The sequence below is a fragment of the Lachnellula hyalina genome (genome assembly GCF_007821495.1).
Source record: "Lachnellula hyalina strain CBS 185.66 chromosome Unknown contig00009, whole genome shotgun sequence".
In the NCBI taxonomy this organism is placed as follows: Eukaryota; Fungi; Ascomycota; class Leotiomycetes; order Helotiales; family Lachnaceae; genus Lachnellula; species Lachnellula hyalina.
The window spans coordinates 1-207244 of NW_022157123.1; the positions used below are offsets into that span (position 1 = coordinate 1).

Below are 207244 nucleotides of genomic sequence, written 5' to 3' on the forward strand. Positions count from 1 at the left end.
TGAAGATGAAGATGAAGATGAAGATGAAGATGAAGATGAAGATGAAGATGAAGATGAAGATGAAGATGAAGACGAAGACGAAAGTGGCGACGAGGACACAGAAAAGGACAAAAACAATGGCAATGATGACGAAAAGATGCGCTCAAAAGAGGTAACCGATAAGGGTTTCCCAATCACTCGAGGTCAGCATCTCTTAGCCAACGTTTCGGGTTTGCTTTCTACAAAAATATGTCTTAAAGGGCACACGCCGAGACATTATCTCAATTCTCAATTTGAAGCCTAAATAAATCAATGCTAATTTATCAGATTAGCTGGGTTGGAAATGTTCAAGCACATCGTTATTGAGCAGGAGAAGAGAGACCCGGATTGTCATGCTATGTACATCTGCAACGATCATGCCGGATACGGTATGACGGAGATGTTGGAGAACCTGGTGTGTCTTACTACCTACAACTGTGTTGGGACTTTACTAATACTTGAAACCTGGTATAGCTTATCGATTTCAACAAGATCCTCTTCAAGAAGAATGTTTCGCCTCTCAAGAAATGGTCATACATTGAAGGACTTGTGGTCTGGCTCTATTATGGTGATCTCATGAGCCTAATGAGTAAAAACTCTTCTCTTTCTTCCCACTGCCCTCAGTATCATTTCAAACTAACACCAACTCAGTGAACGACGACAGCGATAACGTAAAAGATATCTTCAACTTCTTCATCACCCTCATGGTCACGTCTCTTGAAATGCTCAACGAACACCCCCTCATTAACCCTACCTCCTCCATCCCGAACGTCAACATCTGCACTTTAATTATGATCAAATTCCTCCAAAAAGATGCCGCCGACTTCGATATCAACAACGTTGAGAAAATTGTCCAGGCTGCTGACGAAGCGGGCGTGGTTTGGGATTTCAGGAAAGAACTTGGTGTCAGTGAGGAGGATATCAAAGCGTTGAGGGGAGAATGTAACTCAAGGACAAAGAAAGTGGATTGGAAAAAAGAGGCGAGTTGGAAGTGAGGGTTGAATGGACGGACAGGGAAAGCTAACGACAGAATAGTGGCCAAGTTTCAAGCGGAATCATGCTGGTGGGAGAAATTATGACATCACAAAGATGTCAAAAGCAGAGAAAAAGGAGTATGCCCTAGATGGTGGTGGTGGTGGTTTTGGCGACTGGTGAGCATTCTCATTCTTCGCGATGAGGCATTGGGATTGCGAGCTAGCAAATTTCGGTGCAGGCCAAAGGAAATAGGCGGTCGTAGAAATGCCGATGCGGCGGCATTCATTGCAAAGTATGGCTCTGAATTTGGGGACCTTTTTGATTGAGTTTGGGTATGATCTTGAGACATATTAGGTGAAATGGATGTTTACTTCAATTTGTGAGACATGTAAGATATTTTGCAGACCAAACATAATACAAATAATTTTTCACTTGATAACTAACTACACCGTCATTTCCCCTGACAGTATACTCCCTCGCTAACCCATACTTGTGCAACTTCCCGATATCCTCATGACTGAACATAATCAGCCCCTTGCAGATCTATTAGAGTTGTCCCAATTATACCTACCAAAAACATGTATCTGCCGTCATCTTGACATCTCTATTTTCCACCGCACCCGCGATAGCATAACCAAACACCCTAGCGTATAGTATTAATCATAGCTATACAGCTCGTTCGTAGCAATATTCTAAGCCTCCCAAAGCTACCAACCAGAAGCAGAATTCTTAGTGAGTTATTTGCCCAAAACGTTGACTTGATCGTTCGCGTAGATTCGAGTTTTTAAGTCCAGAGTGACGATCTGCTGGGGTATATTGCCCCGCGGAAACTTCCGAGCAGGTTCGACGAATGATGCAAGTACACATCCATGAGATTACATCACTTTTTCTGTGGTAATTCGGGCGCAAATAATCTAGAGACAGATTGATGAATACACTAATTCATCCTGCTCATGCGCGAAATAGTAAGTGTCACTCGAACATCCGCATTCCAGCTTAGAGCAGGGAACTTTTCAATTCTCTGGTCTGTCAATTCGATATAAGACATCCGCCACGTTGAAGTAAGCTTCATATTCTACATCGGCAGGAGTGATATCATCATGATAATGCCCCCCTTCATTGTGATCAGAGAAGCAATGTGTATGTTCCATCCGAAGGTCCAGTCCTGGATCATGGGAATGGAAAACTGAAAGACAGACAAGAGGTGCTGACATGTCAAAGTATCGTAGCCATTTCTCTACTTCATCTCTGGACTTCAGAGGAGTGCGACTGAAGTCAGGCATGACATGAAGATTCGCCTTGCCCTTCTTGATCACGAAGACCCCGCCGAGACTGACAACGCGATCACCAAACCTAGCTTTCAATGCCTTTTGTATCGTACTCGTGAAATTGTCATCCCCAGTCCGTATCTTGGCCGTAATCTTGAGCACCCTCCCCGGACTCCCTTCACTTCCAAATAAATTGGCCATCAAACCAAAATCCTCGGAATTCAGTCTTTCACAAAGACATCCTCCCTCCTCATCGATCTTCGCATAATGCGTCCGATTAACAACTGCATCCTCCTCGTAACTCCAATTTGGCATGAGCTCGGAATTGACCCCGACAATGTGGAAGGGCCCCGCAGATGCCCCAATTACAGCCCCACTATGCCCCATCTCCATCAAGCGCACCATATCGATGAACGAGTATTTGCGATCAAGTTTCGGGCTTGGGGCGAGGTTTGCGGGCCCGCCAACGTCTGCGATCCGTGGCTTTCCACATAGGCCAGGAGCTGCGAGGTTGTAGGGTGCTTGGCGGAGGTCAGGGCACGAAACAACGGCTACGGATGAGTCCTGGAAGTTGGAGGAGAGGCCCGTGGATATTGGTGAGATAAGATCTTCGAGGGAGGGAGCATCGAGCTCTAATTTCTGTACTGACCACCCAGCCATCTTGGTCTTATTTTACCCTGGTAGTCAGGGCTCTACCGACGATTCTAGCTCGATTGGTGGGTTATGGGTAGATTAAAGTAATAATCCCCGAAGCTTGAGGTGGAGCTTGAGGTGTGTGTATAATAATGTGAGACCAGATAATACTACAGTCGCACTACTCGCTTACTCATTTCAACCTCACCTTGTCCTGGACAGAAAAAGCAGTAGTGATTTCTCACGTTTCAAACCCAAGGGCACATTGAAAACGTCATAGAGAATGCTATAGTAAAGTTATCTATGTAAAAGCAGAGACCGAACCATGCTTCTTAATGAATTAGGCATCTTCTCATCGCACGCCCTGAATCAGCCTGCGCACTATAATGTGAATCCCATTTTGGCCTCCTGTGTGCCTCGGCTGCAGTTTCCTTACGAACTTTGCCCGGGAATCTGTTTCTGCTTTCCTTCCCGGGGCAGATTTGGGATCCCTCTTGTAAGATATCACGTGACTATATGTAGTGATTTACTGGGGCCTTGAGGCTGTGTACGAGTAGGGCTGACTAGCTGGTGTCAGCCTTACCTCGCAACCCCATACTTTCAATCTGCCCCAGAATGCAGTCTACAGTAGTTAGGCCGCAATCGCTGCACAGCTTGCCCAACCCGTATTCAAGACCTGCGCCATGATGTGAAATGTAGATATATTTGGACTTGACCGCTATGCCCACCCTTTCCCTCCACCTCCATCAAAATTATCGCAGCCGGTCAACGACTCTCCATTATGGAGGCTCTGGTGGCCGTCGGATTTGCAGCCAATATATTGCAATTCGTTGACTATGTTTCACATTTACTGAATATAGGAAGCCAGCTCCGCCGACAGGGTATAAGTGACTTCAACTCCGACCTCGAACGATCAGCAACGTTGTTGAAGCACCAGGTCACTAGGATTTGATTTCAATGCGGGACAACTGCGGGGTCTACCGCTGCTAGCCAGGTAAAGAAAAGTTTCTCTTGGCTCTACAGGCGCATGCTGACCTTTGGTTGAAGACCCTCGAGCAGCTGGCAAAGGAATGCATAGAGATTGCCGATGAGATTGTGAGCTTTGTTTCCAAGTTTAAGGTGAAACAGTATAAAGAGCCAGATGTTCAAATTGTGCCCAAATCAAGGCCGAAACACCCAGATGAAGAGAGGCTGGAAAAATTAAAACGCCCGAAACCAACCGAAAAAGAGGAGCTCAGAACGATTCAGCAACGAGAAAAGAGCAAATGGAGAACGGTGAAGAACCGTCTCGAAGCGGCGAACCAAAAGGCGCTTGAGACATCCAATATTCTAAGAGCAGCCAATACTTTGGCTAAAGCAGTCCAATTAGAATGGAACAAATCGAAGATCACGGACTTGGCGCATAAGCTCGACCGTATGCGAAATATGCTTTACTCTGAAGTCATGTTGAACATCCAAAACTCAGTCAACACAATTCAGGAAAGGTCAAACCATTCCAACCAGCTACTTGGGGAAATTAACGAATCCGCCATAAAGTACCGAGATACGTCAACGCAGTCGTTTCAGGAAAGCCGCCAGGCCGTAGAGTTCGCCTTACAGGCCCAGTCAGATCAGATCCTCCAGTTGAACGACTCTGAACAAAGGAGGCATGACATTATCATACAAACTATCAACGCTTTCACTGAGGTCTTGCAAAGCAAAATTCTATTTCCAGGCCTTCCGTCAGTCCTTACTCGAATTGACCCTTCTCTCAAATCTGCTGCTCTTAATGGCTACGAAACCATTGAAAATGCCATTCTCGCGGCCTTGTATTTCCGCAAAATGGAGGACCGAGAAGCTCAGGTTCAGGACGCTCACAGTAAGACCTTTGAATGGATATTTGAGAAGCCCGAAGATCATGACAAGCCATGGAGCAACTTTAGCGAATGGTTAGAAATTGGCAGAGGGTGCTATTGGGTTGGCGGCAAGGCCGGGTGCGGTAAATCTACTCTAATGAAGTTTTTAAATTCCCACCCCAGGGCTCGTGAAAGCCTCGAGAAATGGAATCAGCCGGCCTCCTTAGTCACTGCGTCTTGCTACTTCTGGATGGCGGGAACACCACTGCAAAAGAACCAGGAGGGCCTACTACGCTCTTTACTGCATACAATACTGTGGCAAAGACGTGATTTGATTTCGCGGGTATTCCCTCGACAATACGATGCTATGATGGCAAAGTACATTCTGCATCCTGATATGATGTGTAGAGCTATTTCTAATTCCTCTTTTTAGGATCTTTGCGGATAATTCGGATCCGGAAATTTTCTTCTTGTGCGACGTTCCCGGATGCTCAAGTTCTTTTGAGAAACCAAGGCAACTCGTAGATCATCAGCAAGAGCAGTAAGTACTAATTTAGATAAGTTCTACCATATTGGCTTCCTAATATTGTACTAGGCATACTCGGAGACCTCGCAGGAGCACTGGAGATGACTGCGGAAGCCTGACCGTCACCGAGCTGAAGCGAGCTCTTCTCACCCTTGCACAGCAAGATTTCAAAAACGATTTAAAAATCTGCCTGTTCATCGATGGATTAGATGAATTTGTAGGAGACCAGCGAGAAGTTATCGAATTGTTCAGGACTGTCACAAAGCATCCGTCTATCAAGGCCATCATATCCTCTCGCCCAGAGTCAACATTTGTCGAGGCATTTATCAATGCTCCCAAATTGTTAGTTGAAGACCTTACTGCCGGTGACATCAAACACTACGTGAATGAGAAACTCCTCAGCCATTCTCAGCTCAAGAGCCACGCGGAGCACGACCCGGAGCTTGCGGAGCGCTTGAATCACAGTATCATATCAAAAGCCTCAGGCGTCTTTCTCTGGGTCGTTCTTGTCGTCCAGGCGCTTCAGAAGTGTCTTACCGACGGAAGCTACCCCGAGGAACTGGAGGGCTTTATAGAAGATTACCCATCAGAACTGCACGACTTTTATGAGGACATGTTTGAAAGAATGAACCCTATGCATCGCCTCGAGGCATTCCGGTTATTGCAAGCCGTGTTTCTTGTTCAGAATGTCGAGTCAGCCATACCCTCTGGTCTGAGACTGTCCCTTTTTGATAGGGACGAGGTGACGGAGTCTATCCAAAGACCGCTCACTAATATTCCGATAGAAGAGCTACGAAGTCGACTGTCTGTATTTCAAAGCCGCCTGAGGAGTCGATGCTGTGGACTGCTCGAAATGCACTACGACAGGACAACTACTTCACGATCAGACTCGCTTCTAGTGGAGGGCCGAGTTGCATTTTTACATCGAACGGTGTCGGACTTCTTGAAGCAACAAGACATTCGAGACAGGTTGGAAAAAGAATGCCTCATGGAATCGACCGAGATCTACGAGAAATTATTAGGATCTATTTTATCGCGCCTTAAAGTGTGGGGTTTCTTCCGCCTCAGGACATCCGTCCAATGGCAGAAGTATGTCGAAGAAATCAAGATATTTCTAGTCTACTGTCAGCGCTGCGAATCGCATCTGGGATCTAGGCAAATTGGATATCTGGATGAATTAAACAGGGTGCTCGAGCGGCTCCGCACGACACGGGCCTCTGAGGGTGCACTTATGTTCGGCAGTGAGCGTCATTGGGCCGAATCTTTGCTCAGCGAGGCCGGCTTGAAAATCAACCATACTTCTGATGGCCATTCAATGTTATCTCTTGCGGCTCGTTATGGACTATACACATATGTACATGCAAGTTTAGCGTCTTCACCCACCTCTTCCGACTCCAATATTTCAGGCATCGGTATACAGAATCTAGTGTTAGGGTTGTGCAACTGGGCTATACAGCATGGTGTGCTGAGAACGCAACACATGAGAATGGTTGAGCACTTTCTCGAGGCAGGATTCGACGTCAACGCTGATAGCATAGGGTCTGCCACTATACTGGGACGTACGCCATGGGGAAAGTTGTTGTATCTTGCGCCATCTAGTCTTCTGAGTTATGATATGGCATTGTTGGCCCCATTCCTTGGTGACACAATGGAGCCAGTCAACGAAAAATCAGCTCTCGACGAGAGGGTTGGAGTCTGGGTTCGACTTCTGCAGCTCTTCATCAAGTTTGGCGCTGACCTTCAAGTCCAACTTGAGTCGATGTGGGGAATAAAACGAGGTGCGCCAAAAGACAATGTGGTGGCGTGCATTCGGAAGGTATTGAAAGACGTCTCAACAAAAAACTCCAGAGCTTGCCCCGCAGCCAGTAACAGAGCGTGCATATCAAGCGGTGGTAGTACCATTGCACGCTCATCTTCACTGAGAACGGACATGCATGCGCTATCGCATTCTTTTCAAGGCCGTCAGACTTAGATTCTAGGGAATTCGAAGCAAACAAACCTCATGAAGTCGCGTCTATATGATCCGGTTTCCGCTTCAAAAACAAATCAGTGCTCCCGGTGCAAGGCTGTTGACGCCCTTATGGAGGCTGGCTTTGAGGCCAACCCAGTATCCCGTGCTATGAGGGAGGCGGGAGTCGGCTATGACGTGCCAGCACTTGCGACCTGGATTATGGATGAGGCGACTCCGAATATAGAGACACCCCGCGTACATAGCAAGCCGAGTCCCACAAAGCGACTACCTGGAAAGGAGGTATTGCCAGCAAAGGAATTAAACACACAAATGCGATCTCCAGAATCGTCCGCTAGACAATGGAGTACCGTGACAAAGAAAAAGAACCTACACGATCATGCCGAGGTCGTTGGGGCGTGCTACATAATAAACCGACGAGAACAAAGAATCGAGGCACTAAAATGAGAAATAATGCCCTGGCAGCTCCTATACAAGGGAATGAGCTCAGATCAAGCGCCGGAGCTTTCGACTTGGACTGCGGCGTCTTTACATGGTTCTTTGAACCCTTTGAGCAGCGCGGTAATGAGAGCTCTCCAGGCCTCTCAGCAGAGCATATAGCGCAGCTACGACTGACTTTAGAGTCTCTTCTAGAGACACAGGACGCACACGGCTCTGTGCTTGATGTAAATACATAGGCTCAGCGAGGGGCTTGCAACGGCTATCATCAACTTCAACTTCAACTCTCTATAGTTGAGAGAACTTTCCTAGTAGGGGGTGAACACTTTCACGTGATAGGAAGGCAGGGGATTCTATTTGCCGTAAGGTAAAGGGTGACGGCATCGGCAAAAAGAATTCTGTGTCGCGCGCCTACGCCCGATAGTCACTAATATGCAACGTGTATATCGATTTTGGTTAACGAAGTAGGAGCATTCGAGCTGACGGATTAGATGATTTATTATTTTGATTTGTCTAACATATATTCTTGACGATTCTAGACACAGGGAAAATCAAGGCGCATATGCCCGCAGGTCTTATACCTTCGTCTGCCCTAGGTATTTATACTTCGCGTTTCAACCCCGCTGAAGCCCACCCCCCACTAAATTTTCAGCCGCACAATATATTATTTCAATCACCCTTCATGAACTACTAAGGCTTATCTTTATTATTTGACTAACTCTTTTATTTTGATATGTTTTCGTCTTGGAAACACAATTCTTAGTGGCCTCGACCTTCAAGAGACCCACGTGTCTTGTTTGGGCAGGCTATCTACCTACTATGCGTCCTTATTGAGTCACTTCCCAAAGACCAGATACCTACTAGATGTCCTATGTGTTAAATTATATTTATATATAGTACTGCCGCTTGCTACTGCGGGCGGTGGGGAATAGTTCTAGTGCTAAAGGAGCTAATTGGATAAGGGACAGATATAAGCATACGGTGCCCTGCCCTATAAGCAGAGCTTTCTCTCTCCTCTATCCCTTTCTCTCCTTGATCAATCTATGCCCTCTTTACTTCCACTGCTTGGTTCTCACATTCTAATACTATGCAAGATTTTCGAGTTTCTATATCTCTATAGCAATCATCCCATCGTCCCTTATCGATTATCTGTCACGTATCCTTCATTGAAACAATTTATTAGCATCTGACGCCTAATCATGCTACAATCTTCAATTATACGACCCCTCGTTAAAGGCTGTACGGCGCCTGTCATCCGCTGCTTCCCCCGTCACCACTTCGCTCCTCCCACCTTCCTTCCTTCACCACGTATAAGATTATCTCCCGCGAAAGCACGATACCCAGACATTCAAGCTCGGGTGGTGCACAAGAAGTTAGGCTCTGAAGAGGACCAAGGAAAGCAGCCGGTAGACTCTTCTACCGACGACCATAACAAGGAAGACGGTGGTTCAAGTTCGCCGTCTGCCCTCTACTTTCTTGCCGTCTTCTATTTTATCCTGGGAGCTCGCCGCCGACGTGAAGGGCGACAAGAAGAGTCACCCGTCGATGCAAATGGGGAGGTCGATCTTGAAGGCTGAAGGAACCGGGGATTGATCTGAATGGATTGAGTGGGGGAATCCTGAAAAAGTCTTGGATGAATCGGGATGGATGGTTTTTGGTGTGGATGGGTCGGAGTTTCCCTACGCTGGTTGCAATGCTCAAAACGTACAGGTAACTTCTTGATTCTCTCCTCTATTTCTCCTGGATTTACTTGCTAATTACCCACAGGAGCATCTGAACTTGATTATGGGCATGTTTACGAGCACGTCGAATTGTCCACCTATTGGTGCATGATCCGTTGTCGTACTCGGGCAACTACAGCACCTGATCAGACTCTCACAGCAACAACCAACTGCCACGAAGAGGCTTTTTTTTATCGCCAAGCTCCTCTATTACCCTCTTATCACATATTTGTCGGTCCACATACGCAAAGGTTCCTGGGGAACTCAATCCAGAGCTGTAAAATATTGAGAAGATAGGATAGTGAGGAGGGAGATCAGTGCTAATAGCACACATTCACAGGGGGAGAGTTGTTTATTGGGGGATCTGGAATACAAAAGAGTAGAGAATTACTTGTAGATATCAGGTATCATCTAGTCTTGATTTTTAGCGAATTGGGTAACCACAAACACCATCTGTGCAAGCACTTTCCACGTTCCGAGTTCTAAGAAATGAATTCGTAGATTATAAAGTAGGAAGAGATGAAGCACACAGGTTTGTTGTTCTTGGATCGAAGCGCCCAGTCACAGGTTCTCGACTTTACTCCAGCATCAAAGTTTCCATTTTTGTGGACTTCATATGTTTATCTCAATAACTCGGGATCCCAGAGATAATATCCGGGTGCTGGTAAGCGTTCACCTTTCATAATTTTGTTTCGATTCATAATGTACTACCAGTCGCAGTCCTTAATGATACTTTCTGGTATTACAATGCAATGACGCTGCTTTTCTGTAATGAGCGAAGAGTCTCATACTAGTTTGGCCCTCGATCCTTCCTCCAACTTCTTCTTATCTTTTCCTTCCTATTTATTTTTTCCTCTGAATTGAAACACATTTTTTCGCAACGATAGCTTCTTTGAGTTTTAAGGCATTAGTTTTGATTCGATTATATATCTATAATACCTTGGTCAATCGTACTCCGAAATGCCATTTAAACCCAGATAATCTGAGACTCTTTTATTATGAAGGAGTTCGAGTCTTTCCGCTAGTTTGTAAGAAAAATTATTTTTTCCGCATCGCATAATCGCAAGTGCATCAAAATATACCTCGACCAACGGCTTCTCATAATCAGGGAGCAGCTCACCATCCTGGCAGTCACTAGCAATTCCGAGCATCGCATAAATAATATCGCGAGGCTCAGTAGCAACGTAGTTTTGACTCAGGCTCACGTTTACCCATCGAGACAACACATTCATCTGGGGGGGCGCTCTTCTTGCCAGGACATGCTCAAATGCAGCGCTTGAGACGATGCCTTTGTCATACTCTCGAACACGTCCAAGACAGCAGAGGGAGTTATCGAGAGCCACAATAGAGGAAGATTTGTCGCCGCAGTGCACTACGAGTTTTCGAGCCAGAAATACTTCCTGCAGTATCCAGGCTCGCTGCCAATAGGAGCGTTGGCACAATGCGAGGATTGCCTGACATTGGATGTTTTGGAAGCTGTCCACCAAGCTGAATAGCTTGGCATCATGTCCCTCCATGAACTCGCCCACACTTTCCAGCTTCTCCATCGCAAGATCGCTGTTATTCGAGGCTAGTCCCAACCAGGAAATAACACTTCGTGCGCCCTTATATATCTTTCCCATCTTCTGAACCTGTTTGTTCCTCTCACAGACGTCGGCCTGATTAATACACAAAGCATCGATCCATAAGTATCGGTTTTCTTCAACAAGCCTTATTTGTAGTAAAGCATCGCGCAGGTTCTTGCGAACGCGAACGTCGCAACCGTCTACAACAATCATAGGATCGCAATCGCTAGCGTCCTTCCATTCGTAGGACAACGCTTCGTAAGGTTGTGTGCCTAGCGTTTTGTGGAGGAGGCTGCATTCGATTGGACTAGTGCCAGAGCCTGGTTGGAGAACGAGCAGGCGGATTTTATCCGACTGCTCTAGAGGTTGGTATTTGAATGTTGACATTTGTTATACTGTGTTGCCACGCTCTCAATCTCCCAAGGAGTAATAATCCGCGATTGCGCAAATGGAGCGTACCAATAAAGAAGGAATTCCCATCAATTTATAAAGGGTGGCAGTGAGAAAATAAGGGATAAAGGAACGAGAATGCTTCCCGCCTATATACCGGCATTCAGGGCTTTCCGAGCTGAGCCTTACTCTTAGCCTAAATACTCTTAGCCTAAAGTGTCAGATAGTGCAGCACGCCCGAATCGGAGCCTCGACCTCATTTGACTTGTGCGTCTAGGGAATGTGAGAAGAGAAGAGCATTTCTTAGAAAGGGAGAGAGCGGATATCAAGATTGAGAAGAGGACGGGTTCGGACCTACCTCTAGGACAGAAAAATAAGTGAGTAGGAATTAAATGACTCGAGAATATAGAACCTGTATCTGCTTCTTTCATGTTGGAAAGTTTAGCAAGCGGACTGTGTTGGTGCTTGGACCCGGGATTTAGGCAGCAGCTTTTCGATTTTCCGATCGATGGACTGTGTAAAAGCAACAAAGCCACATCCATCTTGATCCCACGGAGCTTCAGCAATTTGTTCAGCCTCGCTTCTCTCTCCTCGGGGCTACCCTTGGCAAGATGCGTCAGCAGGTTATCAAGTCTACGCCACTGCCACCATGCAGACAATGCCATAAATATGATGAATAAAGGAAGACACATTATCCAAAACGAGAAGAAGAAAGTGATGAATAGACGTTCTTGATATTCGAGATAGGAGTCGCACTCCCGGGGCGACAATAACGATACAAGGGTGCTGCACAGGTCGTGCGGGGTTGAGAAGTTGCCCAGGGCAGTGGAAGGTAGTTTCACGACATCTGAGCGTCGAAATGCAGCGTTCGTGAGTTTTTGATGGCTACAGGACTTCTGTTCTAGCGCAAATCAACTGCTGGATGAAAACGAAGTGTAGCTTGTGACGAGGTGTAGGTGTAGCTTGAACGTGCCTGTCATGTGCATTTATCCAGGTCTACCTTAGTATCATCTCAGTTCTAGCTTACCTAGGGCTCCTCTATAAAATCCCGTCAATTATCAATCCTCAAGCTCTTTCATTGCCTAGCTAGGTATGCTCATTATGCTAGTTAGAAACTGTAGCTCTAACTATCATTAACTCTAATGTCCTATGCCTTTTAGCATATTATAGGTTAGTGCCACTTCTTCCTATCCACCATGAGGCTTCTTTAAGTAGCAGCGAACCTTACATGGAAAAGCCGTGAAACACTATAGGAGTTAAGAACACAAAATTCCACTAGAATTCAGGACGGGTAATTGCTCCATTCATCTCAGGACCCGTTATTGCTCGAATGAAACCCAGGTTGTGAAAAATAACTCTTACGCATCGCTGACATATCAAACATTTGATCAAACAAGAAGTGATTAATTACCTGAGCTCATCATCCAGATGTCTACCTGGCTTCAAAATAGTAGTCAGAATGCCCGTCCAAGATTCTACAAGGGCCCCCAACACCAAGAAAAAGAAATCTATTCACCCAGACTCCTGCAAGATTGACAATTGCATACGACCAGGAACTCAAGAAACAAAACACGTCGATCTAGGAAGAACTAATCGATGCCTGACCACTTCTCGCAGTCGGCTTGCAAGCCAGCTTATGAAAACCCCAATCCATCTTTTGGTGCTCCTTTCCACAGTAAAAGGCGACTCCGCAGCGAGCACACTTGAAAGTCTTCTGCGTCGTGTTGCACACCCGACATGGCTTAATCTCATCCATATTACCTGGACTATTTTGTCCGACTCTCGCAGGAACAGTCACGCCATTCATTTCCGCCATGAGAACCTGGACATTCTGTCTCGTCTTCGTATCGCAGGCGGGCTTGGCGCATGCGGGCATACACAGGACGTTGATAAAGGGCTCGGAGGACAGGTGCAGCCATGACATGGGCGTGACGATGGCCTGGGTCTCGGGAGCTTTGCAGATGGCACATTCGGACTGTAGGGCGTTGAAAACGGCGTTATAGTGCTGGTTGATGATGGGTTTGATCGTGGTCATGAATATGTTCATGTACTGGGGATGTTGTGCGTGAATCTTGCAGACTAGTATCTGCTAGGATGATTGGATATAAACTGCTTCCTTACCGGAGGTTGTCACTGACACACATGAATTCGACGCGCACATCTTGAGTAGCCATTTTGATTCAAATGCGGGTCGGGATCGAGGGTTGCGAGAATTGGAAGAATCTTCATGTCTGTCTGCGTTGATTTTGACTTTTCCCTCCGTGGTTGTGGTCAATTCAAAAAAAAAGTTATGTAGTAGGGAGCTTTCGTTTATTATAAGTTTAAATGTGGGGTAGGATAGGCTACAAGTGTACAAGTAGCCCCAAATATTACTAGTGCAACGCCTGTTCACGTGATGCATGTCTTCCGTAATGCGTACGCCTTCAAGCTCTTTCACTACAAGTCGAAGCTTCTCGGCTCTTTATTTTCTCAAGGTTAACTCAGGAGCAAAGGAACATGGAGATACTATATGGATTTTCACAATGCGGACCATTGCCTCTGGAACGCACGTTCGACTCTCCCATTCTCTTTCGTTGCTGTTCTGGTAAATACCGCGTCAGTATATGGACTACGCGAAATGGGCCCGTAGCTCGCCCCTTTTATTAAACGAGGTCCCTGGACTCCATTCCCAACAACAGCCTTTGCTGTAAAATAAAACTTCGATCTAAATGTCTAAATACAGCAAAGAAGCCTTCGGATCGTGATTCCAGGCTCGAGCTATTTCCATTCCACGATTTGGTCTCATCACTTCCAAACGAACGACTTCTGTAATCTTCCCCACCCGACTATTTTTGCCCTACCAGAGCGAGCAGTCAGTCAATTTATTAGTCAGCTGGTCCATTATACCATTAAAAATGACGTTTCTTCTAGCTGCTGACTCTCTGTTGATAATCGAGCTTCGTAGCGGATTAGCTTGTGATTTTTATTGTAGCTGAGGAGCTAGTTCTATTTTACATAAAACTAGAATTAGCAACCGGTACCTAGGATAAGGCTCTGGTGGCACCGGCTAAAACAAGGCGGGGATAGCTTCAACATCCGAGGATTTGTATAGCATTTAACTTTCTTCAACCAAGTGAAATAAGTATACCAAAGGCCCCGCCCAGCCAGTTGGCAAGAAGTTTTGAAGCAAGAACACAAGTGGTCAGGAGCGAGTGATTCCAAGAAACATCATTGTGCATCATGTAGAAGGATGCATAGAAGTAAAGATATCCCTCCCAAGTCTATAAAAGCCCATATCATACAAACATCACCCGCAATCTACTACATCCATCCCTAGCCCCAAAACTCCCAGCTATCATCCCAACTAAATGCATCGCTCAAAAATAATGTAGCACGACCCAGAAACGGATGAACCTTAATCTCTTCTACTCAACCTCCGACTCCTGGACGCTGTGGGGGAATGTAAACTCGTCGGCGACCCAGGTATACTTGGCCTCCGTTCCGGTAACCCGAGCTTCAATTCCCCAACCCGCTTCAGTATACCTTGCAATGCCATCCTGATCTCGGCACCCATATCTCGGTTCAGGATATCTACGCACAGTGGGTAGAAGACATCGATGTACTTCTCGAATCCTTCGCGAGGGAAATTTGTATATCCTTCCATTACATCAACAACGACGGGCCTCCATGCAATGATATTCCGTTGCTGGGAATCTTCTTCAAGCAGTGTGAAGCCGCGAATTATATCGGCGCAGAGAGGTACGAGCGCTGCTTCCGTGTCTTTACGGTTACGCTTCCGCTCCTCGCTCTCGTCGTGGTACATGCGAAGTAAGATGCTGACATATGTTGCTGCGCTGCCACTCTCCTGTTTGAGAAGGTTGGGGGGTTGCTTCATGAACCCCTCGCGCCAAAGACGCATACGGAGCTCTTTATTCTCGTTGAATTTCTTGGCGAAGACGAAGCTCTTTTTAAGGAGTGACATGAGGCGCAGAAGTTCTGGACTGGGTATTTGGGCGTAGACAGCATCGTTTGAGAAGAGTTCGTTGACGGTTTCGATCATGAGCAGTTGGAGTACACATCGAGTGATGATCTTGTTGAAGAACTTCCTCCGCGCAGCAGTGACAACTACTGGTTGTTGCTGAAGTTCCGATTGAGGCTTGTAGTCTTCTAAGTCGCCGGCGCCTGCTGTGGGCGTCTTTGTTTCGTCATCATTTATACTCTCCACATCTGAAGTGACGGCGCCGTTGGTCCCGTTGATCTTGAGCGACTCCCCGTCGGACCCTGGCTCTTCCATCGGCGAACCAGCGTTTTCCGCCCCAGTAACGGTGCCCGATGATGTCGCCGCTGAGAACAATTGGTAGGCAGTGGTCCTTTCGAAGAGCTCCACAAATGCACCCACAATCTTAGCCCAATGCTCAGGTGTGAACTTCTTTACGTTTTGTAGAATAAGCTGCTGCAAACAATTGCTTCCAATCCTAGCAATGGTATCATTTTCTTGGCATATACACAAGGCTAAGAGATCCAAAAATCTGTCAAGCATATATTCCAATGATTCGAAATAATGCGTGAAGAGTGAGATCATGTTTCGGAGAGCTTGGATCATCGTGGTTGATAGCCACACTGAGAGCTCTTCATGGTTAAGGACGTTCGACATCTCGGAACTGGATTTGAGAACCATAAATATCGGGTAGAGTAAATTCCTCCACAGAATATCCCAGAAATCAGACGGGAAGTTTTCACCATACTTGATGATTGAGTCAAACAAGTAATTGAGGGCATTAGATCTAACTTCTAGATCTTCACCCGTCATCAACACATCGTGAAATGCGAAGAGAACAGGAAACCAGAACGCTTCCTCTTGTGTTGTTCGGCTTGGTTGCTTCGACGTCGGTTCTAAAGTTTTGAGAGAGCCATCTGAATTGGCGTTGGAACGGTTTGACAATGGACACTCGGGTGTCTTGAGCATTGTCGGAATAATCGACTTCAATGTTTCCATTGCTTGCAAACCCTTCTTTTGAAATCTCATATTCTTCGAGAATTCCGTCAAACACACAATAAGATCAGCGAATGCACCCTGGGAGATGACAACTCCAAATCGTGTCTTATAGACCTGGTTGACATTATCGAAGGCAAGATTGACAATACTCTCGTATGGCTCTCGGGCAGCGACGGTGAATACGCCAAACATTGTGCTCCATCCAGAACGGATGTTCTCACCACGAGCTTGGATCATCTGGATCAGACATCGTAAAGTCATATCTTTCACAGCAACAACGTTGCTATTGGACATGACATGCTCAAATGGCTTGAGGAAGTCTTTCTGGAACTTGAATCCGGGAAGTTCTTCAATCTCCATAAAGCGCATTGATAATTGCCGTAAAGAGTCGAGTGCGAAGAAGACAACCGCGGTATTATTATGGCAGCCAACCCGGTTGAAATGTTCCCCTAGAACGACCCAGATATTGGTCCATTCGAACCTGACACGAGTCATATTATAGTAACTTATCTCGACAAGCTTTTGGAGACTGTACGTTCGCGGAGACTCATTAGATCCCGAGATTTTGATTTCTTCCCAGCTCACTTCCGTCAGAGCTCGTACAAAATGCACAATGGCATCCCCAGAAAGATTTGCAGTGTTGGTAAATATCCGGTCGACAGCCTTGATGACTTCATCCGACCGGCTCTCCATTGCTATTTCCATTGAATAGCTTGTGCCGGTACTGCTTTGCCGAGGGCGCGGTCGTGGTGGAGGTCTAATAGACTGGGTTGACTTTCTGGAAGAACCAGTGTCCGGTCGGCTTGGAGGTTGAATGCGTGCCTTTGATACATCGGGTATCGAACCCTCGTCAACTCCTTCAGATATCAGCTGTAGTCGGTCAAGCTGACTGACACACATCAGAATGTCTCGCCATGATTCCTTCAACAGGTTGCCTTCAGCTTGTGCAACCTCAAGAAGAATCTTCAGAGCCTCTACGTTCTTGGACACCATCTCCGTGGGATTGTTCAGATTTGTAGCGTTCTTCAAAGCAGACACAAATGCTTCTCGTGCTGTCTCCAAATCGAACAGACATGCGATACGAATTGCAAGCTTCATGCCCTCCATACACAATTTTATGGTTTCGATATTATGGGCATTTTGCATCTGTCCCGAGAGACCAGAGAAGAAAGACATCCACGTCACGTCGAACATTGGGCCTACATGCTTGAAAGATGTCGCTGGGATGAATTTGCTGACATCAGACTTCGAAGCATTTTTCCTTTCCTTCTTATACAAACTTTTGAAAAGCTGCTCAGATCTTATCGATATTTCTTCGGCGTGCTTGGTGTACGCCTCTCGCTGCATGTCTCGCCCGACGGTTGCCAGTGCATTTCCGAGGCCTGCTGCAATACCGCTACTGGGCGCTGTAGGCAGGCCATTAAGAGCAGCCAATTCACGCTCACTCTTCAACACGATCTCATCAAGGGCTATCTCATCGAAAATGCTGTTGAGATACTCATCCGGAAGATCAGCATTGTCGTTGATACCTCTGTTATTCTTGATGAAATCTTGCTTCGTCATTCGCTTCACTACTTTGCCACTGTGTTGGTCGACATTCAACATAATAACGGAATAAGACAGAACGTAAGCAGTATCTGCGTTGGCGAATGCATTTGGGTTTCCGGTAACATATCGGTTTGCAAATTTCAGCATGAACCTATCGATCTTTTGGGATTCTCCAGGTAAACGGAAAGCCTGCAAAAAGTGTCGTAGAGCGTCCACAAAACGGCGTTTGGTGAAGTCCATGCCGTCTACAAAAGCATGCATGATGGCGATGTTCTTTTCATTGCCTTCGCCCAGGAACTCTCCGATCTGAGCTTTATCCAGCCTTTCTTCCGTGAGGAGATAATGTGCAATATCCTCGGGGCTATCGCTTGGAATGATATTCTCAGAAATCAAAAGCTTAATCCCGCGTTTTGGCTTGAAGTTGAATTGTTTGATCGCATTGTCAATTGCTGTTTTCCGTTGCTTCTCCCTTTCGAGCTGTTCCGGGTCATCATCAGCCACTGGAGTTGAAGGAGTCATTGGGACCTCTCCGTTGCCGATTCTTGACGAGCTGTCATTCCCGGAGGGATCATAAGACTCGCGAAAATCTTCCGACTGCCGAATATTGGGGTCTTGAGCGCCATCGGTAACATCAGCAATGCCTTGCTGCGACCAATTGACCAGTGATCGTAGAGTTTCTACCAAACAATCTAAGGACTGTCTCTTGATGATGTACTCTTTGGGGATCTCAGACTCGTTATGATCGTGATGGGTGCTCATATGCGCGGTAGATAGCGGGGGAGGAAGCGTCCCTTTAGCCTGCCAATCAAAGCCATTACTATTGCTTTTGGCCATCTTCTCATCGTACTGCTGTTGATGAAGTGGACTTATCATCACAGCAGCGCTTGAAGCTTTGGACAAGTCCTCGATGAGGGTTTGGAAAATGTTATCGAGGTTTCTGTCGCAATCATAGTTGAGATAGGTTTCTACTAAAGCGCGCGGATCGGAACAGAGCCTTTGCAGTATTGCCATGAAATATAACTTCTGACCAACAGTGGAGGTCCGTCTTTCCAGAAGAGCCAAGTATATCTCATTCAAAAAAACCTCAATCTCTTTCTGTAACCATGTTAGTCCCAAATCTTCGAGGGAACAAAAGTACAGATACCCACCTTGAAAGGGGCACGCATAAACTTAAGCATGAGCCAGAAAATCTCGCAACAAACTTCAAAGACCTTATCCACTGAACTGGCCCCATTCCGAGTAATGCTAAGACATAAGTAGAATTTAATGGCTTGAAGAAACTGCGTAGGCTCGTTGCTTTTGCTGTTGGTGATTGTACATAAAGGAGACGTGAAGACGAGGATATTATTATTGAGTAAAGTGTGTATCAGGTGAAGTGAGATCAGTTTGGATCGCATAGCCTGCCCCTTCATATCGTATAGTTGATCAGGGGGAAGGACTTTCGTACTGAGATTGCAGAATGATCTGAAGACCAGATATGCGTCTCTTGTATATACTTCGTCTTCGACATCCTCGGATTCCAACCCATCGTCTTCGGTACTCTCGGGAGGGGATTGTCCTGATGTTGATCGTGGAGAAGCCTGTGCAGGCTTGACATGTGTAACCATCGTTGTCCCCTCGCCCATCTGGGAGTCATCGAAACTCTTCCTGTGTTCGAGATCCTTTAGGGTAAGTTTATGTCCATCTTCCCCTGATGGTGCTTCGGAAGCAGTCTCCGCTATTGACTCCTCGGGCTCATTGCTCGTAGATGCATCGTTTAATGACTCCGCCGCCTCAGCATCGACTGTATATGAGCTCGCATTTGCAGCGTTCTTGTCCAGCTTGGCTAAGTTAAACCTGGCCTCTTTCATGTGTATCCTCGTTTTGACACGTTCAAAGACGGTTCCCACCATCTGCGTCAACGTCCCTTGTGCCACTTGCTGGTTCGCGCTGCTCTTTGAAAGGAGGAAGACATTGTAGACTTGTCGTACAGCTTTGAGAAGGCCAGGGCCATGAACCACAATTTTATCGTTGAGAACAGCTGCTAGTAAAGACTTAACAATCTGCAACTGAATTTCGACTGGGGTAGTCTCCCCTTGAAAACAGTCGCATATCGTATCGATGGCACGCTCAATCAAGGGCGCTCGTGAGGCTTCTTTGTCGGCGTTTGGAGACGATGGGACGGAAAAGTACGAATAGCTTATAAGCTTGCCTATGCAGTCCAAGGCAGTCGTAGTGAGAGGGATGCTTCCGGATTTCGTGGCGTTCTGCAAGGGTGCAAATATGATTTCGGGATCTGGTAATTGGGGTTCGTGCTCTTTGATATCCTTCAAGGCCTTGCGGACAGATTCGCCCAATTGCGGCTTCTTCGATGCTTCCTTCGAAGCTGCTATAGCCTCCAAGGCCGATACCACAAAGACGAGAGAGCTCATGGTGGTTTTTCGAGTTCAGCGGTTTCCATTCGTGACCGACGCTTCTTCCTGCAATCGCAGTTGGGGTGGTTGCGCCGACTCGTTCGTTCGTTGATTGTAAATTGACGGAAATATTAATTATCTCCTTATTGTCAGCTACTCGAGCACTGACTGCTACCACGTAACTCTCTCTCTCTAAGCGCACCAAATCGGATGGATGCACGGACTCAAATGATAAATTGCGCCTAATCGGCCAATGATAGCTGGCGGGCCGATTAGACCCGTTCAGGCTGTAGTAGGTGTAGGGTAAGAGCTTCAAGCGCCGCGGAAAGCGGAAAGCTCCCAACGTTGAAATTTGATTCAACACTTGCATTCTACCGGTCAATTCCTTTTTCTCTCTCCCTCCTTCCACCCCTCCACCAACTTCTTCGGTGTTGCGACCGCGATTCCAAGACTTCCTTTGTCTGGGTCTCCTCCTCACCCTTCTTCCGCCTTTTTTATTTTAATTGCCTTCCTCCCCGGGAATCCGTCGGAATGTTCGCCGCGGTGCTGAGAAGGCGTGCCCTTCAATCGAGGCCCGCTCTCTCCTACTCCTACCAATTCGCAAGATGTTACGCCGCAAAGTCGTTCCCGCCTCATACGGTGGTTACTATGCCTGCCCTGTCTCCGACAATGACAGCAGGCAATGTTGGGGTGTGGCAGAAGAAACCCGGTGATGCGATATCTCCGGGTGATGTCCTGGTTGAGATTGAGACGGATAAAGCGCAAATGGACTTCGAATTTCAAGAAGAGGGAGTTCTTGCGAAGATTCTCAAGGAATCTGGATCCAAAGATGTGGCAGTTGGCAACGTGAGAATCAATTGGGTCTATAAGGTTCAAACCTGCTAATCTTCTTTTACAGCCTATCGCCGTCATGATCGAGGAGGGCGAAGATGCTTCGGCTTTCGAATCTTTCACACTCGAGGATGCTGGAGGAGCAAAGGAGGCACCAGCACCACCCAAGGAGGAAGCCAGCGAGTCTTCCGAGGCACCAGATACTGGTTCTAATACAGCACCACCTTCTAAGACTGAATCGAAGCCCGTGCCCGAGGAAACCGAGTCAAGTGGTGGCAGATTACAATCAGCTTTAGACCGACTTCCAAACGCAAGCGCAACTGCTTTTAGATTGGCTGCCGAGACTGGTGTCAAGATCTCAGGTCTCAAGGGTACTGGAACTGGCGGACAAATTACTGAAGCCGATGTCAAGAAGGCTTCATCAGGTGGAGATTCGGCCCCAGGAGCTGCTCCTTCTGCCTCATATGTCGATACTCCTACAAGCTCGATGCGTAAAACAATCGCCAACCGCCTCACCGAGTCCGTAAACCAGAACCCCCACTACTTCGTTGCAGCAACGCTTTCTGTCTCCAAGCTCCTGAAGCTCCGTCAAGCTCTCAATGCCTCATCAGATGGAAAATACAAGCTTTCAGTGAACGACTTCCTCATCAAGGCTTGCGCTATTGCTTGCAAAAAGGTTCCTACTGTCAACTCTAGCTGGAGAGACGGATTCATCCGCCAATTTAACAATGTAGATGTTTCAGTAAGTCCAAATCTTAACATCTATAATGATTCAGCCTCTAATTATTCTCCCCCAGGTCGCTGTCTCCACCCCCGTTGGTCTCATGACACCTATTGTCAAGAACGTTGAGGGTCTCGGACTCGAATCCATCTCCGCCCAAGTCAAAGACCTCGGAAAGCGCGCCCGAGACGGCAAGCTCAAGCCCGAAGAATACCAAGGCGGAACCTTCACTATCAGCAACATGGGCATGAACGCAGCGATCGACCGATTTACCGCCGTCATCAACCCACCTCAAGCCGGTATCCTCGCCGTTGGCACCACCAAGAAGGTCGCCATCCCAGTCGAGACGGAAGAAGGCACATCTCTAGAATGGGATGACCAAATAGTCGTTACCGGCAGCTTTGATCACAAGGTCGTGGATGGTGCTGTTGGTGGTGAATGGATTCGCGAATTTAAGAAGGTGGTTGAGAACCCGCTGGAGCTGTTGTTGTGAGGGAATGCATAATAAGGGGATGCGTGCATGCAGTGGAAGGTTGTATTGAGATAGGAGATAGAGAGAGATTCCCCATGTAAACTGTACAATTGACCACCGGATGCTCTGCAATCAAAAATCTTGCTTCTGATATTGCAGCTTTTGACACATGATGATCGGCTCGGCGTCTATCTATGCAACATCGGGACCCTGACTTTAGCTCAAGTTGAGGCTGAAAATAAACCCTTATCTTGGACGAGACTAGCACAATCACATAAAACCTATGAAAAACAAACATTTTTTTATTATTGAGAATGAAGTAAACCACTACATACACCCTTTCCTTTCCTTTCTTTTCCTTTTCCTTTTCCCTTTTCACTTTTCACTTTTCACTTTCCGCTCAAATACCATACCATGCCATGCCATGCCATGCCATAGAAAAGCCTCCTTCTCCCTAAGCAATGCAATGCAATATGAACAACTTCTGTATTTCCGCACGGGTATCACCAAAAATCTACAATCCCTACCCCTCTCTTCTCTCTCTCATTCCTCCATCCTATTCACAATCTGATACTCTCTCACCCCCTCGTCCCTCGTGTGTAAACCGTGCATTCATGTATGTATGCACCTAGAACTTCTCCCCCGTAGGCGTCGTCCTGCCTTTCGAATGGGACATACTATATGGGGCCTTGAAAGAATAGAATTAGCAAACGTGTACCGTACTCATGCCGACCATGCAAAATTATCGTGGTCCATAAGGACAAGACCAATCAGGGTAGCAGAATGAAAAACTGGCGATGAAATGTTGGGGGAAATAGATAGATCGTCATACCAAAACCTGCTTCGCATTACAAATCCTCCAGGCCAGATTCTTCACGTTCCCATCAGCCAGCACCACGCCCGGCGCAAACTCAATGCCAAACATCTGATGCACAGCAAACACGACCCTCTTCGCATACTTGCCATCGCGCTCCACCAAGCTCCCAAAACTCCCCTCCACCGAATCCGGCGCGATTTCCGGGTCCCTGTCAAAGCAGTTGCGCACGATGGGCAGCAGGGCATTCTGCACAGCTGTGAGAATAAGGCCGTTGGAATCAACCTCGACATCCTCCTCGTCGAAGCGTCCGATGCGGATCTCAAAGGGCAGGGAGATGGCCATGACGTTGTGCTTGCCGTCGTGGTGGAAGCGGAATTCGAAACTCCCGTGCGTCCACCATAGCTTGTCGCCTTCGAAGACCATCTCCCCCTGCATGTAATCTTTGGACGAGCCATCTACGCGTGAAGCGCCCGAGATCAGTTGCTCGGAGACCAGGATTCCTTTGTCGGCCGGCGTGGATTCGTATTCGTTGGGCGAGCAGGCGACCCAGCGGCCCGCGGACGAGACGCGTGTTACTTCTCGCGAGGCGTTGTCGGCGACCATGTAGAGGCCGACCCAGTCGCGTTTGCTGTGCTGGACGGGGGCAGTCCATTTGACTTTTATGGGCGCGCCGTATTCAAACATCAGGGGTTGGAATTCGTCGGTTCGCTCGCGTGGGAAGCGGGCAGTTTGGCCTTCTTTGCCAGTTGCACGGTCGCTGGCTGTGAGGGCTGAGGAGGGCGTGCCTTCGATTGTGAGGGAGTAGTCTCGTGGGTCGAAGCCGGCGAGGTCAGGGGCTAGGCGGGTGAGAGTTATGCGGGCTGGGTATTGGCTGAAGAGGGCTGAGGTGTCGCGGATGATGGTTGAGACTCCAGATGCGAATTTCGGGCGAGCTGTATCTAGAAACTCCTCGACGAAGTGACTGCTATCTTCCAAGACCTTGTCAACGCTGCCTTGCCACTTTTTCAATGGAGGAGGTAAAGATCTCCGGATGCTCTTGGTGAGTCCAGCTTCGGATCTCAGTGCTCGTCCGTACAGCCTCTGCATGTGCGGCTTCTCCACAAGCTGTATGAATCCCAAGGTAAGAACATGACTGAGAAGAGCAATGAAGAAGATTGCCACGCTTCTTGAAATGAACACAGCACCCCAGATACCGGCCAATCCAATGATGCGTTCTGGGTTATTGAGGTACCGATAGATACCGCCATAGTTCAGTTTTGGAGCTTGGTCGAAGAAGAAATCTCCAAAGAACCATCCGAACTCGCCTAGAGACTCGTAGATACTGACTGCAGTCCACACTTGAAGAGCGACAAGTCCAGCTCCGATCACATGTTTCAGAAGCACGAGGCCGTAGCCCCAGTCCGGTGGCACAGAATACATCTTCCAAGTCGCGGCAATAAAACTCGCATAGCACATAGTCAAGCTCAGGTGATACATGCCCTTCCATTGTCTCCAGGCCTCTTCAGTGCTTTCGCCGTATTTGACGAAATGGCGAGTCCACATCTTATAGTTGCTTTGGCGGTCAAGGATGATTCCTAGACCGAGGGTGTACCATAAACGCCATCCAATCGCATTTAAGACGAAAAGAGTCTGGAAAATTGGTGTTGATGGGGTCGATACAGTGAGGAGGAGTATGTAACCCTGAAGCAGAAAAACAGATAGGTCAGTGATCCGAAAGAGGTCAATATTGCCAAATCCCATCAGGTTATGTGTCGCAAGGGGCTTCTTCGATGTTGCTGAGCGGGCTATGTGTTCAGACATTTCTTGGTAATCGATGCCTTCTCTACGAGCGGCCGAAGCGTTGGCATGCTCAATGTCGCTTGGGCTTGGGTTGTCTTCTCGCTTTCGTGGAGCTGGTGGATTATAGGTTTTCTCAATGTGAGGATTTTCGACGTATACGAGGAAGACGAATTGAGCAGCATGTGCAATAATCGAAATGAACAATACGTTGTAGCTCGCTGCCATCATTGAGATACCATAGTAGCCGGCATACCCAACAGAATACATGGGATGAGGAGCCATTTCAAACACCCCATCGAAAGTTAATTCTTGATCGATCAAGTAGAAAAAGTCTCCCCAATACCATGCATAGTCCTTGACCACCCGGTGTGCATCTAGCTTGACCCATAAGTTAAATCCAACGAGAATACTACCAGTAGCCCATCGAGCTATGGTCATCATAAGACTCTCTCCCACTGGTTGTCCTCCACAAGCAACGGCAAATAGACAATAGGACGTGAAATCGCACATGAGAATCAGGTCGACCACTCTTCGAAAGACAAGCCAAGTGTTGTACTCCAGTGGCGCTTCTTCAAATTTATAGTCCTCTGGGATCTTAGTCTCTAGCTCTCGCTTGAGGAGTTTGTATAGCCATGGCCTTGGGTTCTTCCCGGAAGTTGGATTCTCAAACACCTTGGCTTTTTTCGCCCATCCTATCAAACGTCGGTGATGAGACTGTATGTGAAGGAGCCATCCAATCCCAACATTGTAGCATCCTCTCCAGAACAAGAATATGAGGGCAAATACGGGCTTCTTCAGAGGGCTCGGTAGTAAGTATAGGGCAAGTACGTGTATGCAAAGTACAGCTAAGACTATGACATCCGAAAGGTTCTTGGGTTGTCGCGGGTCGAGCAATTGAGAAACCATATCATGGGTATGAGGAACGATGAAGACTACCAACCATCAGCTTGGGCAGTTTATGGCATCAGGATGGGCCTGGATGGGCCTGGATAGGTGGAACATACCCGTTCCATCAGGGGTTCTGCCAAAGGTCTTTTTCTGCTTCTCTACACCGTTCTCTGTCTGTGGGGTATCTTGACCACTGCTGCATCCAGATCCAGAGGCAGCTTCGTCTCGTAAGGCGCTTACATTTCGTTCTCGAAGGCCGTCCATCTCTGGGGCTGGGCTGTTTTGTGTACTCATGTTGAGCCAAGTAGGCGGAGTTGTGTCCCGCTTTCAATGCTGTTGGGAGCTTCGTTTTTCAAAGGCACCTTACCCAAGCTTTGAGGGGTATGTTAGTCTTGCTTGTAGGTAAGCAGACTAGCAGACTGAGAGTTTCGGCACTGTTAGTTATATAGCTTGAAGAAGAGGGGGTTCTGTCGGGATTGCGCCATATGCCCGGGTTGAGGTGAGGGTTCAGGGTTGAGTCTTTGAATGCAGGTGGTTTGTTTGTGGTGACGGGCAGAATTTGGCGTGGGGTGAAGTGAGGAGACAGGGTGGAACGCAAAACATTGGCGAATAGAATCAAATAGAAGCGTCAATACGAATATACGACTGTCGAGAAGCTGCATCTGCATCTGTATCTAGTAAATTGTACTTTGGAATGGAAGTCGGCATGTGGTTTGAAGCTCGTCACAGGCGACAGATCAGGCTGCGTAAAGCCTCACCTGTCGTGGAAAGCAACAAAGGACGGCATTATCCAGTCAAACGGTGGATGCTAATCTTTGCTACCAATATAAACATCTAATATATCCTCATAGACTGGCCGTATGGTACAATACGCCGACCTGCCCTTGATACTTCTTCCTTCCCTTCTCACTTCTCACACCTGACATGAGAGAAAGTAATTTTACGGTGGAAGCTCGTGATATTCCCCGATCATCGGAACAAGCAAGACTTTCACTCACCGCTGTCCCATTCCGGACACTTGCATGTGACCCCTCTATTTTCTGCCATGCCATGCCATCCGTGCTTTGTAAACACCAAGACTGAACTGGTGAACTGCTTTTCAATCTTCTTCTTCTTCCTTGGAGTGGCTTCTGATCCAACCAAACGGAACCTTCACCTCCCATCAGCAGTATCGTAAAATGGCGCCTTCACTTGAAGTACCAGACAACGTACAAGATGTTTTATCGAATCCCCTCAAAGCCGCCCCAAAACTCGTTGCCCCCGAACCAGAACATTGTCCTGGTCCTGAATCCGAAACGGCCGGACAAGCAGATTCTTGCGCCGGGTGTCCAAATCAAGCAATCTGTGCCTCGGCACCAAAAGGGCCAGATCCAGATATCCCAATCATAACGGCACGACTTTCAGCCATCAAACATAAAGTCTTGATTTTATCGGGCAAGGGTGGCGTTGGGAAAAGCACATTCACGTCTCTATTAGCACACGCGTTTGCTACGAATGATAATAATACTGTGGGAATTATGGATACGGATATTTGTGGGCCGAGTATACCGAAGATGATGGGGGTAGAGACTGAGACGATACATGTCAGTGGCGCAGGATGGAGTCCGGTCTGGGTATTGGAGAATTTGGCAGTCATGAGTGTGCAATTCATGCTGCCGAATAGGGATGATGCTGTTATCTGGAGAGGACCGAAGAAGAATGGGTTGATAAAGCAGTTTTTGAAGGACGTGGAATGGGGTGAGATGGATTTCTTGCTCGTGGATACCCCACCAGGGACGAGTGACGAACATTTGAGTGTCAATTCTTTCTTGAAGGAAAGTGGGGTTGATGGAGCGGTTGTTGTTACAACACCACAAGAAGTCGCGCTCCTTGATGTCCGAAAAGAAATCGACTTTTGTCGGAAAGCTGGCATCAAAGTTTTGGGCATTGTGGAGAATATGTCAGGATTCGTGTGTCCGAATTGCACACATGAAAGCCAAATTTTCCAAGCAACTACTGGTGGTGGAAGGGCTTTGGCCAAGGAGATGAACGTTCCGTTTCTGGGTGCTGTTCCTCTGGACCCACGGATTTGCATGGCTGCGGATTACGGCGAGAGCTTCTTTGATTCGTGGCCGGATAGTCCAGCATGTACCGCATTGAAGTCTGTTGTCAGAAGGGTTGGTGAGGAGATGGGTCTGAAAGCAGAGAACTTGTTGCCAGAGGATTGAAAGGTCATCATCTCTTGTGATGATTCCGGTGGCGCAAATGACAATCTTGAAGGATCTGTCCATGCAACTAAAATCGCCACCTCCGGAGAGATGATGATAAAATTGCCAGTAGACTTCGAGAGAGGAACCCAAGGCTGTAAAGTCTCGAGTCAAGACCCGCTCAAGACTTCCCCTTCTATGAAGGATCCAAGAGGAACGCTGGCATAAAAGCCACAGCAAATGGGTCCAAGGCCCATCAAGACCGACTCAAATCAATATATAGCATAGATGTAAGTTTATTAGTTTCCACACAAGATATCACAGCTTTCAATGGGAGCCCTTCAAGAACTGCTCACTCAATCATGTGATTAAAATGGAACATCTCTGTATCTTGATTTCCAACTCGTACAGACCCTCGCGCGTTATTTGTAGGTATCATGTTTCCCAATACCTTGTTAACCATTGACGCCAACTAGCCCCTTGTGTACATATACCGTTTATACGCCCTTAACCCCACCCAACGCAGAAGCCAAATGAACCATCAAACGCATCCAGCTCTCCTTCCATAGCTTTCAAACATCCCAGCCTAGGAACCTTGTCCGGAGCATAGAATCTCAATAGTGTTTCCATATCTTCGTCACTCATCTCGCATAGATCCTCCAGGCTATAGGCGTCGCTGACCTTGATCATCCTGATCCATATCAGCACGTCCTAGCAGCAATTCAGCAGTGTGGACTTACCAAGACATCCTCTTAGGTCCCTCTTCAGGCTTCGGCGCGATTTTCCTCAACATTTGCCTTAATTTCCCCACCTTCATTATCGCCTCTCCAATATTTTCCGGTAATTTCTCTGCTATCGACCTCCTGACAATATTCGCCAGTCGAGGTCCCTTTCCATTCGTGCTGACCATGATCTGCAAAGGCCCATCTCGATGCACACTCCCAAAGTAGAAATCACACTCTGGTGGCACGTCTGCAATATTCGCCGCTATCTTCCTCTCCTTGCACAGCTTCCATATTTGCGTCGAGGCTTCAATGTCATCCACTGCCGTCAGGACCATATCTACATCATCGAGATCTGAAGGTTCGAATTTCCGGTCCACGTAGTCGACCTGCCCCTTTTCAATTCGGAAGGCAACTTCTTTATTTAAACCTTCGCGGGGAGAAACGACTGTGACCTTTGCATCTGCGTTCAAGACGTTCAATATTCGTCCTGCAGCGACCTATTGGATAAGTCAGTGGCAATTAAGCATCGAGTTATGAGAAATTACTTGCCTCTCCACCTCCTACTACCAATACTCTTTTATTCCTAATCTGCCATGCCAGAATTAATGAGCCTCCTCCTTGGACTTCGGGAAACTCGTCTTGGCCCATTTTTGATCAAGTTGTGAGGCTGTATATATTTTCCTGGAGATCCTTGTACATATATGTCAGGCACTCTAAATTTGTACCCCACGCCACGATAAGGTACTCGTAAGGATTGAATTCCACGCTACAGTAAAAGCGGCGTGGTTCCATGGAGCAACTTCAGCCTACGGGCCGTCCAACTACCCGGTAAGGTAGGGTAGAGGTAGATACCTAGTCTACGGTACGCAAACACCTCGAGCGAGCTGGCAAAGCTCCCAGGCTCACAAAACATTGTCGATATACTGCCGCTATGTCTGGTCGAAAGCTGGGAGGCGGGAGGATTCTTGGAAGTGGGAAGTCGTTGGCACCTCCCGCCCCTCCAGCGCAACACCAGCGAAGACCTTCAGAGGTGATCTCGCCCGCGGGGAGCACCGTCTCTTTCAGCTCGAGGGAATCTACCATTTCGCCGCTGGCTACGTCGCCTTTGCCGGATGTTGGGCAGGACTTGATATCGAGGGCTTCTTTGGAAAATGGGGGCCCGTCTACGGTTACAGCTGCGAGCTCCAAGCTTGTTTGCCCGATTTGCAATGAGGAAATGGTTGGTTCTTCTAGGCTGCATACTGGAAATTGTGGGATTGACTGACAGGTTTATAGATGACTTTACTGCAGCTTAATAGGTATATACCATGATTGGATATGAATGGCCGAGAACTAATTGGTTGCAGACATTTGGATGATAACCACCAGGAATTACCAGAAGTCGAGCAGGACGAAGTCAAGAATTGGTTCAATAAGCAGGTTGTAAAGGCGAAGAAATTTCAACCACTGGCTGTTATAAACCAAAAACTCAAAGGATTGGATGTATTTGAGTCAAACGACCCTCATGCCCCTACTCCATTTCCCAGCAACGTCCCTAGCAATCGAATATCGACTCCAGAACAATACAGACCAGATCCCGATGAAGTCGTTACGAGGGCCCATTGGCAGAGAGCTGGATATAATGACTTGTGTACGGAACCAGCATGTGGGAAGAGGCTGGGGCCAGTAAATGGGAATGTCAACTGTAGGAAGTGCGGGCGGCTATTTTGCGAGGACCATACGATGTACCAGATGAAGCTCTCGAGGTCTGCCCAGCATGAACCTGTGAGAGGGTTCTGGTGCAGAGTTTGTGAGACTTGTTTCAAGTCGAGGGAAGGCTATAATGACCATAACGGGCTTTTGAGGGACCATACCAATGACTTTCTGGCTATGCGGAGGAAGACGGTAGACAAGGCATATCTGGAAGTATCACGGCTAGAGAAACGCCTCACGAAGCTTACCCAATTACTAGCAAACCCACCAGAAGACTTATCAGGAAGCAATGGAGGAATACTGTCTCTGGCAGGCCAGAAGAACCAACGAAAAAACCTAGAACAATCAGTGGTGACATGGGAAGAAGATGCAAAGGTGTTGAAATGCCCTTTTTGTCAGCAAGAATTCGGATCATGGTCATTTCGGCGGCATCATTGTCGACTATGCGGACGAGTCGTCTGCGCCGACCCACGAACAGGCTGCTCATCAGAGATCGGCCTAAACGTAACAGCCAGTAGGTTACCTTTTAACGCATTTACTCGTCATCCATTGACAGAAGACAGTGACTGACGTTATGTCAGAGAAAGCCGGAGACCTAAGTCTCGACATTCGCATGTGTAGAGATTGCAACACGACAGTATTCAGCAAAAAAGACTTCGCTGCCGAAGTCTCCCACAAACCACCAGACCAACGCGCCTACGAAAACCTACTACAATTCGAAAAAGGCATCCGACTCCTCCTGCCCAACTTCCAACGTCTCCTCATGGCTCTCCAAGATCCCGAGAAGCCACCATCACACATCCAACTCACCGAAGCATCAAAGGTCCGCAAACGACTAATTGACAGTTTTGGAAAATACGATCTGGCCGCGAAGCGGATACGAGATTTACCAAGCAAGAGCCCTACCCAGCTAAAGCTCCAAAAAGCAATCTACAGCCAAAGCGCGGCCTTCCTAAACCTCCACATGCTACCCCTAAAATCGCTCCCGCGGATCCTCAAACACGCCTCCCCATCCCCCCACGGCCTCCCCCCCAACGGACGCAGCGCGCTCGCAGCCATAAAATACAACGACATGGACAGCGCGTCGCAGATCAGCTCCAGCAGTGCCGTGTCGGCCATGGAGGCCGAGGAAAAGGAGTTGAAGGAACGCTTGATCGTGCTGGAGGAGCAGAAGTTCTTCGTGGCCGAGATGGTCGCGGATGCGCATAAGAGGCGCAAGTTTGACGAGGCGGCTAGTCTGCAGGGCAACCTGGGGGATTTGGGCAGGGAGATTGATGCTGTTAATGGCATGTTGGGACAGTTGGATTTTGCGGGCGTTTACGCGAGGGAGGGTGGGAATGGTTTTGGTGATGGGGGGGTACTGGGGATGGGGGTGGGGAAGTAGAGGGGGGTCGAGGAGAAGGGTGCCGGGAGTTGTGTTATATACATATATATATATCTAGGTATGCATCCAAGGGTTTCAGAATGGAATGGAATGGCATGGCGGAGAAAGGCATGGTATGGTGCATTGGGTGGTGGCGTTTGGTTTAAATCTTGGTCTTGCTTGGTCTTGGTCTTAGTCTCGGTAGGCTGAACTTGTTAGCGGGTGTTAGGAGTACGTTTTATATAAACATGTTTACCTACCTACAGTATCTACATATCCATTCCATTAAACAAACACTCCATGCATCCATACCTGCAAGTTAATCTTCCGATACTCACTCCATGCTACTTACTCTAATGAGTAGGTAGGTAGATATTGAAACCTCTCTCTAGTTAGCGAGACAGATGGAGGTTTTGAATTTCTAATGCATACCTAGGTAGGTAATCTTACTTACCTATATATCAAACTCAACAATTCGATCCTACCTACCTAATTCAAACCCGATCATGTACATCTACTAAATCTAAATCTAAATCTGACTACACACGCATTTAAAACCAACCCGAAATTCAAGTAAGTTTTCGTTTAATTCATTGACTACGCGCGTGTCCCGTGTGGCCAAAACACGGATAGTGTTTATCCTATTCTATTCATTCATCCATCGATGTATCTATCTATCTCTAGAGAATCAACGAACGGACGGACGACTCGTGGAACATTTCTTCTTTCCAGCTCCTCTGATGCTGTTTGTTGGCTTGCCTCCATACTCCCGCTATGCCTATGCATACATGTAATCTTACAAGCAGTATAGTATGATAAATAATACACAGTAGTTTCACTTACTTCATCCATCCAGTAATATACCATTTATTCATCATCTTCCTCATCTTCCTCGTGTTCAAAATAATGCGACTTCAACGCCGTCTGACTCTTGCGCGCAGCCTTTCTCTTCGGTGTCTTGCGCGGAGCTGCTGGCGTCTTAGCAGACATCGCTTTGCGCACTCCTTTTTTGGGGGCCGGCTTTTGCGGTGTTTCACTTTCCGAGTCTGGTTCGAGTGGGGATAGTGAGGTTTCGTTTTCTTCACCCTCACCATCACCCTCACCCTCGCTGTCCTCGATGAGTCGCTTGCGCTTTCCCATGCTTCGTGAAGCAGTGAAGGGTTTTTGCTTGGTGGGAGTTTTAGCCTTGGGAAGAGCTTTCGAGGTAGATTTAGGTGTTGGGGTTTTCTTAGGTCTGCCGCGCTTTTTGGGAGCTGGAGCTTTGACTTGGGGTTTTATATCTTCTATTTCTTCATCCTCCAGCTCTTCATCCTCAGACTTCTGATTAGCTGCGGGGTTTCCGTTGGACAGCAGCGATTGAGGTGTAGCATATGCCTGGCTGATTGCTGGCGTAGTTGACTCCTCATCATGACCTTCCACTATGAAGCCACCACCAGCATCATCATCGTCGTCGTCATCACCATGTGCCACAGGGAAGAAGCCAGACGAACGATGCGAATCCAGCTCCTCTTCCTCATGGCCTTCAGGAAAGAAACCACCAGCATTGTCTTCATCTCTCTGCTCCATAATTCGACGTTCAGCCTCCGTCTCTTCGTCAGCTTTTTTCTCCCTCTTCTTGTTCGTCCATGGATTTAAAACATCAACTTCGTCTCCACCATCATCATTACCGTACTCCTCTCTCATTCTCTCAACAATCCTCAATCCCATCAAATACTTCCTCCATGTATTAACCACAAGCTTCCTTCTCTTCTCATCCTCTTTCCTCACTCTCTCCACTTCATCTTTCTCAAACTCTGCTATCATAGTATCGTAGTGCTCTTCAGCGACCACAACTCCCGTGATAATAGGCACCGCCATCCGATGTCCAAACTCAAACCCCGTGACAGCTTCTGCATAGTCAATCCCAAGCCGCTTGCAGATCTTCATCGTTCCTCTGTAGGGGATATGAACTGCACCTTCTGGAAGCATGCTATCAACATATAAATCGATATTTCCAAACGAGTTCTTCGGTATAATCCCATTCTGAATCGGAGGCGGAATAATCCAATCAGTTTGAGCGCGACTATACAATCCCTGCAGGACTTTTGCTCCACTCGCTTGCTCTGCCTCTGCAAGTTCCCGTCTGCGGTTCGTCGTGGCAGCTCGATATGGTACTCGTTTCAAAGGCTCTTCGCCCGGGGTAGGGGCTCGGCCTTCTTTATGCCATGTTTCCATGCTCTTACATGCCACAACATCTTTGCGGAGAAAAACTTTCTCTTCGGTAGAGTTGTCGCCTTTTGCTTTGACCGTGAACATCTTGGCGTGGATGGCGGTTGGCACAAGAGCTTCTTCTCGCTTCAAATGTCTCTCGAGGACGAATTCCGAAGACGTCTTGTAGTACTGAAGAGACTCCTTCCCATCTTCCACTACTTTCTTCTCGCGCTTTACCGGCTTCAAGACGGTGGCTTCTTCATGATCGTCGATTTCGGTGCGAGGACATTTCTGGCTGCCTCGAACATAGCCACTCATGACTGTTTTGAACCAATCGTATTGTTCATAATGCTTGATCTTTCCTCGTCGGTCATGAATAGGTACTTTCTCGACTGGCAGCCGATTTCCTTTCGTACGGCCAGGCCACATATGACCTTTCAGATACCGTGTGGTGACATCCTTCGCCGTTCCATCTAGAGAATGTCCAATGACATATGATGTGATATGTTTAGCCTTTTCGGACTTGGTAGGAGGTAAGAACTTCTCGAGGAGCTCTTCTTTCGTTGCTAGAATGTGGGCAACAACTACGTCGATTGCAGTGTAAGTGTTTGTAATAGGTGATAATACCTCCGTCCAGTATGATGGAGTAACAAGATCTTTATCATAGGGTAATGAGGCCTGCGTGCGTTTCTTGGCTGGCGTAACATCGATGACAGATTCATTGTCACTTTCGATAGGTCCTTCTGATTCTGACAAATCTATAGGGGCACCTTTTTGGCCATCGCCTCGTAAATTCCGCTGCGCAGATTTAGGGGTAGTTTTTGAGGCCTTCTTAGGTATCACCGGAGCTTTCCCCTTCTTCTTGATGGTAGACTTAGGTGTAGGCTTCTCTTCTTCGCTGGCGCTATCGTCGCTGGAGCTATCAGATATGTTCACGTCCTTCGGCTTCTTCAACTTTCGAGGATTCTTCTCCAAGGCTTCTTCAGCTTGACTCCATCCAAATCCAACAGGTTGTAGATTCGCCACGAGTCTTGCTTCCAGCCCCAGTCCACGCAATAAACCGGTAAAAAGCTGTGCACCAACATCTCGACTTCCCTCCATAGACTTTGCACATTCTTTGAATTCCTTTAAATCTCGAATTCTTTCGCCGTGCCGTTCCGGGTCGTGGTCTTCTTTTTCGAAACTCTTCGTTTCTTGGTCTAATCTCTCAAGAGACATATAACCTAGCTTTCGTAAGCCAGGAGCCGTGATCCTGAATCGTTGCCTCCAATAATTCATCAAAACCTGAAGAAGCCTGAAGAGAGGATCTCCACGGCTCATATTAACTTCACCGGATGCCAATCTTTCTGCAGGTTGACCCCAATCCCGTTGACTCCTAACATCCGGCTTCTTGCCTTTCGCATTCTTAGCCTTCCCCTTCCCCTTGGCTTTCGGAGTCTCTTCTTTCACCTCCAACCCACTGTTCCTCTTCCACCTCTCAATCTCTTGCACAACCCCCGGAGACAACTGCTTGACCAATATCTGCTGCAACTCCTGATCGCATAACCACGCATTCCGAACCGCATTATGGAACATAAGCATCTGCACATGAATCTGGTGTGTAGCAACCCGAATCTGCCTCTCAATCTTGCTCGGTCCCTTCTTCATTCCCAGGGGATTGGATATAGAAACCCGCTCATCTTTCCTGAGCGTCAACTCTAAATCACCCGAGGGTATGGGTCCATAAGGAGCAGGCGCAGCATTTGTCTCGACATCCTCGAATTCCATGTCCTCATCCTCGTCCTCTGACTCTTCGTCCACCTTCTGCCGCTTTGCGCTGGGCACATCTTCGAATTCATCGTCGTCGGAGAGCGAGGAAAGGGTGCTTTCGTCGTCGGTCGCAGTGAGTTTTTCTAACAGGGCTTTGTTATGCTCGGCTGTACGCTTGCTTCCGGTCCCAGCATCTAGGTCGTCGAAGAGTGTGGGCTTTCGCGGGGTCGTGGATGCGGATTTCGCCTCGCCTGTCGTGGCTGGCTGAGAGGGCCCTGCTTCGGGAGAGGTTGAACGCAGACGTTTGCGCGGCAGGAATGGGGGCATCTTGATGCATAGCCAGGGTGTGATAGGTACTTGGGGGACTGGAAAACACGGTGGATTCGCGGACGTGGTGAGGGTGAGGGTGGGACGCGTTGAGTGGAAAGTTATCAGGAGATGCGCGGGCTATCATGTGCGTCACCAGATGGATTGCGGAGGTACTATACTGTAGCTTCAGGGGTATTTGATCTGATTACCTGCACCGAGCAATATCAGGTAGGTACAAGTACAGTCCATGTACGGAGGAAAGATGCATCAAAATCTCTTGTAAATCTTATCATTGATCATTTCGTTATTTCTTCCTCTATAAGATGCTTCTATGGTTTGTTTGTGCCTCCCTCGCTCTACTTGGGTATCTCTTGAATCGTTCTCTCAGTCCTACCACGATTATTCATGTCCATGTCTCTTGCGCCATGCCTTAATCCCATTATTGATCTCCGCTTTGTTGACTCCATCTCTAACCAAGTGCACTATCAAAGTCAGTCATCCGTACTGTACCTACATAGAGATCCAACTTACTAGTAACTCCCAAAGTCTCCACATTCCGATTCCTAGCCTCATCGTCAAAAAAAAGCATATCCTCGTACGCTAACCCCGAAGCCTTCTGCAGTTTCGTAAAATGCGTAATCTTACTCCCCGGATATATCTCTAGATAATCAAAATACTCAATCGATTTCCTCTTCTTGCCCTCCACATCCGCAATATGCAGTAAGCGTAACATCTCCCGCCCCAAATCCGGAGCGCTTGTCCTCGACGCTGCCCCGACTTTGATGCCCCGTTCGCGTAGAGAGTAGAGGATGGAGGGCACTTCGTAGTAGAAGGCAAAGGTCTCACCGGTTCGGTCTTTGGCCGAGCTGTGGTCGGCAGAAGCTTTGAGGGGAGGTGTTACGTGTGTATCGACCCAGAAGGGCCATAATGTATAGTCCAGATCGAATACTATGAGCTTTGGGAGGGCGCCTTCTTCGAATGACGAGGGGGGTGAGATGCTGCTTGGTTCTGCAGCAGGGGCATCTTTGCTGACTTTCTTGACCATCGTGGCAGGGAGAGGGAGGAGAAGGAAGACGAGGAGGACGAGGAGGGCGAGGAGGATGAGTATTGAGGGCGAGAGGTTTGTCTTTGCCGTCTACTTGTCTTGTATGTACTGTATCTAGCACTTACTCAAGTATCGTCGATCTTCTGGAGGGGCAATGCAAATCAAAGTTCACGACTCACGAGTCAACGTCATACGGACAAGGAAAGGTGAGGCGCCACTAAATTTAAGGTTGCAGGAATTACCAAGTCTGCAGGGATCGATCATCGAGCTTTTGCTTTGTTTTGAAATTTGCTGCAAGGGTATTTTCATACTTTTATGCAGTATTACCCAGTATTACTCACTCACTCAAACGCTTTCGTCCGCACTTATTATCCAGCTTTCCCTTCTTTCTCTCCTCCAACTTTCTTTCTCTTCTCTTCCAACTCCTCTCCCTCAAGAACCTAACCCATCCGACTCACCTCGAACCACAATTCAGCTACCAACACAGTGAAGCCCTTCTTCTTACTCACCACTACTGTAGCTCCAATGTCGAACAACGGCCTCGCCATCTTGGCTATGGCCGCCGCATACGTACAACAAGCCGAATCCATCGAGGAAGTCCCCAGATTCGCCATTCGTAGAGCGAGATCATCGGATATCTCTTTACTGGAAAGCGTCGAACGGTCCGCTGCACAACTCTTCCGAACAGTCAACCTTGGGTTCTTGGCAGACGGTCCAACCCTTGATCCTGCCGTCTTAACTGGAATGGCAAAGTCGAATCACCTGTGGATTGCTGTCAATGATTGGGATCAACCGATTGGATTTCTGGGAGGAGAGAACTTCGAAGGCAACTTTCATCTCGTAGAGGTCTCGGTCGCACGGGATTTCCAAGGCAGAGGCGTGGGGAAAGCATTAGTGAGCAACATGATGGAGCAGGTTCGAAAAGAGGGATACAAAACTATTACGTTGACGACCTATCGCGACGTTCCATGGAACGGCTACTGGTACGCAAAGATGGGATTCGTGGAGGTGTATGCTCAGGCTATGGGAAGAAAATATCTGGACATTATGGTACAAGAAGGAAAACAAGGGCTCGACCAGGCGAGCAGGTGTGTGATGATGAAAACCCTTTGATGGATCGATCAGATCTTCGAAATGCAAGACTTTGCTCTGCGTGTCCATCAATATTCGCACGAAGCTTTTCAGCTAAACCCAAAAAACACGAACGCCTAGCGAACGCCTTGATTCAACATTTGAGAGCGAAAATCAAAAGCACAAAACAGCAGGCTTGGCTCTATTCCTGAAACAAACAAATATAGACCAGTTTCTGGATTGAGAGACTTTCCAGTTGGGCGTAACGCCCACCGGGACTCCCCAGCGAGTGCCACACGCGCTCACCAGCATGGAAGCTGAACTTTTCATCGGGTCAGGGGTGACATGTGGAAGGTGACGGGAATCGACATCGGAATCGGCTTTCGTCAAACCAATTCGGTACATCTTGCCAAACCTCGCATGGAAAAAAGGTCATGAATCTGCAGGATCCCGACGGGATGGTCGAAGTTCCACGAGGTGTATGTTGCACAAGACAATGGTTGCTGCGCTTGCGGCAATATGGGAATGAGACAGAAGATGTAATAGAAACTTGGTGGGAACTTGGAAGCATACAGAACTATGTCAGATTGTACATTGTAGTACGATTTATGTAAGACTATCTATCATACCACGCGGGTCGTTATCAATTCCCAGGTGGAGCTGTCCCGATGGAGTTTCAACCCCGCATGAAGATCTTGGCCGTCGACCTGTTATATTTAAGCTACCCCTGACTGTTCTCCAGATTCCGACAAAACACATCTCTGCTTGCACATACGGAGTAGCTTATCGAGTCGTCATCTCTTGTAATTTCCGCATCTGGTTTAGAAGACCCGTGTGGTGCATGTGGTCTGCGGGTTTGCCGCATGGCTTACTCGTACGGGCCGGGCATTGTCCTCCCAACGCGGGGCGACGCAGTATCTCTGTACCATGTTGACACGCTATTCTTCTCCGGCTGTACTGTAGGTAGGTAGGTAGTAGGGTACCACCTGAAAGAAGCAAGCATGCCATGATTATTATTATTGTTGTTGCTGTAATTTATTAAACTTTGGGCCTTGACCGTGCTGTCACTACTGTACCTACTTGTACCAATACGAGGAATCAATTGCCGACGGCTGCATACAAGTATGCTTGCCCACCATACACCCTCACGGCATAGTATGCCACCCTTATCAGACCCCGCAAGATTACCTTATAGCTCCTCTCAAGTAATTATTTGCATTCAACATACGCACGGCTCTCGTCCTAGATATCCCTAAAAGTATGAAAGTTCAAAGCTCCTCCCAAGTTTCATGAGACATGAGGCAAGGGGCGAGACCACTGCCGATTCACAACCTCCTAGTACACCACTACTCTTGAATTCACACAATAAATCTTCGGCCTCCTCTCTGCTCCTTCCTCAAAACTCTTCTTCAAACCCTTTTTTTTTTTTTGCCTGGATACACCCTCTCAACATGGCATCTCCACCTCCAACAGGCAAGCCAACTGGCAATTACTCGGATTCTGAGCAAGGTACAATGGTATCTGGACTTACCCCGCGAGACGTGGGGGTCGTGAATGAGACTGGCCATGTACAGGAGCTGGAGCGCAACTTTTCTTTGCTCTCTGTCTGCTCTGTTGGTATCGTTACGGGAAACACATGGGCTGCTCTGGGTGGTAGCATCGCCGTCGCAATCTAGTAAGCTTTTCATTAGAATGCTTGAAATATAATACTGACAGTCAGTTAGCAATGGTGGTCCACCTGGAGTCTTGTACGAGTTTATCGCAGTCTCCGTATTCTACTGGCTTGTTGCTGCTTCCCTTGCCGTGGGTTCAACAGAGTATCGCATCAGCCTACTACTTCTAACCAAATCATTAGGAGCTTTCATCGTCGATGCCAAGTAGTGCCGGAGTCTATCACTGGGCTTCTATCACTCCAGGTCCAAAGTATGGACGCATTTGTGGATGGTTTGCTGGATGGTGGAATACGTTTGCTTGGTATGGACACCCGCTTCTTAAGATGATATTAAATGCTAACTTATGACTAGGGTTTGTGCAACTGGTGAGACGAATCGAACTTTCTGCCTTTGTAGAAGAGGAACCTAACCGTGTATAGCTTCGATGGCTAGTATCTCTGCCCAAATCGCAACCGCTATGTACGCACTCTACCACCCAGGCTTTGTCCCGGAGAGATGGCACATCTTCATTGCTCATCTGCTCGTTACCTGGATCTGCTGTTGCATAGTCCTGTTTGCCAACCGGGCCTTGCCAATGGTGAACAACATTGGCTTGTTCTTCATCTTGGCTGGAGTATTCATCACCATTGTCGTTTGTGCTGTCCTCCCTCATACGAGCGGTTCGGGCTATGCCTCTGCTTCCTTCGTTTGGGCCGATTGGTCTAACCAGACCGGATATGATAGCAACGGCTTCGTTTTCTTGGCTGGTATGTTGAATGGTGCTTATGCTGTTGGAACTCCAGACTGTGTCTCTCACCTTGCGGAGGAAATCCCTAATCCCAGACGAAACATCCCGCTTGCTATCGCAGCTCAGATGGTCATCGGATTTTTCACTGCTTTCTTTTACATGATTGCCATATTCTACGCCATCACGAACTTGGATGATGTTTTGGGCGCTTCGTACTTCCCTCTTGCGCAAATTTACATTCAGGCTACTGGAGGCAGTGTTCCAGCTACTATGGGACTCTTGTTCATGATCTTTGTACCAATATTCTGTACCTGTATTGGCACTTTTATCACTGCTGGGCGCTGTTTGTGGACTCTTGCTCGCGATGAAGCTGTTCCTTTTCCTGGTACACTTGGAGTCATATCTCCACGTTTCAAGAACCCGTTCAATGCTACTGTAGTCTGTGGTGTATTCTGTACTATTTTGGGTGCTATTTATGTAAGTTTTGGCCCTTAAGTATCCCTTTAACGGATTTATTATTGCTAAGGACAAGCAATACTAACCCTCAAATCCTTTTAGGTTGGTTCTACCACCGCATTCTCCGCCTTCGTCGGCTCCTTTGTTGTCCTCTCAACACTCTCCTACCTCGCCGCAATCCTACCCTTCATCTTCACCAAGCGTTTCTCCCGCGCCTCCGAAGCCCCAGGCCCCTTCATCAACAGCATGCGACCCGGGCCCTACAAGATGGGCCACAAGGTCGGCTACGCCGTTAACATCGTGTCCTGCCTCTACATCATCGTGTTCGTGGTCATCTACTGTTTCCCGTATTCGTTGCCGGTTACGCGGGTTAATATGAACTACGCTTGTTTGATTACGGGTGGCATGTCGATTTTCGCTACTGTTTGGTGGTTTATTAAAGGTGGAAGATATGTTGGACCTCAGGCCTTGTTGCATGAAGATATGTTGTCGCATGAGGGCTCTACATCGTCTACGTCGGAGAAGTTGGAGTAGTAGTCTGTTGTTCTGCTTTAGGGGGAAATTTTGGATTGGGGAGTTTTCGAGTCCTGACCTTCTCAGCTGTCTTGGATTCGCAAGTAGCTGAATACAAATGATGACAGCATATGCTACATTTTACTAATTAGAAAAACTTCACACGTCCTGTCCCAAGAGGCAGAATCGCCGAGTGAAGTCTCATAAAGTAAGTGGCTTGGATACACATCGTGGTCAGCCAGTCACGTGAAGAAGCAATAGCGAGCAATTCTATTGCCAACAGTCTATACTTCCCTTCCCCCATCCCATCCCATCACCTACCAAATCCGTCCCGTCCGTCAAATCCCTTCCCATCACCTCTCTCTTGTTCAACACACGCCCGCCAAGTGCTCCCTCCCTCACCAAGGTATAACACTCCCATCATACGACACGAACGTCCCCGACGTCGTCGTCTTGCTCGCTACATCAATCTAAATCCCCTTTTGTCAGCCTTAGCCCTGTCCAGCCCAGCCATCTCCTGCCTCCCATCTAACACTCTGGAGAAAGGTGAACCTAGCCTCGACCTCCATTCCATCCGACCTGATGAAGAAAAAGAAGCTCACCTGCTTCAAAACCCCTTTTACACTATCATTTAAACTCATGGGCGGCTCTTTAACCCCAACTGCATCTGCGAATGCTTGACCATTGCCTGTTTTTACCCCTGGGAATTCTTTAGTTAGTTGATTAGTTTGGATCGTTTTCGCGAGTGCTTTATTTCCACTTTCTACTCTGGTCTTATACAGCACCCCCAAAACAAAAACAAAAACAAGAATAAAACAACCCCCCAAAATACTTGTTGCTCGCAAAACAAAAAATCTCGGGACTTGCTGTGGCGAGAAGGGACTTGGAGGACAGGACTTACACCCCGGATGCACAGCCAGCGCCGTAATGCCCCCGCATTCAAAATGCACCTTCCTGCAAAAGTAATTCGCCGCTGCCTTACTCGCCCCATACGCCAGCGTCGGTTCCGTGCCTGCCTGCGTGTCCATCGCGGCTATACTACCCAGACTGCTACTAACGAGGACGAATTTGCTCTCGACGCCCTCTAGCAACGGATACAGAGCTTGGAAGAGGCGTATGGGGCCCAGGGTGTTGATTTGAAAATGCTGGAGCAGGGAGGAGGGGCTTGTGGAGACGAGGGCGTGGAAAGATGTTCCGTGGCCCGCGGAGGCGATGATGGTGTGTAGGTGGGTGATGTGGTGGGTTGATGTTAGGACGCGATAGAGGTTTTGCGGGGTGTGGAGGGGGAGGTGTGCTTGCTTCGTTTCCATTTCCGTTTCCGTTTCGGGGCTGTACGACGAGAGATCCAGATACGTTATGATCAGTCTGCTGTTTTCGCCCACAGGCAGCGCGTGCAGATCATCCTGGGCCGTGGCTTCAGACCGGATTGTGGCAATTACTGTGGTGCGGGGACGGAGGAGGAGCGTTGCGGTTAGGCCGAATCCGATTCCTGGTTCGCTTTGCGTTAGCGAGGGGGATAGGGGTAAGGAAGGCACGCAGTAGGATAGGGGTAAAAGTGGGGGCCAACCTCGATTTCCTCCTGTGATGAGGTAAATTGTGTTAGCTGACATGTTGAGTATCTGGGATGTCTTTGCTGGTGTATGATAGCGATATGAAGGGTGGTGGGTGAAGGATATTTGATGGAAGATCGAGATGGGAAGTTTGGTGAGGAAGGAGGGAGGGTTAAAGAAAGAAGGGTCAGGGATGTTTAAATACTTGACCCCGCTTGTGAGCTAGCGATGTTATTGGAGAATACGGCTGAAGTACAGTTTGGTATTCAGGTAAGCAGTGTCATCTTTGCAGGGTCGGGTCAACATGAGGGGGCTAGGCTGGTGCCTCGCGACGGAATCTCGCGTAAAATTTGGCGGGTAAAAAGGGGGGTATCTGCTCCCGGAATCAAAGGCCAATACTTTGTCAAACGGGTCTTACGCATATCGCAATACATGTGATCACAGTAGTAGTTTAATCAACCAGAATGCTTCGCTTCAATTACAATAGTTTCGTACAAATACTTTGAAGTGTTACTTAGAAGCACCCCCACTTTACCCCTTCGCTCCCCTTCTCAGACGACCTAGCTTTTATGGTTACTAGAAGTGCACAGGAGGTTTATATGGTCATAGCCTAGATAAACAGCTAAAGTCTCCTGCTCCGGAGACGCATCGAGGAAATTCAAGAGCTCAGCAAGAAGATAGAAACATAGTATGTAGCAGTAGAAGGTGTTTCCCCAAACTTGAGTCTTATTATGATCCAGCTATCTCAATTTTGGCATTAGAGGAAAAGTGGAACCAAGATTCTTAACTTAGATATTGTGTGCATGTAGACTTTGCCTTATCGCATCTTTACTTCAGGTAGGTGTATGTCTGAGTGCAACCCCATAATTAAACAAGCGCCGAAATTATTGGCCATCTTTCGTATTTATTGAACCTCTCTCTCCTATTAATCTCTAGACGAACCTTCTCCAATACAACCCATTCCTTCCACAGCTTCCCAACAATTTCCTATTGGAATCAAATTCAAGTTTTCCGGCCACTACATCATAGAACGTGAAACCTCCGACTACTTTCCTAGGCAGCAAATCTGTAGATCCAGGATTGAGGTCTTAAATATGTTCTTGCGACGTCTTTACAGTATTTCCCCCTCTTCCCAATACACGTCCTCGCTTCCAGCTGAGTCTCCCAATCTACCCCTATGAAGAAACTCCCCCTACCCCGCGACCATCTCGGAGGTATATATATATGTTCTCTCTCCTTCCCACGCGAGAAACAATTTTCATTCCGCGGGATACCCGTATGAGCGTCGAAATACCCGCTTCCATCGGCGTGGAAAGAAAAGTAGGACACATCTGCTTGCGTTAGTCAAAGTATTATGCCAAGCCACATTCTTTCTCCCTAGGTCTATCTGCAGCTTCTTCACCTGCAGTTGAGAATATTATTTCCCTAGAATAATACGGCGAGCTGAATCAAACGAAAAAGAAGAATTGAAGAATCTTACCTAAAGTCACTCATAATAGACTTTCGCTAGCATGTGAAACTTCTCGGATTTCTCGGCAACGACTATCCCTTTAGGCATTTTTGAACATCACGTTACATATGAGCTCCTTCCTATAGATTTCGACTGTCCAAAGACTTAGTTACTATCGTCTCTTCAATCAAGCGTAGTAGGTCTGGACCCCCTTTCCTAGTGAAGGGGGAAATTGTGTTCAGTGAAGCGTAATTCTGTCGATGCTGTCGTTTGAAACTACGAAGAAACAGTTGATCGTGGCTGAAGAAGGTAGGGGCAATAGAAACACTGATTTCGGCTGCGCAACGATGCTATGCATAAATTGTAACTCTCGTGTACACTTCACTCGCAGAATCCTATGACCGAGCCTCGCTGCCCATCCTGGACCGAACCACAATTATCAATCTCCAAAAGACACCGCCCCTCTAATTCTGCCCCTGCCACCCCACCCAACTCCGCGGCATGACTCTCCAGATCTTCACTTCCCCACTTCGCAGATCATCCAACTTGAAGCTCTCCAGCTTCACCTTCTTGCTCTCTCGACCCTGCTCCCAAGCCCTAACCTTCTTCTTCGTGCCATCCCACTCAGCTACCACGCCAACGTGGTCCGGCTTACCGACTTCCATGCTATACTTGCCGTGCATTGGTCCATGCTTGCCTTGAAATTTGGTATTACGGAGAGTGATGATGTCGCCGGGGCGTATCTCGTCATTTTGGGTTGTAGAGGCATTAGCGAGATTACCATAGACGAGTGCACCGTATGAACGTGTTCCGACGGGGAGTAAAGCATTGGCAAAGGGCTTAAGAAGTTCTTTGATGAGGGCTTGTGGTGTTCCATCTCCAACAACGGTATCCTTTTTGGATGATACTCCTTCGAAAATACGGCGTCCAAACTGCTCGTGTGCCGCCTCTAGTTGATCTTGTCGCAATCGAGATGGAGGAGGTTCGTGTCGCTGCTCGAGCTTGAAGTCCCCTGGGTTTTGAGCATCATATTGAGCCGTAATGATCGTTTGTGAATAATCCTGGTACAGAACGTAGAGATCTTTAGTCGTTGTGGTCTTGCCACCTCGCTTTGATGAAGTAGACTCTTCTGTCTCGAACAAGATGTCCTTCCTACCTGAGAAAACAGGGGGTGTGCCTTTCGGTTGAGCCCACCAGTACGTGCTCTGTCCGAGGTCTACATCATTGGCAACAAAGCCAGGGTCCATAGACATTCTACTCAACTCTACAGATCTTCGGGCAGAGGTTGATGAGCGCTGGACATCCACAGACTGTCGTGGTCCTCTGTTCGACGGACCAGGGCCTAAGTCACGAGGTGGTGGTGGAGGAGCTGCCCTCTCTTGAGGTGGTGGAGCATGTGCCTGTCTCGGCGGCGACGCTGAGTATATGTCTTCGTCGTTTCGTTCAATTCTAGGAGTGGAAACAGAAGGGACAGAAACACCTTGCTTTGGCGCGGTATACCTGTAAGGATCATATTCGTCGTCATCTTCCGGCTCCCAAGGTGCGGCCAATTTTATCGGCGGAGGGGGTGGAGCAGCTCTAGGCATCTCTGAAGATTGCCTCGAGTGTGTAGGCGGCTGTGAAGGTAAAGGAGGCGCTTGTGAAGGCAACGGAGGTGGCACTGCACGGGGAGCGGAAGTTGGTGGAAGTGGAGGTGGTACGGCTGATGGAGCAGTAACGGGTGATCGAAGGGGCGTGTTGTCCTCTAAGCTCGAGTCCCTTGCATGCGCTTTCAAGGCATCTTTATGAGGTGCCGCAGAGGCAATGTCAGTATCATAGTCTCCCTCGTATTCGGTGACCTCCTCATCGCTCGGCTCTCTTGGCGGAGCTTGAGGAGGGAGAAGAACACGGTGATCTCCAGTCGATGATCGGCTCAATGGTGGAGGTGCACCATGAGGTGGTGGCGGAGGAGCTCGGCTTTGAGGCGAGGATGCTATAGCAGCACCAGGGATTGGTGGAACTTTACTTGCTCGCCTACCTGATCCTTGGGTACTAGGAGAGGACGCGAAAGCCTCATCACCCGCAAAGTAGGATGTTGATGCTCTCTTCATTTGGGGCGACCGCGGTGATGCAGGAATTTCCGCAGGTCTAGGTGGAGCGCGAGGGGCTTCACTCCTAGGACTTATCATTGAGAGATTTTGAACACTAGTAGACAACTCATCATCGGATTCAGACCCGAGACTGGGGGACATTGGCATCGATTGGGGCGGAATGGAAGGTCGCGCTGATCACATTAGACGTGATCTTGTAGAAAATGGATTTGATTGACTTACACTCTTTTGGCACAGGCGGAGGAGCTGGTCTTCCGCCTGGTATGGGGGGAGCGCCATAAGTCTCGGCAGAGGGGACTAAATAAATATTAGCATACTTAGATGTGGGTTTCTTCCAATCATTTCGTACCTGGTGGTGGAGCACCCCTAGCTTGTGAAGGTACTACGTCCTCAACATCTGGGAGCTCATCATATGGTCGAGAAGATATAGGGGCATGCTCGTCTTCATGCTCGTGCTGCTCAAATTCCTCCGGGCTCCGAACTTTGGACAGGCCAGGCATTGGGATCATAGGGACAGGAGGTGCACGTGTAGTAGGCGAATCAACATCCTCGGCTCCGTACTCTCCCGAATGCTTCTCGCTGTTGCTGGTAGACTTCTTCTTCTTCTTAGGGGGCGCTACAGGAGCGGGCATCGGCATACCACCTCCAAAAATGCCGTGCATACCCATACCACCACTCATCTTGGCCATGCGTGCTCTCAATTCTTCCTTACGACGTGCTTCTGGGTCGAGATCTTCTTCTTCTTCTTCTTCTTCCTCCTCCTCCTCCTCGCCCTGTGGCTCCTCGGCAGCACCCTCTTGTTCTCCAACATCGGGTTCTTGAGTAGGTGCGGTGGGTGCTCGAACAGGAATCTGAGGCGCACGGGATCTCGCCTTCTCATCGCCGTCATCTTTTCCGGTGGAAATTTCCTCTGGCTCTTCAGTAGTATAGCCAGCTCCAGACATGTCGGCATCATTTCCGTCGCCGAACGACTTTCGGGGATGGAGACCGGGACTTGTAACAGCCTCCTTTGAAGATTTACGTCTTCTTGGCACACTCGATTCTTCTCGGACCGAATCTATGGAAGCCTTTCCAACTGTCTCCTCGGTATCTTTTCTCTCCAAAGAAGCTCCGTCTCCCTCCTCGACATCTTCGGCAGGATGAGACTCAGTTCGTTTCTTGACAGGACGTTTGGGCTTTTCCTTCTTCTGAGCCGCATCGGCATGGCGAGACGCCTGTTCCATTTGCTGTTTCTGCAAAAGTGCGATTCTCTCCTTCAAGCTCGTCGGCTTTGGTTGCTCTTCAGTGTTAGCTTCATTAGTTGCAGGTGCCAATCCCGCTCGTTCCGCTTGGTCTAGATTTTCGGACTCCTTTGCTGCAATCTCAGGGTCCTCATCACGCCTATATGTTTTCTGTGGCGCGAGCTCACGAGGCGGAGGAACGTAGGAATTCTTGCTCGGGGGTGGAGCAACGAAAGGCTTCTTGATGAAGTTACTGGAACTTCCGGAACCCAAACTGCCAGGTTTGAATGGCGCTGGGGGAGGAGCTGCCTTATTGAAAGCCGCAATACGATCTCGAAATGAGCCCCCGCTTGGCTTGTCGGAAACCGGCGGCTTCGAAGATGGTACAGCTTTAAGCGCTGATGGTGGGGGCACCGGCTCTGCAACTCGAGGGGAGCTTGCTACTTCAGGCTTTGGAACCGGTGGAGGGGGGTCTCTTGCAACAGGCGCTTCTTGTACTGGCTCGGGTTCTTGCTCCTCTACGTGTGTTGGTTCGGATGGTTGTGCTGGCTCGGGGGCTGGCTCGGGAGCAGGCTCTGCCTCTTTTTTGGGTCGGCTTTGACGGGTTGGCCTAGGAGGAGCTGTAGGTTCGTATTTCTCAACGAAGTTCCTGGGGAAGATCCCCTCCTGCTTCACTCCTGAAGCATCCACGTATTCCCCAGAATACCAATCGTCGTCTTCTTCATCCGTGACTGTAATTATGGTTCCATTGGGAAAATGGAGATCATCTTCGTGTGGGGAAGTGTATTCGTAAACCGCCTTGACCTTGAAGGGCTGACTGGGCATCTTGGGTTTGTTGGAGTGCAGAGCCTGGTGTTGCAATCTCGCTCGGCTGGTTGCCTATGCTTGCGTTGACTGACACTGACGGCGCCGTGGCGACACCCCAGGCGGTGAGTTTTGTGATAGTATTCAAAGATTGACCTTCGTACAGCAATAAGCAATGTAGAGTACGTGCCGCGGTATAGGCAAGGGGGGTGGGAGGGTGGGGGGGGAGTTGAGGGTTGAGAGATTCAGCGGGGCGTCCGTCGATTGACTGAGTAGAGGTGCTACTGTAGTCTAGGTACGTCAGCGCATGAAAATACAACGTGAAACGGGAGCTGTGAGTAGTGGGTGGATGCTGGAGCGCCCAAAGGTCCCGTCTGGTCGTCTCGGCCACCGTATAGATAAATATTCATGAACCTGAATCTGAATTTGGCAACGAGAAAGAGCTTGCCATCCCTCCATAATGGTCGTCGGTAGGGTTTTACGTTCTTCTGGATGTGCTAGCTGTAGGTTACTTCTATTGAGAGGCTTTACTTCAGTGGCCGGACCCTCCCTTCGAGTTCCATATATCTCCACACGATTACCATTGCGTCTTGCAGCGAAACAAAGTCTTTTCTACTCGAGTCTGGAGAACCGGCAACAAGATGAACTTGAAAACAACGAACAAGAACCGGTCGCGGAGGAGATTGAGGAAATAGAGGAATTAGAGGAATTAGAAGCTCAGGAAGAGCCAGGAGAGACTACAGAGGTCTCAGCGGTGCCATGGTACCTCCAAGTCCAGTCGCCCCAGAGCGAGGTGAAACCATTATCAGAACGACAGCGTATACCCGAGTTACCAGAATCTCCTCCCCCTATATTACAGCCCTTACTTCAGAAAGTATCAATCGACTTTGGTATGGATGATCTCACCCTCCTCGACCTCCGAAAACTCGATCCTCCGCCAGCACTAGGAGCGAATTTGTTCATGATCATTGGCACTGCCCGCAGTGAGAGACATCTGCACGTCTCTGCGGATCGATTATGCAGATGGTTAAGAAGCACGTACAAATTGCGTCCCAGTGCGGATGGGCTTTTGGGAAGGAATGAGATGAAATTGAAATTGAGACGGAAGGCAAAGAGGGCAAAGCTTATGGGCACTACTGATGGGACCGAAGATGATGGAATACGGACAGGCTGGGTCTGTGTGGATGTGGGCGTAGTTGAGGGCGCAGAGGGTGAAGCAGATGACGTTCCTGAGCCACAGGACTTCGTTGGATTTGGACGAAAAACAGATGGTGTCAGGGTAGTTGTACAAATGCTCACAGAGGAGAAGCGGCAAGAAATTGAGTTGGAGAGGCTTTGGGGAGGCATTCTCAACAGGTCCACCCAGGCACAATTGGAAGGTGATGAGGATTCTGCCGTTGAATCGACAACCAGTCAACAAAGTCTTCTAGAGCCCACAGGATCAGCACCGACCTCCGACAATAGAGCGTCTCTCAGCGGCGCAAGAGGATTTCACACTTTTGCGAGGCCGTTACCGACATCAGTTGCGAAATACAGGCGAGACTTCACGACTACTGCTTTTCGACCATCAGAGCAAGAGGCTCTCCAAGAAGTGGATCCAACAATGCTCCGCGAGTTCATAATTCATTTCATTTCTGAAGGACAGTTTGAAAAAGCATTGGCTGCTATACAGAATAGCTCCAACATCCCAGAGCTCCAGAATGGCCAGTGGAGGCCGTTCATGTTGGAGCAACTTCTTTCAAAAATTCAAAGTGTTCAGAAAGAACAGGCTTTCGAGTACCTTGGTACTGGATCCTCTGACTATTCATCGACGCCTTTCTTGACCTGCTTCTATCAATCATTATCTGGATATCCAACTCCATCAGAAGTACAAGCTAGGGTTTGGCTCCACTGTTTTGCCCGAGCTCTAGGGCATCCAGGGTATTCGAGATCTGGACTTCTCGAACTCTTTGATGAATTCAAAATCTGTGGGGCTAAAATCTCCGAGAAAACGTACATGCATCTTATCCGCGGTGTGCTCCAAGCAACTGCAGCCGATCATCAATACCACGGACCTCCCCAAAAAGCTATCGAAGGGGTCATGGATATGCTCAACACTATGCATAGTCAAGGTTTCACGATTCTCGACGAAGCCATTCTATTAGAGTTACAAACTCTTGTCTCTCCAGGGCTAAATCTCGACGTACCTTCACAGCAAATATATTCCGACCCCATAGAAACCTTTGACCTCCCCAGCTACCCAATGTCCCCCATCCAATATCGCCTTCACAAGCTTATGATGGCAATCGACAGACCCTGTTATAAAAACGAATCACAGGTAAGACTGATGGATATATATTCGCGACAACGAAACTGGCGTGAGTTCTGGGAAGTATGGAGCATGGCCCCTCGACAAAGGAAGGCTCGGACCTCAGTCATGTACGCTTTTATGTTCTCGAGAGTCGCTCAGGCCAAGAACAAGAAAGCTTGTATGAACGTCCTTCGGACTTGGACAGCGGAGATGCAGAATGAAAAGCCACCTGTCCAACTTGGAGGTGTCGTAGCAGAGGCTGTTCGTGCATGTTTGATGGTTGTAGATCCGATGGTTGCAGAGAGAGCTGCTGAGAATCCAGATGCTCCTGGGGTTGTGATTCCGCTGTGGGTGAAGGCTGGAGGGCTTTCTGAGACGGAAGGTTAAAATATGTAGTAATAGTTACGAGCCGGATGTAAATTATGGTCGGAATCTCGACTTTGTACCATTCAAATGTAACATAAACCCATCACCATCTACTTTCAGTAACCCTTTGTCTTGGCGCCTTCTTGGTTGGAAACTAAGGTATTCTAGCCTTTGTGCCACATTAAAGCGCCGGTACCCAACTTCTAGTACCTACATAGGTATATGTTACAACTTACAATCACAACTTCACAAGTCCGCGATGAAGTTGTACAATATAACATTTCACGATGATTGGTTAGTCAGCAGATGATCGGGGAAAGCCTACCGTCAAACCTTCCCCGCAATAAGCTCTCATGCCCTGTTCCTGCATTGCACATGCATGACACGAGGGAGTAGAGGAGTTAGGCCCAATAATGCTGTACATACGTGGAGATTGTATTGGTACGAAGTAGGTCCGACGTGAATCAATCAATTAGGATCTCCAATTGAAAGTGGATGGGTGCTTACCCTACTATAGTCAAAGTAAGCCTGGTATGGCACTGTATTGCACATTCTTAAATCGATGTCTTTTGATTTTCTCTCTGTTCTGATTTGGCTCGGTTCAAATATCGATTGCATGTTATAGGTATCTGCCTCGAGTGAGATGGGCATCTGGGTACTCGCCTTTTTCCCGCTTAAGTCTAACAGCCCTTCTATAAACCAACTACTTAGCCGTAGATGGCTAGAATGCTATAGATATCCCTGGCTCTTTGCCCTAGTATATATCTTTAAAACCATAGAATATAGTGAGTTCAGACCTTTTAGGAGCCCTGTAATTGTGAAATCCAAGTTCTCTAAGTGGCGCGGGAGTATAGATTTTCATGATCGCCAGCTCAGACACCGGCCCACATGTAGCACGGCCTCCTTCGTCCTCTCTTTCGAATTTATTCCTTTTCGGGTATAACATTTTAGAAATGCCACTCATAGATTTGGGAGCATTATATCTTTTTTGCTGTTGAACAAGTCTCAGTTCTGTTGTCATGTTCATTTAGTGTCGAAAATCTAGGAGTCGGACCAGTGTAGAGAATAGTATAGTATACTGAGTAACGTATATTGCTAATATAAGATAACTTTTATACGCGCTAGCATAAGTAAGTAAACCGCAGTATATTCATTCATAATGTAGTATAAATCTTAGTAGGAAGCCTGAGAAGGGGATCCTGGAGGGAAATCCCCCCGCTCCAAAATTTTGAAGTCTAGGCCAAATCTGCAATCCAAAGATTATATGACTTCTAACAGGCTTATATGGACCGCGGCTCTCGGAACAATTTCAATACTCCGCATTCTCTCCGCATTCTCTACGTATACTCGTCTGATTCCAGGTGTATCGGAACCGCATTGCGGGGTAAAGGCACTTCCCAAACAAGTTCCCGACGAGTTACATTGCCGTTTGTACGTACAGGGTTACATAGAAAATATGAAAAGTGAGGGGAACATTCCAGTCCATAAGAGAAAACATCAAAGTTGACTTCTACGTCTTAATCATTCACTTTTTGAAAAACTGCTTTTAATACTAGATTACGACTACGAACTTGTACTCGAATCATGGCCGCTGCTACTTTGCAAGCTGTAGCCCTCGTCGGCGCGGTGCTGGGTGTTGCGTCTCACTGGGGCTATTTCATCCACGGAGAGCATCACATGGACGGAACCCGAATTATACTCTCTTTCTTTGCAGTCACAACCTTCTTATTTGTTTCAGTCATCAGACTTGATGGCAACCATTCCTATATGGCAGCCAGCCAAACCACAGCAGTCGCATCTGTATCCTTTCTCAGCACCTTGACTCTTAGTATCTTGACCTACCGTGCTTTCTTCCACCCACTTCGCAACTTCCCTGGGCCTTTCAGTGCAAAGTTCAATAATTTTTCTCACTTTTTCCGAATCGTTAAAGAATCGAGAAATCATATTGAAGCGGACAGATTGCACAAGAAATATGGAGAATTTGTGCGGTAAGTATCATCTTATTGCAAGCATGTCAATGACTGACAACATGTGGGGTTCAGCATTGGGCCGAATGAACTAACTACCATATCCCCAGATGCAGTGACAATACTCTCAGGAACTGGCTCAAAGTGCTCGAAGTCCCCATGGTATGACTGTGTCAGGTAAGAATATCTATTCATTTAAGTGGCATTCGTTCAACTTTAATATGCGTTGTTTTCTCGATTTCAGTTAATACTCTCGGAATAGCACTTTGATTTTTCCAATTTACTCTGTCAATAACGCGAAAGCTAACAAATGCACTACAAGCTACCCAACTGTTTCACTGCAGTTGACTCGCTCAAGAGTTCTGCATGACAAGCGAAGGAAGATATGGGATCGCGCTTTCACTATGAAGGGTGAGATGGTATTCGAATCTATCGAGAAGACGATATCAAGTACTGACGAGGCACTGCTAGCTCTCCGGGAGTACGAAAGTCGTGTAAAGACCTTCACTAATGAACTCATATCGGTTTTGGGTTCGAAGACGGGGCAATCTCTTAATGCAAGCCTCTGGTTCAATTTCTATTCCTTTGATATCATGGGTGACATGGCTTTTGGCCAGTCTTTTGATATGATGAAGAGTGGCGAAAAGGTAGGAAGACAACTAACTTCTTCGAAACTGCCTAATTAACTATTTCAAGCATTCTGCAATTAAGATCTTGCACGAAGGAATGAAACCAATTGGGGTTCTCACGCCGGTAGCTTGGGTGATGCCAGTTCTTCTAGACATACCAGGCCTCGGCGGCGGAGTCAAAGATTTCATTCAATACAATAAAAATAGAGTTGCTTTCCGGAAAGAGGTATGTTTCTACAGCGCACCTTACCTTGTTTGTCTGACTTCGATATGCAGAACATTCCTGAAACACGAGACCTATTCAGCTGGTTGATCGAAGCCGAGGAACAGAGTAATGACCCAATTCATAAAGATCCGAGGTGGCTCTGGGGTGACAGTGCACTCATCGTTGTAGCCGGAAGTGATACCACTGCTACGACTCTCACTCATATCTTCTATCATCTCGTACGCTCACCAAAAGTGTACTCCACGCTTCGAAAAGAGCTCGAAGCATTCTACCAGCCTGGATCTGAGTCCGAATTCAAGGATCTCCAAGATTCCCCCTATCTTAACGGCGTAATCAACGAGACACTACGGTTGCATCCTCCAGTCCCCAGCGGACTAAAGCGCTACACCCCACCAGAAGGTATTACAATCGGCTCAACATATATCCCGGGAAATATTACGATCTCAACTCCATTCTGGAGTATGGGCAGACGTAAGCCTCGCCCGCAACTCAATTTTGGCTTCATCAATATTGACGCTTAGCAGTTGAATCATGCTACAAAAATGCCGAAGAATTTCTACCCGAGCGATGGGAGGAAAACTCAGAGTTGATTCTTAACAAGTCCGTGTTTGTACCTTTCTCCTCTGGTAAGTTCCCTGCTGTTATCATTCAGTAGTAAGTATAAGACTAAACTTCGTGTCTAGGGCCGTACGGTTGTGTTGGGAAGAACTTGGCGCTCATGGAACTTCGAAGTGTAGTGGCACGTATAGTAACGGAATTTGATACCAAATTTGCCCCGGGTGAAGATGGACGCGCGTTGATGGAAGAATCGAAGGATACATTCACGATGGAGCTGGCACCTATGGAATTGGTTTTCACGAAGAGGAAGGACTGAGAGTCGGTGAGAGTCGCTGTAAGGATACACGAGATCTTACAGTACTACAAACAACAAACATGCCATTATGTTGTCATTCAAGATGTACAGTCAAGTCATCGGTACACGGGGGATATCATTTTGAGATTGTATATGGAATTAGTATAGTATTAAAGCAGAATGTCCTAGTCAGCGCATGGGGAATTTTATGAAGGGGCGGTATGTTGAGACAAGATTGTACTCGGAGTAACTCGCAATACTTCGGATTTTGTTTGAGCCAGGCTTGTAACCGGAGAGTTCCTGACAGAACCTTTAATTAACAACTTTTAATTCTCTCTTCTGCGAGTTCAATAAGCTCTTTTTCTTCTCGCCCGGACTACCCGTTTGGCATCTGGACAACATTTTGAGTTTGACACAGCTCCAATCAGAAAGCGACCCGCCACGTGTTAGAAACCATGTAAGTTACCTAGCCGAGCCAGCAAACAACTTCTGAAAACCCTTCAACTACTTCAACTTCTCTTCAATATTCGATATCGAGAATGTTCTCATTTCTGCAACAGTTTACTGTTCCTAGCTTGTTAGCTATCAACATGTTTGCACAAAGTACGATCGATTACTCTCAGTACACGTTGGATGTCCTCATTCCATTCTGGAACCACCCATCAGCGGGTATGTACCTTTCTAAGAGCTTCCTTGGGGGTTTGACCCTGATCGTGAGTTCAGACCTATGTTTCAATCTATATGTGGAGTTTGCTGCCTGGATTTCCACAACTACATTTTGAAGAGGAGCTGACATCCCGATCTTGAAGTTGCCCCTTTCACTGATGGTCCACGTGTGACATTCCAGGTGGATACACAAACCTACAATCCAGTTATCGACACAGGAACTTGTGGTTTGATCGTTTCGGCTGCTGAATTCCCCAACTGGACCCCAGAGCTCGCCGAAAAACATCCTGTCGGCTTCGAATACTTATCAAGCAGCAAAAAACTCTACGTTGGGAGGTGGATTCCAAGCGATATTGTATTCCTTCAAGCGGAAGTAGCAACCTCTGTTCCCATTCTAGTTGTATCTAAACGGTACGTCTGTTCTGGCTACAACTCCACCAGGGATGGCCCCAATTGCACCTCGCCAACGGAGACTATCGACATGCCTACAAAGATCTCTCTCCTCGGCGTCGGGTTCGGTCGCCAATTCGATGGGCAGCTGCAAGGCAACCCGGACAAAAACCCATTTCTTAACGTTGTCAGCATTCGTGGTACTCCCATCAATGCAACCAGTCATTTTCGTACCGGGTACAAGATCTCCAAGGAAGGAATCACCCTAGGCCTCACAGCAAATAATACTGCCGGCTTCCGATTCATTGACTTGGACGAAGGTGTGACCGAGGACCCACGAGACTGGGCACCAGTTCCAGCGTCTATCCGTGTTGGAACGGTGCCATTTGTGAGTGACAACACGACTGCGCTGATGGATACTGGGATTGACCAAATGTATTTGACCGTACCACCTTGGATGCCGGTTGAAACACACATTGAGCAAAGTCGGAGCACTGGCGCGAATGTCAGTGTCCTTGACGCTGGGCAGGTAGTCGAAGTGCAGTATGGGCAACCTGGTAGAAATCCCGCGGGGTACAGTTTCAAAGTCGGGGATATGGATTCAGTAGAGACAGGGGTGACACCACCACAGGTGATTGTGACTAGGTCTTCAACTAAGAAGCCCTTTGTCAATACCGGAAGGCATTTCTTTAGAGCATTTGAGATCATTTTTGACGCAGCTGGAGGGAGATATGGTTTCAAAGCTACTAGCTAAGTCTGCCTAGACCAAATGCCAACACCGAGTCACAAGCTGAAAGCTACTTTGAGCCTTTTGATAATGTATGGAAGCCATGTTCAGGCTCTTATACTAGTGCGTCATTGATCGAAAAAGGTGTGATATTCATCTCCACAGGAAAGTGGATTCTGCTAGAGGTCTTTTCGAAAATACTTAACGCAAAATATCAGTCTTCAACCCCGACGAGGCAAAGACGCCATTCATCAGCATGATCTGGAGGGAATTCAATATTCAGTCATCAATCTTTATTGCCATGCAGCCATACTGTCTGTGAATGAATGACAAATCGTTGGCCTTAAGCGCCCTCTTTGCGGCGAAGTTGGGATTCACATTTCCTAGGTGAGAAAACCAGACCCTCGTTTACCGTATATATATCTTCATATCTCCGCCAACGCGTCTTCTTTCAAACTTTTACAACCTTGAACCCCAATTATCGTGGAAAAGGATACTTTAGCTGAGATCGTGCAGCAGATTTCCCAGGTGGCAGAACTCATAGAAGAGATTAGCTATTGCAAGGATTCAACTGGCGAAAGAACTGGCGGCTGGATGAAGCGCATGATCATTTCTCCACGTACTGTTGACCTGTGTGGTACATGGCTTTACCATCGGGTTACGATTGCGCTATTATGGATATGTCGTCTGATAGATACATGCGTGGGCCTTCAAGTACTAGTATGCTGCTTAGGACTATTCCTAGGTCTATCATTTCTAGATAGTTACTATGTTTACCTGGAAACTACTATCTAGAGTAGAGAATTAAATTAGTTATCTATATTATGCCTCTTGAATGTTGATTATAGACTGGTTACTATACTGATAATTCTTAACTTATAATAACTAGCTAAACGTCACTTTACGAAACCTGAACGTAATTTAGGACTTATTATTCATAGAATTTAATATAGGTCTGATTAGCTATAATGGTATAGAAATTATTACTAATAGTGTAAATGTAAATATTGCGTTTCTGATAAAACCTAAGGTAGGTAAGGTAGGGAACTATTTCCTCTTTAGGACATTCTACATCTAGCCGAAGATGGGGGGTTATGTTATCCCCGCCCGGTTTTCCGTGACTCACTCACTGTTCTTCCTCAGAACACAATATTTTCGAGCACACACATATATATATATATATACATGCCATTGAATTCACGAGCATACCCCCACTACATAACGTACTGATACTTGCATTCAAATTATCGACGGGAGAGGCTTTCCAGCTTGCCCGTTTCCCGAGCTACCCTTAATAACCGGTTTTAACACTGCATTGCACTGCACGTGAGATACTCATTGAACCATGAATACATCCAGCAACACGGAAACCACCCTGGGAGCTTCAATGCCGTTATATGCCTTATATGCCTTTTTTCAGAGCTCACCTGCGACATGGAGTCTTATCGCCGTCTCCTCATCTATCATTTCATACCTATTCTTCGCCAGTCCTATACTCCAGTCTTCTTCAAGCAAGGCCCAGCGGGCCAAGGTTATGAAGCAAGCATTCAAGGCTATCGAGAACCAAACTATAGCACCTAAGAATGTAGAGACAAGCAAGGTGGGTGACCTGGTGATGTACGAAAGGAAGCTATATTGACTGTTATTTCAAAGCTTAAGGTGGCTCCGTCGAATACAATGCAAATTAGCAAAGTGAGTGTATTCCAAACAACCTGTTTTCATAATCTAATTTTTGATAGCTCTGGATATATCCTATTAAATCCATCAGAGGATGCCCTGTTTCTCAGGCGGTGTTGACCAGGGAAGGATTTTATTTGGATCGAAGATTCATGCTCCTAAAAGACCTCGAGGAAACCCCTCGCAAGCTTCAAAATATGCACGTGCCTGCCTTCCCAAACATGAGTCTCTTCCATACGGAAATCAGAGGCGAGACGCTCATTGTCAGCTATCGAAGTCCTGGAACGGCTGATCCCACCGGCGAGACCCTTGAAGTTCCACTCGAGCCTTCAAACCTGGAATCGCTGGAAAGGTTGCCTATTAATATGCACGGCAGCCATACCACGGCTTATGATTTGGGCACAGAATGCAGCAAGTGGTTCTCGGACAGATTCGGCTTCAAAGTCGTCTTGGCATACTGGGGAGGAAATCCACGCCCCGTCCTCGGAAACCTGCCCGGTCAGCCAGCAAATCAAGGCCGGAAGAAGAAGAACATAGTTGTGGAAACCGTAAGTCGGATACCAGTGCTTAGGTCTCTGGTTGATGACGATGATGATGGAATTATTGCGTTCAACGACTGCGCTCCATATTTGGTCATCAACGAGAAATCAGTTGCCGACGTCTCGACGCGCTTACCAGAGGACATGGAGATGGACCACACGAAGTTCAGAGCCAACATCGTGGTTAAAGGCTCGAGCAAAGCTTTTGAAGAGGATTTCTGGGGCGAGTTGTCTTTTGGGGATGATTCTAAGATTATTCTGACAGGAAATTGTGCGCGATGCAACTCCCTGAACGTGGATTACAATACTGGCGAAGCTGGAAAGGGCAAGGACGGCGAGATCATAAAGCTGCTGCAGAAGGATCGTAGGGTTGATCCGGGTACTAAGTACAGCCCGGTCTTTGGGAGGTATGGCTTTGCTAGCAGGGAATCGGAGGGGAGAGTGCTAAGTGTTGGGGATGAGGTTTTGGTGTCGAGGAAGAATGATGAGAGAACTGTTTTTTGTAAGCCCCCTCCCCCTCTTCCGATTTTGATTGGTTTTCGGCGACTATTACTAAACGTTATTTACAGATTGGCCTGGTATATCTACAGCTTAATATGAGTGTTGGAGAATCCCTAATTCTAGCATCATGCGAGAAACTTCGAGGGCTTGATTTCCGAGCCTCTTTGATACCGGATCTTCAAAACGCCGGTTTTTACTTTATGGGATTTGTTATTTCAAAAAAAAAAATTTTTTTGGCTGTTTAAATGAATGAATGAATGAATGAATGAATGGCTGGATGATCCTGATCTTGACAGCAAATTATTTGGTGCAGTGAATGAAGTATGTACGTGGGCTTCTATGAGGCTTACCCCAGATAGCGAAGCAGTCGACGACACACTCTTAGAAGAGATGGGAATGGTTCACCAGCTTGAGAGATGTGTTGCATCCTCTGGAAATCTGTCTGGGTTGCGCCATAGTGCTTGGAGTTGATGGTTTCTTTTCAATATTGTTGGTATTAATAAGTTTTAAGAGGATAATATGATTAGCAATAGTAAGGAAAATGCAAATCGTATGATGATAGGCGAGTCACTTTCACCTTAAGAAGTCACAAGGCCTTCTAACCATTCGCATCTAGTATTTATATACCGCGAATAATAGGACGTGAGATTTGAAACATCAAGGGTTGTCTTTGGCGGATGCGGTGGCACATCTGCCCGTCCAAGGCCCAGCACGAGGGCGAAGTTCGACACCTTGCTAATCCGTATAGCGGTCCAATAAAGATGTGAGGGCATTTCCACTTGGTTTCTTTTGGCCTTTAATATGTAATTTGGATATAAAGCGAAGTAAGGTGTAGGTAGTAGATTGTAGTGAATTGTAGCGAATACATATGCTATTAAGTTCAAGATTGCTGTTATGTTTTCCATTCATTCATTCAAATCACTCGCTCCAGCATCGAAATAGAATATGGTCTTGCCAAGTCCCATGGCGTCTGCTAGAATACCTCCTCTACTGGAGGACAAGCATAGTCAGTTAACTCTTTGCTCTAGTTCGCTAGATATTCCTCGTAGTATGCATTCTCTTCCTCCTAGGTTCCAAGCAATCCGATTCCAGGCCTTAGTAGTAAGATCACTTCAGTTGCAAGATCTATAGGTGCAGAATGAGAAGTGATATTAACAAACTCTCGGTAAATAATTTCAATTAACGTAACAAAACTCGGAAATGGCGCCTACTCCACTACTAACTATACTCTCAAATATAATACCCAGACCAACTAGCCGAGCATCAGATCACGTATGTATTTCAAACCTTTCAAAAGCTCATGACTATGACCAGGAAAAAAGCATGCAGTAAAATACAAGGTTGTCTAGGGGGGCTTGGAGTTGGAGGCGGGATACGGAAAGCAACCCTCGATATGCTACTTTCTTCACTCAAATCCTGAGCATCTCTCCTCGTACTCACTGCTACCTTTCGCGAACTTCGGTCCTCAACAATTGACAAAGGAGTGGGGGAAATGGCTGTTAAATCCAGATTTGCTATCAAACTTCCATCCCGTTCATTCATTCAATCTTGGCCTTCATGCAGATGGAAATGAGTTTCTACCGTTCTGCGGTGGGCGAACTAATAAAAAGTAGCCAACGTATATAGCTAACAAAGACGTAGACAGGCATATTGTGGGAGATTCGTGATGTGTGACTGCATTGTAAGAAGAGTAGCAGGAACGATGTGGAGTTGAGGTGTGGCTGCAATGAGGAGCCAGCTATATACTCGTGGAGGCCTGATGTCCAAGCTTTCCTTGCGGCTGCAGGGTTGGAAGAGTGAGTTTGAGCTTAGGAAAGGAGATTTGTAAGACGACGAATAGTGTAAACAATGGATTGTTTCAAGGAAAAGCAAGACCGACTTGTTGCAGGAAATAATGGATTTCAGCCATGCCACCGAGGTGGCTCTGTCACAGAGAAGAACATATACCGGGAACATGTATCAAAGCAAGAATGTCGTTCTCGTCACCGGCAGATCATGAGCGATTCGGCCATGCCTGAAAACTGAATAATGAATCTACGGAATCGTCTACTGAAGCATCAAGGAAACATGACTTCCGAGATATTTCGCGTGGGATCTGCAGCATAACACCGGCTTCCGCAAATTGCTTGCTTGAACACGTACGACTTCAACCCGGTCAGGGGGACCTTTCCCTTTTAAATGGCAGCGAATCAAGCCACTTCATTGTAATCACCCCTGCTGACGAATTAGTATGGTAAACTGAATCAGAGTAAGGAGGCAAAGATCTTGGGAGCTGTCTCAGGAGCCGGGATTCCACATATTGCGGAATACGTTTCTCTAGCTCCTGACATAGCTCTCAGGTCCAGAGTTCACACCGAATTATAAGATTTTAAATGGGAATTTGCCTTACAGTCCTTTTTTAGACAAGGGCTAAAAATCCGCTTAAACGCCGGGAAGTAATGCGTCTGTACAAAGGTTAGATTCTGTCTCGCGAAAGACAGAAAGAAAGTTTGTAACCCACCAGTAAATAATTCTTTCCGGCCAATACGTGCGAGAAAGTGTTCCATCCGATTTTCCCATCCGACAGACTTTCCTGTTTCTGAAACTCACTCTCCACGAAATACATCACAATACTGTCTGCTTCTGCATCGACATCATGGTCCACAGGATTCCCCGGCCTATTTGCAACTAGCAAACGAAATACTACGGTAAGCTCACTCACCAATAGTCTCCCGCTCAAATCATTCGACAATGAAGAGGGGAAATGATAGATTTCGGGTACGCCAGCACCGTAAATCATTTCACCACGAGAATCAGGGTTGATTATACCTCGTTCGCTGAACATGCACAACGTTCTGCGGACATCAAGAAGGTCCTCGTCGTCATCTGGAAACAACCGAGGGTCTGGGTCAGATTTGATTGTTCCAGACGCAGTGAGACTTTGGAACAGTAATCTGCAAAATTCCATGTCTTTCATAGGTGTGGCCCTTTTTATCACCCTCTCACCTTTGTCGTGGCAGGCCTTGAAGGAGGCGAGACGACGATGCAATATCTGAATTGCCATGACCATCTGGTCGAAAGTGAGGGTATCGCTTGTAGGCTGTGTGTGATAAGGGTATGACCCAAGCTGGCGGAATAGCCTGTACAACATAGGGGTTGCATCTAATCGCCATGTGGTCGTTATGGGAAGGACGAAAGCTAGAAAGCTAGTGAAACTGTATTCAGTCCAAACTAATTCACAAGTCAGCAAATCTACGCTGGTACAACCAGATTCTGAAATTGTAACGAGGCGTGTCATTACGACTCCTACTGCACGCCGTTGAACGAGGTATATTCTATAACGCCGGGGTGATTTTCGACATCTAACAAAGCTGAAGTCGCGAAGTGCCAATAACGTCTCACGGAAGTTGGGATAAGGAGCTTGCATACGTTTGCTTCCTCGATCTTCAACGGCAAAGTGATTGAAGACTGTTTGCAAGCGCTCCACCTCTTCTTCCAAGAGGAACTCTCTTCTCTGATACAAAGCATACTTTTTGCAGAGTTGATCTCAATTCGTCAGCTTATGAACTGCCAAGTAGTAAGGGAGCGAGCAACCTTTGTCAGTTGGCTGCGTCAGGAATTCCTGTAACACAGTCGTCTTTGTGGCCGCCTTTTTCTGCATATTGACGAGATAAGCCGAGCTCTCGTCCCCGGTTCCTTGACTCGTCATGGTGATGGTGATGGTGGTGGTGGTGAGAGGGTGGCTGTAATAGCAGATTGCTTGTGGATGGAGAAGGTATGCAGGACGAAGATCCGTAGACTTTTCCTGCGATATAGGGGACAGCTTGGAGGTACATTAGAGGAAGGTCATCTGTCGACATGTATTCTCTCATTGGTGGTGAGGAGACATTGTTATTATTCCTGTACGCGACGGTGGTTGATATCAGATGAAAGTTGCGATAAGAGGTTGCTGAGAGAAAGGCAATCTTGGTTTTGAAAGATAATGGCGGCAAGTTGCACTGAAAGGCGACTTCCTTTGCTGATAAAGTGAATGCTGGAGGTGACAGCAGCCCCTGGTTCCTTCCGTTTCTCTTCAGGAAGACTCAACCCTCGTCATGGAAACTCAAAAGTACCATTGTATTTACAAAACAATGTAAATATTCGTCTTGCATTTTGTAGAGAAAACATATGATACATACAAGCTAGCACCTACTCCGCATAGTGATGCAATCCTCGTATCAATACGGGCTATCCGCATGTCTACCTGAACGCCCCCCTCTCTCATCGCTTCGCTGGTATACACAAGTGCACCATTCTCCAGTTTGTTCCCCTTAATTCGTAATATATCTCCTATCTGCTTCCATCGCTGAATTCGTCTGCCTTTGATGAGACTAGTAAACCGATGATCAATCCAAAAAGCCCGAGAACGGAGCTGAAGATTTCGATAACCAGGATCTTGACGAACCTGTAGCATTTTTATTAGTGGTAGTTCTGTGGCAATGAAACAATGTACTAACAAACTCGGATCAGCAGCATCTGCCAAAGCAGCACCACTACCGTTGATTCCAACAGACACACCACAGATCAAATTACACAAGCCCACAGTCAACCCAGCCCAGAATAGAGCGTATCCAGTATAATAGTTTTGTCCAGAGTACAGGGCTTCTCCTGTTACAACCTGGAGTTTCGAGGAGAATACGATCGACATGATGACGCCGTAGATGGCCACGACTTCGCAGAAAATAATCGAGATCAAGTTTTTCGTTCGAATACGAGGGGCCCTTACTCCTCCACCAATGATCGAGGAACCCGTAATAAAGATACCCCTTTGAAAGCCGTTAGAGATGGCAGATGTATGAGGGGTAGCTAGAAGCTTTACCATGCTGCTCCCACGACAGACAATCCTATGCACAAGCCAATGCCCATATCAGCCCAAGCGTACGGCGATACATCCTCGAGGAATTGTCCGACCTATCCATTATCAGTCGCAGGTCTAGTGGGAGTCTACAGGTTCCCAACGTACGTTGAAGGCTTCTCCATCACCGGTAAACAGCATATCTAGGAGCTGTCAGTTCTTTCCGGCCTTCATTCCAGTTTTCTCCGCAACTTACAAGCTCCAACCACTGTCAAAGCGGTGGTAGCACCACCGAATCCATATTTGAGACTCATGTTGCTGGCACAATTGGGCGTGAAGACTAGACCAGAGGTGAACCGTTGTTGTCGAAGCTATTCAGGTTGCAATCCATCTCGAAGTTCCTCGTCAGAATGGGCATTTGGGCTGCCGTACAAATCCGCTAATGCTCTAGCGTCATTGCGGCTCCCGTCCCGCAAGGTATCAATCATTTCAAGCCAACAAAGCGAACTCTCCCTCTACAACGCCGTTCCGCGAAATAAAATAATCATGGCCGCCAACGGACAGTCCTTTTACGAGCTCTATCGCCGTAGCAGGTACTGTGCCTCTGCTTTACTATGTGGCCTTTCTTGCTATCTATCATGAAACTAATATTGTGCCCCTCTAGCATCGGCATGGCGCTCACGGACACCCTCGACGACCTGATCAGCGAGCGTCGCATTGAGCCCCAGTTGGCGATGAAGATTCTGGCGAACTTTGATCGGAGTATCACCGAGGTGTTGGCAGAGAAGGTCAAGGCACGATTATCTTTTAAGGTATTTGACCCTGAGGATGGTTTATGGTGAGGGGCAGCTGCTGATGCCGCTGTAGGGACATCTCGACACCTACCGTTTCTGCGACGAAGTTTGGACGTTTCTGATAAAGGATGTCACCTTTAAGATGGAGAACTCCAGTCAGACAGTCCAGGCGGAGAAGGTCAGAATCGTGAGCTGCAACAGCAAACGACCTGGAGACCCACAATGAGCTCATACATTTACACGCTTTCGTTTGCGATGCTGCGATTTACCGGGTACTTTTCTTTTTAAATGCGTCTCATCTCACGAAACCTCCACGGTTGACCCCACCAGATCGATACCGAGCGGGCGGATACTTTGTCACAGGGGAGCACATGCAGGCGTTCATCGGATATAGGGAGGCGGCGTTTATTCAGGCATGGTCTGGTACGAGACGAAATGTCCTTTAAGACATAGAACAGAGAATGGCAAATATTTGCGCCATACTCTATGCAAGTAGGTGAAATGGGTGGTTGCCCTCTGACATGCATATCAGGCAGTCACTCTTACCCTATCCGGGGACCTCGTGTGAACGGCGTAGGAGCTGCTTAGCGAACCTTCGTATCTTACGAGTACCGCCTCACTCCAAGGGAGTAGGTTATATCAGCGATACTAAGGTATACCTGTCCGATTGGTTATTGGCTCTAGTTGAGCCATTCTATATCATTTTCATATGTTTCAACTAGTCTGGCCTTGCGCCGCTTCCCAGAATTAGAGCATAATAGTCACGCCTCGCTGTAAAGTAAGGTGACGTTGTATTTAGGTGCGTCGTATCCTTCTTTCACGTTTTCGATGGGGAAGCGAGCGGCTGATTCCCACAGAAGGATTATTTACCCACTTAGGTGGCAGGGGGGCCAATGGGTCTCGCGTCTCAGATCTGACTAATATCGCCAGGATTCAAGATGTGCTGCAGTATCATCCCTCGGTGTTCCTTCAGCAAGACACAAATCTCCACATCTTCCTCAGGTTCTTTATCAAAATTGGCGATTCCCTCTCTTTTGAATCGATCATCATGACTTACCTTTCCTTGGACAGCCATGAACAATAAACTGTATTTCATAATTTTTTCCGTTTTGTGGCTTCCAACAGCTTCAGCAGCTTGCCAAGATGGGTCTCCAAATGCCGACACACTTTGCTTGCCTATTACGCATGTCACATCTACTTTATCAGCAGTTCAGACTTTGTCATTAGGACGACGACAAGCTTCATATCTGGATCCTATAAATGCTGCAGCAACACCAGCTGGAATTCCCTCGAACACACAAGAAACCGCCTTAGCTACAATCCCAATAGCAGAAGCAACATCTTTCCCTTCTGCCATAATAATCGACACATCAAGCCTTAGTGTACCGACAGAAACCTCAAAGCCCGCCAGTGTGTCCACGATACCTAAACCAGAAAATTCACCATCTCACGTCCTCGGGATTGTCATTCCAATCATCGCAGCCCTTGTGCTCATCATCTTGACCATCATCATCGTCCTCTTCATGCGTCGCAGGTACAGAAAACCACGCGAGGAGAAGCTTCTGGAGGAGGATTGGCCGGAGTTGACGGACGAGAAAGCTGCACGCTTTTCTGTCTTGTCTATATTAGGAAAGCCACTTCCTAAGGCCCCTAGCTCTAGAGCACCACCCCCAAGGGCACTGTCTCCAGCAGCCCGGACTTTTGAAGCACCTGGTCCCAGATCACCATTTTGGCCACCGTCTCCAGGGACACAAACTTTTGGAGCACCGTCTTATTATGGGGCACGATCTCCTGGGCTATATCCCGGAACTCCTTCATCTATGCCACTGTCTCCAGCGCCGCCGACGTCTAGGGCACTGTCACCTTGGGAACAGTCTAGAAGGCCATCTTCTTCAATTTACGAAGGTTCTCCGGCACTGTCTACGGGAACGTTCGAGACACCGGATAAGAAATTCGCGGCCCAGGAATTGGAGGGGAGTCAGATCAGTTTGGTCAGATATACTGTTATATGTGGGTACGATGGTCCACTGGACAACTGACGAAGAGGGTAGACTGGGTGCTTCACCATGCATGGATGGGAAGCCAGAAGTGGTCTACAATTTTCTGTTCGAAGTTGTCACACGGTTGGTTCATGAGCAGGAAACGGAATTTGTACATGAAGGAGTTCGAATCGAGAACGGAGTTATGGTCAGCATTTTGGGCGTCTGGTTGGAGCAAATAAGTTACAAGTTACGAATTTCTATTCTTACTGTATAATATCTTAATTACTAGATACATATTGAGAAATAGTTGTTTGAAACCAAAGAAGAGGCTGTCCGCAGGTTTCTACAGTATCAAACGTGGTTACTACCTCCTGTCTGTTGCAGATCAGCTAGGTTTCACATCTTGTTCTAGAGTAGCTAATTTGCATATAGCCTCAATGTAGTGTAGGGATGAGGCACATTCAAATTAGCCATCGAGACTTACGGAGCATGTCCCTCTAGCAAATGTAACATTGAAACCAAAATAGACCTCACGAAGTTGCTAAACTTTATCCAAACGGAATCTTCGGCCGGCCATTTCCATTTCCCATCCGATCGATCGATATCTTGGCATCACACTCGGCCCACAAGTTTACGGAAGTAAACCACAACATGAAGTTCACCTCACACGCCCACGCGTCACACCACCAACACGGCATTCATCGCCAGAATCCGCTCCGCGCTGTATACCTCTTCCGGCGCATTCCGCTCCTTCGACCTCCACCGGTCTGCCATACACCCATCTATTTCTAGCCCCTTACGAATCGACATGCCTCCTCGTACGCGCTCCTCCGCCAAGCACAAGCACACTCACATCCCTACCACTCCCGCAAGCACAAGCACAAGCACAAGCACAAGCACAGCCTTGGACACGTTCCCGCGCGAGCCATTGCTTGGCACATCTCTATCGCAACGACAACCACCCTCCAACCCCTCCAACCCCTCCACCACTCTTCGTACCAAGTTAGTGGGAGAGCAAGAGAAAGAGACAAGAGGGGTAGAGAAAGACGAGATGGAGTTTAAAGATCTAAGCCGCAAGTCGCAGTGGATTGCGCTGGCGATTATGAGTGGTGCTTGTGCGGCTTTCAATGGCGTTTTTGCTAAGTTGTATGTGAAGCCTACTTACTCACTCTACTTCCACTTCCTTTGATATTATATCTCATAGTTATGTTGTACGGGAAGAAAGGAAATATGGATTCGGATTTTATTTATATACTCTCCTCAGCTCTACCAGGAACGGGAGATCCCGTACGTAGTGACGGACGCACCGGCTTCATGTCAATGGTCTCACGGCTTAATCGGATCGGCTCTACTTTAGCTGACACTTGCCCATCTCAACAGAACAACGACCGAACTCACCACCTCATTTGCGACATCTATCGCGAACCTCCTGGGGCTGGGTGATGGCGAGAAAGTAGTCGAAGTTGTTGTGCGAGGGGTAATTTTCCCATAACCCCCTACCCCTCCATCCACCTCTCCCCTAAACTACAACCAGGACTATTCATGAGTACCAACTAACACACCCTTCTTTTCCCACTCCACAGCTCTTCTTCCTCCTAAACCTCCTCTTCAACGCCATAATGTGGACGCTCTTCACCAAAGCCCTCGCGCGCGGCACCTCCACAACCCGCGTCTCGATCCTCAACACGTCCGCGAACTTCATGCTAACCGCCATCCTGGGCTTCCTCATATTCAGCGAGTCCCTGCCGCCGCTGTGGTTCCTGGGCGCTGCGTTGCTGGTTGCTGGGAATGTGATTATTGGGCGCAGGGACGAGGGGGAGGATAAGGATGGGGATTTGGAGGCTGGTGAGAGGGAGGAGGAGGAGGGCGCTTTGTTGGTTGCGGGTGGTGAGGCGCTGGAGTTGGAGGAGGAGGAGGAAGGGGCAGAGGGGAGGAAGGATGAGGATATTGTGCACTTGGGGGATTTGGGGAGTGGGGATAGTGATGATGATGATCTTGTGGATTTGAGGAGTAGATGATGAATGTATATGTGTACGAGTTAGACACTTTGTGGCGTTTGGCATAACACCAAGATACCCGTTGGAGAACGGATGTTTAGGAAATTAGACATTGTAAATTAATATACAGACTACAAAGGCCTTGGGTCAGTCGGGTGATATGATTTGTTTTGATTGTTAAAAGCTAAGGGTATCTACCTTGACATACAGCCACCCAACCCAGCAAAATGCTAATAATCTACCCGTTGTCCCATATAATTCTTTCCTGCAATATCTTAAAAACAAATGTGAAACCGTTAAACCCCTTTCTAAACTCTCGCTAATATGCTCAAGCTAGTCATATCCTTCCAAAATTCTCGTATCCGTAAGATAGCAACGTAGCAATACACGCCCCATACCCATGTATAGGAATGCCACATCCTCTTCAAATCCCACCCCAACAATCACCTACGCCGTCGACGCCTTTCGTCCATCATTTCCACCAACAGGTGTCCGTTTGAATGGCGGAATGAACGGCAAAGATTTCATCCTCTTCCTCGCCATACCGGGGGTCGTTCCCATTCCTAAACTAGCCTGCCTCGCAAGTGTCTTCAAGCTTTTGCGTTGACTAGACCCTGCTTCTAGGAGTGTAGGAAGTCTAGGAGTCCTATTGAGAGGAGAGATTTTGGTAGGGGATATTTGGTTAGGCGAGTATGCAAAGGCCTCGTCCATGGAGATTCCACCAGCCATTAAGCCCGGGTTGTCGTTTGGAGGACCAAAGAAAGCCGGTCTTGCTGGCGTGGACTTCGTACGAGAAAATCTTGTGGAGCGAATTGGATCCTGAAGCTGTTGCGAAGCTCGTGCAAAGTAACTGATGCTTTCGGGAACATAGGATAATTGAGATTGGTGCACTTCAGACTCGATTTCATGCTCGTGTTCGCTATCAAATTGGGTTTCGGGAATTTCTGCACTGGACTGAATGTTGGGTAGTCTAATTGGTCTCTTTTCGGACGCATTACGAGCCAAAGAAACCCCGAGGTGACCCACGAGGGGTCGGGTTGCTCCAAGTATAGTCGAACCTTGGCTCTCATTGTTATTGACAATGCTTCCGTGCCGGAGTAGAGTCTGACTGCCGCCTAGTTCAATAGACCCTTGAAATTCGAGGCCATGACCAGCTGCATTGCCGTCTAATTCTGGGCTCTGTCTGGAGTGAGTGAGCCTTAACGACTGACTTTGCCGACGTTGTTGCACCATGCGTTGTGACTGGCTGCGACGTTGGTTTAATACTCTTTGACGAAAGGGCAAGGGAGTTGGACTTTTGTCGATATCCTCGGCAACTTCAATAAGTCTCCCACTGGAGATGGGCTGGGTGGGTTGGTAGGAATCATCGGCATTCTCTGACAATAGCGTGGTGTTTTCGTCTCTTTTAACCTCGCTTGGTCTGGACGTGGTACTACCAACCCCCGCATCTACCTGTCCACCAGTCTTCAGGCCCAAATTGCTGCAGAGCTCCGGTAGATTTATTATGTTTTCAGGCGGCAGCTCGCCTGGACTTGATTGACTTGGCTTCCAAGAACTATCAAAGCTAACTTCCTCGATATGCTGAGGGACAATACTGTTCCGGCCTTCAAGTGAGTTCTGTGTCTCGGCATCAAGAGCATATCTGGCTATCTGCGGTAGGCGTGTTACCTGGGAACGTGAGTTGTCTGCTGGTATAGCGATCCGCTCGGGCTTCCAAGCATCAATGACTATTTGTGGAGCCTTTTGCCCAAGAATGGGTTTGGTAGTCTCCTGGGGCAACAAAAACTCTGGGGTGAATTTCTCAAGTCGCATTCTTCCATTGTTTTTCAGGGGTACTACATTCTCGGCGTTTTTCTCTCGCACCTCAACATAGACAAGCATCGGTTCTTCTTCGATGGCCGCAATATCTATGGTCCTTTTTTTCGGCTCGGTGTCATGCTCTTGAGAACGAGTACCCGGGGTACGTTCCGCCTCTTCATCAGATGTTTCTTCTTCAATATCCGCGTCACAATAGCTCTCACTCGCATCATCGCTATCACCCGTGCGACTTGATGGTCTGGGAGTAGTGACCATATCTAGTTGCTGCAACGCCTCTAGATCTTCTTGCTCGAGCTTCTGCAAATATTGTCTTGACGTCGAGACTGTCTTTGAGCTTTGTGAGAGATTTGCTTTGTCTGGCTCGTTGAGTCTAAAGCTTCCTTTTTGAATGAGACATCGAGAGACTTTTGGGCTTCTTGCTTCTTCGAGAAAGCTGACACGGCCCATTGTTGATTCTTGTCTTTTTAGGCAAGATTTGAGATTGCTTGGCGTTTGAACAATTGCTTCATATTTGACTGCAATAGGGGTCTCTTGTTGGGAATTGGACAACGTTAGTTGCGACTGTCGAATTTGGGGTTCATGAGGATGCCCAGGCGGTATGTCCTGATCTTCTGACTGAACAAGCTTTTCGTGAGCAGGCTCAATACCCTTTTGCTCTGCCTTGGCGATCGCTATTTGTTCATTGGTATCTTTCCCGTCCATGAAGTCACACCCGGAAGATTCGACTGGTGTCTCTTGCCCAAAGTGTTCGCGATGAAGGCCACTTTCGTGGCTATGATGAGTATTTTGTTGCTCTTGGGCTTGTTGAAAAGCGTCTTCGTCATGATAACGCTCACAATTGTGTTTGGCATGATGATGTTCGACACTATCAATCATCATGGGATCTTCTCCATCCGCACCATTCGCATTTTGGGGGAAGGGGACCAATTTATTGGCTCTGCGTCGTGGCTTCTGACGAGCCTGCTCTTCCCGAAAGTCGTCTTCAGAATATGTCTCCGCTACAAGAGTTAATTCGCCGATGTGGAGCGTCAGCTTCTGCGTAGGGCCCTGGCGACGATTTTGCTGGCGCATAGGCATCGTTCGTCCGATGGGTTCAGCTTCGTTGCCGACGAAACCGTCTGAATATGTAGGCTGTTCTGTATTCCGAGAAGCTCCTTGAGCTTGTGGTATACGAAATTCGGAAAGATTGATCGGACCAATGCCTTTGCTACGCAGTTTGATAGATACTTTGGTAGTAGTCTTTCGACGACGACTCTTGGGGGCTTCGGATTCTTCGGAGGAAATCAGGATTGGATCTTCCGGCAACTCTGAGGGTATAACTAAGCAAACTATGAGTTGAGATCTGATAGTTTTGTGTACTAAGATCTCACCAATATCATCTTCTTTGTCTGGGCCATCAAATCTTTCTGGCGCAGTAACAAGTTCGTTGACTGGCAATCTGCGGGGAGTCTCCTTCTGCGTCACCTTTGAGGACTTCGACTTCGGATTTTTACCGGCCGCATTCTTCTGAACAGTTGTAGCTTCTCGTGATGATTTAGATGCTCTTCGACGGCTGATATCCTGTAGAGCAGCCTTTTTAGCTATCACATTGGGAATCTGACGGCTTGCTTGTCGCTGTTTCTTAGGTGTTGGCTCCTCGAAGTCCTCTTCCTCCCAGTTCCCAGCTTGATTGCATTCGGTGTCTTCTCTGGGGCGTTTAGGACTGAGCGATGACGATGCAATTGGGGGGGTAGGAGGGCTTGGAGGGCTGTCAAATAGCAAATCATGATCGTCCTCTCCAATATGCAAGATCTCGATGTCAATTAGATCGAGTTCCTCTTCAACTTCTCTATAGAAAAGTACTAGTCAGCTCTAGGTTTTAGACGAGTGAAGGTCGCCGGAGCAACTTGATCATTGATTGACGGGAAGATGGCTTACTGATTATGTTGGACATCACTATCTTCGTCAGCTACTTGCTTACCTACTGAAATGCGACCTTGAGTAGCCGCAATTGTTCGATTCTGGGAGTATGTCTTCATAGGTGTTTTCGAATCTCGTCGAAGTTGATTAACGCGCAGTGTAAATGCTTGACTCTCTTGGCTGGATGGTGAGACATGGCAACCATCAGTCTCGCCTCCTTGCTCTTCCTGCTCTTGGTTAAGGTCGCTAATGGAGATATGCTGTTTGTTGTGGGTGTGTTTTTGAAGAGGGTTCCTTGGAGCCTGTGGTGTCTCTTGGTAAACTTGGAACTCGTCAAGATCGTAGAGGTCACGCCGTTCCTCGACTTGGCGAGATCCATTCCCATTGACTACCGGTGTGCTATTTGGAGGCTGCTTAGAGCTTCCAGCACACATAGAGTTCTTGGACTGCTCCGCAGGCCTTGCATTTACCACCGTCTGATAATCAACATGAGGAGCGTTGTGCCCAGCACGTCCCTGTTGGCCTGAATGCTCACCATGCTTGAACGGCTCCGAAGCATTGGCATCCCATTTCTGCGGGAAAGGGTTGACCAGAGGCTTAGACAGGGAGCCTTCAGAATCCGAGCTGCTGCTGGCTCGACCAACATTCTTATTCACCTGCAACCTTAATTGCTGTTGCCGAGATTCTCCTCGCCGGCATCTGCTTGGGACTCCAGGAGTAGTCCTTGAAGGAGTTTGCGCATGGTCACTCGCACGAGCAGAAATCTTGGTGGCCAGTATCGCCTTCGTCGTTTCGCTCAGAGGTTTGTGTGGACGTGATGGCGCCATTGTGGCACTTCTAGCTGGAAACTTCACATCGAATGCTCTCTCAAGGCTGAGCATGTAGTGATCACCTCTTTCGCTTATAGCATCGATGCGAGAATGATGGTAAAATGTCAGGGTTTGGACTGCTCGTTTGAAGTATGGAGAAAGAACGAGATGCCAAATTCGCTTAAATCACGATGAAGTGCCCATCCAAAATCGGGAGGCGCGATGAGATCCGATACCCCTTGAGCACCAGCATTGTTTTAGTTGTCTTGCATTCTGAAATTAAAAATCCTACAAAAATGGGGCCTGAAAAGGGCGAATTTTTACAAGTACGCAATTAATCTTGCGACTTGAATGGGGTCAATCCAGACGGGGTATCCAGTGTGGCTTCCAAAGCGAGAGTATGTATGTGCAGCCCATCACTTAACAACGCCCCCAAAACAGCAAAGAGGATTATAAACGAGAAAGAGCTCTTTAAAGGAACTTCACATTAGTGTGGTGAAGGCATATTGTACGGCAGCACTATATGAGTTAGCCTCGTAGATCGACTAGGATTTTCCAAAGATTGTACTTACCCAACCACCAACGTAGCACTAATACCAATCAAAGCTCTCGTCTTGACGCGTTCCTTCTTGAGCTCTGTCTCCACCTTTGCCTTCTTTGCTGCTGGAGCAGGTTCCGAAGCCCCTTCATCATTCTCCTCATCCTCAAGCTCCTCAGCCTTTCGCTTGGATTTCTTTGGTGCGCTACTAGAAGCAACGGCTTGGCCAGTTTCTTCTTGGGCCTTCACTGCGGCATCTACCATTTCCTTTGCTTTAGCAATCATGGCCTCAGTATCTTCAGGTAATGGTAGGTCGGCGAATCCGGCTGGCATCTCAACTTCGACATGCGTATGAGTCGTCTCAACATCGCCCTTGACCTCTACATCCGTATCAACATTGACGCGAACCACTGGCTCTTCCTTAACTTTCAGCTCTTCTTTAACTTCTTCGGTAATCGTCTCAACCTCAATAGTCTTTTCAGCCTCCTCACCGGCAGCCTTCAAAGCCTGTTGGAGGTTTTTGCTAGCAAATTTAGGACTTGGCTCAGCTGAATCTTCCTTCTTCGTCTTCCGTGATCTTGTAGACGCGGTACCATGCTTCTTTGGCGAGGCGATTTTACTGGGAGATGCGGATCGACGTGGTCGGCCACGGCTTGGCGTAGGGGCGGCAAGCGATTCTTGAGGCATGAGGAAGAATGCAGGAGGCGAGGAAACTGGCTTTGCTGCACCGTCTTTGGTAGGATTGACTTCAATAGGTGTGTTGTCCAACAGTGCCTTGACCCATGGTAGAATTCGATATTCTTCGGCGAGCTTGAGCGCACTTTGCGGAGGAATCCAAACATTACCAGCTGTCTCGTCTGTACTTGTTGTTTCGAGACTCTTCACATATTTGCGCTCATCATCTTCCTCGGAAGCCTCGGCATAAGGGAAAGTCGCCTTGAACATTCCTGTGGCGCTTATGTATCCGTCATTGCTACGTCGCATAAGGAAGTAGGACGCGGGCGAAGGCTTGAAGATCCCAGACACAATCCCTTTCGGCAACGGAGCGCGCAGATGCGCATAGTCGAAAGTGCCTAGATTCTTTGGCTTCGTAGAGTTTGACGTTCCGACCTGGCCAGCCTTCACAGCGAGATCGGTCTGGCCCAGACGACGACGCTCCACGAGAGTCTCATCTACAATTGTTAGTATGAAGCCGGTTGCGCTGATAGGCGCGTCGTCTTACATGCTGGTATTTCTTCCGTCATAAGAGGGTTGACGCGTTCGGGAAGGTGTCGAGAATGCGCCATTGTATGAATTATTACAATGTGTTATGTAGTGAAGAGTATGTTCAAGTTCGACGATGCTGTCCGAGATGGAAATATGACGGACGCGTAGGATGTACACCTATGATTCCTTCGCAAGTTAGATACAGGACCTAACAGTGTAGAATATGCGGCGCATCGCATGGAAGCAATGCGCATCTATCCTAACTCACCAGATCACGAATGCGCCTGTTGTGACACGTCGAGATGTGACTTAATAAGCTGTGCCGACGACGATTTTCTCGGAGCGCAGAACGTTGTCAACACGATTGGACGGCGACAAGCGCGCGCGAGGCTCGAAAGTTGATATCGCGAATCGATGGAGACCGGCGATAAGAATATGGGTATGGGTAGACGATGCGAATAATGGATATGTCTCAAGGATTGTCGCGCAAGTAAAGTGAAGGATATCCCTGGCCTGGGCTGGAGAGATTTTAGAGGTTGCGTTGCGCTTTGCGCTGTCTACTTTAATCGATGGTCAGGGTAGTAAGGTTTGTCCTTTCCCAATCCGGACTTGGAGAGAAGAGTATGCGTTGTACGAAGGAGGAAGGAGCTCACGACATGGCTTGGCTTGCTTTGGATGTTTGAATGAAGTTGTTCCGAGACTGCTTAGGTAGAATCAAATTCACACTCTACCTGTCTGATCAATACGCATTTCGCGACATCAGGGGTCCTCCCTTCATCCTCCCTTCAGATTCTGTATCAGGAGTGGTAACCCCTGAATCAGGTGACCAATTACCAGACATAGCCAGCTACTTCTATGTGCTCTTCTTTGTTTGTGTGTTTGTATTTAACATTCCTAGTAGATGCCATGAAACCGTCATATTTTGATTCCTCAACTGCACTCACACTTCCGATTCAGTATCATTGTATCCATCCCTCCTTTCACGTGCTCTCGCGGCGGGACCTTACCTACAGAACGGCGGTGACAGGGGTGCGCAGCAACCCCACCACAATCAACTCTCGAATCGGTCGTGGTTGTTCGAAGGTTCGCAATTCCTGCTACTTTTCCCAAATCTCCAACTTCAACTTCCACCAGCCCAATCACATTCAAGCAGAAGAAATATCAAAATGGCTTCCACAACCAACGACCAAGAGCTCTTGCCAGAGCAGACGGAGGGGTTCAAGGTGGGAGAGAAGAAGACGATGGATGAGTATCATAACATGGGTATGTTTTTTGAATTTGGCATTTATTCAGTTTGATAGCATGTTGTTATCTTTGCCCTTTGGATTTACAGCGTATATTATTTGCTGGTAATTCTAGCTTTCGAGATTCATTTCCTACCTAGGTTGGCAGACCATACCCCTCATTGTGTGGGTCGCTGGGAGGTTGAGAACAACAGAACAGCAGAAGAGCAAAGCATCCCGATCCTCGTCGAGACCTTCTGCAGCTTCCCGATTGCTCACCGGCACGAAACTTCCTTGTCTCTGCCGGACAATAGAAACCTAGCTGAGTAGCTATAGCTATGTTTTCCTACCAGAGCTACCCCTCACCGAGATCTTCCTATCTCCCCACACCAGCTATTCACCCACAAAATACTGACTATTTACCTTTATAGATGCCGAAGATGAAGCCATGCAACGCTACAAGCAATCCCTTGGCCTCGGCGGCGGCGGCAAGGACCTCAGCGACCCCAACGACCCTCGCCACTGTATCATCCTATCCTTAAGCATGGATTCGGAAGGCCGCCCTCCAGTCACCATCGACCTGTCCACCAAAGGCTCCGAAGCCACCCTGAAAGAAAAGCCGTTCAAGATCAAGGAGGGTGCTAAGTTCAGCATGACCGCCAAGTTCAAGGTACAGCATGAGATTCTGAGCGGGCTGCATTATGTGCAGATTGTGAAGAGGAAGGGTATTCGAGTCAGCAAAGATCAGGAGATGATTGTGAGTCTTCACTTAAGAAACATATCATAGCGCAAAGGCCGGAGGCTAATAGAACATTTAGGGTTCCTACGCGCCAAACACAGACAAGACTCCCGTTTACTCCAAGCGTTGTACGTTCAGCCTCCCTTCCCTAACTCTCCCCACCCCCTCCCTAATATACTAACCTGTACTTTCTTCACAGTCGCCGAAGAAGACGCCCCCACCGGCATGCTAGCACGAGGCCACTACACTGCCATATCAACCTTCATAGACGACGATAAGAAGCGCCATCTAGAGTTCGAGTGGGCTTTCGATATTGCGAAGGACTGGTAGATTTGTCGCTGAACGTTAGATACTTGGAATGATGGATGGAAAAGTTATGATATGATTGATGACCAAATGATTGATTTGAGCAAAGCAGAGCAATAAGACTTGGTGGTGATATTGTTTCCATGGCAAGAATGCGTTTATACATGCGGAGGCAGTTCTTTCTGCGAGATGAGAAATGAATTCACGAAATGAAACAGCAATTTTCCTAGTGTGCATATGCTTTTACTTTCTTCTTTGATTTCTGATATGTTGGGTGTATTTTACACCGTCTATTTCAAAGGTCTACAAGGAAGAAGTAATTACTTCCATATGCATGCAGCGTTATCCTGCCCGTCTTTCTACAATCCAGCGCCTGAAATTCTCCCTCAAGAAATCGTGCTTGGCTGTTCTTCGTTCATAGGAAGTAATCAGGAAGCAGGCTCCCATCAGAAGTCTTCTCCTGTCCACCCTGCTGCTGCCCATCCTTATGCACATCATTCTCGGGCGCAGCAGCGAAAACGTTAAAGAACCTCTCCCCCGTATCGCTAACCTCCAACACACTCGCCATATTCCCACACCTATAACAGTAATTCGGCGCGCTCCACACCGTACTCAACCTGTCATCATATAGGACTTGGTAGCCTTCTTGGCACAGTTGATGTGCGCGCAGGATGTGCGACATGTTGTTTACTTCGAGGAATTTCTTAACGACTTGCGCGCCGAAAGTGTAGCCCGCGCCACGGGGGGAGAGAGAGAATTCGTCGCGCTCGGGGTCGGGGTCTGACCAGACTAGGTCGGCCATAGGGCCTTCGTGAGGGATTTCGCGGAAGCGGTCGATGATTTTGATTTGGTCGATCGAGTGGATGGAGGGGGAGAGACCTGGGGGTGTATGTATTAGCTGCTGGGCCCTATTTTGTGACAAAATGCATTTTTCCAAGTGGAAGAGATTTTTCGTGAATGATTTGTCTTTACCTCCATGGACGCAGAAGATCTGGTCATTGATGACCACACTCAGCGTCAGAAAGTCGAACATATCCGTAAAGTAGTGCCAGACATTCGCATTTCCATATTTCCTTGAACATTCGGTATAGAACCCATATGATTGTGTAACTCCCCTCGATTCATGATTTCCTCGTATCAAATGGACTCGGTGCGGGTATCGAAGCTTCAAACAAACAAGAAGGGAAATCGTTTCAACGCTGAACATGCCGCGATCAACATAATCGCCTGGGAAGCTGTTAGAATATCTCCACTTCCTGGGATGAATATATATACCAAGGAAGAGGTAATTGGTATCTGGGCACCATCCTCCAATCTTAAAGATCTCTATCAAGTCGAAGAATTGACCATGTATATCTCCAACTACTGTAACTGGTGCTTGCACATGTACAACATTACTTTCTTGCATCAACAACTCTTTTGTCTTTGCACATATTGCTTCAATGACCGATTCTGCAAGCAGATTCTTCTTGTAGAGGCTTTCTATACATTCGTCCAAATCGACAGAAGCTAGACAGTTAGCTGAAGGACAGGCGCTGTCTGGAAAAGCTTGAGCATACAAGGCAGGCCAGGCATGTTGCCAGTGTAAGGTAGACCGATTATCGATGGTGGTGCTCGCCACGGAGCTCAGGAGTAGGAGGCGAAGGGGGGCAGCTGGCACATGCGGTATCTTTCGTTGATGAGTGCTGGCGCAGCAACATGGTCGTCGTCGCGGGATGAGTGTTGCGTCTAAGTCATATCAAAGAGGCTTAAGGAGTGACGGGTGGTGTGGAAGAAACAAGCTTGCCTCAACATCAGTATGAAATACTTCGAAATACCGATGATTACCAACACTGCTGCAGAGGCGTGCGTGCTGTTCTCTCTTGCGCTTCAAGCTTGCAGTTAAAAGCCCCAGTGATCGCCGAAAGTACTAATTCTTGGTCTAGTCCTAATACAGTATCGGGTGCATAATCCCTGTCGCGTACTTTCAATTCGCTCTTCCCTTTCTCTCCCCTGCCCGTCCGGTCGCTCTGGACTTTTTATCAAACCACCAACTGTCATCTCAAATCTTCTTTCAAATCTTCATTCAAGTTCTGTCTTCTCTGGCCTCCTTCTTTCCTATGCCAATAATTGCGCTGCATTCAATCTCCTTCCCTTGCCTTGCCTTGCATTCCATCCGTTGATCACGGGGCTTCGCTTGCTTTCTGCTGTGGGTGTGAGCTCTACGCGGCCGCCAAAGTTCAAGTTGCTCATGTAACATTTGACGGCCAACTACATACGTTTCACCGCACCTTTGAAGTCCTTGCTTTGTGCCGCAACCTTCGAGGAGTGCACTTGCACTTTGCGCCAATTCGATTCTTCGCCTTCTGCTCTCGCTTTCCCACGGCAATCTTAGCACCGGCTGCATGGCTTTTTAAGAGCAAAAAGTAATACTGCACACTCACCATGTCTGCATCTGGATGGATCTTGCCAGGTCAGATTCCACAACCCCTGAAGGGTAATAACAGTGGGAATCGTCCTCCGGTTTGCTTCAAATGTGGCCAAGAAGGTCATTTTGTGATAGCCTGTCCGAGCTCATCCCAGCAAACACCAGCGTAAGCACATCCTTTCTACTCGAGTTAACATTCTTTCACGTCTAGATATAAGCTTCGCTAGGCGTCGCTGCTATTGTATCGGCCCCAGCCCCAGCAACTTGATTTCATCTCAGGCACCTCCGTGAGGAATGCCACCAAGGACAGCAAAACTTTGCAAACGTCACACATAATCAACAAGCACAAGGATGCTGCAATGTGTCATTCACCCATCAAGAAAGAAGCGCTTATGACTGAATACTCTGTTTTACCTCTTTTTCCTCAGTTTGGTAACAGTCGTAGCTCGTTCCCTCAACCCGCCGCACCGTATCAGCAATACACGGGACCAGCTCCACCTCAACCTAATCCGTATCAGCAAAATCAGCAATTCAATGCTCCAGGTCCTCAGTACCCCTACAACCAGCAACCACCACAACAACCATACCGTGCCCCCCCAGCCGTTTCTCAATATGGCCCAGGCTACCAAGCTCCACAGTACAATCAGCATCCTCAAGCTAACGGCCCCCCACAATCTGCTGGTCCTAATTATCCGAATGGTCCCCAGCAGTATGGTCCTCCACAACCCCCAAAGCCATATCAACAACCGCAAAATACCTACTCCCAGAATGGTAACTTCCCTGGAAATCTAGCCTCGATGACACCTTTCCAAACTCCGAATATTCAAGCTTCTCCCCAGAGTTGGAATAATACACCAACGGTCTCAGCATCACGTGCCTCTTACCAACGGCCACAACGAAATTACTCGGGTTCCAGTTTTAATTCAGCAACGCCTGACTTTCAAGTTCAATCACATCAGGGCTCGACAGAGAGAGCTGGATCTCAAACCTATCAACAGACAGCACCACTCAATATGGGAGCGCCCCAGCATATGACCCCGACGCCTTTCCAAAGCTCGCCAGCCAGGGTACCTAGTCTTTCAAAAGTCTCCAGTACTTCTAGTACACCGTATGCAAAACTTGGAGCACTAGATAATGATGTTATCAAGGAAATCAAGCCTGAACCCCTTGCTGATGATTTAGAAAAGGAAATCACACCAAAGAAGGAGCAGGATGAGCAGAAAGAAGATGGCGAAGTGCCTGAGGAAGATGAAGAAGCCGGTGAGGATGCAGTATTCGTTTGGGAGTACGAAGCCATTTTTTTGGATCCACCAGGACTAGAAACCGTCGCACTTGCGCAGCCATTATCTACCAATTTCAAAACGACGCCTGTTCCACTTCTTGACCACAACTCCAAGAATTCTGTATCCAGATATGCTAGGAAGGAGAATATCAAGGAGTTCATTAAGCCTATCACTCTGTCCCCTCAGTGGTCTTATCTCAAGGAAGACCCTGCTTTTGCCGATACAGATGATGACGAGTTAGTTCCATTGAGTCACCTTTCTGCCTGGATCATCGCACGACATGACTCAACAGTCGTTGTTGAGGAGCCTTTCGAACCTTCTCGGAAGCGTTCCCGCTCCACTGAGCAAGATCCTCAAGAACAAGACACCCAGATGCTGGAGGATGTTGACATTTCTCCCAAGACAGCCTCCGAAACCCCAACTCAAGGCCCGCCAAGTAAGCGTATCAAGAAAGAGCTTTTAGAAAGTGAGAAGTTAGCAGCGCCGACCACCGTTCTTGTTACTTCTCCAGTCAATGTGGGAAGAGCTGGTACTCCATGTCTTACAACTGAAGACGATGCTTGGGCCCCAGACCCCGGTGAAGTTGCCGCGCCACCAATGTCTACTACAGAAGCAATACTTGCATCACTTGGCGTTACCGGCTCACCCAAGCCCCCAAAGCCTTTGAGACAAGATTCTATTCCGCTTTCTCAAGGTGAGGAGACTCAACACACTCCATACAAGAGTGGTCCTTCTCCAAACTCTTCCGCCAACCAATCTACGCCTCAAGCACCCACGCAGAACTTTCAGGGAAGCCAGCCACCCATGAGCGCAAACTACGGCAATCCTCAACCCCCGTCTAATTTTCCTGGCCCCACGTCAAATCAGCCATTTCCTAACAACCAAAATCGTACACCACATGGACCTCAACCTTATCAACCATATACCAATGGCCCGCAACCTCAAGCGCAGTTTGCACCACCTCCTAATAATTATCAAAATGGAGCGCCTGTCAACAATGGATTCAATACTCCCCAGTACCCCAACCAGCAGTATGCACAACCCGTACCACTGCAAAATGGAGGCCAACAATATGGACCACCTGCTCCTCAACAGAATGGCAATCAACAATATAGGCCTCCTGTGAATCCTGCTCTTGGTAACGGCCCCACTGTCAATGACCAGTATGGTGCTGCTCCACAAGGTCCCCCTCAGTACGGCCATGCGCCACTACAGAATGCGCCATCTAGCGGTCCGCAATATAACCAAGGTCCACAGTATAATAATGGAGCGGCTGGTCCTTATGCCCAGCAAAGTAATCCTCAATTTGGTAACGGACTCCCTACACAACAACTGTATGGACCTCAAGGCAATCCCCATTTTGCTACTGGACTACCAAATCAACAGCTATATGGTGGTCCACAACAGCAAGCTCCTATCTCTCAGTTCGGCAGCGGTCCACCCCCCCAGCAACAGCAACAGTACGGTCCACCTCACGCCAATCATCAAACCAACAATGGACTACCCATTCAACAACAATATAATGCTGCGCCACAAGGAAATCCCCAGTTCGGCAATGAAGCCCCGCCTCAACAGCAGTACGGGGTTGGACAACATGGCAATCCTCAATTTGGTAATGGGCCTCCGCCTCAACAGCAGCAATTCGGTGCTCCTCAAAGCAATCCCCAGTTTGGAAATGGCCCCCCACTCAGCAACAACAATACGGTCCCACACCTCAGGGCAATCCTCAGTATCCTAATGCTCTGCAACAACAGCAGTATGGTCCACTTCAGAACAACCCTCAATTTGGTAATGGTGCCCCTGCCCAGCATCAGCAGCAGCAGCAGCAAACACAACCCTACAGCTCTGCTCCTCAAATTAATGGTGTTCCACGTCAAGATTCGGGTTATGCTAGCGCCCATGGATCGTATAGCAATGATCCTAGTGCGAATGGATTCAATAACCAGGAGAATTCCCAGGGCCAGGGCCAGCAACCATATCAGAACGGCATGAATCAACCCTCACAAGATACTGGAGGTCTCCAATCCAAGAATATGTCTAATGAAAAGACTTTGAGCAGAGACGACAACAGTGAAGAGTCTTTGAGTCCAGATTCACTCGAAATCCTTGGAAAGTTGATTCCGGGCACTGACACCCGAAAGATGGCCAATGGGAGGACATACGAGATAAAATTGAAGAGACCCGCGCCAGTGATTGAAGCCGCCTACAGGTATGATCGGAACTCTGCACTTAGCGCTCTGGTATAATCTGCTAATTTTCCCAATAGCCGTCGCTGGTAGTGGGCTTCTATTTAGTCGCATTACATCTCCGATAGATATTTTTAAGTCTCGGTGCCTTCCTTGCATGGCGACTGCACATAGTGTTGCAGTTGAGCCTTTTCGTTCTATCAGTCCTTCAAGTTGTCGGTCCATGATCACATTTATTTACTCTGTACCTGTAAAATTATACGCCGGCGGTCTTGAACTTTCTACAGACAGATTCATGGAGCATTCATCGTTTTCCTGCGGGGCTATTCCGTATTTCAGTCAGGCGCATTCGAGATTGGTTTGGTGTTTAGACAAGTTTTTCTGCATTCCTGCTGCTGCGCGATTGGGTTTGGGGATAAAGAAAACGCTTCTAGATGTGGTCTGCACAAGCACCTGGATGTACTAGCTTCTTTTCCGGATTCGTTGTTTGGCTAAGCCGAGTTCATGATCACTCTTCAGACTAATTCCGCAATTTGTACTAGGAGAGCAAAATTCAGATAGTGATGAGCCAGCTTCCGGCTGATAGTAATGCTGATGGCTTCTCTAATGACTTTTATTGATTGTTTTGTGACCTAAATATTTCCACCTAAACATTTTCAATGCAACCGTGCGAGCGACAAAAAGATCTCAGTCCAGGCTTTACTTCCCAAGACAGCCCTGTGTTCATTTTACAAGACTGTCCCGCTCGTTGTCATCATCGTCGCTTTCCTCTTCTGCCTCTTCGCTGGATTCTTCCTCTTCGCTTTCCTCTGCGTCTTCCTCGCTTGATTCCTCTCCACTTTCTTCTTCGGCCTCACTCTCTGCCAGCCAATCTTCAAGCTTCTTCTCCTTTCCAAGACCAGCAGCTCCGAAACCGTTAGTCTTCGATGGCGACGCTGTCCTCGTATCTCTAACCGCGCTATCTAATCTTTCGCCAGCAGGTACGATTCGCGTCTTGTCATAATCCACGGTTCCGACATCTGCGTCTCTCAAAGACGGGTTAGGCTCGTACCCTGGCTTTACCCAGTTCGGTAATTTCTCAAAGCCTCGCAGCCCATTCACGCCGCCCTCTTCCCCGACCACCAGACTCGCTGAGCCAAGTGTAAAACCTGTGCGGCTTTCTGATGGACTGGGTGTGTGAGGTACGGGTTTGGGCGCGAGTAGCATGAGGCTTGCTAGTTGTGTGGATGAGGGGACAGCGAGGAGCGCTTTGTAGAGGCGGGTGCGGTCACGGAGGTCGTATGATGTGTCGTAGCGGGCTAAGATGAGGATGTAGTTCCAGAGGGTGATGATTGGGTGTTCGGGCTCGGGTTCTGGTGCTTGGTAAGTGGTGTCTAATGGGTTGTCGAGGTCTCTGAAGCCTTCGTTTCCCATGGAAGGCAAGTCATCATATCCTGGCGATTCAGGCGTAGATTTCTGAACTTCGGGTTGAATGTCTGAACGGTTGAGATGGTGGAGGTAGACTTTCGCTGCCAGAAGTATGATCTGTAGTTTGGCTGGTTCTGCTTCATCCGCAAACCCTTTGGCTAAGATACGGAGTACATCTGGAGCGATGTTGTTCTCGCCATCAATACCCGAGAATTCTCCTACGAGCCAAATAATCGATGCTCGCGCTCGAGGATTTGTTGCCGTGTCGAGATTCTTTGCTAATCGAATGACGGTATTTGTATGGGAAGCGGGGTCTTGCTGGATCAGATGCCTTATGACGGTTAATGATTCTGCAGCCAGGTTACCATCCAGACTGGTTATTTGTTTCAAGAGCAGCCGCAAACATCTTGCAGATGTTCTCGAGTCACTCTGAGCACATCGGCCAATAGCTCGCACAGCTTCTCGTACAAGCTCTTTATCAGAGCCTCCTGAGAAATGCTCGAGCTCATTCAGAATGATGCTCCGAAGGTAAGCGTCGCAGTGAGGGAATATCAATGTAAGGAGTTCCAACTTTAGTTCCCAAACTTGTGAAGGGTCCGTAGCTCGAACTAGAAAATGAGATGCGTATTTGACGAATGCTTCTGGCCGCGTGAGACATACTGATACGATGTTGTAAAGTGCGATATGCTGAACATCCTGTGGTCCTCGTAATAATGCTATTAGAGGTCCAATAGAGCTGTTAACGTATTCCTGGGTCCCGAGATTGACGTAACATCGAGCAACAGCAACCACGACTGCAGAATTCCTACTTTGCAGAAGGGGCTTGATGCTCTTGAGAAGAAGCTCCAGGTCAGGATCGAGCACTTCAACAACTTCCCCCGTCTCCTCTTCCTCTTCCTCCTGCTCATCATCATCATCCCTATAAAAGCCCTCTGTCCCATCCCTCCTACTCTTCCTCACCCTCCTCGTCCGTTTCGGAAAGCACTTCCTCGAATAGACCGTCATAAGCCTCAACGTAGCCAACTGACTCCACTCGTCCATATCCACCAGCTTCTTCACCAGCCCCCGATAATGCTTATGCAGCAAATCCAGGCGCTCCGGACATATCTCCAAGAACGCCACGACGGCAGCCCCCGCAACGAAATACTGCTTATCCCCCAGCAGCGTGCCCAAATACTCCAGCAACTGCGGCAGGGTCCCAGGATCCAGCCTATAACATTTCGGAATCGCCAGCGCCGCGGCTTTCCGCACATATGGACTCATGTCACCCAGGCCCTTCTTGATCGCTAAAGATACGATCTGGCTTATGACGGGGACACGGATGCCGGACATGGTCTTCAGGGCTAGGGCGCGCACTTGCGCGTTGCTGTCGGAGAGGGATTTCTGGATCGTGTTTATGGAGAGCAGCGCGAGGTCGGGTTCGGCTTCGGCGTGCGAGAGGAGGTAGATGTAGACGAGTTTTTTGATCTCGATGTTGGGGGAGGCGACGTTTTTAACGACCGAGGAGAAGAAGGGGAGGCAAGGTTGGGAACGGTACATCATCTGTTGGGGTTTGTAGTTAGTAACCTGTCAGTATAAATAGGTCTTTGGGTAGAGGGAGGGGGTTGAATGCCAGGGAGCGGAGATATAGGTCGGGGTTGGAGAGAGTAGATAGACGTACAGAGATGACCCTCCGTAACCCTTCCAGCACCTCTCTGTCATTCCGGCTGTCGAGGAGCTTCTTGATCTGCGCCGTTGACATGGTCTTGAGGGAGCTGCGAGAGCTCCGGGCTGATTGGGCGGCATCGAGGGTGAGTTCTCGTGCTGTGGTGTAGGTTAGCGTTTAGTCTATGGTTGTAAAGCTGTGATGAGGGGCAGCGGGGCTATTACCACTCTCCAGCAAGCTGGATATCCTAGATACTGACTCCATGGGTGTTCATGCAGGTGCAGAGGCGCATCGTGGAGTTGAAGCTTGTATGTATTGTAGTGGGGCTATTATACCTACCGTACAGTACTGTGTAAGCGATTGCGTACAATATTTGCTAGGGGACAAGGCTTGCTCACAACTTCAACAATCTCTAAAAATTATAGCAATATGAAATTGAGGTCGCGTCGCATCTTCTAGTATAGTACAGGATACCACGATATACTCTGTTATGTTGTTTTGACTTTCATTAACCATGCAGCACTAATCCCAGGGCTTATAACCTCTCTACATCATCACACGACCCCTCCATCCAACCCAACTCAACCCAGAGACAATGGCTCGAGCGCCCCTCGCCCTCTCACCAGCTCTGCCTTCCGAGCTCCTCACTTATATCCTCTCCCAGTCCTCTCAGCCAATAACGCTTATAATCTGCCAGCCACGCGCTGCATTCCTCTCCTCCCTGCGTGACTCCGTCACCACCCAAGAAGACCCCCCAGACCATGAAAATGGAAATGGAATTGAAAGCCCCGCGGAGCATCATCCACTGCTCGTCCCAACACTGCGCCAGATCGCGACGGCGAGGCACGTGAAAGTGGTCTTCATACCTACCGTCTCGCATCTACGGGCGTACCTATCTGTATTCCCAAAGGAAGAGCGTGATTATGATTCTGGGCAATTAGGCGAGGCGAAGAAGAAGACGCCGCTTCCATTGTTAGTTGTGTACGGCCTGGTAGAGATGCATCGAGATACGAGTGAGTGGAGCGCGCAGGGGCTGGGGAATAGTGTAGCGGGGTTGGTGGAAGCGGGGTGGAGGGGGGCGTTGGAGATTGTTGTTGTGGAGCGGAAGGGTGATGGTGAGGGTGGTTTGGATCTAGAAGATGGTCTGGAGATGGGGGATGCGCGGAAGGTTTGGGGACAGAGGATGCCGATGCTGAATGGGAGTGTGAGGCGTGTGGGGATGGGAAGTGAGGATGCTGGGTGGAGTGGTAGGACTGTGGAGGTTGGGAGGGTTTTGGGGAGGTGGTTTAGGTTTCGGAAAGGGAGTTGGGAGGGTGAGGTATAGGCTGGGTCAATCGCGTGTAGTGTTGACTCGGAAGAAAATATCATTTGTATTGTAAAGTCATTATCATGCTATATCCAACAGGTAGGTATACCCAAACGCCTTGTGCTACCGTCCAACCCTTCCTGGCCCATAATTCAGACATTAAACACGCGCGCAAGTTCAAATCGATTGCTCCATCTCAGTGATGTATAGCTTAATGTGCGAGTCCATCTTCAGAAACTCGTCGTGTGAGCTATGAATCTCGTTCTCGATGTTCTCCTTCAAGTCGGCCATCTGGTTAAAAAGTTAGCAATACTTCAATAGTTGAGATGGGTGTAAACTTGCCTTCTTCTCTGTCTGTTCTATTCTTACCCTCCTCCGCTCCATCTCCTTCCCTTTTTCACCTCTCTCTTCAGTAAGCCTCCTGTGCACAGCACGTAGCTCTTCCATTCTCTCCTTGGCACTCATAGCCTTCTCCTTGCTTCCTTCCCTCAACTTTTCGGTCCGTTCCAGCCATTTTGATAATTGACGCTGCAATAACCCTTCCGTTCTCTCTACCTCTCGAACGTTGTTTCCCCGCTCCCCTAATGCATCCCGCTGTCTGGCAATCCTTACGTTCTCCTCCTCCTCCTTCGCCAGTTCCGCGGAAATCTCGTCCAAGAGCTTTATACAGGATGCTACGTCCGAAGCCACAACGGAGAAGGTATCTGTGGATGTTTGCAAGCCACGGGCGCGTCGGTCCAAGGTGTCAATCTGGGCTTTCTCGGCGTTCAAATCATTGCTTAGTTGGGTCAATTTTTCTTGGAGTGCAGCTGGCGACTGGAGTACGTAAGGTTTCAGTTTCGCACTTTCCTGCCTCAGTGCAATGGTGGTCGCAGTCTTATCCTCCAAGACCGCGGTCATTTCGCCCTTCTTGACCTTAACGTTCTCGAAACGACGCGTGACCTTCTCCTGACTTTGCCGTAATTGGAGCAGCCGTTGCTTGAGCTCTTCGTTCCGCTTCACTTTCTCCTGAACAACTGCCTCCATAGCCTTCTTATTCCGCTGCATCTCTTCCAGACGTGCCTCCATATCCTGATTCTCCATATACAGAGTCTCTATCCTGACCTTCGTATTCTCCACCTTGTTCAGATGCTCGTCGATAACACCTGTTTGGCTCTCCCGGAATCGCACAAAGTTGATAATATACGAAAATATCTTGATCAAGCGATCTGTTGTTGGCTTGAACAAGTCTTGGAATGAGAAATCCTCAATACCGCATTCGACTAAGAGTTTGCGCAAGCTCATGTAGAAACCCATAAGATTTCGCGTTTCCGCCGGGATGCAGTCCATATACTCTCCGCAGATATCTTCCGCTGCCGCGCGCATAGATGGGTCGACGGTCTCTCGAGTTGCGTTCATAAGTACCTCGACGAATAACTCAAAGATCATCTGTATTTGCATTGGATTTGGTTTCTGCAGATCTGCGACAGTGAATGGGACTCCGATATCACTTATACATCCTGCTATTTCCTTCTCGGGCTGCAGACATCAGTGCGTATTCTTGTGGTAGATACTGGAGGATCTTACCAGGCGCATAAAAGCATCACTCTCATCTTCCTTCTTCTTGCCTCGATTCTGCTGTTGGGTATTCGGTCCCATACTCATTCGGTGATTGTAAGACATTGTGAAATATTCGATGAGCCTCTCGGCGCGTTTTCAAGATGTGTGGGGGAGGTTTGTGAAGTTGGTTGTCGCAAAACACGTCCAGAATACTGAAGTTCCAAAGTAAACAAACCGCCCGCCCTAAGCGACGGAAAGTAAATAGTACGTTATCACGTGTAATACCAACTACTAGTCTTTTGCCCTGGAGTTGATCCAATGTTTCATAACTTTGAGATTGCAGTTTTGCGTGCTATTGGTTCAGTGAAGACTTATTCTAATGCGTATCTATATCTTTTGTAGCAAATTGTACCACGTGACCGCTCTCAATGTATCAGACAGTCGTCTGGTAGTACTAAATAGGCAGACCATTTATATCCACTTAGGTCTAGTTTACTAAATATTAAAACCCTACTAAAATATTAGTTTTTTTATAACTATTTATAAAAAATGATTTAATTTATGGTCTAATGGGGATAGTTTACAGATCCCAGGCCTTTAACTTAAGTACTTTCTAGAGAGAGTTAGCACTAATCCACTTGGGGCGTGCTAAGCCCATTTAGTACCACCAGACGATTAATTGATAGCCTTGCTATGTTACGTCTGTGCTTTCCGGTTTAGAAGTTTCTTAAATTTTCATCTTTGTTCATCTCTCTCTAGCAAGATTATTTTAGTCAAATCCAGGCGTTCCAAATTACTCAAATGGTATTTATATGGTACACTACCCCCTTTCCACGGACGCCGACGCACTCTTCACAACGTTCATTTCGATCTAGCACGAAGGACGTAATGTCTTCACGCCGAACTGAATCAGCTTGAGCAACCTTAGAGATTACTGACTGTTAGTTCCTTCAACTGAAGCACATCTGTGATACTTTGGTCTCTACCCCTTGCAGGGAACAATTTGTTCAACGTTGAACGTTTTGTTATTGTCCCTTGTTTTACTATCGTAGGACTCTACAAGGTCCTGGCTCTTATTTGCTCAGTCTTCCGCATCATTTGACTCTTTTCTTCTAGCTGCCAGTATAGTTCGACTGCTTCTAACGAGACGGTATTTCTTTTCCCATACTGCATCAGCTATATCATAACACGCCATTTGTACTTCGTTCTCCGGGGTTAGGAGGGGAATCCCACCTCTGACCTTAATAAATGTGTCATCGGAATGGAGAAAGGACAGGCCTGTACAACGCCACGCATATCCCCGCAGTCAAAGGCAGGCAACTGCAGGGTCTCTATGCATCACTAACATGCGCATTTCACGGCCAACACTGCAGAAAACCACTTTGGGCAATTTGGCATGCGACCCGAATCTAGAAGCTAGGACCTCCCCAGCAGTTGGTACCTGCCCTCCATAGCGATTCCGGCGGAACAAGAGGTAGACGTACGGGATTAAAGTTTCCTGTCCAGGTACTACTACTCTGTACCTTTGTGCCTTACAGACGCCTTGTACAATAAGTTAGCCAAACAGCATGCCGTCTGATGGATTGTATGAACTGTCACACCAAAGGCAGCCCGTGACCAACCATGGCAACCAATGATTCCATGGCAGAGCAGATCCGGATCTTGCACGATCACCTAGCTGCAGGAAACTTAATCTCAACAACGGCGAGAATTCGAAAGCTAACCAATAATCCAATATAATATCATGGTATTATTCAACTTACCCGGGACCCCGAGTATCACAGCAGTAATACTGTAATCATGATCCCTATTCGGCGGGATTTTAGAGTGAGTTACTAATGATGAGGTCACGCTTCACGGGCTAAGCGTGGGGGGCGGGGCTCTAACACATTGTCCGAGGACGCCCATTGCTGACTGCGGGGCCAACCCGTTTATTCATTGTCCGTACTCGAGTAATTCAGGTACATTTCATGCCATGCTACGCCAACTTTCCATGCACCGCTCACGCGGTTCCTGTTGATTCCATTCCATTATTGGCCTAGACCTCAATACGGTAAGCAGCATTTACGCTCCTTCGTAAATATGGCCCTAAACTCCACTCTGGAAACCTACCTCCCTTGGGCCCTCTGGAATAGACGCTACATATTTAGGGTTCATCTTCCAACATCGTGCCTTGCCTTCCTTCCTTCTATTCACATCTCACTTTATATCTGCCGTCTACCATCACCACCAGACCCTCCCCCTCCCCATCCACTCTCTCTCTCCCTCTCCCTCTCTCTCATCATTTCCAAAATGACCATTCCAAGCGCCTCAAAACACGAGCATGATGTTGCTCTGATCGGCAAAAGCAGCCATGCAGTCAAACCTCCAAAGTATCCACTGGGTACTTCCGAGAGTACCGCAAGCTTCGACATTATTGACATACGCCACGATGCCGTGGAGATGAATCTAAAGGACGAGATTCTAAGCTCTTTAAAGCCTTTGAGTGGCCCAAAGCAATTACCAACCTTACTGCTCTACAACGAACGAGGTTTGCAATTGTTCGAAGAGGTCAGTGGATACATCCAGGAAAGCGGATGTTTCTACTAACCGCCGAATAGATCACCTATTTGGAGGAATACTACCTCACCAACGCGGAAATCGATGTTCTCAAACGCTCGGCTGACAGCATTGCAAATGCCATACCGTCAGGCTCTATGGTTGTTGAGCTGGGTAGTGGGTTGGTGACTGTCAGTGGGCTTACTCAGTGTCTGGAACTAACGTAAAACAGTAATCTTCGAAAGGTCAGTATCTTGTTGAGGGCCTTAGAAGCTGCAGGTAAAAAGATCGACTATTATGCGTTAGACCTTTCCTTGAAAGAGCTGAAGCGGACACTCGAACAAGTACCCATATTCGAACATGTCAAATGCCACGGTCTCCACGGCACATATGACGACGGCCTTGACTGGCTCAAAACACCAGAACAGAGCTCCAGGCCGAAGTGTGTTATGTCTCTCGGATCTAGCATAGGTTCGTAGCAAAGCGTGGGTCGATCTGGGGCAGTAGTAACTTGTTTCCCAGGCAACTTTCATCGTTCCGACGCTGCTGCGTTCTTGCGGAGGTTCTCCGATGCATTACAGCCGTCCGATTCAATACTTGTTGGATTAGATGGAACCGAGGATGCCCAAAAAGTCTAGTATGTTTTCCGATCCGTCACTCTTAAATGGGCTTCACTAACTTTCTAGTCATGCATATAACGGTGAGAAGTGAATGTCGAAGTGAATGGTTTTTAGCTGACATTTTGACACAAAGATCGCGAGGGGATCACCCACAAGTACGTTTTTCTCCCCCCCAAGGCTCATCTCACGGATGCTCAATTACGAGGACTCCATTCACTAATAATCCAAATAGATTCATCCTGAACGGACTTATTCAAGCAAACGAGGTCCTTGGAGAAGAAGTTTTCAGACTTGATGACTGGAAAGTAATTGGAGAATACGTTTACGACGGTGAAGGCGGTCGTCACCAAGCATTTTATTCTCCGAAACGGGACGTAGTCTTCAACGACGTCACATTCAAGGCTGAAGAACGAATCCAAGTCGAACAAAGTTTAAAGTATCCACCCGAAGCTGCGACTCAACTTTGGAGCGACGCAGGGTTACAGGAGGTTCGTCGATGGAAGGCCTCGTCCGAAGACTATAGTAAGTCGTGTCAAGTTTCTGAGTTCATATTTCTCTTTGTCTCTACCAAACACGTCATAGAAGTTGCACAAACTGAGGCTCTTTCACCGCTTATATCACGAAGTTGATCGCGTGGTCATTGTATTCCCCGAGTATGTGGGGGTCCTCGTTCCATCTTCTGGAATAGGTGTGACGCACGGACCATAGTGACGAATATATAGCAAGTCCGAATAAGGTTGATATTGACCAGACCTCCCCTTGCCTTATCTTGCCCGAAGAATTGCTTTTCCAATTTGTCTTCAGTTTTGCATCACTTGTTCGAAAGCTTGTACTGATTAATTCTTCAAATTCTAGGCCTACACTTGCTCAGCAAAGAAAGAATGGCGTTCAACTCGGATGCCAAAGTCTATGCCGCATCAAGCGTACCGACTTTCGAAGATTGGAAAGGTCTTTGGGCCGTATGGGACGTAGTCACTAGAGGCATGATCTCTGACGAGGAACTACTTGAGCAGCCCATCAAACTACGGAATGCTTGCATTTTCTACCTCGGCCACATTCCCACTTTCCTAGAGATTCAGCTCAACAAGGTGAGCTTGGAACCTCCATGTGAGCCCACCTACTATCCTCAGGTCTTCGAGAGAGGCATTGATCCTGATGTTGACAACCCTGAACAATGTCATGCTCACTCGGAGGTCCCTGAAGAATGGCCACCACTGGATGAGATCCTTGAATACCAGGGCAAGGTCCGCAGCAAAGTTGAGAAGCTCTATTCGCTGCAAGAAATCCCACGAGATATTGGACGTGCACTTTGGATCGGGTTCGAGCATGAGATTATGCATCTAGAGACACTTCTTTACATGCTCTTGCAGAGTGACAAAACTCGGCCACCCACCACTTATACCCCTGACTTTGAGAGTGAAGCGAAGTTCGCAGAAGCTGCCAGGGTACCAAATGAGTGGTTTGAAATTCCAGAGCAGAGCATCACTATTGGTCTCACTGATCCAGAGGACAACTCGGGTGGTGATCAACATTTTGGATGGTATGGTCCCCAACCAAAAGTAAATATGAACTAGTTACTAATGTCACCAGGGATAATGAGAAACCACCTCGACAAGTCACGGTACCAGCTTTCCGTGCTCAAGCGCACGCAATTACAAACCAAGATGTATGTTTACAATCTAAAAATTCCCTTCTTTATGCTTACTTCAATACAGTACGGCCGTTACCTCGAACAGACACACAGTTCAAAGATCCCAGCTTCATGGGCGGAGAACATCTCTAATGGTGCCCACTTGAACGGCGACTCAAACGGCAATTCAAATGGTTACTCCAATGGCCATGCCAATATTCATTACAATGCCTCAATTCCTCTGAGCAAGGCATTCTTAGAGGGAAAGGCTGTCCGCACTGTGTATGGTTTGGTACCTTTGAAGTATACTCTTGACTGGCCCGTCTTTGCTTCATACGATGAGCTTGCTGGCTGCGCTATTTGGATGGGAGGTCGAATCCCCACACTTGAGGAGGCGAGAAGTATCTACAGCCACGTGGATGGCCTGAAGCTTAAAGAAGCCGAACAACACTTGGGGAAAACTGTTCCTGCGGTCAATGGGTATGTAGTTCGTGAACACTTGTTTCTCTTCTTTTTTGCTAAGATCACTCCAGTCACCTTGTCAACGATGGAGTAGAAGAAAGCCCGCCATCACGAGCTTTGCAAAATGGTGGGAGCTCGGAAGAGCTCTTCACTAACCTCAGGGGTGCAAACGTAGGCTTCAAACACTGGCATCCAGTTGCTGTTACGGCCAACGGCAACAAACTCGCGGGTCAGGCGGATATGGGTGGACTCTGGGAATGGACCAGCTCCCCTCTTGCCAGGCATGAAGGTTTCGAGCCCAATAAACTCTACCCGGCTTACACTTGTATGTATCATGCATTTATCACCCGGATCACTGCTAACAGTTGGTAGCTGATTTCTTTGACGGGAAACACAACGTCGTCCTTGGTGGCTCCTGGGCAACGCACCCACGCATTGCTGGACGCAAGACCTTGTAAGAAACCCCCAGATATCACACCCTACCTCGGGCTAACCAGCACAGTATCAATTGGTACCAGCGCAACTACCCATATGCTTGGGTTGGGGCACGCCTGGTGCGCGATCTTTAGGCCGTCCAAAATGCAAGTTCTGCAGTAGCAGTATCAAGACTTCTTCAACACCGACACTGCATGCTAACTATGAAATGGAGAATCAAATTGTCTGTAACACTTGCTCAGAACTTTATAATGATTTTCCTTTGGGTAGCATTGGTATTTGCATTTGCATTATGGTAGCTTACGGCATCGGTGGCTTTCTGTCTTTTTAATCGCAGGTCGTTAGCTTCGCAATCGAGATTTAACACGCCGTACCATCAGTAATAGGCAGTTTGACTGCCATGTGAATCTTTATTCGAGATATGTGCGTCCTTGGTTGACAAGATAAAGTGTTTGGTATGTCATGTGGGTAGCCGCGACCTGGCTGTCGTTCGGAGCGGTGAAACGTCCTCTAATAAGCAAACGGAAGTTGTTGGCCACGTCTATTTTCATTTGAAATAGGTAAATTTGAATGTCCCTGGATGAATAGCTATGGCTTGTAATTTGAAGAAGCACATTTGCGTATTGAATTGTTGAATGTCGTGTGGTTGGACTCTTTCCTTCTCGAGTGGTCAACAATAGGGGGCAAGGGGAGCCGAGAGCCGGTACAATGCCACAATAGGAAATACCACAACACGGTATAAATTCTTCCATGACGCGAGAACAGCAACAAAACATCCTCCAATTCTCCAACAGCAAAAAACAAAGGACACCGACACACCTTGCCACTCTTGTTATTGCTTGGAATCTTCGACAATCGATCCTCTGCCACTCGTGCGTACCTACAATAAGACTTTCCATATTCTCGAGGTTTCCTAACCTTTCTACAGTCAATTGAAGCAAGCAACCGACCTCCAAGAGTTCTCGAGCTTTCCACTTCCTGATAGCATCGCCTGTCTCACATACCAAACACTGGGAAACAATCAATTTGCACCTACAAATCCTCTCCACCGTCCACCCTATCGAGAAGAACCAGTGCGATTGTTGTATCAATAACCCTCAATTGCTTAGCAACCATCATCATGAACTGGGCTACCGTTGCACCCGAAACCCGCCTTTACAAGGGCAAAAATCTCTTCCGCTGGGACGATTCCCCAGGTCTTGGTGAGTAACATCCTATGCAACCTCGTCTTTAACAAGCTTGCTGACCTACATTGTGTAGAACACCATTGTGGAATAGTAAGCAATCCCTTTTGTCTGCTCCCTTGTTTGCTGTGTCGACACCGCCGAGGACTGTTCCATCTTTTCAGCTCTTGCTCTTTGCAGGAAATAACAATACTAATACGCCGTAGTGCCAGACTCCGCTCCATAGTAAGCTTCTTCATCGATATACATGTGCTTGGTTATTGATGATTGTATAGATAGTCGAGCAAAGACATCTTGCATTGGAAAACATGTAGAACCCTGCTATCGATTCCACCAGCAACTTCACTTCAATGGTAGAGTCCCGGGGGCCTGTTCCTTTCCGCTTTTGATGCGCTCCTAGCTAACATACTTCCTTTCCAGGCAAGTCTCACGAATGCTTCGGGTCAGTTCTCCGATGCTTCAGATTTTTCTCTTCATCCACTAACAACCTCTAGATGCAATTCTTCTGACGAAATGCACCACAACCGGCACAAAGAAATCCTGCGAATCACCCGCCAGATAACGGCGCTCGACGAGGCTTCTAGCTCATCATTCAAAAAGCTCAAAGCGCGCAAGGAATCTTTTTGGGATTCCTACATAACAACGAACACGAGTACAATCACCGATACAAGCTCGGAAACATTTTCAATAGAGCAGAAGGTCACAAGGAAAGAGAGGAAGAAAGCGAAGAAATCCGGAAATGGTACCTCGAAGGACCGGCGAAGCGTCGAAGCATTTCCGCAAGAAGAGGTGGACTTCATCAGCGAAGCAATTCACTCGACGATCCATGAAAGCAAAGGAGCCTGGGAAGGAACGTACAACTATACCAAGTCAGATTCTCTTCTATTACCTGACAACAACTCGAGTGTCGAAGAAGAGGCTACCGAAGATGAAGACCTCGACGTGTTGACCAAGAAAAGCGACTCGCTTAGTGTTAAAGCACCGTACGACATGACCCCGCGTCAACGCAAGATCATCAAGACATTCCACACTCCAATCAACCATTCGAGCTTTGGTGGCGGTTCTAGAAAGTACACACCCAACAGAGGCATGGGTTCCGACTTATTTGATGGCGTCGATCCTCTGATCTTTTTCCGTCTCAACGTAGAAGTTGTCAACCCTCTCGTCAGCTCCAAGGCTCGCAAAGACTTGGTTACGAAGCTTGTCGCAGCCGTCAAAGAAGATATAAACATCATCTTCCGAGAGGATAAAGAAACCGCTATGAGAGAAGAGGGCTTCTGGAGGTGGGCCGGCAAACCGGCTTACGATTATATCAAGAACACAAGAGAGGATTTTGATTGGGCTACTGGACAGAAGAAGGGTTCATCGAGAAGAGAGGACCTCGCAGACGAAGAAATGTCAATAGCTGAAGAATTCGAAGGTATCAAAATAGTGGTTGAACCTACACCGCTTCTTCCCCAAAGACTCCCACCAGTCGAGGACTTCTATGCCGCGAAAACACCAACGCCGCAAACACCCAAGAAAGCCAAACGCAGGGTCCAACCGACTCCGAACCCCCTCCTTGACGAAGAGGAGAATGAAAATGCAACAGAAGTCAGGTTCGGTAAGACGTTTGCTTCCGTTGTCAAAGTCCTGGCGCCGGAACCAAAACCCGTCATTAGTTTCCCGAAAGAGGACGCTGCCTTGGGATGGGCGACTGTGAGTCGTCACAAGAAGAGCAACAGCAAGTCTTCTGGTAGCACGGCGGGTCACACACGTGCGACCAGCAGAACGATTACAGTCAGATAGGTCGCATTTATGAGATATGCCAACGATATCGCGTGGCGGGATATCATGGATGTTTATGTACGCACATTTTGCGGATATTGTTAGAGTATGAGGGGGGATATTACGATGGAGGCACTATACTGTGTTAATGATTTTGAGTTTTCCTTTCGTCATTTTGCCATTTTTATTGATGTATGCATGATCTGGGATCTGCGGAGGAGAGAAAGAGTCTGCCAGCGATGAGCGAGAGGCTGGCCGGCCTCGGAAAAGTCTTTATTGTTTTCTTCCTTTTGCCTTGTTATTTTTCGAGCTTTACGATTATGAGTGCATGATGGCATTATAGCACGAGATAATGAAATGAATCTGGTCATGAAATACCTCAGTTACCTCCTACTCATGTGAAGTTGTGCTATAGTAAATATTCGTGAACAATTGTAGTCTGCCCACTCTGTAATTTGCCTCTACTCCGCCTGGCCCTTCTTCTTCGAGTTTATGTAGGTATCCTGTCCTAAGGTATACTTAGAGGCAATGAATAAGTGATGGATAGCGGCCAGCTAGTCCCGAGAAAAGTGCGAAATGCAACGGATATCGTTGGTATCTTGAAGTGGAAGTGGAGTAACGTTGTTTGCCGAATACCCCCAAGATGTTCGCCACCAGGAACTTTCAGGCAAGCGAGCGATGTTCGCTACCAAGGTATGATGTTTCTTAGGTACCTAGTTACCTTGGGTACGGAATAAGAGGGACTAACAAGCGAGGGGGTGCGAAATGCAACAAGGGGTCTGGGATCTGGACTAGGAGAATTGGGTTGTTTGTGAGTTTTGTGAGTTTGCTTGATCAAAGGGGTGAGGGGACTACGTACGTATACGTATCTGAACCTTACCTACCTACCTGCCTGCCTTGCTATTGGGAATCGAGATGACTGGATTGCCTACTGGCGCGGATATGAAATCTTGCGTGGTAGGAAGGAGGTGTTGGTTTTCAATCCGTGATCCGTATACGGGTTGGGAGATATGATATGCAGCTGGTGAAGCTCTGAATCCTGCGTGAGTTCATACGTAATACGTACGTGGGTATGATTATGCGGAGTATACTCCGTACGTAGACACGTAAAGAACTGCTGGCTGGGATATAGAGGGGTTCTCTGGGGGAGTATGGCTCTTGACGGTGGGTATGAAAGGGAGACAGGGAATCTGTTCAGGTCAACAGGCAACTGGAAGTTCGAAGTCCAGGTTTCATGAATGGATCTGACAACAAACGCATTGCATTATATGACAGCAAACTAGAAAGCACTGGTAAGAGGACAGAAGAGTTTAGCTGGAAAGACTTTTAGCTAACGTCAGCAGTTCGGACTCGGAACTTCGGAATAAAGATCAAATAGTCATTGAAGTAAAAGTGCGATCAATAAATTGCATAAATCGTGCCGCCAAAGAGCCATTTCTTTCAAATCTGGTATTCGAAGGAGGCGATCTGGAAGATGATAGATATATCCTTTCCAGCCTCGCAATCTGAACCCGAGATGACGTCACGGGAAACAGCCAGGCCGAGCCAGAAATTGCCGAGCCGAGCCGACTGGTCTCGGCTTGGCTTGGTACAATACTGTACAGTAATCCATATTTGATTGCAGATCAAGATATGACATGGTAATGTTAGATCCAATTAGTGATGGGTTTATCTGTGGATCCCATGCAGTCAGGAGACCTAGACCTCGACCATGATAACGAATGTAAGATATTGGTCTAAAGTGATGGTTTCTTGACGAATTGAGGGTATTTTCATCCTTGGCTTTTCTGTTTGAAGGCATGGTTTTCTTCAATTCTTAAATAATGGCCATAAATGTCCTTCCCCCTTGCAGGTGGTATGTCACTAATGATATCACATTGGTTGCAAAGGGCTTAAATCCTGGCCGTAGCAACCAATCAGGTCCAAGGTCGTACGTTTGGTAGCCCTCTCCACCAATCACAGGGCTTGCAATTGTAATGCGAAGATCTCGATTGTTTAGCGATCCACTCAGATCTCGGGTCGGGATGAAAAGAGTGGGGACCTGCATTATACTGGTACCAGGCCCCGCTTGCTAACAGCTCACGTTCCGGCTGCACTTCCCCGTCCAAACCCTACATACTATCCTGTGCGCCCATCAGTCAGCTTATGTCTTGTCTATACCGACATTTGAAAGAAAACGTTGACATCGAGTCGGAGCCGCACCTTATATCACCCATCCGAACCCATCCTCGCCTCATCTCACTCAACAATATTGCATAAGCATAAGCAGCCGTTCAAGGCAGCGACGCCCGCGCCACCATATCTACTTTTGAGCGTCTTGTCGTGCTTGTTGGGGCGAGCATCTCATCTTTGCTCTGCTCCCTGCGTCTCACTATCACTAGGCAACGTCGTTTTGACCCCGCCATCACCAGATTACGATCCAGTCAAGATCTGACAAGAGACAGAGCTGGAGAGAACCTGGAGTTTCGACTAGGGGCCATATTGTCCTGAGACTGAAAATCAGCTGTTACCAGCCCCATCTGATCTGATCTGATCGTCGGAATCGCGTCATATCGCCTACTTCTTTGTCCTCTCTGGCTTTTCGGAAAACCACAGGGAATTACTACAGCACTGCACTCTCCAGGAACGAAACTAGGCACCCTGCTTGGTACTTGGTAGGACGGACTCGATATCACCTGAGACAGTCTCCATATCAACGTCTACCCTTGGTGGTTGACTATGTGAGACCGCATCGTCACCTCACATCTAAGACCTCGAGGGAAGTCTACCAAATACCGTTGTGTGTACAGTATCAGTGTTTAACAAGGGTTCGCTTTTACAACGCTACTTCATCAGCGCCAAGCTACGAGCTTTGTACCTGGTTGAAGATACACTAGCATCATCTGGTCTTGTCTTGTCTTGTCTTATCTGATCTCACCCGCCACTGCATACCAACATTAAATAACTCCGTTACTTATGTCCGTTGCTTTTAAGCATTAAATCGCCTTTCAGTCTGTCCATATTAGGCATCCACAAGGTCACGAAATCTCACAAGATCAGCTCTCCCGCCACTATCACCTCATACCCTACTATATCTTCCAATTCAAGATCGATTTGATTTTACCTAGGAGCAACCTCGTGTATCACGACTGGCTTACGCGGGGCTATATTACATACTCGTGGCTTCTCACTGGACAGTACGCCCTTTCTGCGCATAATCGACACCTAGATTGTGTCTTACATCAGCGTAGTGGAGACAACCTACGAAAGCTTTCTAGACCTTCTGTGAACTCTTTCCACTGGCATTGGGCTTATACCTGCCAACTGTGTTGCGCTTCCCTGGCATCGCTTACTACACTTCGACATCTTTTGCTTCAAGACATTTCCTCGGGATCAGCTCTCCACCGACAATCTTTCCAATGCATGTTCAATAACACCAGGCCAATCCTCACTTTTTCGATCCCTACACAGCAGCAAGGCTAATGTGCGTTGTGGCTGAACAACATCCAGTGACTGGCTTTATGTCGGATCACCCACTCGGCAGTATGAATAATAGGGTGTCACCGCAACGGCGGAGGGAAGAAACTTTTCCTGTCCGGTCTGCGTTACCTTCAAGAGAACCATCCAAGGAGGACATCGAGCTTGCTCAGCACTTAATCGGACATGCGCAAGGAACAACAAAACGGGACGAGAATGAGCATAGTACTTCCAATAGCCCATCACCAAATAACGAAACTAATAGTCCGGGTTCGTCAAGTCCTTCCATGGACCGGCTGCGCCAAGTCACACCTCGGTCAAACTCTTTAGAACGACATGAACGAGAACTTTCTCAATCTTACCCACCTGTCTCGTCACAATCAGACGCTGTTCCCAATGGACAGGTCTGCAGGTAAATACTTCTAGCTTCCCACCGAAAGTCTGCTAACATTTAACAGTAATTGCGGAACTAGCAGGACACCGTTGTGGCGTAGATCTCCGCAAGGAGCTACCATCTGCAATGCATGCGGACTTTACTTAAAAGCTCGCAATGCTTCCCGGCCGACTAATCTAAAGCGACCACCACCAATATTAGCCACTCCCTCGGCCCAACGATCTCCAGAACCAAGAGGGTCACCCGCGAGAGCAGGACCAAGCAATCAAGCCTCGGCAGGATCCACCTACGTAGCAGCAGATCAAACCACTGTAGGATCATGCCCAGGAGGAGGCAAGTGCAATGGTACTGGCGGAGCTCAAGGTTGTAGTGGTTGCCCTGCTTTCAACAATAGGGTATCCAAAAGCGCGCATTTTACAATGTCTCAGGACAGGCACTCGAGCAGTGCAGCCCAACCACAAGACGAGCAGCCCATCGACGCACCTTCACCTGTCGATGTAGCTGCTCTTAATTTACAAGCGCAAAATACAACAGTTGTTGTGGCCTGCCAAAACTGTGGAACGACAATTACTCCGTTATGGCGAAGGGATGAAAGCGGACATACGATATGTAATGCTTGTGGTATGTATACATGTGGCTTTGCTCTTCCGTTGCTAAAATTTTCAGGGCTGTATTATAAGTTGCACGGCGTTCACCGTCCTGTGACAATGAAGAAGTCGGTTATAAAGCGTCGGAAACGTGTTGTACCAGCCGTTCAAGGGACTCAAGCATCTCTTATCGATGCAAATTCTGCGGGTTCCCCTGAGTCTGACAGAAGATCCCCAGATAGCCCAGATCTCCGCGGAAGCACCAACCCTGACGGTTCAATAAATCTAGGCTTCATGCGGGAACATCGAAATCAGCTTCCCCAACCAACCCCCATCCGTAGTAAAAATGGCCAACAGATGCCATCCTCGGACCTCACTGCCTATGCATCAACGTCGAATCAAGGCTACACACATGAAAACCTTGAATCGTTAAATAACGATAACAGATTACCGCCGATGACATCCTACCCATCTCCCACGCAAGTTCGCCCTTCACTATCACCCAATCCCTTCCTCTCTCCCTCCCGAAAACGTTCCTTCTCCACCACCGAAATCGATCCACAACACCAATCCCAACCATCTATCAATCCTTCAGAACCCAATCGTCTCTCCTCCATAAAATCCATCCTCAACCCAGGCAGCGCAGAGTATCCTGATCCGGAATCCCGCATATCCGTTCAGTATCCGCCAGTCAACAGTCCAGCTATGAGTAGTTTTGCGACGAGTCCCGCGAGCAGTGCGCAGAGTGAAAACGATAGGGCCAAGGTTGAGAGGAGGGAGATGTTGCAGAGAGAAGCGGAGAGGATGAGGGAAGCGCTGAAGGCGAAGGAGAGGGAGTTGGCGGAGTTGGGGATTGGGGAGTGACATCTGCCAAGGGATAATATTACGACAAAGCGAATATATACGGAGTGAGAAAGAGTCTATCATGGCGTTGAGTGAGCGCAGCGCAACTCAACCAGGGCGACGGAAAGCGTTGGTTTTGAATTTGAATTTGAAAATGCGTATTAGCGCGGGCATATAATGGGCGTTGATTTGGGTCAGCGGCGCAAATCGGATGGCAACAATCGATCGATCGAATTCCCTTTTCCTTTTCCAGGTGTGTGGGCCGTGCGTGCATACCTACGTTCAGGGGAATGTATGTATGTATAAAATATAACGAGTATGAATAATGCAGTACATATACATTTAAATATCCATCCATGCCCTAGAAGTTAGTCTAGGTCAAGCAAGCAAGCTTTAACTTATATGTGATACAATTTCCTCATCCTCTCTCTTTATCCCATGCCACCTCTTTCGATCTTAATTTTCTTTATCGTTCGTTGATAAGGGGATGGGATGAAGAAAGTTCTTCACATTTATATGTAGTAGATACATGCATGCATACGTGTATATAATACTGTTAAAACTACCTTATAGGACAGGGAAGGGAGGCTGTTAAGTACTATTTGCTTGATTGCTTGCTTGGGAAACTTGTAAGTATGCGTGTAAGAGTGCGATGGAAGGAAGTCCGTTCCCAGCACTAGGGGTTAAGGTATTCCATGCAGACACCGAGATGATAATCCAAAGCTGACAGACAAGAATTGTTTAGATCCTCCAGCTTGCCCAGCTAGCGTCTGCGAATACGAGTTCTGACCTAGCATCTCCTCTTTGTTTCAACATTTCTCTGGCTCAGTCGTCCTTGGGTGACATTTCTCTTTGTGTGTATATAACGAATCCAGTCGGGCTGCGTGCTGTTTTAGATTGCGGTTATTGTTTATGCCTATTCTTAATAGAGGAAGACTGCACCGCTTAAGCTGGAACGGAGGTTGTGGAATGTCGGGAGAAAAAACGTGCGCAGCAGGCTGCTTTGAGCTTGACAAAAGAGCTGGATGAGAAGATGCAGGACTACGACTCGCAAGTGAATGAAAGCAAATTCGTTGATTGGGGGATTTGCTGTCAATTCGTTTTGGCTGTATATGACAGCTAGTCATAATTATGTTACGTATTGTTAGCTAGGGATTTTATGCAGTCTCGAGGATAGATGGAGAGCCTGGAAGGGATAGCAGGATATATGTATGTGCCTTCTCCCTTAGCGGTTCTCAAATTATCACTCCCAGCCTCAGTCTACTATGGGAACGTTGTTCTTTTCGATGGCTGTAGATTAGAGGTGTAAACGCACGGAATATATATATATATAAGTTCACTGTTTTGACTCGATGAAGGTTATTTTATTTCATTTCCTCTCCTCACTCTTGAAAGAGGGGCGGGGAACTGGACTGTATTGAGTACGTGAATCGTTTCCTCTGCGCAAGTTTCTCGGCGTTTGAGAAATAAATGCGACGAGAGTTAGGGGGGGGGGGGAGATTATTTCTGGGAGACGAGGGATATTTATCCTATCTGTTCTATCACGTCTGCGAGTGTTTGGCATCCGTAAAGTTAGTTTGATTGCGGTTATGGAGCGTTTGGCGGGTTGTTTTTAAAGGGAATACATGCAATTGCTGTCACGTTGACTTTTACTGTCAGCCTACTATTTCCTTCATACCCACAAATCTACAATCCCAACATAATAGGTCTCTGTCTCTGTGGATCTCGGGAAGCCAGGCGTTTGCTTTTTTAATCCAATGTCTGATTCTTGTATCTTAATTTGCTGGTGCTTGCGAGTACTGGTGAATCCCTATCTAAAAGACAGGAAGTTCGTTGTAGAACGAGTCTTATAAATCGCTGCCAGCCTTGATTGTGATCGTTGTTGCAGTCTTTAGAACGCTCTTTCTTACAAGCTGGCATGAAAATTGAATCAGCAGCTGGTTGGCTGGGCGAATAAGATTTTCATTTAAATTCCTACTTCTCCTGCTTCAGAAGCTAGAACCTTGCAAGTGTGTATATTTAGCAGCAAGCCGAGATATTAAATCAAGCTCACAATGCTCATGGAATTCTAATGTGTTATTGCCACCTTGGAACTATAGGTAGATTGTTATGATATCGCCTAGTTAAGAACCCGCAAGAAGTCATGTTTCCAAAGGATGGGTTCTCCAAGCTACTCTATAAATACCCCCCTCTTCCATCTATAGTTGAAGCCAACACGTGCCTATATCTTTTTCCTCCTATGATCAAATGTACACTCTGGCTCCAACTTGTAGGATCCCACAGGTGTCTCCAGGTATCTCTGATAGGTTCTATTGATCAACATGTACAATTCCTCTACATACCTGAGATAATTCTATACGTAGAGTCATTTAGTAGAGTAGGTTAAATTCAAGGCAAAGTGCAAAAACTTTAGACTGGGCCTGCGATCGAGCTAGTTCCTTCTGAAATAGGTGGGATTAACTTATGCTATAGAAAACTATGCAAGCTCGTGGCGGGTTTTCCTAGCGTAGGATTGAGATGTGAAGGAAAGTATCTTTATATTCCATCATCTTCCAGGTCACTCGGATAAGATATTTAGGAGTTTTTTGAAAAGTAACATATTTTTCAGATCTAGATCATTCTCCACGTGACCTTTTAATTCCACAAAGGAGAAACAGCTGCCTATTAGATAATAGACTTGTGTGCCAGCACTATACATATAGTTATCATTTAATAATACTACGTACGGAGGTATCAGAAAAACAGCCTGTAAGTCTTTCGATAGCAAGCAAGATGATCTTGTCGCCTAGCAGGACATACAGTACAGTACATAAATGGCACGAACGAAACAGGCGGGACTTCTAGAGACCAATATACAGCGGGCGTTACGGTAGATACTGTAAGAATCCGCATTTTTCTCAACCAGATATACGTACTCATTAATCTAGTTTGGCCGGAAATGCCACAAGACACAAGACACAAGACACGATATACTGCCTCTGCTTGTCTTAATGGCATAATACCTATCATAGCGAAGAGCCAGTATGAGCTATCTATATCCTATAGGACACCCCAGCTCGCTTTGATTTCCTTGTGCTCGTGCTCGTTCGTTCTGGAAGGAAAGATGAGGAAATTGATGGTTGGGAGGGATGAAGTGATTTGTGCCCAAAGAGACACTCGCTCAGTTCTTTTGACTACTAATAATCCCACGTTATCCTTAGGTTTCAAAATATATATCAAAAAAACGCTGCGTATCGTAGAAGCAAGGCCCACTACTAGCTTAAAACTGCCACGAAGGGGCTGGCTTGAATTTCTGATAAGCAGGTCGGCCGGCGATTGAAGAAATCGGGGTGTTTTACACGGAAAGATGAGAGGGTTGGTTTGAGATTGTATGGCGGAGGTTTGTCTATTGTTTATTAGGTGCTTTTTGCTATTTCTGGCTGGGTTAAATCACGTGGGAGCAAGGAGCGAGGAGCAGGAGCAAGATCTCATATAAACGCATGCAATATCACTTGATATCCGACAAATTCCTGATCCTAGAAGCATAATCGGCAGCACTGGTTTGCACGGAAGGATTTTTCAACAGGAGTATTGAATTTCTGGTATTCGAAATCCGGGTGTTTCAGGGCAAAATAATTTGTATATTTTTGGCATCATCATTCGGATTTCTAGAAATCAGGTTGAAACACAAATGCGTGTATTGTACAAGGTGTGCTTGGAAAGGAGAGCCTGACCCGACCAATCTATCGTGGCATACGTCCAGGACACCGTATCCATGCTTTCTTCCCTTCCCTTCCAACCCAGCATATACGTAGGAAAAGCGCGTAGATATTCAGTCAAGGTTCGTGAAATCCAGACTCGCGTTATTCTGAGGGAACTCTGGGGACATAGGGTGAGGTATTCAGTGGAGTAAGGAGTCTCATGGGGTTCGTTGGGAGCTAAGTCGTTTAGATTTGCTCTGCGCCCCATCCACCGTCTGCTTCCCTGTAGTTTTGAGAACTTCGTTAGCCATGGTGATTCTTGGTGTATAGACAAGTGTCTAAGTCGGGAGAGGGTATCGGTGTCTGCGCGCATACCTCATGTTTTGAGGGGGTTCGATCGATGGGACGAACTCGAGAGCGATATAGGCAATACCGACAAGAGCAATGACGCTCCCGAAAATATCGTTCGTGATATGCTCGTCGAAGAGGACTGAACCGACGAAGAGGTAGACTACATGATATTAATTATCCAGTCCACAGTTTGGAACAGGGCGTCCACATACAAATTCCTCGCCCGAGGAAGGAGAAGAGGAAGGAGGCATATCTCGATAGTTGTGGGGGAATTTGAAATTCTGCAGCTGTATTAATATCGAGTCTCCAACACTCCCAGCATCATTTCCAAACTGACCAAGCAAAGCAGTTGATGCTCCGAACAGAATTACGTATATGCCAACCATTAATTTCCCACTTCGATACTGTCAGCGAAAAGTTCCGCAAGTCTCCTTTCTGTCGCAAAGAACCTACAGTTCGAATGGGTGGATGTGCCAAATCCCGCTGAAGATCATCAAAGCTCCCACACCCAAGTTGACGATCCGGCTAGGGCGAACAAGTTGTTAGCAACAGATCATGGCTGGGCAGAGCGCGCAATGGCAGATAGCATCTCGTCGCGCTTGCGCTGGCAGGCTGGACTGAACTTACAAAGCGTCTGAGAAGTCCATGGTGAGTGATTGAGGTGCGCAACGTCGTTTAGAAGTGAGTACGATTCGGGATATATGGATGAGTGGGGAGGGTGAGATGCAGGTCCTCGAGGGAGGATATCAGGAACTGTGAAGAGTTGAGTTGAGTTGAGTTGAGTTGAGTTGAGTTGAGTTGAGTTGTGTCCCTTTGTTGCAAGACAGACGCTACTACGTAACTTTAAAGATCGCCTTGAATTTCATGGCTGCAGGGGCTCAAGAGGCTAGGCTGCGTATGGATAAGCTCAATATCGAGCCTCGACAACATTCATTAATACAGTTGTTCCTCTCTTCCTAGCTTTCCCGACATCAAATTCTATCATTATTCGTCGACTTTCTGCCGTTGTTTGCAAACTACGTGCTCGTCAAGCCTGTTGGAACGCCGAGAATCTCGTTGCCTAACACAAATACGTGGCCCTGTGCCTCGTGACAATGCCTTCTGAAGGCAGTCATTGTTTATCATTGATTTTGTTAGAAACATTACTAAGCTCAAATGAGTATAACTAGAGGTGTGATGCTGAAGTCAATCTCACTTACATGGATATAACACTATTGTAAGGTACCGAGCGATATCAATGTACTACACCGGTAAACCTTTATATGGGCGGACTGCTCTTGAACGACAAGCGGTTGAACGTGACACTTCCTAGAATTTTGCCATTAGGTGCCTCAGCGTATTTTCGATATTGTCTCATGAGGTGTGAAAAGACGAATATCAAAGTGTAATGGGCTAGATTGCCCATGTTTTCTGGGGGGGGGGGGTTCTGTTGCAATGATTTCCTCGTCTCCCCCTATCTTCTGATCGGTCGGAACCTGTTCAAACTTACCTGGTAGTCTATAACTGGTCCGGAAATGTTATGGAACAGTCATTCATACGCAGGCCTACGTATGGCCCATAGAGACTCTATATCGAATGGCTTCAGGTCTGTCTTATACAGGGCCCTTGTGATGAGGGATCAGGAAAGCAATCCTGGTGCCAATCGGCGTTGAGGAATGGGTCTTTGAAAGCTCAGGGTCTCACTTTCTTTGGATTTTCCAGGGCCAGCTCGACCTACTAGTGAGGAACCTAGCTGTCATCATATTATCAGGGAGCTTCAAGATCGCGCGTTGGACCGTGAGGAGCTACTTTTGATATGTGCCATTGCCGAAGTCTAGTTGGGGCGTCGTTCAGGCGACAAATGTTTCTACAATTTGTCACGGGGACAGTGCTCCATGAAAAAGGATATGTTCTGGCGTGGTTTCTGTGTGTACTGCAGTTCGCGGACCATTTATTAATTACCTTGAATGTCATCAAACGTAAAGCGTTCATACCCTCATAATAATCCACAAAATACAGATCATTGGAAACATCACAACTTGGCCTTGACACCCACAACCTCATCAACCAACTCAACCGCCCCCTCCGCAGTCCCATACGAAGCCTGATACCCCGAACCACCATGTCCATAATTATGCACCACCCAAACGCCGCCTACCATTTCCTTCTCGACCCTCACCCCCTCTTCTCTATACGGCCTCAACCCGACTCCATGTCTCACTACACTCAAAGCCTCCACGCCCTTCCCTCCCGTCAGCTCCGGACACAACTCCACAGCCCTCTTCATGATCCTCAACGCCGTACTCGGATCAGGTTGACTCTCCCAATTCCCCTTCTGATACGTGCCACCCAGAATAGTGCCTCCCCCGGCCGCACGCTGCATGATATAACAGACCTCCTCGTCCCCATCATCAGTCCCAGATATCGTCAACATATGCGGCGCTTCATTGCGAACGACGACGATCTGGCCGCGTGCAGGAATGACGGATTTATCCATTACGCCACCGAGCTTGGAGGCTGAGAGACCGGTGCAGTTTACCACTACATCGGCTTTCTTGCCCGAGGAATGGAGGAGCGAGGCGTCGGCGATGTGCGCGAGGATGGATCGCGATACGGTGCAACCGTTGCGCAGGCATTGGGAGGTGAGGTAGGGGAGGTAGAGCGCGGTGTTTATGCAGACGGATGTGAAGGCTGTTGCGGAGTCTGCGGTGGGTGGGAGGGCCGAGGTAGGGATGATGCGGAAGTCGGGGAGGGTGTTTTTGAACCACGGGTCTGGGGAGGTTAGTTCGGAGAGCCATTGGCCCGTTGCGGTGGTGGCATCCTTGAGTCGGTTGAGGACGAGTGTGTCTGGGGATGTTAGTGTTAGTGACGTGGTGGATGGTAGGGAAGTGAGAGATGGTGTGGGCTGCATGGAAGTAACCGGGAGTATGATTCGAGGAAAGAGCGAAGCGGAAATGCAGCAAAGCTCCAAAGTAAAAAAAAAAAGAATATGAGATCTTCTATATCCTTTGATTCTCTGAATAAATGAGAAACAGGTCAATGAAAAGAAGCCAAACTTGGGGCATGGTGGATAAAAGCTGAATTGAAGTGGAAGAAGACCCCGAAGTAGAAACTCTCAGACTAGAGATTTTGAATAGCAATGTACAAGAGAACTACAGGAAACAGTTCTTCTAGTACTGTGTACTTAGTGGCCTGAAACAAAGGAGTATAGCAAGATTTTGTGAAGATGAACAAGTATTTACCCTGAAAATGTATGCCAGCCTCCGGAACATCTTTAGCAAGACGAGCAAGCTCCGGCCAAGTGTTCTTCTCCCACTTGCAGGAGGCTTTATCAGACATCCTAGAGCTGCCAGGTCAGCATCCATTCGACATGAGAGAAGGATCAGAGGTTCCTACGGAAGGAAGTTGGCGCCGGCCCATGGGGATGTGTATTCGATATCATAATCACCTGGCATGTGCTTTGCAACAATTGTTACATTATACCCGGGTTTTTTGGACAGGAGAAGGGCGGTTGTGAGACCGGAAACCCCAGCACTATTATACAATACAGATCAGTGCATGTTACACCAGATGCTGGGACCGAACTTACCCAACTACTACGACATTTGGCATTATTGCTTGAGAATAGAATAATGAATAATGATTAGATGTTTCCTAGCATGAACGGGGGGTAGTTAGTGACGGGAGGACCGCAGCTAATGTTCACTATAACTGACCTTTGGCTCGCTTGAAAAATCAAAATCTTGTCCGCACTTTTTGGGAACTTGTCTCTTCTTATACATATTCATCCCCACTTTTGACTTTTGAATTGCTCGACTTTCGACACACCACCACCACGACAACCAAAGGGCGTATCCAAAGTCCTCGACCTTCCTCAATTCCACAAACTGACAAACCGCACACCGTACGATAAAAATCGGGTAAAAATACTCAAATTCGTACCTGCCTGTAAAGTACGTACTTGACATTTTTATCTCCTACTTCCCACGATTACATTCACTCCCCTTCCTACTCGCGACACTCCACTCACTCTCCTCTCCTCCTCGCAACACACTACACTCTCGAGCTCCAGTCCGCTTGCAGAAGCACAGCCACAGCCACAGCCAAGTGGTTTCAGTGGCTTCGGTGGCTTCGGTGGCCTTTCCTCAAAGGGATTAGACCCAAATGCAGCTCCTCCGATAACAGTTGTTATCAGCATGTGCACGAGGTTCGGGGGTCCACCCAGCACCCCGGTCCTTCGCTTAGCTCTACCCGCAAGATCGCGTCAGAGGTGTCGGTGTCTGTCCTTCACTCAGTCAGGATAGCAATAATACCTAGCAACAATAGGACTGACTCGCTATTCAGTCCAAACCACAACCACAACCACGACCACCGCTTTAGAACTGGCACTTCTGCTCTTCTTCTTCCCAGCTGTGCTCTCTTCGTGCACAGCAACCTAAAAATATACTACAACTCGACGTTGCCTATCATGGCTTTCAGCGACGAGTTCCCAGCTCTTCAGGCTCACGGCCTCATGGCCACCGCGATCAGGGGAGATGGTAAGTTCACGAACCACCCCCCCGAACCACAACCCTTTTTCCAACGCTGCATAATTATTGCAACGTGGACTGACTTCTCTCTAGGTAATTGTCTCTTCAATGCCCTTTCCGACCAAATTTACGGCGACGAATCCCATCACAGGGAGATCCGGGTGAGAGTTGTCAAGGAAATGCGAGATCACCCCGAACAATACATCAACTTCGTTCCAGTCAACAATGGGGGAGGTTATCGCAGAAACCCAAAGCGAAAGAACGTTGCTCCGACCCCAATTTCTGCCATGCCATCAACTGCACAAATCAACGCAAATTTCGTATCTCATCTCGACCGAATGCAGAAAAATGGTACATACGGAGACAATTGCGAAGTTATTGGTTTTGCACGAGCCTACAACACCGACGTGGTCATCTACTCGCACTCTGCCTCCAACTTTATGATTAAGGCTAGCCACGACGATGTAGAGAGACCAAGAGCTTATATTGCTTTACATGTAAGTATAATACCCTTCCTTCAGTTTGCATCTGACTAACTTGTCCAGAATTATGAACACTACTCCTCCGTCCGGAATATCAACGGTCCCTTTACTGGTCTTCCACATATCCCAAATTTTGTCTTTGGAGAAGGAAATTCTACCCAAGCCACAAGAAACACAGTCAAAATTCAGGATTGGATGATCAAAAATGTTATGGCTGCCATGCCAGACTTGGCCAACGAAGAAGTCATCAAGAGCGCCCTCATCGAGAACCACGGAAACGTCAATAATGCAGTTAGCTACTTGATGGAATTCCAGTATAGCAGCTATCCCTCAACACCCGGTAGCTTTTCACCCTCAAATTCCGATGGTTCCATTAGCATCCAACGAGACAGCGATGGTGAAAGCGACGACAGCGATGGTCCCAATAAGCGACAGAATCGTCCTAAGGATAGAGCTGTGAAGGCGTTACCAAAGAGAAGGAACCAACAGGAGGAGACCAAGCTAGAGTTGAATCTCATCCCAACCATCGAGCTTACCCAACCGGATGCCGAAAAGGCAAACTGTGTCTCAACGCAGATTTACCAACCTACACCACTCAGAGTAGCTCATGACCTGACGAAGGACAACGACTCGGTTATTGCATCTGATGGAGATGACGAGTTCAGGCCGGAAGATAGTGCATCTGAAGTTTCTAGTCGATCTCCCTCCGTCAATCCGGCCAATCCATGTCCACGGCCGAAGATTATCCTCAACAATAACCGAAAGAAGACTGGAAAAGTCATTAAAGACGCCAGTCACACATACCAGGCACCACAAAGCTCCTCCCAAAGCTTGCAGGATGCTCTATATACAAAGAATCCACCAGCATCAAACCCAAAGTCTCGCATTACCGCCCGTCAACGCAAGGACAACAAGAAGCATGCTCAGAAGCAGGCCGCCAAAGAACGTAAGCGCAGCAAGAGCGAAGGGTTAGAACTTGAACCATCCATGTCGGAACCCAAGCACGTCTCTCCGCCAATGGAGAAAGTCCTCTGCGTGGGAAACATGATCGTAGCATAACAGCCGAACTCGGCTACAGTTCGGGAATGAGGTCTCTGCTGGCAAGAAACTCAGGGTGGCACCAGCCCTCCGGTACACTTCCCATGGATTGAGCACCCCGGGACAAGCTCTTTGTGACACCCCTAGGGATGGTTCCTCAACGACATCACGCATACTACCTCACCAAACGACACCACTTACAGACTTTATACACCACCAACGACAGAAGGCCCTCAACTCTAGGGAGCTCCTTACGATTCGAATTCCATGCATCAAAACCACGTCATCATACCCAAATCTCTAAATAACGAAATCTTGTATCATAATACCACCACCACCTTTCTTCGACATACGGCATCACATAATCAGCAATGGCATTAGCATCGGCATTAGCATCGGCATCAGCATAGCGAAAGGCGTTCAGAATAAAAACATAGAAAGCAAGGGACTCCGAAGCGCTCGGGTCTCAGGCATAGCATAGGGGAACATTGAATTTAATTGGGGCGTTTAGGGAAACATAGGCTTTGTAAAAACTGCATCTGCATAGGAACGGCGCGTTGGATTGTAACCATACGTCCCTGAGAAAGGGATATTTATTAGGTAGCTGGAAATGCTACAGTACAAGCCTTGAGTTCTGCTTCTCACACAGGATAGTAACTATATTAGAGAGTTACAGAATTACAGAATTCTCAACCTTGTAATCATCAGAAATACTTCCTTCGTAACTATGTATGCCCTTGTCTTATGTCCTCCTGACCTCGACTGTTCTCATGACCCCGGCCCCTAAAAATACATCCATCTCATCTGACTCAGCACCTCCTGACACCACGCATCACATCACATGCACGCTAACCCCAAGAAAGAAAGAAAGAAATCCAAGCCCCTGAAGATCGAAAACCCCCTTTACCTGATCCGAAAAGTCCGAGATTAATATTACTATACGGAGAGGCTCAATTTTTTTTTTTCCCTCATGCGACGTGCTTGCTATGTTACAAATTTCCGAGACCCATATAGTGCGAGGCTTGAGCAAGCAAGAACCTGTCCTGTCTTGGACGTGGTGGGGAATTTCTTTTGGGGCCGGGAAATATCGGGTCGTGTAATGTAGGGCAAGGCAAGGCAGGGCAAGGCAGGGCATGAGATGTCTTGCTTCCTTGCTTCCTGCTTCTTTTTGCTAGTGTTGGGAATAGATTACATTCAGTCAGCGACTGATAAGTCGATTCTTTAGTTGAGCCTTTCTTTTCCTTTCAGTCAGTCGGTTGAGGGGTTACCCTTCACTTAGTTAGCTACACACAGATTGTATCTCAACTAACTGATGGCTGACTGACTGACTGACTGACTGACCGACCGATTAGATACTCTGAATTATTCAGTTTGTTAATTTGGCTAGCCATGCCATGGCTTATAAACTTTTTAACCCAACAACGGCCATGATACCGTAATAGTAAGTCTGTATGTATGAGTAGGTCCTACGAAGTATATTCTATTCCCAGCATATGCATCGCCACCGCCCCATACTTCGAATCCTGACCTCCCTCTTATACCCGTACCTAGGTTTTGTTAATCAATCGATTGGATTGGATGGGTTGATTGAAGATCCGGGAAAGAGAGGGAGTTTCGCTGTGACTTATGTCCTGAACTTGCTATGTACGGCCTATGTTGAAGGAGAGAGGAGAAGAATAAATGAGAGGCTGAGGACGGGGAACGGGGTAGGATGAGACGGGTATTGAGAACTTGACTATAAATGCTAAAATGATATTAGAGATCGGATATCTAAGTATGATGGGATGTCAGCAGACACTTGCCATTCTTTCTCATATCAGAGACCATGGCCACTCGACGCTCAGCTAATATAAAGATAACGCCAGCCATATATCCTCACGGTGATATCTTGGCTTCGATCGCATCTTTAAAGTCACTGCTGGCGAACCCACCGACGCTTATGTGGTTTATAAATCGAAATCTTGCGGCATCCCTAGCCCCGCTCCCGTTAAAGCGATAAATGAAGACGAAAATGAGAAACGGAACGTGGGCTGTAGTTGTAAAAAGTGATCCATATTGTTACAATTCCCATATATTCATCCCCTTGAGATAGGAAAATCAAGGCGCCCGCGCACTATCTATGGTTCTAAAAAGTATTCGTACAATATAGAAAAAGTTCGGTGCAGGAATACAAGTGCAACCGCCGAAGATTTACACACCCCTCTTGATAGTACAAGCTATGAAGTTCCACGCCGCTAATATCGTACTTTTCTCCAGCGAATATCGGGACCTCTTGGAGACCGCAACAAGACAAGCAGCTCAGGCCAGCAGCTTCATGATATCACTCATCCCGGTAGTCTTGGCCTTGCCACCCTTGGCCTTCTCCTGGAACGCCTTGCCAACCAGCTTCCGCTTCTCAGCCTGGATCGCCAGCACCCGCTCCTCGATACTATCTTCCATGACCAATCTCCATACAGTGCAAGGACGGGTCTGGCCCAATCTATGCACACGATCGACAGCCTGGTCTTCGATGGCAGGAGCCCACCAGGAGTCTGCGAGGATGACGGTGTCTGCGGCGACGAGGTTGAGACCGACGCTGCAGGCGGACAAACTGGCAAGCAGGATACGGCAATTGGGATCGTTCTCGAGAGCGGACATACCAGCATCACGTACGTGAGCAGGCATAGTCCCGTCGATGCGGGCGAACTTCATGTTAGCCTCGTTGAGTTGATGCTGGATGATGTTTAGGAAGCTGGTCCATTGGGAGAAAATGACGACTTTCGATTTCGAGTCCCGACGACTGGCGGTCAGGATACTCATCAATGCCTCGGTTTTGCTGCTCTTGGTGTTGACATCGATCTCTGGATCTTCCGCGACTTTCTCTTCAACTGCAGCGTGCACGAGGCAGTCTTTGTCTACCAATTCAGCACGACACATTGGACACTTGTGCTGGAGCTCGATAGTACGCTCAATACATTCTTGACCGAACGCATGCTTGCACGCTGTGATGACTGGATTGTGCAAGTCCTCGAGACAGATAGAACATTCCTCCTGGCTGTCGATACTGAGTTGTAGAACTGCTTGGAGGGCAGCGCGGTTCTCTTTGGTGAGCGCTACGGCTCCGTCACTTTCCAAAAAGGCCATCAAGTCGGTAACTCGCTTTTCGCAGAGCTTCCAATGATTGCATACCTGGCGGAGCCGAAGTAGGATCTCAAGCAAATGGCGATAGACATTCAGTCCTTTCTTGTAGGGCTGTTCGTTGAATATCTTCACCATGCCCTTTGCCTCAGATCTACGAACTGTCAGTGATGCCTCTGCTCTTGGAGAAGAGACTTACTCGATAGCTTCGTATTTCTCTCTCTCGTCATTGCGGAAGGCAATATGATGGACATACTCTGACTTCTCGGGCAACTTCAGGTCGACGAATGCCATGTCCTTCCTTCGTCGTAGGCACATGGTTCTCATAAAAGACTGTAAGATGAGTTCTGCATTCGGATCTTCAGCAGCCAGAGGGCGAGTGAGAATCGAGTTGAAAAGCTCCATGCGTTCTAAACCTCCGGTGATCCCCATGTACTTGATCATGGAGTGAAGATCCTTGATGGTGTTGACAATCGGAGTACCTGTGAGGATCCATTTTGATGTTGCCAAGAGATTAGTAGTTGCAACAGCATATCTAGTAGCAGCATTTCGGATTTGATGGCCTTCATCAAGGACGACTCGACGCCAGTTTATGGAGAACAATCCATCTTTCGTTGGGGTTTTGACTGGAGACGATTTGGATCCCTTGGGCATACACTCAGAACCTACTAACCCGTAACTTGTGACAACAACATCGTATTCTGCAAATTCCTGCTGTGTCAGGCGCTTGCGACTACTGCCTGTAGAGAAGGCGAGGTTAGTATCAGTTGATAAAGGCTTAGGAAATCAAAAATGAGACAGAAGGTACATTTTGGAGTTTTTGAGATACCCTTGGAATAGAAGCCTTAAAATAAGAAGGAAATTTGGGTTGCTTACCATGATACATCAAGACCTTCAATGCATTCTCTTTCTTGACGTGCCTCTCAATCTGCGAAGACCAATTACTCATCACGCCTACAGGCGCTACGATCAAAGTAGTTCCTGGGCCACCCTCAAGGATGGTGCTAATAACTTGAAGAGTTTTTCCAAGTCCCATGTCGTCTGCAAGAATACCACCCCTGGATAAAGTAGGCGCGATGGGAGTCTTGTAGTTGGTAGCAATGTTTTGGAAATTATTTTTATCTACTCTCTTCCAGAGTTGAACGATGTCTTTTGAACCAACCTTTAAGAGTTAGGTAGTCAGCATGGATATCTTGAATAGGTTCACGAGTACAGATGGGGTATTTAACTTACTGCAGGAAGGACGGGGTTCTCCTTCTCTAGCATCCAAGCCAGACCTTGTCTTTGATACGGAAGAAGGATGGACTTCAAGCCGATGGGCTGGTTAGCCCTGGGCATTTTTGCAAGAGCACTTTCACCAGCTCCCCAGGCCTCAACAATCTTCGCAGCTTCTCGAGGGTTGAAACGCTCACTGTTGTCCGCCAAATCTCGAATACTGAGCTCAATAGGAGGTTCGGGCTGGCTCATGGGCTGGCTGCTTGTTTGACTGTTTGATGGTTGTGAGCTGCCAGAATAACCAGTCTGCTTCTTTGGGGGTGGTTGATATTGAACAGGCTTTTTAGGAGCGGCAATGTTTCGTTTTTTGAGAGGCACTTTGTCAGCCTTCATCCGAGCCTCCAACTGTGCTCTTGCAATGGGCTCAGCTGGCCCGAAGACCTTTAAGAGGATTGGGCAATCAAATGTTGCCTTCTCTCCTGCGATGACGCCTTCCATAACAATCGTCCTAGAGTCCTATATCACGTGTTAGTATAAACAATAGACAAGATGGAATAACTGACCATGTATGGTGCAAGTTTGGAGGCAATGTTTCGGGGTAAATGGCCGATTTGAGTGTCATGAACGTTGTTCACTCGGATGGCATTCGAATCATAGGGGTTTGACGGCTCTCTCCTGATCATTACTTGCTCTCCAGGCGTCGCATAACCATTGTAGTACCGGACTCCAACAATCTTGCCATCGATAGCTCCAACACAGGTCCATCCGGATCCTTCATCAGCATCTTGACTAAGGTCAAGAACTTCATCCTCTTCATCAGGATCGGCCCAGGACCCACGTCCATTCAAAGACTGACTTGAACGAGGTTGAGAGCCCGAAGGCTGGTTGATCGATGCACGCGCTTGTTTGCGGTGGGGTGTGGGGTTCTCATCGTCGCTAGTGAGGTCGATGAAGCCTGCGTTGCGTTTTCCCAAGTTCGACATAACGAGCCTGGGTAAATGGATCAGTCTCCTTCTCGCGTGTTATTTTGGGAAAATGTTGCTGCAGGTTGATGGATCGGGGAGGTCAAAGGTTGTGGACGAGTTGTTTATTGAAGGGGTTCGCGCTGTCACGTGGACAGGGTCATATGTAGTATGTTCTTGGATCTTCTTGGAAACGTTAACAATGATACATGAATGCTTACAATCGAGTACAACATATTGGACAAAGCTTAAATCAAGGATATACTTAAAATTGTAGAAAGTGCTAGTTGTAAACTAGCCCCCTGGAGGTCGCGCCGGGCGGATTAGTCATCAGGCTTGTCCCTCTCTTCCTCTCTCCCCTCGCATCTCTCCACCTTCTACCAACAATTCATATAGAAACAAACCCCCTATTATCCTCAAAGCTAGTCTGACCAAGGGTCATATCCAGTATCAGGATGTGGCCATCCCATATCCTCTGCGATATCTGACCAATGCAAAATTTCATCGTCCTCGTCGTAGCTTGTTTCCTGGGCCTTCGCTTTGTCTGCCTCAGCTTTCTTACTTTCCTGCTCTTTCCGCGCAATGTCCCGTTCTTTTTTCAAGCGCATGGCTTCGCTTTTCTTAGCTTCACCCCAACTACGAAACGCTTCCTTGTTTTGCGTACAGAATAACACAACCTCTCGCGTGGCTAGAACATCTTCCAAACAGTCGTGGGTGGCCCCCTTATTCTTCCTGATTTCAACATTGAGAAGTTCAGAGCAAAGTGCTGCCAAACTCCCCCCAAGAAAATGAACGCCAACTTCCTTTCTCGACAAGATCCCAGAATCTACCACACGTGGATGGATCATCCTCAAACCATCCAAATCGTTCTCCAATGCATGGCCAACAAGGATAGTTTTGTCGTCAATATATTTCCACAGCTCTGATCGAGCTCCCTCCCAACCAGACAACGTCTGTCCTTGCGAAATAGCATTATTGAGCGTGGATTTGGATATACCATGTATAGAAGACCGCATTTGGGTTATCTTCTCACTCGGGTTCACATATCGGTTGAGAAGTACTGCGCTAGTAACGTATTCGGTAACATAGAGCATAATCACTTCACCCGCACCGCTAGCAACCCCTGCCATTTCACAGTCGAGTACCACTGCACGAAACTTCGCCACCGCAGAAGGAGCTGGTGTTTTCCGGTAGTCTATGTGTTTAATCGCGCGAAGAGACAGTTGGAAATCGTGTGTTGGTAGGGTCAGACAGCCTCTGTTCTTTGAATTGCAACATTTGTATGGCCTGTTTTGGTTCTGCAGGTGTTTGAACAGTGAGCTTCTACGCATAAAATTCGAATGCAAAAACGTACCCATTTGTTTCGTTTGGCTGAATGGAAGATACATTCTCGACCATTGGCTTTCGATTCTGCACCTATACTAATTTAGCTCCACTAAAATCATTGGGAACAACTTACTTTTACACCGTTTGCATTTCCGTAAATTGACACAATCTAGAGGATCGTACGGTTTGACGATAAAGTTGTTCTCTTCGAGTTCCCTAGGCGAATGGCAATGTGCCGATAATGCATCGAGCACCGCCCTGGATTCAGATCCAGGAGTAACTGACCAGCGCGAATCAACATTTTGAGGAACGCTCTTGGTGGAAGGTATCGTTATCTGAGGAGCGCCGGAACCAGGAGCAATTGCATTTGGCGGCTGTGCGCGTTTGCGTTCAGTCGCTGTAAGAGGATGTGGCTTTGCCGGTTTGACTTCAGAAGGGGAAGGTTTCCTGTGTGCCGAAGATGTTTGTATATGCTGATCTAGATATCGCTGTTCCTTGAACGGCCTTCCACACGGTCCACAGTAGGCTGCCTTTTTTGTTGTATATGGCTTGATCGGAGTTTCCTGCTGGGAAGGTCTCGTAGTAGGTTGCTTGTGTACCGAGCAATCTCGTATATGCTGATCTAGCTCTCTCTGACCCTTGAAGGGCCTTTGACACGGTGCACAGTATGCTGACATTTTGGTGTTAAAGTTCGGAATTGAAATACATTTTTTGTTAGAAAAGACAATTAATGCTGGCGACAAACGGACAACCGATACCTAGGGGGGGGGGGATGGCGTTGGCGTTGGAGCTTGGAGCGGGGTGCATGACGCTTTACCGGGAACGGAAAGGCATGGACTTCTGGGGTTGTACAGAATATTACTAAGCAGTGAGATATCTTACACTTACCTTACTTATCTAGGTACATGGCGAAGAAAGACTCAACAACCGAGATACTTAATATCTAGAGAATCATTATGGGCAGATGAAATAGTTTTTGCGAGGACTCTAACTCCAGATTTTCTTGTTTGGGGGCTAGAGCCGTGTTCACGCAATTACTTTTCGGTTGAATTTCACAAGTAGTGGAGTGGACAAGCAGTCGATGAAAGACGATTCTGAACTCAGCATCCAAGATCCCTTTACACCAAGAAACACTATTTCTTGTCTTCTTTCTCTTCCATTCGCATTCTGTTTTGTCTTTCAACCTTCCTAGTCATAACGCTCGCACAGCCTCTTCGCTCTAGCCTAGGCTAGGTATGCACGCCGAAACCCCTAAAATCTGCAATGCAGCGTCATCAGACGAAGTTCGGTACAGAACAGGGTTACCTGCCACAATAACAGGAACAAGGCCTGGATTTCCGATATAATTGTGGCTGATGCGCTTTAATTCTTCTTTACTTCTTATGTAACTTTAACTGTCCTTTAAGCAAAAAGCCGAACCATATGAATCTCGAAATCAAAACAGATCGAGCATTACGAAAATATTCTTCAGCAAGATGCTAGAACGACTCACGATCTGCTTCATCAACATGTTCTGTACGTCTCACCCCGGCCTCCCTGCCCCCAAACATTCCATCCCTCCCACTATCACTATCACTAACCGCCCCAGTTCCGCCGCTCTCAGTAATGCTGGTCAATCTCCCCCCCTCCCTCTCCTTTTCTTCTTTAACAACCCCCAGATCGCCGGTCCCAACACAGACTGCCTAATCAACACGCTACTCTTCATCGCCGGCGTGATCCCCGGGCACATACACGGCTTCTACATCTCGTGCACGTACTTCCACCGCAAGCGCAAAGTGCGCAAGGGGCGGTGGCCCGGGGGCCGGAAAGCGGGCATCTATAGCCGTGCGGTGTGGAATGGCGGGGCGAGCGATGCGCGGGTGAGGGAGTTGTATGAGAGGGGGAGGAGGAGGGATGAGGAGAGCGGGAGGAGGAGTAGGAAGACAAAGGGGGAGGAGGGTGTGGGTTGGAAATGAGGTCGGGGGGCAGGGCATTGGGTTATGATTTTCTCGCTGGCTTGACTAGGTAGGGAGGGAGGTGAGTAGGTAGCTTGAGTAACGTATTGTTGCTTCCAGCAAGATAGATCAGATACAAGAGATCATCCCAAATAAAACTCTCTCTCTCTCTCTTGAAATAATTTTGGGATGGTTTGGGATTCATCGTATAGTTTGATTTAAGTCCTGGTAATAGTTTGCAGATGTGGTGGGAGCGGTTTTGCTGTGGAAGTGGAAGTGGTGAGGCTTGGACGGGAGGGGTGGTTGCACAGGAGGTTGTTGTATTGAATATAAAGAGGTTCGAGTGTGCTGAGCACTTGCTCGCTTGCTTGTGGGTGAGATTTATGGGGCCTCTACTTGATGCACGGGAGTATGGGTAGATGGGAGGAGCAGTTATGAAAAAGCGAAGCAGAGAGGAATGGTCGAGACTAAACCATACAGATTATAGATGTCTCGAAGAGGTGGAAAAATAAAGCAATTTTCTTTTCCGCAAACGCCTTGCTAATGGATTATATGACACAGAGAATATACAAACCCACTTACTTGGGTCCCTTGCCCTTTGCCTCCGTCTCACCTAATTCCCTGATATAGATCTTCGTGACTCCCTCCCCACTATAGTCCTCCTGATCATTCTCAAACCCAGGACAAACACCCACAGCAAGGTACTTCCCATCATTGGAAAAACACAACGCCGCAACACTCGTCGGATATTTCTGATACTGACGAATCCTCCTCTTCGCATTAGCGTCCCAAAGCGCAACTACACCATCTCCTCCTCCAGAAGCGAACGTCCCATGGACCGGGTGGAAAGCCAGTGCATTGACAGGATAGACGATATCCGTTCCATCACCTGACGGATCCGGTTGCCTATGACATTTAAAAGCGTATTTGCGTGCTTGCGACTCCGGGGAGGGGTCGAACCACTCGACAGCCACACGACCCTCAATACTGCTACTAGCATATCCGTCATCGTTTGGCATGCAAGCCACAGCTCTAGTCATGAATTTCAGCGACGACTCTCGCTGCTGCCAGGGCTGCAGCTCGGTCGTGGCGCCGTTTGCTTGGGATGCCAGCATGAGCGTGCTTTGCAGTTCGTAGATGTAGACTAGACGGGAGGCCATGGCGACGACTAGTTTGGAGGCTGTGATCGAGAGGGAGTGCGGTTTCGCGGGGAGTTTGATGGTTGCTGGTTCTTTTTCTGGGTGCTTGAGGTCGTGGAAATGAAGTGTCGAGTCCCATGATGCTGAGATGAGTAATGCTGTAATATCAGTTAGAGTTGTGCTTCCATGTCCAGGAATGGAAACTTACAATGCTCTTTACTGTATACTACAGACTTGACTGGCGCAGCATGAGCGCTCATGATAGTTTGCTCTCCCGACTCAAGATTTATCCTAATGCCAACAATCAGCTGGATATTGGCGCCTATTTTCCGGAGCTTCTTCCTACCTCTTGACCTGCCAATCCATCCCCGCAGTAAAAGCTTCATTGTCGTCTGCTCCGAAGCAGACATCCAGTACTGGCGCCCGGTGCTCATACTTCTCGATCAGCTTTCCACCCTCTTCACCAGAGCCAGCTAATTCATACAGATAGACGTGTTTATCCCAAGAAGAGACCAAAAATCGTGTGGGGGCGTCCGGCGCAAATTTGAGGGCAGATACCGCATCCGTAGGCGGTTCCGAGATCTCGTACTGAATTGCTGGTGACGAATTAGTTTGACTTCTGTTTAGCATTAGAACGTGTATGTAGAAACTTACTGGGCGCCATGTTAAGATAGATTGTAGTTTCTATAGAAAAGGTCTTGTTGATTTCGAGGCGCGCCGTGCGGATTAAAAAAAAGCGGCACCGACTTTTAATGTTTTAGTCCGAGTGGAGCATTTAAAAAGCGGGCAAAAAGCTGTTATGTTGAGTGCCGCTTTTTGTATCTATCGCGAGACACACCAGAATTCTGCCATCGCGACTCGGCGCCACCGCCTTCAAACTTGAAGAAACAGACTTAAGTACCCCACATCAATAGCTCTTGCCTCGTTCTGAATACCTCCATCACCTTCCCTCTTTTTTTATTTCTCCAAAATCTTACCTATCAATATGCCATTCGCACAACTCGTTCTCGGCAGCCCCGGAGCTGGCAAAAGTACCTATTGCGACGGAAGTGCGTAATTACCCCTCCATCCCCAGCTCCATCTAACAGCCTCTCCAGTGCACCAATTCATGTCAGCCATAGGACGGAAATGCTCCGTAGTAAACCTCGACCCGGCGAACGATCACGCAAACTACCCTTGCGCAATAGACGTACGAGATCTCGTTAAATTAGAGGATATTATGGAGGAAGATGATTTGGGGCCGAATGGAGGGGTACTATATGCTTTGGAGGAACTAGAGCAGAATATGGATTGGCTGGAGAAGGGGCTGAGTGAACTGGGGGAGGACTATGTGCTTTTTGATTGTCCGGGGCAGGTGGAGCTCTATACACACCACTCGTCATTACGGAATATTTTCTTCAAGTTGCAGAAGCTTGGTTACAGAGTACGCATTTCGTCTCAGTTCGAGTATTGGTTGGCATATGCTGACTCTTTGCTAGCTTGTAGTCCTGCATCTTTCCGATTCGTATTGCCTGACGCTCCCCTCACTTTACATCTCCAACTTAATACTATCTCTGCGGGCTATGCTCCAGATGGACCTCCCACACCTTAATGTCCTGACGAAAATCGATAAACTCTCTTCATATGCGCCCCTGCCCTTCAACCTCGATTATTACACTGAGGTCCAAGACCTATCCTACCTCCTGCCAAAACTCGAAGAAGAATCAGCGGTGGGTGCGAAGTTCCAGGGGCTGAACACGGCGATAGTGGAACTGGTTGAGAGTTTTGGTTTAGTAGGGTTTGAGACATTGGCGGTAGAGGATAAAAAGAGCATGATGCATCTTCTCCAAGTCATAGACCGAGCAGGCGGGTATGCATTTGGCGGTGCTGAAGGAGCAAATGATACCGTATGGCAGGTTGCCATGAGAGAGGGTGTGACCACTATGGATGTCAAGGATGTCCAAGAGCGATGGCTGGATGCCAGGGACGAGTATGATGACAAGGAGAGGAGAGAGTGGGCGGAACAGGCCAAGATTCGAGATGAGGCTGAAAAGGCGAAACAGGACCAGATGGACGTGGATGAGGATGATCTGGAGAATATGTCGATGCCTCCAGATAGTGGCGTAAAAGTTGTTAGAAAAAACCAATGACACCCTCATCCATCGCCATCACTCATATATCCCTCTTCCTCGCTGTCACTTCCATCCACCATAAGCACATCTTTCGTAGACTCCGTAGTGCCATCTTTAGTCTTCCCAAATATGTTGTCGAGTGTCGATTCGCCCTTCTCGCCCGCCTCCCTTCGTGCTTTGACAATAATTTCCTTCGCCCTGCGAATAGCTTCCTCCTCCGCCTTCCTGATCGTCCCACTAACTCTCACAACCCTAAACACACAGTTTTTGCCATTCTTGATCGGCACACTGTTCATGAATGACAATGCCGCCCACGCAATGCGATAATGGTCGCGCGAAACTCGTAGTATGAATGTTGAAGTCGCAGGAGAAAGATATTTGACTGGAGACCGATTAGAAGCTTCACTATCCTTGAAAATAGATGCACCTACTTGCAAGACTACTTGCGATGGCACCGGATCCATAATCACCGAATAAATCCGCAACTCCTGCCCGTATGCCCCTCAGCAAGGTTGGCGCATTCAGAGCGTTCGTTGTAGGCTGATTGAAGGAGATGACGTCGGGGATTTCGCTCTTTGATGCGCCTTTCTCCAATTCTGGATAGAGAATATTGACCAGTAGGTACCGATTCTTAATTCGGACCATGATTGTTGGCAATGGTTTTGTCGAGAGCAGACGCGGGTCGCAGGAAAAAATTGGGAAGACGCGATGGAACGGGTCGTGCCAAGAGTGACTGGCCCAAGCTGCTGATGTCAACCACCTACATATAAACACAAAATGTCAAAACCAGCACTTTTGAAGGCGGCAATTCTTGTAGTATCAACGACAGCCTCCAAGGACCCCTCGGCTGACAGCTCAGGTGGGGTTTTAAGTCAGGTCTTCGAAGAAGAAGGGGTTGGGAAATGGGAGGTTAGTGAGGTGAAGATTGTGGGGGATGAGGTACTGGATATTCAAAGAGCTATCACCGCATGGACGGACCGGGAAAATAGTCTGAATGTAATCATCACAACTGGAGGGACGGGTTTTGCAGTACATGATACTACGCCAGAGGTATGCATCCGCTCTGATCTATGACAAAAATACTAAGATCTTGAAGGCAGTTACCCCGCTACTACATAAGCAAGCACCAGGTCTCGTCCATGGCATGCTGACTGCTTCATTAGCTGTTACTCCTTGTGAGTTTCTAAAGAAACAATGGAAGATGTGGTCAGCTGACATGGAATAGTTGCTCTCATGTCAAGACCAGTTGCTGGTGTCAGGAACAAGACCCTCATCATTACACTCCCTGGCTCTCCTAAAGGAGCTAAAGAGAACCTTCAATCAATCCTGAAACTTCTCCCCCATGCATGTCAACAAGCAGCAGGAGCAGACTCAAGGACCCTTCACGCCGGAGGTGTGAAGAAGTTAGAGAAGGAAGCAGGTGTTAGCCCTGGCCATCAACCACATTCTCATGCCCCCGATCATTCGCATGGTCACTCTCATGGGCATGGACACAGCCACGGACACGCAATGCCTGTTCGGCACACAGCCCCCAATGACAACCCACGCTCAAATGACCCAGCGCTCGGTCCAACGAGGCGGAATCGTTCATCTCCATATCCCATGTTAGCAGTAGACGAAGCACTAAACCTCATACAGTTGCATACACCACCTCCACAGGTAACAAGTGCAAAGGTCGATGGAACACTCGTCGGATCTGTTCTATCAGCAGATGTCACAGCGACAGAAGCAGTACCAGCATATCGAGCTAGCATCGTGGATGGCTACGCTGTTATTGCCTCTGAAGATGGAAGCTCCAGTCAAGGCACATTCCCAGTGGCATCAATATCTCACGCCACACCGGGTGATATCCCTGAACTGAAAACTGGCCAAATTGCTCGCATTACAACTGGAGCTCCACTTCCACCTGGTGCTACTTCAGTAGTCATGGTTGAGGATACTGTCCTGAAAACCATGACTGATGATGGCAAAGAAGAGAAAGAAGTTGAAATACTGGCAGAGGGCGTCAAGGATGGTGAAAATGTTCGTGAAGTGGGTAGTGACATCAAAATAGGAGAAGTCATCCTCCGGAAAGGAGAAGAAATCTCGGCCATAGGTGGAGAATTAGGCCTGCTGGCTTCTGTAGGCAAAGCAGAAGTCACGGTCTACAAGAAGCCGATTATCGGAGTTTTATCAACAGGCGATGAAATTGTCGAGCACAGCAGACTGGGAGACTTACGACTGGGAGAAGTCCGGGATTGTAACAGGCCAACAATCCTGTCTGCGGTGCGAGGTTGGGGGTTCGAAGCCATCGATCTTGGAATTGCAAAGGATAAACCAGGAGCGCTGGAAGAGCACTTGCGAGACGCTCTCCGCAAGGTCGATGTGATCATTACCTCAGGAGGCGTGTCAATGGGTGAGCTCGACCTATTGAAACCAACTATTGAGCGATCGCTAGGCGGCACTATACATTTTGGCCGGGTGTCTATGAAACCCGGGAAGCCTACTACCTTCGCTACCGTACCAGTAAAGAACAACGCCGGAGAACGAGTCTCAAAAGTCATCTTCTCACTACCCGGGAATCCAGTCTCCGCAGTAGTAACGCTCCACCTCTTTGTCCTACCATCTCTGCATCACCTCTCTGGTGTCTCTCCTCCAGGCTTGCCGAAAGTACTGGCCACGCTTGATCATGAATTCCGGCTTGACCCCCAGAGAGCAGAATATCATCGCGCTATTGTTGTCATGGGCAAGGATGGGCTCCTGCATGCTAGTAGCACTGGTGGCCAACGAAGCTCTAGGGTAGGGAGTTTGAAGAGTGCGAATGCACTGTTGTGTTTGCCCACAGGGAACGAACCTCTAAAGAAAGGAGACAAGATCGAGGCATTGTTGATGGGCAAGGTGAGAGTCGATGTGGTATAAGCTAAAGGATTGGCATCAAAGAAATCCTATGAGGAGCAATCGAGTTCTAATTTGCTAGCTCATCTCTAACTTGACCAAGTTGAAAACATTTTGCTATAACGGCATTGCTAGAAGTCTCACCACATCTGTCTTCGTCTAATGCGTATGTCTGTTTCGTTTCCTTCTTGCACACTTAAAGGTCTATTCTAGTACTTAATAACTGTCATATATACAACGAACCCTTTCGTTTTCCTAATTTCAATCGCTTCCCCTAGATAGCTGCACGTCCATGAGTCTCAAACGGCAATCCGAAACTGATAACTCCCACTACGATCCACAGCGCAGCACTGACATAGATAGGCACAACCGTGAAGTTCGTGAACGTCCCAATGAGAGAAGCGCACAGCCCACCAAAACGGAGGAGCGTCGCCGCAGTCCCCGAACCAGTTCCACGATGAGGACCAGGGAACGATTCGGGTGTGAACGCATACATGATGGCGTACATGAAGTTCCCCAGCAGCCCCGTCACACAGGAGAAGGCCAAGTCACCCGCAGTGTTACTAGCACCGGTGTAGGCGAAGAGGAATATTCCTGTCACGATGGCGGACCCTCCCATCATCCAGCGACGACCGAGTCTGGTGTTGACTGCGAAGGCTGCTGCGACGGGTCCCACGACACCTACTGAAGACTCGATGCAGTAGTTCCTGTATGTCAAGTAGAGGGATGACTTTTCAGTAAATTTTTGCGCCAGGTACGTGGGCAGGAAGTTGAAGAAGAGGGGGTAGGCGATACCTGTTCTGTTGGTTAGCCAAGATTATCTGTTATCAGCGGAAGTGAGAAAACTTACCAACGGTAAGCCAGATAAACCAGATAATAGTAGTGTGCTGGCCAAGCTTGCGAGTAGCAAAAAGGTCCTTGAAGTTGGCTGACTTGAAGTCTGATAGATTCTCCTTGATAATTTCCTTGTGTGTAAGTCCCTTTCTGCCCTCATCCGAGTTCACAACCACTCCGAGATCTCGGTCAATTTCTTGCAGCATACTGAGGTGAAGGGGTTCAGGCTTTCCGTTCCGACGGGCGACGTAGTTGATGGCTTCGACAGCTTCGGCATCACGGCCCTTGGAGAGCAGGTACCGCGGCGATTCTGGCATCTTGAAGATAAACATTCGAATAAGGGCAAAAACAAGTGCCAAACCACCAAGGGTGATCATCACATATCTCCAGCCCATGTTATCAGATCTCTTGCAAGTCTCAGGCGTGGAATCCGTGGGACAGGTGAAGTTTGCCAAAAAGACCCATCCGATGAGCGCGACAATGACTTGTCCAAAATTCCACCATGCGGACAAGGCAGTGAGCAGATACTGATGAGATCCCGGAACGAATTCCAAGAAGATCATGGAATCGACGGGCACATTTCCACCAGCTGCAAAACCAATGATTGCCCACATGCCGCAGAAGCTAGGGAAATGGCTGAGTCCGGCAACAGCTGCTCCGAAGATACCACCGATCAAGAGAGTCAGGTTGAAAGCTGGCTTGCGGCCGATGAAATCGGCCGAGATACCCCAGAAGGAGGCGCCGACGATGAGACCGCAGTAGTACGAGATGGAGCTGAACCCAACCTTTGATACGTCGGCGAATTCGAGCTTAATGGAAGGTTGGATTGTGCCAATGCCTTGGGACCAGCTGCGTTTGTTGTTAGCTTGAGTGAGCAATGCCTCCCTTTCCAAGGACGCCTTACAAGTTATCCGTGATCCATCCGAAGCCCGTGACTACGAATAGCTCCCACTGATATCTTTCCAACACGAAAGTCAGCATTATGAGTCAAAGCATCCCAAATCCTAGTCTTCATTTTTAAACTAACCTTCCCATCCCAATTTCCTGAAGACATTTCCCTACAAGTTCCGACTTGAGTCGATACGAATCGGTAATCGAATTTCCATAAAACTCTCTATTCTCCTTGTCGTCGAGTTTCAGCGTGATGCCCTCGCCATATGACTGTGTCCTCTCAACCGCAGGACTTATATCATCCCCTGTCTTTTCTTCTTTAGCTGACATGATGCCAAGGCAATTGAAAACAGCCAGCCAGCCAATCAGAAATTGGCCTCGGAGAATAAAATAAGAACAAGACGAGATAAAAAAAAGAATAAACCCCAATGGTATGCGATAGTATCAGAAAGAAAGAAAAAAACGGATGATTTCTACAGCTTATATTATCGTCTGATTTCCCATCACAAGCTCGGTTCTGCTCGGGTCCATTTATTCAACGGACCCCTTGGCCTTAGCCTAGTCCAGAACCTCTTATCGTAGGTATCTCTGTGTATCTTCCCCCAAATTGCTGACTCGATTCGAATCTAGGGCGATACGGAGTACAGTATTAGAGTTACCCCAAAGAAACATTTACCGTATCTGTACCTGTATCTGTATCGTATCTCTGTCCCAAGATTAGACAGCGCGACGCGACTAGGAGACAGCGCTGCAGATCTTGGCGGGCGGGAAGGCCGCTGGAAATGGGGATGGGGATGGGGTTTTTGAATTTGAAGGGTGGGGGATCTCTTTCTAGGTTCTAGATCAAGGTCAAAGCTCAGCTGGAGGGGCCTTGGATTATTGTATACAGTATCAAAAGGTTCTTATCCGCCTTATGTTATTACAGTTTACGAGGATAAGACTTTGAGACTGTGTCTTCAGATCTAGAGTTCGGGAGTTGGACTTGGAGTTATAGTTCGATTGGCTTGTGGGAAATAGTTTAGGCGTTTGGGCGGATAGATAACTAGAAGGGTTTGACTTCTCTTATATGTTGTAATATTGCTTTGCACGGAAACCTGACGGTACCCGTATTTCCAACCGTAGAGACCTGCCGGGTGCGGGTGCGGGTACGTATTCAGGTCAAGTTTAAATATTTAGTGATATACTGGTACACTGACTCGATGCAGTTTATGAATTTTGCTTGAATACATTCCTAAATTTACAGATGTCTCAAACCGCAACGGGCTGCGCGGTAACAGGCATGGCTTTCTGTTCCTTGAAAGTTTTCGCAGCCCCATAACTGGCCGAATAACTTCCTCCGACAGCTTCTTCAACAGTCGTCGGTGGGTATTTAGCAGCCTCGCCCTCCTTCCGACAATTCGGTAAGCAGCTGATCACATAATCTGGGTTCCCGCTGAAGAAAAAGGGCACCGAGTAACGCTCCTGGCCAGACTTGTTGATAACCCTGTGCAAGTTTGAGATGTATCGATCGTTGGACCTAATAAGTCACTTCTTAGCTTCTTTTCCTTCTCCCCTTGCAGTCAATTCATAATAGGTCAATCAAAACTTACCAGCGCATGAACATATTGCCCAAGTTCACGACATAAGCGCCTTTCGTAGGAGCTACGTCTAGCCATTCGTTTGTAGCTTTCTCCCATACCTGGAGCCCGGCAGCTTCATCTTGCATCAGCAATGTCACAGATCCAAAATCCGTATGCGCGCCAATCCCTCTCGACAGCTTCTCATCTGAGTCTTTAGGCTGGGGAGGGTAATGCAGATATCTCAAGGTCGCAACTGCATCGGTGGCAAAGGCTTGAAAGTAATCCTCCTTCAAATCTAGCGTCTGGGCTAAAACGGCAAGGACATCTTTAGCAAGGCCATGCATGGCATTGTAGTATTCCATTGACGTAGTCTCGAAGTTTTCCCGGTTTTGCAACCCTGTTGGCCATTGGTTGGGACCACTGTTGAGCTTCTTTTGGACAAAGTACGGGTGGTCTTTTGAGATTTCCTCGCCGATATAAAAACCTTCTTTCATATCTGGCCGAGTACCAGCTTCTAAGATTTGAGAACCTAGATTCTCGTACCCCCTATTCCACGTGGTTTTGTCTTGTTTTAAGAGTCAGTATTGCTGCTGTTGAACTAGGAGAATTTTACCAACCCTTGTGCACTTTGTTCTTTTCTTCTTGGGGTAAAGAAAACAGCTCTTTGACACATTTCAGTGTTCTCTCTTGCAACTCAGCCGGAACCTTGTGACCGACAATCTGGAAGAATCCATTGTGCAAGCAACAGTCCTTCACTTCCTGAACTAGACGCGCTTTGGCTTTCTCGTCATTTCCATAAAATACTGATGAAAACGTGAATAGATGCTCTGATATGAAGTTTGCTTATTTCTCACCTGAGAAGTCCAAGATAGGGGGAGCGTCGGCAGGCATTTTAGGCGAAATTGGTAGGCGGGCGTGTACGATGCACGGAGTAGACACTTGTAGAGATTCTATCAATGGGCAATGAAATGCAGACGATCCATTAATCAATCAAAGTAGTACGATATACCAACTTGAACGTACAGTACCTTAGTTAGTGATAAGATTTACGACAAGGACAGCGGGCGCCCAGAAAGCGTGACCAACCGGCCAGCCCCACCCCACCCCACCCCACCCCTGGCAAACAACCCCAGACTTCCAAGAGTGGAGGGTGGCTGCTGCTTTCCTTATCGCACCCCACTTCTAGTACGATTCGTGTCCACTCTGTACTGCCATCTTATCTTTGCCACTGACACACGGAACTGATAGGTTGGAACGTCGAGTTCCACGGGGATGAGATGAGACCTCATCCGTTCTCGAAAGCCTCCTTGTGTGTGGATGTGGGGAGGTTCCAGATGCTTCCCACTTTCGTTCTTCCACTCTTCAGCTTGAGTCTAGAAATGGACGGACGTGACTCCTTGAACTACCTACTCACTCTCTCTATATGCTCTAGAACCCGCGTGCCGTATTAACAGACAGCTTGAGAGACTCTGCATTTTCCTTGAATCCTTTTGTTTAAACGTTATTTGCAATACAGTATGACGGTCACTCCAATAGTTCCAAAGGAGAAGATACAGCGAGATGCGGCTTCCAAATTAAAAGTCAGTAATATGGAGAGGAAGGATTCCCTGGCTTCCTTAACCGATAACTAACGGAAGCCAGGTTATTATCGTTGGTGCCGGTCTTGGAGGACTTGGTGCTGCCATAGCTCTTCTGTTGGCAGGACATGATGTAGACGTATTTGAGGCAGCTTCCGAGATTTCTGAGGTGTGTACTTTGATGCGCCTGAAATGCTTTGACAGGGAGGTGCTCATTAGATTATAGGTTGGAGCTGGTATCCAAATACTTCCAAATAGCAGTCGAGTCTTGCAAACCTGGGGAATGCTTGACGAGTTGAGCAAGTACGCGACTAAACCATCACAAGTCAACATGAGACACTGGAAAGGCGAGATCATATCCTCGCTGGATTTTGCTGCTTCAGCAGCTCTCTATCCAGGAACTTTTTACTGGGATTTCCACCGCGCAAATCTGCACAAGTGTCTCCTTCAGAGAGCAGTCGAGCTCGGTGCTAGGACAATAGTCAATGCTAGAGTTTCAGACGTGCAGGTGAGCGCCGATGGGGAAACGGCAACTGTAGTGCTTCGGGATGGACAAAGGCATACTGCAGATCTGGTCGTGGGAGCTGATGGCATTAACAGCCATCTGAGAGAGATCATGATGGGAAAAGTAGATCCACCGACTCTTACTGGGGATCTGGCGTATAGGCTTCTCCTATCGACGAAAGAGATGCTGAAAGATCCCGAGCTAGCTACTTTTGTGACGAATCCCCAGGTGAACTACTGGATGGGTCCAGATGCACATGCTGGTAAGCTGCTCCGTCCCAACCGATTGCATGAACACCAGTTCTGACAAAAGCAGTCAACTATGTTCTGCGTGGCGGCGAGCTCTTCAATATGGTTTTACTCGTACCAGACGACCTCCCCGAAGGGCAAAATGTCACCGAGGGAAGCGTTGAAGAAATGCGAGCTCTCTACAAAGACTGGGACCCAAGAATACCGAAGCTGCTAAGTCTTTGCGAGTCGGTCTCCAAGTGGCGATTGTGCATCCGCACGGGCATGGAGACCTGGTCGCATCCTTCGGGAGCTTTCACCATGCTGGGTGATGCTGTGCACGCCACACTCCCCTACTTGGCTTCCGGAGCGGGTATGTCTTTGGAAGATGCTGCTGTTCTGGGGGAAGTCTTCTCGCGTCATACCGCCGGTCCATTTTCAGCGCAAAAGAAAATCCAACTTCTCGATATCTACGAGAAAATCAGAAAACCTCGGACAGTAATGGTGGTCGAGAGAGGGAACACACAGCAGTATTTATATCACTTGCATGATGGACCAGAACAGGAGAAAAGAGATGAAATTATGAGAGCAGAAGCTCCTGGTGATGCTTTAGCGTGGAAAGACAGCGCGTTTGCTCCTGGGTTGCTAGGATGGGTGTGTGAGGAGGAGGTCGACCGTTACTTGCCACCGCTGGAAGCGGCTACAGAGAATGAAAGGTCACGGCTGTAATGTATTCAAAAAGTATTCGAATGCTTATCTTCGCCGATGTTTGAAGGGATAGCTTATAATGTTTGTATTATTGATGCTATGGGGCCTTTAAACTTCTATAGTGTTTTACGGCCTTCTCCACAAGAATCCCAAGGCTCCTCAGGGTTTAATAGACAAAAGCAGCACTTACCTGGTTGACTTTTAATGTCCCACGCTGCCTAGCACATGATAAATAGTGCCGCTTTGAGATATAAGTAATTGGTTAGTTTCACTGCGTAGTTTTTTTATCTAGCGACTTTATCTTGTACAGGTTAATTTCCCTGCTAGGAGCAGATTCTTTTAGGGTTAAATTCGAGAATTTCTGTTGAGATCGGAGAGGGAAACATGGTCTCGGAACGTTATTACATTTACGTCTCCTTTTATTTGAGAGTTACAAGTAGGCCCTTGCACGTCTTAGAAGTTTGCCATTAGAGAAGCGGCTCACCCGTATAGTTTGTGTCGCACTTCCCCTTCCCCTTCCTCCGCCTCGGGTAACCCTTACGTGAAGAATCTCCAGTTGGCGCTCTTCTCCCCATCAACCAAAGAAGACGTATCCACATCCTCAGCTCTGATCACAACTCCCTGTTCCGCGTTTCTCTTCGCATTTTGCCTCTTCATCCAAATGCCCATCCATAATGTAAAAGAAATAGAGGTCACGTTGCAACAACAGGTGGCAATCAGCGTAGGCCGATACTCAGGCGCATACTCAACCCTAAAAGTCCCCGCACTGAGGATCCCCGCCAGGTTTCCCAACCCTACCAGTAGACCAGTCGTAGCTGAACGGGAATTCTCCTCCAGGTTGTTGTTGTTGTGCCAGGAGTGCACGAGGACGGAAGGGATGTAGGAGCCGGCGGCCATAAGGAAACAGGCAAAGTACGCGACGCCTTTGTTTCCGAGCACGTCGATGCTGGCGAGGATTATCATCCCGATGAGAGAGACACAGAGGGAAAATACAATGTGGTACGTGCGTTCGCGGAAGTAGTCTGAGGATTTGGCTACGGTGAGCAGGAAGACAAATCCTACCGCATTTGGGGCAACGGTCCAAAGGTTGGTCTTGACAGTTGAGTAGCCCAGACGTGCCACAATCTGTATAGATGTAGTAAGTACATGAGGGCTGGTCATGCTAATGTTAAGGGCAGGGGAAGAAAAACATACCTGCGGCAGGAAGTTGGAAGTGGTGGAAAACGCTACTGGATAAGTGAAGCAGATGACACACCACTACAGATACAAAATGTCAGTCATCCTGTTCGTATGAGGAAATCGAACTCCCATACCCCAGCGAATCTCCATCCCCTCCAAGTCGCAAATGCCTGCTTCAGACTGAACTCACTCCCCACACTTCTACTCCCATCCCTCAGACTCCTCGCCCTCGCAGCGACTTTCTCCTTCTCAGTCAGAAACCAAGCATTCTCAGCAGCGCTGGGGAGCCAAAAGAAGGCAACAGTGCCCACGATAACGGTCAATCCACCTTCGATGATGAAAAGCCACATCCAACCTTTAACGGCATGGTCTTTGATCCGGAAAACTCCATATGAGATCAGACCGCTGAAAGCAGCTGCCAGGAGTGCGGAGCCAAAGAATATAGCGAGGCGAAAGCCAAGTTCACCGCGCGTGTAGAACAACGTCAGGTAGAACACCACACCAGCAAAGAATCCGGCCTCGCAGACGCTATTCCAAACAGTTGGTCAGGACACTTTATCTGCATGGGATCAAGCAAGCAGTCACATACCCGAGCAGGAGACGGATTGCTAAGAGGCCACCGAAGTTCTTTGCAGCGCACTGCACAAGTGCAAGACTTCCCCAAGTAACCATTACTATTTCGCATTAACAACCATCCCGCTCGCTGCTGTGTAATCTACTACTCACGAGTAGGTAGCATAAGCCTTCCAGACCAAAGCTTAGTAAGAAGGTTTAGAGGCAAGTCGCAAAGACCGAATGGGACGTAGAACAAGAGAATCAGCAATGAATATTCATTGCCCTTGAAGTGAAGGTCCTTGTCTATTTTATCTGTTTTTGCGTTTCCTAGGTTACTCTGTGTATTATTAGTATCTTTTGTATAGAAGATGTTCAAAATAGGATGAATAGCTGCACGTACCCGATCGACTGAGTTGAAGAAATACATCTAGCGGGCAATTCTGTCAGCTCTGCTAGTGTTTTGGTCATGGAGGACCCCACCACAAACATACTAGGGATAGAAAAGGTAGAAGATAAAAGTCTAGCTTCCGAACTGCAAGAAAGACATCTGAATAAGTTTTTTGTCGTCCTCATATTTCTCTTGATAGGGTAGGGAGTGAACTTACCATATGACCGCTCGGACTGCTTGTCGATAGCAGCATAGTTCCGACCTTCTTCGACCTTCGCAACATCAATATCAACAGGCTCTGTTAGACTTTTGTCTTTGTCAACGCTTCCTGAACTCATTTTGGCAATTAATATAGTAATTGTTGAAGTTGAAGCTGAAGGAGAGAGATGAGGAGTATCGAATTGGCGACCTGGGGATCGACTTGATAAATGGATGCTTTTAACATCCGTGTCGTACGAGGGCCTGGAACATAGTATAAGCTTTCCCCCAATAATCATGCAGGAGACATTATCTCGGACACGGTCGATCACTACGACTGGTATTACTGATACGGCATTACCATGAGTTTGATTGCATGGGTGGGACAAGGGTGGGGAGGTTGGATAATTTGGATTTCGACCTATCTTCTATCTAGTAAAATGGATTTCCGATAAGCATTATCTTTTCGGGTTCGATGTACTTGCTTAATTGAATTAATGGCTTGGCTCCCGCTCAGTCGGCTCATCGATTGTAGCCTTTATTGTTTAAAAAGACCGTGATCCTTGGATTTCGAGAAGTTTAGAAAAGAGCGGCAGAAGCTTGAAAGTCCTTAGCCTCGCGGAAGAAGTTACATACATTATTTACAGCTTGCCAAATCGTGCCAATGCAAGAAATGTTAGCGATTGTAGTCGTCAACTCGAACTCTAGTGGAACTAATTGGGACTGGCATATACAGTTTTAGATTCAATCCTCCTCGGCCACTAAACCCCTCAATATTTTCAAGCCTTCGTGCACAACTGCCCACCTGATGGTACTCAGATGGCGTGCAATCGTTGCAGTCAACCCACTCGTCGAGAATTTCCCCACAGTTTTCCACAGGCCATCGGGAGCTACACTCGTCATTCCGCTGACAAGTGCACTCATCTCTGCCTGGGAGTTCCCTCCAGCACTATCATGCCTCATAACATCCCTCGAACGATAATTTCCGCTATCATGAATATCTTTGTTACTAGCAGCGAAATGGAAAGCCCAGCAAGTAAGAGTGGCGAGATATAAACACCAAGGATAATGAAACACTTCGTTCACGTCCCAACTGTCAAGATTCATAATGCCGTCTCGGAGAAGGTGAGCCGCATGCCATGCCGCCTTTGCCGCTGCCTGCGAGTCATCTTTCCGAACCCAGTCCTTGACAATGCTACGCGAACGATCGTAATCCCCAGAAGTTACGGGCCGGCCGATGATGTGACTCGCGCCTGCGTAGATCTGGAGGTCTATGATCTCGACATTGAGAATTATGTGAGCTGCATGGTAAATAGCAATGCTTGCCGTGCTGAAACGTGTGAAGTCTTTTTTCGCGGCAGTATTGTCCTTTAGAGAGAATGACATACTCATACAATAGGTATCGAAATCCGTTTTCCAGGCGTCGTATGACTCGGCGAGGCGGTTTTGCTTTTCCTGTGCCGAGGTGCCAACAAAACCTTATTTTCTTAGCATTGTCATCGTATCGAAGAGGACGGGAGTAACTCACCAAGGGCTGTTTGGTCCCGTCGTTTCATATCCCATGATAGTGACATCAATCCATGAAGCATAAGAAGGCGAGAAAGGTCGTTCAAATGAGGCGGCAAAGTACCAGAGCTCGGATTCACGTAAAGCTTTAGAACGGACAAAAACCAAGTCTCTGTCTCTCTCGAATAACTTCTATGCCAGTCTTCGGCGCATTCGGCTTCCCAACTTGCCGAGTTACAAGGTAGAGAGCTGCGAAGTTCAAATGCAGACATGCATAATGATTGTGAGAAGAGTACTGCATGTTGTGTATCCCATAGGAAGCAAAGATAAGCAAGCCTATGTTTATGTAAGTTATAGCTTTGCAAAATACTCGAGTGACTCCACCTTTTGCGTTGCTCAACGTCGACGAAGAACCTCCAATTCGACTCTAAGTTCTTAGTTCTATCGTACCTAGGATGGCAGACTACTTGGCAATCACTTCTGCGTATCAAGCTGCACATAGTCAGTATGAAGAAACAGAGCTAGAGTCGAATGAGAGTGTTTCAAAGGTGCACTTACTTGATAAGCAGGCCGTGAAATAAATGTGCCATGTCATGCTGAGTTTGCCCAGCCCTTGACTTTCCAAAACATTCAACTAATAGAATAGTTTGCAAAACCCACAATTCGGGCTGTGCCTGAAAGGCCGCATTTGAGAATATTTGTGACCGCAGAACGTCATGGATACAAACAGCCAAACGGTGTTCAGCTTTGTCGCCATAGGTTGCTCCAAGCAACAAGACGGACACCATCAGAAGAGTTTCCACCCGGGAAGGCTCAAAGGTCGGCTGGTGAAGAAGGGGATATGTAACGTTGAATCTGGAGAAGAATAGATCACAGTACTTTTGCATTGCAGAAAGTGATAAAAGACTATTGCCACGAGAGATTGGAGCCCCTTCTGGCGTCTTGGGATTGGCTTGAATAATGAAGTCCAAAACCCGGTTTCGGGTGACCTCGTCAATAAGAGGCAGCGTTTTGCGAGAGTTGGGACTGAACGTTGGAAAAGGGTCCAAAATCGTTGCCTCTGATCGAGAGGCATTCTCCTGCCCAACTGGTGGTTCATTCTCGGATACTGAAGATTGAGAATCACTTCGCGGAGTGTGTTGATTGGAGAAGTTTCCCAGTGAAGATTCATCAGCTCTAGAGTGTTTGGAAGAGCTAGCTGTTGTGGGAGTCTCTATGGCAGAATTTGACCTCTTGCTTGGTCTCTCAGAAGCTATTTGCATCCGAACGGCCTCAGACTGATCGGCGAAGCCACCGATTTGAGCTGGCGTGCAACATGAGGTGCCTGCCATCATATTTTGCACCATGGGTCCATTTGATTGGGTGCTATTGAAATTGCTGCTTGCGTTACGGGAGTAAAACAAACTCGACGTGGGCTGATATGTTTGATTTTGGATTGGACCTGTCACAGCGTGCATTTGCATGTCCGATTCAAGGCCGCTCCCATTGAATAACCAATTGTAGTTGTTCATGGTAGTAAAAGGCATATTGAAAGAACTTGCTGCATTTTAGTTAGCAAGGATTATCTGGAATAGAAAGATTATAAGTCAAACCTGTGTCTGGATTAAACATGTCATCGAATGGGTTCGGTGCGATATCTGAAAGCGATTGTGGTTGCTGTGCGCCCCAAGAAGAGTTTGTTAGAAAATCACACATCTCTGGATCATCGCCGTTACAGTTTGCCGCTACGTCGAGAGCCCACTGGCCTTCTGATACAGCACCTCTGATAGACGTTCGACGTTGGTCATTGCCACTCGAATACGATCCCATAGATCTAGGCGTCAGCGGGGGCTCTTGATTCTGCGCCATATCTGCGTAACTGTCGCTAGCTGTTTGGTGTTCATTCTCAAAACTCGCCATATCTTGTTGCGAGGCGGCTGGTGAATCGTTAGTATCTGTTTGGCGTTCATTCTCAAAATTGGCAATGTTTTGTTGCGAAGTGGCTGCTGGATTGTTGCTGGGCAGAGTCGGCCTTTTGGTAACTATGTTTCCATCTGCATCACGCCACATTCTCTTCCTTGTCTCCACTACTCCTAATCCATATCCACCAGCCTCCTCGTCCTTTTGTCTATGGCGAGCCAAGTGTCGTTCCAGTAGATCTGGTCGATTGAAGTGAACCGAACATCGAGGGCAGGCCTTTCCGGTGCCGTGATTCAAGCGATGTCTTTGCAAGTGATCTGATCGCGTGAAAGACTTATTGCAATTCTCATAAGTACAAACATATTGCTTCTGGTTCTCCCGATGGCTTTTCCGTACTGCTAAAGAGTTTAAGATATGCGATCCCTCCCGCTGGCCGTGGGCCGTGCTGTCGCCTTGCCTGCTGTCCATTGGGGCTCAATGTCGCCGCCAAGGTGAACTTTTGAAGTCGAATTGCTCAATCAATATCTTACAAGCAGATAATCCTACGTTGGAGTGTCTAAACGCGAAATCAAACAATCCGAAACTTGAGGATAGATGCACAAATTATGCAGGAGTCAGGTTGAAGTGAGAAAGTTGGAATCAAGATAAAGGAAGAGTGGGGTAATTTGTGGGGCCCTCAACCCGGGCGTATATATACTACTACTGTACTGTCGCACTTGAAGGCATTATCCCGGCCATGCAGATAAGGAAGCCAATAGTTTCAAAATATTCTAAGGTATTTCTGAATATTTGCTTTTTGCCAAAACTATGAATACCACCTTCATTGAACACATAACTTCACCTCAACTCACGCGAGAGACAAATGCGCTCCGAGACAGGTTGTGGGGACATGGTGGTCACCAGATCTGTGTTACAAGCAAGTTTAATTTCATGTTTTGTCTATTGATCTAAGAAAGATTTGGATGCTGTCTTGTCAAAAGGATTGATACTCCGTATACCTTCGCCCTCTTTTCCCCCAAAATAAGAAAGGTTGTGTTTCATGCAGTGGCCACATAGACAGGGTAATCGACATATCCCTTCTGGGGAGGGTCAGCACCGTAAAAGCTGTTTCGGTCGTAAGCGTTCAGGGGAAGACCTTCGGCGAGTCTTTTAGGTAAATCTGGGTTTGAAATGAACCACCGACCAAAGACAACGGCATCAGCAGCATCGGTATCAACCTTTGGCGCCGCATTGTCTCGGTTGAAGGCCCCTGCTGCGAGGAACTTGACGCCCCCAGCCTTGAGGATTTGCTGGAATGGGGCAAGGGACTTGACCTTCTGCGCAGACTTGGTTGTGCTCGCGAGCGCGTCGAGCTTCGCTTGTTCATCGAGCACCTCATCGAACCTCGGTTCAACCATGTGTACATACGATAGTCTCTGCTCTTTGGGAAGCGCGGCTATTTGCTCGCAGAGGTATGACCAATGCCCGGTGGGATCGGAGTCTTTGGTATCTTGGAAGTAGTTGAAAGGAGACAACCGAATTCCAACCTTGTCTGCGCCAACAACCTCTGTGACAGCCTTAATGACCTCTAACGGGAAGCGGGACCTGTTCTCAACAGATCCTCCATAAGCATCCGTGCGAACATTGACATTGTCGTGAAGGAACTGGTCGAGGAGGTAACCGTTGGCACTGGTCCAAAGTTAGAATTTTGTGTTCATGCTGGGAATATTTATACATACCCGTGGATTTCAACTCCGTCAAATCCTGCCTCCAGTGCTCTCTTTGCAGCAGCGGCAAACTCCTTTACCACATCACCAATCTCGCTAACGCTCAAGGAATGAGGAGGCGTAGCGGCAAAGGAACTTCCGTCTAACGCATTTCCTCCAATGGGGATGTTGCTAGAGCTTACGGAGTCATGGCCATCAATGAGGGAGGGTACTGTGGCGCGCCCAACATGCCAAAGCTGGCAGTAGATGAATCCCCCCTTGGCGTGGACTGCATCAGTGACTCGTTTCCAGCCCGCAATCTGACCGGCGGTAAAGATTCCTGGGCATCCAGGATAACCACACGCCTGCAATCCACTATCAGCCCGGAACAATCTTTTATAAGCAGGTATTTTAGGGGTTTACCCACCAAACGGCTAATGGGACATGCTTCTGTTAATAGAAGTCCTCCCTTGGAAGCTCTTTGCGAGTAGTATTCCACATTCAGATCACCCGGTGCATAAACACCCTCAGACTCTTTAGGAGACCTCATGCGAGTCAAAGGCGCCATCACCACTCTGTGTGCCAAACCAAGAGCTCCGAGTTGGAGAGGTTTGAAGAGCGCTGTGTCGGCCAGCTCCTTGAAGCCTGATGGCGAGGTTTTGGAAGGCATAGTGGGAAGTGAGGATGGGTGGAAGGACAGGGTGTAAGAGGTATTGTACTTGGAGTGAATTTACAAAGGAAGAGAAATGTAAGTAACGAAGCAAAGTAGAATTGAGGAGGACGCGGAGGTAGGTGGAGGTCAACTTTGCCCCACCACGCCAACGCGCATTGAAGTTTGCATTTTCATTAGGTACGAGTACCTAGGTACGGTAGCTTCCGGCAAGAAAAAGGTTCATCCTTGTGCTGTGCTTAAAATGAGACAATACCGAGTAGTGGGGGGAAGCTGGTTGAGGAGGACGTTCCATCTCGCGCCGAGGGTGGGGGATCGTGCGATAAGCGTAGTGCGCCCCTGAATACTACCCCTCTTGGCCACTCCACTATCGAAGCCGAGTACTATCATCTAATCCGTATTGAGTATAGCGCATTCGACGAGGTACATGAATCGATCTATGTGTGTCAGCTTCTAAACACATACCTACCTACCTACAGTAGGTACCTATTTACCGGTAGGTAGCATCAAGGCACCGACCCGTGCAGTGGCAAGTTCTCAACAAACGACTGAAACGACTGTGCAAGCGCTCCATCTACGTTGATGATCTCTGTCTTTTACTTGGCATCTGATCTGATCTGATCAGATCGACCTCTGTCTGATACAAGTCACGCTGGCCAAAGTCTGATTCTCCGTTCCCCTCAGAACTCTGTAACCATGGCCTTACCTTTCGCCGTTCAACGGCCTGCAGTCCCTCCCGCATTCGAGAAGCTCAAATCCTTGATCGAGTCCGAGTTCACCGAGTCGACACTTCACTTTTATATGAATGGCACCAAAGTTGAACTGCCAAACCCAAACCCAGAATGGACGCTTTTAGACTTCATCCGATCCCAACATGGATTCAAAGGCACAAAGCTAGGTTGTGGCGAGGGGGGTTGTGGAGCATGCACTGTGGTTCTGCAGACTGCTCACCATGGGAACGAGAAACGAATAAATCATATTGCTGTTAATGCGTGCTTATTTCCATTGGTGGGAGGTATGCAAGTTTATACACCGTCTTAAGGGTCTTGAATTGATACAGCTCCAGTTGTTGGAAAACACCTAATCACCATCGAGGGTCTAGGCAACGTAGACAACCCTCACCCGCTGCAAGAAAGAATTGCCAAGCTACACGGGTCACAGTAAGCTTCTTTTCCACATTTACAATACTTTTCCCCCATTTGGTTTTTTAAACGGTTTACTGAGCCACTTTCTAATAAAGGAGCATTGTAGATGTGGCTTTTGCACTCCCGGTATCGTCATGAGCCTATATGCCCTGATCAGGAATTCTTATAACCCAGTTTCCGATGTGTTCAATCTTTCAGCAAGCGATGTTGAACTAGAAGGTCACTTGGATGGAAACCTTTGCCGGTGCACAGGCTACAAGCCAATTCTGCAGGCAGCTAAGACTTTTGTACTGGAAGACCTGAAAGGAAAGCTGCTAGAACCTTCTATTCAAAAGAAAACCGGCGTAGATACTGATGTGGGTGGATTGGATACTCAATACCGATCTGAGGCCATCCCCAAAGATCTCTTACAGAAGTCTGCGGTTTCTTGTGGGCGACCAGGGGGGTGCTGCAAAGATGGCCCGGGTGCGAAATCTATCTGCACAAGCGGAGACTCTTCTCAAGAAACCTCTGCAGACTCTGCAGGCTCTAATTCTGATGATGAGTCTTCTCTGAGCAGCCAGAGTATCGAGGCGGAAACAGAAATCACTGGAGCAGAGTACGGAAAGCCCATAAAATTAAGAGCGAGAAACCCACCCAAAAATGAAGAAGGAGAAGGGACCAAGACAACTACGATGCTTGATACGCCTCCACCTACTCGTGAAGAAGGGACATTGAAGATAAATTTCATTCCGTACGTTCCTTCCACCGAACTAATATTCCCACCAGCGCTGTGGAAATTCGAAAGAAGTCCCATATGCTACGGAAACTCGAAGAAAATATGGCTCAGCCCAACCACGGTGGACCAGGTTCTTGCAATCAAGGATTTGGATCCAACTGTCAAGCTTGTAGGTGGTGCTAGTGAAGTTCAAATTGAAGTTAGGTTCAAGAACTCGCACTTCTCGGTCTCCGTCTACGTTTCAGATATCGCAGAGCTTTCAAAAATGCCAATCCCAGAATCCGAAAAAGAGCTCGCATCTATGGATGAGCTTGTGGTGGGAGCCAACACTTCGCTGACCAACTTGGAATATGCCTGCAAATCACTATCAACGAAGTTAGGAAGGAGAGGACTGGTTCTCGAGGCATGCCGGAAACAACTTCGATACTTCGCCGGCCGACAGATTCGGAATGCTGGATCGCTTGCCGGCAACTTGGCCACAGCATCCCCAATATCAGACATGAACCCTGTGCTGCTTGCTGCAGGCGCTACGATTATGGCACGCAGTATTTCTGGTGGAGAGATCCCTCTACCAATCGAGTCTTTTTTCACTGCATATAGGAAGACAAGTCTCCCTGTGGACGCTATAATAACTAAGATCCGCATCCCCATACCAGCACAAGATGCCCTTGAAGTTGTAAAGGCATACAAGCAAGCTAAAAGGAAAGATGATGATATTGCCATTGTCACAGCAGCATTCCGAGTTCGATTAGATGATGACGGCAAAGTGACTTCCATCACTCTTGCATATGGGGGAATGGCCCCGTGGACGACACAGGCAAAGAAAACGATCCGATTGCTTCAAGGCTTAAAATGGTATGATCCAAGGACACTGGAGAAAGGATTAAAATCGCTGTGCGATGATTTCGACTTGAACTTTGGAGTCCCTGGTGGAATGGCTACATACCGAAAAACACTGGCTCTGTCTTTCTTTTTCCGATTCTGGCATGAGGTTGTGAAAGAGCTTGGATTAGGGAAGGTGGACGAGGATTTGATCAAGGAGATTCACCGAGGCATCTCCTTCGGCGCCAGAGACAATATCAATCCACACGAGCAAAGAGTAGTGGGGAAACAGGTTCCGCATCTATCCGCGTTAAAGCAAAACACGGGAGAAGCAGAATATCTAGACGATATCCCCCACCAAGATCAAGAACTCTACGGAGCTTTCGTAAGTCTGATTTTCTGCCTTACGGAAACTACTTGCTGACACTCTAATACTCAGATTCTCTCCTCAAGAGCTCATGCCAAATTCGAAATTGACTGGACGCCAGCAATCGGGCCAGGCCTTGCCGTAGGCTACGTCGACAAGCATAGCTTACCAAGTGAGAAGAACACGTGGGGCTCGGTTCGGAAAGATGAGCCATTCTTTGCAGATGGTGAAGTATCCTCTCATGGCCAGACAATTGGTATGGTCTATGCAGAAACAGCTCTCCAGGCCCAAGCTGCGGCACGGGCTGTAAGAATCACATACGAAGACTTGCCAGCAATTCTTACAATCGATGAAGCGATCGAAGCGAACAGTTTTTTTCAACACGGGCGTATGTTGAGGAAGGGTGTTGCTGTTGACGGTCCGATCGATGATGCTTTCAAAAAGTGCGATAGGATATTCGAAGGTACGACAAGAATGGGTGGCCAAGAGCATTTCTACCTCGAAACAAACGCTGCCTTGGCAATCCCTCACATTGAAGATGGATCCATGGAGGTTTGGTCGTCTACTCAAAATACGATGGAAACACAAGAATTCGTAAGCCATGTCACAGGAGTCCCAAGCAATCGGATCAATGCGAAAGTGAAGAGAATGGGCGGGGCTTTTGGTGGGAAGGAGTCAAGAGGTGTGCCAATTGCCTCGATAGTCGCCATTGCCGCGAAGAAAACCAAGCGACCCGTTCGATGCATGCTTAACAGGGACGAGGATATGATGACATCAGGACAGAGACATCCTTTCCAAGCTCGATGGAAGGTCGGTGTTATGAACAATGGCAAATTGGTAGCACTTGATGCCGACGTCTACAATAACGCCGGGTTTTCGTATGATATGAGTGGGGCTGTCATGGATCGCTGCTGCACCCATATGGACAACTGCTACGAGATTCCCAACGTTCATATACGCGGCCATGTTTGCAAAACCAACACTCACAGCAACACAGCCTTCAGGGGCTTTGGGGGCCCTCAAGCTATGTTCATCGCCGAATGCTATATGACAGCAGTGGCAGAAGGTCTCGGTATTTCCGTGGACGACCTCAGGATTATGAACCTATACAAGCAGGGGGAGTTAACCCCGTTCCTCCAGAAGATTGACGTCGACTGGCACATTCCAAAACTTTTCAAAGATCTTAAGGAAGACTGTAACTTCGACGAACGCAAAGTCTCAATCGAGGCCTTCAATAAAAAAAGCAAATGGAAGAAGAGAGGTATTGCAATGATTCCTGTGAAGTTTGGACTCAGTTTTGCCACGGCGCTTCATTTGAACCAAGGAGCTGCAAGTGTCAAGATATTCGCGGATGGAAGCATTCTGCTGCATCATGGCGGTACCGAGATGGGCCAGGGTGAGCTTTGATAGTTCAAAAATGCAAAACACGCACTAACACTTTGCAATAGGTCTATACACAAAGATGTGCCAAGTTGCAGCTCAAGAGCTCCATGTCCCTATCGATGCAATTTATACTCAAGAAACAGCCTCATACCACACTGCTAATGCATCTCCGACGGCTGCATCATCCGGAAGCGATTTGAACGGTATGGCCGTCAAAGACGCCTGTGACCAGCTGAATCAGCGTCTCGCGCCATACTGGGCGAAGTTTGGTCCCGAAGCCAGCATGAAAACTATTGCTCACGCAGCGTATTTTGACAGAGTCAATCTCGCTGCTAACGGCTTCTGGAAAATGCCCAAGATTGGCTATGAATGGGGAAATTATGACCAGGAAACCGTAAAGCCGATGTACTACTATTTTACGCAGGGTGTGGGCGCATCTGAAGTAGAGGTAGATCTTCTTACAGGCGACCATACGGTTCTCCGCACCGATATCAAAATGGATGTCGGTCGTTCGATCAACCCAGCTATCGACTACGGCCAGATCGAGGGGGCGTTTATCCAAGGCCAGGGACTGTTCACCATGGAAGAATCGCTGTGGACTCGGAAAGGCGAATTGTTCACTCGTGGACCTGGCACATACAAAATACCGGGGTTTTCTGATATACCCCAGGAGTTCAATGTATCGTTCTTACAAGATGTGGAAGGGGGCTGGAAGCATTTGAGGAGCATTCAAAGCAGCAAAGGAACAGGAGAACCCCCACTGTTTTTGGGGGCCAGTGTTTTATTTGCTTTGAGGGAAGCTTTGAGGAGCGCTAGGAAAGATAATGGTGTTACGGAATACTTGACTCTGGATAGTCCCGCAACGGCAGAGAGACTACGTCTAGCCGTTGGGGATGATATTTTGAAGCTTGGGACTGTGGAACAAAAAGGGGAACAGAACTTTTTAGTTGCAGTGGCATAGTTTGTTTGACCGATATATTTAAATAGTATGAATTGAACGAATTGACCTTGATGAACCAAAATTGTATTATTTTCTGCAAAGTAGGTATGCATTCACACTCCCTCCTTCCCCCTGGTGCCCCTTTAAATTTGATTCTTGATGAAGGTTTAGCGAGACCTCGCTACTCGTACAGTAAGCTAAGCCGACCATCACAAGTAATATCCTTCAGTCAATCCATAGCTCACTCATACTTTCTCTCTATACCTCGGCTAGTTAAGGAAAAGTCCCATGAGTGGGATCTAGTGAATTACTCGTAAAGTTTTAGCTTTATCGGGCGCCAATGACCCTGCTGCTAGACTGCTGCACCTAGGGATGCGGGATGCATGCCTAGCCCGACTGACCCGATCTGCAAAAGTGGAGGAGGGGCAATCTGGTTTCGCCAAGTTCCAGCCAAGTGTCTTCCCCCACCCTAGGTATCTTCTGCCTCCGTGGTGTCCACTTCCAACAGCCCATCAGCTTTCACCACGCCACTATCCACTAATGTATATTCTACAGCGTAATGCAGTGGGCCTTATTACTCGTTAACCCGGTGCGATGCGATCGATGTCACCCTTAAGCACGTCGATTTATCTTCTTATCCCTTTCGGGTCACGGATCACGCAAATCCAGGCCCCAGCTCCTTCGATCACCACCCATAAGAAACTAAAAATTCAGCGTCTTTAAACGGTACTGTGATGAAGCGAACCAGAACCCAGGTATCCCCAACAATGTCTCCAGGTGCAAATAACGAAGGTTTCGGGCTCGACCATTCCAATGGAGCTGGCGTGTTGGATGGCGACGCGGTGGAAAACGTCGTGATTGCAGGCGCGGGTCCTGCTGGTCTTATGCTAGCGTAAGTACTCTCTGGTTGAGAGTTCTGAAATTAAATCAGGTGCGCATGTGACTGAATTCTGGAATGATAGCTCAAACCTGGCACGATACGGCATCAAACCGATTATAGTTGATGACCGGGCTGATAAGACCTCTACTGGGAGGGCCGATGGACTTCAGCCCAAGACTATTGAGACGTTGAAACAATTACGTTTGGCTGATTCGCTTTTACAAAAGGGCGTCAAGATCTACGATATATGTTTTTGGGTAAGCCATACCTAGCTTATAACTTGGTTTTCATATTTATTACAAGCTGAACCTCTCACCATAGAATTCTACCCCAGCAGAGCCTTTGCATCGGACTCGAAGGGAAGTCCATTATCCACCAGAGGTTGATGTCAAGGAGCCGTTTATTTTGCTGGTTCACCAGGGCATGATTGAGGATCTGTTCATAGGAGATTTGAGAGAAAGAGGAATAGAGGTCACGAGGAGCAGCCCTTTTCTTCGATATTCCGATACTCAAGACTTGAAAGCTCCGCTTGAGATTGTCTGCAATGACAACAGTCAAAACTCAGAGAAGGTTTTAAAGGCAAAATACCTGGTTGGTTGTGATGGAGCTAGATCGAATGTCAGAAACAGCATTCCCGGCGCTGAGATGATAGGAGATAGTAGCAGAGCCCCTTGGGGTGTGCTTGATGGTAATTTCCTGTACCACGTTCCCGCGAGTATACATTCTGACATATGATAGGTGTCGTTGAGACCAACTTTCCTGATCTCTGGAGCAAAGTTGTAATTCATTCCGACGAAAAAGGAACAATTCTATGCATTCCAAGAGAGAGAAACATGGTCAGATTGTACATTGAACTCAACCCTGGAATGCATGATGTTCTTTCGTCAGAAGCGTCAAGCCAAGAGTTTGTAATGAAGCGAGCACAAGAAATCATAGCCCCTTTTACATTGACCTGGACAAGTGTCGGTAAGTCTCAAAGCTGCCACTCAGAATATATCGAAAATACTTTACTAATGCCTCACAGAATGGTTCAGTGTATATAAAGTCGGCCAGAGGGTCTCCAATAAATTTACTAACGAGATGGAAAACGTGTTCATCACCGGAGACGTACGTCCACTTATCAACCTCTCTTCTGGAGGAGCGCTGACCCGTATTTTAGGCTGCCCACACCCACTCGCCGAAAGCTGCACAAGGCATGAACGTCAGCATGCACGACGCCTTCAACCTGTCCTGGAAACTCAACCTCGCAGTCCGAGGCTTAGCACTCCCATCGCTCCTGTCCACCTACAGCCCCGAACGACGGAAGATTGCTCAAGATCTCATTAATTTCGACTTTGAGCATGCAAATGCCTTTGCCGACGGTGACCCTAAAGCTTTAGCAGCCAACTTTGCTGCAAACATCGCTTTCATCTCTGGGCTAGGGGCTACCTACTCTCCGAATGTTCTGAATATCGAGTCAGCAAATCCCGGAGGCTGTCTTCGAGCGGGCGCCCTCTTACTCCCCGCGAAAGTCACGCGGTATGTCGATGCCAACCCCGTCGACCTTCAGCTCGATATCCCAATGCTTGGGCAATTCCGAGTATTTTTCTTCACTGCAAACCCGCATTCTTCAGCCGACTTTCTGTCTTCCGTTTCCTCTCATATCTCTTCGGTAAATTCGGTTTTGGGCAGGGCTACAGCTACAGCTGGAACCTCGTATGGTGTTCTTAATACCCCAGCTCCGGAATCAGAGGAGTTTGAACAGCCTCAAAGGTATACTGCGATGAGTAAAATTTTCACCCCAGCTCTAGTAACAACGATGAAGAAGGATGCGCTAGAGATCGCACATCTGCCGGCTATGTTGCAAGCCAGCCGCTGGACGTTTTATCTTGATGGTGACGTTGCTGGGGAGAAGCAGACATGTAGTGAGAAATGGTTGGGAAGCGTGGAGGAAGGGCAGGTGGCAATTGTTAATGTTAGGCCCGATGGCTATGTCGGCTCGATAGGGAGATGGGAAAATAGCCAGGGAGGGTTGGCTTGCCAGTGGCTGGACGCTTACTATGGAGGTTTCTTGAGAGGCTAGAGAGTCGTTATAAGGATAAGAATATCGACTAGTGCAATAAGGATATCATGAATCTATTGTTGTGTCTAAAGTAAATAAGATGCCTGTCATTATGTGTCAATCTCTGTTAGCAGAATGTTGCGCCCCTGAAATCTACCCTGCAGCAGCTGTTTCTAGCGCATCATCGTTAAAACTCCAGCGCTCGTACCACTGAAACTCTAGATCACAGCGCCCAAACAAGCCCGAAGATTAATTAGCGCGCTGGAAGTCAAGCGAACTGCTCCATCCCACCCTTCTCCAATTTCCCACAGCATTGGATCTATATAAATCTACACAAACCCTCCAAGTCCTTGAGTTTAAGTTATCATCTAGTGCAAGATGGCGGAACTGAAAGAGCAAAAGCAATCATCGTCTTGGAAAGATGTTGTGAATCTCAAACGCGCTGCACGGCTCGCCGCTGTAGAGCCATACCTTGAGCTGGAGATCGCGCCTACCGACCCTATCACCGACCTCAGCGACGTGGACGAACTTGCAAAGCTCATAAGTGATCGAAAGGTTTCTGCTGAAGATATTATACTAGCATATATAAAAAGGTTAACGCATTCATTTCACTTTCCATCCATTGCATAATCAATTGCTGACCCTGATTGAATATATATAGAGCTTCCGCTGCCCACAAAGCCGTGAGTGTAGACCTACTATACTATATATGCACCCACGCTATGCAGCATAATTGAACACTAACTCAGCACAGACAAACTGTCTGACCGAGATAGTATTCGAGGCCGCGATTCAAAGAGCTCGCAGTTTAGACAAGTACTACGAACTTAATGGCAAGACGATAGGTCCGCTTCATGGGATCCCCATCACTTTCAAAGATCAGTTTAACGTCAAAGGGGTAGACACAACCATAGGCTATGTCGGAATGGCTGGGAAGCCAGCTACGGATGATGCAGCGGTGCTCAAAGTTCTGCAAGGTTTAGGAGCGATAGTTATTGCGAAAACGAATCTGCCGCAGAGTATAATGGTAAGTGTGCCACAAGACCGAGCTCTTTTTTTCCAATGGTACGGAATATGCTTACGTGTATTAAAGTGGTGCGAGACGGAGAATCCGTTATGGGGCCTCACAACTCATCCACTCAATCCGGCATTTACTCCCGGTGGATCTACAGGAGGAGAAGGTGCACTTTTGGCATTACGTGGTTCTATTGTAGGCTGGGGTACTGATATCGGAGGCTCGATCAGAATACCAAGTTCTATTAACGGGTTATACGGATTGAAACCTAGTGTAAGTATATCTTGTTTGCTCCGCAGTGTCATCTGCCTGCTGATTTGCGTTTAAGAGTGCTCGTATGCCATATCAGGGAGTACCTGTTTCCACGGAAGGCCAAGAGCATATCCCATCAGCCATTGGACCCATGACTAGAAGTCTGTCTTCGATGACCACAATTACCAAAGCTGTTATCAATGGACAGCCATGGTTTCTTGATCCAAAAGTCGTGCCTATACCGTGGCGTGATTCGATGTACGAGGAAATTCAAAGTAGACCGCTTGTCATTGGTATCCTGCTTGATGATGGCGTGGTTAAAGTCCATCCTCCTATCGAGCGAGCTTTGAAAGAGCTTGCTGCGAAACTGGAGGAAGCGGGCCACGAACTTGTCACTTGGGAACCGTCACTGCACAAAGAGTGTATAGATATCATGGTATGACGACTTTTTCTACCCAATGTTTATAGTATACTGAATCCATTATAACAGGACCGATTCTACACAGCTGATGGAGGTGAAGATATTCGCCGCGCTGTTGAAGCTGCTGGAGAGCCATTTTTACCCCACGTTGAAGGCCTGATAAATAGAGGAAAACCGATATCAGTGTACGAATACTGGCAGTTGAACAAGGAGAAGATTACGGCCCAAAAGGCATATCTGGATAAGTGGAATTCGGTCAAAGGCCCTATTTCTGGACAGGTTGTGGATATTCTGTTAACCCCCACGATGCCTCATTCAGCTGTGCCCCATCGAACATGCCGGTAAATCCTCAAATCTATCACATAATAAAAAGGGACCAATACTGACAAAGGACTTTTAGTTGGGTTGGATATACGAAGATCTGGAACGTGCTGGACTATACAGCGCTTGCTTTTCCTGTCAGCACGGTTTCAGCGGAGAAAGATCCCGTTCCTTCGACTCTATATGAGCCGAGGAGTGAGCCAGATGCCTGGAATTGGAATTTGTATGACCCTGTGACTATGGATGGGCATTCTGTAGGCCTTCAGATTGTGGGGAGAAGATTTGAGGAGGAAAGGGTCCTGGGAGCTGCCAAGGTCATCGAGAAGGTGATGGGAAGATGAAACACTTGTATCTCGGCATGATTGAGACGTTGTTTCTGGTGCTTTAGAGAGTCTTTGGTCGTATTTGTTTGCGACTATAGTAGTTCTCTCTGGCTGGTTTGTTGAGAGTTCAAGCGTAGAAGTTACTGTAGCAGTTTAATTTGCAGCATAGACATCAGAAATTAGAATAGATTATTTTACTGCTCCCAACTACCACTTTGTTACTCCTCCATCGACACATAAATCTTGTCCCGTCATATAAGAACTTGCATCACTTGCTAAAAACACACATCCACCTCGAATATCTTCCGGCTCAGCAACCCGTCCATTCATAATCTCGTCCTTCCAGCTCTCCAACAGATGCGGGAAAGGCGCTGTCATCTCAGTCCGTACATACCCAGGGGATATTGAGTTCACACGGATTCCCTAGTCATCTCTATTTAGCTCGCGTGCTTCACTTAGGCTATTCTCAACCACAATTTCAACAGTAACTTACGTATTGGTTCAACTCCGCAGCGATCGCTGGTACCATGGCCCTCACTGCTCCTTTGGTGCCGCAGTATGCACTGCTCATTTGACTCCGAATCGCCATATAACTCGCAATACTAGCCACCAACACAATGCTCCCCTTCTTGGTCCCATTCCCAATCATCTGCTTAGCAGCCAGCTGGGCCGTATGATAGACGCCCGTGACATTAACACCCAACAGCTTCTGGAACTCCTCAAAAGTGGTATCCAAGAACGACACATTCCGGTTGATGCCAGCACACGGGACGCAAATGTCCAGTTTGCCGCCGAAATCGGCCTTGAAGGCTGCGAATCCCTCCTCGAGACTCGTGATGCTGGACACGTCCACGATGTAATGGCCGGTTTTCACTCCGTAGTCTTTCTCGATGGCGAAGAATGCCTCGACTGGTGCGATTACATCAAAGATGGCTACGTCGGCTCCGGCTTCCGCAAGTCCTTGGGCGAAAGCGAGACCGCAGCCTCGAGCACCTCCGGTCACGAGGGCTGTTCGGCCTTTTAGGGAGAACTTTGAGGCTGTTAATTATTGTTTGTTGATTGCTTGGGATAATGACTTACTCTGCTCATGATTTTACTAGCTGGAATCCACGGGTGCTGTTTAAAGGTGGGAAAGGTGAAAGAAAGCTGAGGTTAAAGTGATTAAAGTGTCTGGGAGGGAGTGATCTCGAAGTAAGAGGACAAATGAACATATTCTGAGGCATGACTTCGGTCGAAGAGGAAAGCCCCAACAATTGCTCCACAGCTTATTAACACGGGTATCTGGGTCCATGGTTCGTGGTTACCACCCCACTTCTGGTGTTGAGGGTCCAGTTGTGTCTCCCCACTTATCAAAGGAGGGGTGAAGCGACGGAAAGATAAGGGACTAACCTATCAACATTTTATACCCCGTAACACGTTTCCGCTCTCATTCGCTTTCATACGTACCCTGAAACCAAAATCAAATCCAGAATTCAAGATGGGAAAGAAACGCGTTCTCTGTACCTATGGTGTCGATATCGATGCTGTGGCCGGCTGGCTGGGATCTTACGGCGGCGAGGACTCGACCAGTGACATATCACGAGGTGAGCAGTGGAGATTGAATTTTGTAGTATTATTCTAACATCCTACGCTCATAGGTCTTTGGGCTGGAACCATTGGGACACGGCGTCTATTGAAGCTTTTCGAGAAGTACAACATCAAAGCCAGCTGGTTCATCCCAGGGCATTCTCTGGAGACCTTCCCAGAAGAATGTGCTATGGTGCGCGACGCTGGTCATGAGATTGGACTTCATGGCTATTCGCACGAGAATCCGTCCGATATGACCTTTGAGCAACAAAAAGACGTGCTCGCCAAAACCTTCAAGATGCTCACAGACTTTTGCGGCAAGCCTCCTCGAGGAAGCGTGGCCCCTTGGTGGGAGACTAGCGAAGCTGGAACCGAACTTTTGCTCAGCTATGGCATTGAGTATGATCACTCGATGAGCCACGAGGATTGCCAGGCGTACTTTTTGAGGACGGGTGATTCGTGGACCAAGATCGACTATACGAAAAAGGCCGAGGAATGGATGAAGCCGCTGATAAAGGGCAAGACTACGGGGTTAGTTGAGATTCCTGGAAGCTGGTACATAGACGATTTACCTCCAATGATGTAAGTCCAAGTTTCTTTCTACTCTTCGGAGCGAGCCTGGGAGTCGGGCGGGGAGTGGAGAGGGAGGGGGTAAAGCCTGGTAAGGGGGGGGCGGTCACGTGTCCGACAAATAAAATCTTTAAAATGTTAACATAAAAAGGTTCATCAAGAACTCAGCGAATTCCCATGGTTGGGTGAATCCTAGGGATGTGGAGGATATCTGGAAGGTAGGAGAAGTCTCTCAGTTCCCATATCGAACAAATGCTAAATACCTTGGAAATCCAGGACCATTTCGATTACTTCTATAGGGAGTACGACGAATTTATATTCCCAATGACTATTCATCCCGACGTATCTGGACGCCCGCATGTTTTGTTGATGCACGAGCGGTAAGTCTCTCTTAATCCTTTCCCAAACACAAAGATCTCAAACTGACGGCGTATAGAATCATTGAGCATATTAACAAGCATGAAGGGGTGGAATGGGTGACCATGGAGCAGATGTGTGATGATTTCAAAAGCAAGAATACCGCACCAGAGGGCGCTTTGATGCCGGCATCTGCAGAAGAGGTTTTGAAAAAGCATATATCATAGCCAGCTAAAAAAAAAAATTACAGCTGAAGTGAATTAAATGAGAGAGGGTTTGACAATGCATCTATCATAGCTACGGTCGGGATTTGGTCACGTTACTCTATGTCCGATGACTACGAGTACGAGTAAGCGACGCAGAGGCATAACCTTTTCGCCTCATCATCTACACTTAGACTTATAGACTTAGACAACACGAATGCAACACATAGATTAAGTCTTCGTAGCTACTGGATAGTGAGAGTGGCTAGCATTGCTTAATATGATACTTGTGATACCAACAGCTACCTAGATAATTCAAACCATGAATGTGATGAGACTTTGTAATAAGAATGTGCCTTCCAGATCGGAATGTTCGATTGAGTCTAGCTTAGCCCCTGAGATTCATTTATCTACTCCGTAGGTAGGTTCTTACCTAATGCAGGTAGGTATTGCTAAAGTTTCAAGACTGGTTGGTCGGTCTTCGGAGCCCTCCGACGTGTTCGTCGATAAGAACTTAAATATAGCGTTTGAGCCGCTAATCTGTAGCAATGTTTGGATGATTTTCGGCGTCCTGTACGCTAGAGCTCTCACCCACTCACCCACCCACGAACACGAAACAAACAGTTCACGCTACGGCCGTCTACGGAAAGACAGGAAAACATTGATTGTATTTCACTCCTCTTTGATATAATCTGTAACTCCACAACTCCACGCCTCCACTTTCCATGACAGACAGCGGTGACACAACTCCCGGATTACTTGCATTTCCACTACTGCCCGCCCCCAATGCCGATAGTGGAATAAATAGAAGCTGACTGTGCCCTCCACTCCTGGCTGGCCATCGAGCCTGGATTGCATTGGATTGCTTCACACAACTCGAAATGTCTCCTACAGACAGCTTCTACAATGAGGACATTGACACCATCCGGCAACGAGAGTATCCCATGCTCAAAGGTCTATCACCTTTGCAATTACTTATTCTAATAGTGCTAAAATCAATTACAGAAGCGACATATCTGGATCATTCTGGAACAACTCTATACGCCAAGTCGCTTGTTGAGAGTTTTGCCACGTCTATGATAGATGGACTGTATGGCAACCCTCACTCTGGTTCCGCATCATCCATTCTATCCACCAAAAATATTGACAATGTCCGTCTCCGGGTCTTGCAATTCGTCAAAGCCGACCCAGAAGAGTTCGATGTGGTATTTACTGCAAATGCAACCGCTGCAATCAAAATCGTGACCGAGGGGTTCAGATCCAGGGACAAGGGCTTTTCTTACCTATATCACCGAGACGCGCATACGAGTCTTATAGGTGTTCGAGAAAGTGCTTCACGGGGTCATTGTTTTACGTCAGATGAGGCGGTCGAGCATTGGATCGAATCTGGCGATGAAGCTCGTGAGGAGAGTGGCGAAATGCCAACATTATTTGCCTACCCGGCACAATCAAACATGAACGGACGTCGACTACCACTGACGTGGCCAGGTCAAGTTCGAAAGACTAAAAGCAACACATATACATTACTCGACGTTGCGGCATTCGTTTCGTCAGCTAAACTAGATCTGAGCAACCTCGACGAAGCTCCTGATTTCCTTTCGATGAGCTTCTATAAAATCTTCGGCTTTCCAGATTTGGGTGCACTTATTGTGCGGAAGCCTGCTGGTCACATGTTAAGCCAACGGAAATACTTTGGTGGTGGTACTGTAGACCTGGTCACTTGTCTCAAAGAGCAATGTTATATTCCAAAAAAGGAAACTATCCATCAGCAATTGGAGGATGGAACTCTGCCCATACACAATATTCTCGCTCTAAATAGCGCGTTTGATGTGCATACACGTCTGTACGGATCTATGGATCAAATATCAAAGCACACTTCCACGCTGGCACGGAACCTGTACCAAGGTCTATCCACTTTGAAGCACTTCAACGGCCAACCAGTCTGCATAATATATACAGACTCACCATCATCTTATGGCGGCAAAGAACAGGGTCCTACAGTTGCTTTAAACATCAAAGATAGCAATGGACAATGGGTTGATAACTCGGAAATTGAAAAAATTGCTTCCATCAGAAACATACACTTACGAATTGGAGGTGTTTGCAATTCTGGCGGAATAGCTCATTACCTAGATATCTCACCTTCCGAGATGCGAGAAAACCTTGCTCTTGGTCAGCGCTGCGGTATTAATAGTTTAGGCGTTGGAGGAAAGCCAACAGGCATCATACGTGTCAGTCTCGGCGCAATGAGCAATATGACGGACGTTACGACATTCATAGACTTCGTGAGTCAATTTTTCGTCGAGGAAGAAAGCCAACAAGTCGACGATTTAGACTCCGAGAAAGTAGAGACGCCTTCGCTCTTTGTCGAAAGCCTCACGGTATATCCCATCAAGAGTTGTTCTGGCTGGCCAGTCCCCGCGAATACTCCATGGGAGATCAAGAAAGAAGGATTATCATTTGATAGAGAATGGTGTTTGGTGCACTCCGGAACAGGTAGAATATTAAGCCAGAAGCGGTATCCCAGGATGGCACTCCTAAAACCCGAGATTGACCTAAAGCAAGGCATGTTGCGAGTCAGAGTGAAGGGGGAGAAGAGTGAAGAAGCCCCCGAGCAAGTTTCCGTCCCTTTAGATTTCCGCTCTGCAGATTTCAAGACCCCGCCATCGAATTCCAGCGGCACAGCCGCGAACATAACGCCTTACAACTCGCCACAAATCAGCGACTTCTTCACCTCGGCGCTCGGCGTACCTTGCAACCTAGCACGCTTCCCAGCTTCTGCTGCAGGACCCAGTACGCGCCATTCAAAGCCTCATCTCCAGAAGACTCAAGTCCCGCGCAAGCGACCAATGGAGGAAAGCATAGCTCCAGCTACAGTCCAGACTCCCTTCCCCACGCCTCCACAAAGCCCAACGTCCTCCACATCTCAATCCCTGCTCTTCTCCAACGAAAGTCCCATCCTATGCACCACACGCCCCTCCCTCGATGCCCTCAACTCAGAACTACTCGCACGAGGAAAACCTCCAATCCACTACTCCGTCTTCCGCTCAAACATCGTCATCGCCTCCTCCCTCACACCCACGCCCGCCTACCTAGAAGACTCCTGGACGCACCTCGAAATCGGCGACTCGGCAACGCCAGCGCTCTTCCAAATGCTGGGCAAATGCCAACGCTGCTCAATGGTCTGCGTAAACCAAGAGACGGGCGCGAAGAGCGAGGAGCCGTTCGTGACGCTGGCCAAGACGAGGCGCTTCGACAACAAGGTGTATTTCGGGGAGCACATGTCGCTTATGTGGGGAAGTAGGGATAGGGTTTTTGTTAAGATCGGTGATGTGGTGAAAGCTTCTACGTGTTGACCATACCTGTCTGGGAAAAAAAAACGCGCAAAGAAAAAAACAAAAAAGGAAAGGAAAATAAGCACGCTTGCCCGCGTTGCTGATCCGAAGCCATGCGGCTTGTATAGAGAAAGCTTCTGTCTACTTTTGCACTGTAAGTAGAAGAACACATACAGAGTATGTATTTGCTAGTTGTTGCTTGGATTTGCTTACTTGGATTATATGCAAGCTCATTCATCTGTATCTGTCTGAACAAAGATGATCAAGTACAATACAATACAATACAATACAATAGATTATAATATAATATAATACCCAAATCCAATACCCAAAACCCATTCATCCTGTCACGTATATCCCTTACGAGTATCACCCCGCTCTTAATGTTACACTAGTGCAGTGTATCCACCGCTAGTACATAGTCACTGGATTTGTTGGGATAGAAAAATTGAGAGTGGAAGTGGACGTGGACGTGGACGTGGAAGGGGAGTGAAGGATAGGTAGGTATAAGGGGGGTAGGGAAGCGGGAAGTTGGAAAGGGAGGGGATGGAGGAGTTGGGAGGACTTAGGGAATTAACGCTGCTGAGGATATAATATAATGGCTGTTGTGGATTTATGGTCATAATGAATGACCCTTGAACGCAAGACTGACGGCATGAACAGACAAGATAGAAATACAAGCTGGGTCCAGAAGTAATAGATAGCACTAAAAGGAAAACGCCTAAGAGGAGAAAGAGGGGGGGATTAATAGTCGCTAAACATGTAATTGACTGAAAGCCGTCCATTTGTTTTCAAACTCCGCTCCATGTCTTTTATCATTACTCAGCCTTGCAGCTTAACTGTACGCCGAATAGATGAATGTCTTCAAGTTCTTCCTCTATTACATCTATCCGCCAGCAGCATTTCAGAAGTATCCTTGATGCACCCGCGCTGTATCATGCAACCACCAAATACAAAAGCCTTTTTGCATGTCTATGCCTCTTCGTATCATTATAATCATAACATAACCATATGTTGTTTCCGCCCAAACGCCCAAATTTGATATCATAACACCATGCCCCATCAGCCGTTGAAATTACCAATACACAGTACAGTAAATAGAGAAAACGCCTGAGGTCGAAAGACCGTGCGTGAGGGAATCAGTATCGCTTCTTCGTGTCCGGTTTCTTGCTCAAGGCATTTTGATCGAATCCATAGATCGGCCGGCCTTGTCTTTTGAGCGACCAGATGACCTAGTAAAGCAATCACATATGTTAGCCAAGATTCACATCATATCATTCCTATCGTAAGGAGGTGGGGCTTCATACATCTGTGACTGTGACAGTTTTCCGCTTCGAATGTTCGCAGATCAGGACGCAGTCGTTCAATATCTAGGACTTCTTAGTATAGGAAGGAGAGGGAGGCAGGCTTGAATGCCATACCGAGGAGAGGTATTTCCGGAGAACATCGCGGGTTTCCTGATAGATCATTCCTGAGATACGCTTCACGCCTCCACGTCGCGCCAATCGTCTGGAGGCATATTGTCAATTACTTGTGCGGTTTTCGAAGGATGAAGCAATCACAATGCTTCGAGGAACGCATGCATACCGGATATCGCTCTTGGCTATTTATCAAACGACCACAATTAGCATTCGCTCCACTTGATTTCATATGCAACAGCGGGATGCATACGCCGTAGATCGAAAGAATAGAAAAGAAAAGAACTTACTGACTGCCATGATATTATCCTTCAATATCTTCCTGTGATGTGAAGAACGCAGATCAGATTCACTGCAATGCAAGTGATACGAAGAAAGGTACTATCGCAGGCGATAGATCGGAGACGTACCTGTGACGCTTGAGATTCGATTTCCCGAGACCCAAGCCTCTGGTTCCTTTTCCTCGGCCTTGAGGACCAGATGAGCTGGCAACGCCAGACCCAGCTACTGTCTTCCCTCCCACAGAGCCTTGAGGACGTCCGGCTGGACGAGGACCACGCATGGCGGGACTGCTGAACAAAGGCATTGTAAGATGTCGTAGCAGATCGAATTTGATTGTGATGGAATGTACTGAGGACAAGATTTCCAGAGAATCAGCTGGGTGGTGGTGAGATAGAGACGTTGTTCTGATGGGAGGAGTTGTGGTGGTGCAATCAAGCGATTAGAGACGCGTTGGGCCGAGCTGTATCTTTAGCGCGTTGAGGGGTCAGGTTCACAATATACACCGCCAAAGTCGAGGTTTTTCCTAGTACCTATTCACTTTATAGAAGTCAAGCGATGGCAATCGAGGCAGTAAAATATATCTGGATTCAAGTCTCTTAAACAATGGACTCTATTATTCGCTGCTTCCCTTGCTTCAAAGTCACGCGTTATTTCCCAACGAGTGTGGTGCCTTTCTCAACGCCATGGCATAGTAGGCCAACGATGCAATGCAAATGATAAATCAAATTCGCCACCCGATTATGCGCTGATAAATGTGGCCTCGGAAAAAAGAATGCCTTCCTCAATTACTTCCTCGTCACCTACCTTGACTTTCACCGAGACTGGGTGCTCGTGGGGGGAGTACTATATGTTTATCAGCATTATACCACTTTACGGAAGTTATTCACAAACCTGGTAAATATATGGCCTCGTGCCAGCAGCTGAAGCTACAATGGCTTTCACGAATCCGGGAACTTCTGCCATGACATCGATTCTGTCGAGTCTCTCATCGAGTGGACCGTCGAGTACCGCCTCAACCGATTTTCCGTCTTTCGTCTTGCCAGTCCACTGGACCCTGATTGCCTCTGGCTCTGGCCAGTCGTTCTCTGTATCTGGCTTGACTTTGGTGAATTCTGCGGATATAGACGTGCCCGCTGTAAGGATCTCGGATCCCTTGACCACGCCACCCATGTTGACAACTGTTGACCCGTAAGATGGAGGAGTGGTGAACTGCATGAAGACAGCAGAGTAGGTTGGGCCCTGGAAGTTAATAAACTTCCACTTTCCAGCTGCGTGATGTGGTTTCATGCCCTGATTGGCATGGATGAACATGGCCTGGCCCTCGAGATCAAGCGTTCCATCATCCGTAACTATCGTTCCTGAGGACTTGGCTCTCGGCCAGAACTCGTGTCTCATGAATCCCCATGGTGCTTCAGGGTCTGTGCCATAGTATGTCTTTCCATCTTTGCCAATCTTAAAACCAGGCGCTTCTTGAGTGACCGTAAGATTTACAATGGATTTCTCATTCGATAGGGACTTGATCGTGTATGTTTTCCCATCCTCTACCAGTTCAACAGCGACGTCCCTAGCGTAGAAGTTGTGTCCGTCGTCACTGAAGTCGACATCAGATAGCGGGTCCGAGGACCAGAGATGGGCTTTGTTCTCCTTCTTGGGGTAAAAAATTTTGGTGTTGAATTGACTCGTTCTCTTTATGCCGCTGTGTCCTAATCAGCAATCAAATATGTATCTGCTGGACCCAGGCATTCCATACGCGACATTGCTGTGGATGATCTGCGCCATCGCGATGTGCCCACTTTTCGCAAAGAAGTAAAAGCCCTGCGTCTCCACGCTCGTCGAGGGCAGGTTGTCCCATTTCAGATCGTCCTGTGTGAGCTCGGTGTAGGGAGTGGTTTCGGCCTGCTTGGTTACAGTCTGTATGGCGGAGGGTCCGTAGATAGGTTCTTGAGTGCCAGCCACATTGGCCAACCTATGTGGCAAAATCTTTAGCTGTTATGCACATTATGCAGGCATGAGGGAACAAACGTTTGTTTCGCCCAGTTCATCATCTTGAAGGAGTGTATCAGGGAGGTTTGTAGGAAGGTGTTGTTAGGACTGGGCAGATTGTAAAGCAGATGGTAAATAAAGTCGTATGTCGAATAAAATTGAGAACTGGAATGAATAACTAGCCCCTCTTCCCCCACCGCCTCAACTAACCTCTTGGTACGTCAGGGGTTCCTCTGCACAACAGTGCATCAAGGTATTGTATCAAAGCCACACCTTCTTGCGACGCAAATTTGGGTCAATAATAGGCAGACATTTATAAAGCTCTTGCTGTGCAAATATTTACTGCATTGTTCTGCAAATCGTACATTTGGTTTCGTTTGCTTCAATCGTGCTATTCCTCCCCTCGCTCTCCTGAAAAGACCCTTGAACCATGACCATGGCCATAGCTCCCAGATCCCTTCAAGCCCCCAACATTTATTTATTGAGTCTTCTTCTGCTTATTGCTCGACTTGCCAACCCCCATCCCATATCCATAAACAAGATGTCCACCTAACGAAGCCGCGTAGAACATCACCGGCATAGCCAATAAACCGCTCAGCATCGTATTGACAGCTGTAGGCGCAAAATCCTCCACGTGTCTCCTCGTCCACCAATTGAACGCCATCATCGCAGTCGCAACATCGTTGAGCCCAGCGTGTAGCAGACCAGTTCGGACCTTTGGCGTACCGAATCCATCGCGTAGAATCAATGGGAGCAGATCCGAGAATCCGGTGACAATGGCGGGAACGGTTGTGACGAGAGCGAGAATGGTGGTGTAGAAGGACAGCTGAGGCAAGAGCTCCACAAGGGCCGATGGCACGTCCAGATATTTCAAGGTAGAGAGAATGAAGGAACCTGTGGGAGGGAAACTTGCAGCGGAGTAAAGCAAATCGAGGAAGCCGGTCAAAGCGATGAAGGTGATGGGGAAATGAACGCTCGCGGGGTGGAGTTGAATGCTGTCTGGAAGTCAATACTGGAGGTCGCGCAAACAGACCGAGGGAGTCCTTACCCTGCCATGGTGACTGCTTTCCTACCTTGGAAGAATTGGGTTTCGACGGAATTTGTTGAAGGAAGAAGCTGCGAGGTGGTGTGTGAAAGAAAGACAGGGGACGAGACGCAACGAAATTGGTGTCACAAACGAGAGTGATGCTCGGAAACCTACATGATGTCACCACAAACTCAATTGCAGCTTATATCGATATATCTACACTTTCACGGCAGTATCCAAAACAGAGCCAGAATCCCTTTTGGGAGCATGCTGCAGCTCAGATATGCGATCACCCCTTCGGAGAGCTAGCTGAATAGCCCATATCCGCCTTATCATGCCTATGTATGAACCACAGCGCTGATATAACACTGCCGCTCTATGTAACCTTCAAGCCTGGGAAGGTGTGTGGGTCCGCTCTGCCTTCATCGTTGTTGTCGGAAATTTCGCTATAGGAGTAACATTGCATATCGTCGAAATCCTCCTCCCTTCAACGTCAAGTACATTTCTCTGGTCTTTTTTGTCAAATGGAGAGTAGGACTGTCGACGGTCCGGATTTTAAGACTAGCTATGTGTCAAGCTACAAATAGCTTGGCTACAAGTGTAGCCTGAATGCCCTCGATTTTAGACAGATCGTTGCGCATATTATTTGGCAGGAGAAGTGTTCACGCCTGTGAAACCATTTTTATTCAAATCAAATATCTGGAGTGGCGACGACCATGACTTCGCTTCTCGCTCGTCTCTGACAGGTCTCTGGCGACATTTGCTCTGTTGGGTTCGGGAGACGAGATCTCATGTCAGCATATCAGGTAGGAAGAATCCTTCTCTAGATGTACTTGGTATTCTCTTTGTTTTCGGTAACATTTCCTTAGACCAAGTTCACCTAGACCAATTCAGGCAGGAAAAAGTAAACTCTGTCCCTAGAAATGCATACAGGAATGCGTGACTGCTGCTCCTTTTGGGGTTCATGATTCCTGGCGGCATGAATAATGTTGATTCTGTACCGTCTTCCTGCCGACAAGTGCCTGAAGTCATTTACCTATCTAGTAAGCCTCGGAAAGACTGACCTGCCATCTACAGGAGCTACAATAAGTTACCTGTTGCGCCCAGGTCATACTCCATGATGCCATTCATGAACGACAACTATGCAAACGCTACACATTACACCGATACTTTACACTTACGCATAACACCTACGGACACATTCCTCTGCAAATACTGAATCCTGGATGATGGGATAACCTTTGATACATCAGATGCTGTGGCTGTCTTGGGTTGGGCACTCTTCACCCAATCGCCCACATCGAAAGAGAGCGTATCTTTGGCTTTCATTCGGCATGAGTATTAGGTCAACTATGGCATTAGTACTGTATTTCTGCTGCAAAGACTGCCTCTTACGAGACCGAGGCCTTCCATGTATACCTATGTGCAAACGGGTCGAAGTCAGTGAACACGCCAAGTTTGAGGTCGAAGATTATTTACCTCTACCTTGAAAAATATACGGCTGGTGTACTTTTCAGTCTATACCTCCCTCCCCCTTTTTCTATTATCAGATCTTAGTAGAGATGCAATGCAGGTATAAGACATATATCGGCTCAAGGTTCGCCCCCTATCCTTAAGTGTGATCCCTTCTAGCAAGTTTTCATTCTACTCAAATTCTGGAAGGTTCGAGTTCTTATACATATCACTTCATATTGACCCATAATTTCGGTTTGAATCCTATAGACGAGCAAATAACCTTATTACCGTAGTGCACGATCCTGCAATGACGGGACGGACCCCAACCCCACACTTCGCTTGATGGCGGCTGCAGATCATCCCAGGGGTCCAGCTACTCTACTGTAGCACAAGATGTGCGCATATACGAACCACGCTGCGGTCAGCTGAACTTCGCTTCCTACTACATAAATCTGAGACTTGTCCAAGGTAGGCACGAGGTATATGCTGTGTAATAGAATTACTGTACACTACATATATGGAACATTGATTTTGCGATTCGTATGTTAGTGTGAGCTTGGCGGTGGATATATAATGATGAGCTGGCCCTGACTTTTACACGCGTCGCGTTCTCAATAATTAGTCATTTGCTTTCCTATTGTCATTAAAACCTCCAGATCGGTTAAGAGAGGAAACAATGCACCTCTTCCTGGCAACACTGGCTCTCGCCCTCGACGTCGTCGCCGCTAATATCAACAGCACAGTCGAACTGGGCATCGAGACAGCTTGTAAAGTATGTCCGTGGCAGAAGTGTATAAACACCAAGGTATATCCGTACTTCGATGACGCAACGGAGCAGGACTATGATAACGTGACGTTGGTGTGTTGGACGCGCGGGGAGAACGTTGGAGGGGCTGACGGAAATAAGTGAGTGTGCTCCCAGAAGCTTCGAGTGGGATGAGGATAAGGGTATGTAGACTGATGTGTTTGGTGTATGTAGTATTTGGCTTGGGACGGTAGATAATTGCTATGTGAACCAGTATGATCTGGTCGATTATAATGGGACTTGTAAGTTTGACATTACCGGAGAGAGGACCGCCGGTGTCTTGCTAATATATGTATGGATGGCTAGACCAAAGTGAACTAAAATACTGTGGAAGGGATTCAGAAGAGGAATTCTACACCACGCAAGACGCATCTACGAAATACGATACGGAATGCAACATCAACCCGGCAATCGACTCAGACACACTAGAATACCTAGTCCCGGATAAAGATCTAACGGCAACGTGTTGGACGGATGGAGATTTGATCATTGATGACGAGCAAGTGCCCCTTATTTACCCCTTGATTAATTAACCGAGCATGAGAATATACTACAATAAAACAGCCAACTAACAATACCCAGCATCTGGATCCGAAGCACCTCTCTCTGCTACGCGGCCCAGAAAGGCCTCCATCACAATATCGATAAAACCTCCCTTGACAACTGCGGGCCCCTTCCGAGCCTAGAAGTCAACCGCACAACCCCCTTCTCGAAACCTCGTCGCGCCGAACCTCTCCCAGATCGTGCACAACTATCGAAGTCAAAGCGAAAGCCAAACCCAACGCTACCCCTGCAACCCCGCTACCTAATCAGCGTAACAGTCGGCGAGGACTACGCATCCTGCCACGAACAGCCGCGCATCACCGCACCGGTGATAAAACAGTATCCTTGGATGGAGCAGGTCTTTCTGCAGTGTCTGACGTCGCTGGATCCAGATCCTCTGGATCCGGTTACGGATGATACGTGGTGGGAGTTGACGACTGATTTCTGCTATGTGAGGAGTGTGGATTTCTGGGAGAGCCCAGAGGGTGATTGTAAGTTTTCTTTTTCGTTGGATTGAAGGAAGGATGATGAGCTAATAGATAAAAACAGATTACAAGTTTCCGCTGTGTAGTAAATTTGGGCAAGCTTGATGGATCTTGTGAGTGAGGTATTTGCGGGTTTGATAATGGCTTGATATTGCTATACGTTCTGGGGGTTATTATGGATGTTTGACTTGCTAATCTCCTCAGCTGAGTTGTTGAGAGGTCAATCCAAAAGAAAGAAATGGGGCTGCGTCGCGCTTCTTCTATAATATATATAGAACTTTATTATTACAAGAGCGAGATCGCTTCTAGGAACTACAGATCGTTTATGTGCTTCCAATGCATATATCTCATTAAACCAGGTTGGAGTTGTCATAAAGTTGTATGTCATTATAATTGCATTTCAGGCTTAGAAAAATGCTTCGTGGTATTTGGTTAACTTTATGAAGGATATAACCCAAGGGAGCTTGAGGGAGAAGTTTTAGGTATGAAAAATAAAATATTTAGATGGGTGTGATAAAGTTATTAGCTTGGATCAGATGCATTCAGGGGCTTAGGCAAGTCTCAGGAGGCATCCAGATATTCAGATGACAGTCGTTGTCATAGCCGTGAACAGTAAGGAGTAAATAGCCCTTGATATTTTGGTATTATGTATCCGTAGATGTAGGGACCATTTCCCGTTCCTTGAGAGTGCTTAGTTGTGAGATGATCATTCTGAAACCCAACCCCCGAGCCTGGGAGTCGCTCGTGTCGTTCTTTGCACTTCAGGATCAAGCTGGTCTTCCTCTAGCATTCTCCCATCATCTTCAAAAATTTCCTTGAGATATATGCACAATATAGACAAAGCTCCGCCATCTTCATTGCTGCCATACTTGATTATCCTTCTTGAAAACTGCTCCATGAGAGTATCAAAGCCCTCATGACGGTAGGGATATTTGCTCTTACAACAGTTAAGGTCAAAGATGGCAACAAATAACCTCAATGGTATGTAGAGGTAGCTTCGGCTAGAGTATAAGATCTGAGGGTCGAACTTGGCGAATAGATGCGACATCTGAATCAACCCTTTCCTAACAAACGCCTGGATACAAAAGCTATAAAACGCAGATAGACACCAGTGTTCGTTTCTCAACATACTGTCTTTCTTAAAAAACACCCTCGATAGTTCTTTGTAGTATATCGAAATGTGCATATTCAAAGTTTTTATGCAATCAAAGTCGTTTCGCTGATGACAGTCGGGTAGGAGTGAAATATCGCCTTCCATCCGCATCACTTCTAAGCAACTACGCAAGCAAATGAGTGACTGAGCAATCAGTTGGTTCTAAGAACGAGTTAGAAGGATCCTTGTGCTTCTGGAGTGAGTGTTCCCCGTAGACTTGCTCGCCAAGGAAAGCGATAAACTTCTTGTAGAGGAAGGAACTAGTTGGGGTTGCATTTGCAATGCGAAACCAGATTCTTACATCTTCATACACTGCTTGGTAAATTGCCGCTTCGGAAAGAAGACAGCCGAAGCCTTTATATTCATCGCATTCGGCTAAGATAGCGAGGATCGATCTTGAAGACGAGCATTTGCGAAGCTCCCAAAAAATTGCAAGTATACATTCCTCTAGTGGGTTTAATGCTGCCATGATGGAATGTTTGGGTTTGGGAAATGCATCATAAGCCATCGAAAGCAGTTGACGTATATTACCAATGCAGGCTACTTCGGGCTCTTGCATGTTAGCATCCAAACCACCCGTTTCATCTGTTCCCATCGTATCAGATGCAGATACAAAGGATTTTTCCGAGATTCCGTTCTCATTTCGTGGCATTTGAAGCGGTTGTTCATTCGGACGAGTCTGTTCCTCGAATGATTCAAAGCCTCCACTGCTGTGGACCCATTCGTCGCGTTGAACAGTAGCGAAATGATATGTTGATATAGATGAAGTAGATGTATCCACCTCGGTATTCTCATAATCGGACACTCCTACACGTTCAAACTGCTCGCACAGTTTATCCAAAGGCGTTTCAGATTGGAAATCACCTCTTCTACACTTGAGAATTCCCCATTTAGAAATAGGCCTCTTCGGGCACATACCACAAGGTTCCTTAGTGCTGCACTGCAAGAACTTTAGTCCATGTAGAGGAGGGGACCTTGACCTAAACTTACTGTCTTTTTGAGAAATTTGCATCTCCAACAAGCATTTCCCACTTGCTTTAGTGCTTTCATTCCGGCCTTAGCCGTTTCACTCAAAGGACCCCGGCGGCCAGAACAAGAAGATGCCTGGCTTCCACCAGAATGTACTGAATTTGAATCAAAGACAATCTCTCGATAACCAGATCCTGATGCACTCTGTACGCTCGACTGCTGCGAATTTCTTCTCAAGTAGTTGCCACTGGACCCACCACCTTGGTTGCTCTGCCCACTGCTTATAGACCTCTTTCTTTTTGTAGTCGTTGACTCTTGACGGTGAGTATGCTCCCTATTCAAATAGCGACTAGCCTTGGCCACTGAGGACTTGATTCGCTTCATGGTGGTAATATTTGAGCCTTCACGAAATTGACTTTCTTGACTGGTGCATTCGTGATCAAACGTTGCATCTAGCAGACCAACAGAAGGCGAAACGTCTCCGCCCTGTTGCTCTTGTACAGGGTCTTGAGAAGAGTTAATTTCAGGGGAATGAGAGGCCGTTTGGACTTTTGGGTCATCCAAGACGATTCGCTCATTGCCAATTAAAATACCTCCGGCACGTTCGGGTTGTTCGACACCGCAAGGGATATCGACATCGGAAGTGGGCGGCAAGGTAGTGGGAGGTTCATTGTTATGTCGGTTTCCAATTGAAGGTGTGAAATAATAATCTGGGCCTATTCCATAATGTAACTGCTCGGAGTCAAAGAAGACATCGTTTTCCGGGCCTAACAAACTACTTAAAGCTCCTGGAGGGTTGAAGACTTCTGGTGGGCAGAGATCTTCAGTTGAGTTGAGATTCTGCTTACTAGGGTGGTTGAAAAGGCCCTCTAGGTCGAAAGCTTCTCCTGAATTAAAACCGTTTAGACCGGCTAGGTCACTGTCGAAATATTCTATTGAACCAGGGAATTCAAGACTATCAGGGCGACTAATCCGCACAATTCGCGAGGCTTTCGAATACTCGTAGTCTAATCCTAACTTGAAAGCTAAGGATTGAAGAACCATCTGCTCTGAGCGCGAGCGATGCTCAAAAGTGATATCAGCTTGCGAGAAATCATTCTTGAAAGTGTTGATACGAAAATATAAGTTGAGATTTTCATCGTTGTTTAAATCTTCTTGTATTAGCTGTAGTTTTTCATGTTCAGATGGAGAACTTGCCTACTCCCATTGGAGCAGATGAAGACGCCATCGAATTATCAACAAAGGCGGAAGAAGTGGTTGTGTTTTGTCTACTATTTGGATATCGTCAACCCACCGAGCTTGCTCAACATCATCGGGTTGCTGACAAGATCCTGCGGCTGAACTTATCTGGTGCGATGAACGCACGACAAGTATCTCTTATCCGAACAGATGGCGCTCGACAATTAATAGGGGTGGTTGCGGCTCTATGAAGATAAGTGACGAGGCTGAGGCTCGAGAGTGTGGCGAACAAGCGGTGCGAAACAAGCCAATCTTCTCGATGGCTCTTGATCTGAATTCGTGTCTTCAACCTCTAGATAATCGGAAAATGAAAACAATGACACCGATGGAAACATTGTACGTTGTTAACATGGAAGCAAGGCATAGGCCATAGAATTGCTGGCCGAGCTCCAGTGTTGGGGCGATACCCATTACAGGAGGCGGAGCTGAGATTGTTGTGTCGCAGAGAGAAAGCGGTCGTTCCTCTTTGGGAGGTCAGCTGCAGCCACCCAATCAAGTATGGACAACCTGGGCACTTTACTATTCCCACAGCAGCTTTTCATAGCATCACACTGGCGGACCTGCAAATGTGTTGGAATAGCAGGGTTGTTTTTGTAGAATGTTACTGGACGCCCGCCATGAGCCACAACCATTTTTCAAGACCGCCTATAATTTATGGCCTAAGCTAGCGAACCGCCGTTGCGAAGTTCGCAGAAAAAGATATCATTGTCATATCAAAATGATGATAAATTACCTCGCTCTGCTCTATAGCAAGCATGTTCCAACATTATCAATCCTTTTGGAGCTGGTGGAGCAAATTCTCAATCATATTTCCAAGTCCAAATACATGGAAGACGCCTGAAATTAGAAGCCTCAACAACAGCTCTTACTACTACACAGGAAAGCAAGATGCTGGCTCAGCATGGTTCAACTCGTTATTTCTGTAGTCTTGCAGGTTGCACTAGTACTTTCCGTCGTCAACCTGATCTTGCTCGACATATGAAATCTATACATGGTCCAAAGACTCCTTGCCCACAAAGAAATTGTGAATACGCGACTGGAAGAGCAGACAAAATGAAGGAACACGTTCAGAAAAAGCATAAAACCCAAAGTCAGTATGATACCCGATGGATACTGCGTAATGCTGAGACATCTATTCACAGGCAGACCTACTCAGGGAAGTCCGAGTATTGTCGATGGCAGGAAGAATGGCACGTGCGACTGCATGAGCTCCAACAATGCAGAGTCTAATGGCACCTCAAGCGTTGACGCTTCAAGCTTCAATCTCTTCTCAAATCCGATCAATCTACCCGACTTCAACGTCTTTAACGCTGTTCACCTTTCAGGTCCAATCAACCCGTTCACTATGTACCCCGAAATGTCCATGGTAACGGGGCAATACGGCATTGATGAGTGGAGATATGACCTTTCGTTTAATCGGCCTAGTGATTGGTATACCTACCCAAGCTGGTCAGGTCTCACGAACACCATTCCAGTACAAGGGACATCCAGCACTTGGGGATTTGACACCAATCACACCGCTGACTTGACGCTCTTTGATGAAGGAGACCGTCTGATATAGCTGTTGTCATCGGTCTTCTCTACTCTTGGGATGCTGAGCATCGAAGGCTCACTGATGCAGCTTCGAACCGAAATGTTGAGGGACAGGAAGTCGAGCCGGATAGGCTTTTGGATTGAGTGAGGGGGAGTGGTGCTCTCTCCTTTAAGTTCTGAATATCAAACGCTTTGCACAACTTCTCAGCAGTGAGACTTTTCGTGTTCTGTGAAGTTTAATGCAGGGTCGTAGAAGGCCACGAGAATGTTGGGAAGGATGCTCAATGGGTATCAAAATCCTCTCCAACATTGTCTTCGTAAATGTAACATCCGCTTAGTCCTTACCGGTGTTAAGCGGGAATCACGAACCCAAGGTCTGTTGCAGACACAGGTTGATCTTTTCCCAGGTGATGATGACAACAATTGTGTCGCAGTAATCGTCGGGTGCGCTCTTTGCTCTAAAATGGAGCCAAAGCCGTTCTTGGCCGTGCAATGCGTGTACTGTATTTTTCTAGGCTAACTAGCACCTCCTGGAAGTTTGTTCAGGATGAAGGACGAAGAGTTGTGGTGTCTCTGTTGGATATATTCAGGTGGGGCTCACTGACTCACGGATGCTGATTTGAAAGCACTTCACGAATCATGCATCCATCAACCCCTCAAACAACCCAACCACTGCAAACACGCTCAAGTTGTCAAAGTTTGACTCAAATTGAAAGTTCGCACCGGCTAGTGATCTCTCAAACAAGCAACTGGTCTCTTAAAAGGCATTTCAAGACCACAAGATCCACTGATATATTCCCCCGGACTCGTCACGAGAATACTTCTCGGAAACACCATAACCATTTTGAAAATAGATATTTCAAAATGGGAGGACAAACAATCATTGTAAGCAAATACTATATCCCCAGAAAAAGCCAGAATCTGATTTATTCTAGGCCGTGGGCCAGATGTGCTCAACATCAGACATGAATGACAACCTCACTCAAGCCCAAACCCTCGTTAAAAAGGCCGTAGCAGCAGGTGCAAAAGTACCCCTCATCCCCCCTCTCTTCCCATCCCATCTCATTCCCACCTCTAGGCGCTCTTCCTCCCCGAAGCCTCAGACTATATTTCACACACCGCCTCTGAAGCCCTCACCCTCGTTCGCTCCGTCTCCACCTCACCTTACGTCCTCGGCTTGCAAGCCCTATCCAAGAAACACAGACTAGCAATTAATGCAGGTATCCATGAGCCGGGTGATGGCAAGGAGGGTAAGATTAAGAATACGTCGATTTGGATTGATGAGGAAGGCGTGATTGTGGAGAGGTATCAGAAATTGCATCTCTTTGACATGGATTTGAAACGGGGGCCAAAGGCAAGAGAAAGCGAGTAAGTCTCTCAATCATCAAAACTTACATAGAATCGAACTAATCAAAGCCACACGTACAGTACGTTTGAAGAAGGGATGGAAATTCCCAAACCGTTTCCGACACCCGTCGGACTAGTCGGGCTGTTGATTTGCTTTGATGTGAGTTGTCTCCTCTTTCGTATATATATGCAAGAAACAGCTAACTGAAAATTGATCTGCTGAACACTCCCTAGCTACGCTTCCCCGAAGTAGGCCTCGCGCTCAAAAGGCAAGGAGCGCAACTCATAACCTACTCCTCCGCCTTCACTGTCCCGACCGGGAAAGCGCACTGGGAGATCCTACTGCGCGCGCGAGCGATCGAGACACAAGCGTACGTGATAGCTGCCGCGCAAGCAGGGCAGCATAATGGGACTCGGGTTACGTATGGGCACTCCATGATTATCAGTCCTTGGGGTGCGGTTGTTGCGGAGCTGGGAGGGGAGTTTGAGGGCCCGGAGATCGCGACTGCTGTTGTTGATCTTGCGCTTGTGAAGGGGATTCGGGAGCAGGTTCCGCTGAGGAGGAGGACGGATGTTTATGCGGAGGTCTAGGAAGGGGTACTGTATCATGGGTTTCCTTCAATTTTCCCTATGGTTATAAGTAGGTAGTGAGTGAGATTTGCTTTTTGTCCCGGCCCTCTGATCCCTAGCTTTTGTTCGGGCAGGTTCGAAGCCCCCTTGACTTTTGTAGCTGATGTTAGTAGGAGGCTTTCCGGCAAATATTATGCATTTGTTACCTATTAAGTCTCCCCCTCTGCGTCTTCTTCCATATTTAGCTCCGTCGACATCTATTCCAACTTCTCGTGCTCTTGTCATGCTGCCCCTATGCTGTTAGTTACCGCCCTTCCCATTATACCGCAACCCCCCGTCCTCAAAACACCATAGAAATCTGGCTCAAAGCACTAGATTTCTAGATTGCATTCATTGCCAAACTAATTTGAATCAAGAGAAGCCTCCCACAATTTCGTAAATTATTCTCCCGCTCCCAATCACGTGACGTCTTGATTACTAATCAGCAAGGCTGCTCCACTGGTGCTCCATCACTTGGCTTGCACTAGCTTGCGACAGCCGTACCGCAACCGCGCTCTAAAATTTCCCTCCGCATCCGCGTTTTCGAAATCCGCAAACAGCTCATTCAACCACCAGCCCAAACGAAACGAACCACAACCTCTCCCAACAATGTCGAAAGCACGCGCCACAGCAGACCAGATCGTAAAGCTGATCGTCGGCGCCGGGCAGGCAAGTCCCAGTCCGCCGGTCGGTCCAGCGCTTGGTAGTAAGGGTGTGAAGAGTATGGATTTCTGCAAAGTAAGTATCCCCTCCCTGCCTAAGCCTCCCAATCTGCCTAGCCCAAGCACAAGCCCAAGCCCAATTCCAAGACCAATTGATATGACCTTGACCAACTAACGCTCTCCCCCCAGGAATTCAACGCCCGCACCGCGCACATCATTGCCGGGACACCGACGCCCGTCCGCGTTACCGTCCGTCCAGACCGCAGTTTCCACTTCGAGGTCCGCACGCCTGCGACGTCGTACCTGTTACTGAGTGCCGCGCAGGTGGAGCCGGTTAAGGGGCGGCTGAAGGGCAGGAATGCGAATGAGACTGTGGGGGAGATTAGCTTGAAGCATGTTTATGAGATCGCGAAGATTAAGCAGACGGAGTTGAGGCTGAGTGGGTTGAGTTTGGAGGGCATTTGTAGGAGTGTTATTGGGCAGGCGAAGAGTGTGGGGGTTGTTGTTAAACCGTAGGGTGTGGGGGCGGGAGTGAGATTGGGGAGGAGAGAGGGAACGGCAGCTAGAGCTTGAGATGACGAACGAGGGGCGCAAGGCTGGGGCATAGACGGCACAGATGAGTGCAGGGAGTTAGAGATGCTGCTTTATTAGCCTGGGCTCTGAGAAGGCGGCTGAAGCCATAAGTCAGCTCCAAAGCTGCTAGATGAGATGTCCCCATTGAGTGTGTGGTGGTGGAACTGGTCGAGTCTTCGATGAAGCGCTTGTGGTATTATTATTTCGAATTGTCTATATCAACATGGCGATGGCGTTTGGGATTGGATTGTACAGTATATCAGAGGAATGGAGACAGTCATTGTACAATAGGAGCTTTTAACCCCTATGTACATTTGAATAAAACCACCACAGTTAGCTTCACACAGGATGCTGTTATGAAGTTTGAGACTATCATTAACACTTATTTGGAGATTAATCAATCAAACCGCCAAGAAAAGATATATATAATACGGTGGTTGTAGCAAGACTCCGGGTATCCTTCGGCACGCACATGTAACATTCTTCCAAGCTTCCAGACCGATTCTTTGATCTATGGCCGGGATCGGATCCGCTGGTTGCGCTGGCTAGGCTGGCGAACAGCGCTCGCCTCGGCACACTTGCACCCCTTGGCCCTTGATTGATTGACAGCGAGACACACCTGACGTGACTTGCCGGGTTCCGATTTCCCGAAGCACATGCAGCAGTACAGGACAGTGCAGTAGAGTAGAAGCAGGCAGTTCTAGAAGTCTGGAAGGGAAGAGAGGAACAAGAACAAGTAACTGGCAAACGAGATCTACACGCGCACCTACGTATAGTAAGTAGTATACGTACTCGGATTTATCACTGGTCCGCTGCGGGCGGGATTCCTTGTTGAATTGGGTCCCGAGGAATTGAAAATAGACTGGACTTGGCTGGACTGGACTGGATGCAGATAGTAAATCTGGAGGGGGTGGGGCGTGATACTCGTATGTACCTAGGTACCGGTAGGGTAGGGTAGGGTAGGGTAGGTTTTAGGAGTATCAATTGCACTGTATGACTGTATGAATGTGATGTTACGAAGGAAGTACTATGAGAACGGACGGACGGACGACGAATGATGAACAACTCCGTAAGCCAAACCGTCATGCTGTACGAATACTGTTAAGCTTTCAGGGTACGATAAGTCTTTTGTATCAAATCGGCCTTATTATTACCGTGTTACTGTACTCTACCTGCTCGTGCATGTGTAACCGGTCCGTTTTAGGGCTCTTTGTAAAGAAGATGAGAGAAAAGTCTCTGTAAAATCCCTGCAGATATCTTTTTCATCGCATCTAGAATCGGTTCTTTTATTCGTTAAATTGATATAATAATATGAGGCTTTTATTTCTTTTCATTCTTCATAGTGCTGTTGTATCAAGCAATTGTCGATGACTCTTGAGTTGTTACTGTACTCTCTCGCTTGGATCTACGGCACTCTGCTTCCTCCGTCATCCGTCTCTCCGACCGAATCCGTCATTGATACATCAGAGAATCTTCCACCTAAGAATTGGTTCTTCTTTTGCGGCGCTGCTGACACGGGCGCACTTGAGTCGTTTGCACTGCACTGCACTGCATTGCATCCGATCGAATCACAAAAAATCATCCTTCCATCCATAACAGCCATCTACGACTCATACAGAACCTCCATCCGGTATCTTAGTATTCAACGTTGACTCTACTGTCCTGAGTTGATACGCGGCTTGCTTGATCGGGCAACCCACCATCTCTAGTTACCCGCCCCCAAGAAGCCTTCAACGTTTAGCCCCACCTTCCAACCACGATTTCTTCTCCAGAGCATCTCCAATCCTCCATCTACAAGTGCCATCTCACTCACGAGCATCTTCTCGTCTCTTAGTGTCTTATCCCGGGTCATCTCTGACCCCCACCGCCAAATATGCCTACACAAGAAAACAATGTCCCAGGAGGTCCGATTGGTAAGTATATACGCTTACTATTCCGCCCTTCCTCATCGCCATTACGTCTTTTCCGCATAAGCTTTTTACTGACAAACATTCTGCTCCTAGGGTCCGATCTTAATTCTCAACCCGGCTTGGATACCAAGAAGGTCGAAGGTTCCCCTACTGTCCGGTTCGCGTCCGTAGACCAGGAAATTGAACCCCAAAACGTCGAAACTCTCGACTCCAACCAACGTGCTCAATTTATATCCGGCAACGACCAAGAGCAGTTCAAGGAGCTATCGAAAACACTACAATCCACACATCTGCAAAAACACCGCATGGGCCACTACGATTTTGAACCTGTGTCTCTTCCAGTCTCAAGGGTACGTTTGCTGCTATTTTCATTTCGGGGTTTACAAATATAAGAATGGAAACGAATAAAGGATCTATGTGGCTTGGATTGTGCTGGAACTCGTTATCCAGCAACACTTTCTTGACATATAATACAATCGTACCGGATAGTCCCTGGAGGACTATCTACTAATTATACGCATTGGGAATTGCGGTGGACTGCAATGCAAATATGCTAATGTCACCCCGCCGTGAAGAAATTCACACTTTCTTGCGTTATGCGATAGCTCTATCTTCGTTCTTGGCCTCTGTTTTGCCTTTTCGACCATCGACTAACTCTTTGGCGTTGCAGGTTGTGTCAAACGATGACAGTTCTCGCGAGGCAAGTCGACAAAGCACATATACCTCATCAGTACGCCCCTCACCCCACGAAAGTCGGCCAACTTCGATGCACTCACCACCTATCACCCCGGCGGCAACTAGATCGCGAGATGCTGTAGAAGCAACTGTAAAGGAGGGCGCGCCTCTTCAAAAAGTGAAATCCAACGAAGATCCCACTGTTGTAACCCCGCAACTATCACCTCCCGGAACCTCCGGAACCTCCCCCTCTACATCGAACGTTGATGATTCGAGACCTGGGTCATCTGGTACTGGTAGTCAACCAACCACAGCGGATGCCGCTCCTGCCCCAAAACACCACAGCACTTTCTCCATTGGACCCAGCACCACCGCATCTGCTCCAATTTCGCGAGAATCGAGTCCAAGCCGAGCTTCCACACATACTTATAGTAGACCCTTTACACCCGCGGGAGATCCAAATGATCCCTATGCTTCGTCAAAACGACAACCTCAGTCGAGAAATCTGGATGCAATCGATTCCAGGTTCAAATTTACTGCCTTGAATTCGAAGCACCGAGCAAAGGCAAGCTCTTCTTCGGTGTCCCTTCCTCGATCTTCACGAAGCCAAGTTGATATGAAGGGTGGAGACAAGAGACACTCTCAACTTCTTGGGGGAGTGAAGGATCATCTTTCCCATGTACACGACGAAAGCTCAGCGACAATAGCAGGAAAGCAAGGGTCGATGTCAGAGCTCAAGCGATTCCTAAAAATTGGGAGTCACAGTAAATCAAAACGGAACGCTTCACCAAGTACATCAACCAGATCAGGGACTAAGACCCCACCTCATCATAGAATACCTCAGCAGTTACCGTTTGACGACAATCATGGATTGACCTCGAAGTACGGAAAGTTCGGAAAGGTTTTGGGAGCGGGAGCGGGAGGTTCGGTTCGATTGATGAAGAGGAGTAGTGATGGAACCACTTTTGCTGTGAAGGAGTTCAGAGCCAAACATTCGTATGAATCCGAAAAAGAATATGCCAAGAAAGTTACCGCGGAGTTTTGCGTGGGTTCGACATTACATCATGGCAACATTATTGAAACTCTGGATATCATACATGAAAAGGGAAAATGGTATGAAGTCATGGAATACGCACCATTCGATCTTTTCGCCATAGTCATGACTGGGAAGATGTCAAAGGCTGAGGTCAGCTGCTCATTCTTGCAGATCTTGAGTGGTGTCTCGTACTTGCACAGTATGGGTCTGGCGCATCGAGATCTAAAGCTCGATAACGTGGTAGTGAACGAGCACGGGATTATGAAGATTATCGATTTTGGAAGTGCGAGCGTTTTCAAGTATCCATTTGAAAGCAATATCACGCTATCTTCTGGTAAGCCTCCTCTCTAGCTTCTTTCATGAGCATAGTAATAACATGTGATTAGGTATTGTTGGGTCAGATCCATATCTCGCACCTGAAGTGTACGACGAGAGAAAATATGATCCCCAGCCTGCAGATATCTGGTCCCTTGCCATCATCTTCTGTTGCATGTCTCTTCGCCGCTTTCCCTGGAAAATGCCTCGCCTGACAGACAATTCCTACAAACTCTTCGCCTCTGTTCCAACCCCCGGAACAGATATGCGCAGACTATCCGATACCCCAGCACCTTCTAAACCAACTAAGGATCTCGAAACTTCCGCAAAAGACACTAACCCCGCCTCCACTCCATCTACCAAAGCAAACGGCAACGGCAACGGCGCCGCACCCGCAATAGTAGAGAAGAAGCCAGAAGTCATCAAAGGCCCGTGGCGGCTCTTGCGCTTGTTGCCGAGAGAAAGCAGACACATAATATCTCGCATGCTGGAAATCGATCCCAGAAAGCGCACCCCTCTTGAAGAAGTCCTCGCCGACCCATGGGTCTCGGGCACAGTCATCTGTAGGCAAGAAGAAGGAGGTACGGTTTTCAAAGCGGAAGGCCATACGCATACACTTGAACCGCCTTCTGCTCCTACAGCGCCGACTAAATAGAAACAGGCATAGCAACGCCGGGGTTGTTAGTTGTGGTGATGTTGGTGCTACGAGATAGAATTCGGGACAGTGAACTTTCGACAATACCGGGAGGCGAAATCTGGAGCTGAATAATCGTGGTGTTGGTGGAGTTATGGATTTGTAGATTTGGGATGGGCGGGAGTGATTGGAGTGTGGATTGCGTCAGTTATATATCTTTTTGTTTTTGCACAGCAGCGTCATTCTGTACTTATTTGTAGATAGAGGAGGAAGAAACTACATAGATTGTATAATGAGAGGGGAAGTGGTGGGAGTTCGCTCTGCATAGGATAACGAGACTGGGTATGAGTTTATACTGAACGAGATTTACATAATGCATTATCAATTATACATTTAAGAATATCAATTATAAAGTGCAAGTGGGTTGCTGTTGAGTTGGTCTTTGAGGTAAGGTGAGCATGAACTGCGCAGGAATGGGAAATGAGGCTGTTGATGTTCTTGATGTGCCGGGGTTTGGTGGCATGACTAAGCTAATGTAGATTCAGGGGACGGAACGGATTTTAATTGTGCCGACGCTAGTAATTTATTCTCCAGAATCTCTTCGAAGCTCTCGGGACCAACAAACACTCTCTCCAACATCTTACGCTGCATAATCTCTCAATTGCATTTCCGAATCTTTCTACACTCCAGTTCAGTCGATCTCCAAACAGATATCTACATCTCTCAAAATGGTACGTACATCTTCTCCTTCTCTTCTCTTCACATATAGAGCTAGATTCAGAGCCAGAGCTGCTTTATAACCCAACTCCACTCCCTCACTCATCCATCCCCAACACCCGGCCAGAATACAAGTCATACATTTACTAACCGTCTTTTCTTCTCACGATACAGGCCACCGCCCTTAAATCCATCAAATCCCTCGCGCCGCTCCTGGACCGCGTGCTGGTGCAACGCATCAAAGCAGAGACCAAAACCGCATCCGGCATCTTCCTCCCGGAATCCAGCGTCAAGGAACTGAACGAGGCGAAAGTGCTGGCTGTAGGTCCCGGGGGGCTGGATAAAGATGGGAAGCGCATTACGCCGGAGGTGAAGGCGGGGGACCGCGTGCTGATTCCGTCGTATGGCGGGTCGCCGGTCAAGGTGGGCGATGAGGAGTATTCGCTGTTTAGGGATTACGAGTATGTTTTTTCCGTCTTCCTAGATATATTTTTGTTGGGTTCGTGTGCTAATGCGGTGGCGTGGCGTGTAGGCTTCTTGCTAAGATCAAGGAATAAATGCAAGCAACGCAACGACAATTGTACCATAGAAACGTGTATAAAAGCGAAGTGGACGGGCAAGACACAGCGAGCGGAAATGTGCTTGGTTGATAATCCGGAAGGGAATGGAAGGGTGTTGGGGCTGAAGTAGATGAAGATATGAAATAAATATAGAAACGTCTCCTCTCCAAGTCCAATTCAGTTCCTTGTTTGAATTTGGATTTGAGAATGATAATGATAGTGGCTGGGTAATAAAGTAAGGCAAGTGCCGTTTTCTACTTTGCTTTGTTTTAATGATAGGTATGGATGTCATTCTAGGTTACGCAATTTGTTATGTGTACGTTTCTCTACATGCGTACTTTCTCAGCGCACCGCTCCCAAGTAGATAGATTCTCCGGTTTTCTATCTATATAAAACGAGCGAGTGCTCTCTCAACTCAAAGGACCATGGTCTCGATACGCAATGGTGGGGATGCTTTACCGTACTGTACGTTCAAGAAGGAAAAGTTCCAAACCTTTCATCACAGTCCCAATTCCCCAGTCTCAGAGACCTTTCCCTGAACCCCTATCGTGTCGTGTCTCCTCACAATCACCAGCCCGGTTCTGACTCGCGACGCAAGCAAAGCCAGCAGCCACCTGCACAGCTTCTCTCTCAATCACCAGCCCAGTATTATTTTGCTGTCAAGCAGTAACATGCTGTCATTCATTATTTCTCATTCATTCAATGAATCACAATCATCGGGAATCTCCTCGTGCACAACTCATCTACCCTACCCTACTACCTGGGCTTGATATTTCATAGGGGCGTATCACGTTACAAATCCAACACCAAGACCATCGGCTGGAGATCCATTGCCGCTCATCTTCCAACACACAATGCAATCCTTGACTCTTATATTATTTTCAGTGTGGTGCCAAAGAAGATCTTGAAAGTCTTTCATCGCAAGCTACAGTGAACGATCGTTGTGAATGACACCATTTAAAGGTTTGACAGACTTTTCACTTGGCGGCAATTCACTTCCCGAGCGGCTTTCTCTGGTAGGCAGAATAGATTAGAGCTTCCTCGATCTTCCTGTCTATACCTTTAGGTCGGAGAGCAGTTCACGAATCTCTATAGATCGGTATTATGCAGAAGAGCACTCCCCCGCTTGGTTGTTCTGTACTATATGATCACTTAGCAGCGAGTTCTTATATAATTCATTCCTCTAAAAGTGAACCAACCTGCGCAGCGACCATATATTGTAGAGGTTTTGAGTGAGTTGGACAATTCGTCGCATGTCCTCGTCTGTTCTCACTCCTTGCGATAGATTTTGCAGGATACTCCACCCGACACTGCATTTTTGGGTCCATTCCTTTATCGGACAAACATTCGTGGACGCACGTAACATACCTAGGTATACATGAATTAGTCTTGAGGTTCCTGGACGTGGCTTAGCAAGTCTGGTTTGCAAAAGGGGGACAGTATCCAGGGCAGCTGAAAGTCATCTTTGCTGCACTAATCACTGAACGAGCTTCTGGTTAAACGGCACAAAACATATAAGGGAAAAATATTATTTGCTCGAAAATAGTTGGCTTTCAAGCAGACTTGGCTTTCAAGACGCCTTGACAGTAGAAATCTGTTTTGAAAACAATCAGTCCGTTGACCGTGAAGATTTTAGAGTAGCCGTATGCATGGGAGTTTAAGGGGTATTGGTGGAAAAGAAAATTGAGCCAACAGGAAATTGATCAAGGGCTTCGCAGTTGTAAGGTACCTAGTCTTAGGACCCAGAATGGTTTGAACGTGCTTTCTTCATCAAGCGAATCCAATACCTCATATGTGACCATTTCCCTAAGCAGATTTATAGATCGTGGGAGATGTCAAGTAGTCGATGCTGGATGTTGTCGGCAAAGACAGCACTATTCACAGATTTTGGGCCTTCAGGAGCAAGCAATCATACCTAAACAGAGCCCCTCTTCTCATTACCCAATCGACGATAAACGTAACCGCTTGAGTACTCAAAACCTTCTCGTATGTCTAATACTCTTTGTAGTCGATTTCGGTAGAATGTCTTGTGTAGCTGGGGATGTAGGTAGTGAAAGCAGTAGGTATTTTTGCTCTGTAGTTCGCCATGTGGCAACTTTCACCAATTTAAGGAGTGATAGAATACCTCCAATGAGAATGAGAATGAGAATGACAGTAAAATCGGATATGATTGCTTGAACCTTCTAAACTTTGAATTCTTGGTTATGAGAGCAAAGATAGAGATTGGTATAAGAGAAATAGGCTTTAGTAGCCATAGTGCTTAACTGAGCAAGAGATTGAAGTCGAGCCAGAGCTGTAAACCCGTTATGCGATTTGCCAAAGGAATATGATTATTAGTTTGAGGAGACAAGAGAGAGTACTGGAGCAAGAAGGAAGAGGATGACGAGGAAGGATTGGAGCAATGTATTATTTCATTGATGTCATGCCTGTTTTGGACACGTTCCGCACCGCAATAATCTAAGACTTGAGAATTGCTCCTGCTGAGCAAAAAATCCTTCCATATTTGGAGAAACTGCTCCAGTGTGACTCTCTGCTTCTACAACCCCTCTTACTCTTGACATACTTCTACATGTGTACCGTGAAGGCATCTTTCTTCGTAGCCTTGCTCTGGAAGAATATTCGAGGCCAGTTCCATAGATCCCCATCCTTCTTATCCGTCAACGCCGATCGAACTCCGATTATACGATGCGTCAAAACGCGGGTATCGCCACCTCCAAAGGATCTCTCGCCGTCTCCCAAGCCAACCAATCCGACCTCGTAGTCCTATTTGAAATTAGCATGCCATCTATATCTCCCCTGCCTATCATAGCAACACTCACGGTAAAAGCCCCATCCCATTAACCTTCCACACCCCCAACGCCAACGCCAATATCTGCATCGCCACATAAACCGCCTTGACCATCAAAAGATTCCCCTTCGTCCCCGGTGTCTCAAACTTCTCAAAAGCCTGATTTGTAGCCATAAGTCCCATAATAGGATTCTTGAATGCCATGCCAACCATCATGATGCTGAAAATTTGAAGAGAGTTGCCTGACATGTACATCATGATTGCGGTCATGGGGAGCTGCTTGACGGGTGCGAGGGCTACTTCCCAGGCCTTCTTGAGCTTGAGCACGTCCATTTCTTCGGTTGTGGGAGGTGCGCGAACGGCGGTCTTGGAGGAGGATTGGTGTTTCTGGAGAACTGTGTTAGTATAATGAACTGCGCAGGACTTGGGGTATCTACCTTTCCTCCTGTAGCTGTTGAGGTGTATCCCGGCGGATCGGGGATTCCTGCGGATTTTGGCTTCCCTGCTGGAGGGGAATTCAAGTCAATGACCCATTGCGGTGGTGGGGGTACAGAAGCCATCGCCAATTTATTTGTATGGCAATAAATAGATGTGGTGTCTTATTGTCGGTTTCTAGGATACGTATTCGCAGATAGAAGCGCGAGGTCGTACTGTAGCGCGTCTTCTTGGCGAGATCTCAGTTGTCAGCCAACCCCGGACTTGCCCTTTGTAGCGCCTCCTCCCCCCTATTGAATCTCACCAAGCTCTGAACTACAGGTACTAAACAACAAGTGCGACTCGGGATACCTTCAACGCCAAAATATCGATCCGCGGATTCATGGAATACTCTCTGCGACAAGGAACAGATTACCGGCGGTGACGGCGGCGCGCAGGAAAAAGATCCCACGTTTCCTGGCTTGACAAGAATCGCTTTCGTTGGTCAAAGATTGGGTGGAGGGGTACCTACCGACCGCAGACACACCACTTCCTATTATACTGCAAGTCAGATAGTGTACGCAGACGCATAAAGACGCATTGAGGCTCGCCCGCCCATCCCCATCATGAGTTCAGGCGCGGGAGATGCGAAGCTCTTTGCGAGAGTACGTGCCTTCCTTCTCCTCCTGTTTCTTCAGCTCCTTGCGACACAACACAAGGTGTTGTCATCTGCATGTATTGTTACTGTGCGGCTTGAATGCAGCTTTGGACTGGGTTGCGCTTTGAGTGATTCTGCCCGTGGAGGGCGCACGAAAGAGGTTACTGCTAGGATATGTCCATGATGTTTATTCCCCACTACATTCCACCTTCGGGCTATGGAAGCTTTCGCTCACCATATCTTCGCACTCCACAGGGCAAAGTCGCGGAATTACGGTTGGAGTTGAATAGTGGAGGGAAGAAGGACAAGAACCATGCGGCGAAGAAGATTGCCCTCAAGAAGATTGTCGCCAATATGACCATGAGCAACAATGATATGGTGGCCCTGTTTCCGGATATCGTGGGTTGCATGCAAATACCGAGTCTAGAGATCAAGAAAATGTAAGATTTTCTGGGAATGCGAAGTGGGAGGGAGGTGCTGACAGTATATAGGTGCTTCTTATTTCTAGTCAACTACGCTCGAATGAAGCCCGAGGTTGCTTTGAAAGCACTTCCAACATTAGAAGAGGTATGTTTCAATAAATGCCACTGTGTCACGTCAATTCTAACTCTATACAGGATATGCACGACTCGAATCCTCTCGTGAGAGCATTGGCACTGCGAACAATGTCATACATATACGTTAAAGAATTTGTCCATGCTACCCTTTCTCTTACCAAGAACCTTCTCCGAGACGCAGATCCATATGTTCGAAAAACGGCCGCGTTCTGCGTTGCAAAACTATATGATCATGACAGAAATCTAGTTGAGAGTTCTGATCTAATTGATAGGCTGAATTCGATGCTCAGGGACGACAATCCCACCGTGGTTGCAAGCGCTCTTGCAAGTCTGATGGACATCTGGGAAAGGAGTGATGCAATCAAGCTCACCATTGATTATGGCAATGCTTCAAAAATGGTGCAAATCTTACCAGACTGCTCAGAGTATGCACAGCCTTGATTTCTTGTCTGAAATTGTAACTAATGTATCTACAGATGGGGTCAAACATACATCCTCGAGGCTCTAATGTCATACATCCCCCAGGAGACATCCGAAGCCTTACTCTTAGCTGAGAGAATATCTCCACGACTCTCACACACAAACTCAGCAGTGGTTCTTACTTGCATAAGAGTAATACTCTATCTGATGAATTACATTGCAGATCAGAGGCAAATATCGCTTTTATGTCGGAAATTGTCACCGCCTTTAGTGACATTACTGGCAAAAGGGCCCGAAGTGCAGTATTTGGCTCTAAGAAACGCTTTGTTAATCTTGCAGAGGCGGCCAGAGGTGCTTCGAAACGATATACGGGTATTTTTCTGCAAATACAACGATCCAATTTACGTAAAAGTCACGAAATTGGAGTTAATATTTATGCTGGCTACGGAGAAAAATATCGAGGAAGTTTTGACCGAGTTACGAGAATATGCAACAGAGATCGACGTTCATTTCGTACGCAAATCTGTCCGAGCAATTGGCAAGCTGGCCATCAAGATCGAGCCAGCAGCAAGGCGATGTATAAACACGTTACTAGAGCTCGTGGCTACAAAGGTCACCTACATCGTTCAAGAAGCGACAGTGGTGATCCGGAACATCTTCCGAAAATACCCCAACCAATACGAATCCATTATCTCCACCCTTTGCGAGAACCTGGACTCACTAGATGAACCTGAGGCGAAGTCGGCTATGATCTGGGTCATTGGCCAATATGCAGCTCGAATTGAAAACTCGGATGTGCTGCTGGACGATTTCCTTTACACTTTCGCAGACGAGCCAGTCGAGGTGCAATTAGCGCTTCTTACCGCAACAGTCAAGCTGTTCATTCAACGGCCAACAAAGGGGCAAGAACTCGTCCCGAAAGTCCTCAAATGGGCAACCGAGGACACGGATAACCCGGATTTAAGAGATAGAGGCTACATGTACTGGCGTCTACTATCATCAGACATGGAAACCGCCAAGGCAGTAGTAATGGGCGAGAAGCCAGCAATCACCGCCGAAACCGAAAAGCTAGACCCAGCAACGCTGGAAGAAATGTGTCTCAACGTCGGCACACTTGCAACTGTCTACCTCAAGCCAGTCCAGCAAGTCTTCCGCTCTGCACGGCCTCGAAAATTAGCCGATAGTCCCGCTCTACAAAAGCATACCCTTCCAACAGCCAAAGGCCTCGATGGGCAAAAATCACTTTCGACCTTTGGTATGGACAATCAACCCGCTATCAGACCCACGCAAAACGGCGACCTTGCCGCGGCGGTCGATGCAGCGGATGAATTCTTCGCGGGTGTAGGGAATCAGCAGATGGCGCAGATGCATATTAATGGACAAGAGGATGGATTTGGAGGGAGCCCAACTGTGGGGATGGGCGAGATGCAGTATGTGGTTAATCAAAATGCACCGGAGCAGGCGTATCACCCTACGACAGGTGGGGGGGCGAATGGGGATTTGCTTATGTTGTAAAAATTTGACGAGACAATGTTAGGATGAATGTTACTGGAAAGGGTTTGCTTTGCTGAAAAGTGATTCTTAAGACTATATGGCGTGGCAATAACAAGTTCGCGTCGCTACATCTCATAAATTTATGCACAAGGGTGTAATTTGGAATCCATACATCTATCTACCTAGTGATCTAGTTTATATGGTTATGGGTTTCAGCTTTCATTGGCAGTCGGTGTTGAAAGAGCTCAGGGCAAGCGCCTTGTGCTTCCAATGTCTACTCCGTAACGTACGAGGCCCAATTCTACATACGCCCACCTAGCCTCTTCAAACAACATTACGTACAAATATATCTATCATCTATTCGACATCACCACAGAACAGAAAACCAACCTTCTTCCTCTACTCTATAAAACTCCATGAATTCTCCTTCTCATAACAAGCCAGCGTTATTCCTCTACTCTACTCTACTCTTCTCTTCGCTCACTCCACAACCAAACATAGCAGGACTTCATGCGCTGACTAACCAATGACACTGAACTTCCAGACCACAGATAGGCTGTGTATATATATATATATATATACATCGTCGTGTTTTTCTTTTCTTTTCTTTTCTTTTCTCCTTTGTAGTTGCGATACTTGAACCGCATCGCGAACCGCATCACGACCTTTCTATTCATGTGACCTAGCGTAGCTTAGTCAGCAAAGAGGCATAACCTCTTCGCGTCTACACCATTATGAATGCTAAGCAGCATCAACCAGTATCAAGTCTACTACGTAGTATAGAAGTGATCACGGATTATCAACCTGTGATACCAACAGTAGTGGTGGAGGCGGAGGTGAGGCTATTTAGCTTCTATAGTTTGTTATAGTCTTTCTTGAGCGAGTGGAAAGAGCATGGTATTATGAAGGTTGCGATGGATGATGGAGATGAATGAACTTTTTTGGAGGAAATGAGCGGGTAGGTATTAATAATTGAGTATGCCTACCAGTTATCATGCACACTGGATTTTACCTTTCCTACATGGAATGGCTCCTGACAGCGTTTTAGTTCAGGAGTCGGTCCTGGAAAGTCGCTACCGAGTCCCTTTTTGAGGGTTTGATAGTTGAGCAGGCAGGAACTCAAGAATGCACAAGGAACGTTCGAAGTGTCCAGCAAAACCAAGGAATCTTATTAAGCAAAACAAGTATATGATGAAAGAGCAACCATGTCTATCAAGTCACAGCAAGCAACGGTACATGATAGCCCTTAAACCTCCTCGCCGGCACTCCATTCTCAAACAACCAATCAAGCTGTTCAAAGCTCCTATGCGCCGTCTCCGGCACCCTCAAATATACCCACAGAACACCCATAAACGCCGTTCCTCCAAAGATAAAGCCGATCTTGCCTCCTAGATCTGCAGCATCGGGATTGATGAGAAGCGGGACGACGATATTCATCAGTACGCCAAAGGTATTCTGTACCACGATTCCTAAACCAACGGTTCGGGAGCGGAGGCGCGAGGATGAGATTTCTGCGAACAGAGTCCAGCCGGTAGGGCCGATTGTGAGTAAATACATGAATGCAAACGCGATAACACATGTTACTTGTCCGTACACGGGTCCTGTGTTACTCGCTGGTATCACATCCAAAATGCCAATGAGGAATAGTAGACCGGTGAGGATAGCAGTTCCAACGAGGGAGGTAGAGCGACGACCTGTGCGGTTGATGAGGAACCAGGAACACACGACGCCGATGAGACCAAGGACCGAGACACCGATCGAGAGGGAAAAGGATGAAGATGCTGAGAGGCCTGCAAGTTCGAAAAAGTAAGAACTGTAGCCGATGGTGAATACTACGCCTGTGAGTTGTTGAACGGAGAAGATACCCATGGCTATTTCCGTTCTCCTCGCATCGGAACCGCGGAAACAGTCTAGGTAAGTCGTACTCGATGTTTTCATTTCCTCCGCGGTAATTGTGTTTGAAATTTTTAAGAGGGCAGTGACTGGGTCAGGGTAGCCAAGACGAGAAAGGGTAGAGAGGGCGAGAGGGGTGTTGTGGGTGCGGGCGAGGTACCAAGGCGATTCGGGGCAGAATGGCAGGCCCAGGAGGAGAATGGTAGGAAATATGAATTGTAGCATGAAAGGGATCTTATAAGCGAATGATGAGGATAATGTGCCGGTGCCTTTGAGAATCAGGTTCGCCATGAGTTGACCGAAGCTTACAAAGAGTTGAACACCGGATGTTGTGAGACCGCGGACTTCGACGGGGCATACTTCTGAAGAATATGAGGAGGTTATAGTGAGAAAGGAACCGAGAGAAAGACCATTGATGAGCTGCTTTGGTTAGTAAGGGCCGATTAAGCCTGATGTCGCGACTTACCTTGCCCGTCAATAAGAGACCCGACGACCCCGCGAAGACTTGCATGAAGACGGCGCCAATACTGACTACACATGCAATCGCCAACGTCGGCCTCCTTCCCAGCTTGTCTGCAAGATATCCGCTTCCAATAGCACCGAAGAATCCACCAATGGACGAAGCGGTGTTGAAAGCGATCTGCCAAGAAGCACTGATAATGTATTCGCTCTCAAAGCTGTATCCGAATTTCTTCTTGAATGAGGGAACAGAAATGACGCCGGTGGAAAGCTGTTGATAAGTTAGATTGAGTATTTATATTCGAGCGAGAGTCCTTACAAGAACATCCATTCCCCAATTGATACCAGCCAGTCCAATAAAAGCAGACCATATTATGGCGCCTCTGTATCTGCGGAGCATCTGCCATATTGAATGCTGCTCCTCCACTGCCACTGAAGTTCCCTCATCGCTGTCCAGCTCCAAGACCTCCATCAGTTCAGTGTCCTGGGTCTCTGGTGTCTTTTCTGCCATGTTTGCTGCTTGCCGGTTGTGTCTATCATCTTCAGTCACTGTCTGCGTGAGTTGTCATTTTTGAGAAGGTGCACTCTGGGCACGGATGCACGATGATGTACAAAGTCGCAATTTCGGATGGATGGATCAACATTTATGGCGGTTGGAGAGACAGGCGTCTTAATGACAATTGAAGACAGGAGAGGGGACTGACTCGTCCCCCCGGGTTTCCAAACTGGATGTGGGTATTTACCAAGCAAAGCTAAGCCCCTGAAATTGGGGTGATAGTAAGAAGCTAGAAGGAGATCGCGCCTACCTCCCCTTGCTCCCCTCGTGATCCTCATCCCTCCGTAAACGTGTCTGTTCTAGGAAAACTTCAAAAGTGTGGAGATAACCTGAACTCTAAACCAAAATAGACTAATGGGACCGTGGAACGCTAAGGAATGTGGAGATCCCTGAAAGGTGGACACAGAAATCGACGATATACGAAGGAAGGTACTGTATGAATAATGATCGGGACCTATGATCAATGCAATCCAGAACCTCAACACCAACGTTACAGTATTACATACAGCTCCAAGGACTAGCCCTCCGTGACACTTATCTCGATTCAAAGAAACCCGTTGGCCCATATTTCCCTCGCCAGGATATCTCCATTATTGGCCATGCCCTGCACAAGGCCCTGGAGCAGCTGCCGCTGATTTCCTTGAATCGATCTTGTCAACAGCTCAATTGGCCCTAAGTTTTGAGCGCTGGCAGTGTAAACAGAAAGTAGAAGCATAAACGTTTCTCCCATTCCCGGGTCAACGACCGAGAAGTACGGGATGAAGTCTCTCGCCGTTTCGAGAAAGTCAATGAACAGTTCGTTACTGTAATCGAAGCCTTTGTCTGGCCTAATAACGTTGCTAATGGCATCAAATATGTGCTGTGCATCTTCCACTCCAGACATCACCGCATTCCCATCCCCCATCTGATAAGCGGTGTCAATCTGCTGTAAGAGATCCTGCATCGAATTGGCATCAGGGGCCGCTCCGAAGCGGGTTGCATACTCCTCCACCCGAGCAAACACCCATTCCAACGCAAAGGCATATGCTGGCTCGTCGTTGATATTTCGGAAACTTGGTCTGAAGTGCTCAAGTGGCATCGATACCCGATTTCCGGATTCTCTTAAGTCGTACATAAACTTTGGCACATGTCGCTGGAGGTCTCGTTGAGGGAAGTGGCCAATACTGGTTGGTAGGCTGACGATCATACGAATATTGGAGCCCGGCCGCCGTTTGACTAGTTGCTGTTGATGATACTGTCGTCGGGGATCCATCAGCATGCCGTTGCGTCTGGCAAGTACCAAAGACATTTGAATTTTTTGGTATGCCACGAGGTGAGTAGCCGAGGAGGTGAAAGAGAGATGGTTCAAATATCCGCGTGTAAGTTCTCAAAGAAGGCACGTGAAGAAGTTTGCCAGTCGTTGGTTGTACCGAGATAGAAATCGCAGGTTAGTCCTAGAGGAGAAGAACAAGCACTTTATATCAGCCTTGAGTCACACAAATGTGCTGGACCCGACACATATAGAAGCAGCAAGTAAAGTGCATACATATCTCATAACACAAACCGCGCTGACACAAACAGCAGGATTGGTAAGGCTGCATCCAACTTCTGCCTCTCCCTCGAACATCTGCAGCCTTCCGTTGAAGCCGTTATCCCGGAGCAATTTGATACGAGGATCTCGCCACAGAACTGAGCATGTGCGACTTGAGACATGGTAAGACTTTTCTCGGTGGGGAATATCGAGCGAGTCCGTCGTTTGTTGGGGATACATGTGCGAGGGACAGTTGTTTGCGTGGTACCGAGAGGCACTTGACTCGAGTTTCGAAGCACAAGAGCCTCATCTAAAGGAGGAGCCGGGCCAAGCCCTTGACATCGAATCAGACTGATGCCTGTAAAGGTGTTGAGAAGTATTCTCGGAGTCATATTTAGACGAAAGCTACGCAAACCTCTTGGTCCGGACTCTGTATTGAGTAATTTGATGAGATTGTGCCAGCAAACAGGGTGTGTCACCTTCTGTTTTATGAGACCAGCTGGTGTATCTTGGCAACACGTTCTTGAATAAAAAGATATGATTTGATGGGGTTGGTGAAAGGAGTCAAGATGAGGTAGCAAGAAGTCACCTCCAGTTTGTTCCCATGGTTTTCCCACGTGACAACTACAAAGGTAGGAGCAATCCTTTATCGTAAAGCAACTACGAAGACAAACACTGGGTTTGTCAAGACTTGGGCTGGGAGATTTTGTATGAACTTGAGGAGGAAGGTCTACTTGGACACAGATGAATTCGAAGAAGTGAAGAATGAGCCTGGTAGGGGGAGCTCGTCTTGAAGTTTTTTTTTTTTTTGAAGCGCACCAACTAGTTGGTTCTTCCTGCCTATCACGCTATCATCAATCTATCCAGCCACGAGTGTGGTTGCTGTATCAGACAACGGGAAAACGACTTCCGCAGTTTCAGGACCGGAAACGAGCAAAAAAGCAATTTTCCTTGGTGGAGGAAGTTTCGACTTATTGGTAACAGGAGGGTCAACCTCTCTGTGTATGTTGTGCATTTATACAAGCAGATGTATTTCGGGGTCTCTTTGAAGTTCTGCTGTTAAGAGCTTCATACTGTCTGGTTTTATCTGCCTTGGTGGATAACATTGTGCCACTTGTAGTCAAAACTACATCCTGATCGCCTGTAGACATTGAGTATCAGAATGTTATGCATCTGCGAAAGAGTCTTACATGTGATATGGATTTGCATTTTGTGAATTTGCTAAGAAAGACTGGGCATTATTCTGCGAAATACCTGTTACTGACTAACATGGACAAACTAGATTCTACTTCAAAGCTGAATTTTGCGAAGTATTGGTCCCTCATTAAAGGGCTACGTCCAGGGCCGTATTCGCCACTAAATTCTTCATATCCAGCTTCGTCAGCAGATGCCCATCCCTTCCATCCGTCACCAGCCTGTTTCGCTTTTAGCTTTCCTTTACTTAAAGCAGTTGCTATTCTATCGAAAAGAGCAGCTAGGGGATTTCTTGCGTTACCGAGCTACACTACCATCCCCACCAGCCATCGAACAAGAACAAGAGCTCCAAGCAACAATGTCCAAACTCGAGATACTGCTCATAGAAGCACAACGCTTACAACACACCGTTATAGGCATAATTAGCAACCTGCAGATCAACCCCGAACAAAAATCAGCTAGGGATGCTAATAAAAAAGGCAGGTAACCGTATAACATATGCAGCATTCGCCACAACAATGCGAGCTTTGATGCTCGCTAGCTCGCTAGCAAGAGGCAAACCGAATTTTAGGTCCGTGACTCTGTGGGCAGATGGCAGACGGCAGACGGCAAAGATGGGGCTGTCTGTACAGTGGTACCGGACTTAGAAAGACTTCAAGTTGATTTTAGAGCAGCGGGACTGCAAGCAGAGTGCGAAAGCAATGTGGTATATGAATATAAAGTATCTTGGAAGGTCATAAATATCGATTGAATATTACTAGTGAAGATTGTTTGTTTCTCTACAGTATACTTTCTTTATATATCCATGTATATTAAAAAAAGCGGCTTGGTCACATTTAAGTGAAGGATACATTCCGTCGATTGGGCTTCAACTGAGAGACTTTGGAGCCTTGCTGCCACGGAGCAAGATGTGCTGAGTGAATAGTATAATGAGAAGTATGGTAATCTGATTACTTCGTAGAGAATAGCTATTTCTTCTTTGGGAAAACCGGATCACTGGACATTGAGCTAGAAAATGTCAATTCGGCTGACTGAGAGGTATTTGAACAACTTTGCCTTGGCCGGCTGAGAGAAGCAGACGACAGATGCTCAATACGGCTGGGAGTTGTTGAGCTGCAAATTTTGCAAAATATGAGAGTTTTTGTCATCTTTTAAACAACATATGAAGTATCTCATGGAAGAAGATTGAGGAAGTTGCGAAGATAAACAGGAGTATTTTTTCCCAGCAAGACATTGCATTCATACATGTAAACCACACCAGCTCTCTAGTACACGTGCATCCCGCTTGAAGTATATTCCAGCAACTGTCTGAATACCAGAGCGGCGACCGGAGGTTCTTGAACTCGGATAAAACAGGAAAATTGGTGTCGGGTCTCGATGGCAGCATCTCATGCCTCTATTGCACCAGAATATATGTACATCTCGCAAGGCTTTCTGCTCTAGAAACTATGCCGCCCCCAACCTTCATCTCACGGCTCTTTTAATGAGCAGCATCCTTCTTGGTAGCATCCGCACTGTTGTCCTTCTTATCGGCCGATGCTAGGAAATCCCTAAAAAGGCATTAGCTACAATCCATTCCTCCAATTGACTCCGCAGAATCGGACGGAGATGGAGAGCCCCAGAGGTATAGACGTACTTGATGAACTTCTCCTCATCCGGGCTTTGTGCATTAAGAGGTGGCCCTTGTGACTTCTTCGCAGCTGAGGATCCGCCGGACAACGCATAGTACGCACCGCCAAAGACAGTCGAGAGAGTTGCAATGGCAAGCTGCAGATTCCCAATGTATTAGCATTTTCCTCCAATGCCTTCATATGCCTGCCCAATTGCTTCCGGCCCAAATTTTCCGGAGCTTCTGTGTTGTGTTGCGGGAGTAGGGAACGTAACGTACGTAGTGAGAGCCAATTTGGCGACCAGCGATGTTGTAGAATACAGTCATCTTGACGGAGTGAAAGGTTCGGGGTTTGGGAGAGGTATGGAGTGGTTTTTTATGGGTGGATTGAGCTTCGTGAGGTTGTTCATCTCGTCGTTCAAAGTCAAGCTTCAAAGCTTGGCAAAATTATTACGTAAGCAGTCGGTACTTGCTTGTACAGTTATCCGATTTAAGCCGACTTAGTTTTACCGCATCCCGATATTGGAGACTCACTGCTTGAAAACACCTCACAGCAAGTCCTCCCACACATATTAAGTAGTATCAGAGCAAGAGAATCTAGAAATTCATAAAACATCTTGTCAAAGGTTTCTTACAATGGCAGGAAAAGATTCCGAAACCGACAAACCCCGAGGCCCGCTACCAACCGGTCTCCCCAAGCCAGAGAAGCTCCCACCTGGACTACAGAGAATCGTCGACAGAGCTGACAAAGATGAAACTTTATACGATGAACTCTACGAGGGAACGTAAGTACCAATTCTAGAATCATAACTGCGCAGGCTTCACTACAAGCAAATACTTACTTCTGCCAGTGCCCCTCAATCAACAGACAGTAACCTGAGATACGCAGCCTACGCCACGCGAATCCGAACAGCCCTCCTCTCCGCCCAACGATACGTAGCCTACACCTCAGATATCGGAGAGTCATTCCGGCCCGTCGCACACCCGAATCTCGTTCGCGCCGCGTACGGCATATCTTGGGCATACATAGCAGGCGACGTGGCTCACGAAGGCTACAAGGCATATTGCAGTAACCAACGCATACTACATCCAGAACTACCAAGAGAGGCGTCTCAGGAAAGGTCGCACGATGCGAAGAGCGGTGCAGTGGCCGTAGTAAGTACGGAGGTAGTGCCCGGGAAGGTGGCGCCGTTAGAAGATTATAGAGCCGTCATGGCGCAGAGAGCGGTTTTTCAGAGTATTGCTAGTATGGGATTGGTATGCTACTCTTACTCCAAACCCGAGTTTTCGAGGACTTGATACTGACTGGGAGAATAGCCTGCATTTACTATTCACAGTATAGTCCGGTACTCGGGCGTGGCGATCAAGAAGATGGACATAAAGAACGTCCCGATCCGCCGTTTCGGGCCCATAGGTCTCGGTCTTGCGGCCGTACCGGCGCTGCCTTACCTTTTCGACAAGCCGGTCGAGACCGCGGTTGAATATATATTCCACGAGGGCTTCAAGCTCGTTGGAGGCAAGGAAGCAGTCGGGGATGCGCATACTGTAGGACGAGAGAAGGAGCTGAATGAGTACAATAAGAAGGTTAGTAAAGGAGAGAAGGAATTGTAAGATTATACGACAAGCATATGGGATGGGGTCACAACGCAGAACATTTACGAGGAAACATGCATGGCGTTAAGGAAGCGCGGCTCTCAGCTTTTGGACTCAAATGAGTCTAGGAAGGAAGGATAAATAACAAACCACTTTCTTACCTACTGTACCGCATTGCTGCGATTTGCTTGCTGTGTTCGGACGAAAGCCCCGGTTGCATGATCATGCCATGATGTCTTCATTTTGGAGGCTTCTCCATTTGGGGCTTGTCCCTGGGCTGCGCCACAAGCCCCGAATTGGCGATTGAGTTATGCCAAGAGATCCATGTCCGTATCCACCAACCTAAAACCCCAAGGATTTTGATCCTTCTAAGCACACAGACTCAAAGTTAACGTTACATACCCTACGCTCCAAACTTCCGTAGGAGTCGGGACAGGTAAATAGCAATTACGGTACTTGTAATCTCAGTGCATGGATGGCGTGCATGTCCTGTTATCTCAAACGGCTCATCGAATCCTTCAAGATACTTATCTTATTCCTTCAACTCTAACCTCACTTCAATAACAACCGGATGATCGTTTCTGTACCCTTCAACCGTTCAACCAAAATATGATCTAATGACTTGGAAGGTAATCTTCAAATGGGAGAGGAAGGAGGGATAATAAATTTGAAGTTTCAATCAATGATCTTGCATTTATTTGTCAACTGTTCATGCAGTTCTAAAAGTTTTCCGAAAAGGTTTTGTTGTACAAGAAAGTTATGTCGTGCCATGCCATGCCCGTGAACCCAAATGCCAATCGATGGATATATCCCCAAAACGCCCCCTAAAAAACCAAATGCCTTTTCATTTCTCTCTTAAGCGCTAACACAGTACTGGTATCCCAACCAGAGATTCGAGCAATCGTCCTCAAGCTGCGCATTCCACTGCTGCAACTCGGCGGCCGTGATGCCGAATTTCTGCTCAACGAGCTCGCAGTAATCGTTCGCGACGACCGTGTACCAGCTCTTGCAGGAGGATGTTGCGTATGGGTACTTGTCGGCTGTCGACGAGACGGGGGTGCTTGAAGTTGCGGTTGCAGCTGCGGGCGTAGTAGATGTAGCTGTAGCTGTAGCCGTAACTGTAGCTGCCGAGGAAACGGTCGCAGCGGTCGTGGTTGCTGTTGTGGTTGCGGTCGAAGCTGGAATGGAAGAAGCGGCGGAAGTCGCTACAGAAGATAAAGTGGTGGAAGGCTCCTGTTGGAAGATACCCCCGGCAGATGTTGTGGGTTTGGTGGCCGAGGCTGTAGAGCTGGGGACGGTCGATGACTTTGCTGCGGATGATGCGGTGGAAGAGGTTGGGACTGCTACTGATACTGCTGCGGAAGATGAAGAGCCACTGCTGGCTCCTCCACCAGATACGCCGGTGATGGTGCCGATTGTGCCTTCAGAGCAGCCGCTTGAGGTTCCGGTCCAGCCAGTAAGTCTGTTGGCGAGATCGGAAGAATAGCAGTGAGTAGCAATACCCGCGCCGAGGTTTCCGCTTGAATCGATGGAGCCGGAGTTGTAGATGCGGGCGGCTTTGAAGTACTTGCTGTCATCGGTAGCTCCAGAGCTTGCGATGCATTGCTTCAGGCCATCCCCGGCACTAGTTCCTCCCGCACCATCTTGGATCATTTGAGTAATCTCGGATTGAGGACATGGGTTCTGGACAGAGGGGTCATGGCAAGTTCCTGTGCCGTCGTGGCTTTGCATGAGACCTGGGTTGCTCACACCGTAGTTGGTGGTGGGGGCTCGAACGCATCCGTTGGATTCTTGGATGATAATTGCGAGAATGAAACGAGAGTCGACGCCGGTGGATGCGGCGACGGATGTGATGGCGCTCTTGATGTCGCTGATTTCGTCGGTAGAGGGGTTGGCAACATTCCATTGGGAACAGCTGTTTTGGATGTTGTCCGTGTTGGCGGTAAATCTAGTGTGGGGTATTAGAAGGTGTCTTGGGAGAAATAAGGATGGACATTGCTCACAGGGTATCAAAACTTAACCATGAACGGGAAGCTGGCCAGCCACTGGAAATATCTCCAGTGCCGCCATAGACTACGTATCCACCGCGCTCTTTTAAGGAAGGAGAGGCTTTTTGTGAGACACCATTGGAGAGAAAGGACAGGACAGGAGCCCCTGAAATGAGTGTGGAAAAGCTGCCGGCAGCCAAAATCTGTAGTTCTCATGAGCAAAGAATCACCTGATACCAAGAGGGGATCACTTACCAAAGGAAGGAAGAACATGATGTCTCGCGTCAAGCGTGTAGTAAAGCAAAGGTATAAAAGAAGGCAACCTAAAACTAACTGAAGAGAAAAGTCACTCTTTGGAGGCATGAGAGTGCTTTTATATTTGCCCTCCGGATCTCGCCATTCTTCCTGCTTGAACTTCCCCTGCATGATACCACCCCCCATTGGCTAATTCATTCAGGCACCGTACACAATTCACACGAATAGGGAAGCTTAGAGGCAAGGTAGATCTGCGTGGATCACTTTTCTCAGCCGGCGCTACTGTACCCTCACCCTCGTACCTCCGTACGAAGTACAAGGGTTCACAGCTTCAGCTGTGATGTGTGGCGGGCGTATGACAAGGCTCTCCCCATCGGACGGTGAGCCTCTTCCTTGGTGCTGCTTTTTGGCCCCGCTGAGCCTGGTCTGAGCGTGTAGCACCATAGGCTGGCTCCACATTCTCACTGGAGAGATCCAAAGCAGCGATCACATCGGTGTGCAAGCATAATCAGCAAGTGTGGCGAAATCGGGGAATGCAGCGGGGCATAAGAGGAGCATGAGAAACTCCACCACGCGTACGAAAAGCTGTTATTCACACTTCTGGCCTCTTTCTGGCGTTTGGTTCTGCATCTGCCCCGCAATCCTTATGTCAACTCAACCCAACATAACCCACCACGAGTAACACGAATACAATCACGTGTGGGAGCCCTAAATCATCCCTCCGCTGTAGCTACAATTTTAGCAACTTTGCGTCATGAAAAGAAGAAGGTTCTTAGACAAAACATTAGTACTATACCCTTCAATCTACGTCTGACTTCCCCCCTTTCTTTTGGTTCGAAGCGTGAAAATTCCGCCTGATTCCATTCCACTCAAGCGCTGGAATGAAGGGGCCCTCCACAAGCTGGCAACAAAGCGCGCCTACTTTAGGCCCCGCCAGCCCGGGCGATCCCCACGCGTTTCAAGTTTCAGGCGCTGGGCGGGTGCGTGACGAACGACATCGCTCTCCGAAACGCCTATTGGCCCGCCCGTAAATCCGCTTGCGGGAGGTAGACCCCTGAGCCCCTGAGCCACCGCCCCTCTTGGATGCGCAAACTATACGAATGTTTTTTTTTGCCCTTCTACTTTGTAATAGGCCGAGCCTGCGAGACGACTGCTGCTCAATCCTACCAGTGATAAGCTGCAGATGAAGGATTTGGAGCATACGCCGCTACAGTGCGTGCTGTTCTGTTCTGTCATGTCATCGTGCCATGGGATGCATCATGACAATAATGATAATGGTAGTACTCGTATTTGGTTGAATATTTAGGTACAGAAAATCCTTCCGAAGTACCGCATGGCGAGTAAGCTTATTCGTGGTAAAGCCGAGTATCACGGTTTCTGGTGTGCCGGAAGACTAGATTTGACCAAAACTGTATTCTTGGTTGGTATAAATTATCGGAACTCCATTTTACGATATTTGAGTTGAGCAACGCCAAGACAAATTTTTTGACTATTGTGAGATTTGTTTTCAGATGATGCTCGACAATATACAGCCTCATACTCCAAGTAAAGGATGCTTCTTGGCCTGCATGCACGGCTGTAAGGTTGCCAGATCTAGAGTTTAAAATCCGGGATGGGATTCTAGCATTGTCCCTTTTCGGTATGTCCACCAAGTGACGAATAGACGCTCAAAGCTCGGGACTGCTTAATCACAATCAACCCCAATATGCTTATCATTCCTCATCCTCCGCCTTCGCCTCTTGGGTAATACCCCGAATCCTGGGAAGAAACAACGTTTCAGTGTTTCAGTGCCCACCTGGGAAGGTTCGTTTCAAACAAGTGACCCCATTCTATCCCCTTTAGTGAAATAGCCCGAAAATATTACATTTACCCGAAAATTCATAGCCTCGTCTAGTTATTGTCGTATTTGTTTAACATGTGCTGTATATACAAGCTTCTATACCTTGACTCGTTTGGGAGTAGGAATCGATTCCGATCCTTTTTCTACCAAAGTAGAATCAGAATCAGAATCCTCGTCATCCTCCACAATCTCGATTGCTCTCTTGGTCCCATGAAGGGCATCTCTTTGCAGGACGTCTGGCACAATCGTGACTGTGAAACCTCGACAGGCACTGTCTGCTTCCGCGATTTTAACTGCATAGCTTGCCAGATTTTCTGTTGGATCTGAGGAGAGCCACGGCTGTGCTTGCATTACTTTGTCCAAATACTGCAGTACGTTTGTGCAGAGGTTCATCAGTGAGTCTTCATACTTCTCTTCGAGGGTCATGCCGGGCCATTCGTGGTACATGCTTTCCATTACATTGTACCGCGCAATGAGGGTTGCGAGATCAGCTAGTGTTGCAAATGTGCTGGACTGATCTGGAAATTCTCCAAGATGTCGGTGGATTAACCACTTGTAATTTCAGTTAATATGAGAGTCGCAAGATCGAAGAGGCGTGGGCAAGACTTACGACTGTAACCTGGCAGAAGCAGGTCCACACGAATCCTCCAATATGGAAGTCCAGACTACTTCTCATTACCTTTAGAATCTCTCCTATACGGTGCAGCGAAGTCCGGGCACCGCCGTCGCTCAACCTGTCTAGACAATCCTCAAGCACACCTGCTAATGTGCGCGCGATGTCACCATCAGTATTCGTGGGAACTATAGCTTCCAAGGCGGTCACATTATCGTGGTAACGACGCGCTGCGAGCCATGCGCCGTGGATGTACTTGCAGTTGCTCTCATCCTCCAACGATGATTTCGCAAAAGCACGCCACCAAAGTTCTTTGAGCTGCTGAGGTGAAGGGCTAGGATTTTTGCGAGCAAGTAGTTTAAAGACCCCTGGCCAAAGTCTTCTGGGCAATTCGGGATACCAAAGGATGAATGATTGCGGAGCAGGTGGCGTGAATTCCGTTTTCTGCGAAGATGAGGCGGTAGCTCTGCCATCATGGGCGCCGCCATAATGTGTCCTAACATGACTTCGGAGGTTGTAAGACCGAGTAAAAGCTCGATGGCAAAGAGGGCACTGAAAGGTTTGAGGGGGTTTTTGGACACGTTCAAGATTCCCGTCTTCGGGAGCAGCATTTTGATACTGTGAATGTACGAGGCTTATTACGTGTTCACGTTCTGGAAGTGAAGATGTTGACTGCCGGCGCCGGTTTGTCAAAGGCAATGAAAGGGCCTCAGAGGGATCATTTGAGGGAACTTCTGAGGACTTGCACAATGTGCCTGAATTAGTAGAGCTACTACTGTCGGGATCTGACAATGCTCGACTACGGGATCGTGGGGCTGAAACAGTCAAGTCATCTTTATCCAAGGAAGTTTTCGGGGGCTCAAAGCTATTCGTCCTAGAAGCCGGGGCGAACTCGATATTGATCTCGAGAGGAACCATCTGCTGAGCATTTTGCTCATTCCAGTTCGTCGTCTCAAACCCCTGCTCAATCGGCAGGCTGTTATCGCTACCCATGGAGAGATTATTGTCGGGTGGCGAGAAAACCCAAGGAGAGTCGAAATGTGCGTATGAATCATTGGGAGTATAATCATTTTCGTAAGTCTCCGTTGGTGTTAACGGTGCCGGGGCAGCCGATTGACCGTTGTCCTGATGGAGGAAGGGACCGAAATCGAAATCCTGGAGTACGTCCATGGAACCGTTTTCTAGGTGAGAAAAATCATGAAATGGCGGCGAAGTATTGAACTATAAGGTGTTTAGCAGTTTACAAAAGTAAGTTGAGGTGATTTAGACTTACGCTATTTCCCATTTCGAGGCCCAGCTCTAGTACGGGTGCACTTTCCTGAGCACCTGGCTGAGGGCCGGACATACTGGGCTGCATAGACTGCTGAGCGGGTAGATAGGCTAATGGTAGGTCATTATATACGGCTGGTTGTTCTTTTCTTTCGAGGTGATCAGGGCGTTCCTTCGCCTCCCTCAGAGACGCCATGCCCATCGGTGGCAGTTCGACTCGGGCTACTGACGCGACGGCCCAGGCCTCAGCTTCCTCCTTACTCATCTGGAAGTGTTTCATTGCTGATGAGACAAAATCCGCCTTCAGGTTGTTGGCCTTTTCATTGTCAATGATGCCTTTTGATCGAACATGTCCATCATCCGCACGCATTCCAAGCTCTGGATTGTAAACAGAAGTAATTCTCTCATCGCCATGATCCGGGTCCAAGTGAGAGACTGCACTATGGAAGGACTGGACTGATACGTTTGGATTTTGCATGATGCCATTAGTTGGTAAAGTAAATGCTGAAATATGAGACGAACCGATTGCTTCTGAAGGCACAGCGGTAGCTTTTGCTTCTGTTCCAGAAGTTTGGCTGGGAGTTTTGATGAGCGTTTGCCCCGATAGAGTTTCTATTGACTGTGCGCTCCGCGGCTTTGCATCTTCCACGGGCTGTGGCAGTCTCTCATTCGTGTGGGTCCCTGGCTTCTCCTCTGATCTGGATTCGCCCGAATCATGTTCCTGAGCAATTGAGATTCCAGCCAATTTCTTCCTCGTTGCTTCCACCTGAGCGACGGTTTCCTGTGATAGTCCTTCCTCTTTGGACCCTTCAATCAAACTACGGTTAGGGCCTCCGATAGCATCAATTTCGTGGTCGGCTTTCAAATACTTCATCAGCTGTAGAATGCTCAACAAGCTGAATTTAAGATCTCTCAACCTCGTGAGTAGTTTGACAATTTCCTTCTCTTTGTAAAGCCATTTTACTCTCGCCCAAACACTCCCACTCCGTAGCTTCCGTAGGACACGGTCAATTTTGGTACATATTGTTGCACATTCCCCAATGATTCTAGCTGTGAGCCTGTGGAACTGATCGTCGTAGTGCTTCTTGTCCAGGAGCCGGGCGTACAGGTGAAGCTCTTCGGAAAAGTTCTCGAGGTCACCTGCTAGGTCTTTGATATCGGAGGGAGCATTGGATAGAGCATTTCCCACTTCATAGAGTGTCTTGGAAATCGCGTAAACGGTGCCAGCTAACTGGGCGACGCTTGCGATGCTGCCCACAATCTCGAGGCCAGACATAGTTCAAGCTCAGCCTGACAGCTGCATGACGGAATCAAGTACTGTAGCCTTGGGGCGCTAGAAGTGCTCCAAGCATGGCCAGTTGACTCTATACGGATGTGTTGAGGATTCAAGATGCAAACAGAAACGGAGAGAGAACACGTTCACGATGAAAGGCAAAGCGTATTACTGAGGCGCAGCCGGTGATCATATCGGGACTAGCGCATTATCGAGTGGGGATAACCTCAAGTTTCCTCATCTGTTCCGGTTCATTCATGAATCTTAGCGCATTTATGAATAAACTGGCCATATTCATGAATAAATTAGTTCATTCGTGAATCCAGTTCATTCGTGAATCTTAGCGTAGATTCTCGAATGAACTGGCCAGATTCATGAATCTATTATATTCACGAATGAACCAGAACACATCTATCATATGAGACACTACGAATCTTAGCTGAGACACATTGGAAATGGAGCGAGGTTCAAACCTACACCTCAAATACTCGCCTTAGCTTTTGCTATTTATCTAACACTCCAAGTATTCAATTCATTCTGGCCAAATCGAGAGAGTAAGTCCCGCCCATGTTCTTTTTGAAAGCAAAGTCTGCCGGATTGATGCCGGCTACTAATTAAACCATAAATGTAAAGGAGCATTGTTCAAAGCTAAATTTCAAGGTCTTGATATCACTTACATGCATATATTGTGCCAACAGTAGTCGAAAATACCAAGAAATATAGATGTTGACACGTCGTGTGGGAGAAATAAGGTCGCAGCAAGTCTGGCAGCATCATCTTTCACAGATGCACGGTTCCCTAAGACGTCTATATGTATTTTTCCATTTACAAATGATGTTGTATTTTTCGTAAAAGCCAAATTAATAAGTTTCGAAGAATATTTTTTAGGATAATTATCCCTTTTAAGAGGAAGGCTTTTCAGAATGGCAGAGAGATATCTAAGGTGCAAGAAGATCGAAAGAGGTATCTATACTTTGGTTCAGGCTACTGGCTCATCTCTGAATGTCATAAAGGTAAAGGAAGCCGAGTCCGAAATATCTGTCCGAGTTCTTCTCCCTCTGCACTACCTACAGAGGAAGTAGTGGGAAGACTCGGACTTAGAATCAACGAGCTAGTAGGAGATAGTACTAGTAAGGTGCTTTCAAGATATATATGAGAGAGGACATATCCTCGACTGAAATCCGGTCATGAGAATAGATTGGCAGCTTACAGATTTATAGGGAATAATTGCAAATAGGGGTTAAAGAACTACTCTCCTCAAAAATAAACCGGAACCCAAAACCACTAGCTTGCCCCCCCCCCCCCCTTTTCAGTTCAGATGAAAACATAAGACGTAAACCCCGACTCCTTCTACCTCCACCTCCATAAGCACTTTTGACAAACAAACTAAGGATATCTAACATAACACCAAGAATATAGCTTTCCGTCTCAATCGTATCTACGAACACTGCCCTCCTTCTAGCGTATATAGCACACCCACTGGCAGAGCAGAGTAACACGTCCCAAGCGACTGCAACTGGAAGTGCAATAACATATTTGATGTATTTCCCCCTACATTCTTCCAAAACAATACCTGTCCGTCTCCCGATCCACTCGAACTCAAGAGCGGAAAATTGCAAATCCACCGAGAAGGACAAACTACGCCTAGAATTACAACAGTCACTCGCTCACACAGGATATCAAATCTACCAAATCTTGCCATGTCTATCTATCTATCGCCATACATTTTCCAAAACCCCCCATTATACCGACTGGCAGTCACAAGCCTCTGCCCCTCAACCGCGCAAGCTTTCTCCGATCTTCAAGCAATTGGTTAAAGTAAAGTACAGCTAGTAGCAGGTAAGTAATATATGCCCGAACATCATCCTACTTAGGATACGTATACCTTATTCCCATTAATAATACGCCTGTCTAGGCTAGCATAGCAATAGGTCGAAGTAGCCTGTAAGGGAAGGGGGAACAGCCAATTCACAATGCCATGGACTAGGCATCTCAGCCTCCTCCAGATCTCTTAATCAGACACAGTTCGGGCACATCTCCTGGGAACGGGCACCCGATCTGCTTTCCTTCCTTCGAGATACTCCACTCAGCTCAGTTTATCTTGGCTGCTCTAATATCAACGTGCTTTCATTCATCGATTGATATAGAACGAACACCTATAAGTAGGATATAGAGTTGGTAATCCTGTCCTGTCTAGCCATCGGCTGCTGCATTCCCGGCCAAAGACCCACGGCCAATTGCTTCAATTTGGCGTGGTCAGGTTAGGTCAGGTTAAACTGATTACCAAAAAAAATTAAAAAAATTCAAGCAGTTTATGCACGAATCCAAGACGATTGAGAACTACTCAGGTTACTAAACGTTATTCTTTTCAGTTACAAACGACGAATTTGAATTCGAAGGCTTCCCCCCTCAAAAGAGAGACACACCACAACACGGCGTGGCATCCAATGAAGCTGCAGTAATACTTAGCATTTCCTTCCCCCGTCAATATGATCGCCGGCTATTGCAATAAAAGCAACTTTAAAATTTTAGCTGGGAGCGAATGAGAGGTTGTGACTTAATTAACGAATGACAGAAGGGGAATTACAAGAAGAAGAAAAAAGAGGGGATATAAAGATAAACTACCTGTTCTGTATCATTTGCGAGATGATGAGGATAAGGATGGATGGAGACCGGCATGGGTGGGGGTTTGGGTTGTGTTATATAGACACGTGACTGTCAAGAAAGGTTCTTGTGGAGAAGGTACTGTACAGTATACGAGTAGGACTTGTCTTGTCTATCTCTAGCGCGACATCGATCTCGATATCGATCTGCAGTCTATTCTTCTCCTACTGTACTGTATGACCGGAACCCGAATCCGATTCCGCAGGACTGCGTAGTTAAGCGCATGACTTAATTAGAGTCAGGTAAGGTTGATGACATGCATAAGTACGCGTGCATAAGTGCGTGTGTAAACAAACGAATGAATGAATGAATGATCTGATCTCCACCTAGGTAGGCTTGCTTGCTTGCTCATACTAAAGTAAGGAAGGAGTAAGAGCAGGGCAGGCAAGGTAGGACTTTTTGTCTTGTCTGATGATGCATTATTTGCATTGTTTATCTAGCTGCTGACTGACTACCTATGTACCTAAGGTTTGCAAAAGATGGGTTTTCATATACGATACGATGTACAAAGAATGGGGGTGGTGGGTTGGCCGGGCGCGTCTTTCTTGCTTGCTGCAGCTAGATTATTATACTGAGTAAGCAAGATAAGGTAAGGTAAGAAGGGAGGGGTAGGAGGGGGGTTGGTAAGTTAGTTAGTTACTAGTAGATTGAATGAGGAGGAAGCATGTGTAAGTTAGGTAGGTGTAAGATCAATTTATAGATTAAATATTAAGTATAGATATAAGTCCCCGTCCCGTATCCGTCCGTATGCGCAATCCAATCCGGTCAAAGCCCCACAAGATATTTTTTGTTGGCATGGCAGGAAAACATGGTATCAATCAATCAATCAATCAAATCAAATCAAATCAAAGCAACCTCGACTCAACACCCCCCAAATGCAGCAGCACCGATACCACCCTCAACTCCAGCCCCCATGTTCCTTTGCCTGCAGCGCCCCATCCCGTGCAAGAGATAACAAGAAATACTAGCCCTAAATAATGATTAAAAACGCACTATGAATAAAACAAAAAATAAGGTCTCCATCAAACGCTAAACAGCGACCGCCGTTACTTTAGTCTGATGATAATATAATCAACCACAAAGCAGAAAACCTCTTTCCCGTATCTTTCGTATATCTCTTCTCTTGTCTTCTCTTCTTTTTTATAGCAGACAGCCAACCAGTTAGAAGTAAAAGAACAGACTCTTTGTATTCAAATACATATTGTCCTTGTAAAGCGAGATCTCCATACGCATACCGCCCAAGATGCAGATCAGAGTGGTATATTCTGCGA

At 47.5% G+C, this 207244-nt stretch overlaps 67 protein-coding genes across 67 annotated transcripts; 33 read left to right on the forward strand and 34 right to left on the reverse strand.

Annotated features, from left to right (window-relative positions):
• Positions 1–2006: 2006 nt before the first annotated feature.
• Positions 2007–2921, reverse strand: LHYA1_G000647 (Ester hydrolase-like protein; the record flags this gene model as incomplete). Its single annotated transcript, XM_031145638.1, has 1 exon — positions 2007–2921. One exon carries the CDS (start codon positions 2919–2921, stop codon positions 2007–2009), a length of 915 nt encoding a protein of 304 aa, XP_031009032.1.
• Positions 2922–3675: 754 nt separating this feature from the next.
• Positions 3676–7671, forward strand: LHYA1_G000648 (uncharacterized protein; the record flags this gene model as incomplete). The annotated part of the gene is made up of 5 exons (XM_031145639.1): positions 3676–3831; positions 3942–5107; positions 5163–5270; positions 5325–7071; positions 7321–7671. The coding sequence occupies 5 exons, from the start codon at positions 3676–3678 to the stop codon at positions 7669–7671; spliced, it is 3528 nt and encodes a 1175-aa protein (XP_031009024.1).
• A 2679-nt stretch (positions 7672–10350) lies between these two features.
• On the reverse strand, positions 10351–11335 carry het-6_25 (Heterokaryon incompatibility protein 6,OR allele; the record flags this gene model as incomplete). The annotated part of the gene is made up of 2 exons (XM_031145640.1): positions 10351–10404; positions 10466–11335. The coding sequence occupies 2 exons, from the start codon at positions 11333–11335 to the stop codon at positions 10351–10353; spliced, it is 924 nt and encodes a 307-aa protein (XP_031009025.1).
• Positions 11336–14732: 3397 nt separating this feature from the next.
• SEC7 (Protein transport protein) lies at positions 14733–20272 on the reverse strand (the record flags this gene model as incomplete). Its single annotated transcript, XM_031145641.1, has 2 exons — positions 14733–18956; positions 19010–20272. The coding sequence occupies 2 exons, from the start codon at positions 20270–20272 to the stop codon at positions 14733–14735; spliced, it is 5487 nt and encodes a 1828-aa protein (XP_031009062.1).
• A 513-nt stretch (positions 20273–20785) lies between these two features.
• Positions 20786–22299, forward strand: mrp-3 (Dihydrolipoyllysine-residue acetyltransferase component of pyruvate dehydrogenase complex; the record flags this gene model as incomplete). The annotated part of the gene is made up of 3 exons (XM_031145642.1): positions 20786–21100; positions 21153–21827; positions 21883–22299. The coding sequence occupies 3 exons, from the start codon at positions 20786–20788 to the stop codon at positions 22297–22299; spliced, it is 1407 nt and encodes a 468-aa protein (XP_031009061.1).
• A 607-nt stretch (positions 22300–22906) lies between these two features.
• Positions 22907–26056, reverse strand: CHO2 (Phosphatidylethanolamine N-methyltransferase; the record flags this gene model as incomplete). The annotated part of the gene is made up of 3 exons (XM_031145643.1): positions 22907–22966; positions 23111–25806; positions 25879–26056. The coding sequence occupies 3 exons, from the start codon at positions 26054–26056 to the stop codon at positions 22907–22909; spliced, it is 2934 nt and encodes a 977-aa protein (XP_031008977.1).
• An 884-nt stretch (positions 26057–26940) lies between these two features.
• On the forward strand, positions 26941–28176 carry NBP35 (Cytosolic Fe-S cluster assembly factor; the record flags this gene model as incomplete). Its single annotated transcript, XM_031145644.1, has 2 exons — positions 26941–27918; positions 27973–28176. 2 exons carry the CDS (start codon positions 26941–26943, stop codon positions 28174–28176), a joined length of 1182 nt encoding a protein of 393 aa, XP_031009063.1.
• A 279-nt stretch (positions 28177–28455) lies between these two features.
• met8 (Siroheme biosynthesis protein met8) lies at positions 28456–29321 on the reverse strand (the record flags this gene model as incomplete). The annotated part of the gene is made up of 3 exons (XM_031145645.1): positions 28456–28639; positions 28689–29160; positions 29219–29321. 3 exons carry the CDS (start codon positions 29319–29321, stop codon positions 28456–28458), a joined length of 759 nt encoding a protein of 252 aa, XP_031009065.1.
• Positions 29322–29604: 283 nt separating this feature from the next.
• Positions 29605–31749, forward strand: pep7 (Vacuolar segregation protein; the record flags this gene model as incomplete). Its single annotated transcript, XM_031145646.1, has 4 exons — positions 29605–29892; positions 29949–29971; positions 30020–30879; positions 30929–31749. 4 exons carry the CDS (start codon positions 29605–29607, stop codon positions 31747–31749), a joined length of 1992 nt encoding a protein of 663 aa, XP_031009064.1.
• An 846-nt stretch (positions 31750–32595) lies between these two features.
• Positions 32596–35994, reverse strand: rhp42 (DNA repair protein rhp42; the record flags this gene model as incomplete). The annotated part of the gene is made up of 1 exon (XM_031145647.1): positions 32596–35994. The coding sequence occupies one exon, from the start codon at positions 35992–35994 to the stop codon at positions 32596–32598; it is 3399 nt and encodes a 1132-aa protein (XP_031009067.1).
• A 381-nt stretch (positions 35995–36375) lies between these two features.
• MDP1 (Magnesium-dependent phosphatase) lies at positions 36376–37021 on the reverse strand (the record flags this gene model as incomplete). Its single annotated transcript, XM_031145648.1, has 2 exons — positions 36376–36458; positions 36508–37021. 2 exons carry the CDS (start codon positions 37019–37021, stop codon positions 36376–36378), a joined length of 597 nt encoding a protein of 198 aa, XP_031009066.1.
• Positions 37022–37546: 525 nt separating this feature from the next.
• LHYA1_G000658 (Acetyltransferase) lies at positions 37547–38413 on the forward strand (the record flags this gene model as incomplete). The annotated part of the gene is made up of 2 exons (XM_031145649.1): positions 37547–38109; positions 38320–38413. The coding sequence occupies 2 exons, from the start codon at positions 37547–37549 to the stop codon at positions 38411–38413; spliced, it is 657 nt and encodes a 218-aa protein (XP_031009069.1).
• A 1130-nt stretch (positions 38414–39543) lies between these two features.
• Positions 39544–41482, forward strand: HNM1_0 (Choline transport protein; the record flags this gene model as incomplete). Its single annotated transcript, XM_031145650.1, has 6 exons — positions 39544–39767; positions 39817–39895; positions 39948–40066; positions 40117–40130; positions 40185–40969; positions 41051–41482. The coding sequence occupies 6 exons, from the start codon at positions 39544–39546 to the stop codon at positions 41480–41482; spliced, it is 1653 nt and encodes a 550-aa protein (XP_031009068.1).
• Positions 41483–41952: 470 nt separating this feature from the next.
• Positions 41953–43071, reverse strand: aflD_2 (Norsolorinic acid ketoreductase; the record flags this gene model as incomplete). The annotated part of the gene is made up of 2 exons (XM_031145651.1): positions 41953–42161; positions 42363–43071. 2 exons carry the CDS (start codon positions 43069–43071, stop codon positions 41953–41955), a joined length of 918 nt encoding a protein of 305 aa, XP_031008996.1.
• A 1854-nt stretch (positions 43072–44925) lies between these two features.
• On the reverse strand, positions 44926–48596 carry LHYA1_G000661 (SH3 domain-containing protein; the record flags this gene model as incomplete). Its single annotated transcript, XM_031145652.1, has 3 exons — positions 44926–46724; positions 46774–46848; positions 46901–48596. 3 exons carry the CDS (start codon positions 48594–48596, stop codon positions 44926–44928), a joined length of 3570 nt encoding a protein of 1189 aa, XP_031008997.1.
• Positions 48597–49035: 439 nt separating this feature from the next.
• On the forward strand, positions 49036–51252 carry ATP25 (ATPase synthesis protein 25, mitochondrial; the record flags this gene model as incomplete). Its single annotated transcript, XM_031145653.1, has 1 exon — positions 49036–51252. One exon carries the CDS (start codon positions 49036–49038, stop codon positions 51250–51252), a length of 2217 nt encoding a protein of 738 aa, XP_031009026.1.
• A 1563-nt stretch (positions 51253–52815) lies between these two features.
• On the forward strand, positions 52816–54927 carry FCK2_1 (Cytochrome P450 monooxygenase; the record flags this gene model as incomplete). Its single annotated transcript, XM_031145654.1, has 7 exons — positions 52816–53219; positions 53274–53375; positions 53521–53845; positions 53895–54053; positions 54104–54524; positions 54578–54679; positions 54737–54927. 7 exons carry the CDS (start codon positions 52816–52818, stop codon positions 54925–54927), a joined length of 1704 nt encoding a protein of 567 aa, XP_031008998.1.
• Positions 54928–55496: 569 nt separating this feature from the next.
• On the forward strand, positions 55497–56716 carry LHYA1_G000664 (uncharacterized protein; the record flags this gene model as incomplete). Its single annotated transcript, XM_031145655.1, has 2 exons — positions 55497–55575; positions 55779–56716. 2 exons carry the CDS (start codon positions 55497–55499, stop codon positions 56714–56716), a joined length of 1017 nt encoding a protein of 338 aa, XP_031009027.1.
• Positions 56717–58034: 1318 nt separating this feature from the next.
• On the forward strand, positions 58035–59500 carry MARC2 (Mitochondrial amidoxime reducing component; the record flags this gene model as incomplete). The annotated part of the gene is made up of 4 exons (XM_031145656.1): positions 58035–58289; positions 58343–58381; positions 58429–59407; positions 59475–59500. 4 exons carry the CDS (start codon positions 58035–58037, stop codon positions 59498–59500), a joined length of 1299 nt encoding a protein of 432 aa, XP_031009028.1.
• A 4214-nt stretch (positions 59501–63714) lies between these two features.
• vma16 (putative V-type proton ATPase 20 kDa proteolipid subunit) lies at positions 63715–64072 on the reverse strand (the record flags this gene model as incomplete). Its single annotated transcript, XM_031145657.1, has 2 exons — positions 63715–63829; positions 63882–64072. The coding sequence occupies 2 exons, from the start codon at positions 64070–64072 to the stop codon at positions 63715–63717; spliced, it is 306 nt and encodes a 101-aa protein (XP_031009029.1).
• Positions 64073–64239: 167 nt separating this feature from the next.
• Positions 64240–64533, reverse strand: VMA16 (V-type proton ATPase subunit c''; the record flags this gene model as incomplete). Its single annotated transcript, XM_031145658.1, has 3 exons — positions 64240–64335; positions 64388–64422; positions 64476–64533. 3 exons carry the CDS (start codon positions 64531–64533, stop codon positions 64240–64242), a joined length of 189 nt encoding a protein of 62 aa, XP_031008999.1.
• Positions 64534–64765: 232 nt separating this feature from the next.
• toa2 (Transcription initiation factor IIA subunit) lies at positions 64766–65239 on the forward strand (the record flags this gene model as incomplete). The annotated part of the gene is made up of 3 exons (XM_031145659.1): positions 64766–64812; positions 64884–65031; positions 65087–65239. The coding sequence occupies 3 exons, from the start codon at positions 64766–64768 to the stop codon at positions 65237–65239; spliced, it is 348 nt and encodes a 115-aa protein (XP_031009030.1).
• Positions 65240–67803: 2564 nt separating this feature from the next.
• Positions 67804–69013, forward strand: LHYA1_G000669 (uncharacterized protein; the record flags this gene model as incomplete). The annotated part of the gene is made up of 3 exons (XM_031145660.1): positions 67804–68141; positions 68376–68472; positions 68579–69013. The coding sequence occupies 3 exons, from the start codon at positions 67804–67806 to the stop codon at positions 69011–69013; spliced, it is 870 nt and encodes a 289-aa protein (XP_031009031.1).
• Positions 69014–74000: 4987 nt separating this feature from the next.
• Positions 74001–75342, reverse strand: bqt4 (Bouquet formation protein; the record flags this gene model as incomplete). Its single annotated transcript, XM_031145661.1, has 3 exons — positions 74001–74037; positions 74091–75228; positions 75279–75342. The coding sequence occupies 3 exons, from the start codon at positions 75340–75342 to the stop codon at positions 74001–74003; spliced, it is 1239 nt and encodes a 412-aa protein (XP_031008975.1).
• A 1086-nt stretch (positions 75343–76428) lies between these two features.
• LHYA1_G000671 (Rho GDP-dissociation inhibitor) lies at positions 76429–77554 on the forward strand (the record flags this gene model as incomplete). The annotated part of the gene is made up of 4 exons (XM_031145662.1): positions 76429–76525; positions 76917–77242; positions 77304–77352; positions 77424–77554. The coding sequence occupies 4 exons, from the start codon at positions 76429–76431 to the stop codon at positions 77552–77554; spliced, it is 603 nt and encodes a 200-aa protein (XP_031008969.1).
• A 391-nt stretch (positions 77555–77945) lies between these two features.
• Positions 77946–79199, reverse strand: LHYA1_G000672 (putative serine/threonine-protein phosphatase; the record flags this gene model as incomplete). The annotated part of the gene is made up of 3 exons (XM_031145663.1): positions 77946–78409; positions 78503–78757; positions 78806–79199. Coding segments are annotated over 3 exons (1113 nt in total), but the record flags the coding sequence as incomplete, so codon positions are not given.
• Positions 79200–84129: 4930 nt separating this feature from the next.
• AP3B2 (AP-3 complex subunit beta-2) lies at positions 84130–86722 on the reverse strand (the record flags this gene model as incomplete). The annotated part of the gene is made up of 3 exons (XM_031145664.1): positions 84130–86355; positions 86474–86616; positions 86683–86722. The coding sequence occupies 3 exons, from the start codon at positions 86720–86722 to the stop codon at positions 84130–84132; spliced, it is 2409 nt and encodes an 802-aa protein (XP_031008973.1).
• A 331-nt stretch (positions 86723–87053) lies between these two features.
• Positions 87054–87782, forward strand: LHYA1_G000674 (uncharacterized protein; the record flags this gene model as incomplete). The annotated part of the gene is made up of 1 exon (XM_031145665.1): positions 87054–87782. One exon carries the CDS (start codon positions 87054–87056, stop codon positions 87780–87782), a length of 729 nt encoding a protein of 242 aa, XP_031008972.1.
• A 159-nt stretch (positions 87783–87941) lies between these two features.
• kpr-2 (putative kinetochore protein) lies at positions 87942–89426 on the reverse strand (the record flags this gene model as incomplete). Its single annotated transcript, XM_031145666.1, has 3 exons — positions 87942–88055; positions 88134–89282; positions 89331–89426. The coding sequence occupies 3 exons, from the start codon at positions 89424–89426 to the stop codon at positions 87942–87944; spliced, it is 1359 nt and encodes a 452-aa protein (XP_031008971.1).
• A 2169-nt stretch (positions 89427–91595) lies between these two features.
• Positions 91596–95122, forward strand: egt-1 (Ergothioneine biosynthesis protein; the record flags this gene model as incomplete). The annotated part of the gene is made up of 13 exons (XM_031145667.1): positions 91596–91853; positions 91904–92022; positions 92074–92312; positions 92364–92478; positions 92528–92541; positions 92595–92616; positions 92694–92983; positions 93317–94001; positions 94052–94127; positions 94177–94571; positions 94625–94878; positions 94926–95007; positions 95056–95122. The coding sequence occupies 13 exons, from the start codon at positions 91596–91598 to the stop codon at positions 95120–95122; spliced, it is 2616 nt and encodes an 871-aa protein (XP_031008968.1).
• A 986-nt stretch (positions 95123–96108) lies between these two features.
• Positions 96109–97960, forward strand: LHYA1_G000677 (uncharacterized protein; the record flags this gene model as incomplete). Its single annotated transcript, XM_031145668.1, has 6 exons — positions 96109–96190; positions 96249–96265; positions 96379–96397; positions 96448–96525; positions 96593–96614; positions 96667–97960. The coding sequence occupies 6 exons, from the start codon at positions 96109–96111 to the stop codon at positions 97958–97960; spliced, it is 1512 nt and encodes a 503-aa protein (XP_031008967.1).
• Positions 97961–101400: 3440 nt separating this feature from the next.
• SREP (GATA factor) lies at positions 101401–103240 on the forward strand (the record flags this gene model as incomplete). Its single annotated transcript, XM_031145669.1, has 3 exons — positions 101401–101807; positions 101854–102410; positions 102456–103240. The coding sequence occupies 3 exons, from the start codon at positions 101401–101403 to the stop codon at positions 103238–103240; spliced, it is 1749 nt and encodes a 582-aa protein (XP_031008976.1).
• Positions 103241–107145: 3905 nt separating this feature from the next.
• On the reverse strand, positions 107146–107897 carry tvp15 (Golgi apparatus membrane protein; the record flags this gene model as incomplete). The annotated part of the gene is made up of 6 exons (XM_031145670.1): positions 107146–107182; positions 107275–107410; positions 107463–107531; positions 107588–107646; positions 107704–107775; positions 107878–107897. The coding sequence occupies 6 exons, from the start codon at positions 107895–107897 to the stop codon at positions 107146–107148; spliced, it is 393 nt and encodes a 130-aa protein (XP_031008970.1).
• A 1364-nt stretch (positions 107898–109261) lies between these two features.
• On the reverse strand, positions 109262–110841 carry OXDA_0 (D-amino-acid oxidase; the record flags this gene model as incomplete). The annotated part of the gene is made up of 4 exons (XM_031145671.1): positions 109262–110076; positions 110472–110569; positions 110626–110763; positions 110819–110841. The coding sequence occupies 4 exons, from the start codon at positions 110839–110841 to the stop codon at positions 109262–109264; spliced, it is 1074 nt and encodes a 357-aa protein (XP_031009022.1).
• Positions 110842–115576: 4735 nt separating this feature from the next.
• Positions 115577–118593, reverse strand: RAD5A_1 (DNA repair protein RAD5A; the record flags this gene model as incomplete). The annotated part of the gene is made up of 5 exons (XM_031145672.1): positions 115577–116549; positions 116595–117135; positions 117272–117557; positions 117629–118126; positions 118174–118593. The coding sequence occupies 5 exons, from the start codon at positions 118591–118593 to the stop codon at positions 115577–115579; spliced, it is 2718 nt and encodes a 905-aa protein (XP_031009023.1).
• Positions 118594–118994: 401 nt separating this feature from the next.
• Positions 118995–120575, reverse strand: rex3_0 (RNA exonuclease; the record flags this gene model as incomplete). The annotated part of the gene is made up of 3 exons (XM_031145673.1): positions 118995–119870; positions 119927–119988; positions 120032–120575. The coding sequence occupies 3 exons, from the start codon at positions 120573–120575 to the stop codon at positions 118995–118997; spliced, it is 1482 nt and encodes a 493-aa protein (XP_031009020.1).
• An 831-nt stretch (positions 120576–121406) lies between these two features.
• LHYA1_G000683 (uncharacterized protein) lies at positions 121407–121853 on the forward strand (the record flags this gene model as incomplete). Its single annotated transcript, XM_031145674.1, has 3 exons — positions 121407–121413; positions 121487–121509; positions 121557–121853. 3 exons carry the CDS (start codon positions 121407–121409, stop codon positions 121851–121853), a joined length of 327 nt encoding a protein of 108 aa, XP_031009021.1.
• A 557-nt stretch (positions 121854–122410) lies between these two features.
• Positions 122411–123601, reverse strand: BUB3.2 (Mitotic checkpoint protein; the record flags this gene model as incomplete). The annotated part of the gene is made up of 3 exons (XM_031145675.1): positions 122411–123129; positions 123180–123262; positions 123318–123601. 3 exons carry the CDS (start codon positions 123599–123601, stop codon positions 122411–122413), a joined length of 1086 nt encoding a protein of 361 aa, XP_031009018.1.
• A 355-nt stretch (positions 123602–123956) lies between these two features.
• On the forward strand, positions 123957–125100 carry GPN2 (GPN-loop GTPase; the record flags this gene model as incomplete). The annotated part of the gene is made up of 3 exons (XM_031145676.1): positions 123957–124020; positions 124069–124394; positions 124450–125100. The coding sequence occupies 3 exons, from the start codon at positions 123957–123959 to the stop codon at positions 125098–125100; spliced, it is 1041 nt and encodes a 346-aa protein (XP_031009019.1).
• A 5-nt stretch (positions 125101–125105) lies between these two features.
• Positions 125106–125727, reverse strand: LHYA1_G000686 (Ribonuclease P/MRP protein subunit POP5; the record flags this gene model as incomplete). Its single annotated transcript, XM_031145677.1, has 2 exons — positions 125106–125464; positions 125514–125727. 2 exons carry the CDS (start codon positions 125725–125727, stop codon positions 125106–125108), a joined length of 573 nt encoding a protein of 190 aa, XP_031009016.1.
• Positions 125728–125859: 132 nt separating this feature from the next.
• Positions 125860–127980, forward strand: GPHN (Gephyrin; the record flags this gene model as incomplete). Its single annotated transcript, XM_031145678.1, has 4 exons — positions 125860–126132; positions 126179–126257; positions 126308–126693; positions 126742–127980. The coding sequence occupies 4 exons, from the start codon at positions 125860–125862 to the stop codon at positions 127978–127980; spliced, it is 1977 nt and encodes a 658-aa protein (XP_031009017.1).
• A 250-nt stretch (positions 127981–128230) lies between these two features.
• On the reverse strand, positions 128231–130011 carry LHYA1_G000688 (putative MFS-type transporter protein; the record flags this gene model as incomplete). Its single annotated transcript, XM_031145679.1, has 3 exons — positions 128231–128751; positions 128807–129639; positions 129818–130011. 3 exons carry the CDS (start codon positions 130009–130011, stop codon positions 128231–128233), a joined length of 1548 nt encoding a protein of 515 aa, XP_031009014.1.
• A 918-nt stretch (positions 130012–130929) lies between these two features.
• Positions 130930–132131, reverse strand: encD_3 (2-oxoglutarate-Fe(II) type oxidoreductase; the record flags this gene model as incomplete). The annotated part of the gene is made up of 4 exons (XM_031145680.1): positions 130930–131197; positions 131271–131805; positions 131858–132043; positions 132095–132131. The coding sequence occupies 4 exons, from the start codon at positions 132129–132131 to the stop codon at positions 130930–130932; spliced, it is 1026 nt and encodes a 341-aa protein (XP_031009015.1).
• Positions 132132–132878: 747 nt separating this feature from the next.
• OpS4_4 (FAD-dependent monooxygenase) lies at positions 132879–134278 on the forward strand (the record flags this gene model as incomplete). The annotated part of the gene is made up of 3 exons (XM_031145681.1): positions 132879–132986; positions 133044–133584; positions 133638–134278. Coding segments are annotated over 3 exons (1290 nt in total), but the record flags the coding sequence as incomplete, so codon positions are not given.
• A 516-nt stretch (positions 134279–134794) lies between these two features.
• On the reverse strand, positions 134795–136717 carry LHYA1_G000691 (putative transporter; the record flags this gene model as incomplete). Its single annotated transcript, XM_031145682.1, has 8 exons — positions 134795–135382; positions 135452–135514; positions 135571–135964; positions 136026–136110; positions 136163–136328; positions 136392–136418; positions 136483–136538; positions 136597–136717. The coding sequence occupies 8 exons, from the start codon at positions 136715–136717 to the stop codon at positions 134795–134797; spliced, it is 1500 nt and encodes a 499-aa protein (XP_031009057.1).
• Positions 136718–137321: 604 nt separating this feature from the next.
• klf1_1 (Zinc finger protein) lies at positions 137322–140450 on the reverse strand (the record flags this gene model as incomplete). The annotated part of the gene is made up of 5 exons (XM_031145683.1): positions 137322–138055; positions 138106–138419; positions 138468–138575; positions 138642–139623; positions 139676–140450. The coding sequence occupies 5 exons, from the start codon at positions 140448–140450 to the stop codon at positions 137322–137324; spliced, it is 2913 nt and encodes a 970-aa protein (XP_031009060.1).
• A 569-nt stretch (positions 140451–141019) lies between these two features.
• Positions 141020–142337, reverse strand: OPR1 (12-oxophytodienoate reductase; the record flags this gene model as incomplete). Its single annotated transcript, XM_031145684.1, has 3 exons — positions 141020–141650; positions 141701–142032; positions 142095–142337. 3 exons carry the CDS (start codon positions 142335–142337, stop codon positions 141020–141022), a joined length of 1206 nt encoding a protein of 401 aa, XP_031009059.1.
• A 696-nt stretch (positions 142338–143033) lies between these two features.
• Positions 143034–147733, forward strand: AXOR (Xanthine dehydrogenase; the record flags this gene model as incomplete). The annotated part of the gene is made up of 5 exons (XM_031145685.1): positions 143034–143352; positions 143398–143497; positions 143589–145407; positions 145462–146785; positions 146838–147733. 5 exons carry the CDS (start codon positions 143034–143036, stop codon positions 147731–147733), a joined length of 4458 nt encoding a protein of 1485 aa, XP_031009054.1.
• A 746-nt stretch (positions 147734–148479) lies between these two features.
• Positions 148480–150654, forward strand: mobA (3-hydroxybenzoate 4-monooxygenase; the record flags this gene model as incomplete). Its single annotated transcript, XM_031145686.1, has 6 exons — positions 148480–148604; positions 148675–148849; positions 148914–149280; positions 149331–149558; positions 149617–149699; positions 149752–150654. 6 exons carry the CDS (start codon positions 148480–148482, stop codon positions 150652–150654), a joined length of 1881 nt encoding a protein of 626 aa, XP_031009053.1.
• Positions 150655–151011: 357 nt separating this feature from the next.
• On the forward strand, positions 151012–152983 carry amdS_5 (Acetamidase; the record flags this gene model as incomplete). Its single annotated transcript, XM_031145687.1, has 6 exons — positions 151012–151188; positions 151388–151660; positions 151727–151921; positions 151977–152336; positions 152391–152662; positions 152722–152983. 6 exons carry the CDS (start codon positions 151012–151014, stop codon positions 152981–152983), a joined length of 1539 nt encoding a protein of 512 aa, XP_031009056.1.
• A 189-nt stretch (positions 152984–153172) lies between these two features.
• On the reverse strand, positions 153173–154054 carry lxr3_0 (L-xylulose reductase; the record flags this gene model as incomplete). The annotated part of the gene is made up of 3 exons (XM_031145688.1): positions 153173–153388; positions 153459–153995; positions 154046–154054. The coding sequence occupies 3 exons, from the start codon at positions 154052–154054 to the stop codon at positions 153173–153175; spliced, it is 762 nt and encodes a 253-aa protein (XP_031009055.1).
• A 388-nt stretch (positions 154055–154442) lies between these two features.
• pgdA_1 (Peptidoglycan deacetylase) lies at positions 154443–155685 on the forward strand (the record flags this gene model as incomplete). Its single annotated transcript, XM_031145689.1, has 5 exons — positions 154443–154548; positions 154603–155113; positions 155253–155319; positions 155378–155481; positions 155538–155685. The coding sequence occupies 5 exons, from the start codon at positions 154443–154445 to the stop codon at positions 155683–155685; spliced, it is 936 nt and encodes a 311-aa protein (XP_031009052.1).
• Positions 155686–156542: 857 nt separating this feature from the next.
• Positions 156543–159017, forward strand: hxB (Molybdenum cofactor sulfurase; the record flags this gene model as incomplete). The annotated part of the gene is made up of 2 exons (XM_031145690.1): positions 156543–156615; positions 156667–159017. 2 exons carry the CDS (start codon positions 156543–156545, stop codon positions 159015–159017), a joined length of 2424 nt encoding a protein of 807 aa, XP_031009051.1.
• Positions 159018–160135: 1118 nt separating this feature from the next.
• On the reverse strand, positions 160136–161000 carry H4 (Histone H4; the record flags this gene model as incomplete). The annotated part of the gene is made up of 6 exons (XM_031145691.1): positions 160136–160228; positions 160304–160366; positions 160418–160505; positions 160584–160599; positions 160705–160766; positions 160825–161000. 6 exons carry the CDS (start codon positions 160998–161000, stop codon positions 160136–160138), a joined length of 498 nt encoding a protein of 165 aa, XP_031009009.1.
• A 434-nt stretch (positions 161001–161434) lies between these two features.
• svf-1 (Survival factor) lies at positions 161435–162741 on the reverse strand (the record flags this gene model as incomplete). Its single annotated transcript, XM_031145692.1, has 4 exons — positions 161435–161539; positions 161588–162392; positions 162447–162662; positions 162719–162741. 4 exons carry the CDS (start codon positions 162739–162741, stop codon positions 161435–161437), a joined length of 1149 nt encoding a protein of 382 aa, XP_031009008.1.
• Positions 162742–163157: 416 nt separating this feature from the next.
• Positions 163158–163735, reverse strand: LHYA1_G000702 (uncharacterized protein; the record flags this gene model as incomplete). The annotated part of the gene is made up of 2 exons (XM_031145693.1): positions 163158–163674; positions 163728–163735. The coding sequence occupies 2 exons, from the start codon at positions 163733–163735 to the stop codon at positions 163158–163160; spliced, it is 525 nt and encodes a 174-aa protein (XP_031009007.1).
• Positions 163736–165837: 2102 nt separating this feature from the next.
• On the forward strand, positions 165838–167080 carry LHYA1_G000703 (uncharacterized protein; the record flags this gene model as incomplete). The annotated part of the gene is given in 5 exon segments (XM_031145694.1): positions 165838–166067; positions 166084–166109; positions 166273–166429; positions 166549–167000; positions 167067–167080. 5 exon segments carry the CDS (start codon positions 165838–165840, stop codon positions 167078–167080), a joined length of 879 nt encoding a protein of 292 aa, XP_031009006.1.
• Positions 167081–172752: 5672 nt separating this feature from the next.
• nit2_0 (putative hydrolase) lies at positions 172753–173826 on the forward strand (the record flags this gene model as incomplete). The annotated part of the gene is made up of 5 exons (XM_031145695.1): positions 172753–172773; positions 172824–172916; positions 172967–173256; positions 173317–173395; positions 173470–173826. The coding sequence occupies 5 exons, from the start codon at positions 172753–172755 to the stop codon at positions 173824–173826; spliced, it is 840 nt and encodes a 279-aa protein (XP_031009005.1).
• Positions 173827–174453: 627 nt separating this feature from the next.
• Positions 174454–175022, forward strand: MRPL19 (54S ribosomal protein, mitochondrial; the record flags this gene model as incomplete). The annotated part of the gene is made up of 2 exons (XM_031145696.1): positions 174454–174582; positions 174696–175022. 2 exons carry the CDS (start codon positions 174454–174456, stop codon positions 175020–175022), a joined length of 456 nt encoding a protein of 151 aa, XP_031009004.1.
• Positions 175023–176952: 1930 nt separating this feature from the next.
• Positions 176953–179670, forward strand: oca2 (Serine/threonine-protein kinase; the record flags this gene model as incomplete). Its single annotated transcript, XM_031145697.1, has 4 exons — positions 176953–176992; positions 177083–177339; positions 177660–179034; positions 179087–179670. 4 exons carry the CDS (start codon positions 176953–176955, stop codon positions 179668–179670), a joined length of 2256 nt encoding a protein of 751 aa, XP_031009003.1.
• A 707-nt stretch (positions 179671–180377) lies between these two features.
• Positions 180378–180923, forward strand: hsp10 (10 kDa heat shock protein, mitochondrial; the record flags this gene model as incomplete). The annotated part of the gene is made up of 3 exons (XM_031145698.1): positions 180378–180380; positions 180541–180827; positions 180899–180923. The coding sequence occupies 3 exons, from the start codon at positions 180378–180380 to the stop codon at positions 180921–180923; spliced, it is 315 nt and encodes a 104-aa protein (XP_031009002.1).
• A 2693-nt stretch (positions 180924–183616) lies between these two features.
• LHYA1_G000708 (ER membrane protein complex subunit) lies at positions 183617–184274 on the reverse strand (the record flags this gene model as incomplete). Its single annotated transcript, XM_031145699.1, has 3 exons — positions 183617–183689; positions 183746–184101; positions 184152–184274. The coding sequence occupies 3 exons, from the start codon at positions 184272–184274 to the stop codon at positions 183617–183619; spliced, it is 552 nt and encodes a 183-aa protein (XP_031009001.1).
• A 480-nt stretch (positions 184275–184754) lies between these two features.
• Positions 184755–187278, forward strand: ap1b1 (AP-1 complex subunit beta; the record flags this gene model as incomplete). Its single annotated transcript, XM_031145700.1, has 5 exons — positions 184755–184793; positions 184958–185226; positions 185278–185353; positions 185404–185768; positions 185820–187278. 5 exons carry the CDS (start codon positions 184755–184757, stop codon positions 187276–187278), a joined length of 2208 nt encoding a protein of 735 aa, XP_031009000.1.
• Positions 187279–188469: 1191 nt separating this feature from the next.
• Positions 188470–190120, reverse strand: MAL11_1 (General alpha-glucoside permease; the record flags this gene model as incomplete). Its single annotated transcript, XM_031145701.1, has 3 exons — positions 188470–189570; positions 189617–189880; positions 189929–190120. 3 exons carry the CDS (start codon positions 190118–190120, stop codon positions 188470–188472), a joined length of 1557 nt encoding a protein of 518 aa, XP_031009010.1.
• Positions 190121–194349: 4229 nt separating this feature from the next.
• On the reverse strand, positions 194350–194805 carry atp19 (ATP synthase subunit K, mitochondrial; the record flags this gene model as incomplete). The annotated part of the gene is made up of 3 exons (XM_031145702.1): positions 194350–194419; positions 194506–194636; positions 194758–194805. 3 exons carry the CDS (start codon positions 194803–194805, stop codon positions 194350–194352), a joined length of 249 nt encoding a protein of 82 aa, XP_031009011.1.
• Positions 194806–195114: 309 nt separating this feature from the next.
• LHYA1_G000712 (uncharacterized protein) lies at positions 195115–196089 on the forward strand (the record flags this gene model as incomplete). Its single annotated transcript, XM_031145703.1, has 3 exons — positions 195115–195263; positions 195297–195724; positions 195821–196089. The coding sequence occupies 3 exons, from the start codon at positions 195115–195117 to the stop codon at positions 196087–196089; spliced, it is 846 nt and encodes a 281-aa protein (XP_031009047.1).
• An 837-nt stretch (positions 196090–196926) lies between these two features.
• LHYA1_G000713 (uncharacterized protein) lies at positions 196927–198332 on the reverse strand (the record flags this gene model as incomplete). Its single annotated transcript, XM_031145704.1, has 3 exons — positions 196927–198019; positions 198075–198262; positions 198315–198332. The coding sequence occupies 3 exons, from the start codon at positions 198330–198332 to the stop codon at positions 196927–196929; spliced, it is 1299 nt and encodes a 432-aa protein (XP_031009012.1).
• Between the last annotated feature and the right edge of the window lie 8912 nt (positions 198333–207244).